The 282,086-nt window shown below is 42.5% G+C and overlaps 2 long non-coding RNA genes across 20 annotated transcripts; one reads left to right on the forward strand and one right to left on the reverse strand.

Moving 5' to 3' along the window:
* The first annotated feature begins 5,890 nt into the window (after positions 1 to 5,890).
* LOC310852507 lies at positions 5,891 to 233,126 on the forward strand. Of its 19 annotated transcripts, none has more exons than XR_014568161.1 (5): positions 5,891 to 5,993; positions 7,104 to 7,370; positions 39,458 to 39,535; positions 59,066 to 59,131; positions 231,820 to 233,126. It is a non-coding gene; the product is annotated as an uncharacterized lncRNA (long non-coding RNA). The 19 variants fall into 19 exon arrangements; XR_014568162.1 differs by lacking the exon at positions 39,458 to 39,535 and adding an exon at positions 55,108 to 55,557; XR_014568163.1 differs by lacking the exon at positions 39,458 to 39,535.
* A 41,285-nt stretch (positions 233,127 to 274,411) lies between these two features.
* Positions 274,412 to 276,668, reverse strand: LOC310852607. Its single transcript, XR_014568314.1, has 2 exons — positions 275,632 to 276,668; positions 274,412 to 274,549 (listed from the first exon to the last, which is right to left on the reverse strand). It is a non-coding gene; the product is annotated as an uncharacterized lncRNA (long non-coding RNA).
* Between the last annotated feature and the right edge of the window lie 5,418 nt (positions 276,669 to 282,086).

Raw genomic sequence — 282,086 nt, forward strand, 5'->3', positions numbered from 1 at the left:
ACAATCTTTGGTGTGAGAAGGCACCTACGCCCACAGAGGTCCATCATTATATACGGTAGCTTTCATCATATGCTGAAGGCATGTCGCTCTACCCTGTTTTCTTAACACCTGTGAGAGATATTTCGGGACCCACCCTATTCTTCTGATTGCAAATTGTTGATTTTTTAAAAAAATTGTTTATACTCTTCAGATTTATACATTTCACTGATTTTACAATCATTTTGACATTTCAAAACTTGACTCCCTTCCCCCTCTTTCTGCGGTTCCTTAAATTTATTTTTAATATCTTCTGCATATCCAAATTAACTTAATTTGCTTATTTATTCATCTTCTTTAAATATATACTCTTATGAAACTGCATGTTTTTACAATAATCCTGCCATTGTTTTTATCTGTTTACTATTTATCTGTAAATATTCAACAAACCATTTCCATTCTTTTATAAAAAGTTTGTTATCATGATTTCTTATTCTTCCGGTAAGTTTTGCCATTTCTGCACATTCCACAAGTTTTTGTATTTATTCTTTCTTTGCTGGGACTTCTTCTTGTGAGAATGTTCAAGGTGGCAGGAGAGGATATATTTGTCACAAACATTAAATTTGCACCCTTGTGTCATCTCTGGTGCTTTCTGAAGATATCTCCAATTCAAATGGGCGAAGTGTCGGTGCCAAATATGTGAACAACCATGGTGAGGTGCTACATTCACATATTGGCCCTTCGCTTCTTCGGTGTCATCCTCTCCTACCTAACTTGCGCTAGCAACTTCCTTTACTTAGCAGAGTGCATTCCCCTTTACACAGCAGAAAACTAGTTGCAAACTCGTGTGAGTTTCTTAAGACAATACGCAATTCAATCTGGCTTGTCCAGATTGAAATGTGTTCTAATATTTTCCTGGTAAGACCCCTTGAATCCCTCCTAAAAGAATAAAGACACCACAGTCAGCTACCTGTTCCAAACTGAGGGGTTGATTCTGGCATTAACATTACAGTGTGGGACTATTGTATGTCATTATAGCCGATGGCACACTGTACCCAGGAGTTGTGCAGGATTCAGAAACATACTTCTCACACCACATGCAAACGTAAGAGTCCAATTTATTAATTGAAGAATGATACTGTCTTATTCAGATCCACTGCAATGGAGTGGATCCCCCATTTTCTTCCAATGAAGAAAATAATAACTGTATGTATCATTACCCAGTATATCAGTACTTTATAACAATCATCTATTATATCCCTACAAGAGAAGTGCAGCATGACTTTTTTGTAGAGCAGAGTGATGGAGTGCATCTTCCCACCAAAAGATTTTAGTTACTCAAAGAAGTCATCCCTCCTTGCAGCTGTTCTTCACTTCTATCACACCCAATAAATTTCTGAGTGTCTTTAAATCACTCTTTCCATCCTCTGGAAAGAATCACTCACTTGGTAGAGTAGTAAATTGTTCAGATGGATCTCTCCGCGTAAGGTAATTTCTTCGCTCCATAGTTCACAGGCCAAAACCACCACCAATCCATTACTGAAAGCACTGTCAGTCCATCAGAATGACACCTTCAGTGCCAATATTCTTGCTGGTATGATCCCCAGGGGGATTTTGAGTCTGAAGAATGCTTCCAAACACCCACGGGGCATCTCATTGGCCTTGTACCATAGAACAAAGACCGGGGTGGAATCTACATACATCTAAAAAAAGGCTGTGAATTTTTTTTTAAAAAAAGTTTTGAAAAATACATTGGATTTGACATAGCTCACTGTTGCAATCTAGTGTTGCATTTGTATATTGTACTTTACAACACATTTAAAACATTTTAATTGCAGCTACATAGCTGAGTCCCAGGTTTCTCCAAGAACTCAGTACATAGTTTCTCCAGTTAACAAGCATCTTTTGAGGATATGATTACTGTATGAATTCTGAATTGATTAAGGTGCATTTTGGGGATCTGTGATCTTGCACAATGGCATGACCTTATGTGGTTTGGGCCACCATGCTTAAGAGCACAGCACTCACAAATGGGATGTCCCGATTTAATCAGGGCAGTTGAGGGCTATGAGAAGGTCATTTGATGTTCATAGAAGAATAAACTACTACCTTGAATCTTTTACAGGGATATGAGTGAGTCAATGGATGTATATACCTCTCTCTTTCTTTCTCTCTCTCAGTCTCTCTCTCACAAATGTGTTGTGAAGTCACCAGATGGAAATAATGTGTGGTTGCCAGAGTAACTTCTTAAGGACACACACTGAAGGTACCACACTATCATCATTATCAGCAAAGGGAAGACAGTTTGGGAGGCTACTTTCTGCCCAGGTAGCCTTTGTTTGTCAGGGTGCGCCTCCTTGTTCGTTGGAACTGGCTCCAGCGGATTTTCCTTTTCTTGTCTGTTGTTTTTTTTTCTGTCTCTGAGACAAATTAGGAATGTAGGGAAGGCTTCACTCACAACAAAACAATGATTATAGCAGGTAATAGGACCTCACATTTATCAGGGCTTTGAAAGAAAAGGCCTCAACTGATGCTTTTGTTTTGCCTTCTGGTAGGTCAAGGTATTTCTGCCCCCTCCCACCGCAGACCTTTTCAGTGTCAAGCCATTTCTTCTGTCTGCAGTACAGACAAACTATCGATGTTTCTTTTCCCATAGGGCCCTTATGCGACTATATATGTATATATTAAACCTAGCAAAAGGCACTGTAGAAATTCGAACGTATAATGACATTCTTTTATATTTCTTTACAATGAACAATAGCTCCCTCAAGACCTGCAGTGGCGATCCACAGACATATGCAACAATGCAAGCATAGGGATGAAGAAGGGGGAATAGTCTATTATTGCAAGACAGGCCATTTAATGTTCTGTGCCGGGGGTTGGCGGCAGAGAGAATCCTGTTTTCTTCAGCCAAATCTTTTTCTCCCTCTTGTTGAAAATGTTCAAAAGCTTTTGCGAAGGAAAGTGGAGATGGGGGAAAGATAAGGGGAGAGGATTAACATTTTTCTTCTCCCTGGGACAAAACATTCACTCTTTGGTGACAAGGGAATTTTGAGATCCTGCGAGCGAGAGAACATTTCTCCTGATATTGCCTCGGCCTTGACCTTTGAGCCGAGTCACAGCAGAAGTCAAACACCAAAATTTAAGCTAAATAAAGTGGGAAGTGAAATGTTTTCACAATGAGCAGGCGGTTCCCCCTACTGACTAAAATGTGGACCGGCACATTAAATAAAATTCTATGCAAGGTATCAAAAAAAACCTGGAAATGTGTGCTTAACATAAGTGACTATCTTTCCCATAATGGGCAGGAAGTTTTTCTTTTCTTTTCCTTTTACAATATTTTCAGAACATGAGGTTGTCCAGGGACAGAGATAAGGAAAGGACTAACATATATTACTCTGGCTTGCTTTCCTAAAAAAGGTTCTGCACCCATTAGATTACATATAAATGAATTCATTGGGTAAGTGAAAACGTTCTTCATACTGCATCATCTACACAATATTCTCAAAGACAATTCTGTAACTGGGAACTAGCCAGTGATCCAGTCTTGGCTCATAATATTGCCTTATCATGTTGAATTGCTATTTGTTGGTTTGCCCTATTATGTTTTGAAATGATTTGATTGTTACTGTTATACTGCATGGATTTACATTTTTTGTTGTTGTTGTGTTGCGAGCTGCTTTGAGCAAATTTACATGGAGACATGGCATACAAACAATAGATTATATAGAATAAGTGGCTCCAAATGTCGGATGTACTCTTTCCAAGCCATCAGCCTTTAAATCTCCCAACTAGAGGGCGAAATGAAACAATAAACAAATAGTACGTAATACCATCATTGCTAAATCAATCCAAAGCTTACACCAAAGACTTTATATTCTGACTCCCCACCCCGATAAAAGATCACCCATTGGAAAAATAGTATATGCCAGAATAGCCAAATGACTCCAAAACCCACATCTAGAAACTACATAACCTGATTTTTTCCTACATAAATAGACTCCACTCAAAAAGCTTGCCTACATAAGAGATTTTAAACAGAGTGGTGGTTATTAAAACTGCCTATATAGGCAAGCTCTTTGAGCATATGCTAGAGATCCAACTCTAGGTATTCTTTGATGAAACTGATTACAGTAGTTAGATCCAATCCAGTCTGGCTTCCAAACATTTTTTGGAAGCAAACCTGCCTTGGCCAGCCTGTGATACTGTTGATCCTTGAGATTTCTCAGTGGCTTTTGATACCATTGATCCTGGTATTCTTCTGGATCACCTGCCTGGAATAGGAATAGCAGGGGGAAATGATATTTTGTAGTGGTTTGGTCTTTCCTGATATGTTGATCTTAGAATGTGGCGTGGGGAGGCTGCTGTTCCACCCCGGAACTTTTGGATTATGGAGTTCCACAAGGATCCATTTTGCCTCTTGACATCCACATGAGTGCACTGGGAAAGCCATATAATTGGGCTAGTGTCTAACTATTTCTAACTTCAAGTGCCAGGGAGGCATTGGAAGTCCATGACCAGAATTCTGATGAGGGTGAACTCACCAAAGGTTAATTCAGACAAGACAGAACTACTGTTGGTTGGGGATTCTGGTAAGCTAGGTTTCAGTATTCCGCCTATTTCGCATATGAAGCTCAACGTTTGAGAGTACTTGTAGGCCCAACCCTCATCCTGGACAGTCAGCTAGCAGCAGTGGCTGGAACTGTCTTTCACCAGTTTGGGCCAGTGCACCAGCAGTGTTCTTTACTTGAGAAGCTAGATCAGGCCACAGGTCTCGGTCATTTCTAGATTGGATTACAGTAACCTTCCTCAACGTCATGCCCTCCACATGTTTTATATTACAGTGGTACCTCTGGTTACAGACACTTCAGGTTACAGATACTTCATGTTACAGACTCCTCTAACCAAGAAATATTACCTCGGGTTAAGAACTTTGCTTCAGGATGAGAACAGAAATCTCACAGCATCGGCGCGGCAGCAGTGGGAGGCCCCATTAGCTAAAGAGGTACCTCAGGTTAAGAACAGTTTCAGGTTAAGAACGGACCTCCAGAACGAATTAAGTTCTTAACCCGAGGTACCACTGTACTATAGTACTGTATAATCTTATGTGGGGCTGCCTTTGAAGATAATAAACTTCTAGAATGCGTTCTCATGTTCACTGTTCAGAGCAGATACTGTATCATCTGCAGTGGCTTCAGATACATTTCTGGGTTCAAGTAAAGTACTATTATTAGTCTTTAAAACCCTATCTGTCCTTGGGGAATATTTAGAATACAGTAACTTCCATACTCATGGCTCTGCTTGGACTTTAGATCTTCCACTGAGACCCTCTCTGTGTGCTCCTGCCATCTGAAGTACAGAAAGTGTTCATGAAGGGCAGGGCCTTTTCAGAGGTGGCACCACTTGATCACCCTGCCTAAAGAAGATTGTTTGGTTATTACTAATAATAATTGTTTGGTTATTACTAATCATATTTTTTATTTTATTTTAAGGCTATTTAAAGATACTGCTTCATGACTTTGATCTCTCTGAGTGCTGCAGGTTCTGCACTGATCTCAGCTACAATTTAAATATTTTGTTTGTTTTGTTTGTCCATCTCATTGAACTTAATGGGGCTTACTGCTGAGTAGACACGCATAGGATTTTACTGTAAGCTGTGGAGATTCCTTGTTCTATAAATAGCTAGACAGCTAAAGTCTATATCTATATATCTTGGCTATGTTATCAGCATAAACCAGTCAATTCAACTCTTTCTCTTGCTGAGTCCTGGAAATGGTTTTTCTGCCCAGCTAGAGTCCTTACAGATCTCACTTATGACATAATGATGCTTACCTACCTCACTGCATTGTTGTTACAAACCTTTTTAACCAATCAGGAGAGCCTGCTTGGCCAGAGTTCACTAGCTGACTGGTCAGTTAACAGCTCTCTAGATCTGGTTGTTGATCTACATTATCTGGATTAAGGATTGTTTTTATTATGAACGTCTCATGACCATTTATTGAAATCATGTTATATAGGTAAGTTTTAATTTATTTATTTAAAATTATTTTATTTCTTACACATTTTGGCTGAGATATTGAGATCAGTGAGTGGTAGAGCTATACTTAGCATCAGGGGAAAACTTAAATTGTGTGGTCTGTCTTTTCTGCATTGTCAAACAAGTATAAATATACAAGATCTGGTTTGGCTTGCTTATGAAAGGGTACCATTTCTTCTCTCTTTTGACTGACTGATTTAATCCATTAGTGTTTGGAATAAAAAGCCTTATTCTACTCATTCTTCTTTATGTCCAAAAAGTTAAGGAATACAGTAGTTAATATCTGTTTGGGGAATTCCGTTGTTCATGAAGGAGGGATTTTAGTCAGTGATTTCTCCATTTCTTGTGTGTCCTTAACCATTTTAACTGGTCCATTTTAACTGATCATTTTACTCAGTCTCCTTTAATAGAGCTTACAGTTTAACAGGAACTCTTCACCTGTATTTTATCTTCTTTTAATTTAGCTGTGAAGAACTTGAACATCTTTCTTCTGGATTATGAGTCTGGTTGTAAATGTATCGCCAGTAAGGGAATTTCAAATTACGCTCTATTCTCCATTTCAATATCATTTTAAAATAGCATTTTTAACCAGTATGCAGATCAATTTCAGTAATATATAATCATCTGTTGAGTTTATTCTCTGTGGTGTCACAACTTCCACAATGCGTTATCTAAGCGTATGTGAGACACAAATTATCTTCCAAAATATCAATAAGTTGCCCTTTTGATTTGCTTTCTGGGATTCTGGTTTATTTTATTTTATTCAAAGCAGGAGGAAGCTAAGAACAACATCAACGCAATGATTTATAGACAAAAAGTTATAAGAAGAAATCTGTATCACATTCTATGATTCATTATAAAAATCTTAAAATAAGCAGTTTAAATTAAGGGTGCCTAGGAATCGCATCTATTTATACAAAAACATACCAAAACTGCAATATACATAAAGCTTATAATTAAGATCTTCTCTTTCAATTTCTGTTTATTGATCCAAAAGTATAGTGCTTGGCAGTGATAAATTACGTCTACAGAATCCAGTAATGATATTGAATTATCAATAAATAGTACCATTTTTGACAATTTTCTCTAGATCTTTTATAACTTGTAACAGTGGAGGGTCCCATGCCTCATCAAACCCAGATGCTGCTATCAGCATGGAAAGTAAAAAAGTGAAGCTGAGCTGAGGTGCTGCGTCTGCTCGACTGCCCATGTTGAGGGATTTTGACTTTTGCATCTGGAGCTCTACAGACTGTGCTTTGGATTTGACTCTGACTGTTGGACTTCAGACTTGACTACTTGGATTAACCCTGGACTACATTTCCTGACCTTTGGACTTGACATGTTGGCTTGCTGCCAGGTAGGCCAGGGGTTCAGGACACTAATGTTTTGTTTTTTAAATTAAAAAAGTGGGGATTGTGGTGAGAGAGTTCAGAGCAGCAACTTGGCTCCCTCAGCTGCCACTACCCATGAGAAAGCACTGGTGGGAAGAGACAAAGGCAGAAGGGAGGAGGACCAATTTAAGGCGTTGATGTTACTGGGGAGCCAGCTTGGTGTATGGTTAAGAGCGGTGGACTCGTAATCTGATGAACCGGGTTTGCTTCCCCGCTCCTCCACATGCAGCTGCTGGGTGACCTTGGGCTAGTCACACTTCTCTGAAGTCTCTCAGCCTCACTCACTTCACAGAGTGTTTCTTGTGGGGGAGGAAGGGAAAGGAGATTGTTAGCCGCTTTGAGAGTCCTTAAGGGGAGTGAAAGGCGGGATATCAAGTCCAAACTCCTCTTCCTCCTCCTCCTCTTCTTCTCCCCCCATAAAGCCATAAATTACACAGCACCCCAATCCTTGAAGGAGCACCTCACCCTATACCAACCTGTCCAAGCCCTAACACCTTCTTGGGATGTCCTTGTTGAAGGGGGATGTTGTTTGATGAAACCACATGAAATTGTAATGCTCTCTGTGCTACAGAAGTATAGTTGTTGTAGCTGATGCTTTACCTATTTGCTTGTAGTAACTGGCTTAACTATTACTTTATTGTTGTTTATATGGTTGTTTTAATATGAATACGCACAGGTCCCGCTATCTACTTGCTTGCTAAGCAAAAATTCACTTATCCGAACACAAATAATTATACCAAAATCTTGCCACACACATGGCTGATTCAGATATCAAAAAAGCGGGTGTTTCTCCACTTCCTTACTTGTTTGTACTTTATTGGTCTACAACAGCCATTTTTGAGGAGAAACCATGGAGTGAGGGAGGGGGAAGAGAGACTGGACAAACCAGTTTTTCCTTTGTCTTTCTTTCACTGGTTGGCTGCAGCCATTTTAGGAAGGCACCATGGTGGGAGGAGGGAGAGAGATTACAGATTAGAAATGTTCCCAAAAGACATAATGGAAACCATTGTGCAAATGCTTGCCTAATGAGAGATTTCCTGTGAACACACTGTGTTAGGAAAGTATGTGTATTGTAAGTATGTGTGTATTGTAAACTGCTTTGTGATCCAAATGGAGGAATGGAAAGCTGGACATATATCAACTAACTAAATAGTCATCCCCCTGTTAATATAATGTAGAGGTGAGCTTCTATACTGCCAAGGAGGTCTGTTAGATAGTTTTTAAAAAATTAAATCAAGATGCGGTGAGTCAGTTTAGTTCATGGTTAGGTTCTATTTTGGTAATCAAAATAAACTTTCTTAGCTAAGTCAACAAACGGCTCAACCAGCTACAGAATAAATGATTCCAAAAGGAAGTAATTCAAAATTCCAATAAGTCATGCCTTAGAAAGTGGTATCTTTTGTCATCTAGGAACAAAGAAAACATCCACTGCTGCATTAGTCAGTTAATGAGGTGGATCCAAGCAATCCTTTCCCCCAGAGATGGTTGTTATAAAATTGGGTTATGTATAATATCCAGTCCTGGCCCTGCTCTTACTGAAAATGACTTGCTGAAAGAAAAGCTGTTGGTACCCCACTGGTAACATGCTGCTCCTGGTAATTGCTTATTGATCTTGAAGTGGGTTACCTAGGGCCTCAACAGAGGGAAGATCCCTCTTTAGAAACGGCCCCAGTAAAAACAGCAACCTTCTCTCCAGAACACCAAGAGATACTGTTATGGTGGATGAAGATGGAATTAGAGGGAAATCGGGATCAAAGACTCTTCAGACAATCCTGGCTAGACTTTTTTGCGATCAGAAGTTATTTTTTGAAGATTCCTTATTACCAGCAACATGCAGGGATACTTCAACATTCCTGAAATAATAATAATAATAATAATAATAATAATAATAATAATAATAATAATAATTTATTTTTACCCAGCCCATCTGGCTGAGTTTCCCCAGCCAATTAAGTATTAAAAACAATACAGCATTAAATATTAAAAACTTCCCTAAACAGGGCTGCCTTCAGATGTCTTTTAAAGATAGGATAGCTACTTATTTCCTTCACATCTGAAGGGAGAGTGTTCCACAGGGTGGGCGCCACTACCGAGAAGGCCCTCTGTCTGGTTCCCTGCAATCTTACTTCTCACAATGAGGGAACTGCCAGAAGGCCCTCGGCGCTGGGCCTCAGTGTCCGGGCTGAATGATGGGGGTGGAGACGCTTCTTCAGGTATACAGGACTGAGGCCGTTTATTATTTAATAATAATAATAATAATAATAATAATAATAATAATAATAATTATTATTATTATTATTATTATACTTTTCAGCCTGAGGACCACATGTCCTCATGGGGAATTTTTAAAAATATGTATGAATCTCCAAGAAGAAACATCCCCCCTCAGCATTCTCCTTTCTTGACAGAAGGAAAGTAGGTTGGAACTCAAAGCAAAACAGAATCAAGGAATACTATTGGAAACAATAAAACTGTAATTACAGAAACAATGAAACAATAGCTTCAACCCCTTTAAGGGTGGGGGGAACTGCTTTAAGCATTGCTTACCCCCTCCCTTCTAGCAGCAGCAGAGCAAAAAACAAGAACCAAATAACAAAGGAAGGTGGTCCCTGACTCACATCTCTCTCACATGGAATGGCTATCAGGCTTGGATGAAGGTGGTAGTGGGGCTCATACAGAATAGATGTGATTTATAAGCCCCCAAATTCTTCTCTGGCTTTGATAAAAACATGAGATAGAGAAGAACCCACTGATTTTCTCGCACTCTCCCTGCCAGCCTACGCCATTTCCTCCTTCTAGCTCCTCAGAAAGTAAGCTTGGGAAAATAACCAGAGTAACTTTTGATTTAACGTTTTCTAGAAAAGTTACACAACATAAATTGCATCTGCCTCTCTTTCACACATCATTTGCTACACTAAGGGTGCAGTTCTATGGGATTCTATGATAGATTGGATATACACTGACATCAGAGGCAGAGCTCTGATGTCAGAGAAGGAGATCCAATGTCAGCCTCTCTCGGTCTCTGATGCCAATGGCTCCTAGGAAAAGCCCTGACTCAAACAAAACCCCAATAATAATATTCTCTTCCAACCTCTTGCACATTACAGCTAACCACACCAGAAACGCTTCCTCTCTATCAAAATCTGATATAACCATCTAATATTTAATGACAAGATCTCAACTTTTCAAAACCTGGTTATACTTTTGCTGGTTTTTATAAAAAATGCTGTCACCTTAACCATTTCCGCTTATACCAAGTGTCTTCAGCTGCTAAGTCTTGCTTGGTTTTCAGTTGCTTTTATAGGTTTCTGGGTAGTCAATTCTAGAGAGTGCGTGAATGTATAAAATGAGTACCTATCTCTCTACAGGTTTTATTTTTTTAAAAAATAAAAAACCCCTCCTGTTTTTATTTGTGTTTTTTTTTAGTGTAAATGGTAAATTTGCCTGCACGGAAGCAATACCCATCAAAAACAAAAACTAAAAACAATAAACCGCACAGATATGCCATGGTTACAAAATACAAATTTGACATCCTCCTGCCTTCCTACCGAATCAATGATTATAGAGCTACACAAAACAATGAGCAGTGCAGGTACTGAAATTTTGATAATTCTTTTTAATAAAACAGACAATTTGGATCCATTGCAAAATCAAAATATCTTTAATGATCTGCACTATCATTTTCTAGTTCTTTACCACCTTTCCAAACTCTTGCTGCATATGGAATATAACTCCTTCAGTTGTATCCAGTGCTCTGTGCATGCAGTTCCACTGGTGCAGGGGGACTTCCTTTTCCTGTCCTCCTCCCTGTGTGCCCCCTAAATCTGCTCCAGGGGTTCCCCCAGCCTTTTGGAGCTGATTTTGAGGATACATGGAGGGGGTGGGGCGCTGAAGAGGACAGGACAGGAAGAGAAAGCTCTGTTGCGTGTGCAGAAATCTCTCATGCCAGTGGAGCATTGCATATGGCTCCCTCGGTTTGCATGTCTAGAACTTTCCATCTCCTTCCCCATAAACCTTTAACTTTTCCCAACCAGTTACTTGCCTTGAGTGACCATCTTAAAAACAATTCCCCTTAAAGTTCATTGCTACCGAAAACCAGAAAGTTCCATAGATCTTATTTGTTCCATTTAAAATAAAAATAAAAATGTACACCATTTCTTCATGCCTTTGAGCATTCTGGAATCTCATGTATAATTTTGAGTAATAATTTCATTCCACCAGATAACACCAACTTCTCAAAACCCACTTCTGTATTTGATTTTATCTGGCTCTACTGAAAATAAGATTGGCTCACTTACATTTTTTCGCACAGTTGTTAGAGAACTGTTCCTGAGCCAATATTGGTATTTATCTATTTCCCTTCTGTTGCCGCACTTTAACATTACATAAATGTCCATCTAATTTTGGTCTCCCCTAGATGATCCATTTATTGAGCATTCATCCTGATTTGCTTGCACAAAGCTTAAATGGAGGTTAGATTATATCAGTTCATTATTGAGCATTCGTTCTGATGAATTGTATGCCAATGAGTTTATACGTTTATACGTCTTCCCTTTAATAACCACCCCATACTTTCCCATGCATTTCTTTGTCGTTTTCCTATCTGCAGACAGCCAATGTTTCCTTTCAAAAATGGATTTGTTGCATTAGGGCAACAAAACATTTTTAATCCACTCTAACTGCACAAACCTAAATCTCCCAGCATGCCTATGAATTCCTTCAACAAAATTCTGACAACACACAGAGACCCCTAGATTTTATGTGTTTATATCTAACAGATGCTATCCAACCTCAGCAGATTTGTGCAAAATCTACTTTCTCCATTAGGGGGAAGCCTTGCTCTGCATTTGGTGAGCGGTTTTCATTTCTCCCCAAAGCACTTTCAAGCTGTATTTTTTTTCCTCATGAAACTCTGCACTCCTATAAATCCTGCTCCTAAAACCCCTGTTTCAAAGGGGGCTAGATCATGCCTGCTTTTGACTTGAATGCGAGCTGTTGACAGAAAGAAGACAGGCATCTGTTGATCAACAAGAACTGCTTAGTCCCTTTTCTTCTGGCTCCTTTGAGTACTTACGTGTGCATTAATAATAATAATAATAATAATAAAAAGCGCGGAACGCTGCACTCTCCCCACAAAAATGTCAGCCTGCTCCGAAGGCTTAGCCAGCTGTCTCCTTTCAGCTCCGCTCACATTGTGACACAGTTAATTCAGTGAAGTGCTCTGTGTAGGTCTCCACTCCCTTCACAGGTCTCCTCTTTATACTAGTTGTCTTGAAAAGGAATACGGAGGGAAGCAACAATTTGGGGTTAGATACTTACAGTGCATTGTTTATGTCACTGATCAGTGCCGTGACTCTACCCTTCCTCTCTTTTTAGAGCTGTTAGGCTCGTGAAAATTGCAGCAGGAATGTCTCCATGGAGAGCTGATTCGCACAACACGCCTATCTACACACAAACTCTATACTCGGGGACATTGGAAGCTGTTTTAGAATCACAGAAGCTGCAAAGTTGGAAGGGACCACAAGGGTCATCAAATGCAACAATCTTTTGCCCAACATGGGGTTTGAACCCATAACCCTGTGCTGGGCCCGGGGGTAACCCAAGTAGTACAGTCCAGGTCCGGTCCCGAATCCAGGGATTCCGCGAGGAGTCAGTGTGGCAGGGCCAAGGCAGGACACAAGGCAGAAAACCAGGCAAGGTCAGGCACAGGATCACAGGCAGGTTCTGGCAAACAGCAATGTTGCTCCCGCAACCTGGGGCAGGGTCCGACAGCCTTTTATCTTTGTTGGGGTAATGGCCAGTGCTGATCCCCTGATGACTCACCTCCCTGTCTCGCCTGAAGGTGAGCACTCCTCCTGTGAGTACTCAGGTCTCTCCTCCTCTCAGACCTTAGTCTCTGCAACTCGGGAGACGTCGGTGAGTTACTAGACCCAGAGGCCGCCTCAGCCTCACTTGACCCAACCTGTAGTGGAGCAGCTGTAAGTGATGGCCCAGCTGAAGGCAACGAGGTAATCCCTGCATCTGGAGCCAGGGCAGGCTCAGCCCCCTGACTCAGCCCAGCTGGTGTTTGTTGCAGGGGAACCTATGCAGATTGGGGCTCTTCAGAATCAGGCCCCAGACTTGGTTCAGATGCCACCTGAGGCAAAGGATCCAGTGCAGACTGAGACTCCTTTGGTTCTGAGTTCCAGGCCATCTCAGACCCTGAGATTCAGTGCCTCATGCACTACCGACTGAGCTATCTTGATTTGTATTGAGTCAGATCGTTGCTTCATGTAGCTTAGTGGCTCTCCAGAGTTTCAGGCAAGGGACATTTCCAGATGTCAGGGATCATCATCATTATTAATTTATGTTTATTATGGAACCCCAGACCTTCTGCATGCAAGGCAGGTGTCCCACATTGAGCTGTAGTTTTCCTCCAGAGCTGATTGGCCCAGACATTACTGAGGCCGAGTAAAAATGTCAGTACCTGAATCAACATCTCTATCCAGACATAGATAATTTGGAAAGTAGATTTATTATGGGAAATAGGCAAAATTCTGTTGTTATAGCTGTGGGGAATGGCGATAAGGCCAAGAACAACCACTGGGGCTAAGTTTGAAGCAGGAAGTCAAGGACGCCTCCAGAACTAATCGCTGAACAATGGTTTCCATGGCAGTCACACAATGACCTCATAGAAGGAGAAGGTGTTCAAGTAACTCAGGCTGGGATGCTGATAGCAGCTGGCAGGTGCTATCGTGCCTTACAGCTTAAAAAAACCCAGCGAAGAACTCATGGATAATTTGTGGGACCAGTGAATAATTTAAGGGACATTGCAGAACAGGTTGGATCTGGTTTTGTTCCAGCCAGAAGATGATGGTCAACTTCAAGCAGACCAGCAAAATAAGGTTAGAAGAGTTGAAGTAAGCCATCTCATTGCCCCTGGCTGAAGACCATAGTAGGAAAAAGTACAGGGCATACTTGAATGGGGTCATTTCAGTTTGTGGCTCAAGTGAGACTATACATAGCATGTGCGCATAGAACAATGGGCATGACTCAGCCTATCATTTTTTTTTTAAAAAAAAAGTCCCATTGATTTCCGTTGCAGAGTTAAGGATGTGCTTAAATTCTACTAAGGGATGTGGGTGGCGCTGTGGCCTAAACCACCAAGCCTCTTGGGCTTGCCAATCAAAAGGTCAGTGGTTCGTATCCGCACGATGAGGTGAGCTCCCGTTGCTCTGTCCCAGCTTCTGCCAACCTAGCAGTTTGAAATCATACCAGTGCAAGTAGATAAATAGGTACCGCTGTGACAGGAAGGTAAACGGCGTTTCCGTGCGCTCTGGCACTTGTCATGGTGTTCTGTTGCGCCAGAAGCGGTTTAATCATGCTGGCCACATGACCCGGAAAGCTGTCTGTGGACAAGCGCTGGCTCCCTCAGTCTGAAAAGTGAGATGAGCGCCACAACCCTATAGTTGCCTTTGACTGGACTTAAGCGTCCGGGGTCCTTTACCTTTTACTTTTAAATTCTGCTTTAAATCAGTGGCACATAAAATGATTAGTAAGGGCCAATTTAATACTGAGTAACAGTGTGATGAGAGCATGGGTTCAGGCACTCCTGCGGAATCTGCCACACAGCGAAAACTGTACACTGAAATTGCAATTCAATTCAGAACTTGTCACAGTGGTGTGCAACCAGTTTTGGGAGGTTGGGAGAAGGGATGCAGAAATCTGTTCTTTTTGGTTTCTCTTGATTTTTCATTCCCTATATCTTCAATTAGCTACATTTCTACATCAGTTTGCAATAATAAAAATTAAAAAGTCATTGGGGAAAATTGCCAGGATTTTAGTGAGCATTTATTCTAATGTACACATATTTAATGCGATTTTGCCAATATACATATTTTTGAAGTCCTTAATGTAATGCACCTTTGTATGTTATTTTCATTAAAATGTGAATTCATATATGCAATATATGTGGGCAGTCATATGTTGTGGGACACTCTTTCCAGGTGTCTCTTGAAGAGCTTTTCTTATGCCAAGGGACCTATGCAGTTACATACAATCTTCTTGAATAGCTAATCCTTCTAATGATTGAACTATACTGCTTTGAATGGTTTTCAATTATTTTTATTGCTGTATACTGCTCTGATATTTTAAGAGAGGGTGGTATGTAAATACTTTATTTACCTATGAAATGCACGCTTCCCCCTAATATACACAATTTTGTACACATTATTTCTTGGGAGAAATGCATAGGGAAATTTGGAGAAGTCCAGATTTTGAAGGAAAGCTGCATTTCCTGGGATTAGTTAGGTTCACACTGAAATGCCTACTTTACCTAATTCTCTCCCTCCCCTCCCTGTTAGGGAGTGGTAAATATCAGCTACGTTTTGCACTGGGTTCTAATGGAAGAAATCACTCCACGTCTTGCTATGTTCTCCTTAAATTTATACTCTTTATATATGTGTGTGAGCAGGGAAACCCTACATGATCATTATTAATTTCTTGTAATGGTAAATTGCGTTCCCTTTCCATTTGATTAGTTGCTTTCCTGCCAACCATTCTGTTAAGTAGGTTAGGCTGAGAGAGACTGAGTTGCCCAGGGCTGCTTGTTGGGCTTTAAAGATCCCAAAGGAATCAAAACAGGATTTCCCCAAACCTAAGCACAATATTTGAGCCACCATACCACATCCACCATGAATTATGGTGCTGGAGGAGACTCTTGAGAGTCCCATGGACTGCAAGAAGATCAAACCTCTCCATACTGAAGGAAATCAACCCTGAGTGCTCACTGGAAGGACAGATTGTGAAGCTGAGGCTCCAGTACTTTGGCCACCTCAAGAGAAGAGAAGACTCCCTGGAGAAGACCCTGATGTTGGGAAAGATGGAGGGCACAAGGAGAAGGGGACGGCAGAGGACGAGATGGTTGGATAGTGTTTTCGAGGTTACCAGCATGAGTTTGACCAAACTGCGGGAGGCAGTGGAGGACAGAGGTGCCTGGCGTTCTCTGGTCCATGGGGTCACGAAGAGTCAGACACGACTAAACAACAACAACAAACCACATCCAGAGTTAAGTTCTCAGTCTTTCCTTGAAATTATTGGCATTTGAACGCCAAACTTCTTTTGGATCATGGCCTCAGCCTAGTAGGGCTGGATCTGGCATTTCTATAAAAATAATGATAAAAAGTAGGTACTACTTTACAGCATCCCCTTGGAGTTTAACCTGAGCTGTGCAATTTTCACGTCGGGAGTATCTGCATGTGATAAGCAGTATTCATCACAAACTCATTCAAGGGCAAAATGTTGTCATTTATAGCAATTCACTTTAGCTGAAGCTCAGAGAGCTGCAGGGAATTGCAGAAGAATTCTGTTCCAGGAATTTGACAGAGTACCATGGGATAACCACAGAGATCAACAGCGATTTGAGGATGAGTCAGACGAGAGTGCCGAAAGGCTTCACAAATGTTTATTATTATTATTATTGTTGTTGCGAAATAATCTCTTAGGTCAGCACAAATTCTAAGCCAGAAATAATTCCAACTTTGCAAGAGAGTTCATGGCAGATGGATGGAAGCAGGTCGGGAGGAGGATGTAGAATGTGTTGGCTGCTTCCTCTAATTTAAATGTCATAAAATAGGATATTTAGCCTATCCAGGGCTGACCTAAGACACCTTCTTCCTGAGGCAAAGGACAAGATGGTGCTGTGCTCCTTTTCCACATTCAAAAGCTGACCGGGTAGGCAGGTTTTACTTCAACTCTGGTGACAAGATAGCATCTGAAGGCAGCAGGTAGTTTATAGGTTCCAGGACAGACTACATGGCATATGAAACTCTGTCCTCCAAGAGGCAATGGCTGGAATCTGCTGCCTCTGGCCACTGTCAGTTGCTGCCTGGGGCAATTTCCTCACTTTACTTTAATGGTAGGACTGGACCCTGGCCTTTACACAAAGTAGATGTGAAAAGAAAACTTACCGCAGTAGCTGCAGCCCCATAAACAATTCCGTTTTTCTAGTGATAGCCATGACAGTTCAGGTGAAGCCCTAAGCATGGGACGTGACCTCCATGGAAAGGAGCAATGTAAAGAAAAGTACAATCAGAGTGGAGGATATGGTGACATTGCTTGGATCACATCCAGTACAATAAACTGCCTGAAAGCCTGTGTGCACCTGACACAAGTTATGAAATATACTCTGTGACAGGTGCCTAGAGCAATCTTTGCTGAAGCTCGGGTGAGTTAATACTCACGTGCCATATCTTTGAGGGTGTCTGAGGAGATCTATGGTTCTAGTCCAGCTGCTGCTGATTTTTTTTTTTTTTAGTTGTTTAGTAGTGTTACTGAACTGATTTTACTAGCTATGGGCTTCCAATTGCACCTTTCTTCATTCTATCAGCCTACCTCTCGGCTCCCCTCCCAGCTAGCAGGAACTTGAATTCTAAGGAACTCTGAATTTTATGTGTCAGATAGCAGTGGTGGTTGCTCGTGAGTAACCAGTCAGGGCTCCGACCTGTCTTTTACAGGTTTTTATTTTGGTGCAAAACTATTTACAGTGCAGTACCACAAGTTCATGTCTGCTAGCAGAATCCGGGAGTGGTCGTTTCTGGGTCCTTCCCCAACATAATAGCTTAGTCACCCCCAGCCTTTTCCTTCCTTCTTTGCGTTTTACACCTCTGTGCAGGGTGGGCAATGGAAGAGGCGTGCTTCCCTCGCGGCCGGCTTGACCAGGAGCGGTGCTGAGGCTCCCAGCAGCATCCTCTGATCCCTTCTCTTCTTCCCCACTGGAGGTGTGGCTTTCCCCACCACAGGAAGAGGAACTGCTTCACAAGATTTTCAGAGGTTCCCTGTAACCCAACTGAACCTCAGCCAGCATGGTGTAGTGGTTAAGGGCGGTGGACTCGTAATCTGGTGAACCGGGTTCGATTCCCTGCTCCTCCACATGCAGCTGCTAGGTGACCTTGGGCTAGTCACACTTCTCTGAAGTCTCTCAGCCCCACTCACCTCACAGAGTGTTTGTTGTGGGGGAGGAAGGGAAAGGAGATTGTGAGCTGCTTTGAGACTCCTTAGGGTAGTGATAAAGCGGGATATCAAATCCAAACTCTTCTTCCCTGTTCCGATGGCAGTCCCCTGGCACTATGCAATGCTTGCAGTTGTAAGACACATCTTAGCTTAGTAAGACCATGCAAATGTGAGAGCTCCAAGAGAGGAGCTCACAGCTGCTTTGCTGCTCTCAAATGAATTTTCACTGCCACCCTGTGCTAAGCCAAGGCAAGGTTTCTCTTAGCTTAGGCCTGATATTGTCCATTGGTATTATTTTGGCCATCCCTACACAGTGTGGTTTCTTAAGCTAGATAAAAGGATGGTTTTGCTCGAAAATGGGAGTTATGGAGAAGATTGATTTTGCAATGTAGGAAACAGGTGAAATGAAAATAATTAGACTAAATAAATATAAAGACAAAAAAAATTGCCTGAATAAATGTCCTACTAGCCTTGAACACTCCTGACGTACAAAATTTTGTGGTAGGTATGATAGTTATAAGGATGCGGGTGGTGCTGCGGGTTAAACCACAGAGCCTAGGACTTGCCGATCAGAAGGTTGGCAGTTCGAATCCCCGTGATGGGGTGAGCTCCCGTTGCTTGGTCCCTGCTCCTGCCAACCTAGCAGTTCCAAAGCACGTCAAAGTGCAAGTAGATCAATAGGTACCGCTCCAGCGGGAAGGTAAACGGCGTTTCCATGCGCTGCTCTGGTTCACCAGAAGCAGCTTAGTCATGCTGGCCACATGACCTGGAAGCTGTATGCTGGCTCCCTTGGCCAATAAAGCGAGATGAGCGCCGCAACCCCAGAGTCGGTCACGACTGGACCAAATGATCAGGGGCCCCTTTACCTTTACCTTTACCTTTAGCTCTTTGATGGGATGTGGGTGAGCGCCGCAACCCCAGAGTCGGCCATGACTGGACCTAATGGTCAGGGGTCCCTTTACCTTTAAGCAGCTCTTTAATTCTAAGGTATTACTTGTTTTACTATGACTGTATTTTGATGGGAGATTTTGAAAGATATGGACTGTAAATCAGGGATGGGGAACATTTGGCCCTCTAGATGTTGTGGCAGAGCAGCATGCCCAATGTAGGGCTGCCATATGTCTGGAATTTCCTGGACATAGCCGATATTTGGCAGTTGTAAACACAGAAGTGTAGGAAGGGGGGGTGCGAGGGGTGCGGACCGCCTCAGGTGTCATCACTGAGGGGGGTGACATGCGGCATGCCACCTGCCCATGACCCCCAAGCCTACCCTGAGCCGTTGGGGGAAGGGGGGAGCTGCAATGCTTTGCCTTCATTTTGACAGCTTGGGGGAGGCTTGGGAGTCACGGGTGGGTGGCGTGTCCTGGGGGTGACATTCAGCGTGCCACCCACCCATGACTCCCAAGCCTACCCCGAGTCATCAATGTGGGGGGCGGGTGACAAAAAAAATTTCTGCACTGGGTACCATCTGACCTTGCTAGGCAGAAATCACTGAAATGTCCTGGCAGATCTTGATCTATGGCAACAGCTCAAAACCTTCAATTCTGTTTTTGAGATTTTGCAAAAAACAACCTTTGTGTCTGAACTTTCACAACATCTAGAGGGCCACACATTCTACATTCCTGCTGTAAATGGTAGACATCTCTTTATATACATTAAGTGTTACTTATTATCATGATCAAACCATGTACTGATGTGTAGCATTGTGACAAAGTCTTCCCTGTCCTTTTAGAAGTCTAAAATATCACAAAATAACACAAAAAGGTGCAACTTGCGCAACTCGCATTGCAGCCAAATGGTATCGATTGCACTTAAAGTACTCGGTGTCAGAGCTCCTGTTGGACAAACTGTACCTATAATTCAGATGACAAATAATATAATAACACTGTAGGCAAAACAAATTATAATGGGAAGAATATATAAAAAGTTAATTTAAAGTCACTCATAATTCCAGTAATGATTTCACCCACAGTGTTAACTTGCAGAATGAATGGCCAATTGAAGTTAATGGCCTCCAGCTCTCTTGCATTTGCTCATTAATCTTTTGCAAGTCATTGGGCTTTGGGTGACTCAATATATGGGCACAGTTTGGTTCAATACTCACTGTTCCTTTGGGCTAGCAGGGTGACAGAAGCTGGGCAAGACTATGGCATGCCTTATCAGCGCTCCATAAATAATGCATGTTGGTGCAAGGGAGCCATGAAAGGTAAATAAAGTTAAAGTTTGTCTGCTTTGGATAATTAAAGATCTCGGATACTTTGCAAATGGAGTGGGATTATTGGACTGTGCCCCCAGGAGCATGCTAATGTACTCTAGATGCCATTGCATTTGTCAGGCATCTTTAGCTGAACCTATTAAGTGATTCTTCTGCTAGTGTTTCCCAGAGTTTCGTAGGTGTTCCTCCACCTGATTCTCATTCTTGTAGCACTGACCTTTGAGCCAGAAGCTTTTGGAATGTTCTGTGCTTGCAGGTGACTGACTGAAGAACATGGGGGTAGATGAGGACGGTGTGTGTGTGTGTGTACAGTGGTACCTCAGGTTACATACGCTTCAGGTTACATATGCTTCAGGTTACAGACTCCCCTAACCCAGAAATAGTGCTTCAGGTTAAGAACTTTGCTTCAGGATGAGAACAGAAATTGTGCTCTGGCGGTGCTGTGGCAGTGGGAGGCCCCATTAGCTAAAGTGGTGCTTCAGGTTAAGAACAGTTTCAGGTTAAGTAGGGACCTCCGGAATGAATTAAGTACTTAACCTGAGGTACCACTATATATATATATACACACACATATACACACACACACACACACACACTTTTTAAAATTCATTTTTCTTTTTCATTCATTACATACACCTCAAATTCTTAACATTTACTATATATTCCTCCCTCTCTCCCCTCCAAGGCTTTCCCCAACTTCCGCTTCTGGTTTGCTTCTGTTTTCACCCACTTTGCTCTCTCAACAGAAACAGTTATTAATAACATAACTTCAAGCCTAAAGACATAAAAATAACTGTAAACACACCATCATATTTCACTATCTTCTAAACATTTTCTAATTCTAATAATGCGAATGTTTATTTAAATCCTGCCATCAAATCTATTGACTTTCTTTGTTTCTGCAAATATAATATGAATGGTTCCCAAATTTTTTAACGGTCTCGTCTTTTTCTCTTAGTCTATCTGTCATTTTTGCCAGTCCTGCATAGTTCATCAACTTCTCTTGCCATTGTTCTTTAGTTGGTATTTCTCCAGTATATAAATGGTATTTCTCCAGTATATAAATTTCTCCAGTATAAATGGCTGGAGGTTACTTGGCAGCTCCTCCCAGGACTGATTCAAAGTTTTCTTTTTTCCTTTTCTGCTACCCTGGACTAGTGACTTTCAGACTTTTCACCCTCAAGGAATACTTTCCACCTAAGCTTGTCCACCATGGAAATATTGTGTGTCTGCCATTGTCAGAGAATTTTGGGGTTCTCTGGCTCTCTCTGTTTATATGGGTTGCTGGCCTCACTGGTGCCTGTGCAAATTTCAAAGGTTGTCTAGAACAAGTCCAACAACACTCCTTTTCAACAACACACTTCGCTGGAAATGGATGGCAATGGCAGACAAGTCATTCTTGGAAAATGTATAGTTGTTGTTGATAGAACTGATCAGGGAAGTTACAAAACACCAACACCACCACAAAAAACTAATGCACACATTTCCAGCTTTTCTAAACTCTGGAGCTGATTGCCCAGCTTCAAATAGGCTGCCTCATCCCAGGTACATAAAGATTCACTGGTGATTTCCCTTCTCTTTGGTGCCTGTCTTTTGAAGAGATCGCTTCAAGCAAAGAGCCCTCATTAACTCTGCAGTATGTACAGAAAGTTCTGCTGAAAGGGCTAACATTCCTTACAGATCTAAAGTAATTTTTACCACTACAGAAGCTCTAAAGGAGAGGAGGAAAATAATAATGATAAAGCTCTTTCATTTTTAGATCTACTCATGAGCAACGAGTGCCTCCAGAAAGTTGGTGTGTGTGTGTGTGTGTGTGTGTGTGTGTGTTTTAACGATTAACACCCACTGTGTCAAGCCAGTCCTATCACATTTTTCTTCTGGCTCCAGGATGGGGGAACCTATTTCAGTTAGAGGGCTGTCTGGGATAAGCTTTTTTGAGGTGGTGGGTTCACATGCTGGTAGCAGGTGGTGCCAGAGGCAAAACTGATGTAGATGTTGCCTTTGTACACTAGGGGGGTAATCCTATGGCAAGATCTGCAGGGGTGAGCTGCTTAGGATGCAGTGGATCTCTGCTCCATCCCCAGCTTGGCTCAACTAAAGATTCCCTGGTGTAACTTGCTCATTCCAGCCTGTGCAAATCCTGCCCCCCCCAAGTGAGTGCTCTTGTTGGAGCGTTGTGGGTATCAAGGAGTTAACACTGTGCTAAGTGGAAATGCTGACTCAGTGATGAGTCAGCATCACGAGACATAGGGAGTTGCCTGATTGGTCTATAGCCAGTTAGTATAAAGAGGTATGGTTCACTTCCCCTACACTGGCTTCTCCTCTGTATGCAAATCCCAGTTGTGGATGCTGATTCCTCGATGTAAGAAGACTGCTTTATGATGATGCAAGGCTGCAACTGGAATAAAGTCCTGCTTAAAATACAGTCGACTCCTCAGTGCTTCATGTGGGGCTTCCACGCATTGCAACAGTTCTGAGGGCAGGACCAGAGAGCGGGACACAGGCTGGATCCTAAGCCCATTCAAGTTGGTCGCATGATCCAGCAACCTGGCCAGAAGAAGGAGAAAAACAAGCATTTCAAAGACGTCTTTGGACCTGATGTAACTTCATGCCAGCTTAATTTTCCAATGGCTTACTTTACGTCAGCCTCATATGTATAGGGTTGCTCTCTAGGCTAGTTTCTACGAGTAAGAGTTATTATCAGAGTTCAAGGACATGGTCCGGCTGGACAAAAACACTCAGTTCTTGCTCTTATATTATTTTAAGACCTCCTATACCATTCATGTCTGATTTCAATCAGCTTGAAATGCAACCCTTAGTATCGCTACCATAGCGTTTCACCAAACCTTCAAATTCTGAAAGTGGACATGTTGCTGCTTATCAAATATCAAAGTCCACGTTAGCGATGGCACTTGTAGTAACCATTAACGTTTATCCTCCAGTATGCGAACATTACCTACATAAAAACAATATATATAATACATCCCCTTAGCCCTCTGCCCTCTTAGGAAGCCAAGACTGGTATAAGAGGGCTTTGAATGATGCATTGGAAGTGACCTTACAGTGACAGAAGTGGTGAATGAGGATTCTGTGATACGATAGTTGCAAGCATGAAAAGCATAGCCATGTGATTCTACCGTCATCAGCACCAGATGAGAAACTAAACATTAGTTAGAAGTTAGAAGTTGGGCTGCAAGTAGGGGGTGGTGATGGTGACGATCATTTCCTTGGGGTCCTACAAAGAGTGAAAAGCTTTTATATGAGCCTAAGAACAAGCTTTCCTCCCTAAGTTTTAATGAGATGGTTTTCTTTTAAGAGCAGACTCTGCTGCTTGCATTTAAATGTGAGACCTGCTACTGCATTAGCCTGGAAAATTGATTGGTAGCATTGAGATGAAAAACTCCCTAAAAATCTAATACCATGCAAGAGGGCTTGATTAGTTTGTGCACGACCATCTACAACAAACACAGAAGATACGATCATAAATTATGAATGCACCAAATCCAGCCAACCGCTCTACAATTACACATAATAATCTCATTTTTGTGCAAGCCACTATGTTTTAAAAATGAATCTCTTATTCCCTTCACTCCCCACCACTAAATTTTGCAGGAGCAGTGTGTGGATTCAGTTTGTTTGCCCAACGGAAATTCCATTTAGGGCTGAGGCTTGATGGAAGTGGAAGGATCAATAGACAAGCAGTACCACGTAAATCAGCAAAAGCAACAGAGAGTCTTGTGGCACCTTAAAAAGTGACAAATTTATTACAGCCTAAGCTTTTGTGGACTCAGGCCCACTTCATCCAATGCTCAAAGTGACGGCATCGTTGGCAGGTGTATAAAGGATACAGTTGTAAGGTTGGAGTGATAAAAAATCCTTTGTCTTGATTCAGCCCACCAGTGATAATCTTGATCGATTATTATACATCTGTTTCATGTCATAATTGTTCTTTGTAGTTCCTTTCTTCCAGTATGGGCACCTTAAAGTCAGTTTCAGAGTATCTTATTATATAACTACATTGTATTAGGGGAAGTTGCTTGTGAAAATACGTATAGACAAAATTTCATAGAAAAAAATGTGTGCATAAGGTTAAATGAAACCTGAAGATTTGTACAAATTTTCATTCAGAGGTATTTTTTAAAAACAAAAAGAACTTGATGTGGAAATGGAGAGAACTGTACTCAGGAGTGGAAAAATGAGAAACTGGGAGAAGCCGAAAGAGTTTCATTTGTCCATCCCTACTTGATGAATCTTTGGTGTGATCCATTGAGAGAGTTCTGTGGCATTACACAGCTTAGGTTTGGCTTGTTATATGCATCTGACCTGCAATGTAGTTTGTGAGCAACTTGTTTCTTTATGGATTAAAGATACTATTTATTCAAGACAGAGAAGGTGATCAGGCTTTAAAAACCCTTTAACATTAGCAGAATGGTAGATTAAGGTGATGCTGATGAGTATTATTTATGGCCATTCAGAGGGTTCATAAATCTTGATGTAGCTGACACTTGATATAAAAATTGGCATACATGTAAACAGACACGGCTTATTTGCCTGCCACAAAGTCCTGAGCGAAGATGTCAGAAACTCCACAGATGCTGGTGCATTGCTATTTATATATAGCTGCCTTTTCTATCTGAAAGCACCCAACACAGAATACAATATAAAACAGTGCCAGTAGATGACAGTACAAATAAAGAAATAAATCCCCAAATAAAAGTGTATAAGGTAAAGGGACCCCTGACCATTAGGTCCAGTCGTGACCGACTCTGGGGTTGTGGCGCTCATCTCGCTTTATTGGCTGAGGGAGCCAGCGTACAGCTTCTGGGTCATGTGGCCAGCATGACTAAGCTGCTTCTGGCGAACCAGAGCAGCACACGAAAATGCCGTTTACCTTCCCACCGGAGTGGTACCTATTTATCTACTTGCACTTTGACGTGCTTTCAAACTGCTAGGTTGGCAGGAGCAGGGACTGAGCAACGGGAGCTCACCCCATCGCGGGGATTCGTACCACCGACATTCTGATCAGCAAGTCCTAGGCTCTGTGGTTTAACCCACAGCGCCACCCGTGTCCCTTAAAAGTGTATAACTCTGAATAAATATTATTGAAGGACCTCAAATCACAGCATCATCTCTCCCAAACTGAAAATCAGTGTCTATAAGCACAAAATATGTGACTTTGAAAATATTCCTCCTTTGGATCAAGTGTAGTGGCTTCTGTACATGAAGGATCATAACACAGAAACAATGTGAATAGTGTGGTCTTTTCTCTGACCGCTAGACTCTCCCAGACCAGCTCTGGTCTTTAAAAGCTTTTCTGTGCAACAATGAATGATAGACACTCACTCCTGTCAGACTCTCAGGTTTTTCTAGGGAGTGTCAGGAAACCAGTGGGTGCCCCAGATATAATATTCTTTGGATTATCGTTCAGAGGTGAGAACTGAGCATGGCGCTTGATTCTATTTCTCATATCTACAAAGAGGATGACATTTCCATGTCTAACACGGGCAAGAGCATGACAGATATGTTGATACCAATCAAGCATTTGTTTGTATGCAGCTATTATGCCGGATTGTATGGTTATAGGACATCTGTTAGTGTGCACTGTCATAAAAGAGGCTGAATGATCAATATACAATTTTCACAGAGGGCCTCTTTATAATTCTATGTAATTAGGGGGCAGATGCATCTTCTTTAAATGCTGACAGCAGTTTGCCATTTTTATATTATTCTGTGAAACATAAATAAATGGCAGACTTTTATTCAAGGATTGGGGAATCTAGTAATAATTAATAATTATAATACTAATAATTTGGGGGCAGGGCAGGAGGGGTATATGTAGGGAAGCCTCATAGACAAGTCATAATCCTAATGGATATAATTGGCGTATTCCTTTGCATAGCATCATTGGTAAACAAATAGGAGTCTATGGCAGAGAATGGTGATGCATTGTGCAGGAGGTAAGACTGAATACTAAAGCAGAGCTCTGATATAGCTTCAACAGTGAACCTTAGACTGAGCCCTATATTTGAGCAGCAGTTCAGTTGTCACCTTATTCTCCTGTGCGAATAAACTGAGCTTTCTCAGTTTCTGTCCCACCTCCTTCCATGCTAAGTGAGACATTTTGTACTGTCTCAGTTTGATGCTCAAATAAATGGAAAGAGAGGACTGGGGGCAGTTGTTTTGCAACATTCATGGGGGGACCCAATTTTCCTTTGGTGGCAGCTGAAGGATGGGACTGCTGGGCCAAACACCACATATCCATAGCCACTGAACTCTCAGAAAGGGTCAGAGGCTCGGCTAATGTTTAAAATGGATTTGTGGAATGTCAGCTAGGCTGGTAATTCCCTGGAAGAAGAATTGCAACTAGTCGGTACTGTCTCAGCATGCAATACTAGCATGGTTCTTTAATTCAAAAACAATAGTATTTTGGAATATTGCTGGCCTTTGTAATAACTAGATTGACCTTAGCTGTAGAAAAATCTACTTCGAGTTTGACTTAAGTTATCTGGTAAAGAATGTGATCGGGCAAAGAAGAGATGGAGGTACTTTTTTTACTGTAGGCTCTAATTCCTTTTGGAAGGGAAAAACAATAACGAATGGTCTCTCTCTCTCTCTCTCTCTCTCTCTCTCTCTCTCTCTCTCTTAGCTCTAAGGCTTAATTCATAGAAATAGTTGATGAAGTGTGTATTCCTTAACTGTGCCTCTTGAGAATGCAAGCGGAAGGCTGCATGGCTGAACACTCCTTTGTAAAACAGGAAAACCCACAATCTGTGCATATAGACAACTAGATGTAACAGGGAAGAAATATATCCTAGCTTTCTTCCTGTTGTGCTGATTTGCATATGAATGGATTTCCCCCACTGAGAAGCAACCAATGATATGGCACCCACCTCAATATCTGGTGCCTTAGTCCATTAAGAGTATTATCTGCTGTTTGTGTGAATTAGCTTTTCAATTTCGGTTTCTCTCAGTTTCTCATTTCCCCTGACTTAGGTTCAGCTCTCCACATTTCCACATTGTTCCTTTTTTAAGTCCTTGTGAATATCCACCAGGATTTTAGTGCGAATTTCTCCGAATTGTGTGCAGTTTTGCTCATGCATGTGGAATTGGTGTAATAGGATTCCAGACAGAAACAAGACAAAGCTCTGGCAGCATTTTGGATTAGCTGCAACCACTGGGACACCAAGGGTAGCCCTACAAAGAGTTCATTGCCGTATTCTAATCTTGAAATTACAATGGCATGGATCACTTTGGCAAGGGTATCTCAGTCTAGGAACAAAATCTCAAGTGGAAGGCTGAGAGAGAGAGACTTGCCTGAGATGTTGGGGGGCTGCTGTTAAACTTTACATTACTGATAGGATGGACTAATCCCCAAATCAATAATAGAAAAGGGAAAGGAATAGGAATAGTACCACTCCATTCTGCCTTGGTCAGACCACACCTGGAATACTGTGTCCAATTCTCAGCACCGCAATTTAAGAAGGATGTTGTCAAGCTGGAATGTGAGCAGAGGAAGGCAACCAAGATGACCAAGGGTCTGGAAACAAAGCCTTACGAGGAGTGCTTGAAGGAGCTGGGTGTGATTAGCCTGGAAAAGAGGAAACTGAGCGGAGATATGATAGCCATCTTCAAATATCTTAAGGACTGTCTACATGGAAGAGGTAGGATGCTAGTTTTCTCCTGCCCTGGAGGGTAGGACTCGAATCAATGGCTTCAAGTTACAAGAAAGGAGATTCTGACTAAACATTCGGAAAAACTTTCTGACAGTGAGAGCTGTTTGACAGTGGAATAGACTCCCTCAGGAGGTTGTGGACTTTCCTTCCTTGGAGGTTTTTAAGCAGAGGTTGGATAGCCATCTGTCATGGACGCTTTAGCTGGGATTCCTGCATTACAGGGGGTTGGACTAGATGACCCTTGGGTCCGTTCTGACTCTATGATTACATCACCATATTTTTCTACACATCTTTGGCTATTCTTCTTGACCAAGCCGGCCAGCTGGCCAGCTGAGCTTTTTCTCACACCTTCTCTAGACTGCTGCATTTGGTAAGAGGGGTTTGGATGTGCCAAGAAGCATATGTCATGAGCTGCGCATCTAGCTCTCTCTTGTGAACCATAACAGAGAACACACCAGAATCTATAATGGTAGCGCTGAGGTTGTGGGAGAGGTGTTTATCTTGGTTGGTGCATCTACTGAAAAACTCTCTGAGCAAGCAAGTTAGCCTGTAGACTTGTGTATCTGCTGCTGCTGCTGCTGGTGGTGGTGGGGAAATCACACATTTTCCCCTCACTGCTCTGCTTATGTGTTAACTCACGTCTCATAATCTCCTTTAAAAGTTACAATGCCTCCAGTATTTCTACAACAAAATAATCTAGTGATACATTGACTGCATGTACCATTCCAACGAAGAATGCTTTATCTGCCTCTCTATTGGAGCCAGGCTGATTCTTGTTATAGATAGTGCATTATTTTACACATTTTATGTATTTTCCTGGCTGAAAAGTTACCTTGGTTGCTGCATTTCCCACATGCTAATAAGCACTGTGAAAATCAAACATTCCTTCCAACATTTCATGCCTTATCCAGCTTCCTATGTTTTCTTCTTCTAACACTTTTTGCCTTCTGGTGTGTTTCATTTTGGGACGTCCCCCCCCCCCAATATTTTCTCTCTGGTATTCCTGAAATTCTGTCCATGGCCACTGGTTTATTTCGTTTTCTTTTTGGCAGTTTGTTACTCCAGAAGCTTCTGAAAATTTCCCCCCTCTCCAAGGTGAGCTCAGGACATTTCAACCATATTTTCTTAAGCACAGCATCCCTGATACCAACCAACTACAATTTGGCCTCTAATTATATACTCTTGTCAGTTCTCTATAATTGTAAGTCTGACTCAGCTCCTTGAGGTAAGTCACAAACTCCAACTCTGCTTTCAACTTTCTCCTATGAAAGTTATACCTTTCAGAAGTCTTATTTCTTTCTGGAATGCAGGATTATAAACTTTTTTGCTTTCGTTTTTCAGTGGAATCACTGCGCTGCAGCCCCCTCCCCCCAGTTCCTGAAAGCTGCAGATTGTTAGATACAGTGAAGGCCTCCCGTTCTGCAATATTAGAAAACTGGATACCCATGGCTGGTCCACCCATGAGGCAAAGTGAGGCAACCACATCAGGTGGCAGGATCAACAGAGACAGCAGGTGTGGCCTCTGAGGAATGAACCACCCACTGCTGCTGTAGTGTGCTCCTTAGGGGTTAGATCTGCCTCCTATTTGGTGGTATGGGATGCTGGTGGCACTGTGGTCTAAACCACCGAGCCTCTTGGGCTTGCCAATCATAAGGTTTGCGGTTCAAATCCCCGTGATGGGGTGAGCTCCTGTTGCTCTGTCCCAGCTCCTGCCAACCTAGCAGCTCGAAAGCAAACCAGTGCAAGTAGATAAATAGGTACCACTGTGGTGGGTAGGTAAACAGTGTTTTCGTGCATTCTGGTTTCTGTCACAGTGTTCCATTGTGCCGAAGTGGTGTAGTCATGCTGGCCACATGACCCGGAAAGCTGTCTGTGGACAAACGCCGGCTCCCTTGGCCTGAAAGCAAGATGAGCGCCGCTACTGCATAGTTGCCTTTGACTGGACTTAAGTGTCCAGGGGTCCTTTACCTTTACCTTTTTACCTTTACCCTCATCGGTGGTCCCCCGTGGCCACTTCAACTGTGGCATCTTGGTGAACAGGAGGCGCTGCCAGTCTCCTCCCACCCTTGTTCCCAACATAGATCTTTATGCCTCACTCCTTTACTGGTGTGCATGTGTGGCATTTTGTGGTTCGCCTCGGGTGCCAAAATGTATTGGGCCGGCCGTGTGGATATCTTTTGTGAGACTTATGTCCCTGCACTTCTTCCAGTCAGCATCTGGAGTATGAAGAGTTGTATAAATTGCTTGCACAGCTGTACTACTACGGGATTAACTGCAGAGCATTCCGCATGAACTCTAAGGGGCTCCATTTCTTCAAATCAGCTCTCTTGTCAGCTGAGTACTGGTTATCATGCTTTGAAATATAGTGTGCAAAAGATCCCCAAAGGGGAGGGGGAATGTATTCAGTTAAAAGGGTTTGTGTGTGCGTGTTAGAGCGACTAACGTGCATCTGAAAACAAGCTGACACCAACCGCCCCTCCATATTAACAAATTCCCAGTTCCCCCGGGGAATTCCAAGTAGATTCATCATTGTCAGGCCAGATGTAAGATGTTTTGGCACCTGAGGCAGAAAATCCAAGGGGTACCTCTTTACGAAGGAGAATAAATAACTGTGACAATTTTCTGCCTCTTTTGAGCTATCAAACAAAGGAATATATATAGATCTCAACTGTGTGTGTTTGTGTAGGGCCAGAAATCAAGGGCCAAGGGCCCACATTGCCCACTGAGAGAGCCCCCTTAATAAGTTGGAGTGAAGAAATAGGCCCACAGAGGGAGGAAAGGCATAAGGTGTAAAAAAAGAAAGAAAAGTGAATTCCGTGTTAGGAGTTACTGGGAAAGGGACTGAAAACAAAACTGCCAGTATGTTTCATGTGTGGGGCTCCTTTGGAGTAAGAGGAGGCTCCTTTGAGATGAATGGCTCAATATAAATTTAGCACAAAAAAGGGATAAATTTCTGGTTGTCCCAACTCAAAAGGGATATTCAGTTGGGAAAGGTTCAAGGGGTAGGAGCAACTCTTCTCTGGGGAGAAGTTACATTTGGGGCTTTAGAAGAAAGATGACTGAGGAGAAACATTCAAGGAGCTGCTGCAAAATATTTTAAGTGATCGAGCCTTTTTTAGAATCAAGAGTGAGAGAAGGCGTCAAACAAAGCTCTTTACATCTGAACAAAATGGTGACGAGCTGCTGCTTCACTGAGAATTGTCATTATAATTTATTTATTTATTTGGAGTAATAATTATTAGAAAGATATACCAAAACTGGATCAGCACATTGCACAAAAAGGAGAAACAAAACAAAACACCTTCCGCAGATGAAAAGGGGCTCTCATTTTCATCACACTGAGCAGCCGTGCTGTGAAGAATCTTTAAACAATAATAAAATGGAACTGGAATTGTTTGAGGCTGCTAAAAATGGAGCCACAGTGAGAGAAAGTCTGAAAAAGATATTGAACGCAGAGAATATAGAACGTGTCAAATCCCTCACTTAGGAGGCATAAAGACATTTAATATTAAAATACATGTATCACAGTATTGATCTATTATAGACATTTGTGCCTTTAAATAAAGATTAAAAGGCTTTGTTGGCATAGTTTAAAAGTTCTCTTTTTACGACATCCCCTCCTCTCTGTGCCAGTGGAAATTCCTTTTTTTTAAAAAAAAGGTCCCGTGCCAAAAATTGGCTGCTTGAGGTGGCCAGCACACTCTGCCTCATGGTACTGCTTTGATTCACTTGAAACACTCTTAAAGCGTTATTTGAATTGAAAAAATTTCACTGAAAACAGGGTGGTTTTAGACCCACTGGTCCTCTTCCATCCTTCTCCTGGAATACATTGTTTTGGGGGCTTACTGGTGGAAATACCACCAGTGGTAGCATGTTCCCTTTTGCTGTGCTTTTGGTAGGCACAGAGAGGATCTCTGTGTGATGGACACTGGTTGGAAGGGTATGATGGAGTGATATCTCCACTTGTATCCTAACACTGGTTGGAAGGGCATGATGGAGGGATATCTCCACTTGTATCCTAACATCTGCCAGCAGCACAGATTGGGAGTTCGTGATTGCTTAGCTCCTCTTCTTCTTCCTTCAGTGTTTCTGAACACTGCCAAGACATGAAACTCATAAGGCGAAATCACTCTCATCCCTTAACCTACCTCTTAGAATTGCCATGAACTCTTTTGGAAAAAGGTAGTATGCAAATGGATTACATAGATAGGTATTAACTCACCTCCCTTCTTTTATAATTACTTCTTTTATAGTACTATTATGGTATAATATCAAGTCACCTTACAAGCTTAGTCTAAACATATCAGGGCATTATCTTTACAGCAATATTTGTTCATATATTCTTCAAACCATAACCATCGTGTCCTTAGTTTCTGGTGTGTTTGATATCTTATTACCGCAGTTAATTTTGCCAATTCTATAAACTCTGTTAATTTAATTAACCAATCCTCTTTTGTAGGCATGTGATTTCCTTTCCAGTTCTTTGCAAGGCATATTCTGGCTGCTGCGATTGCATATAGGAATAGTTTTCTCTTGTGGTACCTCCTTTCCAACTATGCTCAGCAAGAATGTCTCAGGTTTTCCCCCTATAGATATTCTGAGCATCTTTTTTAATTCTTCATGTATGCAGCTCCATTTTTTTTTTTTTACTTTTCTACATCCCCACCATAAGGGCATCACAGTACCCTCAACTTCCCTGCACTTCCAGCAAAGGTTGGATTTGGTCTTATAGATTTTTGGCAATCTTCTGTAGTGTCATGTGCCATCTATAAAACATTTTCATCATGTTCTCTTAACAGGCAGTGAATCTTACGTCAATTTTCAATAGTCTTTCCCACTGGTCTAGTTCTATTGCATGTCTGATATCTTGGGCCCATTTGATCTGTGTTTCTTTTATTTTTTCATCCTTTAGATCCCATTCTAATAATAGATCACATACTATTTTTTTCAAAACAAAATAAAAAAATTCCTTCCAGTAGCACCTTAAAGACCAACTAAGTGGTGCTACTGGAAGGAATTTTTTTATTTAAGGTGCTACTGGAAGGAATTTTTTTTATTTTGTTTAGACTATGGCAGACCAACATGGCTACCTATCTGTAACTGATACTATTTTTTTGTTACTTCCTAATAATACTTTTTGTAATTTTGATTTTTCTTTTTCAAAGCCTGATTTTTTATCCAAGGTAAAAATGTTATTTAGTTGATGATATTGGAGCCAGCCCGTGAGATGGTACCTAATTTCTTCAAATGTTTTCAATTTTAGCTGGCCCTGCTCTTGTCTTACTAGTTGGTTATATATTGCCCAGTTCCCTGACATATTTATTTTTTTAACTGAAAATGCTTCTAATGGTGACAGCCACCATGCTGTATATGGTTCCAACAAAGGTTGGTTGGTGGTCAACACCTTATATAAAGCGCTTCTAATGTTGTGATTTGTGAAGCCTTTGTGGACCTTTGTCTTGTTGTAACCTAGGTAGGCATGCCACCCAAATCTGTTGCCGAAACTCTCTAAGTCCAGAATGTCAAAACTTTCCAGCAGAATCCAGTCTTTTAACCATATTAAGCACTCGGCTTCGTAATAGATTTTAAAATTTGGAAGTGCAAAACCTCCTCTTCCTCTCCTATTCGTTAGAAGTTTATGCCTGATACGAGGTTTCTTTCCTTGCCACAAAAAATTATTCAAAGCCTTCCTCCATGCCTTGAAACAGTCTTTTCTTGTTATTATTGGAATCATCTGGAAGAGGAAGAGTAGCTTAGGAAGTATATTCATTTTTACTGCTGAAATTCTTCCCCAGAAAGATAATTTCAGTCTTGACCAGATATCCAAGTCTTTTTTAATTTCTTTCCAGATTCTTTGATAATTATCTTCAAACAAATTTAAATTTTTCATTGTAATCTCTAGCCCCCAAATACTTAGCTTTTTTCACTACTTCCAATCCTGTTCTATCCCCCAATTCCTTTTTTTCCTGATTCCGTAGATTTTTTTACCATGAGTTTTCTTTTTAGTCTGTTGAGTTTAAACCCAGAGACCTTGCCATACTCTGTTATGGTTTCTTGGTCATCTCAGAGCTATCTCTGTGGAGTTTGGGTAGAATCTACCAATCCTGAATATGTACAGTCTGCCTTGCCTTTTCTAGGAACATCTGTGGTTTCTGTATCTTTTGAACATCTCATTCTTATGATGGTTTCATGAAAATGCATTTTTGTGCAAATGTACACTTAAGAAGAGTTAAGGAAGCCACAGATAGCACAAACAATAGCCTAAAGCAAAATCTATTCGAAAGTAATACATGTGAAGCTAGTGTGAAGCTGTCTTATTGTTGGTTTGCTTTTTACCGATGTGTGTGTGTGTATTTGGATTGTTTTGTTGGTTTTTCCTAGCTGCTTCAAGCATCTGGAGTGCTGCCATCAGCACCTAGTATAATAAAGAAATAAATAATACATAGAATTACAGCAAGGTAGTGAGCTTAGACCACTTTAAGTTCCTGTGACAAATACCTGTTTCCATATCTGCAACTGTTCTAAACACCAGAACTTCCTCCCAGAACTTTTGTTTGATTTCTAGTTAATCCCAGATATTCCCTCTGGCTCATCAGCCAAATAGCTTTTGAAGGCTTTTCCTTCTTCACTTCAGTGAAGAAATAATGTGGAATCGAATTGAACTGAAAACAGTTTGAATTAATTTCCATTCATCTGTGGGTCTAGTAGTCAGGACCTTGATAGCGCTACACCTATTACGATGACAAACAACTCCTTCTAATAGTATGTAATATAAAGCCACAACCTTTTCTCACCCTCCCCCAAAGTTTCTGTTCCAAGGAAGGACTCAACTCTACCCTGAACTTTTGCTATCTGAAGTCCAGCCAGCATGTAATGAGGCAAGAGTCTTGTGAATAATAAGTGATTTACCAGTAAACGTTGATTAATACCCCTTCTATAATTATTGGGTTGTGTTTTTTTTAACCTATTGCAGCATACAATATCATAGCTGATAAAGTTTTATAGGTTCAAGTCATGAAACTGAAATTAGCTCCTTTATGCTCAAAGGGCCAGATAAAAAGAGATTAGTTTATTCAGATCAATGCTCTTTCACAATTCCCAGGTGCGTCTGGTTTCGATAGGATACAACTGGGTGACGTGGGTGAAAAGCTTCACAAAATAACCCACCACAATTTGTACGTTGTCACTGTTCAAAAATGCTTAGCAAACATTAATCAACAGATTCATTAATAATGTTTATCTTTATATTTAAGACAATAGCCGACAGTCACAATGTGCGGAATGGATTTGCTTCCTTCGCGTAACCTTGAGGGAAGCAATTGTAAATATGGCTTAGATAAGTTTGATTTGTATGGCCCTCTTGGCATACTTACTTGTCTTAATTTGAAATTCTAATGGATACCTTAGTCCTGCCTTAGCTCCAGTAGTGTAAACAGAGATATACTGCGGTGGAAACACAAACGATTAGAATAGTGATGAGGAACGTAAGTGGTGAGAGTGCTGTTGTACTCATGCTCCCCATGTGAGCCTCCAATAGGCATCTGGTTGGCCACTGTAAGAACCGGAGGTGGGACCAATTTGCATGCGGTCCCTGGTATCACCAGCAAAACCAGCTATTTGTATACTGGCAAAAAAGAAAGAAAAAGCTCCCATTCATTCTACAGCAACCTTCAAGCTTAGCTGGGGGCCTGATTTACCATGAATTATCAACAGAGCCTAGGGCTTGCCGATTAAACCACTGAGCCTAGGGCTTGCCGATCAGAAGGTCGGCGGTTCGAATCCCCGTGACGGGGTGAGCTCCTGTTGCTCAGTCCCCGCTCCTGCCCACCTAGCAGTTCGAAAGCACGTCAAAGTAAAGTGAGATGAGCGCCGCAACCCCAGAGTCGGTCACAACTGGACCTAATGGTCAGGGGTCCCTTTACCTTTTTATCATCATCAGGAAGGGGGGTATTTCTGCTACGATTCAGTTTTGAGTATGGATAAATGTAGATATGTAAATGGGCATGGTCACACAAGGTTCCTGGTTCCCTTGGATTTGTAATATGAATTTGTACGGCCTTTGGGACTGAGCTTTATGTTATATTCATTTGAAATTTCAACTGGTGCAATAGCCAAGGAAGAGAAAACAAGAGTTACTTTATCCTTGAATAAGGTTGCCTGCTTTTGCTTTTGATGCAAGAGACTAATATCACTACCCTTCTGGAAAGAACTAGTATGCAACCCTAATTATTGGTGCCTGAGTTTGCTCCTTTTCTTCTGTACTCAACTTTAGCTGAGAACTCATGAAGAACCCTCCTCTTTTTTGATGACAGTTAGTGTAGGGGAGTCTTGAACTCATCAGCTCCTCATCTCTGCTACAACATTGATATGTCGTAATGTTTAGCTAGTAATATATTGCAATGTTGAAAACCAGATATCGCCCAGGCCTAAACAACAGTGCTATAAATTTGTAATAAATAAATAAATACATATATAAATATCTATTCACACAGCTGCTGTCTCTCTAATAGCAGGCTCATGGGCAGAAATTCAAGTAGCAAAGCTTTACCTCACATGGCGATGCAGCAACAGGAGGGGGAAAAGAACACCTTACCACACAAAATATATTTTTTTTAAGCAGACTACATGGTAGTAATGTATAAATCAGACCGAGTATAGACATATCTTTCTCACAGAAAATAAACAGCAAGTAAGACCAACATAGATCTCAGTGTGAAGAAAGGCAACAGAACTGGGCAGTGGAACCGACACATAATCTCACATACCTAAGTTAGCATTCACAGTACGAATCACAGACATGAAATGGCCCACACTGATTACTGTGTAGATTGTAGCTGATACTCTCTCACACCCTTTGAGCGGAATAAAAGTTTATTTAGGAGACATTTTGAGCTCAATTGGATGCACTAGGCCTTCCATGATAAACAAAGTTGAAATTCCCAGAAGCGCACGGTGTAGCATTTCCAGGTATTAAACACAAAGCAGTTTTCAATTTTGTTCACGTCTTGCTTCTGTTTGACAATCTCATCTACTCCGTTTGTTGCCAAAGGCTAATGCTCGGCTCCTCACTGACAGTCTCCATCACTCTTGGAGACAGTCGGAGAGAAGGAAAGAAAAACATTTTGTTCTCTACTGGGGTGGTTTTGCTGCTGGTGAAAATAAAAGGGGAGGGGCATGGGAGCACCATCAGTTTTACAGTGTACTGGACTAAGAGTTTGGTGGGGGCAGTAGGCCACATAAGTACTAGGATGCTACTTCTCTGTTGAACAAGGACCTTGGTCCTTGGGGAAGATCCTTAGTTTTGAGACAATGCACTTATAGTTGGTTGGAAAACACCCACACTCCAAAAACACTTGATAAATAAACAGTGCTTTTCCTAGTTAAATCCTAGTTAAATCTGAATTTGGTTGAGGTTCGATGGAAAGTGACGAATGGCATTTCAAAAATTAGGCTTGCTCTAATGATAATACAGTGGTATCTCGGGTTACATATGCTTCAGGTTACAAATGCTTTAGGTTACAGACTCCGCTAACCCAGAAGTAGTACCCCGGGTTAAGAACTTTGCTTCAGGATGAGAACAGAAATCGTGCTCTGGCGGCACGGCAGCAGCGGGAGGCCCCATTAGCTAAAGTGGTGCTTCAGGTTAAGAACAGTTTCAGGTTAAGAACGGACCTCCAGAACAAATTAAGTACTTAACCCGAGGTACCACTGTAAGGACCTCCTAATTAGGCCATGTTAATAACATGATTATATATAGGTGAATTCACTTGGATTCACTTTGGATTTTTTTTTTATTGGGAGGGAGAAATAGATTTGACTGCTTTGGACTTAGATATTGTATTAATGGATTCATAGAGCTGACACAAAATGGATTCCTCCAATTCACAACTCCACTCACAGGGCACAAACTATCGACACAGGAGGCTGCTTTCAACTGAGTCAGACCATTGATCCATCCAGCTCATTACTGGCAGTGGCTCTCCAGGGTTCCAGGGAGGACTCTTTCCCAGCCCTGGAGATGCCAAAGATTGAACCTGGGACCTTCTGTATGGAAGCAGATGCCCTACCACTGAGCTACAACCCTTTCTCCTATTTGTGGGAGAGCAATTCCTTAATTTTCATGACCCTGTAGAAAATGATAGAGCTGTTGGGATACTGCCAGGGAGACATAGGCCATCACTGCCTCCACGTCGTCTCCAGACGTCCATCGATCTCCCGTAGATGCAGTATCAGCAATTAGCGACATGAGCCCCAGAAATAGATTGCCATATTCCTGGGCTGATGCACACTCTATCAGCAGAATTCACACATCGAAAGTTGCACAGCAGGAGAGCATATTTACAAGTTTATTCAGCGTTGGTCAGAACAAAGAAAAGCATGACCGCCTGCTAGCGTGTTCAGGCACCGAGAGAGAAAACGAAAGCAATAGAAAAACATAAAGATCCTGTGAACAGGAAATGCGCAGACTCTGACTCACATAGCCTGCTCCCTCTTAAGGTGGAACGGAAATATCCTAACAAGAGCTGCTCTGGCAGAGCATCCCGAGAGGAAGAAAGCTGGCTGCCCAACAGCCCCATAGCTAGCAGCATGCACTGGGTTCAAATTATATGGAGAGTCTACACTTGTTCAACAGGCTTCCCTTTTGTAAACAAGTCCCAATACATGGACAGTATGTGGACAGGACTGGTAGGGGATGCAGCAGCTAGGGTAGGGGGAGCTCTTTCTCCACATCATCTTAGTCACATGGAGGTAAAGGGACCCCTGACCATTAGGTCCAGACGTGGCCGACTCTGGGGTTGCGGCGCTCATCTCGCTTTATTGGCCGAGGGACCCAGCGTACAGCTTCCAGGTCATGTGGCCAGCAGGACTAAGCCGCTTCTGGTGAACCAGAGCAGCACACGGAAACAATGTTTACCTTCCCGCTGGAGCGGTACCTATTTATCTACTTGCACTTTGACGTGCTTTCGAACTGCTAGGTTGGCAGGAGCAGGGACCGAGCAACGGGAGCTCACCCCGTCTCAGGGATTCGAACTGCCAACCTTCTGATCGCAGTCCCAGGCTCTGTGGTTTAACCCACTCGCCACCCGCATCCCACTCACATGGAGGTAATAATGCCCAAATAGGGCTTCTAAAATAACCAGATGCGTTTCTCTGACTATATAGGTATATGTCCCAGTTTTTAGCTGGAAGCATTGGATCAAATAGACACAATGAAAAATTGAGATCGTTGAGCTGGGATGATCAGAAAGGCAAGGTGAGCTGGATTTCTGTATGCTCTGCTTGTTTCTTCATGCTCAGTGTACAGTTTATTAAACCTTAAGTGTGTTTACACAAATGCAATATTGTAAATATTTAATTGTCTTTGTAATGGCTCAGTCAGTCAGATTCTTAAAGGTTATGTTGAGAGCTTCTGGAGTCCCAGGGCAGTGTTTATTTTTAGTTTACAATGAGCAGCTTGAAGACTCACCATCTGCTCAAATGAAAAAAAACACCACTTGACAGAGTGGACAATTGAAAGGATGCCTGCGATTCTTAATGAATAACTTGTGGCCCATTGTCACAAATCGGTTATCCTGTCACCATAACTCACTGACTCGGAGTGACTTTGAATGTGATGTTGACAGGCACTTCCTGTTGCTCTGGGCCTCATTTTGGCCAAAATAGACCTTTCAAATCTCCTTCCCCTCTCCAGCACTTAGACATTCCGCATCCCAAAGTGCAGAAAGTGAATTTAAGCTTGGACATGGGGAATTCTTTTCCAGAAAAGACAGGGATGTAGTGGAAAATAAGGCATTGCACATTCTATTATACAATGGAAGATAAGACATATGTAGAAATTTGCAGACACTGCCTAGTACAAAAAAAGAAATTTGGAAGTTACATTGGTGCAGATTGCCTATGGTACAACTTGGAAGCAGAGTGGTCTAACACCCACAAATGCTTGTCATGTGGTGCCTCACTACACTACAAATACTTCAAGTATTTGGCCCCCTAAATGAAGGAGAATCAATCAATCAATCAATCAATCAATCAATCAATCAGTGGAGGCACCATATCCATGATATGATAAGGTGCCTCGATTGACAGCTACCTCAAAACCCCAATATAAGAAGAACATAAAGTATAGCAGTTGGTTCTCTTGGTGTTTTCTATGTGGCTATGCCTATCGGTCAAAGCAGGGTAATGTCTATAAAGACATCTCTAATGGCATGTGGCTTGGGGTAATGGCTCAGGTCTCGTAGTATTTTTACTCAAAGAAGAAAGCAATGATTAGAAATGAAGTCCATAGAGTTAAGAGTGTATGGAACCCCTTGAGGAAGGTTGCTCACCGTATCAAAACTTCCCCTGAACTTCCTCAGATCTACTTTGATGGAAATTCTACGTTGAACGTAGTTCCAAATCTTCTCAAGTTTGCCAATGCATGGAGAATTTCTTACTCAGCTCCAAATTCCCAAAAGAATATCCAGTGCTCACAAGAGCCACAAGATATTCAAGGCACTTGTTTAAAAAGAGTTGGGGGGTTCCATATAGGGATATGCAGAATCCCACAATAATTTTTGCTAGTCTTATTGAAGCTCTGCTTATTTCCTTGGAAAATCCTTAGCTATTTTGCCCCAAGTAGTGATCCTGACTCAAATTCACTTTGAAAATTCATTTTAGGTGAAATTTGGGCCCATTTTCCACTAGGGCAATTCTAAATTAAAACATGTTCTAGTGATATTGTTCATTAGAGTACTGTCTGCTTGCCTAGTCAGTTGTGTTTCAGTTACACAACTGCAGCCAGTCATATTATTTTTTCAAATGTTTATCTTTGAAATGCCATGGCCACAGCTATGTGGAGTTTTGCGTTGACAGTATTTCTCCTCCATATGCCTTTGGCTTTTTCATATTGTCATGACAACATGATGAGAACGAGACCTTATGCATTAGTTTGTAGTACGGCAATTCAGATTTTTGTTCTGATGTAAAGAGAGAGAGATGAGAGAAAATTCACTGGTATATAAATCATATGGAATAAAACATGTTTACATTGTTGAATTCAAGCTCCAACTACTTTCTTGCTGTAATGTTCTGGGCATAATTTGCACAAAGCATGTGTGTAGCTAAAGGATTTGCTTTAAGCTTGAGGGAGCAGTGATGTCTTCACATTTAGGCTACAGCGGCAAAAGCAATAAAGCATTTCCTTACAAGCTCCAGATCTGCTTGCTTCCAGGAGATGAATGGCTTAGAGGGCTACACAAACAACTGAATTTCCTGGCACCCCTGTTACACCTGAGAAAGCACGAAAGCACCTGAGCTTTTCTATTTCACATTGGAAAAACAGATCCAAACATTTGTTATAAAACAAAGAGTAAAAATACGGGAGGCCACCATCCTTTCGGAGGTAGGACCATAAAGATGCCATTTTTCATTTTTATTAGTGAAGTCGCTGAAGTTTGTAATTATCTGGTTTAGAATGCAGATTGTAAAGCTCAGCAGTACTATGAAAATGAGATCCTGTGCATGTGCAGCCAGTTAGTTCCCAAAGTTAGCTGCTTTGTACAGTGGTACCTCGGGTTACAGATGCTTCAGGTTACAGACGCTTCAGGTTACAGACTCCACTAACCCAGAAATAGTACCTCGGGTTAAGAACTTTGCTTCAGGATGAGAACAGAAATTGCGCGGTGGTGGCGCGGCAGCAGCGGGAGGCCCCATTAGCTAAAGTTTCAGCTTAAGACCGGACCTCCAGAACGAATTAAGTTCTTAACAGGAGGTACCACTGTGGATGGACATACAAACATTATTTAATAATAAACTCCTTGATCTCACAGAATCTCTGGATTGCTGTGAACCTGCAGGAACTACGGATGCCACCTGCCCATGCACAGAAGAGCTTTACTACTAAATCCTTACTCATGCTGAAATGTTTGTTGATTGCTGCTAACTTCATGAGGAGACCACTTGACCTTTTTCAGGAATGTTTCCTCTATGGGTAAATTATCTTGAGGTCATGTGACTTTTGTCCCCCCCCATCCATACCTAACATTCTCTTGTTCCCAGATGTATTTGATTTAGGAATGATTTCTCCATTTAGACCCTATACTTTGCAGTTTCTGGATCCCCCGTATTGACCCTTTTGTCCCTGTGCTCCATCTCCTCTGGTCCAGATCCTTTGAGGACTTGAATTTCTATACACATAGTCACCTAAAGCCAAGCACAGCCACACTGCCCTGCTTGATGCCTGCAAGTTAGACGTCAACTGTGCCAGGTTGTGATCTTACCTGTGAATGCCTTTAGTTTCTAGTTTCACAATACAACTGCTGGGAAATTGTATAAGGGTTTAAATATTGTCAGTTCCATAAGATTACACCGATACTGATAAATAAAAGGACCACATACTGTATGATATCATTTGATGGATCAGAAAGCATCCACATATGTATCATTTGGTGTATCAGAAACAGTGGACATAAATCATATGTGAATATTGTCTATCTGTACTGCATTACCTTCAACTAGATGGGCAGTGGAATGTGCAACATCAGCCAAATTTTGGTGCAACCAGTGATGCATAAGCATGCTCAACTAGAGTTGATTGTAAACATTCATGTTTAATTCCACATTATGATTTTCATTCTCGTAAGCAGCCACAACTATACATAGCAACATTTACTGAACTAATATCTAATTTGCCTTTCATCTGTTGAGTCCTACCATAGCCCATTAAGTAGTCTGGCTATTAATACACTATAATTATTAGGATTCTGCTTCCCAGCTGGGAGATAAATTTGGATAATTACTGGGAGCAGATGCAACGCCACCTGCCTCCCGCTACTGAACTGTGACCCATGTTGTCCAGATGGCATCCCTAATTTAAGATGTCCTCCTGGAGCCTACAACCAGCAGATTGAAGAGGAGGAAAGAATCTGGTCGTGGGATCTTACCTCTTAACATTTGCTGCTTCATGTATTCAGCAGGATTTTTAGACTTCCAAGGAGATGAGGAAAAGCACCTTGCTATCTTGGTGTCCTCTTGGCGGCATAGATGGTCCTCAGGAAGGGATGTGGAGCAGATGGAAATGATGTGATGAATTGGAGGGGTTCTAGCTACTTAATAGTTGGTTGCTATGTTTTTGTTGGTTTGTTTTTACTGAATTCAATGGGATTTTCTCCCAAGTTAAGTATGCATATATTTCCATCAATTTGTCTGAAGTATCTTTTCCCATTGTGTTTTCTTTCACCTGTTTTGGACCACAGTCACCATGAGCCTCAACCTGCATGGCCATGTTGCATGGGGCCGATGGAAGTTGTAGTCTAAAAGAGCAGGAAGCCAGCAGGATGGAAAAGGCTGCTCTACTTGGAGATGAAATGCTAGTGACCAACAGTGCTTAGTTTGTTATTACTGCCAACTTACATAGACTATTTATTAAAGTTAGTTACGATATTCTACACTGATAAGGCAAAATGACTGCTGGGCATTTACCGTTTCCTTTAAGAAATGCTTTTGCTTTAAGTGAAAATGACTCATCTTAAACCAATTAAGCTCGCAGTCTTTTTGAATTGCCTTAGAATTCAATTTAATAGATCCAATTTAGGCAAAATCCAATTTGAAAGGTTGGTCGGCGAGTGAAACACTGGCCAAAACCTTTGGATTGGCCGAGGAAAGAGACTTTCTAATTTTCATATTGATTCATAGTAATTGACAATCTAATTTTTAAAACAGCAATGTTTGTTCCTTACCTCACAAAGTATATTTAGCAGTAGTGACTGTAAATATGCTTTAAGAAAGCAGAATAATATGTTAAACAGTTTCACTAATTGGATAACAATGATTAATATTCCAATTCAATAAAGTGCGAAACAAACACTTCTCTGTATTAGTTTTCCTCTGCTTACCAAGTGTTGGGTCTTATCATTCAGAAAGCATAAATATAAATGGAAATTATATATTAGGGTGGCACATATTAAATGAACATTTTTCCATATAGTACAAGAAACATAGCTGAACATCAGTTGTACTTCCATATGAGTCCCATCTGAAGTTCATGAGGAGGTGGGACCAGCAGAACCTGTTCTATGGTGGCACCAATATATTGGAGCCTTTGCGAAAGGAAACGCAACACAACAGGCAATGGGTGGCTTCAGATTCTCTCTCTTGTCCTCTTGCCCTTCACCCTATTCAAGTCCACTATTGGTAGAAAAGTGGATGGGCAGGACCTCTCATAGTCAGTGGAGAGAGGGAAATTGACTCTCACCAAAGTACAGACACAGGAAATGACGTCATGGCTGGGGAAGGGACCATGGTGAGGAGACAGTGTTGGGCCCCTGGCTGGTGTTCGGCTGTGTTGTCTTCTGCTGCTGTGCCTGTCTCTGAGGACTGGGACTGCAGCAGATGGTGAGGGGGTTTAATCCTTTCCTCCAATTCTATAGTCCCATTGGCGCCATCTTTTTTGATGGGTAGGTCAGACTATGAGGCGGAAATGTTGTTGTGATATGCTAGAAGGGCCAAGCACTTTTCAAAGGAAGCTCCCAGGCTTGCTTTTTTGAGTTGGGATTTAGTCACAAATCCAGATCTCCAGGTACCAGTGTTGTGTAGTGGTTAGAGTGTCGGACTAGGACCTGGGAGACCAGGGTTTGAATCCCGATTCAGTCACGAAGCTTGCTAGGTGACCTCAGGCCTGGCACTAAGTTACTTGAGCGTGTGGTGGGATGTCAGTTCCAGGGGTTTCTGGAGGAGATGGTTGATCTAGATCCATTTCAATCTGGTTTTAGGCCTGGTCTCTGCATTTGCACAGGTAAAACTCTTGTGCCAACTGCACCTGTTCCCTGATACGTCTGATTTGGTCACAGTGACACAACCCAGCAAGGATATAATACTTTTTTTTGTTCTTAACTGGGAACACCTTGTGAGGAGCGGGAAATGGCCAATTTATATTTTATAAAGCGGTGGCAACGCACCAGCAATGCAAGTGTTAACATGCCTGACTTAACAAGGCTCTATTTCCTGACAGCGCAACATGATTTTTAAAAACACTCCTGAATGAAGATGGTAACATGCCAGTCATTATACAAGGGATAATGGTGACAGAGCGATGGCTGAATGAGATATTTCATTTTTTTTTAATGGGACAAAACTTTTCTTCACAGCCGTCTTTCTGCCTCTTTCTCTTTCCTTTTCTTTAGCTGCCTCTCTTCTCCTTTATCCTTTCATTCTTGTTTCAAGAATAGCGAAAGAACAGTGATAAGAAAAAGGTGACAGAGAGATAAATCACACAAAAGACTTTTAAAAAGCCTGACATATACGAACATGGGAAATGCATTACTTGATAGAGCAATGATGCCTTTAACATGTCTACCCAACCCCATGAGCCCAACACACTTTTGTGAAAGATTTTGCGCTCATTTTGTTTTCCCCAGTGTTTGGGGGCATTTTGGAGAATGGGTAGAAAATGCTGCCGAAATATGGATTACTAATCTCTGTGTGCATATGCGTCTCAGAACTGTCAGACAGAGGGTGGATGTGTCTTAAAAGAAGAGGAAGTGGTGGATGTTTTTCCCAGGGGGGGAAATGTTTTGTTGCTGTTTCAGGTCTTGGTTTCATGGTGGCATCCCATTCTACTTTGGGACAGAACACACCATGGGAACAAAATTGTCCCATGGTGTCACACAGGGGTGAGGAACCTCAGGTGGTGGGGAGAGGGGTGTGTGTGAATGCGGCCCTCCAGGTCTTTTATTCTGGCCCTTGGAACCCTTCATGCCACACCTCCTCTCTCCAGGTCACACTGTTTACTGGCCCTGTTTTGCGTCTTCCTTGAGTGGGTTTGCCTGGGTGAAATGCATCATTGAACTCCAGCATAGCCTTTTGCTTGTATGGACAGAGGAGAGGGGTACATAGGGCTGTGTGTAGAAACTAGTCTACGGAGAAAGGTAAAATGTACATTTGTTGCTCTGTCCACTTTTGATTCTGACCTCTTCCACTATTGGTATCCAGCCCACAAAAGGTTGCCCAGAAGCAGGGTCAGCTCAATATAGTTTGGCACTTGAGGCAGATCCCAAAGTGGTGTCTCCCTCCTTGTCAGGTAAGAAGGGGTGAGGGGAAATCTATACTGTATCAGGAACAAGAGGAAACAAAGATGTACATTGGGATCGGCTGCCCCTGAAGATTCTGTCACCTGAGGCAGTTATCTCACCTTGCCTCATGGATGGGTCGGCCCTGCATGGATGTGAATGTGGCCCTTGGACTTAGGAAATGTTCTGCAGCTCTGATGTAGCATAATTCCCAGGTACTTCCTTAGGGTAAAATATGGCTGCCTCCACAGGGCACAATTCATTAAGTTTCAGGAATGTTTAAATCCCATTCATTTTAATTTGAGAGTTAGGTCTATTCACCCCCTTATCAGAGAAGCCCCTCAAGATCTCTACCGCACAGCTGATTCTGCAGCGTTAATTTCTGTTGTGAGGGATGACCCTCTTTTAGCATCGACTCGCAACTTCTTAATTTTATCTGTTTGTTAGTTCCCCCTTTTTTTGTTTCTAATGTATTGTTGGGGCTTAGATAACCCCTTTCTCACTGTATAAATTGGGGGGGGGGGCGCTCCTTGAATTTGTGTCAATATCTTACTGGAGAGTCCAGAGCTAGCTCATGGGGTCTGGAGGCGAAGGCACCAGAGGGCGGTGTAGCTCCTTTGCGTAGAGGTTCTCCCCTAAATTTCTTCTTTTTTAAAGCGTCCTAAAGTCCAGTTCTAGTGTGGGGAAACCCCTTTTTTGTGCTGCTGAGCCTCTCTCCTGGGAAATCCACCTGAGTAGGGGCAATTTACGTCTCCTGTTGCTCCTGCTTCGCCTCTCCAGGTGCCAAGTCTGTCTCAGAACTCAAACTCCGACCCGACGCTGAGCACGCTGTTCCGGAAGTGGGCACAATTCATTAAGTTTCAGGAATGTTTAAATCCCATTCATTTTAATTTGAGAGTTAAGTCTATTCACCCCCTTATCAGGCAGGTGGCTTTGTGGGTGGGCCCCGGGCCACCCTGGTAAACCAACCTATTGCAGGCTGGATTGTTTTCGTGCCACCAAATGGGCCAATGGCGGCAGGAGTTAGGGGGTATTCCCCTGGGTGCAAACCCAACCGACCAATTGCAGCCCTTGCAGCCCAGGGGAACTTTAAGTGCCTGGCCTGTGGGACCTTTCGGCTTCTCTCTCACTGTGCCAGTTACCACAATGCCTATGGCCAAACCTCACATATGTAGCCAATAAAGTTGTGGCCTTATTTGATCCCACAACCAATATGCCATGTGTTGCCTAGTTATTTGCACCCTAGGGAACAGGGTACTCACGGGTCCTCGATACCCAATTGAATTATTGAATCTCTGCTACTGAAATTAGCTAGATTTTAAAGAAATGTTTCAGTCTGTTTAAATAATGGTTTAGTATAGAAACCCTTTAATCACCCTTAATAAAGAATTCCCTCTCCCTCCCCAAATTTAGTTTTGCTTCCCTTTCCCCTTTCAATGGAATTTGCAGACAGGTTTACCAGGATACCTTTTTTCTTAGAGACAGTAGAGGTGTCACATGTGAAATCTATTTGCCTACAGAGAATATTAAAGGTAAAGGGACCCCTGACCATTAGGTCCAGTCATGACCGACTCTGGGGTTGCGGCGCTCATCTTGCTTTATTGGCTGAGGGAGCTGGCGTACAGCTTCCGGGTCATGTGGCCTGCACGAATAAGCCGCTTCTTGTGAACCAGAGCAGCACACGGAAACAGGGTTTACCTCCCCCCCGGAGCAGTACCTATTTATCTACTTGCACTTTGACGTGCTTTCGAACTGCTAGGTTGGCAGGAGCAGGGACCGAGCAACGGGAGCTCACCCTATCGCGGGGATTCGAACCGCCGACCTTCTGATCGGCAAGTCCTAGGCTCTGTGGTTTAACCCACAGTGCCACCAGCGTCCCTGCGGAGAATATTAGGAAGCAGTAATAAGCAGAGACTGCGGTATTTTACAAGGACAAATCAATGCTGGATCAAAATCCAATAAGCTAGGAGTTGGCTGTGGCAGACAGTTCCACAAAACAAGAAAAAATAGTTCCAATCCTGATATTGCTAGACTATGATTCTCATAGGCCCTAGCAAACATGGCCAATTATCAGGGATAATGGGAGTTGTATTTCAGCAATATCTGGAGGCCCAACACAACAGATCTATAGTATTTTTTGCCCCATAGGACGCAATTTTTCCCCTCCAAAAATGAAGGGGAAATGTGTGGGCATCCTATGGGGCGAATGCAGTCTTTCGCCGAAGCCTGGAGAGCGAGAGGTGTCGGTGCGCACTGACCCCTCTCCCTCTCCAGGCTTCAGGAAGCTATCTGCAAGCCTTGGGAGCCCGGCGGGAGTTCCCACCGGGCTCGCGGGGAGCAGCCTGCAGCCCGAAGCACGGGGCGCACTCCGGAGCACGCCCCGTGCTTCGCGCAGATGTCTGCAAGCCTTGCGAGCAACAGCCTGTTCTGGGGGCTGGAGTTGGGGGAAGCTCGGGCTTCCCCCGCCCCCAGCCCCGCAAGCAAGCTCTGGGAACGATGGCGAGGTTGAGCGTAACCTCGCCTTCGCTCCTGGACCCCCAGCCCCAGGCTAAAAACGAAGCCAGGACAGCAAGCGGGATCCATCCCGCTCGCTGTCCTGGCTTCTTTGCTCTTTGGGGCTCGGGGGGGAAAAATAATTCCCCCCCTTTATTCCCCCCCAAATAAGGGTGCCCTATGGGCCGGTGTGACCTATAGGGCGAAAAATAGGGTAAGTGGTTTTTAAAATGTCAGTGGTGTTGGAGAGAGAGGCTGGGAAGAGAGATTTCTTGCTTTCTTGTAGCAGAGTTAGGCACAGTGGCGATTGCTCCGGGCACATTTAAACTTGGTTGGATTTTGCATCTATCCTCATTTACCTTTAAATAAATGTTCCCAATGAAAATACTTAGGCTAAAATAAATCACAGACACTTAGCTTTGCAAATAAGTGAATGTTTTACTCACAGATTTTCCAGAAATCTGTTACAGCAAACAAGTACCCATCTGTTGGCAGTAAAACAAAGATGAACAAAGGCTTCAAACAACTTCAAAACAAATGTACTTGATTTCCTTACAAAAAGGATCATGCAATCTTTGGTTTAGCAAAGAGGCAGGCTGTAAAATCTCACTTTTGGAGAGATTCACTTCACTTGCAGGGAGCCTCATGGTTCCTTCTTTCAGGAAGCATGAAGAGAAAGGAGAGTGAGAGGAGGGATGGGAACAGGTCCTGCTGAGAGGCAACCTGAGCTGTGGGCTCAGGTTAACTCTTTCACACATGGAAGTGTAAGCCAGTAACTGTATATTACAGTAAGTGGCTCTTATGTGCTCTGGTAGATTCCAGACTGGATTCTTGTAATGCATTCTACATGGAACTGCCCTTGAAGATGACTCAGAAACTTCAACTGATCTAAAATACAGTAGCCAGGTTACTGGCTGGGGTTTAATTCATAACTCACATAAACACTGTTTTAAAACAGCTGCACTGCATGCCAGTTCATTTCTGGGCCTAATTCAAGGTGTTAAAATTAGTGTTTAAAACCTTATATGACTCTTGCCACAAATATTTGAAAGACTGTCTCTTTCCCTATAAACCTTTGATTGCTAAAATCAGCAGAGGGGACCCTCTTGGTAGTTTCACAACCTCAGATGTTTAGGGGGTGGCAGTCCAGGAGAAGGCATTATCTATGGCAGCTTCTAAATTATAATATTTTCGCCTCAGAGTGCTGGCAGAGGAATGGGGGGGGGGGGGACCGACCATCGCAGCCACCCCCCAGACATGTGCTGCGCACCCCCCACTACACCAGGCACTACGCCCTTGGGATGTGTGTGATGCCCCCGGGCAACGTGCCACGCCCCCCGGGATGTGTGCCAGTCATGCCCCTGCCTGCTATCTGCCCCCCGTTCCGGGCCATGCAGCTTTGCCACTGCCTCAGAGAGGTGCATTTAACACTATCATTGTTTAGTTTCTGTCATATGCTGAAGATGCTCTGCTGCACTCTAGTCTTTGACACCTAAGTTGTGTATATGTATATATTTGGGACCAAGCCTATGGCTGTGATGGTAACTTGATTTACACTGAATTAATATTGTATTTTTAATTGTTTGAACCCATCCTGTGACCTTATGGGGAAGGGCGGTTAAGAAACTGAAATTGTAAAGTGCTACCTTGGGTTACATATGCTTCAGGTTACATACGCTTCAGGTTACAGACTCTGCTAACCCAGGTTAAGAACTTTGCTTCAGGATGAGAACAGAAATCGTGCTCCGGTGGGAGGCCCCATTAGCTAAAGTGGTGGGAGGCCCCATTAGCTTCAGGTTAAGAACAGTTTCAGGTTAAGAACGGACCTCTGGAACGAATTAAGTACTTAACCCGAGGTACCAATGTAATAATAGCTGAGTGAAGATGGGCTCCAAAAATTCTTCACCCTGTTTGCACATCATGAGATTGGGAGTACAGTGTCACTAAATACTCTTGGGAAGGAGATATTTTCCTTTAGTAAGGTTCTTACCCCCCCCCCCACATCACAAGGTTTTCTTTGCCAATGCAGCAACTGAGTTGCCATTTTATATCCCCCACAATGCCCCAAGCCTAGCATTGCTCTTTGGGATTGAGGGGAAGGGATACAGTATTGACTACTACAAAAATGCTAGAGAATATTCGCCAAATGGAGGTGGTGCAAAACAGAAATCCCAGAAATTTCCCCCACGAAAATTCCCACGAAATTGTCCCAAGAGAGAGAGAGATACAGAGACTATAATTCTGGTCTGTAAATGGGAAGATGGCACAAAAGTTAACAGTTTAAAAAAAGACAACACACAATAATCTCTTTATCATACTATTTTTTTTCTTTTGAAATCAGAACTGGAGGCAACACCCTCTTGTGGCTTTAAGCGTAAGAGAAACTGGTATTCACTGTAGTTTTTGCATAAATCACATGAGTACATTTATTAGCTCATGTTTAACAAACGCTGTGTTTAAGTGACACCTAATCACTACTCTTGTTCAGTGCAAGTACCTCAGAGCAAATTCATGTCAGCTGTCTATATTTCTTTAAGAGCTCACTAGTTGTTCTTTAGGGCATTGATACAGAATAATTTCTTATATCTTTTTTTTAAAAAAAGAGACTTTAATATTTCAATTCAGACCCCGGAAACAATTATAGGCTGTTGTGCTCTTGGTCATTTTAGACAATACTTATGAAAAATGGATGGCACTGGGGAGAACGGCGTATTTCAATAAGGTCTTAGATACAGTGCATACTTCAAACTTCCTTTTGCTCTTCTGAGAGCTCAGAAAGAAGGAAGAAAAACACTAAGGAAGATTTGGTCTAGTTTTTTTAGACACTGCATCAATGAATGTAACAGCACTTAGCTTTCAGATAGTCGCATAATCATGGTTCAAAGCATCTTACATTCATTATCTCAGTAACAATTGCAACACGTACATTTATCTTGTAAGGTAGGACAGAATTTTGTGTGTATTATAGATGATGCTGAGACAGAATGGTTGTCTAATGCAGCCTAGTGAATTCATGGCTCAAAATCTTTTGAATCAGATTTCCCTGTTCCCAGCTCACACTCTTATGCTGCAATTCTATGGTCACTTGAAAAGGACCATATCCCACCAAACTTCGTGGGGACTTACTTCTGAGTAGATACACATAGAATTGATAGGCTATAGTCCTGCGCACATTCATCTGTGAGTAAGCACCACAAATTAACTTGTTTCTGAGTAGACAGGCATAGGATTGCAGTTGGGTACTCTGTACTACACCATTTTTCAAAATATGAAACACAACAATATAAAAAATGCAATTAGTAAGAACAGTGAAATCAGAAATTCCACTGCAATATTTTTGAGTTGCTATGGGATTAAGCAATTTGGTTGAGGTAATTACATCTAGATATACAGGACGCACACTGCCTCTGTAAAGAATTCTGTTTCCAAGTTACGTAGTCCTCTTAAGAGGAGTCAGTCTTTTCTTCATATAGTTCACATATAATAGATGGCCAAAGCACAGCATAGCTTCATTTAAATGTTAATTCCATGTAGAGTTCTTTTTGCATGCTGCTAAGAAAACATTACCCATGGTAAAGGCCTTGAATGTGAATAACTACAGTGCACTCTCTACTGTAAGGGATTATCAAGTGCTGATTCCCGCTTTGTGAGTTTGATGTACTCCAGATAAGTGAAAGACTATGATTGCAATACAATGCAGAGTAAAGCACACACAGACTGCAATACCAAACACACGAATGATAGAATGATGGAATCATAGAGCTGGAAGGGACCCCCATAAATAAGGGTTTCCCAAACCAGGGTCTCCAGCCACTAGGGTGTAAGTTCCATTAAAGACAGTAAGGCCTACTGTGTTGTTAAATAGATTGGTTTCAGTTGGGCTAAGTGTGCAGATATAGGAAGCTTTCTTATAATGAATTCAACCATTGTCCCATCTAGCTCAGTACGGCTAACATTGACTGACAGTAGCTGTTCTGTGTTCCAGGCAGGGATCTCACCCAGCCTGGGATTGAACTTGTGACCTTCTGTATACAAAGCAGTTGCTCTACCATTGAACTACAGCCTTTCCTCGCGGCTCCTGTCATTCCCACTTTCAGCCAAGAGAATATATTGTGCCATGTTGTGGCATGAATGGGCATTGAATCCAGTCAGCTGTTAAGTCTTCGTAGTCTCCATTCCTCAGGTCTAGAGAGTTCTACGTCAGGTAATGTTTTGTTGTAGTACAAATGGATGAAGTGGCTGCTGGGAGAGGCAGGGGATGGTTATTCCAACACAAATAACCAGTGAACTTTCCACATGATATAGCTAGCCACCAGTGAGGCCAAATACTGTGTTAAATGTTCTTTTGGTTTGATCCAGCCAGGTGATCATTATGAAGAAACTTCTACAGTGGTACCTCAGGTTAAGAACTTAATTTGTTCTGGAGGTCCGTTCTTAACCTGAAACTGTTCTTAACCTGAGGTACCACTTTAGCTAATGGGGCCTTCTGCTGCTGCCGCACCGCCACTACGTGATTTCTGTTCTCATCCTGAAGCAAAGTTCTTAACCCGAGGTACTATTTCCGGGTTAGCGGAATCTGTAACCTGAAGCGTCTGTAACCTGAAGCATCTGTAACCAGAGGTACCACTGTATTTGTGTAAGGGAAAATCAATTAAGGGGGCTTTGAGTTTGTGTTTCTCAAACAGCACCCTCCTCCATTACACACTGCAAACTCCTCTTGAAATGGAGAGAACTTTCAAATGCAGGATTATGGTGTAGCATGAGAGTCTGTGGTTCAAAAGGGGGAAGGAGTCCAATCTCCCCCTGAGGATATCTAATCACTTGGACATGTCTAATGCGGCTATTTCGCTCTGGGCCAAAGAGTGTGAATAATGAGCCCAATTTCTAATTTAACAATCCCAAAGAGATGCTTCTGCAAGCTATGAAGCCAGCTTCAAAATGGACTAAAAAACTACGTCTCAGGAATCCTAGGTGGGAATCAATCCTGTCCAAATGACAGCCTCTATGCTGCACCTCTGTGAGATGCTGCATTTTTCCATACGCTTTCAGTCTGAATGACTTATTTTTAGTTGAAAGGCAGCAAGCAACGGCGGAGAAAGGAAAGTCTCCAAGAGAGCACAACAGGGGGAAGCAATTCTACTAAGTGAATTATATAGGAAATAAATATGATCATGATGGTTATATAGTTACACGGGCCACATCAATGACCAAGAAACTGACAGCAGTGTCTGGTTAGGAGAGCTAATCACACATAACATTGCTTCAGAAAGCTTAGTGCTTAACAAAAACATACTTTCGCCCCATTACAAGTTCCAACCAGTTTGTGGAATTGATCGATTCAGAACCCAAGCCAGATTGCCCGCCATCATCCGAAACGCTCAATTTGAGGGCCTCTGAATTATTTGCTTTCCCTTCCTGTATTCTGACTTTGCCAAATTGAGTGATGGTAATGTTTCTACCTGGAGTGTAATACTACTTCATTAAAATCACGTGTGTTTTGCTGTGGATTTCAATGAGAGGTGGGCTGACTGCAACCTGAGATTGAACACTAAAAACTGTACTTCATCTATCTTTCTCCAGGAAGAGAATTTCATTTGCACATAGAGAAGGTGTAACAGTCCAGAAAAAGTGTGTGGCAAATAGTGTGTTTTTTTTATTTTTTAAAAAAGAGCCTTAATATCACTTCACAATGCATCATTGTTTTAAACTTCTCCTGGCGTTGCTGTAGGACTGAGATAATTCAGCATGAGGAGGGGAGGAGAAGAGGAGGAGGAACTGGAGAAAGCTTCAGCCTCATTTGCTGCTTAAGCACAGGGGGCTTGGAAGAGACAAGACCGGGATAGAAAATGGAGAGAAAGTATAACAGTTCGATGCTAAAGGAGTACTTTTGGTCTCCGTGAAGCCTTTGCATTAATCAAAATTGCAGGTCCTGTCTTGGGCAGCTCTCAAGTGAGATTTTGAACTTCCCTGAGCTCTTCTTTATTTCTGACCATTCTCACGCTGCATAATTGCTAAAGCCACGCGAGCCCTTCGTTTTTAACATGCCTACTTGACATTCTCTGTTTGTTTACTTGTTTCCCTTTAACATCAAGCTATCTGGATGAAATTCGGATGCAGGTTCAGGAGGTAGATCTACTTTTCAAAGCTGAGATACCAGACCCCCCCCCCCCGGCAATCACCCATTTTGAAAGTCTGTGGGCAGAGAGGAAAGAGCAGAAATATGTGTGATGTGTGATCTGTTTTTGCAATTGAGATACTGGAATGAAAATTGGTTTTTCTCATACAGGGCATAATTATCCAGTTCAAGTGCAAATATCAGATAAGCACAGCACCAGCCCAGTACATTTTGCTGCCTGGGCCAAGGGAAAAGGTGGTGCTCTGTTCCTTCCAAGTACTGAAGCCAACCACACTGTCAGCTGAACCTAACTTCCAACACAGGCAATGGGACAGAATCCTCAGCTACAATAAACTAGTTCCTCCCAAGGCTTTGCCAAACAACAGAACCAGCCCTGGATAACCATCCCAACGTGGAACTATTTTTAAAGGGGAGGAGAAAGATACAACACCTGAAAGACCTCTCAAATACGATTTACTTGGAAAAGGGTTTTCTCAGTATGAGGACAAGCATGCGTCCTAGAAGGGACATGCGGATGCAGCAAAGAACTGCAAGGAGGAAAAAAAGAACTCATTGGAACCTTGTAATGTGTTTGATGGGGGAAGTCTTCTTTCTGGTCAGGTAAAAGTTGGTTTAACTGTCACTGGGAAGAGGTTAGACATAGAACTCTCAGTATGCAAATGAAGGACAGAAGATGTGCACATCCTGATTGGTGAGTGCTGGTTTAGAATTTTCAGTAAGTGAGTGTGATTGGCTTGGGCTGGAGGGGTCAGAATAAGTCGGTGCTAGTCAGTCAGGGTCAGTCTGTGTTGGCTGATGTTTGTGGTGGACAGCCAGAATAAGAAGGCAGCAGAGGAAGATGGTCAAGGAAGATGAAAGAAGACCCCCCAGAGAAAGGCAGAGTGGGTTGATGGCCGCTTGAGGGCATGATGCTGGACTGGATGGGCTACTGGCTTGATTCAGCAGGCTCTCATGTTCTTATGGTGGCTTAGAGTGCAGAGTTGAGGGGAGAAGCTGACCCCAGTGCTAAGAAGTGAGAGGCAGTTTGGAACGCTGGTCTCTAGTGTCTGGTAGGGGAGTCAGAGGAAGATTTCACAACAGTGCAGCCAAAACAGACCTTCAGTAGGTTAGTAGGGGTTGGAATGGGGTTTCAACATGAATCCTCAGTTCATAGCTACCAACTTTCCCTCTTTTTAAAGGGAAATTCCCTTATTCCGAATAGGATTCCTCGCAAGAAAAGGGAAAAGTTGACAGCTTTGCCTCAGTTATAGTGTTGGTGAGGCTTAACTGGGGCAGAGAAAATATAAGGGCAATAAGGTAGAAAAGTTTGAATAGGGTAACTGGTTCCTCAAAGCTGTCTGGGTTTAGTAATACTGTAGTACAGTGGTACCTCAGGTTACAGATGCTTCAGGTTACAGATGCTTCAGGTTACAGACTCCGCTAACCCAGAAATAGTACCTCGGGTTAAGAACTTTGCTTCAGGATGAGAACAGAAATTGTGCGGGGGCAGCACGGCGGCAGCAGGAGGCCCCATTAGCTAAAGTGGTACCTCAGGTTAAGAACAGTTTCAGGTTAAGAACGGACCTCCAGAATGAGTTAAGTTCTTAACCTGAGGTACCACTGTAGTTTTAAAACAAGCTGTTGATATTTAAAATGAAAGTAGCAAGTTAACAAAGTGTGCACTCATTAAAAGACAGACAGTACTATATTAAAGGAACCATAAGCTTCTGCAGTACATAATCTTGCAATAAGTAAACTCCAATATCTTTGTTAAATATAGTAACTGAGTGTGACTAGCTTTATCCCACAGCTACCAGGGTTATTGGTAAATTAAGGGTACAAAAGTTTTAAGTGATATTGAATGGTGGCAGCAGTATAGGTTTAGGAAAATCATTGGAGTGGAAGTCGGGGTTTGCTTTTATAGAATGAGTAAGGAAATATCCCCACTTCCCCCATGCCATGCCCTGATAAATTGCTTGAATTCTTTCCTCAAACATCAGGCTTAGTTGCTGTGTCCAAAACAGAACACAGAACTAAGTGGTCTCATCTCATCTTGCAATGCAGTTCTTATGCAAGGTAGTCTTTGAGCAGCAAACCATGAACAGCAGCTTGGCTATTTCCTCCAGCTGCCACTCAAACCACCCCATTGAAGTTTTACAATATGCTTCCTTGAGCTTTCTACTTATGTCAACATGTGTCACTTATTCTCTTAGGGGGCTATAGACAGATTCAATACAGAGAGGAAGCTCTTTTGTCTATTTTTAATTTTTATAGAAACAACTCTCTGTAGCACATCATCAATCAATTGAACACTGATATTTAACCCTTGTCCTTCCCTGATCTCTTGGCTGCCCTGTTACTACTCCTTTCTCCTCCTCCTCTATCTGGGAAGCAAAGTTCCCAGAGCTTCGAGCCTGAGATGGCACAACCTCCTTCTATGAGGCACTTGCCATCAAAGAGCTTTGTTTCTCAGTGAGATAAGGGGGTGGCAAAAACAGTAACCAGCAAGCAGGTAGAGAGTGAGCAAGGAGGGATAAGAATAAAACATTAACATTAAGCAATGTTGGTATAGAAGAGACAGATGTTGAACAACTATAGCTCAATGTTCAAGCACATGCTTTTCATGCAGAAGGTCCTTGGCTCACTCCATTTTTTGTGGTGGCAACCATCTCTCCCCCAATGTTCTGTGTGAGAGCCAGTGTGGTGTTGTGGTTAAGAGTGGCAGTCTCGTAATGTGGGGAAGCGGGTTCGCGTCTCCGCTCCTCCACATGCAGCTGCTGGGTGACCTTGGGCCAGTCACACTTCTTTGAAGTCTCTCAGCCCCACTCACCTCACAGAGTGTTTGTTGTGGGGGAGGAAGGGAAAGGAGAATGTTAGCCGCTTTGAGACTCCTTAAAGGGAGTGAAAGGCGGGATATCAAATCCAAATTCTTCTTCTTCATAGAATCATAGAGTTGGAAGAGACCACAAGGGCCATCAAGTCCAACCCCCTGCCGAGCAGGAAACACCATCAGAGCACTCCTGACATATGGTTGTCAAGCCTCTGCTTAAAGACCTCCAAAGAAGGAGACTCCACCACACTCCTTGGCCGCAAATTCCAAATTCCACAATTCCTTTTCTTCTTCTTCTTCTTCTTCTTCTTCTTCTTCTTCTTCTTCTTCTTCTTCTGCTGCTGCTGCTGCTGCTGCTGCTGCTGCTGCTGTAACAACACTTAAATTCTGAAGTATTGCAGAGATACAAAATGGTGGCCAAACTGCCAGCAAAACAACCTGCAGTGATGGGGAGAAAAACTTAGGGGAGCAGAAAGAAGACGTGTTATTCCAACTGTAAATGGTAATCCCCACTTCCCAAGACATTGTTGGAGAATTTCTCATTCCTTGGAGAAAATTGAGGAAATGGGTCCCCAAATTTCTCTGCCCACAGACAGGGTATACAATTTTGAGGGGGCATTGGCACTCAGCTTCAGTTCCCATTCACTTACCTATGGATAGGTAGACAGTGAACAAACAAACCTGATAGGTGAGATGATCATGCCCTGGACCAGTCTTGAGTTTCCATCTTGGATGAGTGTGAGTCACCCCCTTATTTGCCCTTTTACTGACAGTGATGGTCAGTAGTGGCTCATTAACTCTGGTCAGCAACTAATCTAGGAGAAGGAACTTCTGATCACAACTTCTGTGCCCATGTCCTGCCTGCAGCATCTTTTTGCACTAGTATAACATCAACAGCTGCTCTGGCAAGAAAGTGGGAAAGATTCCATGTAAGCTTTTTTTTACTTAAGTTCCATTCTTACTGCATGATATATGACCAAAACCATTCAGCAGTCAACTGATATTCCTCATGTGGGAAGCCATAAAAATTAAGTAAAGCCTTAAATCGATAAATGGTTGGATATGAATCCATCGTAGTAACAGAGAAAGAAAGAGTAAGATCCATGGATATTTATTCCTCAGCATAATATGTTATACCTCCAGGAAGGGGATTTGTTACTTTGTTCATTCAAGCCTACATATTTCTAAAAGGGAGAATTCAGAATGTCTTTTTATTATTACCCTTTCATTGCATTTCCAGACTGAATAAAAGCGCAAATGATTCTCATTGACACTCTGACCCATTATTTCCTCCTAAAGGCAATGAAGACCGCAGAAAAAGTCCAGCACCTGTATCCAAGAACCCATATCTAAGTCCCTCTAAATGTGAGTACCATATTTTATATACCCCTTATGGTAAGAATATGACTATCAATATGAAACTCCTTCTCTAGCTGCCATCCATTTCACCACAATTCCATTAAGATGCATTATGTTTGCCATAGCTTGTCCTCTAAAACATGTTTGGCACCCTTACAAACATATCTCTTTACGAGGGGGGTGATTCCTGCCTGTTTGAAGGAGGCAGTGATAAGACCGCTCCTTAAGAAACCACCCCTAGATTCTGAAAACCGAAGGAACTACTGGCCAGTTGCTATCTTCCCTTTTGGGGGGCACTGAGTGGCTGGTCAATGTCCAGATCTTGGCACTATTGGAGGAGACTACTTTTCTAGATCCATTTCAATTAGGGTTTTAGCCTGGCTTTGGCACAGAAACTGCCCTGGTCGCCTTATATGATTATCTCTGTCGGGAGAGAGACAGGGGCAATGTGTTCCTGTTAATCCTCCTTGACCTCTCAGTGGCTTTCAATGCAATCAGCCACTGTATCCTCCTAGAGAGGCTATCTGAGTTGAGTTTTTGCGGCATTGCTTTGCAGTGGTTCCAGTCCTCCTTGGATGGTTGTCTTCAGCGGTTGATGTTTGGGGAATGTTTTTTGGCAAAATGTGGTCTTCAATGTGGGGTCCCTCAAGGTTCAATTTCATCCCCCGTGTTGTTTAATATCTACATGAAGCTGCTGAGTGGAATCAGCTGGAGTTTGGGAGTGTGTTGTCAGCAATATGCTGCTGACACACAGCTCTATTTCTCATTTTTATCTGCAGGCAAGGCAGTGGACTGGTGTCTTGCCTTGGTAAGGGACTGGATGAGAGCCAATAAACTGAAGCTCAATCCAGATAAGGCACTGTTACTGGGTGGGTCCCTAGACCAGATGGATTGGAGACTGCCTGTTCTTGAGGGGGTTATATTAAGGAGAAGGTACATAGCTTGGGGGTGCTCCTGGAGCCATTACTGTTGCTTGGTGGCCTTCGAGTGCCTTCTAGCAGCTTGGGCTGGTGGCCAAGCTATGCCCCTATCTGGACTGGGATACCCTAACTTCTGTGGCCTATGCTCTGCTAACCTCTAGGTTGGATTACCGCAATGGGGGGGGGCTCTTTTTCCATGGGGGGGGGGCAGGAGGCCTGTCCTCTTCTCCTTGCTGCTCACTCCCTGGGCAAATGCAAAAGTGCAGGAGAACCAGCCAGATGGTGTAGGTTAAGTGGTAAACTCTAGTTGCATGCCACCCCAATCTCCAGGTGGTGCAAGATATATCATCACGGACAGAATCATTGCCACACACGGTAAGAACAGGGATATATTTTGAATGCTTCACTTGCAGCTTTATAAATCATTTAATGTGTCAATATGTATGGAAGCCGTTAATATTGCAGTTGTATAAGGGATTGTTATTTTGACTGGAGTGTAATTGGAATTAATAAGATTTTGGAACACAGAAATAAAGTAAATCATCAAACCATCAATTCTATCATGTGGGGGGCACCTAAATTATATAATTTGGCATCTGAATGATTGGTATTAGTAACTGTATTATAATTTGGCATTGTTATAATGAGGCTATTATTGGATTATTGTAATTGAAAACTAATAAAAATTATTATCCCCCCCAAGCCCTACACAGCTCAGAGCCTCAATGCGCCCCCTGCCACAATTCATGGTCTAGCTTTCACCATATTGGTCCCTTCCTGCTCTTCACAGTGGTAGAGAAGAAAGGAAGATGGATGCACACACATACCATGGCACCTTGGGGATTTGAATATTTTGCATGTGGGAAAGTGAGAGGAAGCTGCAGAATAAAAACTGCCCATTGCCTCAGGGGTCACCAGTGTGCACATGCAGGTGCACATATGTCCACATAGATTTTCCTTGGTGGTCACAGGGTCCCTTCCTCACCCACACTGAAATTAAGCTTGAAAGAAGCATTTTATTGTAGCCAAAAGACTGTGCGTGCTTGGTTTCAGGGTGTTTGTAGTGCCCATGAGATTTTCTCTGGTTTACGGATGTGCCCATGGATCCGAAAATGTTGGTGACCACTGCACTACAGAACTGTGTTTTAACATCTGATGTGCTGAGTACCCACTATATTGCTCTGGGGCAAATAGCAGCCGTGCTTTTTGTAATGTTTAGTTTGGACAAAGTATAATATACTACTCGGCTTGTGCAATGGAAGCTTGAAGGAGAGGGTGTGGTATTTGCTCCCATATATTCTCAAATATTTACAGTAGAGATGTCAAAAACACAATATTGCCATTCAAAAGGTTTGTGGGCAAGCCAACCATCTACACAAAATGGCTGATGTCAGCTTGGTGGTAAATCTGTCCGCCGACATCATTGCCACTCACCTCATGTAATTTGCCAATTAACTTTGGACAACAATATAAAGGCTAAACGTCACCACACAACTTTTTAAATGATAGAATTTTAAAGTCTTTTTTTGTGGTAGTGGAGCCCGAAGGCTGCCTTGCGATGCACCTGGGTGAATTTGAGTATCTTGCTGCATTCCACATGATCTCCTCTTATTTGTACTGTTGGGTTTGTCTTATGCTCAAAGCAAAGCATGGTGCGTTGAAAATGCAGCAATGTTCTTACAACAAATAGAGCAACAGAAAAGGACACCCTTTGCCTAAAGTATCTTTACAGCTGCAGAGGTAGAGCGGGATGATGAATTGAATAATGCCTTTCAAATGGCAGATATACAGTATCTGAATATGAAAAAAGCAGGCGTGCATGGGAGCATGTCACAGCAATGTGTAATGCTGCTGGTTTGCTCAAGGTGATGAAACAGTTTGCTGCCGTCCTTGCCACCAGTAGACTATGTCGATTCTGAGCTGGATTCATGTTTGAACTTACATTCATTAGGAGCTGAACTTCGCATGATATGATGGTTGAAGGTAAAATGCAAGGATGTGGCACTAAATTGATAGATTAGTTAGATTAACCAATGGACATCTTTTTAATTGACTACGGCTGCAATCCTAACCCCACCTACCTGGGAGTAATCCCAATTCAATTCAATGAGACTTATAAGATTGTCATTATGATTGTGCTGTAAAAAAGGAATCCTTGCTGAATTAGGCAACACATTTTAGGCTGCGGAAGAAAAAGTTTATAAATGATAAAGGGTAAGATTTCCTCCCAGTTAAAGGAGAAGACCAACCCATGTTACAAAGTTATCATTATGAGTTTGCTACTTACAGTAGCTGTTATGGAGTCTGTGTTTGGAGAGGACAGGGTTAATGGAACCAGAAGGGTGGCTTAAATATCTTACTGGTCAAACTTGCCAGCCACATCCTTTCGTTAGAGAGATTGTGGCTAGTTGCCTACAGTAACTAGGAGATACCTGTTTTTTACTGAATATGTTCTGAATGGAAGTCAGGGACATATTTCCCCCTACAGCTGATGAAATCAAGGTCTCTCTGTTCAGGTGGGGAACCTTTTTCCTATAAAGGACCATACAGGAACAAAGGGGTAGAGATGGAATTACTGGAAATCACAAGTAGGGAGAGTGCTGCAGCATCTGACTTCACTTAGGCATCTGGTTGGCCACTGTAAGAACAAGATTAGGTTCTAGATGGGCCTTTGGCCTGATTCCATAGGGCTCTTCTTGAGTACCTATGATTGTGGCTTCTTCTTCTTCTTCTTCTTCTTGTTTAGTCGTTCAGTCGTGTCCGACTCTTCGTGACCCCATGGACCAGAGCACACCAGGCACTCCTGTCTTCCTCTGCCTCCCGCAGTTTGGTCAAACTCATGCTGGTAGCTTTGAGAACACTGTCCAACCATCTCGTTCTCTGTCGTCCCCTTCTCCTTGTGCCCTCCATCTTTCCCAACATCAGGGTCTTTTCCAGGGAGTCTTCTCTTCTCACGAGGTGGCCAAAGTATTGGAGTCTCAGCTTCACAATCTGTCCTTCTAGTGAGCACTCAGGGCTGATTTCCTTAAGAATTGATAGGTTTGATCTTCATGCAGTCCATGGGACTCTCAAGAGTCTCCTCCTTCTAGTCTGGGGCTAAATTTGCAAATGGGTTGTTGAGATTCCACAAACAAGTCATTGCCGACGGTTTTTATTGTATTTTCACTTCTTAGAAATGATAAACCCAGATTGAATTGGAGGTGGGATGCAGGCTGATGCCAAGGACATCATGTGGATGCTGCGGAGAGTGGGGGTGGGGAAGCAAGCATGAGGATCCTACAATAAACACCTGTTTGGAAGCAACCTCAGACGGAGAAGGGAGAGCAATCTTTGAGTTCCGAAAGGGGTCTTTGGGGGCTGCCTTTTGTAGGGATCTGATGTAGGGCAGTGGAACTCTATCTGTAGGAGTGTTTTAAAAATCCACCCACAAAGGTGGTGAAATGGAGCTGGTTTCTTTTTTTTGGGGGGGGGGGATGAAACAGGCAGTTGGTAAAAAGAGAGTGAGCTTTCCAACTTTTCAAGCATCCTAACTGATGTGGGTGCAACCTCTGTGGCTCCTTTTTGTGAACAGGGTCTGTGTAAAACAAAGTTGGGAAACCTGTGGTCCTTCAGATGTTGTTGGACAGCCAATGTGGTCAAGGATGGTGGAGGTTGTTTTTGTTGTTGTTCACATCTTTCTGTCTTGGGAGACAATGGAGGAGCACATTTTGGGGGGTGAAGTCAAGCTGTTGGAAGGTAACTGTAGACCCTGGCATGGGAGAGACATGTTTTATTGCAGCTGGGTCAGATGAAGGTGTCCAGCTGTGCTGCTACAGATGCACTATGGCGTTTCTTCTCTCTGTGTTCCTTACAGAGGTCATTCTTCCTCTGGTCACTGCTATGGATGCATGACCTGACTGTCTGTCTCTAGGCATTGTGGTCATCTGCAAGGGATTACCATACAGTGGGATTGATGTTGTCAGCCTTGATGTCATGTTTGCATACATCTTTGTAACACAGAGTTGGTCTGCCATTGCGCCTGGTGCCTGAAGCCAGCTCCCCATAGAGCACATCCTTAGAGATACTACCATCTTCCATTCTATGGAGACGACCAAGCCAGTGTAGATGTTGCTGAGACATGAATGCGAACTTGGGAGTTGTAGTCCAGTAACATTTGGACCGCCACAGGTCTCTCACCCCTGGTGTAACCAACCATGTGGAATTTCTAACAATGTATTTTGCATATCACACAAGCAACTGGTGACCATGACTGATGTAGGAGCAACTACAGAAGAGACAGCAACCAATGGGCTATGTGTAAAAAATATTTTAGGTCTGCTGAAGTCACCAGGAAAAAGAAATAGCTCTTGAATCCAAGTACTTCGTACTTAGATGGTGGCATGAGTTCTAATAATAAGGAAATATACATAAATGTTTCTGGCTCTGTAGAAATTTCTGCAATGGCAAAGAACTAGTTAATCCCTTTGATCAAAGAAATTGTTTCATGCTGTTCCCATCAAAAATACTTAATATGGTTTAAGAGGTGTTCCAGTTAATTATTAACCTCCAGGAGATAGTTGAAAAAGGTCACAATTCTAAATTTGGGATCTGTCAAGATGTCCCGAACACTGGTAGCATATGAAATAAGTGACATAATCATTTGAAAAACTAATTAATTTGCAGAGATCCAATATATGCAGCACAGGTTGTTCTTAAGATGTTCTGCACCATGGTATAAATATTCTGGACATGATACAAGCAGTCATTTGGAGTGCACTGTTAGTCAATGTGGTGCCCTCTAAGTGTTGCTGGACTTATAATTCCCATCAACCCTGGCCAGCATGACCAGTGTGGTCCAACACCATACTGGAGAGCACCATACAATAATAACACATATATCTACATCAGCACCAAGGGGCAGAAGCAGTAGACAAAATTAAAAAAAATCATTTATACTCATTTACCTTGAAAGTAACACTCCATCAGCTAAAGTCTGTGATACAGGAGTCTAAAATCAGTATCTGTCAGGGGCTAGACTGCGGAGGAATGGTGGGGACCGCCTCCCCCCCTTTTCCTGACCCTTCCCGAGAACAGGAGGACAGTATAGATTTAGAACAGTGGTTTGTGGAAGGGTGCAGAGGGCAGAAGCTGGGAAATATTGGAAGAAGAACAGCAGGAAGAAGCAGCAGCACTGGGGGAGAGACATCTGACAGACTCAGTGTCCTTGGAAAGCATTCTTAACCCCCTTCTCCCAGGACCAGGTGGGCATTGAGGGTATTAGAAGAGAGAGCTCAGAGGCAGGCAGCTCAGATTAACTGATGCAGGAGTGACGTTGAATAGGGGAGACATAGGGGGTGGGACTTTACTTGGAGCAATGCCTTTATTAGGGAAAGCTGCATTCCTTCGTCACTCTCTGTGAATTATTGAATAAATTGCTTGGTAAGAATGTTTATTGTTTCTCTGATTCTGGACTGCCACTGTGGGAAGGGTCTGATTCCCCAAGACCTGGCAGTAATCATTCACCGTGCACTGCAGTCTGCTGCTGACTATGTTCCCTGGTCAGCTCTCTGGTGGTGCTTGCGATGGTATTGGCGGGGCGGGTGCAGGAACTGTCGGTGAGTACCAGTACCTTCCCCCCACCCCATTTTCATTCTTAAAACTAGATGAATATTTAAGAAAGAATGATAAGGTACATTACGATCCAGTTGAGTAGACTATCCAGGGGCCGAGAGCCCATTTGTCAGTTAAGCCTTGTCATGCCATAAAAATGAACATGGTTTAATCTCAGGTGCGTTGTTTCCCCCCGGCCCAAATAAAGCTTTGACCCGTTTTATGAAGGCACTATCAAAATATTTGTCGATAAACATTGCCTAATGTAATTTTGTAATGGGATCGTGTTTCCTTCCGAGGATAATCAAAATAAGCTGAAGGATTCTCACTGTGGCACACAAGGACTGATGTTGTAAAACTGCTCACATATGCATAACAAAAATATTTGTATTAATCAACGACGGCAAACTTTGGCTTACGGTTTTATTCATGGTGGTGTGATCTTGGCTCCTACTGTAATTTTCTATACACAAATATAAGTTGTGAGTAAATAAGAATAATTTGCACTTGTATAGTGACTTTTTTCCTGCCCTGTATTTATAAAGTACACAGGCAGTGTTAATCATTTTTTCACCTAATACTCAGCATTTGAGCTGACATTTCTGCAGCCATTACTGGCATAAACATCATGTTTTGTGACAATGTGCTGGAATAGTGGTTGGCTGGTTCATCCTGCCCTATATTTGAACCCCAGACTGGCATTTCCTATTCTAAACTCTTATTTGCTGCAGCAAATTGGGCTAGATGTGCCAAACACTGGGAACTTACCTGCCCTTACCTTTCCTCTGCACTTTCCTGGCACCATCCATGATTTGAGAGTCTGTGTCTGATCACCCTTTTTTTTGCTCCAGAGTTTTCTCCATGAAAACCCGGAGGTGAAGGACATTTAGGAGGTAGCACCTATCCACTCAGCTACAGTTCATTTTTGCCTTATTTCTGTATGGATTCCTACCATTTGACAAGCATGTCGCTAAAGAGCATTTATTGATTAAGGAAGATTTATTGGCTGACTTTTTGCACAGAAGCTTGCTGTCCTTCCTTCCTTCCTTCTTGATTTTGAGACTCTTAAAGATGTGAGGGCCTGGGCAGGTTCCTAGCTTGCCAATTGATTAACCCATCCCTGAAACAATATGTTCCTTCCTCCCAATCCTTTCTAGGGAGGGCAATTTCTGTCATATAGGTAAACCCTGATTAGCTAAAGGTCCTGCAGACCCTAACTCAGCAAATAACATGACAACTATTCTAAGCCTTTTAATGTGATTTTAATGCTGACATTTTATCTGTGGACTTCTGGATTGTTTGTAGAAGTGACCCTGCAGCGTTGAGCTTGCAGCACCCGTCCCTAATGATGAGTGACTCCTTCCATACCCACTGTTCACACAGACATTTGACATGAGGAAGTCTACCTGCATAAAGCTATGAGGGCAGGCTTCCTCAAGACCCAAAACTCATGGGTAGTGGAGATGGGTCCAGGAGAAACTACATGTCATTGGGGATGGGAATATATATATATAGGTGGAGGCCTACAGACCCTCCCTACATTCTCCATCCATTTATGCAAGTGTTTGAGATACCATGAGCTGGTATTACACTTGACTGCGTGCTTGATGTCTGATGGTTTGCTTAAAGCAGTCGCAGCAATCAAGTGAAACTCATTTATCCATTACTCTATACCCATCATCAATGTAAGAGAGCAGAGAAGTGTCAGTATGGAGTTCTGCCCTGTCTGGTGCTCCTCCTACTAGATCATATGCTCCTTTTCCAGCCAGTTTCATATATGTGTTTTTTAAAAAAAGAAAAGTATGTGTGTGGGGGGGGGGGATAAAGGGAATTCAAAGAGAAAGGGCAAGCAATGAAAGGGTTAACTACACTCTCCCACCTGCCACTTGTATAATGGCTGTTTGGTGGAGTTCCAGGTTCCTTGGTTTGATCTGTTGTTAAATGTAGTTTTGGCCTCTGTCTCCACCATCATTCTCCCATTTTCCTTTTTTTTAAGGATGAGCTTAAAATGACAATGACAACCATCACCATCACATTTCGTCCTTTGTCCATAAAATATAACAAATGTGAAAGTTTTTCAGAACGCTCTGTCAGCAGGGGACTGTTATATTTACCTGGCTGAAAAAGAAATACTTGTGGATTAATTATAGTCACACCTGTGTTTATATTTTCTGTAACTGAAGCTGCAGTTACTTGAACATTTGCTGCCTGACTGTGTTTTCCACTGTGTTGAAAATTTGCTAATAAAACTCTTTTGGCCCTAGGGCTGAAAGGTGTACTCTGAATCTTGAAGTGTTAGTATAGTATCACAAAAGTCTCCTTTGTATAGCACTTCTGTAGAAAGATGTGTCATGCTGTCTGTGTATTCACCTGGCTACAAGCTTGCAAATTGACAAAGAATATGCTTTATTTGACTCCAACTATTATAACTCCATGGAACTTCCAAAACATTATCTTTACCTAGCAAGAGTCAATAACGATCTCCACTCATGGGAAAAAGTGCAAGCAATTTGGCTACAGTAGGGTATCTTGGATAGTTCTTTGTCCTGATATTTGTGTTATTTCCAAAACTTAGGCCATCCCAATTTTCCTTCATTAAAGCCCTTGTCCACTGCGGTACATTTATTCTTCCGCTGTGAGAGTTAAGTGCAGATGCCACCATCTAGCTTAAAGCAGCAGACATGAATCTTAGCAAATAATAAATGGCTCTGTTACGGACTTGACTTTCTCAGGCTGATTGTTTTAGATCTGTGCTTTCCCCAAGAGAATTAATTGAATCCTTTGGCAAAAAACAACAAAGAGCCCTGTTTATTATGGCATGCGCTTTTGTGGACGAGAGTCTATTTCATCAGATATGTCATACTCAAGACCATGAAAGTGGATGCCATAATATATTTGATTAGGTTGGATCCAGATTTCAATTCATGGAAGGAACTGAGAACCAGCAGAGGCTCTGGGAAATGTGTGTATGTAAGTAATTTCTGCCAGTTTTTCCTGCAGTCTCCAGTGCCATCTCTGACACTGTTCCAAATAGTCCCCACAAGCCATTGGAGCAGCTTGAGGGTGTACAGAGCACTAAAGGGGAAAGGGAAAACAAATAAAAGTCACCTCTTCCCTTCATCTAGTGGAGTATCCTATGGGTGAACTTCCACCCATGAGTAGTCTGCTTCCAATCCACTGTCATTAAGGTGCCATAAGAGTCTTTGTTCATTTTTCTGCATAGGAACAGAGGAAGCTGCCTTGTGGTGAGTCAGGCCAATGGCCTACCTAGATCAGTGTTGTCTACACTGACTGGGAGCGACTCTCTAGGGTTCTTTCTCAGCCCAACCTGGATATGCTGGGAACTGAACTCAGGACCATCTGAATCCAATCCAGATGCCCTACTGACCCTTCCAGCGTAAACAAGTTAAGAGCCCATCATTCGGAGAAGAATGCTTATGATTAAAAGTTTTGGCAAAAAGTGTTGGGAGTCTATCTGTTGGAGGGCAAAAGCTACGTTTTAGTTGCAAGATAAGAAAATCAGGAGAAAACGAAAAAAATCCAATGTCATTTAGTCTCAGTATGTGTGTTACAAGCATTGTTGTCATGAAGGGATGCTAAATGAAAAACGTCTGTAAAATCTTTGTATTCCTTAGAGGATATCATAAGAACTGGAAAGTTATAACTGAGAGGGTGTTCATACATGAATCTGTAAGAGGATCTGGAGATGACTAGCAACAGTATTAGACTCAAAAATCAACCAGAGATGAAGTCTCTTGGGCATTATGCTAGAGCAGGGGGAGACAATGCGGTGTCTTCAGCTGTTCTTGGTCTAAAATGCAATAAATTAATTACACAAATTTGGTCCATCAAAGTTGGCACATGTGAGAATTTCAAAATGCAGTGATGCAGATTCTAGCTGATAAGCAATGAGCAGATCACACAACTGCTTTTTATTATATCTGTAATACGCATGCACTTGCCAACATTCTAGTTCAGGGGTTATCAAGCTGTTCTAGATGGTTCCATGTATTGGAAGGAGTGGGCTGTAGCCTACAAAAGCTTATTCCATACAAACCATGTTCTAATATTTCAAGATGTACAAGTCTATAAAACAATCCTGAGATGCAGGTGGTGCTGTGGTCTAAACCACTGAGCCTCTTGGGCTTGCCAATCAGAAGGTTGGCAGTTCGAATCCACACCGGGTTGTTCTGTCCCAGCTCCTGCCTACCTAGCAGTTCGAAAGCACGCCATTGCAAGTAGATAAATAGGTACTGCTGTGGTGGGAAGGTAAACGGTGTTTCTGTGCGCTCTGGTTTCTGTCACAGTGCTCCGTCGCACCAGAAGTGGTTTAGTCCTGCTGGCCACATGACCCGGAAAGCTGTCTGTGAACAAACGCCAGCTCCATTGGCCTGAAAGTGAGATGAGTGCTGCAACCCCATAGTCGCCTTTGACTGGACTTAACCATCCAGAGTTCCTTTACCTTTACTCTTTACCTTTACTTACCACTGAATTCTTTGGGATTTATTCCCATGTTCTTTAAATTCTGCACCATGGGAAGCACTTTTCTGTGGGTTCTGTGCATCAGTCCCATGGTGCAAGATTTAAAAGGCCCAGCCCACATGTGTGAGCCTGATGGTATGGGTCTTTCTATTAGAATCAGCACTCTGGTGAAAGAAGCATGCAGCTTCTATGGAAAAGACCCTTCTGATCAACCTTGCCAATGTGGTCGTAGGGCTAGAACAGTGACACTAAAGCTGAGAGATGAATCCATCTAAAAGGACCTTCCATGGCATGAATGTAGCATTTAATGCAGGGGCAACCAACATGGTGCTTCCAGGTGTTGCGACTGCAACTCATAGCATCCCTTACCATTGCCCATGCTGGCTGGGACTGATGGAAACTGTAATCTGTAACACCTGGAGGGACCATGCTGGCTACCGCTGATTTAAAGATTTCTTAATAGTGCAAGCCGATGCATGTCTACACAGAAGTAAGCCTCACTAAATTCGGTAGAGGACTGCATTCAAGCACAGCTTCCTGTGAGAAATGCAGTTTGCAAAACTGGACTGCTCTCGCCTGGCAGGGAGAACTTGGCAAATGCTGGACTGTCTGCTGTCAGACAATTACTAGCATAATCCGAAAGAGAATTGCACTATGCTCTTTACGGCCTGCCTAGATATTGTCTTGTGTTCAGTAGTTTTCAGCTCTCTGGTTTTACTGCTTATAGTCTCCTTCAGCTTCAACATTCCATTTTGACAATAGGCAACCAATGGATGGCTTACTGATAAAAAGTTGTTTCCATATTCCACATTTTATTATGGCAATGCAGAGTTTTTACAGTAAAACTCCTCAGTCTTGACTGATAAGAATGCAGCCTTGCATTTTTAATAGCCTTATTACACAGATAAGAAAAACTAATCCAGCAGAGGGAGTCAGAATGCTATTCCATTTTGTCCTTCTATATGGAGAAACAATAGGTTGCTCGGCTGAACCAAAGGCAAGGATTTTCATGAACATTTTAATCAGCATTTCAATTTGTTTTCAAGTATAACTGCAAAGGGAGGACAAAAGTGTTGCCTTATGCAGAATATGTTTCAGAGGCCCTTGATTAGATAGGATCACTCATGTGACCAGTCTAGGAAGCACTTCCTCACTCGAAATGGGCATTGTTCCATTGAATGATTGTAAGCACATAGCCAAAGCTGATTGGTTACACAGTGTGATGATATTCATTGTCATTCATTACATGATCCCTGATTGTTTGGGATAAGTCTAGGAGGGAGAAAGTATCCCTACCCTGGGGGGAAAATGACATAGCAGCAGCATATAATGACACTGAATACGTGTTTTGTTTTGTTTTGAAAGTGAACATTTGTACTTTTGAGAAATTTGGGAAGAGAAGTCCATTTCCTCCAGAAAACTTGGATACATGAATCAAAGTTGTCAGACACTTGGCACAGACCGAATGGCTATTCTTAATTGCACTCCCATTTTGTATATTATTAGATCCCCCCCCCCATTCAACCATCAACTTAAGTCTGTGCAATCCATCTTAAAAACCAGCAATGGGTTTACTTAGCACAAGCTAAACTACAGGAAGGCCTCACTTTATGAGTGGTCTCTAAATACAATTTTTAATACTTAATTTTAAGTTTGACATTATTGTGTTGTTGCATTATAATGCATTTTCATAGAAACGTATTTGACATGCAGATTTTGCATGTAAATTCTGTAGGCTTATTACAAGATATATATTTTACTTAGTTTTTAGTTGCACACTTGTCTCAGTATCACTATATGCAAATACAAGAGTTTACTGTTTCTATTTTCTTTCTCCTTTCTGTTAGAATACAGTGGTACTTCGGGTTAAGAACTTAATTCATTCTGGAGGTCCGTTCTTAACCTGAAACTGTTCTTAACCTGAGGGACCACTTTAGCTAATGGGGCCTCCCGCTGCCACTGCACAATTTCTGTTCTCATCCTGAAGCAAAGTTCTTAACCCAAGGTACTATTTCTGGGTTAACGGAGTCTGTAACCTGAAGTGTCTGTAACCTGAAGCGTCTGTAACCCGAGGTACCAGTGTAATACCTAGGCTTGGTAATGCTGCTGGGTTGTTAGAGTAGGCATAGTTTAGGGCCTCAGCATATTTTAATCCGGCCCTGTTTAAGATTGTAGACATCATGTTGTGCTTTCTCTCTACCCTCTTTGCCCACCATGTTTTATTTAACATTCCACCTGAAGACCTTCTGCAGAACTGGAAAGCTTCCGCTTGACTTTACGACCTTCTGATATATCCTTTTAAAAATATTACCCTGCTATGCTGCATGCTTTCATCTCTCTAGCCAAATCTCTCCATAAACAGCGGGATTTGGGTGAGTAGCAGACGTTCCATGCCTGCCATTGTTTTGAACATGCTCAATAGCTTTGTGGCATATGCTGGAACTAAAGGATGCTTCACACATGTATGTGTTAATGAACCATCACAGATCAAATGCCAATTCATGTATCACTTCACATCTCCTCAAATGCTATGTTGTTCATCATATTTGTCTGTGAGCTATCAAGTGTTCGTTAATAAATTAAGTCATGAATATGCATGTTTGAAGTGACCCAGAGACAGAAGCTTTCATATTTAGCGGGCTCAGGTTTTGGAGACCATGCATTTCCCCCCACCTTTCTTTGTGCTCAAATGACTCTGATTTGTTATAGGCCGTAATGCCAGGGGGATCTTAGATTTTAATTATATATTATATGTGCATTCAAGAGTGATGCTTTCTAGTGAAAAGAAGATTTGGGAGATGATTTGGAGCAGAGAAATGCCCTCCAGAGGTCTTCCACTCCACCTCCCTCCAAAGCGATTGCGTGGTGAGTTTCCGCCTCCCCAATGGAAATAAAGACACAGGACACTAGTATTTTAGGTTAATGGGCAAAATTGGACCACAACTTTATTGATTACAGGAATTGAGTGGTATTGGCTTAGGCATTGGTCCTATCGATTAACCGGCTTCAGCCTGATTGCTAGAAGACCGGCAAGGGTTAACCACCAGTAGTGGGGGTCCTGCTGATGTAAATCAACTAGGAGCTCCCCCGGGGTCACCGTTTGGGGGCGTGCCTTAGGCCCACACCTCCATAGGCTTCGGACAGGACAATGCCCCCCGGAATCCTTTACCGGACTACCCTTCGATATGGGAGAAGGTGATGTGCTTCCTCCCCCCCCACTCATCTGCATAACAATACCCTTACCAATGCCTAACCGCCAATGCCGAGGAAGTTGTGACGATTTGCTACGAGGTAGGTGAAAAAGCAAATGGCTGGTGCCAAGTGCAAAAAATTCCCACCAGGCCCCTTGACGGCGACCAACCGAAGTCCATAGCAATGTCAAGGAGCCAAAGCTAAAGGGTGGGAAGGTGGGAAACCGGAGCAGCTGAGGCGCTGGAGCAGAGAAAGAGGGAAATCATCAGGCACGCCGGCCCTAAATAGCACGGGCCATGCCTCCAGGGCTAGCCGATTGGCTGGCAAGGGAGATGACATGCCCGAGGATTCCCTGCTCTCGCGGGGGCTGCAAGCCAGCCCCTGCACACGTGGGGGAAGAGCATGAAGCCCGCAACCCCACCTCCTCTCCAGCTCGGAAGTGGCTTTTTCTCCAGGAAATGCAGCTGTTAGTGTTTTGTCTGTCTGTCTGTCTGTCTGTCTGTCTGTCTGTCTGTCTGTCATGTAACTTTTAGTTCTACCATTGGGTAAAGGGCAGGATCTAAAAGTGTGAAATGCAACATTGAAATTCACCTATAATCCTAGGTCCAAATCAAGTATTCTAATAGTTGAAATATATATAAATAAGTGGTGATATTTCAGTACCGCTAGCTTTGATTACATTTCTTGGCAATTTTGAAAACCAGCTTTCATCAAAACAGAATGCTGAACCTTCTGTGAGGTTGTCAGAACTGTGTGTCATTATCAGCAGGAACTATATGAATTCTATGTAGAAAATTACAATTATGTGTCAGAAATATACTGTAACACCCCCCCCCCTTACAAAATAAGCCAGTATAGACGGTTTCAAGCTTGCAAAAGTTTTGCACTCGCAGACAAACTCTACATCTGTCCAGGGTCTACAGATATTGATATTTATGTGGATTTTGACCATTGTTTTCACCGAGCATAAACTGATTTACCTAAGGGGAAGCAAAACAACAGTAAAAAACATTGAATAGTTATAAAGGGTTTTTTTAATAAAAGGAATAAGACAGTGGTACCTCGGGTTAAGAACTTAATTCGTTCTGGAGTTGCATTCTTAACCTGAAACTGTTCTTAACCTGAGGTACCACTTTAGCTAATGGGGCCTCCCGCTGCTGCTGTGCTGCTGCCATGCGATTTCTGTTCTCATCCTGAAGCAAAGTTCTTAACCCGAGGTACTATTTCTGGGTTAGCGGAGTCTGTAACCTGAAGCGTATGTAACCTAAAGTGTCTGCAACCCGAGGTACCACTGTAAAGAGAATAATTGAGTATCAGCTTCATTGTGAAGCTTTTTGCATAACATTGCTCTCCACTTTCTGCAAAGAACTCTAAGATAGCTCTGTAGCCTTGCAGAATATAAGCGGGGAGCGGGGGCGAGATCTCAAAGTCTGTCCCCTGGCAGATTGTGAACTCAGGCCTTTTAACTAGGAAAGGAAAGAGAAAGTCAAGCTTTGCAGATAAGCTCTGTGTGTGGGCAGGGAAAGAGATGATGCAAGACAGAACAATGAATTTTGAATGCAGCAAAGCAGCAGCTATTGAAATCTAGTAAATAAGATGAAGGTAGAAATTGCATTCTATCCCCTCTTTCTTGCCTGCACCACAAAGATAGACTGGAACCCTTGTTGGGGTGGAATCTGGAACTTGTCTTCCTATGTCTTCCAGGGATTTTCCTCCAATATTTCTACCACCAAGGGTTGAGGGGAAACACACAAAATAGTTTTAGGCATTGGCCGGGGTATTGTTATGCAAATGAGGTTGGGGGGGAGGATCGCCATCACCTCCCCCAATGCTTGGAGGGTAGTTCGTTAAAGGACTCCGGGGGGCATCGCCTCGTCCAAAACCTACCGAGGCTAGGGCCTAAAGCGTGCTCCCGAGCGGTAACCCCTTGGGGAGCGCCTAGGGATGTGCATCTCGGGGGCTCCCCCTGTTGGTGCTTAACCCTCCCCGGTTAGACTGGATAGACTGTTAGGGCCAATGCCTAAGGCCAATACCGCTCTTACCTGTAATCAATAAAGTTGTGGCCATTTTTCGCCCATCAACCTAAATTCTGGTGTCCGGTGTCTTTATTTATTCCATCTGTGGGAGGGGGCGGGTATCGCCACGCAATGAATTTTGAATGCAGCAAAGCAGCAGCTATTGAAATCTAGTAAATAAGATGAAGGTAGAAATTGCATTCTATCCCCTCTTTCTTGCCTGCACCACAAAGATAGAATGGAACCCTTGTTGGGGTGGAATCTGGAACTTGTCTTCCTATGTCTTCCAGGGTTTTTCCTCCAATATTTCTACTACCAAGGGTTGAGGGAAAACACACAAAATAGTTGCCCACTTCCAGCATGGCTGAACATAGGATGAGGGGTAAGGATAGGCAAATCTGATAGTTTATCTCAGTTTGTCATTTTCCCCATCTTAAATTCAGTTCTCCACATTTACACATTGGTTTGCCTTTTATTTTTATTTTTTAAGACCTTTTGAAAATTCATCACCATTTAGTGTGAATTTTTCCCAATACATACATGTTTTTGTATGACATTGTACCTAACATGCACATTTTTGCCAAGCAATTTTCCTTAATGAATTTTTAAATGTTATTTTCACCAATTATACCCTAACATAGGCATTGCTTTACACATTACTTGGTTGGAGAATTACATTGCAAAATTCAGAGAAGTGTGACTTGCAAAGGATGGCTCTGTTTCGGTTTCCATATGTTTTTAACACCGGTCCTGAAAGACCTACATAGGCTCCCAGTATATTTCTGAGCACAATTCAAAGTGTTGGTGCTGACCCTTAAAGCTCTAAAATTCCTCGCCCCAGTATATCTGAAGGAGAGTCTTCACCCCATCGTTCAGCCCAGACACTGAGGTCCAGCTCCGAGGCCTTTCTGGCAGTTCCCTCACTGCGAGAAGTAAGGTTACAGGAAACCAGGCAGAGGGCCTTCTCAGTGGTGGCGCCCGCCCTGTGGAACTCCCTCCCATCAGATGTCAAGGAAATAATCAACTATCTGACTTTTAGAAGACATCTGAAGGCAGCCCTGTTTAGGGAACTTTTAAAATGTTTATTCCTATTTTTAATATTCTGTTGGTAGCTGTCCAGAGTGGCTGTGGAAACCCAGCCAGATGGGCAGGGTATAAATAAATAAATAAATAAATAAATAAATAAATAAATAAATAATAAAGCAAAGTATGAAAAAGATAGATTCACCTTTAAATGCAAATGCAATCAAATGTCTCCCCTATCTCTAATTAGGAGTGGTTTTTTAAAATATTTTTTTGCTTTTCAGATTAGGAAGCAAAGACCAACTTGTGAGTTAGTTTTCCAGTCTTCTAAATCTGGAAAATGGGAGGGTTTTTTGTTTTAAAAATCAATACTAACGTCAAACAATTTATAGCACCCCTTTTTGCAATTATGGCACTCAAAGTGTGTTCACAGTACACATGGATCCAACACAATTCAAATCAGTACGTTACAAAAATGAGGAAATCATCAAAACCAGCAAGTCATGGAACACTTTCAATAATCAATACCGTATTCAGTGCCTAACAATTCATTACACCAGAACAAGCAGCAACACTTTAATGACAGCATTAAATAGAAAGTCACAATTCATTTTCTTATTTAGTCATGGCCAACGTTGTATAATAATGGTACTATATATTAGATCAATTATTTGCTTTCTTGAATTTTTTTTCCTCTTTAAAAAATATTGCTGTGGCTTGACAGGAGAGAGGAATTGCATATATGCTCAAGGAGCAAGGGATTTTGGAGAGGTTAGTGTTAGCTGCCTTATTTTTCATTGTTTCCTTATTTACAGGAGGAACTGGGAAACAGCCTGGCAGAGAAGGTGTGGTGTGGTACACTCTTGCTAACTCCTTGCTGATTAGAGGAGCAATTGTGCCCCCAAAGAGGGCTTTAAATCAGGTGTTTAAGCAAACAGGGATGCAATTCTATATTCACTCACTTGGCATTAAGCCCCATTCCCCTAAATGGGACTTACCTCTGAATAGGTATGTATAGAACAGGGGTGACCAGCTCTCAAGAGACTGTGATCTACTTTCAGAATGAAAATCTGGCAGTGATCTACCCCTACTTTTGGGTGGTTCAGCTCAAAGTTGTTGAGCTTTTTTAGGGAGGAGAGAAGCCCCATTTTTTTGGGGGGGGGGTTAAGAGAAAATCTTGGGGTGTTCTGCTTTTGAGGGGGTTAAAGGCAAGGGTCAAAGGGATAAGGTCACTCACAAAAAAATCGCTATGGGTCAAAACTCTGTCTTCCCTTCCTGAGATCATACATCAATGGAGGGTGGGGCAAGGGGCCGGGGCAGGAGTTAGTAAGGTAAGGGAGCTGGAGATCGACCGCAATCTACCAAACCTCACAGGGATCTACCAGTAGATCATGATCGACCTGTTGGACGTCCCTGGTATAGAACAACGACAACAGGCGGCTTCCAACAAATTGAAACACAGTACAGCATCATACATTAAAAACTTCCCTGAACAGGGCTGCCTTCGGATAGTGGTGAAAGTGACTTGTATCTTACTTGTATTGTAAGAGAATGAGGGAGGCGTTTGTGGCGATGTTGCTGGATATCACAAGTGGCAATTGCACATACGTTCTCCTTGCAGGCTTCCCATAGGTATCTTGTTGGTCACAGTGAGAACAGAATGTGGACTACATGATCCAGCAGAGCTTTACTTACGTTCTTAATACAGTGGTACCTCAGGTTACAGACGCTTCAGGTTACAGACTCCGCTAACCCAGAAATAGTACCTCGGGTTAAGAACTTTGCTTCAGGATGAGAACAGAAATCGTGCTCTGGTGGTGTGGCAGAAGCAGGAGGCCCCATTAGCTAAAGTGGCACCTCAGGTTAAGAACAGTTTCAGGTTAAGAACGGACCTCTGGAATGAATTAAGTTCTTAACTTGAGGTACCACTGTATATGTTACACTACGATGTCTGTACCCATGGAGTTCATATTAAGAAGCTACAGTGGTACCTTGATTTAAGAACTTAATCCGTTCTGGAAGTCCATTCTTAAACCAAAACCGTTCTTAAACCGAGGTGCGCTTTCCCTAATGAGGCCTCCCGCTGCTGGTGCCCTTCCACCATTTGGATTCCGTTCTTAGACCAAGGTAAAGTTCTCAAACCAAGACACTATTTCCTGTTTTGCAGAGTTTGTAAACCAAATCGTTCTTAAACCGGACTGTTCTTAAACCGAGGTACCACTGTATTGGCAAATGCCATAAAAGGAAGTGAGGATGCCTAGGATCCAAAATAGTACAAAGCAATATTTATTAAAGGACCTCAAACACATTTTGAACCTCAGCTCCTTCTCAGGGGACTGACTTAAAAAGTTTATTGATGTGCTCTGGTTTATCCACATTAAACAGAGCACTCATTATCTCAGTCTCTATCTGTGCTGGATCTGAAATAATTTTTACATATTAAGTAATTTTTAACTTTGTATATATATGGAGTTGTTTTTAATTGCTTTCATATATGGAATTGTTTTTCATGAAATCGCTTTGAGCTACTTTATGGGAAGTGGTTCACAACTGGAATTGGATAAATAAATAAACGTAAGGACAAAAACACAGTTTGATCATGGCCTTGTAAAATCTCAAAAGAGTATTCTTTAGGCAGAACGCATACGATTTTCTATGTCCATCTTATCTGTTCCCAGAGAAAAAAAGAGATGGTTAATGTGTAAGTTAAGCTACTTTGCACACACTTCTATTGATTTCACTGGGAATAAGATCAGCCCTTATAATTATTCTCCATTATTTCTCTGGGCTTGTGTAGTATCCTACGCTTACAAGCCTTCAGGGCATGCTGAAAGGCTTACATTTTATTTCTAGCTTATGTGTATATAGGCATTGTTAGAGCTGACACTGGGACCCTAGGAGATTCATTTGTCATTTATCTCTTTGTATTGAGATTTGCTTGCAGTTATTGAAGGTTCTCCTTGGTTAGGTTTTTCTCAGTGTATTTATTAATATGAGTCCTGACAGTTGCCTTTTTTTTTTTTTTGTAAATGTAGTGAAATTGTAAACAGACAATATTTAATGAAGTGTATCTCTGTGGATATTTGTAACTAGTTCAGTTACTACATGTAAGCCCTGGTGAACTCAAATGAAGTAGTCTAACAGCATGATCTTATGTACATTTACTTAGAAATAACTCACATTGGATTCAGCAGAGCTTATTTCTGAGTAAATATACATATTTCTGAGTAAATATACATAGATAGTTGCTGTAAGAAGTTTGACTAAAAAAGGCCTGGGTAGGACAAGTCACAGTTTAGGCCTGGGAGGAAAATGATGGTATTTTCCTTCAGCTTGTGTAATATCAGAAGTGTTGTTCCGTTTAAACTTGCATTATTGTATAACATAAACATTGACAGCAGGACTCCATGACGGCATTTTAGACTTAATTTATTTATTTGTTAAATTTATATACCACCCTATACCCACAGGTCTCAGGGTGGTTCACAAGTTAGAATTTCTGCTCCGCCATCTCTTTGCCAAACCCATTCTCATAAATATAGCTACAATAAATTAATCTTGGGTATTCTTAGGATGGATCCTCATTGACAGATATGGAAACGGAAGGTCAGGATCTATCACTTCTATAGCTCTCTACTGACATCTGTAATTAAGGACAGAAATATATATACAGCGGACTGTGGGACGCAGGTGGCGCTGGGGGTTAAACCACAGAGCCTAGGACTTGCCGATCAGAAGGTCGGCGGTTCGAATCCCCACAACAGGGTGAGCTTCCATTGCTTGGTCCCTGCTCCTGCCAACCTAGCAGTTTGAAAGCACGTCAAAGTTCAAGTAGATAAATAGGTACCGCTCCTGGTGGGAAGGTAAACGGCGTTTCCGTGTGTTGCTCTGGTTTGCCGGAAGCGGCTTGGTTATGCTAGCCACATGACCTGGTAGCTGTACGCCGGCTCCCTCAGCCAATAAAGTGAGATGAGCGCCACAATCCCAGAGTTGGCCACAACTGGACCTAATGGTCAGGGGTCCCTTTACCTTTACCTTATACAGAGGACTAGAGCAGGCAGAGACTGCAAGCCTTAAGCTAGATTTCCTTGAGAGATCGAGACTCTTGCCACCAAAGTCCTCATGCTCTCCACTGTCTGGTTACAAATGGACAGTGAATTCCCACCTGATGGGAATGAGCAAGAAGATGGTGAAATGCTTTGCTCTGTCCCAGGCCAGTGGGCTGCCCCTTTAGAGGTCTTGTCTCTCAGATAGGGGCTGGAGCCTGGGGCAGGTAGTCAGGCCAAGAGACGATATAAAGCAGGATGGCGAAACCTGGGCCTTGAGACCAAATAAGGCCCTCTAAGCCTCTTTATCTGCTCTCAGAACTCTCCCTGGGCCACACCAACCAGTGGCCCTGCTTCACACCCCAACTATTTTTGCTGGGCTGGAATGTGCCCTTGATATTTGATAATGCCTCTTGGTTGTTTGGATGGAAAATGTGTGTGTGTGTGTGTGTGTGTGTGTGTGTGTGTGTGTGTGGAAACTAACCTACTGAACATGGCTTAAATTTACATTTGCCCACGTTTGGTTTGGGCCCTGGCCACCATTGGCATGTGGCCTTGGAAGGCTTCCCAGCAGGGAAATGACCTTTGGAATATGCTTCCTCACCCTTGAGATGAGGATTTGGTGAAGCTCCAGAATGTCAGCATGGAGCTGTCCAAGGTTCTGTTGCCTCATTTTGTCCCTCTCTACCCGGCCAGTCAGCCAATTGGCTGGTTGTTGATTGATGGATTAATTCACAGCTGCCATTCTTTGTCACACTCTCTGGCTGGGTCTGGGCTCCCTCAAAACCACCACTGTGCGCTTCCACTAGGAATTAAGACAGAATTAACAGTGGACTCAATGGATCAAGGTTTGACTTGGTGGAAAGCAGGTTAACAAAAGGCAAAAATAAAACGGACATTTTTACAGATGTAATTGACAGTGAACAGGAATTCAGGGGTATAGGCATGAGGGTGGGGGGGAATCAGTTTCTGGATACACCCTCCAAAAAAAGGGAGCAAGCTAACTTCAGCTTGTTTATCAGGGGGGTGTGATGAGGGCAAAAATCAGTGGTATGAGGTACAGTAGCTGAAACTTGAATTCATATGGTAGTGCTTCACAGCAGCTCTTTAAAATATATATATATATTAAAAATAGTGAGTGAAAGCATTCATTCATTCATTCATTCATTCATTCATTCATTCATGTCACTGCTCTAAACCAAGTATTTGAAGGAACATAAAACACCCAACATTAAAAAAAAAACAATGACTATAGTTACTAAACAGTAGTATGAAAAACTGTTGCACCAAATGGCAGTATTTTCTCTGTGGTTATGTAATCTTGAAGAAACTTGTGAACATTTGCTGTAAAACAGACTCTGCCTGAAAGGGTTTCATTTCACACCTCTTGCAATTAAATGCAGATGGTGCTAACCTTTGCAGAAGGCTAACAAAAAGGCATGTTCTGATACAATAAAAATCAGCCAAACATTTTTCCAGCTAATGTAAATGAAGTGATTGTCTAAGCTGCAAATTACTTTTGCAATACTGTAACACTCTTGATTTGGAATCTTTCGTATGGGGGAAAAAAATCTGAAAAAAACTATCCAAATAAAAAGACTAAAGTCTTCTTGGTTCCACATAGTTCTTTCATATTTCAGTCAGCATAATAGATGTGCCTGAAGGGGAAGCCAAAACTCTTGAGAATAAACTGAACTGAACATATGTTTTGGTGCAAGGCCAAAAAACAAGCTGGTAACCATGGTACCAGGGCTGGACGACCATCTTTGATGTATTTCTGCTGCACTGAATCCAGAGTTATCCCCAGCCCCAATCCTAGTTTAGGGATTGTTTTGGAGCAATATTGAGAGCAATAGACTCTATATCCACTTATATTCAGATTATCTTTAAATACTACACTCTTTCTGTGAAATATTCCAATCAATCCCATTTTACAATCAGTCTAAGATAAACAGACATGCAGATGTTGTTTTTAAATGAAGGGAATGGCATTTGTACCTTTTTTTTACATCAGGAAGCTTAGCAAGACATATAACTGAGTTAAAGGAGGTATTTAAAATGATGGCCACAGTTGTTACTGTCCTTTGGGTACACTGTTGCATGCAGAGTTGGTGAAAATCCAATTCATTTCCAAATACTGAGCTTAGTATTTCCTTCTAATGTCTTTATGTTTAAGGTAATCAAACAAGTATGAGTGCAGTGCATTTTTCTGAGCTATCCATGCTTCATTTGAAATCTTAATAAATAAACACCTGTCTAGCGTTGGAATGCTCCTACACTTAACATCAAATCCTGAAATTTCACTTGCATTTGTAATCGTTTTCTGTGGTAGACCATCCACCCTGAATTAAAATAGTTCCAAACCCCTTCTTTTGATTTCTGCTTTCATTGCAGTCAGGTTTCTTCCACAGGAAAAAAAAGCTTCAAAGAAAACTTAAGGATGAATTAAAGATCGAAGGGTTCCCCCACACTTCTCCAAACTGGTACCATCTGAGCGGCTGGCAAACCAATATAATATGTTGATAATTTTAAAAATACACTGCACAGAGTCTCCCCCACTCATCAAGTCCATACAGTCCTTTGAGCAGACACTCAGTTTGTGTGCTGAAGAAATAATGAGAGCCCCCCTTCTCCCCCCAGCTTCTACCATGAACAATACATTTCGTCTGAAATGGGCACTCCACGCAAACTTTTGATTTGACTGGCTTCAATCTAGGCTCTCTAATCACATCAGTAGACGTGAGAGGAAAAGCAAGCAAAAGGTCCTTTTGGTCTATGTGAGCAACTTGTCTGGCCCAACAAAGTATCTGGAGGCACCTACCCCCCTGCCCCCCACTTTACTTGACCTTTCTGAGCCTGCTAACATGAACCAACCTAAGCTCTATTTTCATCTTCCTGCTATGTCGGCATTACAAATGTGTACATTATTTCTCATTCTGGCGAGAGTGACCCCTTCTCCTCTCTAAGGAGCATGAATTTATCATTATTCTGCTCCGAAAGAAAGATTGTCTCGCACTCCCATGATCTCCATTCCAGGGCTGCTGCAAAGGTCCGCTCAACCTGGTTAGCATTTCCCCCGCTTTGCTTTGGTTGCGGTGAATGCAAATATCAATCAAATGCTGAACCCTAAATCTCATCCTGCTGCTCTTTTTATCCTAGGCTTAAACAGCAACATTCCTTGTTTTGTCAGAGGCCAACTGTGTTACCCTCTATGACAGGAGATGCTTCTGAAATCTTCTCTGTTCCTTGAACTCTCTGACTTCTGCATGCTACGGTGCTTCGGCTAAGGCTGTTCTGTTGCAGGCAGATTTCTTTTGTGGCTTTCTTCCCACCTCGACATTTACATGACCTGCGTAAGATAGATAAATCCACATGGCAGAGCAAAGACTTCCATAGTTAACTTCCACGCGCTTTGTGGAAGTTGTTTTGTTCAGCTTGTTTAGTATGGCATAACAAATGAAATCCCCCCTAATGGGATGTGTGGGTGAATGGGAGGGATTGTAACTTGCAAAGAGCTCAAGGGGTGCATTGAGTTTCTCTGGCCATCCAGTGTCACCTGTATCATGGCTGGAGGGTGGTGGCTTATGTATCCTGTTGTGGGCTGAGCACCTCTTCATCCTTACTAGCACCTGTTGGGCCTGCCAACAGCCTGTTTGAGCTTCTGTGGAGGGAAAGGGGAGTATTTACTTACCACTCACTCTATAATAAGAAAACCCAACTCCCACTCAAATGGTTCTCCCAAACTTGTGTTGCTGCCACCATTCAGTCTGACTTATTCCCCCTCAACCCCTAATTTACCAATAACCTGGTAACTGTGGGGTGCCGGAATGGTAGAAGCAGTCGGAATGGTACAAAGTTAGAGAAAGATATTATATTCAACCAAGAATTTACATTTCTAGACTGGTGATTGGAAGCAGCCACCGATACCACGTAACACCGGTCTTGAAAGACCTACATTCGCTTCCAGTATGTTTCCGAGCACAATTAAAAGTGTTGATACTGACTTTTAAAGCCATAAATGGCCTCGGTCCGGTATACTTGAAGGAGCGTCTCCACTCCCATTGTTCAGCCCAGACACTGAGGTCCAGCGCTGAGGCCCTTCTGGCAGTTCCCTCACTGCGAGAAGCAAAGCTACAGGGAACCAGGCAGAGGGTCTTCTGGGTGGTGGCACCCGTACTATGGAACGCCCTCTCATCAGATGTCAAAGAAATAAACACCTATCTGATGTTTAGAAGACATCTGAAGGCAGCCCTGTTTAGGGAAGTTTTTAATGCCTGACATTTTAATGTACCTTTGATCAGTGGCGTTGCAAGGTGGGCGCGGGTGGGTGGGAGGGTGTCTGGGAGGGTGACAAGAAGGTACCTCGTGGGGTGCTTGCCCTGCTGCCCCGGCCCGGGCACAATGGCGTGAGAAGCATGTGGAGGATCCTCAGTTTGCAGCTGCAGCCACAAGCAGAGGATCCTGCCACTGTCCGTATGGTGTTCGAGTGGCGCTGGCAGCAAACCACTATGTACAGCGGATGCGCGGTGTTGCACGCATGCGCTGCACGTAGCGATGCCACACATGCGCTGTACATGGCGGTTTGCTGCCGGCATCGCCAGAGCGCCATACAAACGGCGGTGGGATGCCTCCGTCGCCACTAGCCACTACAGCCGCAAGTGGAGGATCCTGCCACCATCCGTACGGCTCTCTGGTGGTGCCAGTGGCAAACCGCTACATACAATGCATGTGCGGTGTTGCACGCATGTGCTGTGCATAGCGACAGCAGTGGGGTCCCCCCTCCCAGCCTCCCTCCCTCCCCGGCTTGCTGTAAGTGGCTCCCACTTTGCCGCTTTACAGCAAGCTGGGGAGGGAGGGAGGGGGACAGATGGGAGCTGTGGCTCCCGAGAGGACACAGCTTTGCCATCACCCTGGCAAAGCGGCATAGCTCCCCACCTTCCCCTGACGGCTCAGGGTACTTGGGAGTTGCAGAAGTGGGGGCGCAGAGGCGTAGGAAGGGGGGGTCGGACATTTGGCACGCACCCGCGGCTCCTAGGCCTACCCTGAGCTGTCGATGTCTGTGTGTGTGTGGGCGGGGGGTGTGACAAAAAAAATTCTGCACCAGGTACCACCTGGGCTTGCTACACCTCTGCCTTTAATCTTTTGTTGGAAGCCGCCCAGAGTGACTGAGGAAACCCAGCCAGATGGGCAGGGTATAAATAAATTATTATTATTATTATTATTATTATTATTAGAAGGTCATTAGGTGCAGAAGCTAATCTGGTTTATTTAAATCAGTACTGTATACAGTGGTACCTCGGGTTAAGTACCTAATTCGTTCCGGAGGTCCGTTCTTAACCTGAAACTGTTCTTAACCTGAAGCACCACTTTAGCTAATGGGGCCTCCTGCTGCCGCCGTGCAGCTGCCGCCCAATTTCTCTTCTTATCCTGAAGCAAAGTTCTTAACCCGAGGTACTATTTCTGGGTTAGCGGAGTCTGTAACCTGAAGCGTATGTAACCTGAAGTGTATGTAACCTGAGGTACCATTGCATAAAGTTTAACTGTTAGTGTCACTTTACATGCTGAACAGCTTATATTCAAGCTCCAAATATGCTATTGCTAACCTGACGATGGGTACTACTTTCCATGTTGTTGGTGTTGGAATGCCGTTGTGGACCTCCTAATACAGCACTGGGAACAACTCTCTTCTAGGGAAACATTTCCTTCTAAGAAACTTTCCTCATCAAGGGAGTGATTCACAGTCACTTATCCAGACCAAATTACCCATAAATGAATATGGAGCGGTCAGAGTCTACGATGTGGCCACCATTTATGGTGTCATCCATCAGATATTCACATCTACTAAGGCGATGCTTTGTTTCACTTTAGTCTGCCTTTTATGGGTAATTGGTTAAGGAGACATTGTCATGATTTGTTAGGCTTAGGGCTTATCAGCCTGTGATGAACATGCCATTAGCTTGATTCCTAACCACATGCACACACATACTCAGTATGAGGAAGCAAATATTCCATACTGTGATGGGCTAATTATAAAGTGTGCAAGGTGTCATCTCTTTGGGGTGCATTTTACAATATAGAACTGAGTTGAAGGCCTTGGAAACCATCTCCAGATGGGTCCATTTCAATCCCTGGCAGCTCCAGGTAGGGATGCAAAAAGACCCATTTCTGAAATCCTGGAAACCTGATACCAGACACTGTAGGCAGTATTGAGTTAGATGGACTTCTGGTCTGTTCAATATGAGGCAGCTTTCTGTGTAGTAGCTGTACCATTTAGTGAGCCATGCTGATGAGTCCCCACCATCTTTGCCTCTATGCCACTGCCAACATTCCTGGTGATTGATTGCAAAACACACTGAGCTAGTCCGCATGAAAAGAGGACACATATAATGGTGCACCATATGGAACACTTGCCATACTTTCTCATGGCCTCCACAAGGCAGCCACATTGTGAGAAGCAGGCCTATGGGATGGAGTTGCGGCAGCAGAATTGAGTGGATGAGACCAGGAATGAATGAATCAGTTTATTCCCAGTCCACGCCACTTTTGCATGTGTTCACTTACAATACTTTCACTCATTCTATTCCATTTCTTTAGTAAATTGTAATTTTATTTTTTTAAAAAAACAAGCAAAAATCCACATATAAGCACATGCCTAAATACATATCATAAAACACATTTTCTCTCAAAATGCACTTTTAAAAACACTTTCAATATGTTTTTGAGCTCAGAACTGTGTCGTAACATCGGGGATCCCTAGGTTTTGAGCTATATGTGTGTTCATTTGCATTGCATTGCTTTAGAATCTATTTTTAGTTGTTATTATTGTACGATTGTAAATTGCCTTGAGAATTGTGGAAAAGGTGATTCATACATTAACAGGGACTGTGACCACTCTTTCTCTGCCTGCTCATGGTGTCTCTTTGGTCCTCTTCAGCCGACTGCTTCTTGGTATTCATCTGTTCATCTGCTCTTGCCCACTCAGATGTCTCCCTGACTAACAACTTTTCGATTGCTTCGCCACTTTCTGAAGGTCCCTTGCCCAACAACGTCAGAGCTGAGACTTTTCCAGGCAACATTGCAGCATACACTGTGCTGTGCTGCAGCCTTAGCTGAAATTCAAACCTGCAGAGTGGAGAAGAGGAGAGCTCTTACTCTGCCCCACTCCGTTGCAATGTCCCCTTACCTCTGGCCAGAGCCAGGGATGGTCTCCTCTCAGATGTCCAGTGCACCATTGTCTCCTCCCCAGCTGCCATGCTTGTGGTACAATGTAGCTGATGGCAAGAAGACTTTCCTTGAGACTTATGTGAAAGCCAAATCATAAATTGATAGACTACATACACAAATACATAAAATACCTAAGGTCAGTGTTCCTATTCTATACCAAACACATCTCCACTCCAATAGTTCCCTTCCAAGCTTTTTTTGTCATGCATATAGGAAAGACCTACCACATTCTCCCATGACAGCCTTTTTACTTGCAGAAGTGCAGTCAAACATTTTACTTGCATCTACCCTCCTACTGTTGCTTGGCAATGTAGTCTAAACCTCTGAGGCTCTTGGGCTTGCCGACCAGAAGGTCGGCGGTTCGAATCCCTGTGATGGAGTGAGCTCCTGTTGCTCTGTCCCAGCTTCTGCCAACCTAACAGTTCGAAAGCACGCTTGTGCAAGTAGATAAATAGGTACCGCTGTGACGGGAAGGTAAACGGCATTTCCGTGCGCTCTGGTTTCCATCACAGTGTCCCATTGTGCCAGAAGCAGTTTAGTCATGCTGGCCACATGACCTGGAAAGCTGTCTGTGGACAAATGCTGGCTCCCTCAGGCTAAAAGCAAGATGAGTGCCACAACCCCATAATCGCCTTTGACTGGACTTAAATGCCCAGGGGTCCTTTACCTTTTTACCTTTACCTTACTCTCAGAACAACCCTGGTCCTTACGGCACTTGAAGCCCTCTAGATGCACTTGTGCCTTGCACTTCAGTTTTTGCGCTGCCTCCCACCTACTCTTTCCTGGTTCCCCTCTGGATATGAGAGTACAACAACTGGAAGAACAAAGCACTTCTACATCTGACTGATTGTAGATGCTCTGATGTCAGAAATTGCTTTCATTAATGATGGAGTGCATTGTCTTCCTGCTCTTGTCTTCTTCTCTTACTGGCATCCTGTAAAATATTAAAACTCTCAGCATACCTATCCTTCACTTTCTTTCCCCTAAATTCCTTCATATCCCTACACATCCAAAGCAGATTTAAAATAATAAAAGACCAACACAACAAAATCTGCAAGGAAATATTCCCCACAGCCTATAGTTTGGGAAAGCCCCCCTTTTTTAAATCCAGCTGCAGACTTCTTCCATAATGTGACTAACCTTGACAAATATCTGACAGAATGATATGGGGGAAATTTTCCTAAATCTCCCCAGCCCCTCAATTCTGGGCTCAGCAATAGCACTTCCTTCTCAGAGCACATATATGCATATATATAAAATAAAGCCTTTTCTGCAGCAAACACAATAATATGCTTTTATTGTGGCTTCATTGCTGTGAATGGCCTGGGGGACATCACAACATTCCAATAAGCTCAAGTTCAGGCAAAGCAGAGCTCTATTCACATAGGTTTGCATTTTTACAGTGTTACATTGGGAGCACACAGTGAATGCAGATAATCAGATGATTTGGAAAATGGGGTTGGAATCAAACGTTCAAATAATGAGGGTAAGTGATGTTTCCAAACAGATGGTGATAAATAAAATATCCAGACTGAGAATGTATGTGATGAGCCACAGCTAAATACATTGCATAAGAGCTAAATAAAAAGCAAGGAGTTTGCTTAGATGCTGATAGCACCTAATGCAATGTCTCTTTGTGCTTCTGAGTGGGATATTGGTCCCCATAATTATGGTGTTTCCAATCTGCAACCCCATCTTCTGTAGCTTGTGGCTTCCATGGCTTCCTCTCCACTGATATATAGTTCTTGTAAATGTTAGAAATATCACCACTCTTAAGATCCAGCAAATTATGGGAAATTCAACAGCTACAGTATCGAGTGACATTTGCAGCCATACTTGCGTGACACTACCTCTCAACTTTACAACATAGTCCATTTCACAGTCCATCTCACAGGTAAACAACAATGCTCAAGGAATAAATGAATACCGATGGGACAAGAGAATGGCAAGTTATGTGATCCGATTGGTGGAATGAGCTGGGCTGTCATGTTATTACTTCAGAACTTAAGCCACTTGCAGCTCAATCTACCTTTACAAAACTTTCTGTTCAGCACACTTTTGTTTCAATGGGACGTTTGTTGGCAATCCGAATCTCCATCCCCCTGAACTAGCCGTCAGAAACAACAACCCGAAACTTAAGGGCAGAGTTTTGTGGCGAACATCACGTGTACTTTGACCCTTACTTTTAAGTCAGCTCATAATCAGGTTTTGGAAAGATGCCCAGCTACATATGATATCAGAAGTAGTAGTACCCATATGATGGTTGGCGAAGAGTAAATGGGATCTTTATTGTACCTTTTACCTTCACATTTTTTTTTGCTTTAAAGAACTGGAGATAGCAAAGGCACTAGAATGTTGTGATTAAGAGGAAAGCCTCAACGGATTTGGAGAAAAGCAGACTGGAGTTAGATCTTCTGTTTTATAGCTAAGCCTGAGGTTTATCAAATATTAATACAGAAGAGCCGTAGAAATGTGGTTTTTGTTTTTAAAAGAAAGCTAAGCACCGCACACAATATGCTTGGGATTAATTGCAGACTCATTAGACACGAGGCTCTAAATATCATTAACAACTGAGATAACAACAACATTTCTGCAGATTAAGAAACGAGTACTAGACAAAAAAAGAAATAGAGGATTTGGAAGAGAATTGTGTTTGGGGTTTTTTGTTTTGCTCTTTCTTACCCAGACCATACCTGAAGTTTCCAAGAGCATCAACATCCTAAACAAGTCACATATTATCATCTCGAACCATAGGCTTACCTGGTTGTTTTTTCCCTACACATTTTAACTCCCCAGGAGTCTGCAAACAACTAGAATGAAAAACAAACACACACAGAATGGGACGTCAAATACAAATGGCAGATAAGTGACCACACAGTCTTGACAATAACTTTCCAAACCTCCTTGCCTTTTGGGCTTTATTGATTCTGAGAATAAGTTCCATTTGCCCGCCAAAGGTTCAAGAGGGGGGGCAATAGCTTTACTAGGCCCAGCATGTGGAAATGAGCTCCTAATATAAACAAATGGAATCTAGGTTCATTATTTGTTTTACGAAAATGGCAGTGGTGTTATATCCGGAATTGATTTTATTTAAAACACTGCCTGAAGCAATTGCTCAATGAGCTGTTTTCTCCCCGAAGGTCTCTCTGTACCATTTCTCTCCACCAACAACTATTCTAGTAAAGAATATAAATCCTCTCCTTCCCTGTTGGTCTCCCAAGGACTAACATCCCTATAAATCTGTATAGTGTAAAAATACCAATAGTACGTCATTTAGAGTTTGAACTTTTCTTTGTGTAAAAACAACAACAAAAAGAAACCCCACAATCCTGTGGTGGAGGGGGAAAAAAGATTATCATTGTACTTGTTGTTTGCCAGAGACATTAAAGAAAATTGCAAGAGCAGAATAAACGGAGCACTCGACGGGATAAGCTTTTTTCTTGAAAACAAATTTCCACATTATCCCTGCATGCTGGAAGACCTTGCTTGATGGAGGCTAGGAGGGCTGCTCAGAGTAATCTCTGAAAACAAGCAAGCCATTTATTTTAGCAGTTCCCACAGTGGATCTGGGCAGGTAGACCAGGCCCCTCTTTTTCTCTACACAAAACTCTTGCAGATGCTTCAAGATGGGACTTTAAAGCCGGAGAGGGCTGGGAAACAAAGATTCGTTAGAGAACCTCTCTTACAGAAATGGGCACCGCAAAGCTATTACATACAAATTGCCACAAAGCACTCACTGGCTCTCTGCAAGAAGGCAGCAGATCTGTCACACTGGATCTGAGAACATTTGTCTCACGTTCTTTAGTGCAATTAAGCAAGTCACGAAGCCTGAAAGATACTGCAAGGGGTGGGGAGCTCTCCTTTCAGTGCCATAAGTTTACTTCTAGAGAGGCAGTGGTGGTTGATGAGACCCTCTTGGCTGGTTGTAAGTAAGGATGTACATACCCTCCAATGTGTCCAGGTCAAAAACTGGGACAAACCTCTTTGGGCTACGTTCCCAGGTGAGTCATGTGACCCACATGACTTTTTTTCGGGGTGAGCTCATGGCACCCAAAATGGCCACCTCGCTGTTGTTCAAAAAATGAGGAGGTTTTCTTGGGATAGTTGAGGGGTATGAAATAATGAGGTGGGGGCTGGCTGAAGGCAGACCAAAGTTGGTGTGACAGCACCTCGCTTGCTCTAATGGATCAACTTCCATTGATACAGCACAAGGTTCTCCCAAGGTCTGGTGTTGTTTCTCCACCTGCTGTTGGGGATCTTGCTGAAGCAGGGAGTTGGTGGTTTTGGAAACAGCACCCACCCACTAGCAAAAGAGCTTGCTAGTGATGCCAGTGTTGTCGTTTTTGCTGCTGTGGCCTTTGCTGTTCCTTGCTCTTCTGATGCCAGTCAAACTCTCTCCTTGACACAGGCCTCTTTTATACAGCCAGAGATTATGATGACAGGAGCCACTGCCTCCCTCAGCTATTATCTTGCAACTCCTTTGTTATGTACTGAGTTGAATAGGATCGAAACTGCAGCAGTCTGATTGGTCCTAGAACAATAGGATCCAAAACGCAGCAGTCTGATTGGTCCTAGAACAATAGGATTCAGAATGCAGCAGTCTGATTGGTCCTAGAACAATAGGATCCAAAACGCAGCAGTCTGATTGGTCCTAGAACAATAGGATTCAGAATGCAGCAGTCTGATTGGTCCTAGAACAATGCAGCAGTATGATTGGTTGGCAGGAACCACCCAATCATTCTCCAGATAGAAGCGAATCCACAACCTGATTGGCTTACAGTAGAATTCCGGAATTAGCCAATCATGTGCAGCCCCTTGTGTAAATAATGTATATAAAGCAGATACTTTGAGGGGACTTTCATTCATTCCTCCTCACCACTATGAGCTGAATAAAGAGCATGAAATCACTTTGTGACTCTGAGTATATTTCATCCTTCCAATCACATACCGTATTGGCTTGAATATAAGCCTCACTTTCCCCCCAAATTCTGACCATGAAAAGTTAAAGTGTGGCTTATATGCACGACCTTACGGTATGCAGCCAGGAGCGCGGGGCAAACAGTGCCAGGATTGTAGGAAAGTAGTGCCTGCCCCCACACGTAGTCCCCACCCTCTCCGCCAAGGCTGGGAAGGGAGAGAGCTAGGAAGGGGGAAGGCCGCCAGCAACGCAGTGTGGCTCCTGCTCCCCAGTATGCAGCCAGGAGCAGCAAGGAATGGAGCAGCTTATATTAGGGTATTCCCCCCCCCATTTTAAAGGTGCAGCTTATATTCGGGTGCAGCTTATATTCGGGCCGATACGGTATGTCCCAAACCCCTACTACTGGTTGTGCTGTGAGACAGGAAAGGGGATGGTTTTGGATGGGTTTCCCTGGCATTTACAAGAGGGCTCCAAGAGAGAGACTGTGGGTCAGACCCTAATTTCCTGCTCCTGGCTGTACTAGGAGAGCCAATGCACTATAAATTCAAGCCAAAATGCAGACTCCATAGACAAGGATCTCCAAAATCATGAAGCCATGCAATCCAGAAGAGCCAACCCTATTCCCTGGCCTGTACATTGTCCCCAAATTGTTGATGTTGTTGTACTTCCTGATTGGGACTTTTGTCTTCTGTCTGGCTCCCTGCTCCTCTTGCTGACACTTGCTGACACCTCCATCTGTTTCCTGTAAAATCCATGCCACTTATTGCATCAGCTTTCTCCAGCCCTGGTACCACTGAGATGTTTCACACTATACCTCCCATCTTCCTGAACATTTGCCCTGCTGGCTGGGGCTAATGGGAGTTGTAATCCAATGCACCTTGAAGGTACCATGTTTGGGGACATCTGCCTTATATAGAGGTGTGTCTTGAGCTAGACAAGTTTTCCCCATAAATTCATTTGGGGTCATTTAGTTTGCATATTCATATAATGTGAATGGGGTTTTTGGACTGGACTTTTGCTTGAGATGAGAAATGTGTTACATGATGAAAAAGTGGTCTGTCATTCAATTACGCATTTTAGAGAAGTCAGTAGACTGTCATAATGTTTCTGGATTCCTGAAGGGCTCAACTTCTTCGTTTGGCTAGTCACCGATTAGTGCTTATATGTAATGTTTTGAAAATGTTTTCCTAATACATTTGCTGAATACATTAATTCAGAGGGTTTGTTTTCAAGGACTTTTTCATTATGTTTGCATAAGCTGTACTCGGGGTTGTACCTCTGATGGGGACACTCAACTTCTAGCACCAAACTTTGCCTCCTTTATTATCTGTAAAATTCACGCAACCTTAAACCTGTCAATATGTAGCCAAACACATTTTTTTTTCAACTTAGTGGAACAGGATACCTTGCAGCCTGTTTTTCTATTGAGTGTCCTGACAATATAAATTACCCTTGGCTTTACTAATGTCGGTGCATTGGCTCATGCTATCAAATAACTCTAAAGACAACAAATAACTTTATTAGAATTAATTACACCTCTACCTTGTTGATTTCTTCTCCTACTAATCCAGATGATTGCAAACAGGGATTCAACATTCCCCCCCCTTGCATACATTACTAAAAATCTTTGATAATTCTGCCAATCCAAGCTGTAGTTATCCTACATTAGATAAATATATATTTTTAAACCAAGTTAGTGGAAATGAAATAGCTTAATTAATCAAGATACGAAACAGTCAACATATATTTAAGGAGTTCTGGATATCTTGTAAATGTACAAAAGCACTGCAATGGGATCCATAATTATATTTAAACTTAACATTTCTACATTGATGAGGCTCAACACAAGCAGATGAATGTATTAATTTTTCACCCTTTTAATATGTAGCAATGTGTAAAAATCAATTTCTGTGGAGCTGAGTATTCTGCAGTCCTAATCTATGAAACATAGTAGGGAAGTATGGAATTGGACATAAAAATCTGATGGCAAGGCTTGCAATGTAGAACTTTTAATGTTTTCAAATTTGAAATGTTTATGAAATTTCATTTCTGCCCTTTTTAAAAGCTGCTAATGTTTAGTGACAGGCTGTGGTCTAAATCACTGAGCCTCTTGGTTTTGCTGATCAGAAGGTCGCGGTTTGAATCCCCGCAACAGGGTGAACTCCTATTGCTTGGTCCCAGCTCCTGCCAACCTAGCAGTTCGAAAGCACACCCCAAAAAGGTGCAAGTAAATAAATAGGTACCGCTCTGGTGGGATGGTAAGTGGCGTTTCCATGCACTGCTCTGGTTTCGGTGTTCTGTGCGCCAGAAGCGGCTTAATCATTCTGGCCACATGACCCAGAAAAACTGTCTGTGGACAAACGCCGGCTCCCTGGGCCTGTAAAGCGAGATGAGCGCCACAACCCCAGAGTCGTCTGTGACTGGACTTAACTGTCAGGGGTCCTTTACCTTTTTTTAATGTTTAGTGAGATGCAACACTTTAACAATATCATATAATGCTTGTTTGAATAATAATATATATCTTCTGTGTTCATTTAGTACCTGTGGTTTCAAACAGTGAAACAAATTATAAGTGAGGGTAGTTTTAAAAAAGCTGGGGATGAACACTCCCCCCCCTTTTATATCCCACTCTTCCTCTAAGGAGCCCAAACTTTGAGACCTAGGGGTGAATCAAGGTGATCTCATGGGTGTGGGCCCAGTGATGCTAAACATGGCATATTAAACAATAACCACAGTCGCTGAAATCATATCATTCAAATGAAACAACAGGAAGTCTAACAAATATGTCACTAGTTGGAAATTCAGATAAAAACTTTAGTTAAAGGAGGTGTCCTCATGTCCAGTTGAAGCTCTGTGTTCCAGGCACTGGATGTGATGGGTGTGGTAGTCTACCAAAGTAAAAATTGCAAGGATCCTCACTTGTCCCCCTTCCATTGCACTATTCTTTTAGATATCCAATGTGATTTCTAATGCCTATTCCTTGGGTTCCCAAGTGGATTAATTCATGTGGGAGTTGGGGGGTGGGGGATTGCCATGGAGGCAGAAGGGGGGGAAAGGCTGGAATGGGACTGAGAGTTTTCCAGTCCAGGCTTTTCTTTTCTTCTGCCTCTGAGGCAGCCGCCCACCCCTGCTTCCCCCTGAAATAATGGACTTGGTGGTCTTCACTCAATGCCAAATGAAAATAAAGACCCAATCTGGTCCAGACTCTCCAGTGTCCACTCCTGTCTCTCCTCATTCCACATGCTTCTGCAATACCGCACCTCGCTACACGGGTGGCACTGTGGTCCAAACCACTGAACCTCTTCGGCTTGCTGATCAGAAGCTTGGTGGTTCGAATCCCTGCAACAGGGTGAGCTCCCGTTGCTCGGTCCCAACCTAGCAGTTCGAAAGCACATCAGTACAAGTAGATAAATAATTAGCGCTGTGGTGAGAAGGTAAACGGCATTTCCATGCTCTCTGACTTCTGTCACGGTGTTCTGTTGCACCAGAAGTGGTTAAGTCATGCTGGCCACATGATCCAGAAAGATGTCTGCTGACAAATGCCATCTCCCTCAGCCTGAAAGTGAGATGAGTGCTGCAACTCCATAGTCGCCTTTTGTTAACCATCCAGGGTTAACCATCAAGGGGTCCTTTACCTTTACCTTACCTCATGCCAGGCATGCATACATAACCATAAGATCCTCTTTTTCTTAAGCCCAGTCCCATTCTTTTTCTTCCTTTGTGCTTCCTCCTACCACATAGCCCTGGAGGAGAGGAGGGAGGGAGGGAGAGAGAGAGAGAAAGAAAGAAAGGAGGACAAACCCTCTGGAGAGTCTGTGCAATAATTTGCAGAGCCTGAGGTTAATTCACAGAGTGGAGGAGGGCAGACACCCCTGCAAAGTCTATGCAATAATTTGCAGCTGGCTCGTGACCCGACAAACCTGGAAACTCCAAGTCAAACCTGGAGATCTGGCAATCTAAGCATTGGGTGTTGCTGTCAGGTTTTTTAAAACCCCAAATATCTGGCTTAAGGAAACAAATGTTTGACTAAATTTTGTCATTTGGTCAATTAAAAGAAAGTTTTGCAAGCTTTCCCTGTTAATTGCTGCTTTATACAAACAGCAAGGTCTTCTGACACAAACTGCTCCACGATGGTTGATCTATCAAGTGCTTTCTTTTCCATTATTTCCCTGGCAAGATAAATATGTGTTTGTATGCAAAACCTGAAGTTGTATTTAATTATCTCCATAGATGCAATACATCAATAAGATTTTAATTAAGAGCTTCGTTGGATTATCTCTGAAGCAATCACTTTTGGAATGGGTGTGCCTTGCAAAGGCTAAGTAGCAGAGGCCCCGGCTTGCTGTACTTCTCAATTGTAATTAAAAACAAAACAAAACATTTTCTCCTTAACATTCCTCTGGACCTTGATGTTCCAAAGAGTTGTTGGGAATTTCTTTGGTGCCCCTTTGAGTCCTCACAGATGTTTTATCTGGGCAAGGCCCATCTACAAATGACTGGCAGTGGGGCAGAGGAGGACAACATAAGCTCTGTGCTATTCCTTTCCTTTCATACCACCTTGAGCAGTTAATTGGGTATCTTCAACAAACTTGGCCATCTGACTGCTCATGACTAATTGCAGGTTATTTATGAATAAGTCAACAAGTCCCAATACTTGTCCGCTGGCTGTTCAAGTGCTGTAGATGGGCATCTTCAAGGCCCCTGCTCTCCCTTCTTATGGTTCTTCATGGTTCTTCTTATGATTCTTTATCCCCCTTGTAGTTCTTCATCCTTCTTGCGGTTCTTCGTCATTAAACTTGAACCAGGCAGCTCTTCAAATAGAGAACACCTTTAAATAGAGGCCTGCTCTCTGAAAACCATTCAAATAGCCCCCATGTTTGTCTTTGTTAACTTCTGAGAGTTGTAAGCAAAGCAGAAAGCACTTGCAGTTGAAATTACGATGTGCAAGGGAATGTGTTCAGAATGGACTCGTAACGGTGTCCTATATGCCAGGAACTTAGATTCCTGCTGATTTTTTATCCACGGTCGTTCCCAGGGAACGACACAGTGCCTATGTACAGAAACTGTGGTTATACTAACATACTGCCCAGTGATACATAGAAAGGGGGAGGATGTTGGATTTCTCTTCCTCTCACTGTGCAGATATTGTGTAGCATTGGTTCATCACATGTCTATGTTATGCATTCCAGCACCGATTGTTGGAATCACGGGAGCGGATGTTTACTGTACTCTGTTTCCGTTTGTTTTTGCTTTCACTTCTGACTTCTCTCCGAGAAAGGCAAGAGAGAGGAGACATGTTTTCTTTTGTTCTGCCTTATGCTTAATAAAGTAGCTTTAGTGTTCATAACCCCAGCCTAGCTCTGACTGCGTTTATCTCTGCTGGACTCTGAATATGTGCTCAGTGTCTCCAAGACATGAGTCATTATAAACGTTGGGGAAGGTGGTTCGGAACTCCTTAGAGCTGCACGCTGCATGCTGATGGGAGAGACAGGCTGGAATCATTCTTGTCGTATGCCTGGGGATCGTCCTAGCCCCCGGCTGACCCGACACAAATATCTGTAAAGCAGGCCACCTAGTGTTGGGATACTGCCAGGGAGATATCAGCCATCATGGCCCCCACGTTGCCTCCGGACAGTCCATCGATCTCCCGTAGATACAGTATCAGCAATTAGCGACACGAGCTCCAGAAAATAGCTTGCCACATTCCAGAGCTGATGCACGCTCTATCAGCAGAATTCACACGGCAAAAGATGCACGCAGGAGAGCATTATTTAGAAGTTTATTCAGCGTTGGTCAGAACAAAGGAAAAAACATGACTGCCTGCTTGCGTGTTCAGGCACAGAGAGAGAAATGAAAGCAATAACACAACAGAAACATCCTGTGAACAGGAAATACGCAGGCTGTGACACAAACATCCTGCTCCCTTTTAAGGTGGAATGGAAATATCCTAACACCTAGAACATTACAACATCTCAGTATGCAAGTCTATATATAAGGTTTCCTTTCTTGCCAGGGTAAGTAATGATGGAAGCTTAAAGCTGAGCACACATAATACTTCTATGAGATGTACTTCCAGTGGCCTAGTCCACTGATCTGTATTTTACTCTGTTGCTTTCCTAGGAATACATTTCCCAGTTCATTCACTTCAATATCAATAATCTTATGGAGTGGGCCATTAGAAGCTCTAATTAAAATTTCTCATGATTAGAAAAAAACATGGTACAAAAGGGTGATGTTTATATAGGGAATATATGCTAATCACCAGGACCGAAACATCTCCTAGGCAGCTACACGTTTGAACTCTGCATGGCATTAATTTAAAATTTGAGTTCCAAGGAACAAACACTTGAATACGGAGCAGTCTCTTAGTGAGAGGAAAATCTCTGAAATAACAGGAGTACAGTCATGGTGCCATGATTACTTAATGCACAAAGGGAGGAACAGTGTCTTTGTAATGAGGAAATTCCTACAGTTACCATTAATGAAGTGAGAAATAGGTTGGGCTTTTTTCCAGCCGGAACTCACAGGAACTCAGTTCCAGCACCTCATAGGTGGGTGCCATTGCCATTATAAGAGAACAAGGGAGGTGTTCATGGTGAGTTCCAGCACCTCTTTTCCTAGAAAAATAGCACTGGAATTAGCCGTTTGATTTTTCAAGGGAGTTTGTTAGAAAAATAAAGCCCCCCCCTTTTCCTTCTTCATTTTTGTAACCACCCAGTACTTTTAAAATATGAACCTGAAAGGCAAAAACCTGAAGAAGAGCCTCCTCAGATGGTGAGGTGGATTGGCACGGAGAAAGGTCAGGTGAAGGCTAGAGGAAAGTACCCAGGTAGATGGTCTATGCTATTTGCATGGATTAACTGAGGCCATGAGCAAATGCAACATTTATGCTCCAGTGATGGATAGGCCCGGGGTGCTGTTTTTCCTCTTAGAATAAAATGTTACTCAGAGCCTGTTTACACGTTTGGAAAAATCATGTGATGATTAATGATGCAATAGTAATGTAAGCTGCCACAGGATGCTGTGAGTGAAAGGGAAGGCAGAACAGATAAATTTAAAGAAATAAATAGCCCTCCTCTGATGGTATGCTTTAGGAAGTGATAAAGATGGGCACAGGACTGAGAGCCAGGGTAGGTGAGGTGTGGAGGACAGAGGAAAGCACACTGTGAGCATAAAATGGAGACATCCTATGTGTGGACAGCTCTGAGATCTTTAGAGGAAGGATAGAAGATATGTAAGAAGAGATTATTGTTCCCCCCCATGGGCAGGGGACAGAAGTTATCCCTGGTTGTAGAAAATTAGAATCTTTCAGTGAAAGGTTTGGGCCAAGCCATCCTACCTGGTATGTTTGTTTTCTAAGTGAATGGTGTTCGTTTTTAATGTGGGGAGGGGACCTTTCAGAATGTGATGCCCCAACTTCAGAAGGCCATCCCACAAAATTGTTTTTGGAGGATGTAGACAAGCTCTCACAAACAACATAATTTCTGTCATTTGCTTTGACCGTCATTGTTTCTTCCTCTTTGTGTGTCTGTGCTGCAAAGCTGCAACTCGGGACTCAGGAACGATGACAAATGATAGGCAATTTATATACTTCACATGATTCTATATTTTATTTTATTTTTCTAAGACTAGATTTACAGCAAATGAACAACTGTTGAGAAATAATTGTGGAAAGCGTACATACAGCTGCCATCTATGTTAAAGAAAATTCCATAAGATTACAAAGCATCAACTTTTTCATTATATATATAATGATGCCAAAAGAGCTATTAACGTCTGTATGGCTAATGGTGTGTACACAAATGGTTTCATTATCAAGCCTTCTTTAGCTCAATGGGCTATATCTTTTCTGAAGAAGCCGCTGAACTCAATTGTACGAGAGAGGAGAATACGTGGGCCAACTGGTGTAAAATAGGAACAGATGCAAATCTTTGTTCATCTCTACAAATAAATATGGCATTTGTTTCAAGTCGTATGGAAACAACTATGTAGGGCAGTGTCACTATTTTAAGGGTAATTTTAGCTATGTTGTTGTTGTTTAGTCATTTAGGCGTTTAGGCGTGTCCGACTCTTCGTGACCCCATGGACCAGAGCACGCCAGGCACTGCCTCCCGCAGTTTGGTCAAACTCATGCTGGTAGCTTCAAGAACACTGTCCAACCATCTCATCCTCTGTCGTCCCCTTCTCCTTGTGCCCTCCATCTTTCCCAACATCAGTGTCTTTTCCAGGGAGTCTTCTCATGAGGTGGCCAAAGTATTGGAGCCGCAGCTTCAGGATCTGTCCTTCCAGTGAGCATTCAGGGCTGATTTCCTTAAGAATGGATAGGTTTGATCTTCTTGCAGTCCATGGCAGTCCTCCAGCACCATAATTCAAAAGCATCAATTCTTCGGTGATCAGCCTTCTTTATGGTCCAGCTCTCACTTCCATACATCACTACTGGGAAAACCGTAGCTTTAACTACACGGACCTTTGTTGGCAAGGTGATGTCTCTGCTTTTTAAGATGCTGTCTAGGTTTGCCATCGCCTTTCTCCCAAGGAGCAGGCGTCTTTTAATTTCGTGACGGCTGTCACCATCTGCAGTGATCATGGAGCCCAAGAAAGTAAAACCTCTCACTGCCTCCATTTCTTCCCCTTCTATTTGCCAGAAGGTGATGGGCCCATAGATTGGCCCAATGTGGGGCAAGCTAAAAACGAGATTGGTGGTGTAATGTGGTTTGCTTCATTGCAGAAAATGCACAATCCTGGTTATCTGCCTGTTCATGGTAACTAGCTTATCAGCTCTTTAAACTCATGGGAACACTGTTGTCCTTTACCACAAATCTGCCGGTCAAATTCTTTGGTCAAAAAAATTGTGCATAAACCTTCTCCACCTGGATTCATCCTGTGTAGAGCAGACCCTGGACATCGGACAATAGATGGAAAGCACGACCTCTGGGGTTTCACATTTGCTTCATCTACTTATTTTTTTTTTTGCACTGGCATTCCCACAGTGCCCTGATACAGCTTAAATTTATGCAATATTTTATGGGTGGGAATACATCTGTGTTCAAACCATAATTAACAATATTTCAAAACCTAAAGCAAACAATAATTTTACCATCAGTAAAAATATACCATGGCAGGGAAATCTGAATGTAACAAGATTCTACCAGCCAGCACTAAACATGATCCCACCTAAAAGCCTGGGCAAAGTGTTGTAGCTGGAATGATGATGGTGTTGGCTCATGATGTATTTCAGAGGGGAAGTTTATAAGGACGAGGTCACCACAGATGTCACTTTTCCATGCACACCATGTACCGCATAGCTCATTCGACGACAGGTGAACGTGCAAAGCCTCCTCTGTTGAGCATAATGCGCAAGCAGGTTGGTATGGAAGGATGTGTTTATTTAGATATTTGGGGCCCAAGTCATCCAGTGCAGGCATAGGCAAACTCCGACCCTCCAGATGTTTGGGACTACAATTCCCATCACCCCTAGCTAACAGGACCAGTGGTCAGGGATGATGGGAATTGTTGTCCCAAACATCTGGAAGGCCGGAGTTTGCCTATGCCTGATCCAGAGCTTTGTATGTTACCAAAAGCGCCACTAATCCAGCTCAGAAGAGAATTGGCCACCTGCGCTATTCTTTCAAAATGGAAGTTACATTTTGAAATTCTCATCTTGGCTACTGCATTTTGCATCAGTTGCAACCTCCAGACCATTTTCAAGGGTAGCCCCATGTAAAGCATATCCGAATAGTCCATTAATCCAATGGAGCCCAATAAAGTTGAATTGTGGGAGATCCAGGACAGACAAAAGAGAAGTATGTCTTCACATAGCATGTTGTTAAGTTATGACGCTTGCTGCCATAAGATAGTGATAGCTGCTAACTTTCAGCATCTCTAAAGGACGATTAGACAAATATATGGAGGATTAGGCTATCAATGACTAGTAGACATGATGGCTATATATTATCTCTGAATATCAGTTGCTGCAGAGCCTAAGCAGGAAAATGCTATGGGCTTATTTCCTAAATGTTGGCTTCCCATAGACCAGCCTTTCTCAACCTGTGGGTCCCCAGATGTTGTTGAACTACAACTCCCATCACCCCTAGCTAGCAAGGCCAGAGCTCAGGGATGATGGGAGTTGTAGTCCAACAACATCTGGGGATCCACAGGTTGAGAACTGCTGCCATAGACAGATATTTGGCCACTGGGGGAACATGGCACTAGACTAGATCAACTTTTGGTCTCATCCATCAGGACACTTCTTACATTTTTTAAATAAATATTTTTTTAAAAAAGGAAATATGTATTCTGCAGAATTGTTTGTCTACAAAAAGAGAGCTAGGCATTGATCTCTCACTGTTGTGGCATAGTAATTCTTCTGATTTGCTAGTGGGAATCAGCTACATTATATAAATTGGCATCTGTACCGAGTAAGAAAAGCAGCAGGTGGGAATAAGCTACCCATCCATCATTTTGGTACCATGCCTAATAGCATTGTCTAGCCATTAAAGCTGTTTGACAAGCAAACAATATGATAGCGGCACTTTCAAAGCAGAATTTCAAAGTGCATGAGCAATATCTGGTAGTGGAAAAATCAGATTCAGAAATATATAGCAGAATCAAGAAAAGTCTTAGGAAAGACCTGGGAAAACTGCCTATGCAACTAGTATTTTAAAATGACCTTGCAATAATTTAAGAATATTTATATAAAGCCGTTAATAAATGTGAACTGAGACGAAAGTGTCGGGGAACTCTATTCATAATGGAGATGCATTTTTATTTCCTTTCTGTATAGCACAGAATGAAATGCAGTTTATTTTCAGGTCTCTCCTTTTTTTAAGCACCAGGAACATTCAGTAAATGCTGGTAGTTATGAAGAGCACACATTGCCAGACTATTATCAGAGGACTCAGTGAACTACTGTTACAAAGGCTAGTGCATTGATGGGTTCAAATTGGCTGCTCCTATTGATTCGAAGAAGGAGACGAGGCTTACAAATGATATGTATTAGTGTCAATTGTATTGATAACACGAATAGCAGAACAACTAGGTCACTGATCTTCTGCATTTCAGTAGTTCCTAATGTGAAGTTTTTTAGCATCTTCAGCTGAGGATTCCTTGAGAAGAATTTTAACCCTCCATTGTATGACATTTCTGTGGCTATCAAACCAGCAGTGAAAATAACCAGATTCACTACCTTTTGAATCTGGAAACTGCTGATTTTTAATGGATTTATTCTTGCTAAAGGCAGTATGATTATGTTGTCAGTTTTGGAGGGAATGGCCTTGCAGGCCAATTTGGATCCTCGGGGGGGGGGGGCAAGATTATCCCATGGGCTGGGGGTTCTTTACACCTGTTCTAAATCAAAGAAAGTAGCCTGGTTGTGGATCACATAGTCCTAATGTAAAGGTCTTTGGTTGAACTAACTGAAGTACAACTGCAAAACTGGTATGCTTCCTCTACCACGGAGAGCCCTAAGCTGAAGGGATGAAGGGTTAGGACCAGTTCATATATTTTCTCATTCAACAGTAAGATGTGCTCACTATTGGAACAGACTGCCTGGGGTGGAGGTGGGTGAGACTGGGCGATATCTGGTTTTCAGCATGGTGATGTAACACCAGCTAAGCATCACAATATACTGATATATCACAATGCCTGAAATAAGGATGGAGCTATGTAGAGGCATTGACTGGCTTCACAGGTTTTCCCAAATTGTGATTTTTGCATAGCGCGCGCGCACACACACACACACACACACACACACACACCATGATTCAAAATATATTGCCAGGTCAAAAATTATGAAACACAATATGGACTTCAGCCCGGTTTATATGTTGTAGTTGCATATTCCTGCATTGAAGAGGATGAGGACAAATCTAGAATTAGTTGGATCTGCTTATCATTGTCTCCAGTTACTGTTGGTCCACCCCAACTTCTGCCCTACTAGTCCCACTGAGAACCAGTCACCATTTGTCCTGCTGATGTGTCTCCATGGGTGCTATGAAGGGCAGTGATAATTGGAAGAGATGACATTCCCATATGAATATTTTAAACAAAATTTTTACATATTTACATTATCACAATGATAATGATATATCACAATAGTTTGCAACAACGCAATAACATAAAACCCACAAATAGGCCCACAAAAAAGTTAAAAATAAGTTAAAAACAAACTTCAAAAGACCATTGTGGAGGATGTATTTATAATTGCCAGCCTAGGCCTGGCAGAGTGGAAAGGTTTTCAGCAGGCATTTAAAAGTTGGCACAGAAGGTGTCTTCGCCAGTGTGAGGGGGCAAGGTGTCTCTGGCTGAAAAGAACCACAGACTGCAGTTGTAGTTGAAGACTGAGAAAGACATAAGAAGCTGAGTCCGGGCCCTGAGAGTGTCTGAAAGTGCTTGGAGATCTGATGTGTGAATGGCAGACTTGGACTGCCAGCTGGAGTGTTTAGGCTGTGTCTCCATTTTTGCTCAACCTGTATATTTGTAAATATTACAAAAGCCATTACATTCTGAGTCACCTCTTTCTATTGGGAACCAAGCTCAGGGAAGCACTGCACCCCAGAACTTCTCATTGCTAGGAGAAGTGGGGGTGAGCCTAACAATATTTGTGCACATAGTCTTCATTCGGAAATAAAATATTTTATTGGAACAAATAGGGAACTTGCCCCACAGTTTTAAAGGTAGGCAGAAAAAAATATATCCAGAAGGCTATAATGAAACACAAATGTCTCTGCTTTAAAATTCAGCAATATAGCTTCCTCAAGATGTAATCTCCTTCTGGTAGGCAATCCCTGCACATTTATGGCTCTTAGCTTGGCTACTTTTTATTCACTGTGTGTTGCCAGAATGAAGAATCATTTGGAGATGGTCTGCTGATTGTAGAAGTCAAGGTAATAGCGGGGAAACACATCAAGTCGATGCATCTGCAACTACTGATCTCTTTCTATATTAGGAGCTGCATTGTTTACAGCATTTCTTAGCACCTGAAGTGTTCTTCTCATTTTATCTGTCACTGGAGGAGAAGATACATCCTTGTCTCTTCCACTGGATTTTCATCCTTATGATGCAAATGAAGCAGGCAGCACATCAGCCAGTATAACCTAATCCCAAGAAAAAAGTGAATTACTTGGAGGTGAAGACCACCAAGTAACATAGGGTTGTTGCTGTTGTTGTTCTTGTTGGTTTTCTTGCTTTGTCAAGGCTTACATTTAGTCCCTTGACTTAATGCCCTGTCGTAGGTTGTAAAATATTATTTCAAAATATTTAGAAGAGGCTGGAAGTGATGTCATGTTATACCTTTATAAGTGATGAGGTTTGGTGGAGATGATGTAGACATGACTTCTCCCAGCCTGTTAGTCTTCTAGTCTCCTAGCACATCCTCTTCTCATTGCTGCAGCATTCAGAATGCAGCATACTCATTATTTTTAAAGGCAGGAGGAATAGCATCTCACTTGGGCCTCAGGCCATCCTACCAACATATGGCAATGTTGTTGTTTAGTCGTTTAGTCCTGTCCGACTCTTTGTGACCCCATGGACCAGAGCACGCCAGGCACTCCTGTCTTCCACTGCCTCCCGCAGTTTGGTCAAACTCATGCTGGTAGCTTCGAGAACACTATCCAACCATCTCGTCCTCTGTCGTCCCCTTCTCCTTGTGCCCTCCATCTTTCCCAACATCAGGTTCTTTTCCAGGGAGTCTTCTCTTCTCATGAGGTGGCCAAAGTATTGGAGTCTCAGCTTCAGGATCTGTCCTTCCAGTGAGCACTCAGGGCTGATTTCTTTAAGCTGGAAATTATTTTTGCAGGAGGGTGGTTAAGCTAGAACTCCATTTTACTGTATAACTCAGGGACAGGGAAACTGTGGTTTCCAGCAACCAGCCCAGAACTTGTTAAGTTCCGACTCCTATCACCCTCAACCAGTCTCCTTGCAGGCACTTTTACAGTCATGGCTTCCCCTGAAGAATCCTAGGAATGGTAGTTTCTTAAGGGTGCTGAGAGTTCGGATACCCCCACAGATGTAAACTTTTCCAGTACGCAGTTACAGCAGCAAGAATTTTAATGGCCCAAAAATGGAAACAAGAGGAAATACCGACAATCCAAGAATGGAGAATGAAACTAACGGACTACTCGGAACTTGATAAACTGACCGGGAAAATAAGATATACTCTAAACCAAAAGTTCATCGAAGATTAGGGGAAATTTGTAGAATATCTGAAAAATATATGTGAGGTGCAAACAACGCTAGTGGGGTTTCAAGAAGCACTGTAAAACTCTAAGAGGTATTGTTTAAAGGAAATAGAAAAAATGAGGGAAGATAAATGGCAATATAATGAAAGAAATGTGTATTGAACGGTAAAAATGGATGATTACCAGAGAAGCTGAAGGAAGACCAAAATTTGAATTTTGTTAAAATCAGATAAAATGTGTATGAGTGTGATGTATTGAAAATTAATAAAAATTATTTTTTAAAAAAGGATACCCCCACAGAGCTGCACTTCCCAGCATCCGAAACAAACTACAGTTCCCAGGATGCTTTGGGGCAACCCATGGCTGTGAAAGTGGTAGAAGAGTGCTTTAAATATATGGTGTGGAAACTAGAACTGGCAAAGGCCCTTTCAGGGCAGTAGTGGTGGAAGAGCTGTCAAAGCTGCTGCTTGTCGCAGTGGTAGAGGCTGGTGTGTAGGTGCTGCCTGGTTTCATGAGATCCTAGACATCTTAATTACAACCAATCAGAGGGTGGCTCTGCCTGTCATTGGCTCTGGCTCCACCCACTTTTGGTCTCTATGTCTTCCATCTTTCCAGTCCCAATGCATACCAGCCAACACTGTTGTAAAGGCAAAGTAATACCCACGTGTATGTCAAAATGCCTGTTAACGTGAACCAGTCTTTATTGTGATCTTCCATATTATACTGAAACAAATGGGATTTGGTTCCAAGAAAAAATGGTTTAGGATCAGGTTGGCTGTGTTTTAATATGCATCCTCTTTCAGTGTATTAAAGAGTCTGAAGTGCTTAAAGAGTAATAGTCATCATGTGTTCTTGCCTTTTAAACAAAGATGTTACAGTGACTAGGCTCTTTGTCTCCATTCCGTAGAGGATTATGGTACTGAAAAGGCATTATATAAAGACAAGCTTTCCTCTGAATTCTTGAGAAACAACGTTTATATGTTAGAAGTGTTATAGTTATTATTGCAAGAGATAATAAACATTTGGCATTTAATGCATAAAATTATGATGAAAACAAACAGCAGTCCTATATCTATTTATTTCCCGGTGATGAAGTGTGATCTAAATTAGGATCACCATTAAAAATACATAATAAGTTGCAACCATTAGAAAGGGGAACAACAGATGGCTTATTACTTAAAATCCTATTTCACAAATGAAACTGTTTGTATTAAAAGGCACTAATTGCAACCCCTTAACATTATTTTGCTGTAAAAAAAATAAATGTGTTAAAGTTGCAATCTTGTTAACTATATCTGCAGAGATGAATAAGATTAAAAAGTGAAAGGTATGCAGAAAGCTTCAAAATGTTGTCTTTTCTTGCTGCAAAATGAAAGATAATGAAAAATTCTAAAGTAATGAGTTGTAATTCTACATAAAACCAACCCACTGATTTACTGAATAGGACATTTGTCTTGGGTGCTAGCTGGATGCTTGGCATCTGCTGGGTGTCCAAGCTATTCTTGCCTAAATTGGTAAAGGTAGCTGCATCAAAGTAAGTAGGGGACAGGAAGGGCAGGGTTGTTATGCAAGAGGGTGATTTGGGGCCAAGAGGAAGTGTGTGTGTTGTGGGATGGATAGAACTCAACACTTTTGACTCTCTCTAGGGTTCTTTGATAGCTAATGCTGATCCTATGTCTAATTATTAATTCAGCGTACTGCAGGACTTGCCGATCAGAAGGTCATTGGTTCGAATCCTCGCGACGGGGTAAGCTCCCATTGCTCGGTCCCTGCTCCTGCCAACCTTGCATGTCAAAGTGCAAGTAGATAAATAGGTACCGCTCCAGCGGGAAGGTAAACAGTGTTTCAGTGCACTGCTTTGGTTCGCCAGAAGCGGCTTAGTCATGCTGGCCACATGACCCGGAAGCTGTACACCGGCTCCCTTGGCCAATAAAGCGAGATGAGCGCTGCAACCCCAGAGTCGGTCATGACTGGACCTAATGGTCAGGGGTCCCTTTACCTTTAATAGAAGTAATGACTGCAAATAAATCAATATTTGAGTGCATAAATTTGCCTCTATTTCATTTGTTGAAAAAACAAACAATAGCATGACATAGCACCTCCCCTCCAAGATATTTGCACGAGAACTTCAAATATATTTGTATGAACAAAACATTTTGAAATGACCGTGCCCCAACCATAGTTCATTAGCTGGCTGGCAAAAACCAGGAAGCATATCTCAGTTAGTCCCATGAAGCACCATTGGTGATGCATAATTGGCCAATTGGGCCAACTATGGCAGTGGGAGGCTGTTCAACTGGTTGAAATCTAGAAGCAGCTGGAAAGACAAACTTGCATTCAGAAAAAAACCCCTGGTGTTAAAACACACACACATAAGAAGAGCCAGTGGCTCATTGTCAAGAGTTCAGCCTACACTCGAGTAGGATCCTGGCAGAGACACATGCCCGACTGGCATGTTCTCTCCCTCCTGGTCGATCGTTTGGGAGCTTCAAAAGCTTTCTTCTGCCCGAACATCACAGCAACCGATGCCAACCGACACCGGCACACTTAGGGATCTGCAGAGTATGCGCAACTTGTGTGACAGAACTCAGCATTTTGGCTAATCTACTTTATTTACATATAAACACACACGGAGCACTGCAACATGGCTCCCTCTCTCTCTAGCATCAGACAGCAAAGAGAAAAAGGACAAAGGACAATAGTCCCACTTCACGGAATACAGTAACACAAACATCCTGTCTCCATCACTTCCCACTCTTTGGAGTCAAAACATACACCGTCATGTGATAGACAAAAATCCCATGACTGCAATCACGGAGCAGGAATTCTAGTCCAGCATCCTGTGCTCACAGTGGCCACCAGATGCCCATGGAAACCCTCAAGCAAGACCTAATCACAAGAGCACACTCTCCTCCTGAGGTTTCCAGCAACTAGTATCCAGAAGCCTTCATTCTTAATTGCAAGACTGCTGATAAATTCTGTGGGGTCCAGTTGCAGCACATGTATTTGTAGGATCCGCCTACTGTTTCTAAAGACGTATTTCAGAACTTGACTGAAATCCCAGAAGACCAAACAGGGCCAAAGTACCAGGAGGCCTTCCTGAAGTCCTTCCTTAAGTCTTTTAACATAAAATAAAATGGATATCTATATCTAAGAGAGTTTCTCTCAGAAAACAGGACATTCATGCTGCATTTTAATGCAATGCTAACCCTTTTACTTGTCTGAAAAAAGTGGGGAGATTGCATTTGTGTGAATGCTTTGCTAGAAGTAAACCTAAGGAGAAACACCGTAATGTGGTGCAGGCTTCTGGAGTAAGATAGTAACTTGCCGTTTTCACATTCTATACACTTTACAATTGTTGTGGGGGAGGAAGGGAAAGGAGAATGTTAGCCGCTTTGAGACTCCTTAGGGTAGTGATAAAGCAGGGTATCAAATCCAAACTCTTCTTCTTCTTCTAGGATGTGCCTAGTGTTTCTAAAGACGTATTTCAAAACTTGACTGAAATCCCAGAAGACCAAACAGGGCCAAAGTACCAGTAGGCCTTCCTGAAGCTTCCTGCCCCTAAGCTGATACTGCCAGGCATGCAATGGGACCGAGAGGTCTCTGCATCTCAGTTGACTGTGTTACTCCCAGGTGATTTAAGATTTCTGTCTCCTAAAACAATACTGAGGCTGATCCATCTATCCCTATTAAGTACAGCATTTGCTTACATTCATCCCTTGTTACTCTTTACCTCTGTCATCCTTTGCCTTTCCTCTCTCTGTCAGACTTGGGTTTGTGACTGGGATCTGTCTAAATTTTGATGATTTCCTAAAGCTCCTTGTACACAGATAGCACTAAACAAGTATTGGCTTATATCCAACAGTGAGCCAGCAGGAAACACTTCTGTTTATACAAGGTGGAACTTTTTGGGTTTTGCTAGCTTCCTTATCTACCGCAGCACTTGGCATCATTTTCTATACTGTTCCAGAGTACCCTCAGAAGCAGATTTTGGGGGATACGGTAGACTATACTGCACAGGAAAATTCGTCATGAGCAAACAGAACTGCTTTCCACTAGCGCAAAGCCACTATTGAATGCAATCCATAATTATTATTATTATATTATTGTATCATAAAAAATAGACAAGATGCATTTATTTATATCTAGCCATCCAACCACCACAAGAAAAAAGCTTCACATTATGGAAGTATTACAAGGTAACATCAGTAGATGTTAACTCAGACCTAATAAAATTACAACATAAACCAAGTGCTAAATTGCTCCGGCAGGTGACAACACCCCCCTTTAAACAAGAAAAACCCCACACCTTTTAACATAAAATAAAATAGATATCTATATCTAAGAGATTTTCTCTCAAAAACAGGACATTCATGCTGCCTTTTAATGCAGTGATAACACTTTTACTTGTCTGAAAAAAGTGGGTAGATTGCATTTGTGTGAATGCTTTGCTAGAAGTAAACCTAAGGAGAAACACCGTAATGTGGTGCAGGCCTCTGGAGTAAAATAGAAACTTGCCGTTTTCACATTCTATACATTTACCAATTGCTGTTATTATATGTACACCTTAATGTGGAAGTAATGTTGTTTTATTAGGAGTGTCTTCCAACAACTGAATGCATATTTCAATAGGCTGAGATCTTTTGTTGATGAAGCCAAGTGTTTGATATGTAAAATCTTGTTCCTGGGATGTTCTATTGGCATATGGATCTTGGTATGATTTACCCTGAGCCACTCTTGTATCGTTTTAATAAAAACAGTACTCATTTTCTCTGGTAATTTCCATATGCTACTCAGATACTATATGGGCTCCATCTGGTAAGTAATTGAACACCTGAAAGTTCTTGTTACTTAGTAATTAAAGATTTTTTGGGTACTTGAATCAATGAGGTGTCTGGCACTGAAGGACTGTGGATTCAACTCCTATTGAGCTGAAGTTTCAAGTAAATGTCCTGTTATTGATATAGCGTTCAGTTGTTCTGATATGGATGGCTGATTTCTTGCCACTTAATTATTTTTCTACGTGTTCTAAAAGATTATTTGTTAGCTGACAGTTAAAACTGGCAAACAATGACTGCTTATGACATGAAGTGAGGTGTTGTTTAGTGAGCCAATTGAGTTTCCAAAATGCTTATGGAATCTCAATTATACAAACAAGAAGATGATTTCATTTTTGCATGAATTTGAGCTACAGTAAATAAAATGCAAGGATGGAGATAGCCTTGGTGAGCTTGTTAACACACTAATAGTGAAATAATTGCAACCAGAGAATAACACCATCCACATCTATGCAGGGTCTTGATCTCATGCCTCCTTGACTAATCATATTAAGAGCTTGATGCCAATAACAGTCAAAACTTTATTTATATAGTTACTTGTTTTTATTGGCATTGTGAGAGATTGGAGGGTCCAGGGTTTGGTTGGTTGTGCTTGGTTGGTTGCGGTATTTTTTTGGGGGGTGGGTGGGTTGTTGTGTCAGTTTAGCCATAATGATTCATATGTTGTTGGGGGGATAGGTCATTGTTCTGTTGTGCTGTATATGTGATAAGAGAAAACACACTGGGGTGAAGATGTCCTCCTTTGCTTGTCCCCATGCTAATTTAAGTTTGTTGGTTAATTTTTCTAGAAATGGCACAACATGATTGTTCCAAAGGGTATTCTTGTGTTTTTCCCCAAAGAAAACATGGCTGCCCCACTGGCCAGCAACTCTCCAACAGAGTCCCTTGCTCCTCATGATGCCTTTTGTTAGAATTACATTAACACTTCTTGGTGTTGTTGCATCTAAGAATGTAATACCTATAGCTCCCAAAGAAAGAAAACATTGTGATTAAATTCCATTGTGCTTCTGCGATGGAAGAGTCTCACTTTCTCACTTTTCGTGTTTTACACGGGAAGGTCCTATCTGATCGGCTGAGCATCTGCTTTGCATGCAGAAGATACCATATTCAATCCCCTGAATCTCCAGATTGGGCTGGAAGAGAGCCCCGTCTGAAAGCTAGAGAGCCACTGCCAGTCAGTGTAGACCATACTGGGGTAGATGGACCAATGGTCTGACTGTAGTTGTAGAAAGAAGCCCAGAGTGAGACACCATAATCTCCAAGTGACCTTATTTTTGAAGGACAGCCTTGATGTGGGGTGACGGCGAAGTGGGTACCTGGCTCTGGTAAATCATTGACATGAACTTGCTTTGTTTCTATGAGCTACTAGAGTTCACACTCCTCCCCAGTGCATCTCTAATCCAAATTACTGGTTGAGGAGTGTCTGAGGAGTGCAGGCATCTTGTCTCCAGTGCACATGCCTGGAGATGCATCCATGAGAACCTCAAGGCACTATGATGAGACTCATTTTGAACTGTTGTGCAAATTGCAGAGATTTCACACATCCACATAATGTGTAGACTGAGCACTCAGTAACACATACAAAAGCAGTTCGTATTTTTCCAGGGTAGCAGAACTTTAATGGAAATAGCAGCTCCCTTCTCTGTGTTTCAGACAGTGCCGTGTATTTATTCATGAAAATATGTAAAGAAGACAGGCAAGCTTATGAATGGTGCTATGTACAAGAGCATAGAGTCAGAAGAATATCCCTTTTTTCTTCTGTTGGGAGTTAAGGGGCACTGTTATTTTACTGTGGGCCCAAGGGACCTAAGAACATGTTGCCATGCAACAGAAATCACTTGGTGAGAAGGAGGACAGGCTGACACGGCTCTCAGCATGCCAGAGGGCACATACATTTTATGTTTAAATGCCCAAATATAATTAGTAGCATTTATATAATATGTCCTACATATCCCAGGGGAGTACTATATATAGCAGCAGTAATGTTGTGAGTTTGGGGGTGTTAATCTGGGTGCCAGACCCCTCTAATCTCTGGATCCAATAAGTGTTAAAATCTAATTGAGGCTTTTAAATTTTGGAACAACCAGGCTACCCTCCTGATGAGATGTAAGGAGCACAAAGGAAGGGCTCTGTCGGAGACTGCAAATGGCTGGGGCTCCTCCCTCAACTCACATATGGCAAGACAGACAAAAATCAGAGTTCAGGCTTGGAGAAGAAGCAGTGATGTGACTTGGAAGCAAAGCAGCAAGCTGGAGAGAGAGTCAAGGGAACACCTGAGAGCAACATTTGATTTCTGTTTGAATCAAAGGCTGTGGCTATGGGAGAAACAACACACTTTTGGGGTGTTGATCCTGTGAACCCCTCCATCGTGGGCTCAGGTTGTATATATGTGTAAACAAACCATATATCATAATGATACCTCAGTCTCTTATTCCCAAAAGGAAACTTGAATCCTGAGGTAAACTTCTGAAATCTCCCTGGAATTTCGCATCACTCTGAGATTGGGGTGGTGTGCCACGGTAATAATAATGTTTTAGTTTTAGATTTTTCTTGGTTGGTTTTAATGTATGTTGCTTATTTATTGCTGTTTAGTTGCTTTGAGTTGCTTTTGTGAAAAAAGGAACAATTAAGTTTAATTAATTAATTAATTAATTGATCATATTTTCCGAATCACCTTTTAAATGAATCAATTTACAAACATACCTCAAAGTAACTAAAATTAGTTTTTTAAAACAGTACAAAAAAGAACAACAGTGCAAAAATAAACTTCTATAGTAGAGACCTTTTCATCATGCTGGAAGAGCCTGTCAAAACAGGAATGTATTCAATTGTTTCCAGAAAGTGCAAATAATGAGCACCTGTCATATCTCAACAGGGATGCTGTTCCATAAAACAAGAGGCAGCCATGTTGAACATCCTTCTTCAAGTTTCTGCTATTTTAGAGGTATTGGGGGGGGGGGAGAGACACGAGTTGCTTTGGAGTACCGATTTCCTGGTTGAGGTGAGATTTGAATATCGAACTTCCTTTCTTTTAAAAAAGATTTTTATTTAAACAAGAGAAATGAAAAAGAAATGAAAAAGATTGTATTGGTATTACACAGTGCAATACAGAATATTAGACAAAACCTCTTAGAACAGAGGGGCTAGAAAGCAATAAATAAACATCCAAATGCAAAAAAAGATCAGCCCAGAGATGTAGAAACAATATGAACATACTTACAGGAAAAAGGTGGGGGCATATAATAATCAAATATATTTATTTTAATCTCACCATGTAAACTATAAAATATATGACAACCCCTCACATATTCAAGGGAGAGAGACATAGAAAATAGGAGTTGTTATATCAACCAAAACCTTTGGAAAGCCCTCAGTGGCAATTGACCTCATGGTTGACAAACATAATCAAATTGTACCAAATGGAAAAAGATCTCTCTTTTAATTTGACCCATTGAGACCCTTAGCTTATACACTGGCTTTTTCTAGAAGTGCCATTTCCCAAAATATAGAACACTAGTATGTAAAAATAAGCACTAGCAAGGTATCTGCAAAACCGGGCTATCGTAGTTTAACTACTGTAAGTAAATGGACGGTCGATTCTTTATTATTAAGTTTTTCTTCTGTGCCTTCAAATAACCTCGTAGTGCAAGCTGTGGGGTCAGTGTTGTATGAAGACTGACCTGTAATGGTATCAATTTCCCAAAATATAATGGACAAGACCTGCTTAACCTTATCACACTTCCACCAAAGGTGGAAGTAAGTTCCAACAACCTTCCATGTTGGCAGCAGGAAGCATTTGCTTACTAGCCACTGTTCGTTCCATCTGAACCTGACCATACTGCAGTAAGTTTAAGCTATGGTTTATTGAAAGAAACCACCAAGATCCTGGTTTGTGTCAATAAACCACAGCTTAAACTAACTGCAGTTGCTAGTTCAGAAATTATAACAAATGATAGCTAATTTAAACCAGGAAGCTAATGTTTCCATTCTCCTCATGGCCGTGTAAGAGGAGGAGAGAGGAACAAGCTCATTCCCAATAACATAAACATGGACTATGTACACACACATTTACTCTGTATTCAGTGCACTCTCACCACTGGTTTGGGAAGCAGTATAGATATGACATTGGGACGCGGGTGGCGCTGTGGTCTAAACCACAGAGCCTAGGACTTGTCGATCAGAAGGTCGGTGGTTAGAATCCCTGCGACGAGGTGAGCTCCTGTTGCTCGGTCCCTGCTCCTGCCAACCTAGCAGTTCAAAAACACATCAAAGTGCAAGTAGATAAACAGGTACTGCTCCGGCAGGAAGGTAAATGGCGTTTCCGTGCGCTGCTCTGGTTCACCAGAAGTGGCTTAGTCATGCTGGCCACATGACCCGGAAGTTGTACGCCTGCTCCCTCGGCCAGTAAGTGAGATGAGTGCCACAACCCCAGAGTCAGCCACGACTGGACCTAATGGTCAGGGGACCCTTCACCTTTATAGATATGACATTAGCTATCTTGTATCTATCCTGTTATTTCTTATAAAATGCTGCATTTTGATGGGTTTGCCCCCAAATCCACTTTGATCCACCTCATGGAAAAGAATGACCTGTAACACCAGCCATGGTGTTAACATCTGAACTTAGCCCATGCTGGTTTGCAAAGTCCTCCTTCATCACTGGACTGTTCAGAATCAGCTTTTAGGCTAAGATATATATCGTGGCAGCAGATCCGATATCATGGATAGATTTGTTTGCAACAGAGAAACACATATATATTCCTAAACAATAGCAGGGGTTGTGGATCTGGCTTTATAATATGTGTTCTCTCAGCAACTTCCATTGCTATCAGTCACCGAAAGTTACTGACTCCAATTAAACTCGGTGCGCATATCACTTCAAAGAGAGAATGAAAGCCAGAAATCTTTTCTCTGTAGTTTTCTTTCATGCTGATGCTACAGAATCAAGATTGGCGATTCTTTGCAAGAATCCCCATACCAAAATAGTAGCAACTTGAAAAGTGTTTCTGTTTATGAAATCCGATTTGCTATGGCATCTTAAAATGGCATCTGCATGGCAAGTTCTTATCCCCTTCTGCAGTAATGTTTAGGCACCGTCCTTGTGTGGTCCAGACAGCTCTTTAATAGTGGATTGCTTCAACTAGACCACTAACAGTCCTTTGAACACAGGCTGTTCTCCATTAAGGAGGACACATGGTCGCCCTACTTCTTAGGCCACTACTTCTTAGGATCTTCATCTGCGCAGCCCATCTCTAGAATTACTCTAGAGTTATATCTCTAGAATTACGGAAGCAACAAATGGCAGCCTGAGCCCACCTCCTCTGTGATTGTTAAGCAGCACAAGCCTATCGCTGCCAGAGGCTTCCTGCTCGCTACCGCCAAACCCCTTAGCGTGCTGCGATAAAGATATTAAAATAGCAGATGCAAAACAGTTTTAAAGGCACCAAAGCAATTAAAAATAGATCGGCATCCAAAGTTAAAATTGCACAGCCATCCAGCACTGATGTCCCAGGAGAGCTGACAGCTGGCTCACACCCTCCCTCATGGGGAATGTATTGGAAAGGTTTTCGCATCTTCTGTAGCACCATTCTAGCTAGATCATTGTAACTCTGAGTGGCAAAAGAGAGAAAATGAATAGGCACAGAGCAAATGAAAGCCGGAAAACAGAGCGTCTATATTAACATGGAAATGCATGATTACTTCTTGATTACTACTATTCTGCCTACTTTTAAATTACCCAATCAATTAGGATGCTGGGGGGGGGGGGAACGAACTATGAAGAATGTGCTTTCGCTATTGCTGTTAAAAGTAAATGGGAATTTTTTTAACAGTATCAGATATAGTTATCTTTTAATTACTTACAAAAATAGATAAGTAGCCATTTTATATCTGCATTCTTGATTTAATCTTACAATGGTTCCATTATTATCATTTTTTACAATACTCATAGGAAAATGTTCCTAGTTACATGAGACGTAATACACAGAAGGTAAGCAAACATTGTCTACACTTTAATTACAGAGCTAAAATAATTGGAATCTTTAAGGACATCAGAAGGATACTAATTCTTAATTCTTCTGGGAAAGGCACTAATATTCTGAGACCAGTGTCCTGCTCTTGAAGAATCAGTGTGGCATAATGGTTAGAGTGTTGGACTAGTATTTGTGAGACCAGGGTTTGCAGCTCCACTCTGCCATGAAGCTCACTAGGTCACCTTAGGTTGGTTATCTTTGTCTAGCTTGCCTCACAGGGTTGCTGTGAGGATAGAGTGGGGAGAGAACCATGTACTCCAAGTATCTAAAGTAGGATGTTGTTGTTGGCATCCATCAGTCTTGAGAGACTATGGAGTGCACCCAGGGGTGAAGTCAAACTGCTGCATTAGTGCACTGATTTGATCTCCCCAGGGTGCAAGCCTGGGTAGTGTGCATATCAGCCTTGCTGATATGGTTCAAAAGAAAGCAGAGCAATACGCATAGCTGTCAACTTTCAGATTTGAAAATAAGGGATCAGCAGCCTCAAAAATAAGGGACCAGCAGCCTCACCTGTCCCGGGGACAGTCTACGGGATATCTAACAATCCGGGATAGCAGTGGGAAGCAGTGGGAAGCGGCACTGGAATAAGGGAATTCCCCGAAATAAAGGGAAGGTTGACAGCTATGGAAATACATTTGGCACCAACTTGGCTGCAGGAGCTGCCAGAAAGAGGCATACAAGATGCAATCCCACCATCTTAGGGACTCGGCTCTGGGTTTGTGTAGGGTTTATTCCTTAGCCTTTTTTTCTCCTGAAGATATCTTGCAAAGCTGCAGAGGTTTAGGATCAGAGTTTTCCTTCTCCTGGATGGTAGGATACAGCTGTACAAAAATGTCCTACCACACCTTTCATCACCCAAATAACACTTCCCAGCTTCACAAATAATGAGCTAGATCAGGATTTCCCAAACCCTGGGTCCCCAGCTGTTTATGGACTACATTTCCCATCATCCTTGGTTACTGGTCCTGCTAGCTAGGATATGGAAATTGTAATCCAAAAACAGCTGGAGACCCAAGTTTGGGAAACCTGAGCTAGATGAATCAATGGCAGCATCCTGTGTTCCAATGGGATGTTAAAGGGATCAGGCCTCAATCTATGAAGCATGACGATGCAGAAGGGCTGTAACTCAGTGGCTGAACAACTACTTTTCAGGCAAAAAGTCCCAGGTTCAATCTTCACCATCTCCAGGTAGTGCTGTAAATATCCCCTGCCCGAAACCATGGAAAGTCACTGTTAGTGCGCATAGATGATACTGAGCTTGGTGTGTAGTATTCCTTGGGCTTAGGGAAGGTACTCACTGTGTGAAGAAACCTTGCAGTGGGTCTACCTTAATAGAGGTAGGCCACCTTAATAGAGAGCCAGTGTGGTGTAGTGGTTAAGAGCGGTAGTCTCGTAATCCTGGGGAACCGGGTTCGCGTCTCCGCTCCTCCACATGCAGCTGATGGGTGACCTTGGGCCAGTCACACTTCCTTGAAGTCTCTCAGCCTCACTCACCTCACAGAGTGTTTGTTGTGGGGGAGGAAGGGAAAAGAGAATGTTAGCCGCTTTGAGACTCCTTCGGGTAGTAATAAACCAGGATATCAAATCCAAACACTTCTTCTTCTTCTCTTCTAATACCAGGAAGCAGCAGGAGTCAGGAAAACATCGACAGCTGTATTTATTTGTGAGCAGGAGATCAGCAGCTCAGCAAAGCAAACAGGACTTGCTACATGGGTTCTAGCCTGTTCCCACTGTACTATGGAGGGAGCCACAGCCAGGAAGAAGAGGGGAGTATTTGTTAGAGATCAGGCGTGTCTCTTAAGACTCACTACAAGGTGAACACTCACTGCAATGAGCTAACTTAATTTAAGACAGCTTCCTATATTTTCATTCATGTTCCTGGCACTCCCAAATTAAGGGAAGGTTTATAAATATCTTGCCTCCATGCATTGTTGTCCCGATCTGACTCAGGGATGTGCTTTGTGCATTTTTTAAAAAAAACCAGAGCCATTGCTTCAAGCAACACATCAAAAGTTATGTGTAGTCGTTAGGCTCTAAATAATTTCCATCTTTTAAAATATGCTGGTGCTGCAATCACTGTGCTCAGTCTACAAAAGTCAGCGACTACCAACCTTCATGTATAAAAAAAAATCTCCCTGCTGCTCTATCAAAACACACCCATGCACACACCAAACAGGATAGAAACCGGAGTTTTCTTCAGTCTGATATGGGCTAGAGTAGTTGATGCAATCACCCAGGTATTGTGTTGCAGGGCATGAAAGGTTTCCCTTCAATAAAACTCCAGAAATCCTGGGGAAAAGGATGTAAATTAAAGCAAGAACTCAAATGTCATGTAGTGTGTGGCTCGGAGAAGCATAATGATGTTTGAGTTATCAGAAAATTCCTCACGTTAAATATTCAACACAGTGTCTACATGCAAGACTTTGAGCAGTGGGGAGAGGAAAAATAGTGTGAGGAAGGTAAATATCTTGCTAGATTTGAGAAACTGACACAGCCGTGACTCCTCTGCCGAATGTAATTCAAAGAATATTAATCCTCTCCAGCTCTTCCATCTTTTATGAAGCTTACAACAGCAGGCAGGAAAAAAGGGACGGGAATAAAGTTTAAAAATTGATAAGCATTAAAAATGTAGACCGCAAATGAACACAGATAATAGTAGCAGCAGATGCTCAGTTCCTGGTCAACAGCCAGTCTATCCTGATCTCTCTCCGTCTCTCTTTCAGAGTGTCTCCATCTATAGCTTGCAATTTGCTTTCCTATTTGGTCTAATGTGAGTAGTGCAGGAAAGATAATTTCACTCTCATTTTCCTCTCCCAAATATTGAACTAGATATAGTTTAGGGATGCAGTCTGGATTTTGTTTATACACGGTTAGTTATTACGAAAACTCCTTCCATTCGCATGGATGTCAAGGAGGCGAAGCAGAGATGTCTCCGCTTATAGTGCAACAACTGATTCTTGTGGACCCTGGACTAATGCTATTGTCAATATTTCCTGACCCAGTGCAGAATGAGTTATATAAAGAGATAATCATTTTCTTACTTGCAGCTGCACATGCGGGAGTTGCTCAGCACTGGAGATACCACATGCGTTGTGCACAGGCATAGGCAAACTCTGGCCCTCCAGATGTTTGGGGCTACAATTCCCATCATCTCTAGCTAACAGGACCAGTGGTCAGGGATGATGGGAATTGTAGTCCCAAACATCTGGAGGGCCAGAGTTTGCTTATGCCTGCTCTTAAGGGTTGGGGGAGCAGAATCTGGGGATTAGTTGTGGTGGAGACACCGACAGTGTGCAATAGACAGGCGGGAGGAGTCAAAATGTGGAAATCTTTCCCCATTGCCTGGTACCCCTTCATTGTTTATATTAATAAAAAGGGGTAATTACATCCTCTGATTTTGCAAAGACCTTTGCAGGCAGGTACAATTCCTAATATTTGTGGTCACTGGTTTGATAGCAGTTAAACCTCTTTTACTTTACATTAAGCATTCTGTCTCGATTGTGAGAGTTTGCAATAACTTAATGACATTTTTGCACCTCACTTTCAACAATATACACATTTCTGTGCACATTGATGCATTTCGGGGTTGGGGGAGTTGACCTGCATTGCAAAATTCAGACAAGTACGAATTTTGAAAGGAGGCTGTGTTTTGGATTGGTTCCTGAAGTGCAATTCACGAGTGTTTGCATAAAAATGTGAATGGAAAGAAATCCCTGGTCATTTCCCACCTTCCGAGTTGCACTCTCTGCTCTGCATGCTACAGGGAATATAGAAAATTGTGCCAAGAATGCGTAGCACACCACTAAGCTAGTAAGAAGCATGGGTCATGCTGCAAATTGGGGTTTGATGTTATATCTGCAACTGCTTTAACTAGCTCCTCTCTCAGCCCTTCTGGGATTCAGCTTCCTATGGCCCAGTGCTGATAAGTTTCAAGGCTTTCTGCAATCAAGCTGTATATAAATTTTATGAAATAAAATGCATAAAAACAATACATTAGTAGACACATGGACAATGAATTTGCCTTATTTGCTCCTGTGTGAAATTCTAAGGAGCCACTGTCGGCCAGAGAAAACAATACTGAGCTAGTTGGGCCAATGGTCTGACTCTGTATAAGATGGTCCTGTTTCATTTCCCTCTCCTTGCTTACTGGCACCTCTGAGCAGGGAGAAAGAAGGCTAGGCAAGAAAGAGGGGGTATAATTTAGCATGCTTAGCAACTCTGTTTGTATTAATTTCCATTTCTAATAAACCAGCAGCCTCATACCCAGCATTGCTCCGGAATTCTTAAAAAACTGAAAAACCAGTGCTGTTTTGAAAGGTTACGTTCGCCATCTTGATTCAAAATGGCATCCAATTGTGTTCAATCTTAAACAAACAACTGCTTCTTGATCACAGGAACCAACTTGCAAAGTTACAATATCTTAAGAAGTGTTCAGGTGCATAGCAAACAGACAACATTCAACATTATATAGTAGATTGCCACAGAACAAATTATATAGTAGATTGCCACAGAACAAATTAAGTCTGAGGAGTCAAACGCGGGCAGAGTCAGAAACAAAAGTTGGTGGTGCAAGAGAAAAAATTGGGTGGAGTATGCAGCATAGCAGGATTACATAACCCCATACTTCTTTCTTTGTTCTTCTTCCTCCCCTCCATATCTCCATCTGTTTTAGCTCCCACCCCCATTTCCCTCTCATTAACACAGATCTGAATTGATCATTTGCAGAGGGGCTTATAAAATTAGCCTAATGTCCGCTTGCGGCCCCTGGAAGGAGGTTCCTCACCCCAAATTTAAAGAAAGCTGTTACAATATGACATGTGCTGAATATGAATTCTCCCAGCACATAGCTCTGTGTATTGTGTAGCCCGAGTTGGTCACATTTTCCCCTTTTTCACATTTGTAGCCAAATCTCTGACTGCGGTTTCGGAAAGTTATGATAACTCGATAGCTCCAGATTATATGATATTCGGTTGCTAAACAGTTTAACTCCCACAAACTCAGTCTTACTTTTGTTGGGAAGGGTACAGGGGGTATAAATGTAAGGAGTTTTTCCTTAGGAAGTGTAGACCCTGGAGATGTCACAACTGAATTGCACTACTGGAGTGAACAGAAGTCTTAGTTATAGATTATATATGTGTGTCTTTTTTGCTTGGTAGGCAGTTTAACTTGAGTGAACAAATACTTTTCTGCACCGGGGAAATAAAGGCTTTCCCTTCCTATCCCACTTCAATATGGGCTTCATCTACATCCACTTCCAAAGCCTTAATTTCCCTGTCTTCACACGTAGTTTTGGGCTACCTGTCCTCTTTGTTATCATCATCTGAAACATCAGTCTAATATTAGATACATTCCTCTGTGGGCTACTGCAAAAGGATGAACTCAACCAGTCTAATAAGCCTTTTCCATCTCTAACTAATATACTTTTGTTTGGATTGCTATTGGGAAATAGAAGATGCACTCAGCCTTTGGAGTGCTAAACAGTCCCTGGTGTGGAGAGGCTGTCAAAAGACTGGTGGCTCGCAAGTGAAATACTCATTCCCTGGTGAGGTTTACTGGAGTACCTTTCTTAATCGAGTTCAGCTTGCTTTTGTTTTCCTTTATTCAATTTCAGACTAAGCAAACTGTCCCAAGGTGAGCGTTGAAGAAAATCAGGAGGGTTATTTAAGAGGTATTTAAAAACTGGAATAAATCAAACAGGAAATATGGGAATGGCCTGCTTCTGTCCCAGCCAGGGCACAGCATCCCCTTGTTCTAGTTGCAGACGAAGCCAGTTTGGTTTTTAAGACGTCTTTTATTGTGGAAAGACAAACTTGTGAAAGGTTAACAAGGCCTTAAATTCTTAAATACGGCATTCATCAAATAAATGAGGGTGGAAAACTACCGTAGGCTCAGAACAGCAGGTGGCCATGGTGGCACAGAGCTGAGACTTGCAAAACTGATATAATTGTTCAGTTTGGTTTAAATTGCAGGGTATAAAATGCATTGTATGTGAAATGTGTTTTTTGTTTTTTTTTAATGATCCATCCTGTCCTGCAAGTTTCTGTGCCTGTCAAGCAGCCGAGACAGAACTAGGTGCAAGAATCCCAAGTCAACAAAAGGTTATACTGGAATTAAAAGGATTCTTTTAAATTAAGCATCAACATTTTTTAAATATATATAAAATGGGCCTGCCAGTCATGGAGAATCTCCTTCCACCCTCCTCAGAAATGCCAGCATTGCTGTTTCCTCAGCTTGAACCGACAGCAGGAATAGGAAAGTTATGGCGAATCTCTGTGATGCCTCTGCTGTGTGAAGAAGCAGGTGTGTGGATGGGTAGCAGTGCTGGGAAGAGGCATGACTGGCTGTCACTTTCTTTCTTTTTTTTCTTTTTTAGATTACAAACATGCAAACATACATTTCATACAGTCCTTAAAAATGTTCATACATACCCACACTCAATCCCACAGATACTGTATTTTTTGCTCTATAGGACGCACCCGACCATAGGATGCACCTTGTTTTAGAGGGGGAGAACAAGAAAAAAAAAATTTCTTCCCCTCTCTGCTCAGCACCCCTTCAGCGAAGCGGCAGGAGGAACGGAGCCCCTTCCATTTCTCCTGCTGCTTCGCTGAAGGAGCGCTGTGCAGCTCTCCCTCTCTGCTGAAAAGAGGAGAGTCTTGCTCTCCCGGCTTCAGCAAAAGGAAACCAAAGCCTCCAGAGCGAGAGGGGTCAGTGTGTACCGACCCCTCTCGCTCTCCTGGCTTCAGTGAAAGCAATGTGAAGCCTCCAGAGCGCAGAGGGAGCGCTCCCTCTGCGCTTCGGAGGCTTTGCGTTGCTATCGCTGAAGCCAAGGAGCCTGTATTCGCTCCATAGGACGCACACACATTTCCCCTTATTTTTTGTTTTTTTTATATAGAATATTTGTTGAGATTTTACAAAGACATAGATTTACAAAATACAAAAAAAGAAAAGAAAAAGATAAAAAAGAAAACATACAAAATACATAAAAAATAAAAATACAAAATACAAAAAACGAATAGATAAGAAATAATTAAAAACAAATCCATTTTTTATAACTTTAAACTCATTAGCTTGTTTCCTTGACCTCCTCACACCTCCCCTTTTTGTATTCCCATTTACATAATCAAATCAGCAAATCCTTACCCTCTTTTATTTATCTTAACTCTATATCTTAACATATTATAACTATATTTTCATCTATTATCAATTCATTTTTGCATATTCTTATTAACTTTGTTGCTAATGCCACTTATTTTCAATCCAACATCATTTTAACATTCTTTAATTTTACAGTGTTTCTGCAGATAGTCTTTAAATTTCTTCCAATCTTCTTCCACCAACTCTTCTCCCAGGTCTCGGATTCTGCCAGTCATTTCCCCCAATTCCATATAGTCCATCACCTTCATCTGCCACTCTTCCAGGGTGGGTAAATCTTGTGTCTTCCAATACTTTGCAATAAGTATTCTTGCTGCTGTTGTTGCATACATGAAGAAAGTTCTATCCTTCTTTGGCACCAGTTGGTCGACTATGCCCAGGAGAAAGGCCTCTGGTTTCTTCAGAAAGGTATATTTAAATCCCTTTTTCATTTCATTATAGATCATCACCCAGAAAGCCTTAATCTTTGATTTCCCCTTAATTTTTGGAGGGGAAAAAGTGCGTCCTATAGAGCGAAAAATATGGTACTTCCTTTTCCCACTGTCACTTTCATGGCAGCTAATAATGATCAAATCCAATATGTCATAATAATGACTAGGGCAAAGGCTCAAGGAAAGACCTGCAAGCTATTTAGAAGTTAGAGGACAGTAGCACCCATTACAGCTATCCATAGCCGTCTCCCCAACTTTTATCAGCTGTGTTTGCTGCCCCCAGGCCAGAGGTGGAGACCCTCTAGCCCATGGGCCCAAATAGGCCCAGCAAGAGTCTTAATTTGGCCCATGAGGCCATTTCCCCCAAGCCACACCCACTTACCCTGCCAAAACACTTTTCAAAGGTGCTGTTGTCCCCTGACATCATCATGATGCCAGGTGATGGACAGGTGAGTGTCTGGAAAAGATGCATGTCTCAAACTCTGGAAAGCCACTTCCAGATACTGTAGAGAAGACTGTAGAGAGCTAGGTGGACCAACGGTCTGACTTGTATAAGACAGCTTCTTCCACAACAGCTACCTGAGTGATAGGCCATGTGATTTAAGATCAACCCACTTTTTATTGCACTCTGCTATTGGCAGGTAGCACAGATCAGTTTTATATACAAGGAAGATGCAGAATTGTATTTTGTACATTGTGAGCAGCCATAACATTTTCAGAAAATACCAGTACAGGGGTGCCTCAAGAGAAGAGGCTTCAGTGTGAATCACACCCTGGTTTGATTCAGTGTGTCTGGATATGCCACACAGTCACTCACAGAGGCTTCATTTCCCAGAAGAAAAAGACCATCATCAGTTATAATTCAAGGCAAACCATGTTAGGATCAAATGGAAAGTTTAATTCAGCTGCATTGTTCAGTGTGAAAAGACCATTTGTTGCAAGCTGTGTTGATGAGGTATTGAATGCAAAAAGTTAAATTTAGATTTCAAACAAAGGCATGATGAATGGCTAGGGGAGGGGGAAGCAGGTAAAGCTAAGATAAGGGAAACAAAGAGAACAGGTCGGGTGGACAAAGTAATTCATCCTCCCCCTTTTGTGCAAGATTAGATTTATTAATGACTTTTTCATGAAATAGGGCTGGGTTTAAAATGCAAAAAAAATGTGAGAGGAAATAAAGATCTGTAACTGTAAGCAGTTTTATGTAAAAGACATGTTTGTAATGAGAAAGTTAAGTAATACATTGATATTTGTTGCCATCAGCCAATATTTCATACTGTTTGCAATGTTGTTTCTATTGTATTTTGGAGGCGGGCAGGAGTTAGATAGCAGGACAGAATACATTTGTCCCTGGGAGGGAGAACATTTGAGGCAGGGTGAGATTATGAAGGCCTTTTTTTAGATCAGGGCTAAACTGGATGTAACACTGGGAGTTATATGATCATATCTCCCATGTATGCCTTAGAGTTAAAAGCAGGCAAGAGAGGTGAAATTCTCCAACATTTTTTTTTTAATTACAAAACTCTTTTCTGAGAAATTATGGCCAACTCAATGTTGAATGAACCTCTGTTGTTAGTATTGCAGTAGCTGCAGGTTGATTTGCACGCTGAATATAACTTTCAACTTGTACCCAATTACTTTCCATCTGGGACTAATGAATCTGACCATACAGCATTCTTTCTGCAGAACTCCGAAGGCTTGGGCAAATAATATCAACTCACTGGTGTTAAGAGCAAAGAAAAAAGGCAAAATAGTTGTTTTTTATGTGCATTTTTTATTTTTTTTTACCTCTGCACAATTCTATTAATAATTCAGTATATCACAGTAAGAGCTACAGTACTCACAACACAAGGGAATAGACCTCGGACAAAATACAATGCAACAATCTGCTTTTTAATTCATCAAATGCAACAAAGGTCTATTGAGGTTCAAAATCACCCAAGAGACACAATAAACTTTGTGTCATTCTCTGCCTAGCATCTCTAAGATGTAGGCTGCTCAGCGGTCAGAAATATGGACAAAATGCATTCCTCAGACTTGTTTTCCTGTTCTAACTAATTTAAAGTTTACATCAGGGGCAGCCAATATCATGCCCTCCAGATGTTCTAGACGTCCAACTCTCATCAGCCCCAACCAGTTTGACCAATAGTCAGGGATGAGGGGTGTTGTAATCCAACAACATCTGGAGGGCACTAACTTGGCTATCCTGCCTGACGCATTATTAATTAAAAAAGCCACTTCTGTTGCCAACACAGTAAGCCCCTAAACTGAACTTTTAAAGAGTTTTCCATTTTGTTCCCCAGAAATGTGCCCCCCATGTGTTTTTGCTCCCTCACTTTCCCCCCGCCACCTCGCCTTTTGTTTGCCTGGAGGGAAAACCCCCCCCAATCTGGCAATGTTGCGCTCAGCTCTACTATTGTTGTTGTTTATAATAATAATAATAATAATAATAATAATAATAATAATAATAATTTATTTATACCCCGCCCTCCCCAGCCAAGGCCGGGCTCAGAGCGGCTTACAAGCAATAATAAAAACAAGATGAATGGTTACAACTTAAAAACAAAAATAAAATACATTAAAATAATGGAACATTAAAATATTAAAATGTAGCCTCATCGCAGGAGGAGAAGGAAAAGAAAGGGGGGGGGGGGAAAGAGAGAGAGAGGGAGGGAATCAAATTGGCTCCAAGCCAAAGGCCAGGCGGAACAACTCTGTCTTACAGGCCCTGCGGAAAGAAATCAGATCCTGCAGGGCCCTGGTCTCATGAGGCAGAGCGTTCCACCAGGCCGGAGCCAGAGTTGAAAAGGCCCTGGCTCTGGTTGAAGCCAATCTAACTTCGTTAGGGCCTGGGACCACTAGGGTGTTGTTATTTATGGACCTTGAGGCTCTCCGTGGGGCATACCAGGAGAGGCGGTCCCGTAGGTACGAGGGTCCTAGGCCGTGAAGGGCTTTAAAGGTCAAAAGCAGCACCTTAAATCTGACCCTGTACTCCACCGGGAGCCAGTGCAGCTTGAAAAGCACTGGGTGAATATGCTCCCATGGCAGAGACCCCGTGAGGAGGCTCGCTGCAGCATTCTGTACCCGCTGGAGTTTCTGGGACAGCTTCAAGGGCAGCCCCGCATAGAGTGAATTACAGTAGTCAAGCCTGGAGATGACCGTCGCATGGATCACTGTGGCCAGGTCGGGGCGGGAAAGGTAAGGGACCAATTGCTTGATGCGGCGAAGGTGGAAAAATGTCGCCTTGGCTGTTGCTGTAACTTGCGCCTCCATGGAAAGGGAGGCATCAAGGATTACACCCAAACTCTTAACAGAAGGCAATGGCACTAATTGGGCCCCCACAAGAGAAGGGAGTTGGTCCCTCATCCCCATGCCATCCCGACCTAGCCATAGGACCTCTGTCTTCGAAGGATTTAGTTTCAATCGGCTCCCACGAAACCATCCAGCCACAGCTTCCAAGCATCTGGTCAGTGTGTTCGGGGCCGAGTCAGTGTGGCCATCCATCAGCAGATAGAGCTGAGTGTCATCAGCATATTGGTGATAGCCCAGCCCAAAACTCCAGATAATCTGGGCAAGGGGGCGCATAAAGATGTTAAAAAGCATTGGGGAGAGAATTGCACCCTGCGGCACTCCACACACCAAGGAGTGGCGCGACGACATTTCCCTCCCTAGTGCCACCCTCTGTCCCCGACCAGAGATAAAAGAGCACAACCAGTTACGGGCTATGCCCTGTATCCCCACGTCTGCAAGGCGGTGGTCCAGAAGATCATGATTGACCATGTCAAAGGCTGCTGACAAATCTAAAAGGATCAGCAGTCCTGACCCGCCTCGATCCAGTTGTCTACGGAGATCATCTGTTAGGGCAACCAGAGCCGTCTCCGTCCCAAAACCAGGACGGAAACCAGACTGAAATGGATCTAATGCCGATGTTTCCTCCAGAAACCTACCAAGCTGTTCAGCAACTGCTCTCTCAATTACCTTACCCAGGTATGGAAGATTTGAAACTGGGCGGTAATTGGATAGGTCTAAGGGATCTAATGAAGTTTTTTTTAAGAGTGGACATACCACTGCTTCCTTCAATTCCCCTGGGAATGTCCCCGTGTCAAGGGACAAATTGATAATTTCAACCAGGGGGGTCCGCACAACATCTGGACACTCCCTAATCAGCCAAGACGGGCACGGATCAAGGAGGCAGGTGGTGGGCCTAACAACTTGGAGGAATCTATCCACGTCAGTAGGGAGTATCCGATCGAAATGGTCCAACACTGGACCTGAAGTCAGTCGAGGGGCCTCCAGTTCAGCCACTGTATCTAAATTGGCAGGGAGGTCACGGCGGAGCAACAGGACTTTCTCCGCAAAAAAACTTGCGAATGCCTCACAGCTGTGGGTCGAATTTGTGCTTAAATTTGGTTGTCCTCCTCAGGCCGTTATTGACCGAATTATTTTAAAAAGTTGTGCTGGGTGAGAGCTAGCGGATGCAATGGAAGCTGCAAAGTAAGATTTCTTAGCAGCTTTCATAGCCATCTCATAGGCTTTCATAAGCGTCCTATAAGATGTTCTTGAGGCTCCGTCACGAGTCCGTCGCCATACTCCCTCTAGCTGTCTGAGATCCCGCTTCATTTTCCGGAGCTGCTCAGTAAACCAAGGGGCCCGGTTTCGATGGGGTCGCAGAGGGCGCTTAGGCGCGATCTCATCAATGGTTGCCAAGAGCCGGTTATACCAGTCCTCAACAAGGTCATCTAATGAGTCGCCAGGAGGAGCAGGGTTCCGCAAGGCTTGTCGGAATCTATCAGGATCCATCAGTTTTCGCGGACGAGCCCAAATAGGTTCGCCACCCGAGCCGGGGAGGAGCGGGAAGTCTATCTTGGCTTTCAGAGCGTAGTGATCAGACCATGGCACTTCCACAGCAGGGAGCATGATCACATCTATGCCAGCCCCAAAGATCAGATCCAGTGTGTGGCCTGCTTAATGAGTGGGGCCCAAAACAACCTGAGAGAGCCCTAGTGTTGCCATGGAAGTCACTAGGTCCAGAGCCTGTGAGGAGGGAGCGGCATCGGCATGGACGTTGAAGTCTCCCAAAACCAGTAGGTTTGGGAACTCCAAGGCCCAGCCCGCCACCACCTCCAGCAGGTCTGACAGGGTGGCTGCAGGTGTGCTGGGTGGTCGGTACACCAGCCAGACAGCCAAGTTCTCCTTGGTGCCCCACACGAGACCAACACATTCAATGCTGGAGATTGCCGGTGATGGCAGAGCTCTAAAAGAGCAATCCTCCCGGAATAACAACGCTACTCCTCCCCCCCGACCCACAGTCCGCGATTGATGGAGGACAGAGAAACCTGGGGGTGTTATCTCATGTAGGGAGACTACTTCGCCTTCCCGTACCCAGGTCTCCATCACGCAAGCCAGGTCAATCCCCTGCGAGACAAAAAAGTCACGCATGGTGGCGGTTTTGTTGCCTATGGACCTGGCATTGCACAGCACCAATGACGGAGGTGTGTAATCCTTGCTCTCCCTACCCTCATCCCTTGGGATGGGGCGTAGATTGGAAGGGGTTCGAGGATCACTGCATTGTTTAGTCGTTTAGTTGTGTCCGACTCTTCGTGACCCCATGGACCAGAGCACGCCAGGCACTCCTGTCTTCCACTGCCTCCTGCAGTTTGATCAAACTCATGTTCGTAGCTTCGAGAACACTGTCCAACCATCTCGTCCTCTGTTGTCCCCTTCTCCTTGTGCCCTCCATCTTTCCTAACATCAGGGTCTTTTCCAGGGAGTCTTCTCATGAGGTGGGCAAAATATTAGAGCCTCAGCTTCAGGATCTGTCCTTCCAGTGAGCACTCAGGGCTGATTTCCTTCAGAATGGATAGGTTTGATCTCCTTGCAGTCCATGGGACTCTCAAGAGTCTCCTCCAACACCATAATTCAAAAGGATCAATTCTTCGGCGATCAGCCTTCTTTATGGTCTACTATATGTATATCAAATATAATAGGGGCTGATCTGCAAAATCCCAGTCCCCATGCTATGCAGGTGCTGCTCTCCATTCCTGCACCTGCATAAAGAGGACAGCAGATTCATCACAAAACTGAGAGTCAGATGGTCAACTACCACCAGCACTTATTGGTTTCTGACTGTGAGATTTCACACATTCTCTAGCCAGTATTTCCAGTCTGGGAACTGGAAAATGGACATAGTCATTCCACAACTGTGATTCTGGCTCTCACATTTGTATCAAGTTTGCAAAGGCTCAGCTGGGCCCTCCCTCCCGTGTGTGTGTGTGTGTGTGTGTGTGTGGTTGGACACTGTACCAGTGCAAAACATTAAATCCATTGTTGTGGTTAGGGGGGGAATTGTGGCTACACTTCCTGCTCCTCTGAGCAGATCCAGTACTGCATCAGGTGGCTCTGCCTTTGCAAATAGTGCTTCTACTTATGCAAGTTAGGATGCTTGCTTTTCATCAATTCCCCTACCGCCCCCCCTCCCCAAGTTATTCCTGGGGTTCCTCTGGAACACAATTTGATATAATGCAGAAGCAGGGAGGAGAATCCGCCAAAATTGGGTGCCTTGATTTGTGCTAACGGAAGCCCTTTGCACTAAGGCGCACAGTTACCATTGGATATGACCCACCGTTCCGCCAGCATGCAGATTATTCCACCAGGAACCGGCATTAAACAGGAACAGTGTTTGAAAAAGATACTCGATCTGCTAAGCTGCATCAGCACCTGAAGACAGGATGCAAAATCCTTACCTCAGCATTCAGCTGAATTGACAACAAATCATGCTGATTGCATGTCTCTGTTTGTAGCTAATCTGAGACAGAAGGACAATTAGATTGTTGTTGTTGGTAGTGTGGATAAAAATAAGAAATAAAACACAGCATATGAAACACAGTGAACCAACTTCCAGGAGGCTGGCAATCTGTTCAATTAATTTACGGCCAAACCAATCAATAAATCTCACTTGATTATTATTTTTGGTTGTTGCTTCTCAGCCGTTGGATGTGTGAACTGGCTCTTTTGAAAACATAGATCCATGGTGGTTCATTCATTCATGCACTTGATATTGCAGTCATGAAGTATGTGTCCAATACACATCAGTCTTATGGTAACAACCCCGCACTGCTAAAAACCAAATGGGAGATTTGAGGCTGACTTCAACAGGAAGACGGTTGCATACATATGAAGCCATTGGGTCATCTTTGTTTAAAAATCAGTTGTACGAGTAGGAAGGATGCCACAACATTATTCGCTGGTGTCTAGCCACACGTAATATTTGACTGTGATGAGATTTCAGCTATAAGCAGCAGATCAGCCTTTCTTATCTTTATCATATTGTTACATGTTAACTAATGACAGGGCAGGGGACCACATTATTAAAATAAACAGATAACTCTGCATTGACAAGGTATTTTGACTCAATGTGCAGGTTCACTCCTTTCCTCTTTTGCTGCCCCCTCTAACCTCAGCAGCCCTGCCTCCAAACCTTCTAGAAGCAACCAACTCTTCCTATCTGTTGGCCTGTGTGCTGTTTCCTCTCAGCCAAGCCAAATTCTGTATTCCCTGCGAAGCCACAATATTGCATTACTGACATTCCCTCCTCAGCCCTTCTTATTGTCTGGAAACAGTTTGTGATGTCACAGCAGGGAAGCCAATGCCGGGTGAAGTTGGGATTGTGATACAAGCAATGGGTGACCAATAGCTCTCTTTCCATAGTAAACATCTATGAGCATGCTTGCACACTGCACAGAGACTAGAATGCAAATTCCAGAGGGCCTGATGCAAACCAGGCTGGAGTGTGTGCGCGCATGTGTGTGTGTGCACGCACGCATGCATATATACACATTCACACACTTACACACAGTTGATTGGAGGATTGGCTTCCAATATGGCGCCGAGGTAAGACGCGCTTTCCGGTGCTCCTCAGACTTCTTTTGATCTTCTTTTAATCTTTTGTATTTTGTCTTGGCTGACCCAGTCGGTTTTTGAAGTATTTTATAGTTGCTGCAGCCTCATGCTATGGAGACTCTCTGGGAGACTTGGCCCTGCTCCAGGCTGCTGCAGGCTGCCCGTTGTTTCTCTCTTATCAGCGGGCCAGCCTCGGCTGCTAAGAGAGATGAGAACGCCATTATCTTAACTGTGTGTCAAGTATTTGTTATTTTAAGAATCATATAATTCCTGGCCAGAGGAAAGTATGGGTCAGAAAAAACGCTTGAGAGACTTTGACGAGCCCCTATCATCCCCCAAACCAAAACTATCAAGGTTGCTGCCACATCGGAATAGAGGAGGGAGTGACCACGCCGAGCATTGCCTTGCAGTGGAAACCCAAAATCGCTTCCTACCTCTAATTGATTTAGAAGCTACTCCAATTCCGATGACTCAAAATTTTCTAAAAGTAAAGCCTGTAAAGGAGAATACGAAAGAAAAACTCTCATCACAGGAAGATGGTTTAACATCTGATATGGGGGAGTTCCCCAGTTGTAAGCAGTTACACCTAGTAATTAAGACCCTTCACTGCATTTTTAAAAGGCTGGATGAGGTATCTTCACAATTATCCAATATCCTGCTGAAAATTGAAAAACTTGAATCAACAACACAATCTTCAGTTTGTGAGGTCAAAAACTTTTTGCCTCACTCCAATTCAGATAAAATAAAGGAGACCAAAGTTAAATATATCTTGAATTCCCAATTGAATAATCAGACATTAACTCTGCAACCCAAGAAAAGTTGCCCGTCTGTCAGGTCAGAAATAGGAAGATGGACAATGCTAGAAGGGGCTAAAGACTGTTTAAGCAAACTTTTAAAAATTAAGAAACGTCAGATCGACCTATATGCTGTGATGCCCCTTCTCCGGCAGAACAACTTCTTGAAGGTGATACTTGCATTCCACTCTGAAAAGATACCATCTATTATTGCTAGGAGGAAAACGCTTTTGTCCATGGCCGACATCGTTGCAACGAGGGTTTTTGCAGATAGCAAGATCAAACCCCTTCTAAATAGGTGCCCTGGCGGTGAGGATATTAGGACAAGAGACTCTGCCTTACTTCAAAATACTGTCAGGCCCCACTGCGATGACTCTGCAGCGTGTCATCCTCGACCAAACTCGATATCCTCTCAAACAGCCATATATGAGGACGAAAACCTGCAGACTGCCCTTGACGAAAGGGAACTTATTGATTCGTTCAGAGCCCTCCCTCCGAAAGAACAGTCGGTGATGATGCAAAGATTTGACACGCTTAAATCGCAGCTTTTGCAAGCCCAACATAGAGGGGAAGATACTAACGATGTTTCAAATAACTCCACTTGGGCTCACCGGACTGAAGTGGTTGATCTTCTTCAGCTAAGCCCCACTCTGAAAACAAAAACCATCCGGCAAGACTCAAATCTTCAAGTTATTTCTGCCCCGTGCGCTATATCCCGAGGCGACCAGGCTCGGCCATCCTCACTGAACCTTCATCTACATTCACCGACCAACATATCCAAGGACGAAAATTCCCTGCTTGACTCAAATCCCTCTTTAATTCACTCATCTATGCCAGAGCTAGAATCTCCTCCAGTCTCTACCAGATATAGAAGTAGTCCACAAGTGATGCCCCTGAGAAAGCCTTCCACAATTCCCGACCCCGTGATGCCCCCTCAATTACCTTCTTCAAAGGAAACTGTGAATGTTACACCTCGGGACCCGCCGTCGGAAACGATTGAAGACCCGATGGGACGCATCAATAAAATCATCCTAATGTCGGATGATAAATCTGCGAGAGGGTTTCCTCCGACGGACTTAATTTCTCCCTCCCTGGTTATTTCTCTGTCAAGTTGTACCAAGAATTTCGAAATGAAGAGACTTCCTGTTCAGGGATCTACTTTCAGTGGATCATCCACGGTGTGCCAGCAGTCGAACCAAATTGTTAAAAATTTTAATTTGGAGGGCTCCTCACAGTCACCATCTTCCCAAAGTAAAATAACTGATTTTTTTGTTACATCTTCTGTCTCTAACAGAGAGTCTGCCCCTCCTCTGTTGACGAAGGACCAACTGGGACTACATAATCAAAACATATCTGAGTATGTCCCAGATCAGGCCTCATGCCTCTATCGTCACAAACTGGATTTATGGGCCGAGAAACCCTCCGTTACCCCAGACCAAGTGGCTGCTGCGGAGATGAATCCACCCTCGCAGATCCTGGAACTGAAACGCCCCTCCTATAACCCAGCTCGCATGCAATCCATCCCAGAGGCAAACCTGGTAACTACATTAGCATGGGATAAAATGAGAGAATTAAATGAGACTGAATTGGGCTCCCCAAATAAAGTGCCCAGCATAGGTGCGACAGGTTGCAACCCTAGTATTCCACCCTCCTCAAATGTGAGCATTCTGAATACATCTTTAAAAATCATTGAATTAGCATCTGAACAATATGATCCCGTTGAAAGGGATAATAGTAAGAACCAGAGGAACCTGATGTGACATCCGGAATCCACCACGCATACCTCACTAGCACCCTTAAATCAAAGTTCTCTCCAAACTCTTTCTATTATGTCCTGGAATGTAGCTGGACTTTCATGTAAATTAGCTGATCCTGATTTTATGAACTTTCTTGAATCTTATGATATAATATTCTTGCAGGAAACCTGGTCTCTTAAACCTTTAAGTATTCCTAATTTTATTACCTATAATCTACCCGCTACTAAAGTGTCAACAAAAGGTCGCCCTAAAGCCGGTTTGATCTGTGGTATTAAACAGTCTTCTAACCTTAAAATTAATTATATCAGAAATATTGGACAGTTTGCACAACTGTTATCACTTACCATTGTATACAGGGAAATTCTTCTTTTAAATATATATTTTCCTCCCATAGAGCTGGAAAGTAGACCAGATTATGGTTGGAATATAGTCTCTGAAGAGTTGTATTTAATACGTAGTAAATCTCCAGATATTCCCCTGATTGTAATGGGAGACACCAATGCTCGGATTGGATCAGACAATACAGCTCTCTATAAACGCTATGGCTCAAATCTAGCTGAAGATGCCCCACTTCCATTGAGAATAGGGAGGAACTCTAAGGACATCATTATTAATAAAGCGGGAGGAAAACTTCTACAACTGGCCTTAGAATTGAACCTCTCATTTTTGAATGGCTCAATGTGGCCGGATATTCCAGGAAATTTTACTTTTAGCTCCAAAAGGGGCAGGAGCGTAATCGACTATTCTCTAGTTTCCGTTGAAATGTTAAATGAAATTGCCTCTTTTACAGTTGTGCCTCGCTCAGAGAGTGACCATTTCCCAATAGTTTTAGAGATGTACAGGAATCCTAGAAATAATGATATCAGACCTCCTATTAGTATTGGTAAGACTATTTATGCCAAAAGAATTTATATAAGTGATAAAAATAGGGAGGATCTATTAGCAGTATTTGAAAATAACCCAGCTCTTCTGGAACCTGCGGCTAACCAAAATTTGATGCCCTTGGAGGATAATGATTGTTACTATAACACTATCCTGGAACTATTTTCTTCTTTTTTAGACCCTCAGTCCAGCAATAAACCTTTAAATAAGTATAATTGGTTTGATAAAGATTGTATTAACTATAAGAAAGAACTGAGAACTTGTCTAAAAGAAGCCTATATGACCAACTTTCAAGGTCTCTGGAAGACTTATTTTGAAATGAAAAATGTTTTTAAGAACATGCTCCTGGAAAAAAAATCTGAGTTTGCACTAGCTAAATGGTCTAAAATTGTCACTGCATTAGAAATTAAAGATACTAAAACTTTTTGGTCACTTCTCTCAATAAAAGATACCACTGAGTTCCCTAATATAAGTGATAAGGCCTGGATTTCACATTTTACTGCTGTTTTTCATGATCACAAAGTTTGTAAAAAGGAAAATTTTAAAGTTTCTTTGGCAAAAACCACACAATTTCAAATTAATGCTGAGGAGATGAAAAGGATAATCCTTTCGTTTAAGCAAGGAAAATCAGCTGGTATGGATGGCATCCCAATAGATCTGTTGAGATTAGATATAGAATGGTGGGCCATTAAACTTGTACCCATTTTTAATTCTATCTATCACTCAGCCTGTGTACCTAAGTCGTGGAACAACTCGATAGTGGTTCCGATCTTCAAAAAAGGTGATAGAAATTGCCAAGAGAATTACAGGCCTATAAGTTTGCTACCATGCATAAGCAAAATCTATGCTAAATCTCTGCTTATTAAATTGGAAGAATGGATGCTGACAAAAGGCCTACCTGGTAAAGAGCAGGCTGGTTTTAAGGCAGGCTCGTCAACTCTTGACCAGTGTCTAGTGTTAAGTCATCTTGTGGATAAATATGTCATGAGAAATAAACGGAAACTCTTTGTGGCATTTGTGGATTTAAAAAGTGCCTTTGATTTGGTCGACCGCAACAAACTATGGTCTAAACTAGAACATCTTGGTATTGACCCATATTTACTTACACTGATTCAAAGTTTACACTTTAATAACCAAATATATATTAAAGTATCAAAAGATGGTAGACTTGCAGGTCCTATTCTGAACAATCGAGGAGTTAGGCAAGGCTGTATCTTGGCCCCCACCCTATTTAATCTTTTTTTATCTGACCTACCATTATTCCTTCAAAACGCAACCACTCATACTCCTTATTTAAACAATTGCCCACTCTCTTTACTACTTTATGCAGATGATGCTGTAATTATTTCACTATCTGCTTTGGGTTTAAAAAAATTATTCAAGAGTTTTTCAAACTACTGCTCTCTTAATAATCTCAAAATTAATTATGATAAGACAAAGATTATGCAATTCAGAAAGAGAGGGAACCCAAAAGGCTGTATAATTAATGGACATCTAATACAGGAAGTTAAGCATTTCAATTATCTGGGAATTACATTTAAAAATAATATGAATTGGAATACACATATATGTGCAGCTATAGCTAAGGCCAAAGTGATTGCCCACCATATAAAATCCTATTTTTTTTCTCCAGTGGGAAACAGATACATCCCTGCTGTATTGCAAGTGATTGATATGAAACTTTGTGCCCAACTTCTATACGGCACACCAGTGTGGATTTCAGGCGACCTCAAGAGGTTGGATAAATTTCACGCTTCCCTTTTGAGGTCATTATTAGGACTTGCAAACTCAGTAAAATATGAAACAATATGTTGTGAGCTGGGAATATTGCCTTTATCAGTAAGAGCATGGCTGAGGACCTTGAAATATTGGATCTTCCTCCATTATAGAGCCCTATCCCCTAATTCTCTACTTTACGATCTTTTAAGTGATAATGCAATCTACAATCTATCATTGATATGTAAGAGAAAACTGGATTCTATAGGGCTCAATCTAACTGATTTTGAAATCGCTGACCCCAAAGATACATGGGAAATTATTAGGAAGACCTTCACAGAAAAAAGTGTTCTCGCCATGCTTGAGGTTGCAAAGCATAGCACCTGCTCTCCTATCCACTTAAATCTCCCTTTGTGTAGAGATTTCCAAAAGGGTTACATGACAAATCTGAAGAAACATGAATCATGTAGGCTGTTTATGTTAGCCAGATTTAACATGTTTCCCTCGGCGGTAGTGAGAGGAAGATATTTAGCTATCCCAGAATCAGAGCGTCTCTGCAAATGCAGTAAAAAGGAACTAGATACTTTAGAACATATATTCTTCTCCTGTGATTTTGGCAGCTATGCCAGAATACAATTGTATGAGGCCCTAAAATTCAATAAACAGACTTTTACTCAACCAACTGTTCAGGACATGCTGGCGGACAGCGATGATCAAATTACTTTAATAGCGGCCGAATTTCTAAGAGCTGTCCATGAAGAAAGAATGGGCCATGATAAGGGGACTTAGTGGTTGTTAATGGTAGGTGATGATGTTGCGTTGTATTATTATCTTATATTGTATTATGTTATTTATGTGTGGTGTGTTATGCCTAATAAAGGATTTTGATTTGATTTGATTTGACACAGTTGATTGGTGTCAACCCTTCTTCAATGTGCATTCAAGTCTGCAGAGTCTGTTCATAAATAATAATATTGAAAAACAATCATAGCCAGACATGTAAGGTAGTTTTTCATTCTCCAAGTAGTTTCTTAAGGTAATACATTATTTTCACTTAGGAACACTTCACAGGCTGATCATAAGATTTGCTGTGCCAGCACATAAGTAAAAATGAAGTACTGGTAGATGCATCAGGACAAAGTCACTTGACTAGGGCTCATGTCTTTTTCTGAAGTCACTATTATTTTGCTTATAGGTCGGAACAAATTGTGTGGGAAATAATTGACCCAGGGTTCACTAGAGAAAAAGAAAAGGTCCATTTTGGTTACAACTCAGTTGAAACAATTATCTACCCTTATTCTTAATAATATAGGACAAGAAAGAAATCTTTATGTAGTGCAGGAACTCAGGAGAAAAGATGGAGCTTTTCTCAGCACTGCTGAAATACTAAGCTTAACAACCAGAAGGTAAGGCCCATTGAAGTCCCTTGGGTTTATGGCTGAGTAGTAAGATGATGTAGGCGGCGCTGTGGTGTAAACCACTGACCCTCTTGGGCTTGCCAATTGGAAGGTGGGCAGTTCAAGTCCTTGAGATGGGGTAAGCTCCCATTGCTCTGTCCCTGCTCCTGCCAACCTAGCAGTTCAAAAGCATGCCAGTGCAAGTAGATAAATAGGTACCACTGAGGTGGGAAGGTAAACGGCGTTTCTGTGTGCTCTGGCACTTGTCACGGTCCTCTGTGTGCCAGAAGTGGTTTAGTCATGTTGGCCACATGACCCGGAAAACTGTCTGTGGACAAACACTGGCTCCCTCAGCCTGAAGCAAGATGAGCGCTGCAACCCCATAGTCACCTTTGATTGGACTTAACTGTCCAGGGGTTCTGTATCTTTTACCTTTTAAGATGAGGGTTAGTTTACAAGATCTTTCAGTGTTTGGTGACTATGTACAAGTCCCAAAATCAGCGGGCTGGTTTCAAGATTATGATTAGCCAGTTTGGGTCCATTTATGTCGTTTCAAGATGTGTACAGTATTTTATGAGAGATAGTCTTCAGTTCAGCGGCAACTCTCTATTCTTTTGCCTCTGAGAGGTACATGCTGTAGGCAGTACACATGCAGTGGTGAGTCTGGCCAAATCTGGGATTCCTGTTTCCCCATTTCTCACACAATCTACAAACATAGACAAATTCACCTGAGATGCTGATTGGTGCACTCCTTGGCTGTTCGTAGTAAAGTTGGGCAGAGAAGAAAGGAATTAACTGGGAAGTAAGGAGGGTGCCTGTGGACCCACAGAGCCTGTGGATCAATGGGTTGTTCATATATGTTTTTTTAACTCCCTTTTCCCTTCAGCATGATTTTTAGAATTATGTGGGTTTTTAGAATTCTAAAGGTGGTAATGACTTGACTAAGATTGAGGTGCATCAATGAGTAAGGATTGCAGATTAAATTAAGTTCCATTTTCCTAGTCTTCCCTGCATAATCTGAGCATTGCTTTCTTGGTTACATTTGTGTATGATGAAGAGACAGAATCTACAAACTGGGATTTATCTCACTGTAAAGAAAACCCCCCAAAACTCTCAGGGATTAGACTTTCGGTCCTCCGGTCTGCTGAGTTTATAATTCTTGTTTCTGGCTTGAACCCATATCCCCCAACTTTATTGAAAATGGGTCAGGCAATACGCATTGTGGTTAGTCACATTGAGCTTAGCTGTGCTTTGGCTGTGGTGCACCACAACTAAAATGGGCCAGTCACATTAAACCCAGAACAAAGACTGGCTCAGTCTCAATTTGCCCATGTTGTCTTATCTCATTTTTCCTGTCACTCAGTGTAGTGGTGCTATAGGAAAGCAGTAGAGCTGATAAGATATGCACAAATCAAAGATCATTATCTTCCCCAGACCACATCAACAACACATGCGTTATGAAAATGCAATTTACCTTGATCTCTTCCCGCCACCCATTGATTTTGGTGGGGGTTTCTGTTTCGGCCCGCGAGCCTCCAAATTGCAGCAGATTACTATCATTACGGTGCCTCTCTCTGAAACCACCATGTTACCGTGTGCCTGGAAATTTCCATTTTAATATCTTTCAAGTCCTGCCATATTGTTTGCAAAGTTAATTGAAGCTGACGGATGACGCTGTTGAACTTTGGAGGAGGAGGAAGGCGGGCAAAGCCACCGTTATTCAAATGGGATTTTCAAGAGGAGCAATAAACAAGTTCTTTTCATTCACAGATCTATTTAAACCAGGTGCTAAACAGTCATAGCGTCCAGGTGAGGGGAGGAAAAACAACAACATCACACACCACGGAGATGAGTGGATGATTCTGAACCTGCCGGCCACTTGCGGTGTATGAAATGACACAATATTATAACCAATCCTTTTACAATGTCACCGAGGCAATCTTTCAGAAGCTTTGAAGTTATTTATTGATATATTTACCAAGTGATGATTTACTCAGTGAGGCAAAGTGACTATTTGATACTGATTTCCCCTCACTGACAGCTTATCTGTGTTTTTTATCTTACTCTGTCATTTCCCCTCTGCTTCTTTCCATCATAGATGAAAACTAGAGGGGGGGCGGGGGGTGAGCAATGGTGGGGAGTCAATGAAGTCAAATGATTTTTAGTGTCTCTTTCCTATGGTTGTTGTATTGCCCCAGTCAGTTATCATCCATCAGAATGCATTTTCGATACCGTTATAGTTTGTGGGTGGGAGGAAGACTCCCCTAAATTCCTGGAACCAGAAAGGGGTTAGAATTTAATCAAGACCTCCGGATCCCCGGATCCAGCAGGTAGTCAGTTCCCAGAATAGCCTGACAATGGCTGCTAAGGCAAGGTGATGAGCTGTTAAGGAAGCAGGGACTCTGTGCCAGAGGCAAATACACGGAGTCCCACCCTGAGCTCTGAGAGAGAAAGCAGAGTAGAGTTTAGGATTGCAATGGTGGTGGTGATGATGTGAAGAGGCTTCAGTCTGCAAGTGGCAAACTGAAGGGAGTCAGAGCCATGACTGGGGTCAGTTTGAATCCCAGGTTGCAGCTATAAGGAGCAGCAAGACTCCCTTGGAGTAGAAGGCTGGAATACTTTCCCAATGCTATAGCAAACGTTTTACTTTGGTGAGCTGCTGCATGCAAATAGTTTTTGACATGGCAACAGGAGCTATTTAAAGAAGCTGAATCTGGCCTCAAGATTAAATACCCACAATTCTTTGAGGGTGAGGCTAGGCTACAGACTTGGCTTGGGTTAGGTAAAGGTAAAGGTACCCCTGCCCGTACGGGCCAGTCTTGCCAGACTCTGGGGTTGTGCGCCCATCTCACTTAAGAGGCCAGGGGCCAGCGCTGTCCGAAGACACTTCCGGGTCACGTGGCCAGCGTGACATCGCTGCTCTGGCGAGCCAGAGCTGCACACGGAAACGCCGTTTACCTTCCCGCCAGTAAGCGGTCCCTATTTATCTACTTGCACCCGGGGGTGCTTTCGAACTGCTAGGTTGGCAGGCGCTGGGACCGAGCAACGGGAGCGCACCCCGCAGCGGGGATTTGAACCACCGACCTTTCGATCGGCAAGTCCTAGGTGCTGAAGCTTTAACCCACAGCGCCACCCGCGTCCCTTGGCTTGGGTTAATGCCAGTTAATTGTAATGACTTAACTTAAATACCGTTTGATAAGGATGCTGAGAATTCTCTCTCAAAGAACATTAGCCCTTCCTTCCTGCAAAACTGTAGTTTCTGGGATTCCCTGAGGGGGAAAAAGGAGGAGGGTGAAGGGGTAACTAACCTTTTTTTAAACAAAGGATCACACTGAAGGTTGGCCTGCATAATGAGACCCTCATACTAGCAGACACGTGCCACGCATGCACCCCATACGTTTATAATGTGGGAGATGTAAGCAACCTACACACATGTGCAGACACATGCTCAGCAAAGGCAGGTAGGTACAGACTCAGCAGACACTGGCCCTATTTGCATTATATAATTTGAAACAGTACCATGGCTTCACCCAGCCTCCAAATCCTGAAAAGTGTAGCTTGTTAAGAGCGTTGGGAACTCTAAAAAAGGTAAAAGGTAAAGGACCCCTGGACGGTTAAGTCCAGTCAAAGGCAACTATGGAGTTGCAGTGCTCATCTTGCTTTCAAGCTGAGGGAGTCAGCCTTTGTCTGTAGACAGCTTTCTGGGCAGGGCTGTCTTCACCCAGCGGTGCAAGGGGTGTGGGGCACCTGGGCGCCAAATTCTAGGGGGCATCAGGCGCCTGCTGCTTAAGCCACCTAAGCTGTTAATTATCTACCTGTTATGAAATAATAAATAATTTTGATCAAGCTAGGAAAACAAAATACATATATACTTAGGTATTACCAAAATGTATACTTACTGTTTCACTAAAGGACTTTCGACTTTGTGCGCTCATTTACCAAAGACGCACCGTGCCAGCAGTGGCTGCGCTTGTCATTCACAATGGCGCCGTGTACGTGAAATGAACTCTTACATCAAAATATTATGTTACGTATTGTATTGAGCTGCTATGTGGCAGCGGGTTCAGCGGCACCTTTGACATGACTGATGTTTCTCCTACTTAGGTGCCTAAACAATACTTATAAGTTTAAGTGTGGTAGTGTTGTATACTTAAGTATAAGAGTATTGTAAATAAATGAGCAAATAAAAAAGTTTGTTTCTTTTTCCTCCTTTCGTAAACAAGAGATAAGGTGTGAGCGTGGTGTATGACATAAGCATAATAAAAGTTAATTTGGGGGTTAAACTAAATTTGGGGTGCTGGGCAGATTTTGCACCCCAGCGGCGCATATGCTAAAGACTAAACCGCTTCCGGTGCAACGGAACACTGTGAAGGAAACCAGAGTGCACGGAACTGCCGCTTACCTTCCCGCCACAGCGGTACCTATTTATCTACTTGCACTGGTGTGCTTTCAAACTGCTAGGCTGGCAGGAGCTGGGAAAGAGCAACGGGAGCTCACCCTGTCATGGGGATTTGAACCGCCAACCTTCCAAACAGGAAGCCCAATAGCTTACCCCTTACAGAGCTTCAATTCAAAGCACCCTGAAAAACTACATTTCCCAGGATTCCTTGGGGGAATTCATGCATTGTAAACGTGCATTCATTGTGCTTTAAATATATGCTGTGGATGTGACCTCAGCTACTCCATGCTCTGCCTACCCCTCCTCTCATTCATAAACTACCTTTTGGTTAACATACTACCTTGCACAGCCTTCCTTAAAGAGAATCCATTTTCAAAGTATTCCTAAAAATAACTGTAACTGTATGATGTTTCCCACCAGCTGGTACAGCACTTTATCATGAAAATGATGGCGCTTTGATGATATATTTAATGTAGCGCATTATCAAAGGGCTGCCTCCCGAGTGACATATTGCTGTAATGTATCATCAAGCCACCGTAACTTTGATGATATAGTATACTACTGATGTGTTTATTATTTTTTTGTGATCAAGAGAACAATGAGCATCGATTAAAGCTGAACTAATTTTGCAGTTTATGAACTACTGCTAAATGCAGATGGCACCCATTTGGTTTTTATTTGGAAAATAAACTAAACACATGGTGCCCCCTATAGCTTTTAAAACTCAGTTAAATATTCAGGAGGTATGGTACATGGCGAACACTTTTTACCACTCCCCAAAGGAGCATGTTAATTCATCCCTGCCATGGAGCAAGCTTCAATGAATTGAATTTTACGCTGTCAGACAGCTTTTTCAAATACTTTAGTCTCTGTTTTCCACACTGCTGGGAAATCTCATATACATACTTCCAGAGTTCATATATTTTGCCCTTTATTCTTTCTTTTTCGTGTGCCTGTAGGAGTTACAACTGGGTTATTACTTCTCTTTAGGCATATTGGGGTAGGAGATGTAATCACATCAAAGCTGATGAGCGGTTCTGTGGTTATGTTTCATTTATTGTCTCCACCGAGGCATAGCTTTAAAATCACTTTAAAAAAAATCACTGGCTGGGTGGCCACTATTGTGCCATAGTCGAGAGCAGAAATTGTGGGGAGCGTGCATAAGACAATAGTGCATGTGTTCTGTAGACAACTAAAAGAATGGAAACATTATTTTATTTTATTAAAGATAGAAATGTTTATGTGCTGCCCTCTTGCAAAACATCAGGGTGGTGTACAACAACATAAAAACATTTAAAACTCATATGAAGTCATCATTAAAATGACTGGCTATTCAAGGGACATTTTAAATGAATGCATAGGCCTGTTGGCATCATGATCATGATCATGATCATCATCATCATCACTACTCTTCAAAAGATGCCTGAAAATCAGAATATCTTCTTTTGTTCCCTGCAAGACTTTGAATGGGAAATACTGGCTTGGATCTTGAGAAGTTCAAAAATGGAAAGAAACTTGCAGAAGGGAACTTTTCCATCTTCTTTTCTGCCCGACAACTTCCTTCCCCCATGCCTTTAAAAGTCACTCCACTAAAGTGTCTGTGCCAGATCAAGGAATGTTCTCAAACTAGGAACCGATATCTTCGAAGGCACTTTAATCCAAATCAAGACAGGCTACGTATCTGAATCTGAGCTACTCAATGCCCCCCTCCCAGCCAAAAGTACCCCCCCTTTGTGGGCTTAGTTGTATCTTCTACTACTGCTATGAGTCACACACAACTATCAGACTTTTCAGAGTTTCTACTGCCTCTCTAAGATCAGATGAAAACAAGAAATAGACCCCGGTGTGGTCAATATTACGGATGAATGGAATGAAGTTGCTGCGCTTCTTAATTGTGTCAGGATTCTGACACCCAGACGACATCTACAGTACACACTGAAGGCAATTTAACAGACATGACTTACCTCAAAACATCCTGGAACTGTGGTTTGTTAAGGTTGCTGATATTTTTTAGAAGACACCTATTCCCCTCACAGAACTACATTCCCCAGTGTTCCATGGGAAGAGAGATTGTTTAACCACTCTTGGAATTGTAGTTTTGAGAGGGGAATGGGAGCTTCCTCATAACTCTCAGCACCCATTAAACAACTGCTGTTCCCAGGTTTCTTTCAGGGAAGCCATGGCTGTTAAAGTGGTACAACAGTGCTAGACATATATAGTGCAGATGTGGCCCCAGTTAGTTCTCTTTCAGCTGCCAGAAATTCTGGTTCTAGAGTAAAGATGCACAGCTGCCATTTATCTAAACTCAGACAATAAATAAAACCTCCAACAGAAAGAATCCTAGAGGAATGGTTTCTTTTAGAGCCAGTGTGGTGTAGTGGTTAAGAGCAGTAGACTCGTAATCTGGTGAACCGGGTTCGTGTCTCCGCTCCTCCACATGGGCTAGTCTCTCAGCCCCACACACCTCACAGAGTGTTTGTTGTGGGGGAAGAAGTGTGCATGCACACGAAAGCTCATACCAAGAACTGACTTAGTTGGTCTTTAAGGTGCTACTGGAAGGAATTTTTTTTGTTTTGACTATGGCAGACCAACACGGCTACCTATCTGTAACTGTTGTGGGGGAGGAAGGGAAAGGAGAATGTTAGCCGCTTTGAGACTCCTTCAGGTAGTGATAAAGCGGGATATCAAATCCAAACTCTTCTTCTTCTTATCCTTGTTTTTTTTTAGACAATATATTAATTGGAAAACTGTGCAATACTGCAGTGTTGGAATTCCTTCATTGCACAGTTCTGCAAATTAAGTAGATAGGAAAAATAATTGGGAGGAAATTGAACTGCTGAATTAGAGAGGAGGGACCTGTTCATTAAAATGCGACTAGTTCAGTTTTCTCCTGGGATATTTTTTTAAAAAACCAGCCCTCAAATTTATCTTGATTCCACTCTGCCAAGTTCCCTTCTGGAAAACATTCCAGAAGCATGAAACAGCAAAATCTCAGGTGGAATCCAGTTGGAGCAGATTCTGTTACCATCCCCAAAAGCTTGCTGTTGCAACTTCTCTTTCTGTTGTACCATCCCTAACACCTTGGTGTTGTTCCTCAAAGCTCCAGATGAGTTGACACAGTTTCATGCATATGTTTAAACAACATGGAGGACAAAATGAGACCTTGTTGCACTCTGAAAGCCAGAGCTGGAAGCTTCATGGCCCTCCAGATAGAACCACAAACATCTGGGTGTTGAAACCAAGATCAACTGCTACCAGCATGGTCAATTTTAAAGGAATGATTAGGGTTTTAGTCTAGTAATGTCTGGAATGTCACTGGTTTCTCACTCCTGCTATAACCCAGTGGCCATGGAACTGAACACTCATTCCCCACTTCCATTTTTCTGGGATCTATCTCCCAGGAAATACCAGACTTGTGATTCAGTTAGGTGTAATCTTGGCATTGGTATCTTCTTGGCACGTCTTTGCTGCAATTCTTTCCTGACAAGATTTTTTTCTTTCTCAGCACCAAATCTTTTCCCAGAGCTTGTTATTATGGCCTATATCTTTCTAATTCCTGTCCTCTTCACAGGAATATTTGTTGAATCTTTATTTTTGGAGCTATTATCCTTCCTGACAGGACAACAATTTAGGCCGCAGCTCCTTTGCTCAGGAGGATCGTCTATCTTCTATGATCGTGGGAAGCAGGAAGTTTTTATTGCTATGAAATTATTGCTACTCTTTCACCCCTCTTAGAAAATGGAGTTCCATTCCTTGTATTTCAGTTTTAATTTTACGTGTTTAATACTGAAGACAAGAACTAATTTAATTTTTCTCCTGTGTCTTGTTCCGTCGTTTCAATTCCCATCACCATCTCTTCATGGTCTACTTGCTTCACTCATTGATCTCTTCCATTTGTGTATTTAAATAATCTTTTATTGCTTCTGTTCACTTCCAGAACAATCCTCTGTTCCTTGTCAGTTTAAACTTCCTTAATGAGGTTTTAGGCTACTTCTCATTGGCTTCATCTTTTTTGTTTCTTCATATTTTTGTGCTCTTTCCTGGCAGACATGTTTTGTTTGGTTGGCATCTCTCTGCGTCAAGAGACAATGGAGTATGCCTCCAGAGGTGAAGTCAAACAGAATGGTAACAGAATGAATGTTGTGGGATTTTCTTGGTATTTTAGGGATCATGAAGAACACACTCTAGCTACCTGAACACTTTAAAGGCCTATTGGTTTTAGGAAAGTTATGCGCAGATAACGACTCCTATTGAACTGGAATTGTTTTGGCTGGATCACACTAGGGATGTAAGAAGGCACCATTTTCAAATCCACAGGTGTTGCATTTGGCACTGTTTCCATTCCACCACATGTTCTGCTTTTGTTGGAATCCTCTGACATTCCTAGATCACATCCTTATACAGTGGTACCTTGGTTCTCAAATGGCTTAGTTGTTGAACAGATCGGCTCCTGAATGCCAAAAAACCAGAAGTAAGTGTTCTGGTTTTTGAATGTTTTCTGGAAGCTGAACATCTACTGCTTGAGTGCAGGAAGCTCCTACAGCCAATCGGAAGCCATGCCTTGGTTTTTGAATGGTTCGGGGGGTCAAACGGACTTCCGGAATGGATTAAGTTCGAGAACCAAGGTACCACTGTACTTGGCCACATTGTTTAAATACAGTGGTACCTTGGGATGCGAACGGGATCCGTTCCGTACCCCATTCGCATCCTGAATAGAATGTAAGATGCATCTGCGCATGTGCGGGTCACGTTTTGCCGCTTCCGAGCATGTGCGTGACGTCATTTTGAGCATCTGCGCATGTACAAGTGGTGAAACCAAAAAGTAACGCGCTCCGTTACTTCTGGGTTGCCGCGGAGCGTAACTTGAAAACGCTCAACCTGAAGCACATTCAACCTGAGGTATGACTGTATTAACTTTCAGAGCAATTCAAATTGACTGGGAGAGGGGTAATCAAAGCTGCCACATCCAAAACCCTGCCAGGCTCACACCATTAAAGAGGAAGCTTTGGGAAGATGGCCAGTGGCAACTGGTGCCTGTATTTCTCTTGAGCTAGATGCTTAATTTTTAAAAAACTAACAAACAATGAGGCTGGTAGGGTAGAAGGCAGGGAGACCAACAAGAGCTGGAGCCAGAACCAATGACAGGCAGAGTCCCACCATTTCCATTTCTGCTAATGAACTCGCCTCCAATGGAGGCGGCATGTCTCCATTTTAGTCCTTCTTTTTACAGATGCTAATTTCTTCCAAGATGTTCCTTTCCATTTGGGCAGGGGCTGTGTCATGGTCATGGGAAGGCTTTTTGAATACAGCAGTTCCAAAGCCAGTCCAAATCCACTCAGGAAGACCCCCATTCGTAGCACCAAAGAACAGCAGCTCTGTTGTTCAGTGTTCATTTTTACTAAAGATATTGTTTCCCTTGAGACTGCAATACAAATATTTTGGGATACAATGCAATAGAATAAAGACTGCCTTTCCTACTGCTAATGCAGGAAAATCTGTAAGCACGAGTTGAAGTGGCTGATCAAAATCTCGTTGCTTATACCAGTCACCATCCCTTAGTTGATTCTTCCTTTTTAACAGCAGTCAAAACTAGCGTGACAATGAAAAAATAAAAATAAAAATAAAACATTACATTTCTATAGATGAGAACTCTCCAACAATCACTTCCTAATAATTTCATCATAAAATTTATGGCAGGAGCTTCAGGTCATAGATGGCATTAATGAAATAAGATAACCTTAATTACCCAAGTGATAATTAGTAATTTGGAGAAGATAATGAGGATGCCAGTGGGGATAGGAATAACAGAGGCTTTATGTGTATGTGCCGGAGAGAGAGAATTGTTGTACCTCAATGTATGTTTTTGTGTGGCAGAGAAATGTGATGGTTTGGATGATAACTTGACCATGGGTCATGTAGGCTGGTCTGATGGGACTTGGAGGGCACCAGGTTGGGAAAGACAGGACTAATCCATGGGGGAGGAGGAGACAAAACCCATGGCTCAGAAGCAAAATCGTCTAGTGGAAATAATGAGGAGGATTTTTAAAAAGAAGGAAAATGAAAATGAAATGAAAAGAAAAGAAAATTCACACAATGTGAGTAAGTTTTGAGGAGGAATTCTGTGCCACTCAGATTCCCAGTTTCTACCCAACATCACGGTCATCAATAATATTTGACTCCACTGTGTTTTCTCCTAGGACTTGGAATAATGAATTGTGCAGATCAACATAAAAGCATATTTAAAGAGATATAGAAAGCATTTCTCGATCATTTCTATACCGGGATTTTGTTATCCTCCAATCAGTCACTTGCTAGAAATGGGTGCTCATTTAACAGTACAGGAAAACCAATTCCCCTTGTTTTTCTGAAGCCAGAAGCAAATATTTGTGCTCAGACACAAATCAAGATACGCATGGAGGGTCTCTTGATTTGCTCCTTAACGTCTGAAGAGCCACTTGATTGAAGCTCTGTGCTTTGCAATGCTATTGGGGACATTTTACTGTTGGGCTCGAGATACCCAAACTGTTAGTTGTTAAAGTTTTTAACCAGCTGTCTTTTTGAAGATAGGTCAAGACTTTTATTTTCCAAGGAGCATTTGAAATAAGTTAATTTTGCTCCTGTTTGTTTTCTGTACTGACTATTTTCATTGTTTCAATTGGCCATAGGTATTTTTTTTAATATTTATTAATGTCCAGAGCTTTATAAAGTTTTATGAAAAGTGGTATAGTATACTAAATTTTTAAAATGAACATGTTAGCTAAAAATATAACTGAAAAACAGCACAACCCTATAGGTGTCTACTAAAAATAAGCCCCATTGAGTTCAATAGGGTTTATTCTCAGGAAATTGCATGTAGGATTTTATTCCAGATAGCTCAGTTGGTTAGAGCGTGGTGCTGATAATGCAAAGGTTGCAGGTTCGATTCCCTTGTGGGATAGCTGCATATTCCTGCATTGCAGGTTGGACTAGATGATCCTCAGGGTCCTTTCCAACTCCTCAGTTCTATGATTCTGTGATCCTTAGGCCCCCTTATTGGGGAGCAAGCCCTATGGACCTCAACGAGAGTGCTGTTTGAGCATAAATGTATAGTAGAGATGGGGAACTTGTGGTCCTCCATATGATATTGGGCTACAATTTCTATTAGCTCAATTATTCCCAGCCAACACAGCCAATGATCATGGATGTAATAGTCCAGCTATGTTGCCTATCCCTGATGTGAAGGATTGGCCTGCAGTTCTATCCTATTTTTCCCCTACAACCATTGAATGCTAGAGACTATTCGATGAAGGAAATAAACTATCATACTACATGCTAATTTGTTTTTTCTTGATTGGGGTGGAATCTACACACATATAAAAAAAGTTGTGAAAATGCTTTAAAAATGTTTTGAAAAACACATTGAATTTGGCATCTAGCGTCCCATTTGTACATTGCACTTTACAACACACTTAAAACGTTTTATTGGCAGCTGTGTAGTGGAGTCCCAGGAGTTATAGGTGCTTTAATGCTCCCACAGGAGGCAGTGATGGCCACCAACTTTGATGGTTTTGAAAGAGGATTGGATAAATTCATGGGGGATAAGGCTATCAACGGCTACCAGCCGTGGTGGCTGTGTTCTACCTCCTCTGTCAGAGGCAAACCAGTTGCTTGGAAATGCAAGTGGGCAGAATGCTGTTGCATTTGTGTCCACCTTTCAGGCTTCCCATAGACATCTGGTCAGCCACTGTGAGAACAGGATGCTGGACTCGATGGGCCACTAACCTGATCCAGCAGGCTTGTCTTACGTTCTTCATGGGTATCATGTCTTTGATAATTGTTCAACAACTAAGCCATTTCAGAACCAAGGTATTATAAGTAAGGTAGCAATTTTCTCTTCCTCCTCCCTCAGCCGCCACTGCTAAGTGTCACTACATCAGTTGTGATGCACCCTAAAGCAGTGTTTCCCAACCTTTTTTGGGCAAAGGCACACTTGTTTCATGAAAAAAATCTCGAGGCACACCACCATTAGAAAATGTTTAAAAAATTAACTCTGTGCCTATATTGACTATATATAAAGTAACTCTCTTTAATAGGAATCAAATAAACACAAAGAAAGTATTTTATAATTACTTTATTATGAAATAGTAAGTAAACAGAAATATGAAAAATTATAAAATACTTTATTCAGTGCGCCTTTTGTCCCTCTCCTCGAAATGCTCCAACTCAATGTTCCTCCGCGGGCTGGCCATTGGAGAGACGTGTCGCCCACACCGCAGCCCAATACAATATGAACCCTCCCCTCGCAAGCGGCAACCCCTCCACACTCCCCACCTTAAGCCTCCACACGCGCCCTGCCCAAAGAGATGCCCGCCCGCGCGCGAGGGGATCCTTTACCTCAGCATCCCGCCAAAAAAAAAAAAAAAAAAAAAGAGGGCGGGAGACTGCGGTCCCTCAGAGGCTGGGCGTTAGGAAGAAGCAGCCGCCTTCATCCAAGCAGGAGCAGCAGCAGCTGTAGCTGTAGTAGCGCCAAGCTGTGCCGGGGACTCCGTGCCCATGAGGGGAGGGAGGGGAGAGAGAGGAGAGGCAGCAGGTCGCCCTCTTAAGTCACGCGCGCGCAGGCACCACCACGCATCCCTCGCGCCCTCTCGCAGAGCCCCTGCTCAGCACCTCCCACCTCGGGGACACCCGTCATGAGCCGCTGAGAGGCCGCCAAGCCTCCAGGCTGCTCCCATTCAGCCTTAGGCGCGCGCCCACCTCGGGAAAAGCGGTGCTGGGAGGCGGAGAGAGAGAGAGAGAGGACGCCGCTGGCCGCGTCCCACCCTCAGTCAGTCGGCTCGGAGCTACTGAGGAGAGGGAGGTGGGGACGACGGCGCGTCTGTTCCGCTCGGGGCCAGCGCGCCCCCGCCCCCCTCTCCAGAATCCCCAACTAAATACGATGCGCTAAGGGAGGGGGGAGAACCCACCCACAAAGAGGACGCCTTTCTGCAGGGCGCCTAAGGCCTCTCGCCGCCCGACTCGCCCGCCTCCCTCCCACGGCACACCAGGCAACGTCTCGCGGCACACTAGTGTGCCGCGGAACACCGGTTGGGAAACACTGCCCTAAAGCATGGGTGGAGAAGACTTGGGCCCAAATGTAGTCCTTCAAAAGCCAGCATGGTGTAGTGGTTAAGAGCGGTGAACTCGTAATCTGGTGAACCGGGTTCGCTTCCCCGCTCCTCCACATGCAGCTGCTGGGTGACCTTGGGCTAGTCACACTTCTTGAAGTCTCTCAGCCTCATTCACCTGACAGTGTGTTTGTTGTGGGGGAGGAAGGGAAAGGAGATTGTTAGCTGCTTTGAGACTCCATAAGGGGAGCGAAAGCCGGGATATAAACTCCTCCTCCTCCTCCTCCTCAGAATTCTCTCTTGGCAGCCACAGAACCTGTTTTGTGCCCTCCTTGAGGGTTTTTGCATGGCTGGAGTGCGTCTGCTTCATCATCATCATCATTGCCCTATTTGTATGTCGCCTTTCCATAGTTGAAACTATGCTCAAGGCGGCTTACAACATGACAAGATTTACATAATTACAAACATAGCACAAGTCATAAACAATAAATAAAAAAACCAAAAATGTACACAACCAAATGGAAATAATTTCCACTTAAATCATAAGATCTAAGACTAAAGCTACAACAATAATAACATAATCAGTAACAGCAACAAGCTCTCTCAACCCCCCATAAACAATACTCCAGCCCAAGAATCTGTTCAACGGCCTCAGTTTTTGTAACTGCCTGAATAGAGGAAGGAGGGGTATAGGAATGTGTGTTCTGCTTTGGCCCCATCCAGCACTGGCATGTGGCCCCAGAAGCTTGCTCCCATTACTGTCCTATAGCCACTCTGGGGGCCCCCAGCATTTGCCCATGTATACTGCATGCTGGTACCACATACCTCCCTCAATTAGATACAGATTTTTTTTGGCCATTTTATAGTGCCCATTTCCCTACTTGTTAGCTTTCGGGTAAAGAAAAGACTGAAAGCATTTGTTACCAACTGCACATGTTTATAGCAACGGGACAACAAATGATATTATTTTTATGTAAAAGAACATCCTAATAATCTTTTTAAAAGTTCATTTTCCTTTTGTGTTCTCGGATGTTTGTTAATCAGTGAACACTGATGCTCCAGGGTTTGTTCGTCACCTCTGTATTGTTCCCCACTTAATATATGTTTGATCTTTTCTCTATAGTTTTGTTCCCTGTTTTTCCCCAGTCTTCTTGAGAGATTGGAGGCTTTTAATATCTTGAATTATTAATTTTTTTAGTTCAAAAACAACATCTATCGTCATAGTCCATTGTGGTAAGTAATTACGCTTTCTCATATTACCAATTTAATTTGGGGAACATTTCTTTTCTTTTCTTTATCTTTAGTACATTTCCGTTGTGTCATCTGTTGTTGTCTTTGCCCTCAATACTCCCTTGTAAGCGTGTGTCATTTTTTTTAATGTCTCCCAATCCTTATGCAAATTTTACTTACAATCATGCTTTTCTTAAATTAAGCATTCCCATTTCAAACCACATACATTTATTTTTCTATTTTCCACATTTCTTAAAAAACAACAACTTTTATACAGATTTCATTAGGGTCACGCAAAACCTGTGTGAACCTCTTAGAGAGAAAGAAACCTCACACTAAGCTTGAGATTTCTCTCCCACTCTCTTTTTTTAAAAAGTGGCTGCCATTAGTTTATAAATTAATAGAGGAAATAGGAGCACAATCCTCCCCAGTTTTGATGGTTGGGAGGGAATTGGGTGCTTTGCACTTGCTTTGCATGCAGATCTTCCCAAGTTCAGTTGCCAGCATCTGCAGGTAAGGTTGGGAAATAATCCTGTCTACAACTCTGGGAGGCTGTTGCCAGTCAGTGTAGACATCACTGAACTAGATGATGAAGAAGAAGAGTTTGGATTTGATATCCCGCTTTATCACTACCCTAAGGAGTCTCAAAGTGGCTCACATTCTCCTTTCCCTTCCTCCCCCACAACAAACACTCTGTGAGGTGAGTGGGGCTGAGAGACTTCAAGGAAGTGTGACTGGCCCAAGGTCACCCAGCAGCTGCATGTGGAGGAGCAGGGAAGCGAACCCGGTTCACCAGATTACGAGTCCACCACTCTTAACCACTACACCACACTGGCTCTGGGCCAATGGTCCGATTCAGTGTGAGCAGCTTCCAGTGGCCTTCATTCCAAACCAACCTAAGGAATATGCTGACACCCATGAAACTGTTCACCGCTTAGAGATTGGCGTGCACATCACACTGTGTTCTAGGGAAACTCGAGGTTCCGTGATTACTTCAGAGAAAGATCAGCATGCCAGCATTTCAGAATTGGCTTTTTATGTCTTAAAATTATAGGCTTCCCTATATCAACTTGATTTCAGGGAGACTTACGACCGCATAAAGACACCATGAAAACAAATGCATTCACTAAGACTGCAATAAAACAGCAGGCTGTGGGGTTCAGTTAAAAGCAACCAACATCTCTCAAATGCCTGGGTTAAAAAATAAATAAAGACCCCTTTACCTAGCACCTATGTGATAACAAAGAAGGCAAAGGACATGGCTGCTTCAGGGAGGGAATTGCACAAGTGGGGGGCGTGGCGTAGATGAAAATACCACCAACACTTGCCTCAAGAAGGGCACGGGGATATATTTGTGTATTTTTTAAACCCACCTTTCCACAGCTGATCACCACCTACCCACCACTATTTACAAATTGCTGAAAACTCATCTCTGCCCCACTGTACTCAGTCTGGTGCTGTCAGGGAGGATATTGGGGTAGAATTCAAGGTCCAGAAGAATGACCAGGAGAGCCTGCAAGCACAGCAAGTTTGGCTTATCACATTTTCGTCTCTCTCTCTCTCTCTTTTTTGAAATCATTTTTATTTGATTTTACAAACATAAATTTATAACAATCCAAATGTTTACTCTGAATCTCGAGACTTCCCCCCATGGGTCCTATTGTCAACATTTACAACTGCATATTAGTCCATAATCTATATTTTGTATCCATCCATATTTTCCACAGTATCTGTTACATTGCAAGTGAGATTTAAATCCTGTTAATGTTTTCATCTGCTTGCAGTGGTCTGTTAAATAAATTATAATTTTTTCCCATTTATATTAAAGTTTTTGTCTTCATGGTTCCTGAGCTCCAGTCAGCTTTACCATTTTGGCATAGTCCATCATCTTAGTTTGCCATTCCTCTCTGTTAGGGACTTTGCCTTCTTTCCATCTCTGGGCTAGTAGCATCCGAGCAGCTGTTGTCACATACATAAAAAGTCTTTTCTGCTCCTTTGGAATGTCGCTACCTATGATTCCTAATAGAAAAGTGTCTGGACTTTTAACAAAAGTTATTTAAAGCATTTTTTTTTCATTTCATCATATATCATGTCCCAGAAAGCTTTTATTACCTAAAACAACCACCACATATGATAAAAAGGTACCTTCCTTTTCTTTACATTTCCAGCAGGTATTTGTACTTGTTCTATACAGTTTTTGCTAACCTACTAGGAGTCAAATACCACCAGTGGCTTATCACATTTTCCCATCTGAAGTAGGGGTGGGGATTTTTTTTTTTTCAGTCTAAAGGCCCTATTCCATTGTGGTTAACCTTCTAGGTTTAGTAGCTGATGGGACCAGAGGCAAAAGTGGGTGGGACCACACAAAAGTCTGAGGTTTTAAAAAGAAAAAGATGGAGGTGGTACCCTACTCAATTGCTCCCTAGACAATAAATCTGCTCCCACATTCTAGGTTTCTGGTCAGCTGAGTATAAAATCACTGAAGTAGCTGACATGAACTAGGACCTTGTTTTAAAATTGTATGTAATTAAATTGCATTAATGCTTAATATAATAAGATACATTTCTAATAAGCTTCCTGTGTTTAAGTTCTGGATATTTCCCATGGATTCCCCTCTCTTGATGTTTGCTTAGGTCTCTACAATAAAATATTTCTGGCCACACGTTTGAGCCCAAGTGAAATTAATCAATACCAGATGCTTGTGTGTTAGTAAAGGCTGCACTACAGTTCTTTGGTCCATGTGCACTGCCTGGGAAGTAACTTAAAAGTGATATTTACAAATCTTCTCCCTTATCACATTCAAAAAGAGCAAAATCGCTTTGCCAAATCATACATTGTGTTTTTTTAACCATCTAATGCACATGGCCAGCAGGGTGAGGTTTCAAGTGGAGAGAAAAGAACCAAACATGAATACAAAACACACAATAAAAGGCTTTTATATGGTATCCAAGAGCAAAAGGTGTAGGCAGGGAAGGGAAATGACATACATACCAGAGGTAGGGAAATCAATGATTAAAATGCTAATTAGTGACACTAGATGACACGAGCAACACATGAATATTCAAAGCGATACAAAACAGTATCCAAAGGCACCAGCCACGAATCCAAAATAGTGATTAACAGCCACTCTTCAAAAAGTCAGTGCTGAATTGTTTTTCCCTTTTTTTTGCCCTAAAGTGGCAATTAACAACCATTAATAAATCAGGAATGAAAGTCCTGAATTGTGTTTTGCAGCATTTTCCCTCTTGTCAAAGAGCAAAAGTTCCTTTGAAATTGAGGTTGTTTCAGTTTCTGTATAGAATGGATTGACTAAAACTGTTACAGGTGGCTGGTTTTTATTTTATCTTAAATAACTTGATTATCATTTAAATACAGAAGCAGGGCCGTCTTACCCATAGGTGCTAGGGGTGTGGGGCACCCAGGCGCCAGGCTCTCAGAGGCACCAGGCCTGTGATGGCCTGGCATTTGGACTCGGATGCTGAACTTGAGGGATCCCAGCATGCACAGGATTCCCCACCTCCAGAACCAGCTGAGCTGGGGCTGGAGCATGAGCCTGAAGGGTCCTCACCCGTGCTGGATCTTCAGGTGCAGGCATCAGCTGAGTCTGCTCTGGCTCCTGAGGTGATGAGGAACCCATTGCCTGCAGGTGCTCCACTCTCAGCCCCCCATCAGAGGAAGCTGAGGTTGCCTCTGGGTCCGGTAACCCCCCAGTCTTTCCTGAGCTGCAGAGGCTCAGGGCAGAGAGGCAGAGGGAACTAAGTTCCTGCAGGAGGAGTGCTCGCTTCCAGGCCAGGATAGGCGAGTCACCAGAGGATCATGGCCACCCTATGCCTCAGGGCAGATAAAAGTCGGCTAGCCCCAGTCCCAAGTTGCAGGAGCAACATTGTTGGTTGCTAGTTCCTGCCCCACCCTGGTTCCCTGCTTGCAAGCCTGTTCCTGATTTCACCCGGCTCCCTGCCCTGCACCCAGCTTCAGCTACTATGGACTGCCTCCTCGTTGCACCTTTGACTATGGACCGGACTTGGACCTCATCTATCGGGTAACCCACAGGACCAGCACACCGGGTCCGTCGATCAGAGTGGCTCTTCGCTGTGAGTTCGGGGGTGACTGAGCCAGTGAGATGCTGAGGGGGCCGGCTGGCTCCGCTCTCCTGCGTGACTGGGACTGGGCAACCTGGGGGAGGGGCGGTGCTGGGTGGATCTTTGCATATGTATATGCTTAAGACAGCCCTGTACAGATAGTCCTGTACAGAAGGTGACATCCAGTGGTATCTCTCCGCCAGCAGAACAGACTCACCATGCCACCACAAAACCTTTTCTAGAGGGCTGAGGGATCTTTCAGAGCAGATTGGGTAGGCATGGAACCTGCAGGAAAGGAAGAGAGGATGTTGTACAGATTCAGGCAAAGTGAATCACCTTGAAGTCCTTGAATCTTAATCGCTGTGAGCTGTTCATATCCTAAACCAGGCTTCCTCAACCTTGGCCCTCCAGGTGTTTTGAGAATACAATTCCCATCATCCCTGACCACTGGTCCTGCTAGCTAGGGATCATGGGATTTGTAGACCAAAAACATCTGGAGGGCCGAGGTTGAGGAAGCCTGTCCTAAACTCTCCCACTGAAATAAACGGCACTTCGAGTGTTTATTTTCACTAAGTTCACAGCTATTGTGAAGACCACAGTTATACAGGGAAGAAACTCCCCTCATTGCTATGGTGATACATGAATCAGCTGTCCTATAGAGGAAAGGAAGTTGTAGTGCTATAAGGTTATGATAAAGGAGCATGAGATGATCTTGCAATAACTTTACACCAAATCTTTGGTTTTCTGTCTCTTGTTTGTCAGTTAACTCTCATACGTTACCTGGATGACCATGAGGCACTACAAATCACATAGTTAAATGGTATATCCAGACCTCACTGGAGAATTTACTCCAATCTGGACATGGTTTAATAAAGCGTTTACTATTAAAGCAATAATGAGTTTCTTGGGATCATCAAGTCAATGTTTTTATGGCCATCAAAAAGCTAAATAGACGATTAGGAACAGTGATGATATGAACATATATTCAGAAGTAGCATTACAATGTGCATATAAGAGTGTAAATGAGAACGTTGGGAACAACTGTAAGCTCCTTATTATATTCCCAATCTTTAACTGTTTTAATCAAGTGTTTCATTTACATGTGGTTTTATATTCATTATGTGGTTTGGAAAATCATGGCAAGTTTTCCATTTTTTGAAAGCGGACTTTTAAGACAAAAACATCAGTATATAAATAAATTCAAAAGTAAATAAATATTTTTTTTTACAGGAAGGGATAATAATGTAAGAGTTAAAATGAAATAGACATCTATTATCGCTGGTTAAACTATAAGAATCCAAAGGTATGTGTGGTGATATTCAGGTCTTAATTCAAAAGAACTGCTGTTTTATTTCACGTAAAATGCTTATATAGTATCAAAAGGTCTCCATGATATCAGCAATAGATTTTGCATTGAAAAACATTCCAACATTTCAATATTCCTGCTTTGGGACATAAACTAAATATTGGCTATATAAACTTTTCTGTGTAATAAGGAAATCACGCAGTATGAAAGATCCATTAAAAAGAAATGACTTTCTTAAAGAATCCATCCCTCATTCTTGGCCGTGGAAGGAAAACAGGCAGAATATTTAGCTGGAACCTCCTTAGGTCAATTTCTTGCTTTAATATTAACCTGCAGCTGCGAACGTGTGTTATTACAGAAATGAAGTAATGGAAAATCATCCTGATGTGAAAGCATATTAGAAACCACAAATGAATAGGCTTCGGGCACTTGCATAGCATTGTTGTGTGCAACTAGGGGAAGAAAAATACTGGCAACAGTTCGGTTTCTGAGTGGTTCATAGGATTGCTTGGATTTTTTTGGGATCCATTTGACCATATTTATCTGGAAGCGCTTCACTCATTGTTGCCACCAAACCACGACCCACAAACATTTCTATCACCATATGGAATATATTCCCCAGGATAAGATAAATACAGCAGAGCAATTCAACTGAGGAAGATCTTAAGTCTAGCTTACCTCTCTTCTAATCTAACTATCGCTGAGTACTCAATACTGTGAAGCAACCTTGCCCAACCTGGTCCCGTTCAGATGTTTTGGATTACAACTCCCATGAGTGCTAGCCAGCAAGGCTGGAGGTGCGAAGGAAAAGGCAAGTTGAGGGAATCAAGTCAGGGAATGCTGCAGTAAAGAATGTACCATGCAAACTGGTTGCAAGTTCTAGTGATTTTCTGCAGCTAAAGTGGCCCTAAAATGGTATAACCAAAATCATGGACTTTGGTGCAGAAAATGGACCTATGCTGGATGGGGAAGACCTGGAAGGACCTGGTGAAGACCTGATTAAAATGTACTTTTTCTGACATAGTGCCATCATCAGCTAGGGTTATTGCCATCTCTAAACCACAAGGTGGATCACTTGTTTTATAATTATTGCCCCAAGTTTGATATTCCAATGCAAGACAAAAATTTAAACAGCTCTTTTCCCCCATCCCCTGAACATCCATAAATATGTGTTGATTTTCAGGGTCTCGTGTCAAATGGCCTGGAAATTCTAAGGTCCAAAGAAACCAAAGAGTACCACAGTTATATCACTCCATACTGTAGAAAGAAGAAGAAGAAGAAGAAGAAGAAGAAGAAGAAGAAGAAGAAGAAGAGGAGGAGGAGTTTGGATTTGATATCCTGCTTTATCACTACCCGAAGGAGTCTCAAAGCGGCTAACATTTTCCCTTCCTCCCCCACAACAAACACTCTGTGCGGTGAGTGGGGCTGAGAGACTTCAAAGAAGTGTGACTGGCCAAAGGTCACCCAGCAGCTGCATGTGGAGGAGAGGGGAAGCGAACCCGGTTCACCAGATTACGAGTCCACCGCTCTTAACCACTACACCACACTGGCTCTGACTCATCTGTAGGCAGGGGATTACATGCACAAATGCTTCCCACCATACAAATAGAACCCATAGATCTGAGATTGGGAACCAGTGGCCCTTGAGATGCTGTTGGACTCCAGCTCCCATCATTCTCAGCCCACCTGTCCAATGGCCAGGGATGGAAAAAGTTGTAGCTCAACATCACCTAGGAAGCCATTGGTTCCCCATCCTTGTCATAAATAAAACAGCCTACCAAGGTGAAATATACTCGGAGTTGAGAGTGGATTTCATGCTCTTTATTCAGCTCATAGTGGCGAGGAGGAATGGAAGTTCCCCCACAATATGTGCTTTATATACATTATTTACACAATGGGCTGCATGTGATTAGCTAATTCCAGGATCCTCCTGTAGGCCAATCAGGTTGTGGATTCACTTCCACCTGGAGCTGGATTGGGTGGCTCCTGCAGACCAATCATACTGCTGCATTTTGGATCCTATTCAACTCAGTACATAACACAGGGAAAGATTAATTTAGCCTCCTTGTCCCCTAACCTTGAGTTTTCTATGTGAATGGATTTTTTTTTTTTAATGAAGGAGAATTAATCACAAGATCTTCCATCTGCAATCTGAAGTGATGCAGTCAAGGGACAGTTTTATTATGTAATCAGCTGTTTGTGTTAGACCAGGCCTAAAGCTCAAGTTCCAATCCAATCTGCAGCGAGTTTGGGAAACAGCTGTGACACAATACTCAGCGATCTTAACTCTAATCCCCACTAATATAGTTTAAGATTTTACACAGCCGTTTCTGCCCACCCCCATCCGCATGGGCAGCTGGAACACATGGACATTTCACAGCACATGAGCTCTTGCATCGCAGACGTATCGTGAGAGGGTGATCTTCATGGGATTGCTGGAGGCATGTTGTAAAAAATAACCAACTGACAAGCAAAAGGCAAGCCTTTGAAACCTGAAAATGTTGAGTAAGCTGGTTACTGACTGGTGTAGAACAGCTTATGCACTGCCGATGAACCAGTGGCAATTTACTCCAGACGGCACTTCAACTCATAGAATTTTACTGATCTCTGGTTTGTCTAATGCAATTAGGTTAACAATCCATCATGGGACTATAAATAAGAGCTATGAATTTTCTACTTGCTTTAAATGGTACCTTTCAGGCAAATGCAACATGTTTTTTTTAAAAAGAAAAAAAAATCCCTTATATTCTCTGACAGAAAGTCAGCGTGAGAATTAAGTATCAGCCTACATGCTTTAATGTTACCAAGAGTGATAGGGTAAGCCAAAAGACAGACTGTATTTAGCTAACAATGACTGGTGGGACTGATATAATTGAAAAGCGGGGGAAAGTAAAGTTTATAGGACTCACAAGTACTTCATAAGCAATTTATGGATATGTGTTTTGCCCTTTAAAAGTTCTCTTTATTAATTAAAGAAGGTTACTCATATCCAGATGGGATGCAGGTGGCGCTGTGGGTTAAACCACAGAGCCTAGGGCTTGCCGATCGGAAGGTCTGTGGTTCAAATCCCTGCGACGGGGTGAGCTCCCATTGCTCGGCCCCTGCTCCTGCTCCTGCCCACCTAGCAGTTCCAAAGCACAAAGTGCAAGTAGATAAATAGGTACCGCTCTGGCGGGAAGGTAAACGGCGTTTCTGTGCACTGCTCCGGTTCACCAGAAGCGGCTTAGTCATGCTGGCCACATGACCTGGAAGCTGTACACCGGCTCCCTCGGCCAGTAAAGCAAGATGAGCGCTGCAACCCCAGAGTCGGTCACGACTGGACCTAATGGTCAGGGGTCCCTTTACCTTTTTACTCATATCCAGACTGTGGATTCAATTCACACCCCGCTCAACTCAAAATTCCCTTTCAGTTGTGTACACCAGCACTATACCTTGCACTTTGTGCTTGCGAAGGGTTTAATTTTGAGTGTGGGATTGGTACAGCCAGGTATTACTTAATGCCTGGCCAGGTATTAAATTCATCCCCTCTGAAGCAAGTAGGGATGTGTCAATTTAGGGGAGGTGAAGCTGCTTCCAGATGGGCTTCCTGCAGTCTGTATAGAATCAGAGTGAAGAGCTGATCAAAGAGGAGAGACGTAGCAAAAAGCTGTGATGGGAGTAGACTTAAGCTACCTCTGCTCCATTTCACTGAAGAAGACAATCCCACTTACTGGTGTGGACCAGCACAGACAGGAAGAGAGCCATGAATCAAGTGTTTTGTACCGTATGGCAAAAAGCTCCTATTTAAAGCATACCCTTCAACATTCTTCAGCTGAAAATGGGGACGTGGGTCTTTCGGTGCCTCACTGCCATGTGAATCAGCTGACCGCATCCCCTGCCGCAGCCCCTGTTGTTTAGTCGTTTAGTCGTGTCCGACTCTTTGTGACCCCATGGACCAGAGCACGCCAGGCACTCCTGTCTTCCACTGCCTCCCGCAGTTTGGTCAAACTCATGCTGGTAGCTTTGAGAACACTGTCCAACCATCTCATCCTCTGTTGTCCCCTTCTCCTTGTGCCCTCCATCTTTCCCAACATCAGGGTCTTTTCCAGGAAGTCTTCTCTTCTCATGAGGTGGCCAAAGTATTGGAGCCTCAGTTTCACAATCTGTCCTTCCAGTGAGCACTCAGGGCTGATTTCCTTAAGAATGGATCGGTTTGATCTTCTTGCAGTCCATGGGACTCTCAAAAGTCTCCTCCAACACCATAATTCAAAAGCATCAATTCTTCAGCGATCAGGAACCGACAAGCTACTCCAGTATCCCTGCCCAGAAAACTCCATGGACAAAGAGAACAGGCCGCAGCCCCTACCTGGCAGCTACTTGCTCTCTTCCCTTCTCATTTTCTTCTTCTGCCTGTGCCTCACCTCACACCACCATGACAACGGCAGTGGCTTTGGTGGTGGCAGAGAGGGCCTGCAAGAACACTGCACACCTCCATCTCCACTTCTCCTCCATGCACAGTGGGAGCAGGGGGAGAGGTAGTAGGCTGCATGGGGAAAGCCTTCTAACCCCTGGATCCAGAAAGTGCTAAAATATAAGCCAGAATAGCTTCCTGGTGAGGTGATCGCCTGGGTGATGGGCCATTAAGGGAAGCAAAGGAAAGGGAAGGGAAGCTCTGTGTTAGATGGCAAATTGGTGGGGCAAATCCTTCAACTCTGAGATAGTTAGAAAGATGAAGCCACAGCTTAGCATTTGCAAAGACCAAAGGAAAAAGCAACAAACGGAAGAGAGTCAAAGAGCAACATTTCATGTCTGTTTGAATGCAAGGCTGCAGCTAAGGGAGAAAGAAGACCCTTTTGGGGTGGCAATTCTGGGAACTCTTCCATTGCAGGCTCAGATTGTATATATGTGTAAATAAAAACACCACAGTTTCTGCTGTGCCTCATTTCCAAAAGGCAGAGTCATAAGGCATGGAGCTGGGGACTGGCTTAGGGGAGACTAAGGCTTGGTGGGGCAGTGCCCCAGTTGCCATAATGGACCAGCACCCACTGATTACACTGTCTATAAAAAAGACATGAAAGTATGAAAATTCCCCATAGGGATTTGAGGCTGTTATTTTGGACATCAATAGAAAAAGAAATAATACAGAGTCCCGCAAAACTGTAATAAATGTAACTAGGGGTGGGCGAGCAAGAGTGTCTTTCTTTCTTTCTTTCTTTCTTTCTTTCTTTCTTTCTTTCTTTCTTTCTTTCATTTCAGAGCGATGTGAACATGTATAACATTTCTAATTTTCTAAAAGGAAAAAAAAGTCTAATCAGCAAAGCATTTTAATCCAGTGCCTCTGACACCTTCATTCTTGTTCACAGCAAGACAGTCTCCAATTAGACAGTCTAATTAAACAGACTAATTAGCCTGAGCATTGAGAACAGATTTTACCGTTTTACCGCGTCCTTTTTTTTTTTGCTGAATCACAAATTTCTTTTCATCCCTCTCACATCGTAAGATAAATGTATTACAGTGACAAGCAGAAACGCCAGATCTCAGTGAGAAATTTGATCAGAAAGAGGCCTCAGCTTATTTCGAGTTTTCCCTAAAAGATGGCAATCTAATGTAAAATCTCACATCCTATAATCTTCTATTCTGGCTTTATTCACAAAGAATAGTGAAATAGTAGCACCCCCAACTGCAGAATCCAGTTTCATAGCTTGGACTACAACAATGGATACATTTTCACACATGTGATCCTTAGCTAGTTTCTTCAGAAAGTATTGAAAGGCAGCCCTGTTCAGGGAAGTTTTTAACATGATATTTTACTGTATTTTTGGTTTCTATGGAAGCCACCCAGAGTGGCTGGGGAGGCCCAGCCAGATGGGCGGGGTATAAATAATAAATTATTATTATTATTATTATTATTATTATTATTATTATTATTATTATTATTATTATTATTATTATTGCCGCTATGCACTACTTGGGTTCATAGATTGCTCACAGATGGTTTTCATTATTTTTAATTAATGGTAGCTCAAGCCCAGAATACTAGTCAAACCAGAGTTTTGTTGGCAGAACCATTCCCCACCCCTCACTGTTCTGTTTTCCAAACTAAGTTGTCTCGCTAAGTTAGTCTTCCACTCTAACTCACTTCAGTTAGAGTGGAAGACTAACTTGATGATGAGACAACTAATGTCTGGATCAGATGAAACTTCTTCAATGTGACTCACATATGTGGCGGGGACCATGAGTGTGCCTGCTGCCCTCACCTAGCCAGAACACCAGTCTCATCTCTGACATCACAGGACATGCATGTGGGACAGTCATGCTTCATTATGACCCAAGTAGGCCCAGCATACATAGGTGATTAGCAGATTTCATCCAGGACACCAAATCACAAGAAATCAACCAATGCGTGTTAGATTTCAAATGTGCATTTGAAGGCTACAGCTCAACATGGATGAAAGAGATGTGGCCCATTTGCCAAGTAGCTAGAGAGGGCAGCTGGTACTATTGCTCCTCAGACTGAGTGAGATATTGTCTGATCTACCTGGTGTGTGTGTATGTGTGTGTTTACAAATACAGTGGTACCTCGGGTTACATATGCTTCAGGTTACATACGCTTCAGGTTACATACTCTGCTAACCCAGAACTTTGCTTCAGGATGAGAACAGAAATTGTGCTCCAGTGGCGCAGAGGCAGCAGGAGGCCCCATTAGCTAAAGTGGTGCTTCAGGTTAAGAACAGTTTCAGGTTAAGAACAGACCTCCAGAACGAATTAAGTTCTTAACCCGAGGTACCACTGTAGTCATTTCCTGTAGCCTCCCCTGGCTTTATTGTGTGCTTCAACTCTCAGTGTCCAGATCTAGGCTGTAAGCTATTGAGGGCTGAGATCTGTCTGTTGCTTACACTCCTCTGTAAAGGTCCGTTTACACTGCTAAGAATGCAAAAAGAAGAAAAGAAGCCCTGCTAGATGAAGCTACCATCCAAATTTTCATAGTCCCCACCTGGATGCCTCCAAGAGCCCACAAGCAGAACTTGAAGGCAGTAACCGTTTGATTCGCATTGCTGCTCTTCAGCAATTTGCATTCATACTCCCTCTGAATGTACTCTTCTGTATAAACCATGTCTAGACTCTTCCTCCGCAAAATGGTTTGAAGCCCCTTTAAATCCATTTGAGCCAGTGTCCATCACTACATCTTGTGGCGGGGAAGCCAGATGTGAATTATATGTAGTGTGAAGAAGTGCTTTCTCTCTTTTCTTTTCTTTTCTTTTCTTTTCTTTTTGCTGCCAATTATTTCCACAACATGCTTCCAGCCCATCTGATTGCATGATCCTGAATTCTGACATTATGAGAGAGGGAGAAAAACTCTCTCCCCAACCCCCCGTTCCATTTTCTCTACACCCTGCATAATTTTTAAGGATACGAGGAATCCATTGGACACCAATCTTGATATGGATTTGTGGATTCCAACGCACTCAAGCTTTGCTGTATCAGATCACTTCTTGCATCGATTTCCTGCTTCTGTTTGAGCTGCTCATTTAGCATCTTTTTTACATTCCCCCCCCCTAGAAAGTCCAGGAATTGTACACTAAAAAGTAGTAAATAATGCATATCTGCAGACATGTTTTGTAATTTATGCGTAAAATTCCTTTGTGGATAACACATGGAAGATTCCACTGCTTTTTTTTTAAAGAATAACTTTTATTCAAAACTTAAACAAAACATATTATCCAGAAACATATCATCCTTATTTCCCCATTTTTCCTCCCTCCTCTCCCTCCCCCCACACAACCCACCCACCCCCACCCCTCGACTTCCCTCAGTTCCAGTCTTGGATTTCTCTAAAAATGATGTTTTCTGCATGTTACACAGTTGTATAAATCCTCAAACTATTTAGCTGATTATTATCAATAAAAAGTTTGTGAATGTTTATTCAAAACCAGCCAAGGAGTCCAGTTCGCTTTGTTGTATCTTCAAATACTTTGTAAAGGGTTCCCATTCTTCTTTAAAGTCACAGTTATCCTGGTCCCGTAGCTAAAGATTCCACTGCTTAAGTGATCGCCTCAGTTTGGTCTTCCACTGTGATTAGTTTACCCTCTTGTCTCCGAGCAACGTAACCTATTGGCCAATAACAATAAAATATCTACTGTTTTAAAGGGGCAGCAGGTGGTGCCTTTTGCCAGTAGGGTCTTCTTGTTGCTGTTCCAAGCTGAAAATGTTATTATCCCCCACATATTCCATCAATATATATGAGTTTGGAATTAAGGCTCACCCACTCTGCTCTGCTCTGTGACTGAGCCTGAACTTCTGAATATAGTGCATAGCATCCAAAATACAATGAGTGAGGCAGGGAGGGAGGAGAGTGGAACAGGAGTAGATGACATTTCTGGAATGAACAGGATGAAACAGGGAAGGAGTTGAACAGCTCTTGTGGTATTGTGGGGGAGGGTCCCGGGTTGTATTCATGGCCTTATGTGCATAATATATGCCCAAGACAGCATACCTGGTCCTCTCCTACATTTTTATCCTCAGAACAACCCTGTGAGGAAGGTTAGGCTGAGAGTTGGTGACTTGCCCAAGGGCATTGTAAATAATGCATATGTGCAGGCATGTTTTGTAATTTATGCATAAAATTCCTTTGGGGATAACACACGGAAGATTCCACTGCTTAAGTGATCACTTCAGTTTGGTCATCCACTGTGACTTGCCCATTTGGTGGGCAACTTCCACTTGGTGACTTCCCCATGCGTTTCATGGCTGAGTGGGTGTTTTAATCCAGATCGCCACAGTCTTAGTAACCCCAGCACCACACTCTTCCTTGAGACGCACTGAATTAAGCAGTCCCTCAAAATAAGTACCGGGAAGCAAGGCTGCAACCCTAAGGACTTAAGTGTTGTATGGCCACTGAAAGAACAGGAACCAGCGCTCTTCTTATGTTCTTATGCTATTGAACTCAGTGAGACGTACTTTTGAGTTTATTGTTGGATTTTGATTAGCACTAAATCTATTAATAACTCTGCCATTCTCTAAAAGTCTCTTCAGAAATGAATCCCACTGAATTTAATGGAGCTTATGCCCAGTTAAGTAGGTACAGAACCACTTCTATTCTATACATTTTTCTTCAGAAGTGCATCTCTTAGAAAATAAAATAAAATAATGTCTAGCTGTGTTCAGGGGCACTTGCTCCAAAGGAAGTGTTGCATAGGGTTGTAGCTTTACAAACAATGGAATAACTGGCTTTTGGATTGAACTGCATCTCAAGGTTATTTTACATTCAGAGTAGCAAAAGCTTACCAATCTTCCATTACCTTTCATATCGTAAACTGAAGGACAGCACAAAATGCTCAGGCTGGCATTCTATGGCATATTGCAATTAGAAGCCTAGAGTAATTAACAGCTAGTATTAATCTCATTGAGGCTTGTCTTGGAACTGAGGATTTTGGTTATATTAGATCCTGATACTGCTTTAGTCTGGAATATGCAGAACAAAGTCCTTATTGTTTAAGCATAAATAGTACAGGATGTACAAATGTTTACCTTAGAGCCTTGCAGCATTTTAATTTAATCATCAACTCATGCCTTTGAAACCTCTGGTTGCATTCCCCCCACCCTACCCCCGAGTCTCACAAAATGAAATCTCAGAATTAGGAAATTCCTTGAACTGCAAATTTGTTTTGCTCTAGTGCTAATCTTAATAAACAGACCACAGGTTAGTTCCATTTAGACTTTTGGTCTGATCTTTTTTTTTAAAAAAAAAAAGAGAAAGAAAAAGAAACAAACTCATTCTCTGATAAATGTTGGTCATGTTTCAGCACCTAGCTTAATTCTGATTAGCATTACAATCCAGTACAATAAAAGCAGTTTAATCAGAAATTGCAAATGAGTCTCAACCAAATCTAGTATAATCAGCTATTTTGCTGACAGAGCTCCGGCAGACGGATTGTCAAGCACAGAATGAATTAGTGGTTATGTATGAATGGCTTTAGGACATGTTTGATACTGATTTAGAGGAGAATTTCCATCAACAGCAGTTAAAACTTAATTAAAAGTAAAAACCCTGTAGTATGCTCTTAAGGGTGAGCAGTCTTTGCTAAATTTAATGATGAAAAAGTTTCTCCTCCTCATCTAATCCTTCTCCCTTTTCCCCTGTCTGTCATAAGCCAACAGTCACTAACATTTGTTCTGCGCCGACCTCTGTAAACATAACAATAAATTTACAATAAGTAGATTCTCCCCGCTAGCATCGCATTAAACATTTTTGTTAAAAGGCACACATGGTACCTTTTCCCGCTAATTAAAAATTACTGAGTGTTGATGACCCAATAAAATGATTAGAGTTGTTTGTTTGTTTGTTTGTTCGGTAATGCTCCAGATTGTTGCTAAGTAGCAGGAGATAACCACAATTTACTTATTATTACTTTTTTGGGTAGCAGAAATAAATAAAAAATAAATTGCTGCCATTGTTGTGGTGGATGTATTGTGTACAGTTGGTAGCAATTCTTACAAAAATCTATATTAGAATTGCCCTCAAGGGTAGGCTCTTATTCCCAATTGACACATGAAGCACCAGTGCTAAAAGAAAAATGTTTTCCCCAAAGCTATGCAATGAGGTTAGATCTGAGTTTATATTTAAACCGGAGCCTTTGTTTAGTTCTTTTTTCCACCGGCCCAATGGTATTATGAGGTCTAAAGCAGATGAGATGTTAATGAAATCAGTATGTGTTTTTGTTACGTAAACAGCAATTGTATTTCAGCCTGAGCAGCTTTAGGACTATGGGTTTGAGGGAGAAAAGGTTACATATTTATGGCTCTGCCACGGTTCTCAAAAAAATCTCCTCTCTGAAGCTGCTGTGTTCATTTCAAAGGTACTTCCCTTGGAATGCAAATAGCAACTTCAGGAAATCTGTTTGTCCAAAGTGTGACAGGAGAGAAAGACACTACGCACCCCGTCTCCCAGAGATTCCAAAGCCCCAAACCAAAAGTGAACACTGATTTCATGTCTAGTTTGCTTCTGAAATACTGGTAGGAAAAAAAATCAAATTCTGTTTTGGAGGTGCCAGTTTATCCTACATTGTATCCTCTGCTTCCTCCAAAAAGGTCTTCTAGCCCTGCAGTTGCCCTAAGAGTGAGATTAATCTGTGGAAATGAAGCAATGATTCTTCAACATCAACTTCATTGGACTGGTCATGTTGTTCGGATGTCTGATGATTGTCTTCCAAAGCAACTACACTATTCCAAACTTAAAAATGAAAAGTGTAATAATGGTGGTCAACAAAAGAGGTTTAAAGACTCTCTCAAGGCAAATCTAAAAAAATGTAGTATAAACACTGACAACTGGGAAACACTGGCCTGTGAGCGCTCCAGTTGGAGAACAGCCTTTACCAAATGTGTCATGGGCTTTGAAGACACTCAAACTCAGGATGCAGGGGAGAAACGTGCTAGGAGTAAGGCACGCTTGGCAAATCCACAGAGTGATCAACTCCCGCCCGGAAACCAATGTCCACACCGTGGATCCAGAATTGGCCTCCACAATTGGACTCATTGTTAAAACTATGTTTATGGAAGACAATTTTACTTGGCTACGAGGGATCGCCAAAGACTGAAGAAGATTCTCCTGTTCTTTGAATAAGAACCTGACCTGCACAGATTTAGGAGGGGGAAAATTTTCCATCGAGCTCTAAAAAATTTATGACGACTGCTGCTGTGCCAAAGTTTCCCCCAACTTTTAGCCACCAATTAATGAGAAAGGAAAATGCATTTGGAAATTATCAAAGGGGAGAGGAGACTTTGGTAAAACTTCCATGGATGGGTTATGGGACCTTGTTGTTATTCCACTCACCTCTCTTTGAAAGCGACTGAGGGGTTGTGTGAGTGTCCTTTCTTTCATTCTGCAAATCACCTCTCTCATTATATTACCCCACCCCTCATGGACTAGGATTGACCGGTGGGTGGAGCTGACCACCTGTCCATCACCTGACATCACATCATGGTCTTGCAGAGTGCTTTGTTGGGTCCTGAGAAGCCCTTTACAAAGGGCTATTTTGCAAAGTGCTTTGCATGGAGTTTTGCAGCTCAGCTAATCCCTGGTGTCCTTTTGGCTTAGCTGGGTTTCTACCTGCCCCACCCTGATGTTAAATATGATGTCAGGTGTAGAGCAGGTGGGTGTGGCTTGACCAAAATGGTATCGTAGACCAAATGGGGAAACCTGGTCAATGGCCCAGAGGTTCCCCACCATCTACGTCTACAGCACACTGAATCCTTAATGCCTCAATTCCAGAATTTGGCCGATTCATCTTCATGATTCTATGATTCAAATTTCTCCAGCTCTGGAGGGCAACATCAATACTGACAACAGTTAAATAGGCCAATGAATGCATGTTAAACTGAAGACCATGTTTTCCCCAAAATGATATGTTTGAGAAATGACAATTTTAATGGAAATGGCAAAATGCATCGATATCTATGACTTTTAAAAGCCAGTTGGTTTTATTTTTTAGAAAATTGATAGTCTCAAGTGATTCTCACTTCCCGGAGCAGGGCTAGAACTTGATGGTCTAGTTTCCTTTGGATGAGAGAGAAATGCAGAGTTACAGCGTCCTTGCGATATATTTATTTAAAAATATGCAGGCAGAGCATATTGGGAGTAATCAGACTCCCAAGAATCAGGATACGTAGCTGTTAATTCTGCATCAGGTTCCTGAGCTATTTTCAGTGCGGTTATCTGTGTATATCCCTCTGCAAATAATGAAGAAAAACACATCCCAATCACATAAACATTTTATGGAAATGATTTCCTTTGCTTTGACTACTGCTTTCAAGAAAGTAGGGGGCAGTTCTAACGGAATGGGAGTAGAAGCAGAAAGTAATAGTGTGGATAAAAGAGGTATTTATTATTCCAGCATGTCTCAGATCCTACCGGCCTTTCTTGAGGGAAATGCAAAGAAAAGGGGACATAAGAAGAGCCTCCTGGACATAGCTATCAATGTTTTCCCCTTTTTAAGGGGAATTCCGTTATTCCGAATAGGATTCCTCGCAAGAAAAGGGAAAAGTTGACAGCTATGCTCCTGGATCAGGCCAATGGCCCATCTAGTCCAGGATCCTGTTGTTTACAGCAGCCAGATGCCTGTGGGAAACGCACTATAAAGATTCAGCATTTAGGTTACATTACCGCAATGCATTATATGTAGGGCTGCCTCTGAAGATGGTTCGGAAACGTCAGCTGGTGCAGAATTCAGCAGCCAGGTTGCTAACCGGAGTAAGACAGTTTGAGCATATTACAAAGATCCTGGTCTGACTGCACTGGCTACCAGTTAGTTTCCAGGCCCAATTGAAAATGCTGGTATTGACCTCTAAAGCCTTAAATGACTCAGGACTGCAATACCTCAAGGACCGCCTCTTTCCACATGAACCTACCCGGACCCTGAGATCATCTTCTGAGGCCCTTGTTTGTGTGCCTCCTCGAGAGGTCTAGAGGCTGGCAACATGAGAACGGGCCTTCTCTGCAGTGGCTCCCTGCCTCTGCAATGCTCTCCCCAGAGAAGTTCGCCTGGTGCCTTCATTATACACCTTTAGGCGCCAGGCAAAAATGTTCCTTTTTAACCAGGCCTTTGGTTGATCTGATTTACAACCTATGCCCTTTTAAAATGGTTTTGGGGGGGGGGGCTATTGTGTTGTTGTTTTTATTATTATGTATTTTGTGGTTTTATGTCTTGATTTTATTTTGTGAACTGCCCTGAGACCCCCTATAGGGTAGTATATAAATTCAATAAACAACAACAACGAGTTCCGGGGACATCTGTTCTTCTAAGGAGAGTTGTTTTTTCATTCCTTATACAGTGGTACCTCGGGTTAAGAACTTAATTCGTTCTGGAGGTCCGTTCTTAACCTGAAACTGTTCTTAACCTGAAGCACCACTTTAGCTAATGGGGCCTCCTGCTGCCGCCGCGCCACCAGAGCACAATTTCTGTTCTCATCCTGAAACAAAGTTCTTAACCCGAGGTACTATTTCTGGGTTAGTGGAGTCTGTAACCTGAAGTGTCTGTAACCTGAAGCACATGTAACCCGAGGTACCACTGTACTCATAACCTTCCATTTAGCCTGACAGCAGTGCATGATAATTCATCAAAATACGGTACATCATAACCTCTTCTTTTATTCCAGCATATGGCACCATGTGTTCATTTGCCCTGTTGTGATTCTTGCGTTGCAAGATGACCCTTGCTATCCCTCCCAACTCTACGATTCCATGATTTGATGAAATGCAGAACAAATATCCAAAGAGAATTGCAAACTGGGGTTGAGTCATTTTTTAAAAATATTGGAGTTCCTGTACCTATGTGTGGAAGAGACAATTTCGGAAATCTGTAAATGAGTGCAACGTGACAGTTTGCACCACTGAATTATTCCTTCTAACTTTTAAAGGAAAAGGACTCCAAACATTAAAAAGTTATCCAGCATTGTCTGGCCCACACTATGCATGCACACACAATTCTTCCGATCATTGTAATCAGTAGTTCAAAAAAACTTCTGGCAAGTTTCAAAGCTCTCTGCCTACACATTCATCTTTAATTTCTAAATTTCTTTTGATGGAAATAAAATTAGTAAGAAAAAATGGGCAAGCAGTCTATGTTATTCCATCAAATACATAATGACTTTTCCCCAGAGAACATAAAAAGGGCAGTTGCACTCATGGAAATGGATTTCAGAGAATTCTGCTATTTACAAAATTACTTCAGACTTAATTAGAGTTTGACAGGTATAGTTGTTCTTATGCTTAATACTCCTAATAGGGTGAACACGTAAAAGCAGAAAAATGGTTCCCTATTTAATTAATGATTATCAAAGAAGGTACTCAGAAATGTGAGAGTCTTTCAGATGTCATAAAATTAACAACTTTGGAAACTGGTACAGAAGACAAATTGTGGGTAGCCTACAAAATCTTCTGTCTCCACATCACTGACAAGTGTAGAGAAAAATAGTCATTTATTTATTTAAAGCATTTTTACTCTGTTCTTTATCCCCTCAAAGAGTCCCAAAGTATCTTTAAAATAAGACAGTCCCTGTTTCAGGTATACATCCTAAAAGACATGTCACAAAAGGAAAAGGCATTGGAAGAGATAAGGATAAAACAAACTTACTTAGTTACTAAGTTACTAACAAACTTACTAAGTTCTGGTAGCAAACACATGGAATGGAAAGAATTCAAGGAGAGGAGGAGCCAAAAGATGTTGGCCTTTCAGCTGTGCCAGTGGGGCTTGCCATATGTCAGGAAAATTCCTGATATATCCTGGTTTTAGGGTGCAAAATTGGCATCAGGGTGAATTTTGCCTAATCCGCAAAATGTCAGGGAAGATCCGGAAGGATAGAAAGCTGATGATAGGCAGGACCTCAGCTTTGTCCAGTCCCATATCCCTTTCACGGAAAACTTCAAAGATGACTGGAGATCAAGGTCAGTTCACACATGAAGTTCTTGCTGCAGTTTTTATGCAATGCATTAATTTTATTGAGCTATGGGATAGAGCATCATGAGAAGAAAAGATTAGTTGAGCTGATGAGTCAAACTCCTCCCCAAAACGGTATGGATTAAATGATGCCTAAGTAACAGTCATTAGGAGATTTTGAGGACTTGCTTTTAAACTCTTCTGCTTTGTTAGGTTTTTAACCTGTGTGTTAATAGGATTGGTTAAGCAAAATCCAATTATGGGAAGACAATGTGAATACTAACATCTCGGTAAGGACAACTGAAACTGGTTTTGTTCATTCTTGATTTATTCTGTGTGACATTTTGTGCAAGGAAGAAATATTTTCCGTGGATGCCAAACACTAACAGCCCAGTCCTGAGGGTTATTTCAATTCCCCTACAAGGGACATGCATTGACGTATGGGGGAAAACCAAACAAACATTTGTGCCAGCATTTACTCTGCAATGAATTCACACATTTGGAAGACACAATTGGTGCTTGCTGAAGAAGAAGAAGAAGAGTTTGGATTTGATATCCCGCTTTATCACTACCCTAAGGAGTCTCAAAGCAGCTAACATTCTCCTTTCCCTTCCTTCCCCACAACAAACACTCTGTGAGGTGAGTGGGGCTGAGAGATTTCAAAGAAGTGTGACTAGCCCAAGGTCTCCCAGCAGCTGCATGTGGAGGAGCGGAGATGCGAACCCAGTTCACCAGATTACAAGTCTACCAATCTTAACCACTACACCACAGTGGCTCCAGATATGCGGCAAATCAGACATATCGGCAGTGTTGACAAAAAGCTACGCATTAATGTAAAGTTTAGGAACACAGGGAGAGGTCTTCTACTGAGTCAGACACAGAGATGGAGGGATTTGATTTGGTTTACATTTAAAGATGAACTTACAGAATTTGCACTTTCCCAAACAATATGGGAACTGAAACACAGCCATCATTATTTGAATTTTGCAACGTCAATCTCCAGCCAAGTAATGTGTACAAAAATGCTCATTATAAATGTGCATATTACTCAAAATAATGTACAAATTTTATTATATTACAGGAAATCTCTTTGCAAAAATTAGGCACCATTGCATGCAAAAACGTGTTTATATAAGGAGAAATAAACTCCAAAATGCCAATGAATTTTCATGAGGGCTTAAATATATATATATATATCACAAACTGATGTGAAAAGGTGGAGAACCGAGCTGAAGATTGGAAAAATGAGAAATTGAGAGAAACTGAAATAGACATATTTGAACACCTATCATCAAACTATTGGTCAATTTAGCACAGTGTTGTCTGCACTGACTGGTAATGGCTCTCCAGGGTTGCAGATGTGGGGACCTCCCAGAGTTACCAGGAATTGAACCTGTGACCTTCTGCATGAAAAGCCGGTGCTCTACCATGGAGCTACAGTCCTGCTTTCCCAGGAAAAAGTCTCTGTAGAAGAAACATCATGGATTAAAGGACTCTTGGGATTACTGTAGCAGCAGATAAAGCCATACAATACTCCGTGTGGTGCACCAGTAAATCATATGAAGGATGCCACTGGAAATGAGTGATGAATGAGCTCTCTTTCACTGCCATCCACATCCTGGGGTTCTTTTGTATTTAATTATTTTTTAAAAGGTAAAGGACCCCTGGATGGTTAGGTCCAGTCAAAGGGGTTGCGGCGCTCATCTAGCTTTCAGGCCGGGGGGGGGGGCGGTATTTGTCCATAGACAGTTTTCTGGGTCATGTGGCTAGCATGACTAAACCACTACTGGCACACGGAGGACTGTGATGAGTGCCAGAGTGCACGGAAACGCTGTTTACCTTCCCACTGCAGTGGTACCTATTTATCTACTTGCACTGGCGTTCTTTCGAACTGCTAGGTTGGCAGGAGCTGGGACAGAGCAATGGGAGCTCACTCTGTTGCAGGGGTTCGAACTGCCGACCTTCTGATCGGCAAGCCCAAGAGGCTCAGTGGTTTAGATGCCACCCAGCTCTCTCTTTTTTTTTACTTTATTTTCTAAGAAAAGCATGAAAAATACACCCAGATGAACTCGGCATCCCCAGACCTCCCTGACACTCTTCTGCCTTTTATCATGCAAATTTACCTGTAGAGAGGGGAAATGGCAAAGGCAATATAGGCCTTTGAGGCCTAATCCTTAAGGTCTTGATGCTTCTAAGCATGCTCAGCACCATATTTTATGATTGCGCTACATGGATCTGCACCATCCTGTGTTTCCTAGCCCAATATATTAAATCGTTCTGAAGTCCCTCAGTTCTAAAATTTGCCACTGTCACTACTAGACATAGGTTCTTGCAACCATATAGATTTCTATTATCATGGTCACAGTCTCTATTCCCTGCCTGCAATATTTAGAAATAAGATCAGTATTGGGGGATATTAAAACAAGATGTTATTAGAACAGCAACTGAAGTTTTGCATGTTTCTTTTCAACCCACTTTGAGAAGATTTTCACGGGTAACCAAGAAAAATGTTACAGGTGAACTATTTGTCATGGACAGTGAGCAAGTATGAGCAAAAGTCAGAGTATAGGGTGTTTTGCTTGGGAATCTCCAAATTTTCTTGAAATTTTCTAGTTGGTGGTAATAGGATCCCTCCCTCCAAAAAATACAAAGCAGGTGAAAATAAGAGGCACCTTTGATATTTCTAAGAAATAAGTTGTTTTTATTAAACCATCCTCTCTGAATACAAGCAATTTGCTGGATAGATTAATTCTTTTGCTTGTTGCAAAGCAAATGGTTAACAAATGTTATTTTAAGGATTTTAAAAACTGTTAAGTAAAGCCTTTGATGTTGAAAATTTAATATGCTTTTGAAACCAGCTGGCATAAGCAAAATTTAGTTTTCAAATGCAACAGAATTCTTTGTTTCAAGCAGGCTGAAAAAGCAATTAGAATAAGATGTCTCCTCTTCGTGAGGGAAAATTATGATAGCAGAGCAGACAAATCATCTTTGTAAAGAATTATTTTTTGCCTTTAGACTTGAACTTGTATGAATTTTCATTTGCTCGCTTTATCTTTTTTTGGAGTTAATGAATATGATTTAGTGAATTTCATTTAAACATAGTCTCTGACTAATATTATTCACTGTCTTTATTAACACTGGACCAAAGTTGCTATTTTGATGCTGGCATTGATGTGCGTAACATTAATCTTCTTTGCGACAGTTCTTTTAACTTATGCATGAGAACTTAGTAAATTTGAAGAAGAAAGAAAAAGACTAAACCAGTACATTTTGTCTGGCTTTTTAAAAAATCTAGTTCATTCTCTCATTCGTGGTCGGCACATTTCTCACATTTGCATGAAGTATGGATGTTGGTTTTTTAAAATAAAAAACCTCACATTTCCTGAATTCAGGACTCTATATACACACCATAACCCTATAGATCAGCTGAGGTGCCACAATTAAGACTTATGCTTAGTTATGGCTACAGCTCAGGGCTGTTCATATAGGAAGCAGAGCAGAGCAGCCACTTCTTGCCCTACTTTCCAGAGTCTCCATTTGGTGGCATCCTTCAGGTTTTCATTTCTTTTCTTCTCCCTTGAAGAAGCCTTCCATTTTGTCTCCCTCTTCCCATGAGCAGTTTAGAATTTCATTATCATTCCAGTGAGTGAGAGGTTGAGCTTACCTTACTGTTGCAAGCTGGTTGCGGATGGTGAGTGTTCCCTCCACCTTCAAATTAAACATGTCTCCAACACTCTGCAGCCTCCCCAGCTGCCTGAACTTCTGAAAAAGCTCCACTGGAAGTTTTTGTTATCTCATGGCATCTTCCTTTGAGCTTTAACCACAGCCACGGAAGCCAAGGAGGCTGACTTCTGAGCACCTGAGATCAGTGTGGTCACGAATTTTATTTTTAAAGAAACTCATTTTACTTACAAAAAACACCCACCCACCCAAAAACAATTCTATAGAGATATTTTAAAGTGGAAAAACAATAAGAACAGCAGCCAGGTGTGTAGGAGGCAGCTGAGGACATCATGCCGTTTTCAGTAAAGCAGTCCTGTGTGTGGCTGAACACGGTGCCTGTATAGAACATTTTTGTTTAGACATGTAGAATGTTGACATGTGTTTTAATCTCCTTAGCCATCTTTCAAATGTTTTTCAGTACCTGTTTTTAAATGTTTTTATTGATCACTTTAAGGTGTGTGCTTTTTGTAAACCCGTTGGAGGCTTTTATTACAATATAGCAGTATATGCAGTTTGTTAAATAAGAAATAATCTGTAGATGAGGAAAATTGGAATAAATAGAGTGGTACCTCGGTTTAAGAACAGTCTGGTTTAATATAATAATAATAATAATAATAATAATAATAATAATAATAATAATAATAATAATTTGTTTATACCCCGCTGTGATGGGATAATGAGCTGCTTGTGCGTAAAAGCTGAATCCCTCAGAGCTTTGCATAGGTCTCAAAGCTCTGCCTTTACGGGAGCCCTCAAAGCATGACTCCCTCAATCGCTGGCAGAATCCGTCAGTGGACGCTTCCGGAATTTACGCCAACATAAGAGTTCCTTAACGGAAACTCAACGTCTGGATTCTCTGCGTGACAGTTTCCTGCGCGGAGTGGGCATCCCCAGCGGAGGTCCTGAGCCCTCCCCGCTGTTCTCACTGGAAGCATCTTGGAGCCATCCCTCCGCCTGAGTTTCTGCAGGAACTCTCCCTCTCCCCCTGCTGGTTCCTTCCTCAGCATCTGAGGGTCTCTTCGCCTCCTTGAGCCCTTCCACCACCTGACTCTCCGATGGCAGTTCCCTGACATCCACCTCCCCTCCAGGACCCCCCTCACCCCCCGTTTCCCCCTCCTCTCTGGGTGGTGAGTTTGGGAACCCCCGGAAAGAATCCTCCTCATCTTCGGATGACTCGAAAACCGCTTTCCATCTACTACTGTCCCTTCTGCCCGAATACTCTTCCACATCTGATTCTTCTTCCTCTTCCTGTCCTGATTCTGGGAACCCCTCGAACTCCTCTTCCTCGTTAGTGGTTCTGAAGTGTTTCTCCCAGAACCTAGCCAAAGGCTGAGGCTTCCTTGGGAACCGGCGATGAAACGTTTCTACTAATAACTCATCGTTGACCGTTTCTGCAGGTACCCAGGTATTTTCAGACTCCGGTTCCCCTTCCCATTCTACTAAGTACTCCACCTGTTTACACTTCCACCGAGAGTCGAGTATTTCTGCTACATGACTGCTGCATTCCCTCTCTTTCACTTGCGGTACCGCGGGAACCTCCCCCTCACGTCCCACAAACTCCCGACCCTCTCGGTATGGTGACAGTAATGATCTATGGAATACTGGGTGCAGTTTCATGTTGTTTGGCAACTTGAGTTTGAAGGCCACCGGATTTACCTGTTGTATGACCTCAAAGGGTCCCAGTCGTTTGGGTCTCAATTTCTTACACCCGCCCTTTAATGGCAACCCTTGTGTCGACAACCACACCCGGTCCCCCACCCTTATGGTCTCTCCTTCCCTTCTGCTCCTGTCTGCCTGTTTCTTGTATTCTTCCTTGGCCCTATCCAAATTCATTTGGAGCTGACGATGTATTGCTTCCATTTCTTCTACAAAGTGTTCCACTGCCAGTACGCTCCATCTTTCCCCTCCTTCCCCTGGAATCTTTCCCCTCCTTCCCCTCCTTCCCCTAGGATGGCACCCATAATTAGCCAAAAAGGGACTCATTCCCGTGGACACATTGTCCGCATTATTGTAGGCAAACTCGGCCAGAGCCAATTTCTCTACCCAATCATTCTCTCTGTCATTCACATAACACCTCAGGTATTGTTGTAGAATACTGTTTGCTCTTTCCGCCTGCCCATTAGTTTCTGGATGTCTGGCGGTCGAGAAATTTACCTCTACGTGCAGTAAGCTCATGAGCTTCCTCCAGAACCTGGAAGTAAATTGTTCCCTCGGTCTGAGACCACCCTCAAGGGGGCGCCATGCAACCTAAAAATGTGTTTTACAAACAACCTGGCGGTTTCTTCTGCCGTGACCGCATGCGAGCAGGCTATAAAGTGGCACATCTTGGTTAATAGGTCTACCACTACCATGACTGCTGTTTTCCCTTTGGATTTTGTCTGTTCCATCATAAAATCTATGGATACCGCCTCCCATGGCCGTTCTGGTGTGGGTAATGGTTCCAGTAACCCCGCCGGTGCCAGCCTCTCCCCTTTTGCCCGCTGGCATCGGTCGCACCCCCTTACATACTCACGTACATCTTCCCTCACCTTTGGCCACCAGAACTGCCTGGTAACCAATCACATGGTTTTGTGTTGCCCAAAGTGCCCTGCGGTGGGGCTGTCGTGCAATTGTTTGAGCACTCTACCCCTCAGTTCCCCTTCTGGTATGTACAGTGCCCCCTTGTAATACCCACCCTTTCCTTTCCTCAAAACCCCCTGTGTTCTCTCCAGCTCCCCTGAGCCCTCTGAGCTTATCTTGGGCGTATTCATCGTTCTCGGTTCCCTTTACCAGTTCTCTTTGCCCCACCAATGCTGCCCCACACACCCAGTGGTCCTCGGGGATGATATGCCTTTACTCGGGCGCTCCCTCCCCCTCTAAATACTCTGGTTTTCGAGAGAGAGCGTCCGCCCTGACGTTCTCCGGGCCCGGTACGTAACAAATTTCAAAATGGAATTTGGAGAACTTCTGTGCCCATCTCACTTGTCTCTGGTTCAGTACTCGGGCCGTTCTCCAATATTCAAGATTTTTGTGGTCTGTGCACACTTGGACCTTGTGTTGTGCTCCAATCAGCAGGTGTCGCCACCGCCGAAAAGCTTCATGAATGGCGAGCAGTTCCCGGTCGTACACGGTGTAGTTCCTCTCGGATTTGTTCAATTTCCGCGAGAAGAAGGCACACGGTCTCCAGTCCGACGCATCTTTTCCCGGCTGGAGAAGCACCGCCCCTACCGCTCGATCAGATGCGTCCGTTTCTACCCTCATCGGCTTCTGAAGATCCACGTGCAAAAGCTGTTCTTCCGACGCGAACGCTTTCTTTAGCCTTTCAAACGCTTGCTGCGCCTCTTCCGTCCAGGCGAATTTCTTCTTACTACTGAGACAATCAGTGATGGGAGCCGTTAAGTGGGCAAAGTTCTTGATGAACTTCCGATAGAAGTTTCCAAACCCCAGGAACCTCTGCACGTCTTTCCTGGTTCTGTGTGCCTTCCATTCCAGTACCGCTTGGACCTTGCTGGGATCCATGGCCAATCCCTTGTCTGACAAACGATACCCCAGGAATTCCACCTCTCTGGTATGAAACTGACACTTCTCCAGTTTTACCCACAGTTGGTTTGCTTGCAGCCTGCTCAGTACCTCCCTGACATCTCGCTCATGCTGCTCCTCATTCTCTGAGTACACCAATACGTCATCTAAGAATGACACACAGTTCTTGTAAAGCAAAGGTCCCAGGACGTGATTCATGAAGGATTGGAAGCAGGCTGAGCCCCCCTGTAGACCGAAAGGCATAACGAGATACTCAAAGGCCCCCCAAGGGGGTGAACATGGTAGTTTTCCATTCATCTCCTTTTCTCATCCGTATCAGGTTATACGCCCCCCTCAGGTCCAGCTTGGTAAAAATCTTTCCCTTCCTCACCCGGGTCAAAATGTCATCAATTCTGGGCATGGGGAAAGCCACTGGTTCTGACACTGCATTTACGGCCCTGAAATCCACTACAAGCCTGGGTTTATCCGTGTTTTTTTTGTCCACAAAGAAAACTGGGCTACCCCCCACCGCTCGTGACTCCCTGATGAAACCCCTCGTTTCAGGTTTTTGTCAATGAACTCCCTTAACTCCTGCATCTCCCTGTCAGACATGGTGTACAGTTTGCCCACTGACAGCTGGGCTCCTGGGAGTAGGTTAATTTGACAGTCAAAGGGTCTGTGCGGGGGCAGTCTATCTGCTTCTCTCTCGCTGAAGACGTTGCCCAGGTCGGCGTATTGTTGTGGTATTTCTCCCTTTTTTTCCACCTCCATCCCTGCCAGAGTGGCCATGGCTTTCCCCTGAGTTTCCCTTCCCTTGCAGTGTTCTAGGCAATGAGCTGACCCAAAAGAGACTATCCGCTGGTGCCATCCCACTAGCGGGTCATGCAGCGCCAGCCAGCTCATTCCCAATATGATGGGCGCTCCTCCCAGTGTGGCCACATGAAATGCAATCACTTCCGTGTGCCTGGCCACCTTCATTATCATGGGAACAGTCTGTTGGTTCACTTCTCCTCCCAGCAGTTCCCTCCCATCAATCGTTGTCACCTGCAAAGGGTTACTTAAAGGGAGCGTCTGTATCTGGTGTTCAGCTGCAAACTCCTTACTCATGAAATTACAGGAGCTGCCTGAGTCTAATAGAGCTTTTATCTTTAGCGGATGTCCATTGGGTAGCTCTAGCAACACCTCTATGACTAGAGCTGCTCTTGGGGGTTCAGGCTTGGGCACGTTCACTGATCCTGGGCCTGGCTGCTGTGCCCTGATGCTGGCAGCCAGGCATTGGCTTTTACCTGCTCCTTACCCCCCTCCTCCTCACTCCCAACAGCTCCCGCCATCCCTTGCCATCCCTTCCTTTGAGGGCAGACTCTGGCAAAATGTCCAGGCTGTTGGCAGAGGAAACATTTTTTGGTGCCTTTCCCCTCCTTCTTCCGCCCTTCGTTAACATTTGAAGTTCCGTGCGCGCTTGCTCCTCCAATCTCCATCGGTTCCACTGGCGGGGAAGGTTGCGCCGGCATCTCAGGAATGCGGAAATCATTCCAACGCTCTCCTCTCCCTTCCCGCTTCTCCAGCGCCCTTGCTTCTTGGCGCGCTCCAATCGCGAGCGCGGATTTGGTCAGCTGATCCATGGACTCCGGACGGGGCGCGCGGGAAAGTTCGTCTTTTACCGCTGGGGATAGCCCTTCTTCAAACAGCATTTGTATCAGGTCCGCAGACAGGTCCCACCCCAATTTATGTATCAGCATGGTAAACTGTGTCCAATACTCTCGAACGGACTGATTCCCCTGTTTACACGCCATCAACTGTCTGCGCACCACCCCCTGTTCAATCTCGCTGGAAAACATCAAGTCCATCGCGAGGAAAAACTTTCTCAAGTCCTTTAAAGCGTCATTATTCGCTGCCATCAGGGGCCTCACCCAGTCTCTAGCCCCCCCTTCGAGATGCCCAATCACAAAAGCCACTCTCGATTCCTCATCGGCAAAGTCATCAAACTGTAGATTGAGGGCATACTGCATCTCTGTCTTAAAGGCTTGGTAATTTCTTGGGTCACCCCCAAACTTTTGCACCAACCCTGGTACCTTCCTTCCGATGGGGGTGGTTTTCCCCTTTGCATCCTGAGCCCGCCTCTCCTCAAGCTGTGCCGTTTGCAGTGCTAGCTGGTGTTCCAACGCTCTGTATCTTTCCTCCAGACTTGGACCCGCTCCAGCTCCACCTGCCCCTCCGGCTTCGGTTGGGTTACTCATGATGCCTCTCCTTTGCACAAGCGGCTTTCAGGGACTGACGGATTGCTGTGATGGGATAATGAGCTGCTTGTGCGTAAAAGCTGAATCCCTCAGAGCTTTGCATAGGTCTCAAAGCTCTGCCTTTACGGGAGCCCTCAAAGCATGACTCCCTCAATCGCTGGCAGAATCCGTCAGTGGACGCTTCCGGAATTTACGCCAACATAAGAGTTCCTTAACGGAAACTCTACGTCTGGATTCTCTGCGTGACAGTTTCCTGCGCGGAGTGGGCGTCCCCAGCGGAGGTCCTGAGCCCTCCCCGCTGTTCTCACTGGAAGCATCTTGGAGCCATCCCTCCACCTGAGTTTCTGCAGGAACTCTCCCTCTCCCCCTGCTGGTTCCTTCCTCAGCATCTGAGGGTCTCTTAGCCTCCTTGAGCCCTTCCACCACCTGACTCTCCGATGGCAGTTCCCTGACACCCGCCCATCTGGCTAGGCTTCCCCAGCCACTGTGGGCAGCTTCCAACAAAATATTAAAATACAGTAATGCATCAAACATTAAAAGCTTCCCTAAACAGGGCTGCCTTCAGATGTCGTTAGAATTTGAAGAACGATTTGGTTTACAAACTCCACAAACCTGGAAATAGTGTCTTGGTTTGAGAACTATACCTGGGTCTAAGAACAGAATCCGAACGGTGGAAGGACACCAGCGGTGGGAGGCCTCATTAGGGAAAGTGCACCTCGGTTTAAGAACGGTTTCGGTTTAAGAACAGACTTCAGGAACGGATTAAGTTCATAAACTAAGGTACCACTGTATGGGAAAAGTGCAAGCCGCCACTTGGATGAGGACATCATCATGTGGACAATGCAACACACACACACACACACACACACACACACAATGCCTTGAATCCACTTCAAACTGATGAGTATACACAGCCTATGACCACTGTAATAAAAGATAAAAGTTTTGATTTCCCCATATCTCCTTTTTAATAGCCCACCAAGTTCCCTTCTTCCTGCAACATTCTGAACTGCTTAGAAATCCATATTTCAGATACAAACGAAAACAATATAATTTTTTATATCTAAATATTAATGTTCCTGCTTGTGTGTACTTAGCACGGCAATTTGTTTGCCTGTGTGGCTGCTGCAGTGCAGAGTTCTGCTGGCTTAAATGATTTTCTGTAACAACTCCCAAAGCATTTTTCTGATCCATACACCGGATGATTGCTCTGTTTAACAAATACTCTGTGGCTCCGTTCCTTGTTCCAATACTAATTATATTATAGAGTTCACCACGAGGAAATCTCTTGCCTTCTGCTACCGCATACATACTTAGGATATTCTCGCTACAAAAAAAGCACCGATAGGACAAGGCAGAGGCAGGAGTGGGCATCTCAGTCAAGCACTTTTTAAAGCAGTGCTATGCCCTATCACCATGGGATTTCATTCTTGGCATTTGAGTTAGTGCATTGTGGATGGATTGCAAAACTTCTGCCAAGTGGTGAGCCTCCCTGACAAACAATATCCTTCCTCTGTGCCAGACTCCGTCCTCTTCAGTCAACAAGTGCTTTGCCAAGAGAGGAGGAAGTATCACATTGGGGATCATGCTGCAGATGGCTTCTGTTGAAGCTGCAACTACCTCTTGAAAGGCAGCCATCTGTGTGGAGTGATCTGCCACTACGGCAAGGGGGGGGCATCCTGTGGCCCTCAAGATGTTGTTCCCACCAATCTCAGGCAGCATGGCTAAGGGACAATGGTGATGGGAGTATAAGATAGGGGACACCTGGCTTTCCAGCAGTACAGTGGTACCTCTGGTTAAGAACTTAATTCATTCCAGAGGTCTGTTCTTAACCTGAAACTGTTCTGAGCCTGAGGTACCACTTTAGCTAATGGGGCCTCCCACTGCCGCCACCGTGCGATTTCTGTTCTCATCCTGAAGCAAAGTTCTTAACCCGAGGTACTATTTCTGGGTTAGCAGAGTCTGTAACCTGAAGGGTCTGTAACCCGAGGTACTATTGTACATGTGAAAAGGATCTAGGGGCCTGAGAAGACCACAAGCTTAACATGAGTCAACAGTGTGATGCAGCAGCAGCAGAAAAAAGAAAAGAAAAGCTAAAACTAAATCTAGGCTGTACAGTCTATATCAGCTATTGTTCCTATGTGGATGTTGTAGAAACTGCCACCCTTTTAGACAGGTATATGTATGGACAATGTTGTTGTTGTTTTTAAAAATGTTGACAGGAGAATGTTGTCAGAAGAGTGGGCAATGGCTAAGGACCACAAACCTGAGGGAAGGGTTGGTGAAGCAGAAAGATGCCCAAAGACATGGCTAGAGGCACGAAGGAGTTGGCAGGGTTTGCCAAAGAAACTTCATGTTGTTGTTGTTTAGTCGTTTAGTCGTGTCCAACTCTGTGACCCCATGGACCAGAGCACGCCAGGCACTTCTGTCTTCCACTGCCTCCCGCAGTTTGGTCAAACTCATGCTGGTAGCTTTGAGAACACTGTCCAACCATCTCATCCTCTGCCGCCCCCTTCTCCTTGTGCCCTCCATCTTTCCCAACATCAGGGTCTTTTCCAGGGAGTCTTCTCTTCTCATGAGGTGGCCAAAGTATTGGAGCCTCAGCTTCAGGATCTGTCCTTCCAGTGAGCACTCAGGGCTGATTTCCTTAAGAATGGATCAGCCTTCTTTATGGTCCAGCTCTCACTTAGTGCTGGGTAAGCCAGGGTTGGGGAACCTGTCTTGTCCTGCAGATGTTGCTGGACAGGGATACCTGGAAGCAGCAGTGGAGCAAGCCAATCGAGCGCCTGGGGGAGCGTGCGTGCCCTGCGCCCAGGGGTGGGGCCAACCATCCACGGGGTGGGGCCAGCTGGAGCAGGACGCTCTGTGGGGCCTCCGAGGAGTCTGCCTGCCTCCTCCCACTCAGCTGCCCTACAGCTGAGGGGGAGGTGGCAGGCAGATAGTTTGGGGCAGCACAGAGCCTGCGGGTGCCCAAGCTACTGCATCAGTCCCAGGAGAGATGCATGGCTCAGGCGCGCTGCAGGCCCCGCGGTGAGTGATACCTGGGGTGGCCCGTCCCCACCACACTCCCCTTCCTCCACCCCTGCCTGGAAAGTTGGCTATTTCATTTTAGCAATGCTTGCATGGGAGAACTTTCCAGTTCACTGTATCCCAGTGGGTAATATAAACACTACAAGAGGAACATAGGAAGCCTTAAAGTGATGTCACTTCTCAGGCATTTGCAATGGCTGGGGCTCTTTCCTTCATAACCTTAGAGGGTTAATTTTTATTTTAGCAAAATCAATACCAGGCAGTATTGTTGGCAACAAAACACTAAAATCCAAATCCCACATGAGCGATATCAGATGGGGAAAATGTTATGTACAGCGAGACAAACGTCTAAGCAATATATAAAAGTGTATAACACACAAGGTCACCGTATTTCTAGTAAATGCTGAATTAAATTCATGCACCGATATATTTCAGACAAAGATAATCATACTTTTGTCTTTGGAAGCCAGACAAGGACAGAGAAGAGATTGTTTTATAACAATTTGAAGTATAGTATATGATTTCTGAAAGTGAAAAAGCACAAACTTGATTTACCAAAAATTGTTGTGAACTTAAAGTCCTATGTCATTTATTCTGCTACTGCTTCTCGTTCCATAAAAAGGAACAGATTTGCTGGAGTGTGCCTGTGCGGAATTTCTGAGTGTATTCAAAGACAAAATAGCAACCTTTTATGCTTGCTGGTCCAAAGAAGTCACTTTAACTACTCAAACACTGTGGAAGTGAGATGTGCTGAAATTGCATTTAGGTATTGCTGTGGAATCATGATAAACTACAGCAGCCCCTAGAGATGAGCTTGGGTAGAAAAGCCACCTGAACACAGAATGGGGGGTGGGATTGCTCCCAGGAGCTGTCAGGATATATGACCTGTCAGCTTGCAGCAGTGTTTCAGTCTGAATGGTCAGCTCCCAAAGTTACTTGAACAAATATCTGCTCATTCCTCTTCAGTCACTGTAAATAAACACACATCATCTGGAATAATTTTTGATCTTCCCTTTAGGCTTATGTAAAAAAAATCCTCCTTAAAAATAAAATAAAAACAATCTGGCGTGTTTTTTTAAAAATGGCATTACTGTACAACTTCCCTTTGATTTATCATTCCTTTGGCTCTGTTGCCAACATGCAAAGCAATGGGCTGGCTCACACAATGTTCATCACTGGATAGCTGCAATATCACGTGAAAACTTGCATGTGTGAACGGGCTGTCGCAAGTGTAACATCACTTGAGGCTGGATAAAATGCTTCCCATTTCATGGCTACATTCAACACAAAAATAGGAAGGAGAGGGGTTTGGAGGGCAGAGAAAACTTACTGACCCTCTTCAAAGCTCTATCAACTGTTGTTTTAGATTTCTCATAAAGCCAGACTGCAGTGGAGCATTTGTGAGGGAGATTGTCACCATTACAAAGCACCTCTCTCTGGTGGTCACCATTTTTGCTCTTAAAATATCCCTCAGAAAATTCTTGCAACATGTCCACCTTTTGTAGCATTCACTGTCCCACTGCTCAGATTGCCAAATGTTGTGGTGAAAATGTTCAGGAAAAATCACCATCTTTTCCAGCTCAGTCCTATTTAAAGGACCGCTCTTATTATCAACACTGTCAATGCATTTATTACCAACTCTTCTCCCTAAGGTCCTATATAGTACTATAGCAATGCACATATATCTAATCACTCTGATGAGTTCAAGTAGCTTGGAGATTGTTAGGGAGTTAATGCAATAGTTGCCTCATTATAGCATGACCTTATTCAGAAGCAAGGCCCATTGAGTTCACTGGTCTTGATTACTCCAAGGTAAGTCTGCATACAATTTCAGATGTAAAGTTTCTTTCCCCCAGCCCTGACATTGCTAAACAAGTATTTTAACAGGCAATATAGCAGGCTTGTTTGGTTAGTGTTCTTGTTATATTCATTGCTGCCTATTCTGTACATAATGAGGAAACTCATTATAAATTGCTGTGGAAAATGATGAAGAGGAGAGGTCTAGTAATTTATTTTGCCAATTATATTAGGTTGTGGGTTGTAGGCTGCCCTATGAAGCTGTTTGAAGTGTGTTTTCTGTCCTTGTTGCTTGGGAAAAAAAGTCTATCTATTTACACTGGAAAAAGATGAGGCCTGAAACTACCTGGGGCTGATTCACACATGTATATGCATTTCTCAGTAATATAGTACATCACTCAGTGACTTATCACATGATTAGCCACAAATGAAATGTGTGAACTGCCTCTTCTGGGAAGCATTGTGATTGATGTCCTATGAGGCGGTTGTGAAACTTCACTCAGTGGTACTTGATTTGTAGCAGCTGTTTTACACATGCAAATAATCACTTGATGTTGCAGTCAGGGACTGAAAAACATGTATGCAGATTCCCTGGCCCTTAGACGAATTCTGCTTATCTCATTATAGAAAATATTATTAATGATAATAGTTCCCCACATTTCTACTAGTTTCTCCCTAGCTGTCTACATTATCTTATGCAGTCTTTTGTCTGTATGAGAGTCCTCCCCAAAATGCCATTTTCCTTTCAGAACTGCAGAGGGGGTGGTGGCGTAGTTATCCTCTTCCCCCTGTGCTTTTGTGACATCACCAACCATCAAACCAATTCCCACTCTTGTCTTAGACCTATTTGCGTGCCTCACAACCAGTTGTACTCACCTTGAAGAATCTGGTGCAGGGTTTGGGACGGCTACTGGTCTCAGCTTTACATCTGGCTGACCCAGTGGAAACGCTGGCCATGAGTGCTTTAACTTAGCTTAAACCAGCTGACCTTTTCTTGAGGATGTTAGACTGACCAGGGTACCACATGCTTTAGTTACATCTAGATTTGATTACTGTGAGTGACTCCACATTGGCAAGAGTCTTTCATTGCTGAAGTTCATTCAAAATGAAGCAGAAGGGATGTTAGTTAATGGGCATGCACCCATGAGCCCATGTTACACCAGTTCTGCAACATCTGCAGTAGGTGCCAGTTTGCTTCTGAACATACCTTATAGTGTTAGTGATTACCTTTAAAGTCATACATGGCTTTGGTGCAGGATAAATAAACCATAACATGACATAATGTACCTGTGGGACCAATTCCTCCCGTACCATTGTGCCTGCTCCCTTACATCAGAAGGAAGGGCCTTTCTCTATGTCAAACTTAGTGTGGATGCAACAAGATACAGGGCCTTCTCAGTGGCTGCCCCAACAGTGTTTGTTAAGTATCATTGTTTAATTGAGATTGAAATGGAAAATAACTCTGTATGTGTTTGTGTGTGTATTGCCGAAGAGTTAACATGGAAAATTCAATTGAAGCTAAGAAGAGCTCTTTGGGTACCTGATGGGTTGATAATTAACCTATGATATTCTCTGCTCTCTCATGTGGTGTTTAACTTTAAGTCATGTGAGAGAGCTGGCTATTCAGTTGCAAATCACTATCTTTGATAGTGAGTTGTCTTTGCATCTTTCTCTGAAAGCCACAGAGAATAAAGGATGTGATAATGAGGTCTCTCCTGAAGAGAAAACAGCTCCAGGCTAATGGAGGCTATGTTGGGAGAGAGAGAGAGAGAGAAAGACCTCTGATTTTAGTTTTTAGTTTTTTTGAGTTATTTCAGATTAATAAGACAGTGAATCTGTGTTGAACACGCACATGATGCCGTACAACTATTTGGATGTATCATTTGTTTTTGTATCTGTTTTTAGGAACAAGTTCTGTGAGCAAAGAGTTTGAATCATAATTATGGGTCTGGACAATTTTTATTCCAAGAGGAGTCGGTTTTTATTCATCTTGCTGTTTCAGGCTGTGCAATATTAATATCTGGACTAGTGTGGAACACCTTGCCCCCCCCCCCTTTGGCTGTCTTTTGGTTGTCTTTTTGCCTGCCATGTGCCTGCTGTAAAGGTCACATTTGTTTGTGGACTCTGGCTTTTGTTGTAGCTGAATACATTTTATTGCTTTATTTTATTACAGTGTGGTATATGGTATTGTGATTTTAACTTGTTGCAAGAGCGTGGTGTGGTACAAAGGCACTTTGAAGGGCAGGGCAGACATTTTTGTGTGAATCTCTAAAATACCTCACACTGAGGAAACAGGCTTGGAAGCAAAGGCTCAGTAATGGCTGTGCAGGCAGGCAAAGGTGAGGAACTTCTAGTGCAATGAGTCCATGTGCAATGCCAGCAACGTAATAGCTGTTTTGTTGGATAATAAGGACTAAATGGCAAATAATCATCCAGCCTTCAGAATTCTATCAGGTAGCAGCTAATTGCTCTAGCTACAAAGCTAGAATTCATTCTCATTTCAAAATTGCTTCCAATGGACTTCAGAGCTACTTCAAAGTAACTGTAGAAAAGCTTCCATTATTTGATGCCCAACTATTTTTATCTAGAAGATCTTATGTTTACCTGAGAGAGTTATGATGTGTTGCTGATATATCCCTGTTTGGGTGTTGCCTTTTGGAGCTAGGACTCCTGTAACTGCAGACATTTTTAGAAAATGCCCCCAATCCAAGCAAATCAAAGAGATAACAACAACAACAACAACAACAACAACAACAACAACAACAACAACTTATTACAACAACAACAACAACAACAACAACAACAACAACAACAACAACTTATTATTTATACCCAGCCCATCTGGCTAGGCCTCCCCAGCCACTCTGGGCGGCTTCCATAGAAACCAAAAATACAGTAAAATATCACTCGTTAAAAACTTCCCTGAACAGGGCTGCCTTAAGATGTCTTCTGAATGTCAGGTAGTTGTTTATCGCTTTGACATCTACTGGAAGGGCGTTCCACAGGGGGGGGCGCCACTACCGAGAAGGCCCTCTGCCTGGTTCCCTGTAGCTTTGCTTCTCGCAATGAGGGAACCGCCAGAAGGCCCTCGGCGCTGGACCTCAGCGTCCGGGCAGAATGATGGGGGGGGGGAGACGCTCCTTCAGGTATACTGGACCGAGGCCGTTTAGGGCTTTAAAGGTCAGCACCAACACTTTGAATTGTGCTCGGAAACGTACTGGGAGCCAATGTAGGTCTTTCAAGACCGGTGTTATATAGTCCCTTTGCATTCCAAAGGTAGTGGTTGTTGAATTATAGAGAATCCTCCCCTGTTCCAAATATACCCTATAAAACCCATTCACATTTTGCTGCAGCTCCTTTGTATCCAAACATTAGGGCCAAACATAGAACTTGCTAAGAAAGTCAAGGTGGGCACAGCATATCATGAAGCAGATAGTAATGTGGGCTGCCACCTTTAAAGCAGTTGGGGCAAGATCATTGCCTGTTGCTGCCTTCCATTTCTCCCTTGATCAACTGAGATTTATTTTTGTCACCGTTGCCCCAACTTGGTTTGACTGATGCCCCTGGAGCAGACCCTCTGCCAAGAAACCTCTGGCCACTGCTGCTCATCATTGTAGACCCTATTTTGTGCCCCTATTTTCCAGGGACAGCCCCAGTTTCTGATTTGATCCTGGAATGTCCCACTTTTCCTTAGGATGACCCTATTTTCATCAGAGAAATGTTGGAGGGTATGGCAGGACGTCCCTATTTTCATCAGAAAATATGGCGTTATGCGATCCCTGAGCCAAGGAGATAAGTAATTTTCCAACCTTTAGAAGACATCTGAAAGTTTTTTTTAATATTTAAAATATTTAATGTTTAATTGTGCATTTATATATGTTGGAGCCACCCAGAGTGGCTGGGGCAACCCAGTCAGATGGAAGGGCTAAAACATTACTACTGCTGCTGCTACTACTACTACTACTATTGCGGAATAAGGTGTCCCTATTTTAATTGGAAAAATGTTGGAGGGTATGTCATTGCCTACCTTTTCCCTCTATTGGGACGCGGGTTGCGCAGTGGTCTAAACCACTGAGCCTCTTGGACTTGCTGATCAGAAGATTGGCAGTTCGAATCCCCGTGACGGTGTGAGCTCCCATTGCTCTGTCCCAGCTCCTGCCAACCTAGCAGTTTGAAAGCATGTCAGTGCAAGTAGATAAATAGGTACCACTGCAGTGGGAAGGTAAATGGTGTTTCCATGTGCTCTGGCTTGTGTCACAGTGTCCCACTGTGCCAGAAGCAGTTTAGTCATGCTGGCCACATGACCTGGCCTGAAGCGAGATGAGTGCTGCACCACATAGTCTCCTTTGACTGGACTTAATCGTCCAGCGGTCCTTTACCTTTACCTTACCTTTTCCTTCTGGGTTAGAGGAGACAAGTCAGTGGACAAATTCAATGAAAAAGAAGATGAGCAACTGCTACCACCTATTCACTCCCTCATCTAGCAGATATATTGCTTCAGCAGCAGGAGCAGATCAGCAGGCCCCAGCTGTTCCCCTTGAGACTCTCTGGCTCTCCTATCTTCTTCAACAGGTTGAGTGGTGAGTCAATAGCAGTGGGATGCTAGTGGGTAACCACCTTGTCCTTTGCCTTAGGCAGCAAAACCTATTTGCCCTGGCCCAGAGCCTGCTATTTTTGCCATTTTAACCTCTGCACATGATGCACAACTCTTTTAAATCAGTGGAAACGCTAGCAGCAAACAATGAAAAACAAGGCCTGTGGGGAGAATAATGGCTGGTGCATGAGGGCTTGTGCGCCTGGCCACATTCCTTGGGCTGTTTTGGAAGTGTTTGGAAATTTAGTCACTGCAAGACTAAAATTTGCCCATTTGGGACATGTCGATGGCTCATGTTTGTACCTTAGAACTTGAAAATCTTCCTTTTATAAAAGACCTACATTGTTTTTTTAAAAAACCAACAACATCAACAACCCTCTAAATGGATGTTCCTTCTTCCCATCAGTTCATGCTTCCAGCTATGAAGGATTTATCCACCGTGACCTCTCTGATTTAGTGTTTTGTGCCATTGGTAATCATGTGTCTTGGGCTCCCATAAACATTCTCATGGCACGGGGACAAGGCACCTTAATAAGGTCAGTGCCATCAGAGCACTTGTAGTGCTTGGTGGAACAGAACTGTATTCAATGAGCCTTGTTTTCATTTGTGGGCAACTCAAACGGATTGGACAAGGAATGTGTGAAAATTGCTTTCTGACAGAGAGCAAGACACAATGAATATCATGAGGGTACTTTTTTTCCCCTTTGCTGTCATGAATCATAGGCCTCTATGGTGATGGAGAAAAGTGAGACTGTGGAGCTTTTTAATGCGCTACCAGCCAAGCAACTGAATTTTTCATAACCCCTTATGGTTTTACACAGTTGAACAAAAGAACAGTTCATAATATTGTACCAGAGGTGTTTGCTTAGTGTTAGTGGTACACAAAGGAAGGTTCCAAAGGGTTGTGGCTTTGTTTGGTAGCCTATTCATTTCTGACAAACAGAATGTCCTTGTTTCATTTTATGAGCTGACTGATGAACTTCAGGTTAATGCAACTAACATCAACATCACAGGAGGGGAGCAACATTACGGGAGGAGAAAACTTTGGAAACCTTATGAGAAGCTGGTGAAAGTGAAGGACTTCAAGGAACATCATGCAAGGGGTGTTTATAGGACCAAGGTGAAACTGTAAATCTCCCTTGCTATTTTTGTTATTGGGTGCTGGATGTTGCTTATGTAATCATGTATTTATAGTTCTGAAATGTTGTTTTTGGATAATATTGTATTTGCTATTGTATTGTATTTCTTTGTTATGTTAATAGGACATTCTTTTTGTACTGCTTGGTTTTGAAATGTATTTTGTTGCAAGCTGCTTTGAGTCTGATGTGTGTGTGTGTAAACGTGACACACAAATGAATGAATGAATATTCTTGTTCGACATGACAAATCCTTAAGGCTGGATTCCATCTGTTTTCACATTTTGAGTACCAGATTACTGGAGGGCAGGAACCCAGAGTAAACATTTTAACTTGCACTAAATATAGATCAGCCACACCCATTATCATGAAATGTCATTTCTTTAAGACATACTGTATGTGATGATAAAATGGTTGTGATCCATGAATAATGTGTAAAGGGTGTTTGTACTTTACAAATCATCACAGTAGCATGAACATCAGAAAAGCTCTGCTGGATCAGATCAAAGGTTGATCTTAGTCAAAAAAACACAGTTTCCCCCCTTTTGTTATAACAATTTAATTTATAACTTGTTTATAGCATTTTTTTCTTCCTGTGTGTAGATCCATCCCTGGTCACAGTGGCCAACCTGTTGCTTCTGGGAACCTCAAAAGGAGGACCTGAAGGCAGCAGCCCTCTCAGCTGTTGCTCCTTAGAGGTTACTATTTCTCTGAACCTGAAGGTAGTATATAGCCATCCTAATTAATAAGCAATGGTAATCTAATCATTTGTGAATTAATCTAATTCCATTTTGCAGGTATCTAAGCAAATGCCCCCTGCCATATATGGTGGTTTCATAAATTCATTATGTGCAAGAATCACAGGATGACCCTGAGTCTTAGTGTTATGAGAGAAAACTCATCTGTGCCCACTTTCTCTACACTGTGTGTAGTTTTATAAAACTCTGCCATGTCGCCCATTAACACACACACACACAAACACACACACACACACACACACACACACACACACACACACCCCCCTAAACTAAAAGGTCCCCCATTCAGGGCTTTTTTTCAGCTGGAACTTGCCAGAACTCAGTTCCGGCACCTCTCAGGTGGGCACCACTGCCATTCTAAGAGAACAAGGCAGTGTTCTGGCACTGGTGAGTTCTGGCACCTATTTTTCTAGAAAAATGGCACTGCCCTCAATGCTTCATCTCAGGGGTGGGAACTACAGCCCTAGGAGCCAAATGTAGCCCCCTAGACCTCCCTACGTGGCCCCAAGGACCACACCCCTCCCTCGCCATAGCCGATCTCCACAAGACGCAATTGCCACTGCACCTGCTTTCTGCCCACCTCAAGATTATGTGATAATTCATTTTGCTTGTCTGGATAGAGCTTGGGGAGATATGTGTGCATGTAGAAACCTCTGGCTTGTATGTGGTTGGAATAAAGTAATGCAACAGTCAGAGTTGCATCCAGTGTCCTTTCGCCTTTTGCATCACTGTTAAGTGACTCTTGGAAGGGTCTCCATGAGGAAATGTGTCTTTTGGGTTTGTTTCCCTGTGTAACCCTGAAGATATATGCTGATATCCTAACACACCAAATGAGTGGCTTTTGCAGTTAATTTTCTCTAGTTCCTCATTTTTTTCCAAGAGCTCTACAGTTTATTTGTGTGAGGTGGACGCATAGAATTAGGTTCGGTTGTTTTGCAGAAATACAGTACAGGCCCTTTAAATAAAAGAGTAATTTTCCTCTACACTTTCCCCTCATAAGTAGGCCACCCAAGAGTTCCTGTTTCATATCTGTAACACGTCGATAATGCAGCAGTTTTAATTAGGTATTATGCAGAGGGGGCTAGGTCATGCATTTTAATACCAAAGTTGAAAGAAGTCTGTGGAACACTAGAGGTCAGTTTTGCATGATAATAAAATTATTTTTTCCTTGCAGGGCAGAGGTCAGTATCCTAACTAAGGATTTTTTTTTTAGCATTTCACGGTGAATTTCATGAATATTTATTTGTTAGGGCATATATTAGAAAGCTGGGAGAGTCTGAGCATTTACACGAAGTGTGGGTGACTAATTACAAGCAAATCACAAGGCCCAGCCAAAAAGAGATGGAAAGAACAATACTGAGCAAGAATATAGAAGCAACCTGGAGATGACGTCTCCTTAGAAGCACAGCAGATCTTGTTGGATTATCTGGTGGCTAGCAAGTTTGTGTTTTCAAAACCTGCTTATGAAATAGCACGTAATATGATATGATATTGAATGCCCTCATCAAAGCAAGCCCACCATGAGTGAGGTTGCATGAGCATTTGTAGGGTTACGATGCCCTAGATGAAGGCCTGCCAGCCCATAAGGCAAGGTAAGGCAACCATCTCAGGTGGCGGGGTCCAGAGGGGCAAAAGATCCTGATGTAGATCTTTTTTCTCCCCCATGTCCCTGAAGTAGATCTTTACTCACCCCTTTTGCCCTGGTGGGGTGGAGAAAACAATTTTGTGGTTCACCTCAGATGCCAAAATGTCTTCGGCTGACACTTTCCTAGGCCATATTATTTTCATTTTTTTAAAAGCCCTTTTCTTAAAAATTGATAATAAATCCTGCTACGTTAGCTTCACTTTACATAAGTAATCTCCTTTCCACATACACGTATATTCTATGTCTGTAGCAAAATGGCATAAACCAAAATGCGGTTATGTGGCCAGAATTCATGTTACAAAGAACATATTGAAATTTTCAAAAATACTCACTCCACACAGGTGAAGTGTGCAGGGTTGAAAGAGCAAAATAATTCTGAATGGGAAACAGCTGCAAAGCAAGACGGTCTTAATATTACATGAAAAATGAACGAAGTAAGACAACATCACAAAATCTGTCACTACTGATGGCGATATCATTGCATATTATATATTTGTGACATGATTTGCTTGTTCCCTGTTTCAAGGGAAAGCTTTAGATGAGTAGTGGCTAGAGATGGTTGGATCAGTACATTTGCTGCTTTGCATTTTAAGTCTCTTCAACTCCATTTTCTTTTCTTTCTTTTCCATTTTTTTTTAAAAAATTCATTCTTTACACCACACATAAAACAACATAACTCACAACACACCAAACACTTAAAAATATCAAATCATATTCTTACAGTTTCTCCCAAAAATTATTTCAGTGTATTGCCATAATAAATAATAATAATAATAAATTTTATTTATATCCCGCCCTCCCCAGCCGAAGCCGGGCTCAGGGCGGCTAACAACACTAAAACAGTACAACATGAGATCTCAGAGGGTTATGAGCACAATCTTCTTGATGTATAAAATCCATTGAACCACATTTGCCATTTTGTTGCCTATTCACTTAGTTTGAAGAGACCCTTTCGGAAAAAGAAGCTTCAGGTGACAGAATCTTCCTCAAGCTACTACTCATCATAACGGCGAACACAACTGGTTGGCCAAAGCGATGTTTGTCATTGAATTGATGGTGTTTCTGGGTTTTATCACTTTCCACAAATTCTAGACCACTCTATTACTTATCAAATATGTTCATTCTCAAAGTGTTGCTGGCTCCCCCCTCCACCCGCTTATCAGACAAATCTCCTAGACTCCTGCTTATGCATGAGCATGGAGGAAAGCTATTAAACCATTGGAAAAGGGGCAAAATTAAATTACAGCCAATTAAAATGCAACAGGCAATGCAATTGCTTTACCTTTGAGAAGGCCTCACGCCTATTGCTATTCAGTTCAGCCTGGATGTACATGTTGCTGCTCCCGCTTGCTAAATGGAAATAATTGCTTGGAATTTGCAGTGTCATTAACATTGCACAGAAATGACTCTAATCTTCATGGAATTCCTGCATGATTATTTGCATTACATGCTAGCACCTTTTGCATCTCTCATCATCATCCTTCTGTGCTCTTTTTGAGCTTTAGGGTCTGTAATATTCAAGACTGCTTAATTCAGAGAGTAACGTTTTAAAAAGACAACTAAAAGACTTGTGAACATTTGAAAATTGAAGGGCCCTGTTCTAGCTAAAGTTCCAGTATGGTCCTATACATGTCTACTCAAAAGTAAGCCCCACTGAAGACATTGGGGCTTACTCCCAGTGACGTCTGCCTAGGATTCTCACGATTAAGTCCTACTGAAACCTATGGAGCTAGTCAGCTATGGTTCACCTAAGTTCAAAAGTGAGGAGGGGGAAGAAAATGGCCGCCAGTCTTTGTTCCTGCCATCCACCTCAAGTATCAAAATCTCTTGCACTGATCCTGTTCTTACTAACCTCAAAGTCACCAGCTCAGGGAAAGTCAGGCTGCATTTTTGTGTAATCAGCCTGAAACCGGTGGCAAGCTTTATTTATGAAGACAAAATGATGTAAACAAAACCAAAAGAAGAAAATATAATAAAATAACAAAACAACATGAATGCAAAATGAATTAGCAGTGCAATGATTTAAACCACTGTGCCTCAAAGCCACATTTTTATAGGAGCGAAAGCAAACCTGAGTGCTCATTCCCAAACTTCACATTTTCAAATTGAATAAGCAGTGCTTGATTCAGCCCTGGCTGAAATTCTAGAGGTGCAAACTTAATTATAATCTATGAGTGTTGAAAAGATGTAAATAGATGGGAAAGCAGCCTGTATGGGCCGAGCTCATGTCACGGCAAAAGTAAGCAACAAAAGTAAGCAACAACCCAAAAAAGAATTAGGAAGGCAAACTGATAGATGTATAGTTTGGTTGATCCATCTTGGCACATCATAATTTGCATTTTCCAAGTACTGGATCACAAAGCTCAGTGTACGCTGACATTGTATGTTACCTCCTTTTACAATGAGTAAATAGACTATTTGGGGAACAGGATTATAACAGCATCATTCTGATGTCTCCCAAGATAATTTTGTAGGGGAGAAATATGTAGTCATTATCCTTTGTCAGCATATTACACTAATATGAAGATCCATTTAGATGTGATATTAAGGGCGGTCAGCTGTCCTGCTTACAGAGGGCAGCCCTCTATTTGAAAAAGTCCTCCATTAGAGTCCAGGGCTGGTTTACAGATATGGAACCACATGAAAGCAGAGTAGGGGCCTTGAAATAGTAAGAAACTATATGGAAAACAGACTAGGCATATTAGGGCACCTTGACACAAAACATGCCACCATGGTGAGATGTATGGTGTGTGTGTTATTTGTGCTTAAATTATAATAATTCTTTTGTAATTTGCACTTATATGCACACGTTAGCATTTGAAAATTTTATGCAGCTTGATGTCCTTTTTGTGTGATATGCATTTCCTTTTTTCTTCCTCTTGTGATGTGACAGGGAAGCCCTCAAGGGCACAGCAGCAGGCCAAGATGCAAAGATTCTTCAGACTAAAGATTCACTTTGGGAGGAATGGAAGGGGGGCATGCAGGGAGGGCTCGGTTAAATGGTGTTTAACAATATGGGAGAAGGGAGTGGGTAAAATTGATGGTGTTGTGAAGAGGAGTGAACTTGCTAACAGGGAACTAACTTAAGACTGATAACACCTGGCATCAAGGCCTGCTTGGCTGACTCTTTAATTTTCACAGGCATTCAAAGTCATCAAACAGAAAAGGGAGGAATTTACACTCTCCTGTCACTTCAAAATTGCTTCTCAACAGAGAATGAAGAGGCTGTTTTAGGGGGAGAATGTGTGCCTTCCAAACCTGGCCTTTATACTTTTGTACACCATCCCAATCTCTGAGCAACGCAAAATTCCAGGGGTTCAGGGTTGGTGTTTCCTTTGGGAATGAGGCACGATGGAGACCGTGGTGTCTTTATGATATATGGTTTATTTACACATACAGTGGTATCTCGGGTTGCATATGCTTCAGGTTACATACGCTTCAGGTTACAGACTCCGCTAACCCAGAAATAGTGCTTCAGGTTAAGAACTTTGCTTCAGGATGAGAATGGAAATCGTGCTCCGGTGGCACGGCAGCAGTGGGAGGCCCCATAACGAAAGTGGTGCTTCAGGTTAAGAACAGTTTCAGGTTAAGAACGGACCTCTGGAATGATTTAAGTACTTAACCTGAGGTATCACTGTATATACAACCTGAGCCTGCGATGAAGGGGGGGGGTCACAGCATTAGCACCTCAAAGAGTCTTGTTTCTCCTGTAGCCACAACCTTGGATTCAAGCAAAGATTAGGTGTTGCTCTCAAACATTTCTCTGACTCTCTCTCCAACTTGCTGCTTCACTTCTTATCATTCTTACTTCATAATACTGCAATTCATTCTATCTAATTGAGTGAGGGGACACACCACCTTGCTGTCTCACACAGTGCCCCTTCCTTTTGTTCCCCTTAATGGCCCATCACCCAGGCTATCACCTCGAGTTTATAAACACTCTGTTAACAAGGTCATCACTTTAGGAGTCAATGCAGTTCATGTTTTGGAAAAGTGCCCATACATGTCTTATGTGTGACAATATTTGACATGCAAACTTTCATTGCATACAGTGGGAAAGGTTTGGTTATTTTCAGGGAAACCTCGCAGAGCCTTTTTATTGATGTTCTGCTGTTGCCACTGGCTCTTATAGATTTTCTACTGAATATAATGGAACTTGTGTCAAACACTTTGGAAGCCCAGCTAATCGTTTACAAGTAATTTGCTTGTTAACCGTTGATCTTAAGGATCTGTGTTAGTCGTTAAAACTTTGGCTGGCCTTGCAGCACCATGTGACCCTGAAAAACACATTTCCTTTCATCACCTTTCATTATTTTTACGTGGGGTATGTATTTGGAGTGGCACTGGGAACTTGCCACATTCAGCTTTATCTGGAGTCTTCAGCTTCTACCAAACGAGACAGGACTGTTAGCACCTACCTTGAAAGATCCCGTTTCTAAGAATTTCTGACGTATTCCACATTCATGCATATTGCAGCTTCTGGCATAATTCCACCCCCCAACTCTTTCATCTAACTTCATTTGTAGAATTGTTCCTCACAATCGTGCACGGATATCAACAAACACTGCTGAGGCTTCATTGACTCTGTTTTTAAAGGACAAGCCTCCAGCCATGCAGATAGCATTCTCGTTGTTTCGAGCATTCCTCAGTGCCTTTCTTCTGCCTTTTATGCCCCAAACTTATTCTTCCACGGGGAGAAGAAAATCCTAGCCTGAAGTCAACTGAGCCTGAAGCTTCAGCTTTGAAGGGCTGCTATGCAGGAGAGCTAAAATACTGGTCTGGGGTACACTTGAACAGTCATTGCCAGAAGGAACTGACAGCTCCTTGTGGGGAACGGAAAAAGGTGGAGTTAATTGAGCATGGCAAGGGAGATTGAAAGCAAACAAGACATATTTCTGCTTTTCTTTCTTTCTAAAAGTAGGATTCAAGGTGAATATCAGCTAAGGCATCAGAAAGGGCTATTTTGAAGCAATAAAACTGATTAGACATTTTCTTTGGAGCTTCCCAAATGAGTCCCTACCCTTTTTGCACACTAATGAATTAACTGTCCCCTCCCCCATGGAAATCCACTTCATATGTCAGGAAACTAATCGGAGGCATTTCTCTATTACAGTGAACTGGCTCTCTCAGTATAGGTCAGGGTCTGCTACCTTTTTTTCTGCTGAGGGACACATTCCATTTGGGTAATCTGTCAGGGGCCACAGGCCAGTAGAAGGTGGAAGGCAGATCCAAAAGTGTGTCGTCCACTTGCTTTTCTCTGCCTTTCTGTCGCTCCTTCACACACCCCTCCCTCATTTCTCCTATTATGTATTAAGATTAAGTTGCAGTTCTCACTCAGGGGCACCAGTATGTAAATGAAGGATTGAAAACTGCCACTCCTGATTGGTCCTGATTGGTTAGCTAGTTGTGAGTTGTTACTGTTTCAAGTTACTTAGCATTATATAAAGCAGCATTATATAAAGTCAGTCTGATTCCAGGAGCAGTTCTAACTGCTGCAATAAAGAGTTGTGAATCCAACAGAGCTGTGTCCTTCGTCCATCTCTTCCACTATTCAACATCTCCCATCTTTGATACTCGTGTCCCTGGGCTTCTCTCCAGGTCTTCTACTCAGCATGCGATATGATCAGGCCAAAGCACTCATTAAACAATGTGTAGCAGACACAGAGCACCAATTAGATCTAGCCAGGACCCCAACTTTTATTGCCAATGAATCCATCAGGTACTCTGCCTCCCCCATGGCATATCTAACTAAACTTGAAGTCCCTAAGCATTGGAGGGCCTTTACCCTGGCACGATGTCTTGCCCTCCCCTCGGCTGTCAATGAAGGTCAATATAGGAAGATTGCTTACTCAGAGAGACAATTCCCCTGTGATTCTGGACAAATAGAAACAATAGAGCATGTGCTTCTCCAGTGCCTATACAGTGGTACCTCAGGTTACAGACGCTTTAGGTTACAGACACTTCAGGTTACAGACTCCGCTAACCCAGAAATAGTACCTCAGGTTAAGAACTTTGCTTCAGGATGAGAACAGAAATTGCGTGGCAGCGGCATGGCGGCAGTGGCAGGCAGGCCCCATTAGCTAAAGTGGTACCTCAGGTTAAGAACAGTTTCAGGTTAAGAACGGACCTCCAGAACGAATTAAGTTCTTAACCCAAGGTACCACTGTAATGGGAAATCATGTTGCCGAAAGATGGAACACCACAGCACCATCTGGTGTCACAGCATTATAACGCATTTAAAACTTTTTATTTTTTATTTTTACTAATGTAGCTGAGTCCCTGGTATAGATTGCTATGTCCCTCTCTGCTCTTGTTTACACATGCAACCTGAACCCGAAAAAGAGATACAGTGGTACCTCGGGTTAAGTACTTAATTTGTTCCGGAGGTCTGTACTTAACCTGAAACTGTTCTTAACCTGAAGCACCACTTTCGCTAATGGGGCCTCCTGCTGCTGCCTCGCCGCCGGAGCATGATTTCTGTTCTCATTCTGAAGCAAAGTTCTTAACTTGAAGCACTATTTCTGGGTTAGCAGAATCTGTAACCTGAAGCGTATGTAACCCAAGGTACCACTGTACATACATGTCACGGGTATACATATGTGTCTGGGTAGACTCACAGCACAATGCTGTTCTAGTCCCCATTGAATCTAATAGGTGTAGCTGATCAGCTAGAGATAAGCTTCATGCTCAGTGGTCACTAGTCACATGCAACCCCAAAGTGAATCGAGTTCAGCTGGGGATGTGGTGTGTATATGCTGGGAAGCGGTGGCCAATAGTGACTTTCCTGGGTGCATAGTCACATAGCAGTCGACACACATGCAACTACTTTCAAGTACTCTGTGTATTTTCAAATGGAGATGTTTTCTGTTTAGGAATGCTTTATCATTTGGAGTGGAAGGGAACGGGAAATACAATGCCTTGCACATGTTCCAGAGATGTTCTCATGCATCATATGTGGCCCACCAATAGTACACCACCAGGATTGATTTACTAAGCCTACCAGCCACATTGCAGGACCACCTGAACCCCTTATGATCTTCCTTTTGTTCTGAAGTGCAGCACAGATAGCGTTCTGTTCAAGAACATTAAGTGCTTGAGTCACTTCATATTCTAATGTTCCATAAAATCTTGCTGCTGTGATTTCACATTTATTTTAATTTATAATTCGCCCTAAAGAACCCGAAAATATCCCAATGAGAACTAAATGCACTTAGTGGACTCAAAATGCTAACTAACTATAGGGGTTAGAGTGGAAAGAGAAGATGAGGAGGAATGGAATGGAATATCATGGAAAGGGCCTTGGCTGACTAGCTGGAACCCTGAACAGGACCAATCTGCGCTGCTACATTTTGTTGTAGATGAAATTTCAATTGGCCAAACAATAGGAAGAAGAAGAAATCAATTCACTGAATGTGTTCCAGCCTAGTTGTCTTCCATAGAAGTTTGAATATAATTTTTTTGGTAATTTTTTTAAAAATAATTTTTATTTATTTTTCCATGTATACTTCTTCTAACAATATATCTTTAACAATTTTTCATATTTCGACCCTCCTCCCCTGGACTTCCCTCATACTCCTGTTTTGTTTTATTTCCATATTGTTCACCCTGCATATTGTTTCCCCAAAATTTTCTCAATACATATAGTCTTTTTTTGTATACAGTTGTGATTGTTTACTCAAACCCTGGCAATGTCCATTTCTTTATGTTGCCTTTTCATATATGTTGTAAATGGTTCCCATTCTCTTTTAAAGTCTTTGTTGTCCTTTTCATGTAATTTTTCTGTTAGTTTTTGCCAGTTCTGCATATTCCATAAGTTTCCCTTGCCATTGTTCTTTTGTTGGTACTTCTTCTGTCTTCTTTTTTTTTTTTGTAATTGTGTCACCCCCAGATTCAAACAACACAAGACCAAAGATTTCTTTATAATGAATAGTATCCACTTCAAATAATTTAGATATCAAGATCATTACCTGCTGTATAGCAACAAGTGTTCTCTTTAAGAAGCTTTCCTTCATCCCGAATGCAATGCAGGCTTCGTTGCAAAAAATCCAATTAGAGCCTGGCAGTCTTCAACTGCAAAATCCGCACTGTACATCTCAGGGTCCACCGGCCCACATTTTCTGATTGGCTGTAGCTGGTGAACCCCAGGGCCAGACAGTGGTTGAAGTGGGAAGATTTTGAAGGAAATAGAGCACTTTCAAAGCGGGAGGAAGAAAGGAAGTGGGATGGTTAGTCCAGACTCCATTTTGACCTCCTGAAAAGAAATGGGTTGCTCATTATTTCACCTGTAAAGATGCTGAATAATATCTCACCAGAAGTTGGTTCCCCATCTCAGCAGGTGGGGAATAATAGTTATGCTGGCTTCCCAGGCGGTGAGTTACTGCTGCTTATATGGAGGGAGAGGGTGGGAAGGCCGGTGAGGTACAAATGCTCCAGCAGGAGTGGCTGGAGACAGCACTTCGCAGGTGTATACTGCATACAAACACTCATGTGCATCTGCATCTGCACGAATCAACTCACATGCAACCTTTACACACACATTCATTTTCTCTCTCGCTCACATACTCATATACCGTCTTACAAAGTTACTGCCATCCAAATTGTAGCTACTATACCCTTGCCATATTTAGGCTTCAGAAAACCATCCTGTTGAACCCTAAATGTGGCCCAAAGGGCCATTTCAATGGGGTAGTCACAGATAGATCGGTTAACCCTATATCCTCCAGCTCTACCCCTACCCAGTGCCTCCCACGCACCACTTTTACGCTTCCAAATGCACTCCTGTTGGCTCCAGTAGGAGGGTCTTTTGAAGCCTAAATATGGCACTGTGGGTAAAGTAAGGGGTAAAGAGCAGCAGTTGCAGGCCAGGAGGAGATGTGTCATGGGTTGTACCCAGCCTGCAAGATGAGGAACCACTGTTTCAGAAGGCCTACGGTGAATAATTAGAGGTGCTTCCTCTCTCGACACACACATGAGATGTTTTCGTTTGCAGAACAGCATGGGATCCAATTGTATTAGCCCAGGTGACTTCAACAGACAAGGTAAATTTAGCTATTTCTAAATTAAAATTGACTTGAGGGGAAAACAAGGCTTGACCGTGTTCTCCGATGACAGACCACCAAATTGGATGTGTAGGGAAAGGCTTTGAGCAAATGCCACCCACTGGTAGGAATTATCATCTGGTTTCTATTCTTTATTAGATATTTCACTCTAAAGATATCCCTTTCAAATGCAAGTGCTTGCTGTCTTAATGATAATAATGGAAGGTGCAAAAATGAAACGGGTAGAGCTTTAAAAATGCTAAATGCCCATTCTTTGAAAAATGATGGAGCACATTCCGCTAGTGCTGTTATGTACTGTGATGTTGTATGAACCACTCCCAAGAAGAGCACAGTTCCTGACACTCCTGTTTGAAGGATATGGGCAACACACTCATTTATTCTCAGGTGCCAAAATGAATTAATATTTTCTTTCTTTTTTATGAATATTTTATTAAGATTTTTGAATAAAAATGCAAAGATAAAGAAACAGAATAACATATATCATAACATACTTTCTTAACATCTTTGGACTCCCTCACACCTCCCGCTCCCATTTGCATCGTTGTCAATTCTTGCCCGCAATTTATCATCTTGTTTACACTCTTGTGTCAGGTTCATTTAAATATAATCTGTTAGTTCTCGAATAGGTTTATAATTTTTCCTCAAACTTACTTATCATCTTAATTCCATCTAATTTAGTGGTGCACAATTATTTATGAATAAATAAATAATTGAATTAATATTTTCAACCAAGAAAATGCGCTATGCACTGCAGTGGCAAGCATTACACAGCCATCCTAGACACCCACTCACCCTCAGCATTGTGGTCCATAGCAAAGCTCAAAAACCCGTTCACTATTCCGTGGCTTTGAATTTAGTCACCCCAACATTGTCATATAAACACTATGGTCATTTTTAAAAAACAATTTATAAAAATGCTTTTTAAACAAATACAATAACCATTAACTACACAACCAGCAGTACATCTAATGGTTTATGTTTTATCCATTGTCTCTAGACACAGGGCTTTTTTCTAAAAAAATTTTTAGGGGTAATCTCATTTTGACTCACAAAACCCGTCACTTTATAGTTCAAATTGGGGAAAATAAATACAATAAATGGACCAAAGAACATGCAAACTTTCATCAGTAAAACACCACACATCTACATTCCACACTGCTTCACACATTAAACGTCCGCTTCCACCTGAGACTCAGGAAAACCGTGACAGGAAATGAGACTGCCATTGGGGGTAGCAACAGAACTGACAATTCACCAATATAGAAAAGAAACTAAAAATTATTTTTTAAATTTTCTTCTCCCATTAGATTCACAAAATGTTTAGGGGTATGTGTACCCCTGCGCCCCCCCCCCCCGAAAAAGCACTGCGCTTACACATTCAACATTCAAACATATTACAGTCATAACTCCACTTACATATTCCTCCGGTTATGTAAACTTCGGGATACGTAAGTGGCAAACCTGGAAGTATATTTCCAGGTTTTTGCCACGTGCGCATGCGCAGAAGTGCTCTACCATCGTGCGTGCACAGAAGCGGTCCCTTTGGTTGCAAAAACCTCGGGATCTGGCCGGACCTCCGGAACGGATCCCATTCGCAACCGGTGGTACCACTGTACTTGGTGTAACCCCTCAACTGAGAAGGTTGACCGGTTGGTATAAGAAGGTCTTGATTTTGGTCATTAACATAGTTAAAGAAAGGGGTCCACATTTCTTGGAAGGTGCCTCTATTTGTTATGTCTTTAGTTGCCCTCATGTGTCTGGTGAGATGCTCAGACATTGCTATATCCCAGATATTATTTTCTCATAAGTTCAAGGGTATTTCAGTTTGGCTCTACCATTGCTGAGATATGGTAGAGATCAGGTTTTTTTTAATAAAAAAAATAGTAAATAAACTTTAATAGGTATTTTTTGAGGGCAGGGGTAAGCTATTTGTTCACGAGGAACCTTAAAGAGATATTTTTAACAAATAACCAGAGGCTGCTTTGTGTCAGTGACAAGTAGTTCAATTGCTGCATTTGTCTGTCTTCCCCCTCTTCATTTTAGAGACTTGGAATTTAATGCTTAATTTATTAAGATGTACATATTACTCCCATTTTCCCTCACTGCCCTTTATAAAACAGGAATCTACACCACAGATCAACTTGATGAATAGGATATTTTAATATACAAGTTTTCTGGAAGACTGAAATGGCTCCTGTGGAGGCATGCTTTTTGGGGTTGGGGATACATTCCATTTCAATATTTCAGCAAGAGAGCCTTTTTTATTAGGTATTAGGTATTTACTTGGTTATGCTGTCTTTTGATCCCACCAAGCTAGGTGAAAGGAAGTTGTTTGTGGAGCCTGGGGGCAATAATACATCTAAGACTCTCTAGGATTTTATGAAAGCTCCATCTTCCCCTTTTCATTAAAGGCCAGAACAACATGTTCCACTTTCACCTCATATCCTGAAACCAAGCTGCCTCTTCTCTTCCTCTGCAAAGTAGCGGCTCCAGAGATCGAAATTGTCAGGGAAGAAGGGATTAGCAGGATCTGGGCTTCACCTCCCTGCCCCCAGCTCCATTTCCTGTGCAATTCCATAAGCTGTAGCTTAATGGTAGAGCATTGACTTTGTCTGCAAAACATTGTAGGTTCATTCCTCAGCATCTCCAGGTATGCCTGTGAGAAAAAAACTGTATGATATTCAAGAGAAATGCCACTCAGTATATACAATGCTAATCTAGACGGACCAATGTTTTGACGTGGTGTAAAATAGCTTCCACGGTTCCTGAGCCCTTCCCTGCAGCGGGGATTCCAGGTGATTATAGCTCTGCGAAGGGTTAACTGCAGTTCCCAGTATTCTTTGGGGGTTACTTTAAATGTATGGTGTTCACACAGCTCAAAAGAACAAGTCCCCCTCCCAAATTATTATTACATTAGTATTAGCATGAATCTGGTGACAGCAAGCACAACCTTAAAAGAGATATGCCTTGTTTTCTCTTGCATAGCAGGGCAAAATTATTCTAAATTGCCCCCTCCTTTGACACATGCAAGCATCAAATAAAAGCAAATAATGCTTCTCACTTAGAAATTATGGGTTTTTTCCCATATGCAAATTTTAACCAATCACTTAATTCACCAAAAGTAATACAACTAATCGGCTTAGATTTTTGTAATCTGGCAACAGTGTTAGTTCTGTAATTATTAGTGTGAACCACTTTAAGAACCGTTATGGCTGGTAAGCAGTACGCAAGTGATATAAATAAGTAAATATATCCTAGTTATTAGCATTGTCTTTAAAACTAAATGGCATAATGAATGAATGAAAAACAGATAGAGGTATTCCACCCTAGACACAGAGAGATCAGTCTATTCCCAGCCTACGCCAGTTTTCAAAACCTTCATTTGAAGTCTGTCTCGTTCCATTTCCACATCATTCTGCAATTTAACTCCCCCAACACACACAAAATGTGCATTCTTTTTTGCATGTATTGTTCACAAACTGAGCATTTTGGTATGCATTTACTCTCAAACATTTGAATGCATTTTAAAATAAAATTCATTTGTTTGTATATATGTTGTGTATTTGGGTACATATCTTTGAGCTGAGAACTGCATCTCAAAATCAGAAGCGCAAAAACTGAAGGATAACTGCGTTTTGATCCATGTATTAGTTCAGGAAGGCAAAATTAGACTGGCTAACTTAAAAAAGAGAACCAAACAAAAACCTTAAACATCCCTCTTCCCCACTAGCTATTTTTTCCGATACCACTCATTCATTTCTTCCAGAAAATCCTCAGGACGTTCACCCCAAGCTCTTGCATTTTTGTGCTTTTCTGGTTGTCTTCCTGTTCCTTTCCCTTCTTCAAGTGATGGCATATCACAATAGTTTGCAATGGTAATATTGCAGTGCAGTGCAGGTGTGAATTGACTGTAGCACTATCATCTCACCTGGTGAGCAGGTCACAGTGTCTGGCTGTAATCTCATCTCTGCAGCCCTTCCTTGCCCCAGTGGCACTTGCCTGTTCCCTACTGTCACCCTTAGAAAAACACACACTTTCCCCCCACCTTAAAAAGCCATTCCAGAGAAGTCTAGCAAAACTGACAACGCTGCTTTGCAGCTGCTTTTTAAATGGTGTCAGCCTGGACACAGGCAGGTGTTGGAGTATCAGAGGTGGGTTTGCCTTCCTCTTTGCACAGGGAATAGATAGTGCCAGTTGTCTAGGGATTAGAAACTATTCACCCTGTTCAGTAATGATTGCACATTATCTGATCAGATCTACTACTTCTTTAAAAAGTGCCATTGTTGTTGTCTTTGTCACCTAGGAAACACCCTGATGACGGCTGTGATCAGGGCCATCTTAAGCATAGCCGGCGCTGTGGTGCAAAGATCCCTCCATCACGCCCCCCCCCCCCCAGTTGTTGATCTTTTTAAGGAAAGGTTCCCTAGAATTGTTGACCTTTTTTTAGGGAGCTGACACCCGCTTACGCATTATCTCTGCTTGGGAAAAGAAAACAGGAAGTTTTTTTAGTTGCTCATTTATTAACAATGCACCTATCATCATCATCAATCTTTATTACGATCCAGAGACCCAACAAATCATTACAAAGCAATACACAATTCATACAGCCTACCTCCAGGTTAAACAAGCATTTTGTTCAGAATATAGGGATCATTTGTTCTTGCAACCACCGATAAAAACTTTGCCACTGCTAATGTTCTAGCATTTGTCCGGTCTTCCAATAGGAACCTGACATAGTGAGCCTGTGATTTTCCCAGGAAAGGTACCAGCATTTATTAACAATGCACCTATATATATACACACACTTATATAGTCTCAGATGCATGTGGGCCAGCCAAAATCTGACAAGTCACTCCTGGTCTTAAATTGTCCAGGCAAAATGGCATACCTTAACCTGGCACCAAAATGAGAAAAGAAATGCTGAACTTAGATATGCCTCAGTCAGTAAAACACGACTCTCTTAATCTCAGGGTTGTGGTTTCAAGCCCCATGTTGGGCAAAAGATTCCTGCATTGCAAGGGGTTGGACTAGATGACCCTGGTGGTTCCCTTCCAACTCTGTGCATGGTTCTGTTATTCTGTTGTATTTGAAGGGCTGTTCACAGGGAAGAGGGAGCAAACTTGTTTTGTGAGAGATGCTTGTGCTGTGATTCCTGCACTGGAGGGGGTTGGTCTAGAGCAGTGTTTCCCAACCTTGGGCCTCCAGCTGTTTTTGAACTACAACTCCCATCATCCCTGACTAGCAAGACCAGTGGCAAGGGATGATGGGAATTGTAGTCCAAAAACAGCTGGAGGCCCAAGGTTGGGAAACACTGGTCTAGAGGACCCTCGGAGGTCCCTTCCAACCATCCAGTTCTGTGATACGATGATTAAAATGCTCCAAGAAATAAATAAACGGGCTTCTCTGTGGCAGTCACTGGAAAGGGCTCCAGGGGCGGTCATCCCACAGAAAGTTTGGTATGTGCTCTGTGGCTCAAGCCCCATTCACTGGGGCGAGACCCGGTGAGCTGAAGGAGAGCTCCGCGGTGGCAGCAGGGCTGCCCAGGAGAGCTTGATTACGTGACCGCTGTTGGAAAAACGCCCGCCGGGAAGGGTGCCAACTTCCCAAGACACCGAGGCCCCTCCGGTGGTCACTCTCTGACCAGAAATTGCCCTCAGTGCAGCAACCCCTCCATCCTGAGAGGAGCACCCTCGTCTTCTGGTATCCCATCACAGAAGAAAGAGACAGTCAGTAGTCTACACACTACTTTATTTATGGACTGTACACAGAGCTCTCATCTGACATGTCTGCTCTCCTGAGCAGCTACCACAGAAATCCAACTCGACACTCACTTCACTCAGAAGCAAAAGTAACTCTCTCCAGTTACTGAGAACAAGCAGAGACTGCCTGTCTCACGGTACCAGACATCACATGATGTCAACAACCATTGTGCTGCTTCTCGCAGCTGGTGAGATATAAAATTCCCAACAACCGCATGCCTGAGGGATTTAGGCAGGTTGAGGCACGTGTGGTCCGGCCACCTCAACGCCTCCCTTGCTCAGCCTCAGATTCTGGGCAGGAGCCCAAGGCAGCGGAGGCAAGGCCGGGCTGTGCGCTTAGTGGGAAGCGCGCAGCCTCTAGGCTTGTTGAGGCGCGCGCAGGCCGGCCGCGCCTCAACGCCTCCCGCTCAGCTGTTGAGCAGCAGGAGCCCGACACCCGAGGTGGCGGGGCGGCAGAGGCTGCCTGGTCATTCTAGCTAGGAATGATGGGAGTTGTAGTCCAACAACATCTGGGGACCCACAGGTTGAGAAACACTGTGAGTTAGACTCCGCTCAACTCCGGACTCCCCGCGGCGCCTTCGGCAGTGGGGAGCGCCCTGATTCAGCACGCCAGCTGCACCACTGGTTAGAGACGAGCCTGGCTGTGATCTGGACAATAACAAGCATACAGATGATGTGAGGCACACAGAAATAGCTTTTGTATGTTCACGGCTGCAGCCATAAACTTGCTCACTAGCAGGTCAATTCCATCATAGGCCGTGGAGTTTATTTGCAAGCAAGCATTCCTGAAGCATTGTGCTGGCCAAGAATGATCAAAGCAGCTGCAACCATCCTTGTAGTTGGTGCTGCTGCAACATCCCAAGGCAATCTGGGAACTGCATAAGTGAAGGCTGCATAGAAAGGGCTCAAATGATCTTCTGCGTGCGTGGTGTATGTGTGTGAGATTAATTTGCAGCTGACAAACAGAGATGAAAAACAGAATGGGTGCTATGCTCCCTGTTATGTTTTGATACTGTTCTCTGTTTGCCCCTCCCAACATGTGAAAAACAACTATCAAATAGAGTATTATTCAACTGCATGCAGACTCCTGGGCTGATGTTTGGGGTTGTTTGTTGGTAAGCAGTTTTGTCACTGGGCTTTTTGTGTGTGAATCTTTATTTTACATCTTGTGATTTATGTGGAAATTGTTCAGTATGCTTGTGCATATTCTGATGTTTGATAATGTTGTTTTTAACTATTTTTGTTATGCTGCAGTTAAGTGCCGCACCCATTGTAAGATGCCTTAAGCATGGTTTCATCTGTGGAAAGGTGGCATACAAATAACATTATGTATAACAACAACAACAACAACAACAACAATTTATTGTTTATACCCTGCCCATCTTGCTGGTTTTCCCCAGTCACTCAGGGCGGCTCCCAACAATATTAAAAACACTATCAAACATTAAAAACTTCCCTAAACATTGCCTTCAGATGTCTTCTAAAAGTCATGAAGGAATGGGTTTCCAAAACCCAAAAACTGACTGTGCAGGCAGTTTTTAAACTGCACCAAAATCCCCATTTCTCCTTAGCTAAAATGCATAAACTTCAGCCGTTGAGCAAATGCAAAACAAGAACACAGCTATCTCCCATATCAGTTTGACGGCAAGACTGGCCTTGACTCTACCAGTAGAACAGACACAGACATATCTTATGTTCTGAACACAAATGATGCAGAGACCCAAGTCTGGGACTAACGCCAGAGCATGTTCTTGGAAGTATTGACCTCTTGCACCAAGATAGGAGTAGGAACAGGAATATCCTTTTATGGTCAGGAGTGCAGGAAGGAAGATCCCTTTATGGTTGAGAGTACCAGAGCAGGAACATATGTGATGTCAACCTGTGTACGTACGCCGACGTGGTTGGGCTCCTAGGGGAGGAGTGAGAGGGTGCCTGGAGGATATATAAACTGCATGAAACCTGTCATTTCTTTGTACTTGCTGTGGACTCACCACGCAGGTGCCTTCTGCTATCCGGAGAGCAGAATAAACTCTTTCTTTGAACCAACCTCGGTGTCGTTTTGACTTCCTTCCTCCTGTCCCGGAGCAACGCAGACCCAATCGGTGAACTCCAATAAGGCTACAGTCAGATTGTTGTTTATTTCCTTGACATCTGATGGGAGATCATTCCACAGGGTGGGTGCTGCTACCGAGAAGGCCCTCTGCCTGGTTCCCTGTAACCTCACTTCTCGCAGTGAGGGAACCGCCAGAAGGCCCTCAGCCCTGGACCTCAGTGTCCGGGCAGAATGATGGGGGTGGAGATGCTCCTCCAGGTATACTGGGCCGAGGCTGTTTAGGGCTTTAAAGGTCGGCACCAACACTTTGAATTGTGCTCGGAAACATATGTATGTATACATTCACTGTTCCTACAAATCCATCCAACTCTCTCCAGTAACGATGCTGCCCTCTGAGCAAGTGCACACCTTACCTAGTTCCAGAGGCACCAACTCTCCAGCTCATTGACCTGATAATCTACACATTTTGGACTAATGTGCAGATCAGTCACATTTGCTGAGCTACCACCCCTCTCCCCACCCGCCAGGAAGAGATATAATGCTCAAAATACTTCCTTGAAGTATTCTGCTCTTTCATTCCTTTTTAGCTTTCTGGTTGACTTGATTCTTTTCTGAGTGTTGGGGAACTCTTAATCCCCCCCCCGCCGTTTTTTAAAATAAAATTTCACCCATGTGGCAGTATAGGTTGAAGTCTGGGTTTTATAGGTGCATAGATTTAGGAAACAGCTTCTAAATTTCACAATCATGCCCCATTTGAATTGTTGCAAACAGCTAAGAAAAAGAAATTATCTTTACATTTATTGAAAGATTCTAGCTCTGAAGATATGCAAGATCAAAGACCGGGTTAACAATTTGCTGGAGTGTGTACACTTGTGTTCATACACCTACAATAAGGAGAATCAGCTCATTATACACTGATGTTCAGAGTCAATTGGTTGGAAATAAACTGATTTTAAATGGGTTTAATATACACATCTAAGTTAGGTGCTGCAAATACCCAGCTCAATAAAAAAAAAAGAATATTATTTCACAGAGAAGTGCTATAAAGGTTTGGTTAACCACCTGGATAAAACATCAATGCTGAATAGATTAGGAATTTTTGTATTTCTTTCCTTTTTTGCAATTATATGTATATGTCATACTTACTCCTTGGAAGAGCTTACAATGGTTCCTGATAGTCATGAGCAAACTTGCCTTGTCTCAATTTGGAATCAGTTTGGCATTTATGTGCTTCCTTGGAAAACTTTTTTTCTGAGAGTTCTTTCCTGGATTATCATCGATTATTTCATGGAATCATGGAGTTATAGAATTGGAAGGGACCACAAGGCTAATCCAGTCCAAAATCCTGCAATGCAGGAATCTTTTGCCCAATGTGGGGTTTGAACCCACAACCCTAAGATTACGAGTCTCATGCTCTACCAAATGAGCAAAACATGGGCAAAACATTTGACATTACTGCTGAGAAGTGTAGTTGCCAGCACCACCCATAGGAGAGAGTTCATTGGAAATGCATTCACGCCATCCAGATAAAAAGTGAAAAGGCAGAGTTTGAGGTAATAATAATAATAATAATAATATTAATAATAATATTAATAAAAATAATAATAAATTTATTTATACCCTGCCCATCTGGCTGGGTTTCCCTAGCCATTCTGGGTGGCTCCCAACAGAATATTAAAAATGCAACAAAACATTAAACATGAAAAACTTCCATAAACAGGGCTGCCTTCAGATGTCTTCTAAAAGTCAGATAATTGTTTATTTCCTTAACATCTGATGGGAGGGCATTCCACAAGGCAGGCGCCACTACCGAGAAGGCCCTCTGCCTAGTTTCCTGTAACCTCACTTCTCGCAGTGAGGGAACTGCCAGAAGGCCCTTGTAGCTGGACCTCAGTGTCCAGGCTGAACGATGGGGATGGAGACTCTCCTTCAGGTATACTGGGCCAAGGCCATTTAGGGCTTTAAAGGTCAGCACCAACCATTGTGCTTGAAACAGCATCTACATCATGCATACCTGTATTCGTTCATTAAATTTCTATCCTGCCCTTCCTCCCAAGGGGACCGGTTAAAGGATTCAGAGAAATGATAAGATACCAAACCAAAAATGTTATCTGGTTGGGCAGTGTAGCATCTAGAGCAGTTAACAATAACTTCATTACCAGTAGGGTGTTAACAATAGCCTGTTTCTGCCTGTAAAACTGCTGGCGCTGCAGTTCTCAACAAGAACTTCTCAACAAGACCAACAAGAATTTCATGGAGAACAAGGGGCGAATACTGAAGTGCATTTGGGGCATGGGCTTCCAAAGCAGCCCGGTCAGTCTGTCCACTGACTTAACATGAGCAGAATCCCATTGAGCATTGGATGACAACTGATGCGTCAGGTGGGGAATGCAAGAAACTGTGCCCATTTCACAGATGTTGAGTTAAAGTGTGCTGAAGTGCAGCAGCACAAGCAGTCATGACAGATATTGCAGAATTTGGTGGTTGTTGCTAAACCACCCCTAGATATTCACTGTTGTAGATTGAAGGCATCTCTCCATCCACGATGGATGCTTAGGAAAGTAGATAGCTACTAGGATCTCAATGTCTTAAAAGTTTATTCATACCAATAATGTTGGTGTTTTAACGAAGTCAATGAAACACTTTCCCCTCTCTTTGGAGTTATTCACTTTGTCTTAGGTGGGGGGGGGGAAACAGAGTTTTAAAAATGATTGCATTGCTTTTAAGCCTGTGAAGCCATCTACTGTGTGTAATTTTACACCCTAAAATCAAGATTAATCACATATATACACCCCCACCCTCCCCACTCATCACGCAATGCACACAGAGCCATAACTTCAGAGATATGACTGCTGTTCCACACATACTAATCAATCTGCCCAGGGCATTCCAGCAACAAACGTCCAGTTTTCATAGCATGCAATAAAACGGGTATGACTATTCCTATATTGAAAGGTGTTCAGAACCTATCCAAACCTAAGTGAATACTATAATCTAAAATACCTCACAAAAACTGCAAATATTTAAATCTTTCCAAATATATGGAGAATGCTTGGAATAGAAATCTCAAAGCTTTGGGTCATATCCAGTGCTGTACAGGGGCAGTTTCACTCATGCAATGGGACTTCCATTTGCTCTCCTCACCCCCTCACCCCCCAAAATCTGCTCTGGAGGGTTCCCCAACCCCTTTTATAGTAAGCTTGCTTCTACACAGGCACCCCCACCTCTGTCATTTATTCAGAGAAGCAAGAGGCATCATCACAGTTGAAGACACATGTCCAGTCAGGTCAAAACACTGAGAAGAAGAAGAAGAGCTTGGATTTGATATCCCACTTTATCACTACCCGAAGGAGTCTCAAAGTGGCTAACATTCTCCTTTCTCTTCCTCCCCCACAACAAACACTCTGTGAGGTGAGTGGGGCTGAGAGATTTCAAGAAGTGTGACTAGCCCAAGGTCACCCAGCAGCTGTATGTGGAGAAGCAGGGAATCGAACCTGGTTCACCAGATTACGAGTCTACTGCTCTTAACCACTACACCACACTGGCTCTTCTTCACTGGGTGCAATGCAGATCCAGTGAGGGGTGTGGCCTGAGGAGACTTCTGAGGGCCTGATAAAATGGACTGGAGAGCCACATTCAGATGGTAGATGTCTGGCAGTATGACCCATAGTGGGTCATAAACCAACGAGAGCAAGAACTGTCCATGGGAAGGAATGGGTCATGCCACTAATGTTTGAGAGGCCACAACTCTTCCCTCTTTCCCATTTTCTAACTTTTTTCAGTGTTGCTGCTTTTTTTAATATTGTGGGAGGCTGACTCACCACAGAATTACACATATTTTTTCATACCTGAAATGATTTTTGAGACAGATTGAAAAAAGGGATGAAACCCCAGCAGCTTGCAACCATTCCATGAATGCTGTGGTAAATTTTGACCTTGTCAGGCAAAGACATTTGATTTGGTTTCTCTGAAAAAGATACATCCACAATATTAAATTAATTTCCTGTAAACTTCACTATTCTACATTACCAAGCCTTGTAAATGTCATCTTTATCCATCATCGTGTAATATTTTGATGTCTCGTATATGGAAATTCTCATTTCATTTTCTGCTTTTCTAAAAAGACAGGTTATTTCCCTATTAAATTACCCCTTCACAGTTTTGTATTTTATTACATTTTCTGTCTAAGGATGCACAATGGTCCTTGAAAAGTTAATAAATCTACTTAGTTACTTTCTAAATTAGTTGGTGCTACTCCTTCACCCACCAACCCCCACCCACCCACCCACCCCCAATACAGCATGGCTTGGTTTTTTAATTATTATTATTTTTGTAAATAATCATAGGGAAATGCTGTGGGATTCTGCTAGGCTCTCTTGAAGAAGAAATATCAAAGATTCATGGAAAAAACATATTAACTGCTTGAATTGCAAAACAGCAGAAAACAGATAGGCTCAGTCTGTGGTTGAATTATTAACCAAAACATTGCAAGCAGTTAATATGAAGGATGCAATCTATGCATGTCATTTGTATTAAAGGACATCCAGAAAAACCACAGTTAGTCTTCATCAAGCAGTGTGTGCTGGATTCTCACAAAGACCCAGATCTGCTTAGGACTTCCTTGATTCTTGAACCATCTTTGGCAGAAACTTGGGGGCAGATCAGACAATCTATCTTCTCCAGTGTCTGGAGAGGAGTGCGTCCTTGCAGTTCATAGCTGCCCGCCCAGTATGCCATTCCAGCCACCCCCATCTGTGTAAGCAAGGTATGGCATGACCACCTACTACGTACAGATATACAGTTCAGTGGGTATCAGGGACTGGACAGAGGAGGAATGGTCCTTGCAGAGAAGAAGAAGGCAATTCAGAATTGCAACAGGGGTTTGAGGGAGATCATAGCTCAGAGGCAGATGATGAGGAAAGCTGGGCGGAACTGGCAAAATTGACATACAAACCGCGAGACAAGGACAACTTTGGCTTTAAAGAAGAATGGGAACTTTTTACAAATTACTTTAAAAAACAAGAAAATGAACTGGACTCCTTGGCAGGTTTTGAATAAACATACACAAATTTATTATTGTTAACATAATAGATACATAATTTAAGGATCTTTACAATTTTATAATATGCAGAGAATAACATGTGTTGAAAAATCAGAGAGAGGAGCTGAGGGAAGTCTTGGGGGGGAGGGGAGAAGGGAAAAAATCGGGTGTGTGAAGATGATTTGTTTTTGATAATTTGTTATGTTGAAATTCTTAATAAAAACTATTTTTTAAAAAAGAGAGAGGAAAAGCTGGGAAATAATGGGAGAGGAGGAGGAGGAAGAAGAAGCACCACCAGGGGAGCGACAGCTGACAGACTCAGTGTCTTTAGAAAGTATTCCAGACCTCCCTCTCCCAGAACCCCACAAGCCTTGAAAGTAGGAGAGCTCAAAGACAGAAGGGCTCTTTTCAGCACCCGTAGCGATGACTCATTAGGAAGTGGGAGAGATGGAGGAGTGGAGATTCACTTGGGGCAACGCCATTATTCCAAGAGGCTGCATTCCCAAGCCTCTCTCTGTGAATAGTGAATAAACACAGATGGCCAGCGTGGTGTAGTGGTTAAGAGCGGTAGACTCGTAATCTGGTGAACTGGGTTCGCGTCCCTGCTCCTCCACATGCAGCTGCTGGGTGACCTTGGGCTAGTCACACTTCTCTGAAGTCTCTCAGCCCCACTCACCTCACAGAGTGCTAGTTGTGGAGGAGGCAGGGAAAGGAGAATGTTAGCCGCTTTGAGACTCCTTTGGGTAGTGATAAAGCGGGATATCAAATCCAAACTCCTCCTCCTCTTCTTCTTCTTCTTCTTCTTCTTCTTCTTCTTCTTCTTCTTCTTCTTCCTCCTCCTCTTCTTCTTCTTCTTCTTCTTCTTTTCCATTCTTGGCAGCCTGCCATGGAGGTTGGTTTCTCTGCTGCCTGACAGTGGGCAAAGGTGATTTACTATTATAACTGAGTAAATCAAACACACTAATTTCGCCTAAAGTAGGTGGCATCCATAGCTGGCACACCAACATAGTCACCAACTCCAAGGGGCCAAGGGGTCTTTGCCCCCTCCCCCAAGTTGATGGGCATTGCAATTCAAATGGTGTTCGTCCACTGAGTCATGTGGTCAGTTATGCAGAGCAGGGCTTACTTGGGCCCCTCCCAATATTTTATTCACACTGAGTAGGCATGGGTGAACTGCATACTCACATTCCCTTCCATGCATGACATCAGGTTGAATTTTATTTGCTTCAGCCCTCCTTCATAGTCAGAAGTGAAATCTAATATTGATCAGCACTCTCTCTGGGCACAAAAGAATAGGGATACCTTCTGCCTACTGAACCTCCAGCATCCCCTACCAACAATGGCCAGGAGGATCTGGATTTGTGTAGGGCTTAGACATTTCCATGGAGCAGCTATTGATTGCGAAAAATTGGAAAAGTGGTATTATACCGACAAAAACAGAGTTGCTTGCCAAATTATTGGAGTATTACAATATATCCAAAACAATGGGAGAAATTGGAAGGATTGGAAGGTGTTTAAAGGATACTTGCAAAATCATATTGAAAAATCAGAACTCCTATTAGAATAAACAAGTTCCGTTATAAATACTGAAATACTAAATAAGATGGATAACAATGTGTAACAGAAAAATAAGTAGAAAATTGGTTTAAAAGTGTGTGAAAGAAAGTAATAGAAGTGGAAAGAAATTGCAATTGAGTAGATTGGAAGTCTAACACAAGGTTGGAGTGAGGGGTGAGGGATGGTGGTGGGAAAAGGAAGTATCTGTGGGATTGAGTGTGGGTATGTATGAATATTTTTAAGGACTGTATGAAATGTATGTTTGTATATTCGTAATATGTATGTATTAATGTTGAATTATTTTAATAAAATATTTGATTAAAAAAAGAAAGACATTTCCATGGAGCAAGTGGGGGACAATAACATTGTTTTCGTGTAGATATGGCATAGGAAGAGGGACTCAGGAAGCTGTAGTAGAGAGTCTTGCTAGCTCATGAGGCTTTTGAAAAGGGGAGAATAGAGCTCCCCATGCACAAAAAGCTCTCAGCTGCCTATCCTGTAAAGCAACAGATGTTATTGCACTCCAGATGTTGTTCCACTATAACTCCCATCATCCTGACTATAGGTCATGATGGCTGGGGTTGATGGAGGCTGGAGTCCAACAAAGTCTTGGTGCCCCCAGGTTCTCCATCTCTACTGCAAAGGAAGGTAAGTCCAACTCTTCCACACATTTTTGGAAAGGTTCCCGCCTCCCATGGAACCCCTACCCATTTTGACAACAAGGATTAGTGGTTCCATGAAGACACCATTAGTTGGGCTGCCTCTATGCCTGCCCTCATCCTGACACTCAGAATGTGTAGAACTTTACCCTTCAGTAGTAGCAACCCAATTCCTTGCTGTTGCCTTGTAATAGATTCAAAACTGGAATCCCAACAGTGCTTAACTCCATAAATAATAATTAGCACCCCCGCATCTTTTGCATTAATCTGTAAACAATGCTAATCCAACAGTGAATCAAGAGAAGCATAAAATGTCACCAGGTGCTATCAAATACAGTGCTGTCAAATATAATAATAAATTCAAAATCGGGGGGAAAGATCAATAGCATATTAAGTCTTTAGCTAAGATAAGCAAGCCTCACCTCTGAATGGTTGACTGCCCTCTTTACCTAACTGTAAATGAATTTTAAAAATTCTATTATGACATATGAAGTAGCAAAGGGGAAATCCATTTCCATCTCTTTCTAGTTATGTTCAGTCCTTTTTTAAAAAAATCCATATAACAGCCTGTGTCTGAAATGATTAAAAAATCAATAACACACTCCTTTTTTTGAGAATGGTGTTTTGATAACCTTTCAACAAGTGGTGTTCTGGACATCCTTCACCACTTGCCTGGATGCATTATCTGTAATTGTCTTTTAATAGACTGAGACTAAATTATTAGAAAAGAATTGCATCACCAGGGAGTAAGGGTTGTCAGATACCACTGAGATGTAATACATCAAAAGCTGTTGTGTTCAGCCTTATCTCATGGGCTGTTTGTTTTTAAGAGACATATTCAGAAATAAAAGGAGCTTTTGACCCTTATAACCTACTTTGGTTTCGAATTGGTAAAAATAACAAGTGCAAATCCGCATATAGTTCTAGAGAATTAATTAATCAACGGCAACAACACCATATTGGATAAAGAGTTCATAACCTGAAAAGGAGATAATGCAAACTTTCTTTCAAGCCAAGCATGCATTTGGTTGTCCAGAAACTAATTAAAAAGTTTGCTAGGAAATAATAGAATAGATGGAAAAAGGCAAAACAAGTTGTTTACTGAGTTGTATCAAAGCGCTATTTTGTTTCTTTTTGCTTTGTCCAAAATGACTTACTGGTTTCACTAAGAGTATGACCAGATGTTAAGGTCAAGATGAGTTTGGCTCCAAACATGACAGCCTTGTATTAATTTCTCTTTTCTTACCAATGTCAAGTTGCCCTCAACAATGAATGTTTCTGCAGCCCATCCATGGTATCCAATGGGAGCAGGGCAGAAAATGCACTGTGTGACGCTCTTGCAAGTATGTATACCTAAATGTTATGGGAGAGAGGAAGAGGAACTTGACATAGGCCTGCCATTTCAGTGGCAAATTTCACGTGCACAACATCAGAGTCAAGATAGTTCAGCATGTGGTCTGATAGTCCTTGTTCCCCAGACCAATCTCCATCATACAGAATCAGAATCAGTAGAATCCTTATTTGCATCAGCCACTAGCCATAGCAATAAAATAAAATACAATGTACTGAAGAGAAAAGTAAAAACTTAACTACACAAAATACATTCTGGAGGTTTACATCAATAATCAAATACAGTGGTACCTCTGGTTATGAACTTAATTCGTTCTGGAGGTCCATTCTTAACCTGAAACCGTTCTTAACCTGAGGTACCACTTTAGCTAATGGGGCCTCCCGCTGCCGCCACACCACTGGTGCACAATTTCTGTTCTCATCCGGGGGCAAAGTTCTTAACCCGAGGTACTACTTCTGGATTAGCGGAGTCTGCAACCTGAAGTGTTTGTAACCTGAGGTACCACTGTAATAGATCTTATTGTAACTGCCCCTACTAGATATTTTTTGCAGTTTTTGCTGGCTCCGTCATATAACTACATAACATTGTCATACCTGGATAAAGCATAAGGCAAAATAAGCAGTGGAGCAGGCCTGCTAAAACCTAACAAAGTGATGCAGGGAGCTAGAATGAACCAGGAATATCAATGGCATGTGGAAAGGGTCATGGTGGAAGCAGTGCCCTTTCAGCATGAGCACTGCCACTCAGCAGGGCAGGGGTGAAACAGGGCAAGGCAGCGGCAAGGTCAGGGGAGCTACCAGTTGGTGGCAGTGGCCCCACAGCTGCAGCATACCTCTAAGATGTTGCTACCACCAACCCAGGGCTCCCCGACTTCACCTCCTCCTCAGCCCATTGCATCCTCATCCCAATAAACTACATCCCATAGTAATAAACAGAAATAACACAAACACACACCTGCCATTTAAAAGGCCATAGGTTTTTTTAATTAGCCAAAGGCCTGGGAGAAGAGGTATGTTTTTGCCTGGTGTGTAAGAATATGTAACAAAGGATATGCCAGTTGAGTCTCCCTGGAGAGAGTTTTCCACAAGGTGCTGCTGGCTGAATCTTGGCCTAACTATGAACTCATTGAATGAAGTAAACAATTTTCTCAACATCATTTATTCACTTATAGTTTGGAACTGATACTGGCCTCCTTTACATGGCTGTTATGAGGAATTTTGAGGGAATGAATGTGATTACTGAGAGAATGTGTGTGATGATAAGTGCTATATTAAGTGATGAATACAGATGGTTGAGCATGCCCATCATCTACTTAGATTACATGATTTTGGGATTTCTGTTTATATTTTTAAAAAATTCCATCAATTTACTGCCTTCCTCCAAGGGACGCGGGTGGCGCTGTGGGTTAAACCACAGAGCCTAGGACTTGTTGATCAGAAGGTCAGCGGTTCAAATCCCCATGACAGGGTGAGCTCCCGTTGCTCGGTCCCTGCTCCTGCCAACCTAGCAGTTCGAAAGCACGTCAAAGTGCAAGTAGATAAATAGGTACCGCTCAAGTGGCAAGGTAAACGGTGTTTCCGTGCACTGCTCTGGTTCACCGGAAGCGGCTTAGTCATGCTGGCCACATGACCCGGAAGCTGTACACCAGCTCCCTCGGCCAATAAAGTGAGATGAGTGCCACCACAATCCCAGAGTCGGCCACGATGGGACTTAATGGTCAGGGGTCCCTTTACCTTTATCTTTACTGCCTTCCTCCAGGAGGTTGAGGCCAGATTTTATCCTTACAACAGCCCAGGGAGGTGGTGACTGACCCAAGTTTACACAGTGGACTTCATGACCACACAGAGACCTGAACCCAGGTGTTCCTAGGCTAAGTGGAACACTCTTCCCACTAATTGACTTTACTTGTAACTGGATATACAATCCCAATCAATGGAATCATCTGCTCCCTGATATAAACTGAGCAGACCACAGGAACTAAAATGACATCTTATACATGAGCAGGATTCACCTTGCTCTCTAGGCAAAACTGGTCAATATGGTTAAAAGTAAGGGGTCATCACTGGGGATATCTTATTTCACAACCCCCTCCTAATATAAACTAAACTATACTATCCAGGGATCAGACAAGGCAAGGCAGAATACACAACAGAAGGCTGGACACAGCCAGGACCAAGGAGAACAGGAATCTAGGTTTCCTTATTGCTGGAGCCAGAAAACAAACCAAACTAGCTTTCACAGAGAGAGACAGGTTCTCATGCAGACAAGGTTTCAGAAAGACTGGAATAGAGCCATCAGCTGTACTCAGAAAGTGGTGTTGAGTGATGGATGAAAATGGAAAAATGAGGCTCAAGGTGATGGAAGACCAAGCATATTGGGCTAGAAGAGAAATCCTATAATGTGTCTGTGAACTACTTGTTTTGCATCCATCATTGAAATAATTCCTGTTCAGATGAAGAAAGTTTCCCTGCCTGCTGCAATTAAGCCTGCAAGGTAGGTTACGGAGGAACAGAAATGAGTTCCTTCAGTTCCTTCAGTTCATTTGTCTCTTTCTCTGTGCAGAATTTTTTGGGTTAAATTGCCTGTGACTGCATCATGATGTTTTACACACACACCAGTATATGTGCATGTTTCTGTATTGCTTTCTTTGCTGTGTTTTATGCACATATAAACATAGTAACTGTGCATCCACAGAGACATTTGTACATATTTTTACTAATATTTCTTCTTCTCATTTTTATGTTAGAAAAGCTAATATTTTGATGCTCTATTTTGTTTTCTAATGGGTCTGTGACCAATAGCCAGTTTGTCTTAATGGTTAGAGTGTTGGCTATGATCTGAGGGAGAAGGGTTCAAATCCCCACTCAGCCATGAAGATAAAGATCAAAACAATACAGGACAAGGACCAATTTCTGGAAAGAAACTTTGAGGACTTACAAAAAGGGACTGTGACCCTAAGAGAACCAACAGACATTTCAAATCTATCATTTGGACTTACTTCACCACCACCAACCGAAGAAGAACAATTATCTGGTGCGGTCGGAGGAACAGATACCCATCAATAAACAAAGATGTCTCTGCAACTATTAACCTGGAATTGTAATGGTTTGAACCTTCCCCGAAAAAGAAAACAAGTTTTTTACATTCTAAAAAAAGAACAATTGGACATAATATGCCTCCAAGAAACACATATAGCCAGGACCCACAGGAAGCTTCTGATAAATAAGAGACTAGGATTGGAATTTATATCATCAGATAAAGTCAAAAAAAGAGGCGTAGTGATGTACATTAAAGAAAAATTGGCTCCAAAAATGATATTTAAGGACGAACAAGGAAGATATTTGGCAGTTGAAATTCAATCACAAGGAGAAAAACTTTTAATAGTAGGGGTGTATGCACCTAATGAGGGGAAGGCGGAATTTTTCAAGAAACTGCATGAGACTCTATCAGACTTTATGGACTATAAAATTGTAATGATGGGCGATATGAACGGAGTAGTCTCCACAAACATGGACAAAGCCCAAAGACTTGTGATATCCAAGGACGGGAGACTACCAAAGGCTTTTTTTGAAATGACCGACAACATGGACTTAATAGACATTTGGAGAACAAGGAACCCTCTAGAAAGAGAGGGAACCTTTTTCTCCGAAGCAAAGATGACATGGACTAGAATTGACCAAATTTGGATCTCCAGCAATCTGGCATCAAAAGTTAAGAAGATAGAAATCTGCCCAAAAACCTGCTCCGACCATAATGCTGTAAAAATGGAAATGAAACAAACAACGGCGGGAACATTTCGATGGAGAATGAATGACACCCTCTTAAAAGATGAAGAAATCTACAAGAAGGCTCAAAAAACTTTAAGAGAATACTTTGAGATAAATTTAAGAACAAATGTGGAGAAAAGAACAATCTGGGATGCAAGTAAAGCCGTGATGCGTGGTTTTCTTATTCAGCAGAATTCCCTAAAGAGAAGAAAGCAAAAGGAGAGGGAAGAGAAAATCCTGGAAAAAATAAAGGAAGAAGAGAAGAAGTTAAGATCTAAACCAAAGTCACAAGAAATATTAAGAGAAATAAAATTCTATCAGATGCAATATATGGAACTGATGAATCAAGAAATAGAATGGAAGATAAAGCAGATGAGACAAAAGACATTTGAATCGGCGGATAAATGTGGGAAACTGCTATCATGGCAATTGAAAAAAAGACAAAAACTGAATACTGTAACATCTTTGGAAGAAGATGGAAGAATAATCACTAGACCAAATGAGATAAGCAATTGTTTTCAAAGCTTCTTCAAAAAACTGTACGCGCAAGGCCCAACAAACGAGCAAGAAATAGAGGAATTCATCAGAAAATATGGACTTTCAAAAATCTCAGAACAGAATAAGATGACCTTAAATGGGAGAATAACAGAACAAGAAATAGAGGGTGCCATTCAGAATATGAAATTGGGGAAATCTCCAGGACCGGACGGTTTAACTGCAGGATATTACAAAATGTTAAAAGAATGGTTGACTCAACCATTGAAAGAAGTTTGCAATCAAATTTTGGAGGGGAAAAAGGCTCCCGAATCGTGGAAAGAGGCATTCATCTCACTTATACCAAAGACAGAGACTGGCAAAAGCCAAGTAAAAAACTATAGGCCTATATCACTGTTGAATGTGGATTATAAAATTTTTGCAGACATTCTGGCAAAAAGATTTAAAAGAGTGCTAGTAGGGGAGATTCATAAGGACCAAACAGGCTTTCTCCCAGGGAGATATATGTCAAGTAATGTGAGAAATATTTTAGACATTTTGGAACTGTTGGAAATGGACATTAACAAAAAGGCAGTTTTGATCTTTGTGGATGCGGAGAAAGCCTTTGACAATATTAATTGGAATTTTATGATGAAGAATCTCCAGGGAATGGGGGTAGGCCAAAGATTTCAAAATGGTATAGGTGCGATATATGCAGAACAAAAAGCAAAATTAATCGTGAATGGTATGGTGATGGATGATATATCAATAGAAAAGGGTACACGACAGGGATGCCCTATGTCTCCCCTCCTGTTTATATCTGTCCTGGAGGTTTTGTTAAACATGATTAGAATGGACCCGCTGGTTAAAGGTATTCAGGTCGGAGTGAAACATTATAAATTAAGGGCATTTGCAGACGACTTAGTTCTAACATTACAACAGCCAGAGGAGAGTACGAAAAGAGTGTTGGACCTAATTGAGATATTTGGTCAAGTGGCAGGATTCAAACTGAACAGACAAAAAACAAAAGTGTTGGGGAAAAATTTGACACCGGAAGAAAAAGATAGATTTCAAAATGTAACGGGTTTGGAAATTGTTAAAAAAGTTAAATATCTGGGGGTAAACTTAACATCAAAAAATGCTAATTTATTTAAGGACAATTATGAGAAATGTTGGACAGAAGTGAAAAGGGATCTAGATATATGGTCTAGACTGAAACTTTCCTTGTTAGGCCGTATAGCTGTTATCAAAATGAATGTATTGCCGAGAGTGTTATTCTTGTTTCAGACTTTACAAATTCTGGACAAGATGGAGTGTTTCAAGAGGTGGCAAAAAGATATATCTAAATTTGTCTGGCAGGGCAAAAAGCCCAGAATTAAGTTTAAGATCTTAACAGACGTAAAAGATAGAGGGGGGTTTGCCCTGCCGGACTTGAGGCTCTACTATGAGGCAGCAGCTTTCTGCTGGTTAAAACAATGGCTACTCCTTGAGGACACAGACATCTTAGATCTAGAAGGTTATGATAATAACCTCGGCTGGCATGCGTATCTGTGGTATGACAAGGTGAAAGTGCATAAGAGTTTTAAAAACCATATGGTACGGAAGGCATTGTATAATGTCTGGATCAGGTACAAAGATTTAATGGAAAATAAAACCCCCAGATGGTTATCACCAATGGAAGCAAAAGCAGTTAAAAAACTTAACATGGACTCAAATTGGTTAAAATATGATGAAATGTTAGAAAAGGATGGAGAAAAGTTTAAATTAAAGAGCTATGAAAAATTAAAACATAGAGTTAGAGATTGGCTACATTACCACCAAATAAATGAAGTGTTTAAGCTGGACAGGAAAGTAGGATTCCAGAGTGAAAAGTCAAAGCTAGAAACGGAACTGTTAGAACCCAATACAAAAAACTTATCTAGAATGTATAACCTGCTGCTGAAATGGAATGTACAGGATGAAACGGTAAAATCAGCTATGATTAAATGGGCACAAGATGTTGGTCATGACATTATGTTTGCTGACTGGGAACAGTTATGGACCACCGGTTTGAAATTCACGGCATGTACTGCTTTGAAAGAAAATATTATGAAAATGATTTACAGGTGGTACATGACTCCAGTCAAGCTTGCTAAGATCTATCATTTGCCCAATAACAAATGTTGGAAATGTAAGGAAGCTGAAGGAACCTTCTATCACCTTTGGTGGACCTGCCCAAAAATTAAGGCCTACTGGGAAATGATCTATAATGAAATTAAGAAAGTCCTTAAATGGACGTTTTCAAAGAAACCAGAGGCTTTTCTTCTGGGCATGGTGGGCCAATTGGTACCGAAGAAGGATAAGACTTTCTTTATGTATGCAACCACGGCAGCAAGAATTCTTTTAGCAAAGTATTGGAAGATGCAAGAACTACCCACTCTGGAGGAATGGCAGACGAAGGTGATCGAATATATGGGACTGGCAGAGATGACCGGCAGAATCCGTGACCAGAGGAAGGAGGCGGTGGAGGAAGATTGGAGAAAATTTAAAGTATACCTTAAGAACTATTGTAAAATATTGGACGGTTAAGATGTCGAGAGGCTAGAAACAAAGAATTACAGCTGTAAATCGTAAATTAAAGGGGGAAACTTAATGAGAATATATAGAGAAATTGACTGAAGGGTTGCTGACACATTATAAAATAATGATGCAGAGAAGGGGAGGTATGGGGAAGTCATGTTTTATGTATTTGTTTGTGATTTGTTTGTTTTTCCTATACCCTTGTTCCCTGTTTTTTTTTTGTTTTGTAAAAACAATAAAAAATTATTATATATAAAAAAAAAACAAATCCCCACTCAGCCATGAAGCTCACTGGGTGATCTTGGGCAAGTCATAGAGTTTCTATACATCTGGAATTTCCCAGACATATCCAAAATGCTGCAGTCGGCAGCAGTGTCCACGTGGAAATCAGGAAAATGTCTGGGAAAATCTGGACATATAGCAGCCCATGTTGGCAGTGTCATTTTTTCCAATCTTTGGCCCCCAAACAAACAAAGACCTCAACAGCTTTTCTGACGGGATTTTCACTGTCTGAAATATGGCAAACCTAGCCATTCACTTAAAGGTAAAGGGTAAAGAGAGCCCTGACCATTAGGTCCAGTCATGGATGACTCTGGGGTTGCGGTGCTCATCTTGCTTTATTGGCCGAGGGAGCCGGCGTACAGCTTCTGGGTCATGTGGTCAGCATGACTAAGCCGCTTCTGGTGAACCAGAGCAGCGCATGGAAACACCGTTTACCTTCCTGCTGGACGGTACCTATTTATCTACTTGCACTTGATGTGCTTTCGAACTGCTAGGTTGACAGGAGCAGGGACCAAGCAACGGGAGCTCACCCCGTCGCAAGGATTCAAACCGTCGACCTTCTGATCGGCAAGCCCTAGGCTCTGTGGTTTAGACCACAGCGCCACCCACGTCCCAATAGCCATTCACTTACTCTCAGCCTAACCTACCTCACAGGGTTGTTGTGAGGATGAAATGGGAAGAGGGGAACCAGATAATTTAGAAATCCCACACTGGAGGGTAATTTTGGAAAAGGCAACTCTAACCTCATCTAGCTGCTAATGCTTGCTTCCCCAGATGTTAGAATGGAATCTACTCCCTTCACATTAGCCTTAATAACTAGAATGGTCTGCCTTTAAAGTTGGGGCCTCCTCACTCTGAGCAATTGGTGTCTGCTTTTCCTTTTCTTCTCCCTGCCGGTTCAGTTACAATGACACAAATTAGGGAAGCTTATGCCAGCACAAGAGGAAATGCTGATTGCAACTTTTCACATTTAATTAAGTAGGAAAAAATCATAGTAAAATGATGTTGGCACTGTAATATAGAAGACTAAGTTGTCAACGGCAACTGCAGCTTTGATCTTGCTAATTATAGCTATGTGAATGGATTTGCTAATTGTGGGCTGTTTTAATAGGATGTTATAACCTACTAAGTTGTGTGCGTACTTTTTGGAAGGCAGTGATTTAATGGTAATGTGAGGCGCAAAGAGGTTGGCACCTCTGATCTGCAACAAAGAGGGAAATTGCTCCCTTCCAGTCATGCTAGTTGTACTGAGCAGGTGGGAGCCATGTGCTGTAAGCCAAAGGAAAGTGGGCAACAGGGATCCCATAAAACTGGAAGAAAAATTAAGAAAGGCAAAAGCCAATCAAACGAGAACATGATTTACTGATAGCAGTTATATGGGGGGGGGGGGACCAGAATCCCCAATGATTTTCTTCAGGGGAAATTGAAACCTACACACCATGATTGCAGTATGGTAGAACTTTGCATTTTACTCTCCAGGTGTGGAAAGGGTTGGGTCATATCCATGTTGTTCTTTGAATCATTTACTCTGCAGAGCTCCCAGTGATATCTGGGGAAGTATTCCAGAATAATTCAGTGTTTTGAGATTTCGAGTCTGAATGATTGTCTCCAGCATCCTTATTCTTGGACATCAATCACAACCTCCCTCCCGTCTCCATCTCCGACTCAGTTCAGAAAGACAGTTCGGAAAATGTAAACTTTTGTTTGCCTTGTTGTCTTTTTCAGAAGTGAGACTGAAAAGAACAAGGCCAGAGGCTGGAGAATCTAAAAGCTATAGAAGGAAACAAATTAGTTCGCTTGCTGGAAGGAGAAGCTCACATCCTGAGCAGAACTGATGAGCTGCCAGCGACTGTCATAATGAAACATATCAATGCCTTCTGGAGGATTATGCCACCGACATCTTTTTCAAAGAGGCTTTTGAAAGACTTTTGAATAGCCAGAGAGGAGACAGATTGTTATTGCCCTCTTGTTCCCCTTTGCCTTGCTAATGTTAATGACCTCAGATTTTGCATTTCTCCTCCCCTCTGCAACTCCCCTCTGCTGAATAATTGAGAATGCATATACCAAGAAATCATGAAGATGTAAGATAGCCAGCACATTAATGATGCAGCACAATCCTATCACTGGGCTGAATCCGTATGTTCAGAACAGAAAAGGGAAACTTGATAGGCTTCTCCACTCCCAGACTGCCTCCAATCAGCACTGGATTTAGGGCAGTGTAGATGGTTCTCCTGCACAGAGTGCTGAGCTGAGGGGCCTCCCAAATTGAGAAGACCCATAGTTGAGAAGATCCATTTTGGGGTAGCACAGGGCGCCATGTTGCAAAAGATTACCAAAGTCCAGGCCTGCTCCAGTTTTTAAGGTTTTCCCAGCGTGATTGGGCCTTATAATCTAAAACAGGGTTAGTCAATGAAGTGCCCTCCAGATAGGATTGGACTACAAGTCCCATCTGCCTCAGCCAGCAGTGCTGATGGGAATTGTAGTCCAGCAACATCTGGAGGGCACCAATGGGCTACTGTTGCTAAAGAACACTTATTTCTGAAGTGAGTTCTGGGATTCACTGAACTTTTCTAGAAACTAATAGTGGACTCACCTCAATAATGGAGGAAAAGCTTCACTGAAGGGCAGGTTGTCTACCTCTATGGACCTTCTCTGTCAGTTACTAGTAACTGTAAAGTACACAAGCAGTTTGCAGAAAGCAATGATGAGGGCCGCTAAGTCTGGCTAGTGCTGTGAACAAATTGAGAGGGAGCCCTAGAACACTCATTAGCTTCCTTTACAACTTTGTAGGGGGACTGTTGACAGACCAATAAATATAGAAATGGTTTAAGTGATTGTGGCTGACCTTTAATTCCATTTAATATACTGTGATCCACATTTGAATGGGTATTCCTGTTGATTTCATGAGACGTCCAATGGCCTTTTAAAATGCGTTGGGGAGGAGGGGGTGATTGTTGTGGTTGTTTTTATTATGTATTTTGTGTTTTTTATATTGTGAGTTTATGTTGTAAGTGCCCTGAGACCTACGGGTATATGACAGTATACAAATTTAATAAAATAAATAAATAAAAAACAAATCATCAGCAGCAACAACAATAGAGCAACCTTTTCATTGCTTCACCCATCCCGCCAGGAAGCTTTAACCTGAGTTGTGTGCATAATAAGAGTCTACTAGATCAGGCCAATGGCCCAACTAGTTCAGCATCCTGTTCTCACAGTGGCCAATCAGATGCCTATGGAAAACCGGCAAGGAGGATCCAAGTACACAAGCTCTCTTCCCTCCTGTGGCTTCCAGCAAATGGTTCTCAAAAGCATCACTTCCTTCATCTGTGAAGGCTGGGCATAGCCAGCATGCCTTGTAGCCACTAATAGCTTCATCCTCCATCAATTTGTCCAGTCCTCTTTTAAAACCATTCAAGTTGGTGACCATCGTTGCCTCTTATGGAAACAAGTTCTGTAGTTTAACCATGCACTGCATGACGAAGTACTTTTTTTCACCTGCCCTGAATCTTCCAGCATTCAGCATGTTGACCAACATCCAAGTTGCAGTTAAGGAAAGGGTCTCTTGTACAGCTTTGGAAAGTTTTGATACAAAGTTGACCTAAGTTGTCAGTAACTGGCAATAATGTCCCTGTTCCCATTACTTCGACAGAAGGTAAATTTGGATTTATATCATGTTCTCCAGCTTATTAGGAAGAGCAGAGTCTAAAGCCCATTTTGATGGATTATACAAATGGATGGTAATGGTAAATCATTCTTTTAGTATCCTTTTAGCATCTGCTGAATAGTGGGATAAAAGTGAACGTAGGTCTCCCTTTTTTTTTTTTACTGTCTCGGGCAGAAGTGGAATAGCAATAAAATAAAGAGGGAAAATGGCACATGGGGCCAGTAAAATGGTAATAAAGATGCTTCTGATCTTGTTAGTCATACTGCAATGCTGGCAGGTTGCTCAAACCAGGCAAAGTGTGCATTCAAACTTAAAACAGTAGCAAAAAGAGGAAAAAATGCAGTACATCTACAATTCAATGTGTCTCGTGCATTTGCTTCTCCAATTTCCTTAGTCCCTATGACATAAGTGAAAATAGAATATTTCTCTGTGAACTCCCTGGACCATACATAGAACAACCTTTGGACAGAGATACGAAATCAGGACCAGGAGGACTCCACTCCTGCAATAGTCATGATGTTACAAACGCTTTGCAACTGATCTTTTTCATGTGTACCCTACAAAATCTATATTCAATCTTGATATAATTTGATCACAAGATACTATAATCACAGTACCAAATTTAGTATAACCATAGTTTTCAGGACCCATGCTATTCTGGTATCTTGGGACCTGTAGATCAATAACTTCGGTAGGGCACAACATTGCCTACACTTGATGTAGTACATAATATGGTACATAATATATACATATTATTATTAAAAGGTAAAGGGACCCCTGACTATTAGGTCCAGTTGTGACCGTCTCTGGGGTTGCGGCGCTCGTCTCTCTTTATTGGCCAAGGGAGCCGACATACAGCTTCCGGGTCATATGGCCAGCATGACTAAGCCTCTTCAGGCAAACCAGAGCAGCACACGGAAACGCCATTTACCTTCCCGTCGGAGCGGTACCTATTTATCTACTTGCACTTTGACGTGCTTTCAAACTGCTAGGTTGGCAGGAGCAGGGACCGAGCAACGGGAGCTCACCCCGTCACGGGGATTCGAACCGCCAACCTTCCGATCAGCAAGTCCAAGGCTCTGTGGTTTAACCTACAGCGCCACCTGCGTCCCACATATTATTTACATTTAATTCCCATCTTTGCTCCAAGGAGCTCAAAGTGCCATACATGGTTCCCCCCATCTCCAACTTTACCCTCACAACATTCCTGTGAGGTAGGGCTACAATGAGAGGCAGCGATTGGCTCAAGGTCCTCTGGTGGGTTTCATGGCTGAGTGGCGTTCCTAATCTTCCTGGTCACAGTCCAACATACTGACCACTAGTCCAACACACTAATCTCTATAGCACAATAAGATGTCATCATGAGCTCAGTCGTCTTCTTTTTTACCCAGCCAACTTAAATACCAAATGGGAGCATCAAAAATGTTTTCAGTAGACCTGATTCCCACCAGTGTATCTAAGTGAGCAACCGTTGCACTCTGTTATATCGCACTCTGAACAAGTCACATAGAGCACACAGGACAATGCTTTCCTGGGAGGGAGTTTTCTCACTCATCAAATTTTAGTTGTTTTAATTAGATTTTACTTTTTAGTTTTCTATTTAATGTTAACCATCCATGGCCCTTGGATGAAATTATGTATCTCTATGTGTTTTGGCAAAAGGATAAAAAAATCTGACTAGCCTAAAATGAGAGACGCTTGATGTGTCATAAGAAATTATAGAAATACCAGGTGTGAAAAATCTGTCCCCACTCCTGCTGCTATTTCCACCTTTCAACACTGGCATTACTTCATCAGGACACTTATCTACAAAGCATATACACATTTGTTCCACTGGAGCTCCAAATCACTCTTGAACATACCTTGCGTATTATTAATTAACTGCACATCAGGTTCTATATTCAGAAGCAGAAAGAGCAGTTATGTAATGCAGACCTGAATCATTGTTTGTGCATTACACACAAAATTAATTTTGTTATGTCACAGTGAGCTCATCCTACGCACCACTATTTTTATAGATCAGATGATGGTCTCCACAAGCCTGTGGTCAGTTTGGGATGCTAAAGGGCAAAGTACACATGATGCCACAGTGTGGCATCAGCAATAACAAATATGGGTTGTTGTTTTTTTGAAAAGGTAAGTAGCAGGTGCATGGGGCCCAATCCAGACTGGGATCCTGATGTATATGTGTGTGTAATTAGCTCCTTGTGGACAGACACCTTTCCCTTTGGATTACCAAAATGTGTTAAATTGTTCATACCCACATTGCAGTGGGGCAGAGTGCTGTCGTTCATTTGGCTTCCCAACACTCAGGTCGCTACTGGTAACCAAGATGGGAAAGGAGCAAGATGGCAGAGAGGTCATTGCGGTGCAGGTGCAGAATTAGGCGTGTCAGATTGGCTCTGCTACTGTGTCCACACCATGTGAACCTCCTTGCTTCTCCTCCTCTCTCTCTTGGTTACTTGCAGCCACCTCCATGTTGAGAAGCCAGTTGAGCAACACAACCTTGCTCTGCCCCACTGACCATTACTGCCATTTTGAGTCACCCCTGATATTATCTTAAGCCTTATTTTTGGCCAGTTCTTCTTCTTACATTCCCAAGCTATTAGAACACCAAAATACGTTCTCCGCGTTGCAACTGTTAACAGTCTCAAGGAAGTCATGCAACAAAAAATTACATTGCGTAAGTCATGATCCACAGCAGTTTCTTTAGTAAAACTATGGCAGCAGGTATAAATCAATGACCGACGTCCCTTACATTTTGTGATCACTTCTTAGAAAAGGGGAATATGGTGTCTAGATTTCATTAAGGCCATCTCTCTTTCCCTCCATAAACACTGAGGCTCCTTAGAAGCTTTTCAGGGTTCCTTGATGAGGAAACCAGCAATGGTAGACAAACATCCCATAAAATCAGCTCACCCTGTGAGATGGCCAGCCAGTCTACCCCAGCAATGAAAAGGAAGGGTGCTGACTCAAGAAAATGGGAACAATTGTGTGGGGGGGAACAGAAACACTCATAGAGAATAGTTGATAGGTGCTCAGGAAGAATGGTGAGGAGCTACAGCTACTACCTCAACTGCTACATTAGGGGGGCACCTCTCTCAACCCAGTGGTTGACCTGCCCATCTAGTGGGTGAGTAGGTGGCACACCTCTCATTTGAGTTATCTGAAGATATGCATGCAAGTATGTTGTCAATGAATGTGTGTTGTGTGTACATTGTGAAGGTCTGTGCTGTTTGTGATCCAGTCTGAATACTACCCACTTTCCATGTTTTGCACTAGCCAGAGATGCAATAAAACACTCTTATTGTGACTTGGAAAGTAATTTGGGGCATTGTCAAGCACTTGTCAGGAGATAATATTTGGTTGGTCAGATGACTTGTTGGACCATGAGTTGTGCAGGTCTGGTATAGTTAAGGATGGCCACAGGATTTCCTGGGTCTGGTACCCTGTATGTGGACTGCCCCATTTATCCTCCCTCCCAAAGCAATCTATTGGCAAGAACTGCTGCTTATGTGCATATATTAGCTTAGCTGAGCCTATCTTACAAGGCTGTTGCAAGACTGAAAACAGGGAGAGGAGGATAATGTACACACCTTTCAGCTTCTGCAGGGAAAAGCAATATCAAATATGTGGCGTCATCCACAGATGAAAAATAGACATGTGCAAAGCCAGAAAAAAACAAAACCCTGCCCTGGCTTGATAGTCCTGATATTTACAACAAAACACCCACACCAGCCCTGATAAATAACAAGCAAAACATACTCTTCATTGTGCACAGTTTCACAACTTTAGTGTCCAAAGTTAGTACGACTTTAGGGTCACCAACAACTGGATATATAGAGACATGTCACCTTTTTTAGGTTTATCAGCTGTTTTTGATACACAAAGGATAAACAATGAGGATAACATTAGAGTCATCAAGTGGTAAATGAATCAGGAACACTTTGTGATGGATGGGTAGCCTGACTTGTTTTGCTTACATTTTTCTTCCTAACATTCCTGCATGAGAGTCCATCCCCTCCTGTAAGAGATTGCACTCCTGCATAAAAAAAAGTACAAGAAGAAAAGCCCCTAGGGCAATCTGACAGAGGCTGTTAACTTGGGAAAAAGCAAAGCTGTCCTCCCTGCTTCTCATTTTGTTTCAGCCCATGTCACTTTATCTGTTCCTACCGTTATCTAGGCTTTTTAATGCAATTGCTTTCCTATCTTGTTGAATTATGAAAATTCACTTACCGGCAGGATCTCATATTGGAGCCTTTTATCAAAGTTGTATTAGCCACGTTTAATGTATTGACATCAGATTACAACAGAGTAAATTATTTGTTGATTAAAGACTAACAATGGGACTCCTCCAGAATGATAAAACATTTCGGCGTCTTTGATCAAAGAACTGTCCCGGTTTTGGATGCAGAGATCTTGAAGTGTTTTTGTGTGTGACAATGGCATATACAAGGAGTGCTCCTGCCACTGCTGTGAAAAGTTTGTTGGAGGGGGTGAGAGGCAGTCTTAAGATGTATGGAATTCCTCAGAGAAATGTCCACTTATCAAAATTCACTCTTCTCAGAATTTCTCGTATGTTCCTCCCAAAGCTTTCAACTCACCTTGAAATGTTGCTTCAGGCAAAATTTGGCTGTACGTCTTCCTCTTGGTATGGCAAATATTGAACACCGTGGGGAGACTTTCTTTACCAGCTCCAGGCTCCCAGTTGGACACGCAATGCTGACATGAAAGAAGAGATAGCAAGAAAAGGACAACAATTGCAGATTGGTCTATTGGAAAAAGAAAAATCCAAAACCAGCTGCAACATAATACTTTTATTAGGGCCAAATTTAAAAAATAAAATAAATGAATGGATCACAAAGCCATGAGCCGGTTCATCTCTTGCTTGTGGGCATCCCATAGGCATTGGTTTGGCTATTGTGAGAACATGTTCCTGGACTAGAGAGTCCTTTGGTCTGATCTACAGCAGGGCTCTTCTTGTGTTCATTTTCAAATTCACCAACTTTCCTTAAGACTGGAGGTTAAGATCTCAGGTTCCATCAAAGCCTATGGAGGCAAAGAAGCAGTAGGTACCCAGCTGTTGAAAATATAAAAGCGAGAAGTGTTTCAGATCTGTAGATCTCCTTTTCTGTATTACAGGTAGGGATGGATGTGCAGAATCTTCCTGAGAAATGGTACCTATCTAACCAAAATTCTTTCCCGCCTCCTCATACGTCAGAAACTCTGCAGCTGCTACCAAAATCTGGCCACTGTAGGAAGCACCTCATGGATGGGGTAAGAGCAGAGTATTTGAGGGGGCCAAGAGAAGACTCAAATTAATGCATTGTATAACTCCTCTAAAATGAATTGTGCAAACTGGCCAAAGATATCATTTTCTTATTCAAGTTGTTTCTGTTTACCTTCTGTGTGGCTGTCTTGTTGCTTGATGCCTGATTCTACCTTGGGCTTATTTTCTTTTTGGATCTGTACAAGGTACAGTGTAACCTGCTTCTCAGTCTTGGTCCTACAAACACCACCTAAATTAGGCCAACCCTAAACATTACTTAATCTAGGAGTTAGTAGCCAATATGGCACGCTTCGGGTGTTGTTGAACTACTACACCCGTAGTCTAGGGAAGCTCTGCAGGTATAAATCGATGGCCAGTGCCTCCTCACGTCCCAGCTGCAGTTTCCAGACCAACATCAAGGACAGCCCCAAGTAGAATGCATTACGGTAGTCCAACCTCGAGGTTACTAATGCATCAGCTGCAGTGGCCATAGTATTTATCTCTGTCCAGGAATAGCTGCAGCCAAGGCACCAGCAAAAGATGGTAAAAGCCACTCCTAGTCACTGCTGGCCCCTGAGTTTCCAGTGATACAGGTGAAGCCAGAAGTATCGCCAAGTTGTCTACCTGCTCCTTTGGGAGGCGTGCAATCCCATCCAGATCAGGCATATTGCTCATTTCCTGGACCTTAGAACCACATTCCCACAGTGCTTCTGTCTTCTCAAGGTTCAGCTTCAGTTTATTAGCCCTTTAGTTTATTAGCCCAGGCAGTCATTCTAAAGATGCACAAGCACACCTGACTAAGATATAACAGCATATCGGTGGCACAACACTCCAGTTCCCCTAAAAACCAATCCCAGTAGCTTCATATAATAGAAACAGACAACCTAATAATAATAGAAATCTATGGGAGCAATAGCAATAGAACAAAGCCAGGTAATATACTTTTATGTTTTTAAAAACCCAAAGGCTGTGACCAGTGATGCTGGCTAATTCACAAGTGGATTGGGACTACATTGGTGGGTGTTTGTTTCGTTAATTGTTTCATCGTGAAAGTTAATGGAAGATGATTGCATTTCTAGATTTTATCAAGGTTTCCTACCTTGACAAGCAGGGAAAGATGCACGCAGCACTGAATAACAATTAGCTTTGTATTTAAACTCTGTGCTGTGGCTCTGCTAGTTTTAGGATTTCCATGACAGCTGCGAAACATAAAAATGCAGCTGCACAAAGTGAGGAATTAGTCAAATGTACATGGATGAATATGTTTGATATAAGGGCTTGTAGAAAGGGTGCTTAGTTTAGTTTTACTGGAAAGTGTTTCAGTACATGTTAGCAGGCTTTAATAGCAGGGGTGTTTTGACACACAGGCACACACCCTCTCTCCACTTGTGCTGCGATAGCAGGTTCTATGTTTCAAAAATAGGATAAGAACTAATGATTTGTTGCACATATTTGTAAGTGGCAATAAATGTATAAAATTATATGAATTATTATACTTGGAAATTGATTCCACTCTCCACTCTTTATTACCTTCCTATTTTTACATACCAAAGATGAATGGAAAGAGTGCCTTTTCATCTGAAAAGCAAGAATGAACAAGAAATTGGGTGGAAAAAAGAATCTGAGTTAAATATTCAGGCTGCATATACACTAACCCAGGGGTCAGCAAACTATTTCAGCAGGGGGCTGATCCATTGTGCCTCAGGCATTGTGGGGGGCAGGACTATTTTGGAACGGGAAAAAATGAATGAATTCCTATGCCCCACAAATAACCCAAAGGTACATTTTAAATAAAAGGACACATTCTACTCATATAAAACCCAAAAACGATGATTCCCGAACCGTCCGGAGGCTGGATTTAGAAGTCGATCGGGCCAGATCCAGCCCCCGGGCCTTAGTTTGCCTACCCATGCACTAACCTATTTGTTCCACAAAAATACAGTTTTTATCAGTCCAGAATTGTTCATGCTCACCTTCAGTTAATGCCCTATTAATTGTTGGACACACTGTTGGGATACTGAAATCTGCCATATTTGTGGCATATCTGTGCACTTTTACTCTTTATCACAAACATTCAGTTATATTTATTTATTTTTTTGCTATTGCTGCATTGTTGTGGAGTTATTTAAACTTACATTACTCTGATATTTTGTGATAAACAAGAAGATATGTATGCCTAAAAACAGCGCTAGCACTAGCTGAAAGCAATACCTGCAAGTTCCAGTGCACCGCTACCTAGAGTAAAATATAGATGTGCAAGATAAAATTCTGATTCATTCATAGTTCCCCAAGCAATTTGAGAGCCACTTCCTCATAGTGAATCCTACACCACTTCAGCAATGGATGCAAATCGGAACCATTTGGGTTCCTTCCTTTGGTAAAGTTTGACACACCAAGGAGGTATGACAAAAGTGTTTGACAAAACCATCAAGCCCTGTGGTATCTCTTCACAGATACTTATCAGTAGTAGGGGACGATCAGGTGGTGCTCACCTGACCTCCCAGCAGTTCAGTTGCTCCTGCTACCTGAGAAGGAAGGGAGGCAGAGCAAAGTGATGGGAAGGTCAGCACAATGCAAATGAGCCAGTCCGAGGTTGCTGCTGGTACATTTGCACTGTACTGATCTTGCACTGCCTCACTTTCTCCTTCCTGGTAAGCATCACTGACTCAGCCGTTGAGAGGTCAGGCAATTCCCACTGTTGCACACCACGACATCCACTACAGAGTAGCATGGGATCAGATGTCACGAAAGCAGTTGCCATGTGATTCTGGTGCTGTCGCCATCAGGGCTGTGTTCCTGCCACCAAAGACTACAAACCCCATGATGTGCTGTATCCACAAATAAACACACATGTACTTAAGTGTCAAGAGTCTACTCTTTTCTTACTAAGCAGTGCATTGGGGGAATGTCAAGGCAAACACACTGAGCCGAATTTCAAATAAACATTGAGATTTCCTGTAGCAATCTACTACTTGGGGCTCAAAAGATTTAGATGGAAATTGAATTCTACCTGCTGGTTTTGTACATCTGAAACACAGGTGCAGAATGAGAAGCCGCGTTCATGAACGTAACTTTCACGCCACTGCAAGAAGCAGGTAATGATGGTTGCATTTTTAAATTTCAATTTAAGATCATTTGCATGCTGCTTAATTGTAAAAACCTCTAAGTGGTTGTATAAAATATACATTTTATAGAACATTATTTGCTTTCAATTGACCTCATATAATGCAAAATGTTTTCTTCTTTGAATACAAGCTTTTTCTATCATGATTTTCCAGATTTCTAACATTGATTTCAACTATCTTATGTGCCAAAACTTGTGATACTTCCTATATAGATTACAGTCAGATAATTTAATTAAATGCAGTACCACACATCTCTTTCCATTACACAAACAGAAGAAATATCCTTTTTTAAACAAAAACAAAAACAAAAGCAAAAGGAAGTAATATAAAGAGGCAAACTCCTGTGTTTTTCTTTTATTACTGGAAGTAATACTACAATATAAGGCATGGGCTACATGTCAAGGCTGGCTCGCTGTTGTGAAGCAACATATTTATTTTCTAATGCTTATGTTTCTCATTAAAAAGACTGATGTACCAAAATTGAGACCCTGCAGCACACTGTCATTTGTATAAACCTGAAATGCAATTACACAAAATAATCCCTTCCCCCCAAACCCCCATTTTCTTTGGATAAGTCTAAGAAGAAAGCATTAACAGGAAAATCAATCATAAAGAAAATTAGCAATAAGAAATGTTAAAATAGACTTTTCCAGTGTTCTTCCAAAGAAGAGGGAGAGCAATTTCAATAAGCACCAGGGAGAGTAATACCTATTCACTGCAAATGACCACCTTGGTTCAAAGATACAAATCCAAGAGATTTTAGAAGACAAACCAAGAAGATAGATGCAGTGAAGGAAACATATGCAAGTTAGGAGGAAAGCATCTTTGAACACCTCTTGGTGTGTGTACGGTACATTTCAATCACCCAGTGCTTTATGTACATTACAGAACTGATGCTGTGATGCTTGTGTGATCAGTCCCTGTATGCAGTGTATTTTGCAATCATTTAATCAGGATAGCTCAGCTGGAAGAGCATCTGTTGTGGGTTTGAGCCCCATGTTGGGTGAAAGATTCCTGCATTGAGGACCAAGACTAGATGGTCACTTCCAGCCCTACAGTTCTAGGATTCTTTGATTCTAAGTTCTAACTGAATTGCCAGACTATACTTGCACATTCCATTAACATTAAATGCCATTCTTTCCACTTTTCCTCTTATATCTTTGTGTGTGTGTGCTCACACACATGTGTTTATGGCACAACTGACAACTGACCTTGTGCTATAATAACATGTGCTGGTCTTTAAGATTCCAGAGGACTCTTTTATTATATAACAGATTATATTATACAACTTATAATATATAACATAAGCAAAATTTAAGGGGGCACCTTATTGCACCTGCATTGCAATAAGTAAATATTAAGGTAAGATTGACATTTTCCAGGAATAGTCTCCCTGCCTTGTGGTAGCCTCTATTGCAGGGGTATGGAATTTGTGGCCCATCATCTCTGACCAGTGACCATTCTGGCTGGAGCTCATGTAATTCAGGAACTTCTGAATGCTCTCCTACATGGGGTGAAGAGGCTGTCCAGCTAGATCCTTTCATTACTATGGAAAGATACAGAATACAGAAACAAAAGTACAGAATACTTTTGAATTTTCTCCATCTAATCAAAGCACCATTAAAAAACAAAACAAAACAAACAGACCCCCACATAGTAACAGATTCAAGGGCACATTCTGGCCCTTGTTTTTCACTAGAAAAGGCTTTATGTTTCTCCATAACACACAATGGCTTTAATTTACTTTGAGCACATTGTATGCAGCGTTAAAATCTTAATTCGTTTTCCAAGTAAATGAAGTTGAAAATGCAGGTGTACAATCCTGTTCAGTTTAATTAATTGTTATCCTAAACCAAGGCAAATTGAGGTCAGAGGAAATCTTTCTGGTCGTATCTGTACAAACCCAGTTAAATGTTTCTTCTGGAAAATAGGTTTTCTGAGACGCACGAGGAGTAGAAAACGTGTGTGTCTTAGGATTGGGTTGGGTTGGGGGGAGAAAATGAAGGCAACATGTATCCCAAGTTGGTCATCTTAATTCTTCTATCTGCTTTGTCCTTGCTTGCACCCCCACACAGGCCGTGTTCCGACGATGCACTGAGCCAAGTCATATGAATTAGCAATATGAATTAGTAAAGTGATATTTCTGCAAGGGATTCTGAAAAACTCTAGAAAAGGGAGGCATTTGTTATTTGTGAATTATTTTTTTTAGCAAAAATGTAATTGTTTTGCACATCTGTTTATAATATCATGAGAGAAAATAAGTTCACACGATACACATAGATGAATACAGGTCCTTGTATGTGTGCGTTTATGTGAAAATGAGAGTGGGCTGCTGGCATGGTACCTAACATAAGTGAATTTCTCCATTTTTATCCTGTTGAAACCAGTGGAACGAAAATGTCCAACATCTCAGCAATAATTCATCCTGGTTCATCTGTGGATTGGAGCCCAATCCTACATCAGTGTTGCTATTAGGCTGCTTGGATGGATAGCATATGGTTCATCTAAGGACCCCAAGCCTCCTTTGAACTGGCCATTGATCATACCCTTCTTCTCAACCTTGATGAGGACCAAGAGCTTGTGTGGACAATCCATTAGCTACAGGGATCTCTATTTAAGATCAGAGCATCCCATGATAAATGGGCTCTCCCAGAGAAAAATGACCTGTCGCCAGTGGTCTGCATATCAGATGTTCTCTTTATAAGGAGAAACAACAAAAGAAATAGCAAAGGGTGCAGACTTTTTCTGTTGGAAAATGTTGCCTTGCGCAATAAAAACAAAAACATTTCCATCAAAAGGTTATATATATACACACACACACACACACACACACACACACACACACATATATATACATATATAAAGTTTCCTTCGGAAATTTATAGTACTTCAAAACAGCACAGCCGACTGCAGGAAAATGCATGTTTATTTCCCAGAGGCTGCATTTAGCCCCTCAATTCCAACTAAAGAGAAATTTGAATGGAATTTGGAAATCCTCCTCAGGGGGAATGTCTAAGAAATCTTGAGGAAGCCAACAGTTTGTTAATGGTATTGAAAACGCATGTGTTTGTGTGTACCACACATTCCTAGGTCACTCTTGGACTTTGCCCAAAGCGGAATTCAAAGCAAATGTTGATATGTCTTCTCAAGCAAAACATTCAAAGAACATCAAGGGGCAGTTAAAGAGTTTTGATACGACAACCAAGATTTCTCTGGGCTCATTTATACTCTGCAACATAGAGCCAAAATCTAGATATAGTGCTGGATAGGCAATGTTTGGGCTGCTGGTTCAACATTCATTGTAATCATATGTGCAAGAGTTTCAAAGGCATTGAAATATGAAAACACACTAAACTTATCTGTGGGCTATTTCAAGTTGGAAGATATTGTGGCCTCTCTGTTTCTCTAGTAATGTTTAAGCACTTTTACTTGCTCCATGACATCATCACACAATGTCATTGATTACCACATTCAATGCCATCTTTCCATTTTATTTCCCCCCCATTTATATCCCATTTTTTTTCAGTCATGGGAGCCTACGTGGCATAGATGTGGTTCCCATATGGTCACCATCCAGTCACTTGGCTTCAGCAACAGAATAAGGCTTTAGACCTTATTCTGGGGCCTCTTTCTTTCCTATCTCTTTAACTGTTGAATCACCAAGATTTATGTGGTAATGGCAATGGTGATTTTCGGTGGTGTGTAAGTCATAATGTGTATAAAGCATTACTCAAATAAAGCGTAATATGTACTTCTGCCTTCAGGGTCAAATGTAGCATTCTAATGAATGATTAAGACTGCTGCAGGCACTTTTGGGCTATGTTTATACAAGCCTCAAGCTTCTTCACTCCCCGCTTCCTTCTCCTATTCCAGGACAGCCACCAGGAGAAGACGAGGGGTGTTAAGCTCAAACCCATATTGTAGTTATTTTTAACTTCAAACCACAGTTAACCATTGTGGCTGGTTTCATCAACCGTAGTTAGCACTAACCACAGTTCCCACTTTGGACATAAGGAGAAACCATGATTAATTGAAAATGAAAGTGAAAGCTCTCAATTCCCCCCTCACAGTCACACTGATGAAGGAAGGGAAGGGGGAATACAGTTGTACCTTGGTTTTCAAACAGCTTAGTTCTTGAACGTTTTGGCTCCTGAATGTCGCAAACCTGGAAGTGACTGTTCAAGGTTTGTAAACTATTTTTGGAAGCCAAATGTCCAACACGGCTTCTGCGGCCTTCGATTGGCTTCAGGAGCTTCTTTCAGCCAATCAGAAGCCGCGCTTTGGTTTTGGAAGTCGAATGGACTTCCCGAACAGATTCCGTTCGACTTCCAAGGTACGACTGTATATGATTTCAAAGCTTATGAATACCATGCTCTATCATAATTTAGCATAACATTTAATACAGCCTTGTATTTAAATCCCAATAGATTCAGTAATTATTTACATTTTCTCAGTGAACTACAAAACTCATTAGGAAGGTGTCAAATATTTTGCATCCGTTGCTGGGCTGGATTCTCCTACACAGGATCTTGATATTGCTTTCCGATTAATAATTATTGTTTCACAGTTCATGGTGTTGATAATTTCAATATAAATAATGTAATTGCATTTCTGTTCCTAGACAGGTGTAATTAACGGCCTCTGTATGCTGCCTCCATACTTCTGGTGATTTAGGATGTTTGTACAGTCATGCTACAACATGGAAAGGGTGGGGAGGAGTAAGGGACTAGCCATCTGTCATTTAATTTATTTCTCACCATTATGCATATGAGGCGAGCATTGATTTTGCATTAATGTTACCCAGATAAAATATTTCTTTGCATAATTTGTCTTTTCTCTCCTGGTTTCTTACTTCTCATCATTTTTACAGCCTTATGTTTAGAAGATAAAATGAATGCCTTCTGTGGCGTAATATTCAGACATGAAGGCTGGTTCTCTGGAATGATTTGAAACAAGCTAATGTAGCAACCATTCAGTGTTGCCCCCTGAAGATAAAGAGAGACCTGTTTATTTTGAAATGCAACAAAAAAAGTTGAGATTTACCTGCCTTGGATCAGTAATGCCATATGTGATGATGTCCATAAAATGCTATCTGGGTCCTTAAGTGCTCTTGGAAGGCTACATCATTATATTGATACCATATGCTTATGAAGACTTACAGGCAGGTAGAGCAAAGCTGGTTGGAGGAGGGGAGTGACCAATGATGGGTGAGTTTTTGGCTCCCTAAAAGAGGCAGCAGCAAGACTATTCCTGAAGAAATGTACTCTAGACCTTGAAGACTTAATAATTTTAGACAGGTAACAAATGTCCCCTTCCTTGGCAAGGTTCTCAAGTGGATGGTTTCTGATCAAATCCAGGCACACATGGGTGAAACATTTTCTGGAAAGATTTCCACCAGGTTTCAGGCCTGGCTTTGGCACAGAAATTGTCTTGGTCGCCCTATATGATGACCTGGGTCCGGGAAAGGATGGGGGGAGTGTAACCTTGCTGATTCGCCTTGAACTCTTAGCAGTCCCCCCCCCCCCGCCTTGGCAGATGTTGATGCATCAGCCATGATATGTTTCTTATACGACCATCTGAGCTGCAGGTGGAGAAAATCACTTTGCAGTGGTTTTCACTCCTTGTTGGAAGGCTGGATCCATAAGGTGGTGCTTAGGGGATACTTTTCACACTATTGAATTCTCCATTGTGGAGTTTTACAGGGGTCAGTCTTGCCCCCCATACTATTCAATACCTACATGAAACCACTGAGTTTTGGGGTGCTTTGTCATCAGTCTACTGATAACACCCAACTCTATTTCCATCTTCTGTAGGTAAGGCAGTGGATGGGCTGAATGAATGCCTGGTCACAGTATGGGATGAAGGCCAATAAACTGGCTGAGGACCAATAAACTGAAGCTCAATTCAAACAAAGCTGAGCTGTTGCTTGTTGGTAATCCCTGTGACCAAATGAATTATCGTCAGCCTGATCTAGATCAGGCCATACTCCCCTCTGAAGGAACAGGTCTGAAGCTTGGGTCTTCTCCTGGATCAATTACTGTCACTTGAGCCACAGATGGCTTCTGTGGTATGCAGTGTCTTCTACCAGCTTTGACTGCTGCCCAAGCGATGCCCCCTGTATAGGCAGGGATAATTTGTCTTCAGTGATTTATTCTCAGTAGTGCTGCCTTTGAAGATGATTCAAAAACTTCAGATGGTCCACTGCGTGATCCACTGGCCAGACAACTGATGGGATTTGGCAGTTTGATTGCAGAGCACCAGTCCTGGTACCAGCTGCCTATATGCTTCTGAGCCCATTCAAAGTGCTGGTTTTAACCTATAAATCTTTATACAGTATGGTCAAGACTCGAATACCTGACGTGAACTTACAAAAACCTTAAGGTCCTTATTTGAGACTCTTCTTCAGGTGCCTCCTCCTCATGACCATCTTCCTTTTCCTCAAGGCATTTGATGGACTAAGGTGAGCAGGGCGTTACATGCTTGGAGGTTTTACTATAATTTAGCATTATATGAATTTTGATAAATAAATTCACATGCTGTTGATGGTTTCAAGCTGCTGTTGATGCTTTTGAGTTATGTTTTGAAAATGGTGCTGTTTTTATGTTATGATGTTTTAATTATTGATGGTCGCTATGCTGCAATTATTATTATTAATAATAATGATAATGATAATAATAAAAATAAGTTGAGCTGCTCCTTAAGGACAATCTTATGTACTTCTGCACTTTCAGCACTGCAGAATTTCCTCATTACATGTTGTATGGTTTTAGTTTGCATTATACTAAGCACTTTTGCTTTTTATCTGCAGTTCTTTCTGTCCTATTTCTGATGCATCTCCTTGCTCCCTAACTTCTGCCAGATGGGAAGGGAATCTCACTTTGCATTTAACAATAATTCTATCATAGGATACGTGCATTTGCATGCAAAAAATCCCGACAGATTACTGTGTAAACTGCCTTAAACTGAGTCAAACTGTTGGTCCATCTAGCTAGGGCTGCTGTTCTACAACATCACCTATCGTGGAGGGGAGGGGAGTGCTGGCAGCATCAGCTGTGTCTCCTGAGTTCATCTTTCTCTGTTACCAGGATTCAGTGGCTGAATGTACTTTCCACTGATAGCATACCCTCCAACATTTCTCTGATGAAAATAGGGACGTCCCATTCCATAATGATATTACTATTTATACCCCACATATCTTACTGGGTTGCCCCAGCTGCTCTGGACAGCTTCCAACATATATAATAACATAATTAAACATTAAAACAAATTCCCTATACAGGATTGCTTTCAGATGGGTTGGATAACTCCATACCCTCCAACATTTCTCCAGTGAAAAGAGGGACATTCTAAGGAAAAGAGGGAAATTCTGGGATCAAATCAGGAACCAGGATGGCTTCTCTAAATCCGGGATGTCCCTGGAAAATAGGAAAACCTGGAGGGTCTGTGATAGGCTGCAGGTAGAGAAGTTAGAGAATTCAGATGAAAACAGAAATGGGAAAGGAAACTGCTAATGTTTGCTTTTCCCCCTATGTCCAGAATGGAAATCAGTCCAGGAAATATGACCGGCATTTGCTGTAGTTGCTTTCAGTCTGCAGACAATACACAACTGATTGTTCCTATTCGCCCCATTTATACTGTGTTCCCTTTGCATTGAAATGAACAAGGTGGAATAACTTAATGATGACATAATTCATACTTAATTTACATAATTAAGTGCATTACATAATTTCACCACAGCTGACAGTGAGATGAATGCTGAAAATTTCGGTGGAAGGTGAACTGCAGTGGAAGTGAAAGAGTGTTGCATGGGACAAAACCAGGGCAGACTGGAAAGTGATGCTGTCATTATACTTCCCAGGAAACTTATACAACTGATTTTTCATCTACCACTCTGAAAACATGCCCGGTCTTTCCAAACAAACAAAACGAGGCAACTTTATTTTCACAACTGGTTAATAAATTACATTCACTTTGTTATCCATTTTGCTAATTATGCATGCTAATTATACTGCTGCTCCAGGATATGCATGACTGTAGCATTTTGGTGCTTCAAAACCTTTATGCACTGGGAAAAATTATGGAAAGTTGATTTAAAATTCACCACATGTACAACTTTGAAAGAGAATTATATGAAAATGATGTACCGATGGTATTTAACTCCTGTCAAATTGGCAAAAAGGTATAGAACAAGTGCTAATAAGTGCTGGAAGCGTAAAGAGAAAGAAGGTACGTTTTACCACATGTGGTGGAATTGTAAAGTAATTAAAAGTTATTGGGAAATAATATATAATGAAGTGATGAAGATGTTTAAAATAACCTTTGTTAAAAAACCAGAAGCTTTTCTGTGGGGTATAATAGGACAGGAACTACCAAGAGAGCGGAAGAAGTTGTTTATGTATGCTACAACGGCAGCTCGGATTCTACTAACCCAAAAATGGAAGGACGACAAGATACCAACGAAAGCAGAACGGCCTCAAGCTTATGGAGTATGTAGAAATGGCGAAACTGACTGAAAGAATCAGAGACAATGATAATGAAGAATTTAAAAAAGACTGGGACCCTTTTATGCTGTGGTTGCAGAAATACTGTAAAGATATGGACTCATTAGCAGGGTTTGATTAAACACTTACAAGTAAGAAAATAAGATCAAAAGTTAAGTAAGGACAACATGAAATGAAATGGACTGTAAGCTGTAATCATGAAGGAAAATTTGGTATAAAACTGATAAGAAAATAAGAGTATTAAGGTGTAAGATTATAAAATTAAGATAATAATTAAGCAGAAGTAGTAAATATTTAAAGACCCAGAAGGGGAAGTTGAGGGAAGTCACAGGGCGGGTTTCTTTTTCTTTTTCTTTTATATGACAAATGTTATATTGTGTTGTTTGATTGAATATAAAACTGTAAAAATCCAATAAAATCTTTTTGTGAAACAACAACAAACCTTTATGCACTTATCTGGCAAACCAACCGTATGTTCCATGGTGTGCTGTGATAATGTTCTCCTTTTTAAAATAAAATGAAATGAAAAGAAGCTATAAGGTGTTGCTCAGCCCTAGATCACCAAATTTCAGTGCAGCTCAGGTAAATAAGTTTGCCCTTGGCTTCTCCTTAAAGCAAAGGCAATCCACTGAAGTACCTTGTTTTTATTCCTTGCACCTTCCAAAATGTCTCTTCTCAGTTGCTCTCAAAGAAGATAAGCTGCAAGCTGCAAGATACGATGGAGGCGCTGAGCGCATTGGCTCCCAGCCTTGGTTTCTTTTATCTAGCCACGTTTCTTATGATGATGCGGTTTGTATCATAGCTAAGGCTAAATGCCCCAGCGTGCTAGGAACTGAGAGGGAGATGGAAACACACAAGGGAGCCATGTGTGGTTAACATTACAATGGGAACAGAGATGAGGGAGAATAACAAGCTCTGGAATCTAAAGTGGTTAAGGAGCAGCTGTTTAGAACAGAGGCAGTAAGTCATTTTTGGTCCAGCTTCCAGGGTCTGTGTGCCAGCAATGGGTGGGACTAGGTGTGAAAGTCAGCTTTGTGTGGTAGGTTACGTTCTCTAAACCTGCAAAAGTCAAAGGTTTTTATATATCCACACCACACATCTCTGTTAGGATATTTCCTTTTTCTCCACCCCCTCTTCAGCCAAGCGCCAGGCATGATCATAGTCCCAGGACACATTCTAGCCAGGTAGAGGCCCTCAAGACTAGTAATATATAATAACAGTGAACTCGGGGTGAGTGACAATAGTATAGGACCCAAAATGGGGCTACAGGAAGCAAGAAAGAGCTATCAGTATAAACAGGGGAGCTAGTAGGCTTTAGAAGCCATTTACACCTTTGAATAAAACATCTTTAGTTCCTGTAACACAGTTTTGATTTTTTTAAAAACACACACAAATGAAATAGAACACCAGAACTTTTTTAAAAAATCCCTTGCAGTTCAGGATTAAAAATAGGGTTGGATGGAACAGCACATTGCAATTTTTCTATTTTTAACAAAGCTGCTTCAACCACTATGTTTTCTTTCAAGGACTATTTAACGCTGCACTTCTCAAATAAATGAGCTACTGGAAGAATGATCCACCCACTCTTTATAAAATATGTGTTTCTTTATAGATACTCAACGGCATTTCATTATAATGGTGCCTCCCCCCCCCCCCAGTGAGTGGCAAAGGAAGCACTGATCTTTTTCCTGGCAACACTCATTTTGCATTTCCCCAGAAAGGAACTCAGAGAAGAGTTTTCTGGGGAAAACAAAATGGCAGCTGCTCTGATTCTCTTCCCTCTAAAAGAATTCCATCCTCTAAAAAAAGCCCCAAAATAGGAGTAGCACCATCTGTCTCCTGACTTCTAGTTGGTTGTGTTGCTGTAGCTTACTGAGAAGGAGAGAGGAAGTGGCGTGATGGTGGTGAGGGCAGAGTGGTGTAGATGCGCTGGTAGAGTCAAGTCAGTATGCTTGTCAACATGTTTGCATTGCACTGACCTCTTTGTCTCCTTGCCCCCTTCTGCGTTCTCATAAGCAGCAGTGCTGTGAGTGACCGGACGTCCAGTGAGTGGTGATGCCCCACCACATTAACAACAACAACAACAACAACAACAACAACAACAATTTTATTATTTATACCCCACCCATCTGGCTAGGTTGCCCCAACCACTCTGGGCAGCTCACAACAAATATAAAAATTGTAAAACATCAGACATAAAAAAATTCTCAATACAGAGCTGCCTTCAGATGTCTTCTAAAAATCAGAGAGTCGTTTATTTCCTTGACATCTGATGGGAGGGCGTTCCACAGTGAACCCCTTCTACTACTAAGAAGACCCTCTGCCTGGTTCCCTGTAACCTCACTTCTCTCAGGGAGGAAACCATCAGAAGGCCCTCGGTGCTGGACCTCAGTGTCTTGGCTGAACGACACTGAACGACTGAACAACAGCTACCCCATTCAGGACCAGGGAGTCCTCCACACCCGCCTGCCCCCTGTCCCCGCAAAACAGTACTTCTGTCTGGTCAGGATTCAACCTCAATCCATTAGCCACCATCCATCCATTGTTCAATTCTGCCATTTGTTTCAGAAATATTTGAGGGAGGCAGTGAAATTCTTTGAAGGGGGAGGAAGACAGGCGAAGTCCCGGCAGACTGGAGGAGGGCAAATGTTGTCCCTATTTTCAAAAGGGGGAAAAGAGAGGACCCAAATAATTACCGCCCAGTCAGTCTGACATCAATACCAGGGAAGATTCTGGAGCAGATCATTAAGCAAACAGTCTGTGAGCAACCTAGAAAGGAATGCTGTGATCACCAATAGTCAGCATGGATTTCTGAAAAATAAGTCATGTCAGACTAACCTGATCTCGTTTTTTGACAGAATTACAAGCCTGGTAAAGAAGGGAACGCAGTGGATGTAGCCTACCTTGATTTCAGCAAGGCATTTGACAAGGTGCCCCATGATATTCTTGTAAAGAAGCTGGTAAAATGCGGTCTTGACTATGCTAACTGGCTGACTGACCGAACCCAAAGGGTGCTCATCAATGGTTCCTCTTCATCCTGGAGAAGAGTGACTAGTGGGGTGCCACAGGGTTCTGTCTTGAGCCCGGTCTTATTCAACATCTTTATCAACGACTTGGATGATGGACTCAAGGGCATCCTGATCAAACTTGCAGATGACACCAAACTGGGAGGGGTGGCTAACACCCCAGAGGACAGGATCACACTTCAAAATTTCCTTGACAGATTAGAGAACTGGACCAAAACAAACAAAATTAATTTTAACAGGGAGAAATGTAAAGTATTGCACTTGGGCAAAAAAAATGAGAGGCACAAATACAAGATGGGTGACACCTGGCTTGAGAGCAGTACATGTGAAAAGGATCTAGGAGTCTTGGTTGACCACAAACTTGACATGAGCCAACAGTGTGACGCGGCAGCTAAAAAAGCTAATGCAATTCTGGGCTGCATCAATAGGAGTATAGCATCTAGATCAAGGGAAGTAATAGCGCCACTGTATTCTGCTCTGGTCAGACCTCACCTGGAGTACTGTGTCCAGTTCTGGGCACCACTGTTCAAGAAGGACACTGACAAACTGGAACGTTTCCAGAGGAGGGCAACCAAAATGGTCAAAGGCCTGGAAACGATGCCTTATGAGGAACGGCTAAGGGAGCTGGGCATGTTTAGCCTGGAGAAGAGGAGGTTAAGGGGTGATATGATAGCCATGTTCAAATATATAAAAGGATGTCACATAGAGGAGGGAGAAAGGTTGTTTTCTGCTGCTCCAGAGAAGCGGACACGGAGCAATGGATCCAAACTACAAGAAAGAAGATTCCACCTAAACATTAGGAAGAACCTCCTGACAGTAAGAGCTGTTTGACAGTGGAATTTGCTGCCAAGGAGTGTGGTGGAGTCTCCTTCTTTGGAGGTCTTTAAGCAGAGGCTTGACAACCATATGTCAGGAGTGCTCTGATGTTGTTTCCTGCTTGGCAGGGGGTTGGACTCGATGGCCCTTGTGGTCTCTTCCAACTCTATGATTCTATGATTCTAGGATCAGAGTGGCTGCCATTTTATTTTTCTAGAAAGCCCTGTTCTGAGATCTGATACTGCAAAAGGGCCAATTTCAGCACTGCTGATGATTTTGAGATCCTCTGAAAGTATCCCTCAGATTACATGGGGAACTGCGACTTAATTACTGCACGGATTCACTTACAGCTAATAGAAAATATGATGCAAGGGCCAAGGGATAGTTAACTATCCAGTGAAATAACCACAGAAGAGGAAACTTCCCCCCACTTCTAATAAATCCTGCAAGTCTCCATTAGTTATATTGAAACATATTCATCCTGAACAGCATGTAACTTTGTGTCAGAAGCAATATTTTAAGAAGATGAAATGGAAGCATTTGGGGTAAGAAGCCAGCATTTGAATTGCACTGCGTATTACAAAGCTGTCCTGCAGAAGAGCTATGAATGGGTTATGCTATGTAAATTGCCACTTTTTTAGCCTCTGAAGGAAATTTCTGTGGTTCCTAGGATGAAGTTGGACTCTGAAGTATGAACATTTCACATGCAATTTTTGAGAGCTTGGTGCTAGCTTTTTCGTTTTGTTTTGTTTTAATGTATGGAAGTAGGAACCTTCTACCCCAATCCAGGCTTTAGGCCTACAAATTGGGGCTTCCATGGCAAATCACATCCCATGCCCAGCTTCTGCTTTTAAGAGACACACTGCTTCTGAACATGGAAATACCATTTAGCTATCATAATTAAACTCTTATCAATAGGGTTCCCTGTATTTAAGGGATGCGATACTTAGCCACAGAGGCCTACTATTTGTGCTGACTTAGCCTTTTAGGGCTAATCAAAAGCATCTGATTTCCCAGAATCAGTCTCTGGCACCTCCAGGTATGGTTGGCTAAGACTCCCAGTCTGAAACCCTGGAGAGCTGCTCTTAGTCAGTGCAGACACTACTGACTGAGATGGATCCATGGTCTAACTTTATAGAAGACAGCTTCCTCTGTTCCTAAGCAATTTTCATAGCCAAGTCATAAGCATTTAATAAGATAACAGTACAATATTCTCTCTAGCCCAGTACCTCCGAAAGGCACATATGTGAGCTTGCAAAAGGAGAGGCTGTCCTCCCCATTCTTTTCCTTATCACAGTAGCTCTGTGTACGTACAATGTTCAAACTGAGCAAATGCATCTCGAAATGAGCATTTTCAGAAGAAAATGGAAACATATTTCTGATGATTGAGTTACTTTCGCACAAGTCAAGGTGTGGTCCCTGCAGCTTTTTCATCTCATTTACCGCCAAAGTCCAATTCATAAACCGATTGTGATTACAATAAGCTTAACGTTGCTGAGAGTGGGTTTTTTTATAGATTGTGCAGGCTCAGCAGACATCGGATTTCATGAAATCCCCCACCTAGTATGCTGCCGTGGAAATTGTGATAGTCATCTGAGTTGAAAGCATCCCCTTTTCAAAAAGTTGATCTGTCTCGTAGCCATTTGTACTATTCAATTACATCATTTAAGGATTACACTTTGAATTCAATTGAATAACTGCTGGAGCTAAGAAGGTAAATTTCAGATGCCGCTCCTTTTTAATACACCTAGGCTTGTTTCAGTCCAAGCAGTGACCATCTTCATAATAGTCCACTGCAGTTTCGAGATTCCTCAATAAAGGTCCAACAGAAACCAAGATATTCAATGAACAGCGTGGTTTTTTTCAGTCTTGAAATAATTGCTTATAGCTGCTCAGAAAACGTCCTTCATAGACAGTATGTCCACTACAGTCGGGAACTGGGCAGTGGAGGAATGGTGGAGACTGCCTCCCCAGCTTGACCCTTCCAGGGAGGAGGAAGAGGAAGACAATTTAGATTTACCACAGGGGTTTGAGGAAGGTCACAGCTCAGAGACAGATGAGGGGAAAAGTTGGGAAATAATGGGACAGGAGGAGAAGGAAGCACCAGGGAGGGTGACAGCTGATGAACACAGTGTCTTTAGAAAGCATTCTAGACCCCTCCTCTCCCAGAACCCAGCGAGCCTTGAAAGTAGGAGAGCAAAGAACTCAAAGACAGAGGGCACGTAGCAGCACCCATAGGAGAGACACTGAGAATGACGAATGAGGAAGTGGGAGAGACAAGGTGTGTGGAGATTCACTTGGGACAACGCCATTATCCAAGCAGTTGGGTTCTATAGCCTCTCTCTGTAAATACTGAATTAAAAAATGATGGTAAGAAACATTCCCTTGTCTTTGTATGTTCCTGGGCAACCAGCCGGGAGTTGCTGCCAGCAGCCTGACAACTACCTTATTTGATGTATGGCTGAAAAGAAGTTGCTTCATCAGAACCAGCACACTATTAGGCAATGTCTGGCAACAAGATCTAATAGGACATAAAAAGAGCCCTGCTGGGTAAGATGAAGGGCCTGTCTATGCCAGCCTCCTGTGTCCCACAATGGCCAACTAGATACCTCTGAGAAGCCCACAAAAAGAACATGAGGGCAATAGTCATCCCCTGGCTTGTTACCTCTGATCCTAGAGGTGGTAGCCATTGATAACCTTATCCTCTGTGGCTTTGTCTAATCCCCTTTGGAGCTGTCCAAGATTGTGGTTATCACCACATCCTGTAGTGAACTGTCATAGGCCCATTACCAAGTTCAGATTGTGCACAACCCACTGCTTCTTGCTAGGGGTACTTCTGAAATTCTGCTCAGCTGAATTTCTTCCTAGATGAATTGTCTGTTTTGTTTCCAAAATGGAACTGATGTCTTAGCAATTCTCCATCACTCTGTTTGGTCCCCCCCCCCATTCCTGAATTTGTGTGTGTGTGTATCTCCCCACCTCCTGATGCACATGCACTCTGATAACACACACACACATAACTTGATGGGACTGGCTGTACAACTGCATCGAGATTTTTGTCCACAAAGTTTTATCAATGAGCACATCCATATTGAGAGGAAATAAATATGCAAATGAACTGAAAGTTACAGCAAACTGTGTGGGCTCCAGTTCCAGAATTGTGTTGAGAAAGCCTCCCAATTAAATTTGAATTCAGATGGTGTGGGACGTAAAACATCTCCCTGGATCAATAAAGCAGTGTTGGGGAACTTGAGGCCCAGAGGCCACATGCAGCCCATGGCTTAATTTTATGTGGTCCTCAGGCAATGGCACAAAGAAAGAAGAGTCAAGTGAACTATACAATTCTGTAAACTATGCCAATTTTGGGTTCTGGCCTTGCCCACGACTGGCATGCAGTCCCTGACAGATTACCCTTGAGGGCATTTGGCCGTCTACAGACAAAAGTTTCCCCATTCCTGCAACTATGAAACAGAAAAGGGTAGCAGAGCACTGCTCTAGAATGACCTAAGGTGGAATTTAGGGGAGCGAAGTAGGCAATGGGCTCTTGTGTGTGGCTAGCCACTGTCAGAACTGTCAGAACAGGATGCTGGACTACTGGGCTTTTGGCCTGATTCAGCAATAACCTTCTTAGGTTCTGATGTATTCCTCCTAAACCAGAGATTTAGGGTTATCTATGAAAAGGAAGTGCCACACTGGCAGAGATTTTTCTTCGTAACGGTCATCTTTGTAGAATGTGTCATGACACCTTGAGGAAAAATGGAACATCAAACTGTGGTCAAAGTGAGTGTGGGAACTGGGTTTAAGTTGTTTACTGGTCACAACTGAAAAAAAGAAAGAAATGAAAGCTAAGTAGCTGAAGACACAAAGAACCCCCAAACAGCTGGCGAGGATGCTGCGGCAAGCAATTTGGAACACAGGCAGATGGGAGTGGAATTATTTTACATAAAGGATTAATGCAGTGTTACGACTTTTCTCATCAACCACATTCTGTTTAGCGTTTTGTAAAGATCAAAGGATTAGAATATTCCACTGCAGAAATACAATATGGTTGCATCACATATCACTATTTACATATTTATCTATTTCAAAGGACAAGCCAAGCCTACGACCTTTTGCTACTACAATTTGAGAAATTAAATTACTTCCTTGACCACATAGACAGTTCACTAGTATGAATATGAATTGGTTGACATTACATTAGTATGCTGATGACCTTGATCCTGTAAAAATGCCAGGCCACAATATCCTTTTCACAGTTGGTCAAGGCACCGTGTGAGAGCTGATGTTCTTTTCAGCATATAGCAAAATTAAAGACCTCGTCCTGGAGAGATAATCGTGCACTTGGCAACTTTCTTCACAGGGGAGATAGGTGAAATGTTTATTCAAGGAGTACGCATGGTATTTGGACAAACCCCAAATCTGAAGATGAAATGAGGTTGCCGGTGGTAGTGGGGCCCTTGCCAAAGGTGAAGAAGGATCTCAAAGCAGAGACTCCTGAAGTACTTCATGATGCCTAAGTGTTGATGAAATTGAAACTTAGATCTGTAGCATAAGGACAACACCAGGATCATTAGGAGGGATGACTGACAGGTCCAGCTAGTAAGCAGAGAATATGATTTTACATGTGCTTCTGAATGCCAGTGCTTTGAGGGAGAGAGCAGCGACAGCAAATCATTTCCTCCTGTTTCCCCAGAATTCAACACATTGCTGCCCCTTGCCCAGGAGGCTTTTGAGGGGTGGGTTACTGAGTTGTGGGCCTCTTCTCTCTCCTAAGTCATCTTGAAAGGTACGTAGCACAAAAGCCATGCAATTTAGCAGGTTTCCAACCCAGGGGTGCTCCTCCCATGTCTGCACCCATGTCAGTTGCCCACAAAACACATGGGGAGATTAAGTTATTCCTGTTTCACTCACTCAAAAACTGCAACAACAACTACCCTGCAAGAAAACTAATGCAGATATCCTTCTGAAATCTGGCAGGAATCAGAGGCATTGCTGCTTACAAATTTCATCCATTCTGCTTTCACTAAAGTTATGTATGTTTCCTTAAAAATATCATTCAGATGGAATCCACTGGCTCCAGAGGATAGAACCCAAACCGTTGGGTTCAAATTACAGGAAAGGAGATTCTGACTAAACAGTAGAAAGAACTTTCTGATGCTGGTGGAACAGGCTAATTTGGAAGATGGTGGACTCTCCTTCATTTGAGGTTTTTAAACAGAAGTTGGTTGGGCATCTGTCAGGGATTCTTCAGCTGTAATTCCTGCATGGCGAGAGGTTAGATTAGATGACCCTTGGAGTTCCTGTTGACCATCTGTGCCAACCGAGTTTGCGCAGTGACTGGGGCAATGGAATAAAAGGTTGCCCGCAATATCGTTGCTTATCTTTATTTTTAAATAGTAATCAAATAGCTGCAAAACACCCCTTCTCACCACCATTCCTCACCAATACTCAACAGCATTGCTTAATAGTATTCCTATAATAGTACACACTACACCACTTGATCAACTTAAATACAATTTTCAAAATAATCAATTACCCTATCACATTGCTGCATTCGGTGCAGCAGGTAAACTCCCCCTGCTAATTAGTTAAATTGTTAAGATACCACATGTGTGCTGACTTGTCAAGAGCTCACAGATGTGCTGCCATGCAAGTTAGTACCATTGGCCACATTAATATCAAGAAAACCCAACAGTTCCATCCAATTCTACAATTCTATGATTCCATGAACTAGAACATACCGTTCTAGTTTTGAATTCTGGTAGGAGCTCCAATTTTTTAGGCTTGGGAACAATGGTGTTCCTTATATGATGCATGTGAGGGGAAAGCTGCGCATGTAAGTTGCATCCATTTTCCCTATGTGCTTAGATATTAAGTAACGTATAATGGTATAAATTTTAATTAAATGTCAAAGATGTTGGGGACTCTGCAATGCTATTTTCCTGCTTTTCAAAATGTCCTCTTTTATGATCCCCATTTTATTTTTACTACGTAGTTTTTATCAGCGTAATAAAAATAACTGCCGTCTCAAACATTCAGAGCAGAACTGTGCATGAACTCGAAGGAAGAAGACCCACCAATCCAATAACCCTTCTGGGAGTTTATCTGAAACAAATACTAAGTCAGGGTTGAGCACACGACAGGCTTCTCTTAGATCTGAGTTCCTTGGTTTTTTATGAGGACCCTAAGCTCTACCAGCCAGAGCCAGGAATGCAAGACATACAGTTAAAATTGAAGAACAGTGTGCTTTTGAGCACCATATGAGCTTAGGAACTTGTTTTCAGTCTTGGAACTGAGCTAAACTCACAGTCCTTTCACCCAGAAGTCCACTCCAGGTTACTCTTCTTCATTTCAGCAGCTTATTTCAGATGGGGAAATTAGTTCCAAATTTCGAGAGCAATCTTCTAATACCTACTTGGGATAATAGAGCCATGCCTTTAAGAACAAGACAAGGAATATGCAGCCTTCAGAAACAGCCCCCTTCAGATACCTTCTCTTACTCAGCTCTACCCAACTACCTGAGCCTTTATCACTTGAGACAAGAAATTAGCTTGCTTGAAAATAAAAATATAAACCAGCATTTTAGTATACTTTTCTCCAAATGTACCCATTTCTATACTCAATTCTGATATCAACATTTGTGCAAGGATTTTTTTTGTGTGTGTATTGCCTATTTGTTTGTTTGTAAGTCACTTTGGTTTGCCCTGGGCAAGATAAAGCACCTGGCATAATTCATAAATAAAATAATAATATAATAATAATGTCTTTTTCATAGATGCATTTATATTTACTTTCTTCAGCTGAAGATTTGCACCACAAGCTTCAGGGAAGTGAGAATGTTGAAGAACAGCTAAGGTTCCCCCCCCTCAGTTTCTCATGTTTCCAATTTTCAGTTCACTCCATTTCGGCAAACATTTTTAAAAGTCTGCATGAAAAGTCTGCATGAAAAGTTGTATGCATTTCCTGCACATTTCTTCAAATGTACACATTTTTTTTACATATTTCTGCCTAGTACACTTTTGCAAATAATTTCCCCCAATAGAGTACATTGTCACTAATATGCACAATTTATATTCACTTTTTACTAAAATAAGCATTTTTGTACACATTATATGGTTGGAGAGTTGTGCCACAAAATGTGAATTTTGAAACTGCTTCTAACTTTTTCCCCCCAATAAAAGTTTATGGTATGTAGTGTTAGCTCTTGGGCAGCTGATATAGGAGATCAGTCTCATTTGTCCAGATCTGATAGATGACTTGCCACAGAATTTAGTGAATTCACTTTATCCATCTAACCAATCTAGAGAGTTGAATCCAGAGGTCCAATTTTAATACAAAAAGCTTAATGTTTAATTTTGAAGTCAAAACTGACACCAAAACCTGGAACTTGAAAGTTTCACGAGTCTCAAAATAATGAAAACTTGTGCTTCAGCTCTGGAGTTGACCCAGGTGATAATTAAAGTATCGCATGCTAGATCCAAACCTACCTTTTAAAAAATTCATTCCATTGTTCCACCTTGTGAATGAAAGCTACACTTTCACTGTTGCAAAAAAACAGAACAAAAAAGGATTTTGAAAGCAATCTAAGGACAAAAGTCTCTGCGTCACTAACAAACAGTGCCAAATGGGTTAGACTTAATGCTGACATTGATTGATCCGACAATGTCTCATTTCATATAAGCTTCAATAGCTAACTATTAATGCTTTCAGATCTTCTTTTTTCCAAAAGTTAAAAAAAAATCTTCACACATTAGCACCCATTTGATCAACAATACAAAAGCCTACAGTGTCTGCCGAGTCTGATTAATAGGTATGTGTCATCCTTCTAGCTGCATCTTCAATTACTTTGTAGAGCTGGTATACAAAGAAATAGATGCTGGAAATCAGGTGAATGCTTTTACCATTTTATTGAGTCGTGAAAAGAATGAAAAAGCGAGCAATTGGAAATTCATAGGTGTTTTTGTTATGTTAAATAATGGCTCACAGAAGGTATATACACTGTCTCCTCCTCATCATAATCATATTCCCTAGTAAATAGGGCAGCAGAACAACCCAGAACTCTACTGCAGCTAACAGCTGTCAATATTGCACAAACTGTCACAACAGTTACTAATTGGCTCCCTTGTTAGCAATGTCGGCCCACAAGTAAACGGGCACCAAGGCTACACAGTTCTCTCTCTGCTAGAGGTCGTCCCTCAGGAATGTGACTGAACCTACAAAGAGGAACAACTCTCCTCCCTATACCAAAGTTGCAAGCTGTCCCCTGAATAAACAAAAAAATGGGTATTTTCGTAGCTATCCAACTCCTTTTAGAAGTAATTTCATTCACTAAGAAGACTAAGTGTCAGTGTATAATTTTTTTCCCAAGATACTTTTTATTAGTTATTTCCATATAAGAAAATAAAGATTAACACACACATATAAAAAGAGAAATACATAAAAAGAAAAAAGATAAGTACACAGAAAAAGAAAGAAAGAATACACTAAATTATTGCTTTCCCATCAACCGTATCACCTAGCCATCCCTATCAAGACTTCCTTCAACTTGTCCGTAAATCATTCGGAGCGATAAATAAGATTACACGTTTCTTTACTTGTATTATCATTATGCCTACTCCTATCTCCTGTTTGCTTTAGACAATAACTCTAGTTCTTTCACAGTGCGTCTCTGAATCCCTTTAGCGTTGTTTGTCCTTCACTAATACATTCCAGATAATCTACATACTTTCCCCAATCCTTGATGAACACTTGGTCTCTTAAATATCTAACTTTTCCTGTTAATTTATCCAACTCTGCGTAGTCCAGCAGCTTAAACCTCCACTCCTCCACCGTTGGCGTTTCCTGCTGTTTCCACTTCTGGGCTAGTACTACCCTTGCTGCTGTAACCGCATAGTATACTAGTCTATGATCGTCCTTTCTTATCTCTTGTCCTAATATCCCTAGTAGGAAGATTTCTGGTTTCTTTATAAACGTGTACTTTAATATCTTCTTTAATTCAGTGTATATTTTCTCCCAGAACTGCTTCACCCTTCCACACTCCCACCACATATGGTAGAAGGAGCCCTCATTATCTTTACATTTCCAGCACTTTTTATGCACCTTAAACATTTTCGATAATTTCATAGGCGTCAAATACCACCTATAAAACATCTTCATGACATTTTCCTTTATCGTTATACACGCCGTGAAGTTTAGCCCATCCTTCCAGAGTTTTTCCCAGTCCTCGAATTGTATACTATGGCCTATATTCTTTGCCCAGCGGATCATCACTGATTTGACTTCCTCATCACCTAGGTTCCAGTCTAACAACATTCTGTACATTTTCGATATGATTTTCACTTCATTGTTTATTATCTCCGTCTGGTATTTAGAATCTTTATCTGCATAGCCTCTTTCTTTAATATCTTTACTAAACATCTGGTTCACCTGATAGTGATGTAGCCAGTCATAGACATGCTCCTTCACTTGTTCGTACTTTTTAAGCTTCCATTTCCCATCATCCTTGGTTAATAGCTGATTATATGTTGCCCAATTACTTCTCATATTGGTAGTCTTTATACTCATTATTTCGAGAGGTGATAGCCAGTGCAGAGTTTTCGGCTCTTGCAAATTTTTATATCTTTCCCACACTTCAATTAGCGGCCCTCTGAAAATATGGTTTTCAAACCCCCTATGTACTTTCCTTTTGTTCTTCCATAAATAGGCGTGCCAACCGAAACTGTTGTCGAAGCCCTCCAGATCGAGTAACTCCGTATTCGCCAACTTTACCCACTCTTTTATCCAACATAGCATGAAGCCTCATAGTACAGTTTCAGGTCTGGCAGGGCAAAGCCCCCCCTTTCCTTAACATCTGTCAGTAATTTAAACTGGATTCTGGGCTTTTTGCCCTGCCATATGAATCTCGAGACTATCCTTTGCCATTCTTTAAAGATTCGATTCCCCTTAATTATAGGGATAGTCTGGAATAGAAACATTAACCTTGATAGAACATTCATCTTGATTATATTGATCCTTCCCCAAAATGACAATTTCAACCCTCCCCACTTCTCCAAATCTTTCTTTATTTCCCTCCACATCGGCTCATAGTTATTTTTGAATAAATCTATATTTTTGGATGTCAGCCAAATGCTGAGATATTTGACTTTTTTAACCATCTCTATCTGCGATTGTTGTTGAATTATTTCTATTGTCTTTGGGTCGACATTTTTGCCTATCATTTTCGTTTTTGTCTTATTTAGTTTGAAACCTGCTACTTCTCCGAATTGTTCTATTTCCTTTAATATTTCCTCTATTGCAGTTGTTGGTTCTTCTGTCATTATTACTAAATCGTCGGCGAATGCTTTGGTCTTGTACACATTCCGTCCTAGTGACACTCCTTTTATATTCCCGTTTTGTCTTATTGAATTCAAAAGGACTTCTAGTACTATTATAAATAGTAACGGGGAGAGTGGACAACCCTGTCTTGTTCCCTTCTGTATCTTTATCTCTTCCGTCACCGTACTGTTTATGATCAGTTTGGCCCTCTGTTCTGTGTATATTGCTTTTACCCCGTTGAAAAAATCGTTACCCACATCCATGTGTTCTAAGTTTTTCAGCATGAAGTTCCATATCACATTGTCAAATGCCTTCTCGGCATCTACAAACATCATTATAGCTTGTTTATCAATTCTAACCGATAGGTATTTATGATGGGATAATGAGCTGCTTGTGCGTAAAAGCTTGATCCCGCTGGGGTTTGGCCGGTCATCCAAACCCAGGCACTAACGGAGCCCCCAAAAGCATGACTCCGTCAGTCGCTGGTAGAATCTGACAGTGGGCGTCTACGGAATTTACGCCAACATAAAAGCTGTTTGACGGACATGCGCTTTCGTGACTCTCTGCGTGACAGTTTCCGGCGAAGGGAGGGAATTCCTAAAGGGGGTCTAGTTACCTCTTCACTATTCTCACTAGAAGCGTCTGAGAGCCTCCCCTCCGCTGTAACTCCTGCACTCCCCCTGCTGGTTCCTGCTTCTGCTGCAGAGTCTCTCCTACTCTGCTGGAGCCTGTCCAGCACCTCTAACTCCGATGGCAGTTCCCTGACATCCACCTCCCCCCCAGGCCCCCCTTCACCCCCTCCCGCCTCCTCTCCCACTGGCGGTGAGGGCGGAAAGCCCCTGAAAGAGCAATCCTCGTCATCAGAGGATTCAAACACTTCTAGCCACGGCGTCCCGTCTCTCTCCCCGTCTTCTTCTTCTTCGTCGGAGGCAGCTTCCTCACCCACCCCTGACTCTGGGAACCCTTCAAACTCTCCCTCCTCATCGGTGGTCCCAAAGTGTTCCCTTCTAAATCGTGCCACGGGTTGCGGTTTTCTTGGGAAACGCTGATGAAATGTTTCTATTAAGATCTCGTCATTCACTACCTCTGCTGGCACCCAAGTGTTTTCCGACTCTACTTCCCCCTCCCATTCTACCAGATATTCCACCTGATTCCCCTTCCACCTGGAATCAATGATTCCTGCCACGTTCATGTCGCGCTCTCTCTCTTCTATCACGAGCGTTTGGGTGGCCTCTCTCTCACGCTCCCCCCACTCACGTCCCTCTCGGTACGGCGACAGTAATGACCTGTGAAATACTGGGTGTAATTTCATGTGACTGGGCAGTCTGAGTTTGAATGCTACTGGGTTGACCTGCTGTATGACCTCAAAGGGTCCCAATTTCTTGGGTCTCAATTTCTTACTCCCACCCTTGAACGGTAGTCCTTGGGTGGACAACCACACTCGGTCTCCCACCCTTATGATTTCACCTTCCCTCCTATTTCTGTCTGCTTGCTTCTTATATTCTTCCTTGGCTCTCTCTAAGTTAAGTTGAAGCTGACGGTGGATCGCTTCCATCTCTTCAAAAAAATGTTCCGCTGCCGGCACGCTCCACCTCTCCCCCCCCTCTCCTGGGAATGCCCGGGGATGGCACCCATAGTTTGCCAGGAAAGGACTCATCCCTGTGGACACATTCTCCGCGTTGTTGTAGGCAAATTCGGCCAGCGGTAGCTTATCTACCCAATCATTTTCTCTGTCCTTTACATAACACCTCAGGTATTGTTGCAAAATGCCGTTTGCCCTTTCCGCTTGCCCATTAGTTTCTGGGTGTCGGGCAGTGGAGAAATTGAGTTCTACTTGCAGTAAGCTCATAAGTTTCCTCCAGAACCTGGAAGTAAATTGTTTGCCTCTGTCACTGACCACCCTCAAGGGGGCGCCATGCAACCTGAAAATATGCTCTACAAACAACTTGGCGGTCTCCTCCGCTGTAACCGCATGTGAACAGGCTATAAAATGACACATTTTGGTTAATAGATCTACCACCACCATGACAGCTGTTTTGCCTTTGGATTTTGGCAGGTCCGTCATAAAATCTATGGATACTGCCTCCCAAGGCCTTTCTGGCGTGGGTAAGGGTTGTAATAGCCCCGCTGGCGCCACCCTCTCTCCTTTTGCTCGCTGACACCTGTCGCAACCCCTAACATATTCCCGCACGTCCTCCCTCACCTTGGGCCACCAAAACTCCCTGGTAACCAACCACATGGTTTTGTGCTGTCCAAAATGTCCCGCTGTGGGGCTGTCATGCAACTGCTTGAGTACTCTGCCCCTCAGTTCCCCATCTGGTATGTACAATGCCCCTTTGTAATACAACGCCCCGTTCTTTTCTTCAAATCCCCCTGTGTTCTCTTCTGTCCTCCTGAGTTCTCTGAGTTTCTCTTGGGCGTATTCATCGTTCTCCGTACCTTCCATCAGTTCCCTTTGCCCCACCAATGCCGCCCCACACACCCAGCGGTCTTCGGAGATTACATGCCTTGCCTCAGGCGCTCCCTCCCCCTCTAAGTACTCAGGTTTCCTGGAAAGGGCATCCGCTCTCACGTTCTCTGAACCTGGCACGTAACGAATCTCAAAGTGGAATTTGGAGAACTCCTGGGCCCATCGCACTTGTCTCTGGTTCAGGACACGGGCTGTTCTCCAATATTCCAGATTTTTGTGGTCAGTTCGGACTTGAACCTTGTGTTGCGCCCCAATCAGCAAGTGCCGCCATTTCCGGAATGCTTCATGAATGGCGAGCAGTTCTCTGTCGTACACTGTGTAGTTCCTCTCGGATTTGTTCAATTTCCGCGAAAAGAATGCACACGGTCTCCATTCCGACGTATCCTTTCCCGGCTGGAGAAGCACGGCCCCCACTGCTCGGTCTGACGCGTCAGTCTCCACTCTCATTGGTTGTTGTAGATCCACGTGCAGAAGCTGTTCTTCCGACGCAAACGCCTGCTTTAGGCGTTCGAACGCCCGCTGCGCTTCTTCCGTCCAAACAAATTTCTTTTTGCTACTAAGACAATCTGTGATGGGCGCGGTCAAATGGGCAAAGTTTTTGATGAACTTCCTATAGAAGTTTCCGAACCCCAGGAACCTTTGCACGTCCTTCTTGGTCTTTGGTGTTTTCCATTCCAGTACCGCTTGAACCTTGCTGGGATCCATGGCCAATCCCTTGTCAGACAACCGGTACCCCAGGAATTCCACCTCCCTAGTATGAAACTGACACTTCTCCAGTTTCACCCACAGCCGGTTTTCTCGCAGTTTGCTCAGTACCTCTCTTACATCTCGCACATGCTGCTCCTCATTCTCTGAGTACACCAGGACGTCATCTAAGAACGCTACGCAGTTCTTGTAGAGCAATGGCCCCAGGACGTGATTCATGAATGATTGAAAACAGGCGGAGCCTCCTTGTAATCCGAAAGGCATAACGAGGTACTCAAACGCCCCCAAGGGGGTGAACATAGTGGTCTTCCACTCATCCCCCTTCCTCACACGTATCAAGTTATATGCCCCCCTAAGGTCCAGCTTGGTAAAAATCTTCCCTTTTCTCACCTGTGTCAGAATGTCATCAATTCTAGGCATAGGGAAAGTCACTGGTTCTGACACTGCATTCAGGGACCTGAAATCACACACAAGTCTGGGCTTGCCCGTGTTTTTTTTGTCCACAAAGAACACTGGACTGCCCCCCACCGCTCGTGACTCTCTGATGAAACCTCTCTTGAGATTCTTGTCAATGAACTCCCTTAACTCCTGCATCTCACTGTCTGACATTGCATACAGCTTCCCCACTGGCAATTGTGCTCCTGGGAGTAAGGTAATTTGACAGTCAAAGGGTCTGTGCGGGGGCAATTTATCCGCTTCCTTTTCGCTGAATACGTCAATCAAGTCAGCGTATTGTGGTGGCACCTTCCCCTTGTCCATCACTTCCACCCCTGCTAGAGTGGCCCTGCTGCCTGCCTGGGCCTCTCCCTCCTTGCAGTGTTCTAGGCAATGTGCTGATCCAAAGGAAACCACGCGCTGATGCCAGCCTACTAGCGGATCATGTAGTGCCAGCCAGCTCATTCCCAAGATAATAGGGGCTCCTCCCAGGGTGGCTACGTTAAACGCTATCAGTTCTGTGTGCCGTGCCACCCTCATTATCATTGGTACAGTCTGTTGGCTCACTTCTCCTCCCAACAGCTCCCTCCCATCAATCGTGGTAACCTGCAAAGGCTTACTTAATGGGATAGTCTGTATCTGGTGCTCAGCTGCAAACTCCTTACTCATGAAATTACATGAGCTACCTGAGTCCAATAGCGCTCTTATCTTTAGTGGGTGTCCGTTTGCCAGTTCCAGCAACACCTCTATCACAAGTGCTGGTCTTGGGGGTTCCGGCGTGGGCACGTTCACTACTCCCTGGCCTGGCTGCTGTGCCCCTATGTTGGCAACCAGGCGTTGGCTTTTACTTGCTCCTTCATTTCATCCTCCTCCTTCCCCCCAACAGTTCCTGCCATCCCTTGCCATTCCTTCCTTTGCGGACAGACTCTGGCAAAGTGACCTGGCTGTTGGCAGAGATAGCATCTCTTGCCGCTCTTTCCCTCCTTCTTCCGCCCTTCACTGGTGTTTGAAACTGTGCGCGCGCGCGCTGCTCCAAGTTCCATCGGCTCTGCTGGCGGGAAAGGCTGCTCCGGAATCTCTGGAATGCGGAAGTCCTTCCAACGTTCCCCCTTTCCTTCCCGCTTTTCCAAAGCTCTAGCCTCCTGGCGTGCTCCTATGGACAGCGCTGATTTAGTCAGCTGGTCCATAGACTCCGCCCTAGGCGCCCGGGAAAGTTCATCTTTCACTGCCGGAGAGAGACCTTCTTCAAATAGCATTTGAATAGGTTCACTAGCAAGGTTCCACCCCAGTCTATGAATCAGCATGGTGAACTCAGTCCAGTACTCACGTACAGATCGGCTCCCCTGTTTACAAGCCATCAACTCCCTGCGCACCATCCCCTGCTCAATCTCGCTGGAAAACATCAAGTCCATGGCGCGAAAAAACTTCATTGTGTCCTTTAAGATTTCATTATTGGCTGCCATCAGGGGGCGAACCCAGTCCCTCGCCCCTCCCTCTAGATGGCCAATCACGTACGCCACTCTAGAGTTCTCATCGGGGAAGTCATCAAACAGTAGATTGAGAGCATATTGCATCTCTGTTCTAAAGGCTTGATAGTTCCTGGGATTCCCCCCAAATTTCTGCACCAATCCAGGCACCCTTCTGGCAAGTGGGGTGGTTTTCCCCTTATCTGCATCTTGAGCCCTCCTCTCCTCCAGCCTCGCCGTTTGCAGTGCGAGCTGGACCTCCAACGCCCTGTACCTTTCTTCCAGGCTTGGATCTGCTCCATCTCCAGCTGCCCCGGTTCCTGCTGGTTCACTCATGATGCCCTCTGCTTGCACAAACAGCTTTCGGAGACTGTCAGATTGCTATGATGGGATAATGAGCTGCTTGTGCGTAAAAGCTTGATCCCGCTGGGGTTTGGCCGGTCATCCAAACCCAGGCACTAACGGAGCCCCCAAAAGCATGACTCCGTCAGTCGCTGGTAGAATCTGACAGTGGGCGTCTACGGAATTTACGCCAACATAAAAGCTGTTTGACGGACATGCGCTTTCGTGACTCTCTGCGTGACAGTTTCCGGCGAAGGGAGGGAATTCCTAAAGGGGGTCTAGTTACCTCTTCACTATTCTCACTAGAAGCGTCTGAGAGCCTCCCCTCCGCTGTAACTCCTGCACTCCCCCTGCTGGTTCCTGCTTCTGCTGCAGAGTCTCTCCTACTCTGCTGGAGCCTGTCCAGCACCTCTAACTCCGATGGCAGTTCCCTGACAGTATTCTAGCATATTAATTATATTTCTTGTATTGTTTCTCATTTGCCGACCTGGCAGAAATCCCGCCTGATCCTTGTGAATAATTTCTGATAACAAATTCTTTAACCTTCTTGCCAGAACTCCTGCGAATATCTTATAATCTGTATTTAGCAGTGAAATTGGTCTATAATTTTTAACTTGAGTTGGATCTGCATCCTGTTTGGGGATAAACGTAATATATGCCTCTTTCCAAGTCTCTGGGATTTCTCCTTTCTTTAAGATGTTATTCATAGTCTCTTTCAGAGGTCTTGCCAAAATAGATTTCATCTCTTTATAATAACCAGCAGTAAATCCATCGTGGCCTGGTGCTTTACCCCTCTTTAAATCTTTAATTACCTCCTCTATCTCCTCGATTCCAATTGGTATATTCAATCGTTGCTTTTCCTCTGTTGAATTTTTTTGCACCTTTTTCCCTTCAAAAATCTCTCTATCCTCCTTAGGCCTACTCTCTCCTGGTCCTTATACAGACTCCTGTAGTAATTAAGGAATTCACTCCTAATTTCTTTGGGGTCAGTTCTTTCTACCCCCCCCCCACTGTTATTTTATTAATTGTGCCCTGCTCCTTCCTTTTTTTAATTTGCCAGGCAAGCCATTTGCCTGATTTATTCGAAAATTCAAAATTTTTTTGTCTTAATTTTTTGATATTCCACTCCACCTCCCTATTTATTTTTGTGGCAAACTGGGATTGCAAGATTTTTATTCTTTCTTTTGTTTCTTGGCAGTTAGGTTTTTGAGATAGTTTTTGTTCATTTAACATTATCTGTTTTAGAATTTCCTCTTTATTTTTCTCTCTATTCCTATTTTTAATTGCATTCTGTTGAATAAAGTATCCTCTTATCACTGCCTTGCTAGCTTCCCATACTACACTATCCTTTATTCCTTTGCCACAATTGTCCGCAAAGTAGTCTGTCAGTTTTTTCCATGCATTTTCCACAACTTTCTGGTCGTCTAGAAGGTAATCTTTCAGTCTCCATCTAAAGGTTCTTGTCTCTAAACTCTCCAATTCGAGCTCTATTGGGCTATGATCCGAGATTACTTTCGGTCTTATTTCTATTAGTTTAGCTCTTGGGCATAGTTCGTTTGAGACCCATATCTGATCTATACGTGACATCGATTGGTTGGGTTCAGAATGAAAGGTGAATTGTTTATCAAGTGGGTGTCTCAGACGCCAAATGTCCACCAAATTACAGTTTTCTACCATGGAAAAGAAGGATTTTGGTAATTTTCCTTCTTTGTTTGCTCCTTCTCTAAGTCTATCCACTTGTAACGAAACAACCCCATTCATATCACCCATTAGAATTATTTTTTGATCTACGTATTCCATTAGCTTCTCTTCCAATTTTCTAAAGAATTCCGTTTTACTACCATTTGGGGCATATACCCCTACTACCATCAACTTCTCTCCTTGCCAATTAACACTGACCCCTATCATCCTTCCCTCTTCATCTTTAAATATTGTTTTGGCTTCCATTTTGTTTTTAATATACAAGTGTCAGTGTATAATTTGACAATGTATGTGAAGTACTTGAAATGTGGAAGCCAGGGTTCAGTGGGAGAGAGTCAACCAGATCCCACACTTTTGAGAGCCTCTAGTGCTACAGTGCTCTGGGCTATTCAAACATGTTCAGCACCCAAGGGTAAAAAAGCCAAATTCTGAAAGGGCACACAGTCTTTGGTGCCCAGTACTGAATGACAGGCACTAACAGGTTCAATTCACAAATTATTTCTACTCGCTATAGTTGTTGCTAAGTATTTCCATGACATTTTTCAGTGTACAAAACACCTGACATATTTAATAAAACTCTTCCAACTTCTTCAAAACACCACACAACTTCCTATCCTTGCCTCCTAACACGATCCCACTATTGTGGCATGTGAGGGATCATCCAACACTGTTATTACAGTAGGCTTGGAACTCCCTCAGCTGCTGTTTTGAGCCTACATTTGTCTGTGAGTATTTTCTGGCCGTGATCCAAGAACCTTTGTTGCCTTTTCAAAACTGGCACCTAGCCCCAAAGGCAGCAACAGAGGACCTCTTCTCTTGATATCAAATATCCCCCCTAGCACCAACTCCTCTTCCTAGTATGGGAGTAGTAAAGGTAAAGGGACCCCTGACCATTAGGTCCACTCATGGCCGACTCTTGGGCTGTGGCGCTCATCTTGCTTTATTGGCCGAGGAAGCTGGTGTACAGCTTCCGGGTCATGTGGCCAGCATGAGTAAGCCACTTCTGGCGAACCAGAGCAGTGCACGGAAACGCAGTTTACCTTCCCGCCAGAGTCGTAACTATTTATCTACTTGCATTTTGCTGTGCTTTCAAACTGCTAGGTTGGCAGGAGCAGGGACCGAGCAACAGGAGCTCACCCCGTCGCGGGGATTCGAACCACCAACCTTCTGATCGGCAAGTCCTAGGCTCTGTGGTTTAGCCCACAGTGCCACCCATGTAGTAGTAGTAGTAATAGTAGTAGTAGGCAAATAGCAATATTAAGAATTCAGTTTCCAAATTCTCGAGGCCAAATTTGCAATGAGTATAGATGGACATCTGAAGAATGACACCGCCAATCACATTGGTAAAGATTCAATGCTGTTTCAGAGGGAGGATCTCCAGGAAAGGAAGACAAGAAATTTCAAAACAACTGCCCCTTTCTCCGACACTATACTGCCAGCCATTTAGAATGTTTGAGAAATAAAACTAGCCTGTGCCATAAAAGGAGGTAATTATTATAATCAAAGTATAATGTCTAAATCCAGCCCATGGGAGGATCTTCCTCGCAATGATGCTTTTGCTTTGTCAGCTCACAAATCACTGAAAGGCTGATAGAAATTATGCAGAACTCTTTGAGGTTCCAAAATGTTGTTTTAATGAGCTGTGATACATATCTCAAAACGTATGCGGTAGATTGTCATGTGGGACCTTCTAGGGCTGTTACTTTGTGATAAAACAGATTTGCATCCTCCACATGTTGCCAAGCTACAGCTCCCATTGTCCCTTGCTGTTGGCCATGCTGGCTGGGACTAGTTCATGGGTTCCCCATACCTATGATAAGAGATTTCTAGCCGCTGCCAACCTGGTGCCCTCCAGATGTTTCAGGCTACAACTCCTGGCAGCTCCAGCCAGTATAACGATGAAGTCCCTGGACCCCACATTCTAGCCACAACAGTTCTCTATGCATTTCAATGGCCTTTGCTCTCCATCTTTTGCAGCCTTTGTGGTGGAAGGCAAGAGATGAAGTCCACAGAAGTCCCATCTTGAAGTAAGTTTCTTCAGATCAAATCAGACAAGTAAGACTGCAAAGCAGAGAAGGTAAAGCCTAGGCATGTAGCTCAGGAGTGCCAACCTGCGACCATGGGTGCCTGGGGCCATGGGTGCCATACAGCCTGCATGGCCCTGGCACCAAAATTTGTGGGTGCTCAGACATCCAGATTCCCAGGGAGTTGGCACTTATGATGTAGCTTGTGAGGCTTCTGGAATCTTCCTCAGCTCCACCCACCCTACAAGTTACAAACCTTTGTAGCTCATCATTCTAAGATTTCTCTAAGTTGGTGGTCTCCGCAATTTCTACCTGGTTGAGGCAGCACAAACTCCCCATTCCCGGCCTGACTTTTTATAACAATTCTGAATTTGCTAAATTGCAAATGGATGTGGCCTAGGGTAGCCATATTACAGAGGATAGTTATCTATATGAAGAGCTGTCAGAAGTCAATGCTCTGTTTGAAGGAAGTCTTTATTTGAAGGGTTGTCCAGTCCAAGTCAGGTTGAAGGATGAAGAACCATAAGAAGGGAGATCAGGAACCTTGAAGTTGCCCATTAACAGCTCCTGCCTGGATAGAATACTAAGAAGGCACTGGGAAAGGGGGAGGAATTCAGTTCAGTTCACATTTAAAGACAAACCTATCAAACTCAGACTTTTTGAATCAATATGTGAACTAAAACACAGTCATTGTTGGAAATCCACACTTCTATGAATTTTGCAATGTAATTATTCAGCCCAATAATGTGTACATAAATGCATATACTAGGGTAGTATGTGCATAAAAATGCATATATTTGTGAAAATAACATACAAAAATGCATTGCATTAGGAAAAAAATGCATTTAAGTAAAAATGCATTTATCAGGAGAATTTTGCAATGAAATGCTGCTGAAATTTCATTATTAGGAAAATGATTTACAAACTGTTGCAGATATGTGGGGAGCTGAATTTAAGATTGGAAAAATGAGATATTCGGAGAACTGAAATTGATAGATATGTCCATTCCCCTCAGAAACAGAAGTCACCTGGGCAAAGTCTTTCCCACAATGGTGAGATGTATTTGTACCTAAACTATGGTAAATATTTCTGCATGTCCATCTACTCATATATATTAGTGCATGATGCAAAAGTTATCAAAATCTGCATCCTCTGTTGTTCACTTTTTGGAGTGATGCATTTCTGCATTGCAGGGGGTTGGACTGCATAACCCTCAAAATTCTTCCCGCTCTACAATCACATGATTCTACTATTTCCTCTTTTCTGATTATGTGCAAGTCCCCAGTGTAATTTTGCCTGCTTGGACATATTTAACAGATCTTGTAAGGGATGAAGGACAAGGGTTTTTCTTCTTCTCCACATTGCAAAAAATATATATACAAAAATAAAAGACCCACTATGGTAGAGTAGGTTGGAATGTATGTAGGTGGAGAGACAAGTTGAGATTGTATGAAAGACGCAAGATCTATAAACAAAAGTTCTTACTCCAGCCTCCTGTTGTGCAAGGTTCCTTAGTGAATAGAAGAGCTTGAGTCTCATGACAGATTTTTCCCCTCCATACAGGAAATCATTCAGTGTGAAATTGTTATGGAGTTCTTATTACCAACGGTACAGGTATTTATTTTTTTTAAACAAAGATGATCAATCTGAGTAAACAAAGGACTGCTTAAAATTACCTTTGTGCTCAAGCAAGAATAAAGATATTGCAGGAACAATTGGGTGGGTAGGGAAAGGTTAGCTATTTGTTGTACTTGTTTGAAGAATGATGGAAGCATTTGCATTGTCTCTCACTCTCCTATTGAACTAGGGACACAAATGAAGGTTGCTGGTAGATAATCACTTTAAGTGCAGTACATTTGAGTACAGTACATGATATAAATTGCCTAACCACATTTTATACCCCTTCTGCTTTATGTCTTTCCATTATTCAAAGGAGCTCATAGAAGTGTAAAGTAGGTATCTCTGACAAAAGCATCCTTTGAATTTGAGTTGCCCACGAAATGTCGTTTGAAGGCTGATATGGAAAGCAGATTTTATTTGGGCAAAGTAATCAGGCAAAACATCTGTAGGATTTGAAAGGAAGCCAAAATAATTATATCAAGCACGGGAATTCTGCTCATCCCAAAGTTGTTGCCAGATTTCGCCAAAAGCAAAACGGAAAGTCTGGAGGCCTCTCCTCAGCTCAAACATCTGAGGAATTTGGAGGGAAAGTAAATGAGTTTTGATGAGACTAGCCAAAGGCAGTGGTCACCATCAGTCAGGACCAGTAGCTGGAGGCCACCATATTGTTTAACGCCATACACATGTGTTAATATGTAAAAGAGGTTTCAGACAACACAACTGCATCAATGGGAAGAGGAGAAGTAACAAAAGTCTCCACAGGACATAAAGCTTCCTTCTTCAGGGCCAATGAGACAGAAGCAGCAATACAGGGAGGAGAAGAAGAGCTGCCAAGAGGACATACCACACCACAGGGGCAGAGAGAGGCCCTGGCTCCTCTGACAATGAGGAGGGGAACAAAAAAGTTGTTGTTGTAGTATGCCTTTCCCTCATGGTCCGAACTGACTGTGGTGACTGAGGACCCACAAGGACCTGGAGCTGTCATTGAGACTAGCAAAATTTCTTAAGGGTGTGTGTCTCACATAATCCTACTTAAGCCTAAAAACAGTAAAATTGAATTGTATTTTTCTAAAGGCAGGAGTAGGTAGTGTTAGAATTCCTACTCCATGATTGCAGTCATGGGATTGTTGTCTTTCACATGGTGGTCTATGTTTTGACTCCACAAAGTGGGAAGTGACGGAGATAAGATGTTTGTGTTACTGTGTTCCGTGAAGTGGGACTATTGTCCTTTTTTCTTTCTCTTTGCTGTCTGATGCTAAAGAGAGAGGGAGCCATGTTGCAGTGCTCCATGTGTGTTTATATGTAAATAAAGTAGATTAGCCAAAATGCTGAGTTGCTGAGGTCTATTACGCAAGCTGCGCAAACTGCGGATCCCTAACTGTGCCGGTGTCTGTTGGCATTGGTCGCTGTGATATTTGGGCTGAAGAAAGCTTTTGAAGCTCCCAAACGATCAACCAGGAGGGAGGTAACATGCCAGTTAGGCATGTGTCTCTGCCAGGGTCCTACTCAAGTGTAGGACAAGCTCCTGACAGGTAGGTCACATATGGTTTGAGAAACCTCCTTGCAGTGGCAACATAACATGACCCAAGCTGGGCATGGCATCTACAAAGGTTTGCTGATTTTACTGTATAAAACCTACATCTTGGTGTAATTCTTGGGTCCTTCTAGGGTCCCTAGCAGACTGTATGCTTCTGATGTGGCCCTATGAATAATGCTCCCCCCAAATCACTGTGTCACTGCAGTGGGAGAAACTCCCCCTGTAGAGTTTTTCTGAAGCTCATAAGAGGCAGAGTTTTCTTGCCCCTTCGGGAATGTGGTTACTACTTAAGGGGGTCCAGCCACTGCATGTTCCAAAGCCAGGCTGCTTTTTTATTATTCTCACAGACATTCTCATTTCCCACATTCAAGGGACAGAAATTCTCCTGAAAAGTAACTGCACATTTAGAAGCATAGCTTTTGATTGGTTAGTAAATCTTTCAGTTTGCTCAAAGGTACTGGCAACCTTCCTCATAGCTTCTTCTCCTCCCGGATCTGTGTTCTGCGCTAACAAAGCTCTGGCAAAGCCCAAGGCTTTGCTAATTGCCAGTAACACATATTTGACAAGAGCTATTTAGACTCCATATAAGTGGGATATTGGTCTGGGACTGCAGCCAAAGTAATCTTAGTAATAAAATACTATATTTCCTAGCAAAAAAGAGAGAGTGTAAGAAAGGGGAACAGGTGTAGTTCAGTTTCACAGACATCCACAGGATAAAACTGCACCTATCCTGAGGTAAGATTTTTTTCAGAAGCAGACCAACAGACCAGTTTTTTAAATATATATATATATATATATATATATATATATATATATATATATGCAGGTTTTGGTGTCCTCGGGTGTCTTCCCGTGTAAAAGGGAAGACACCCGAGGACACCAAAACCTGCATTCCTGTACCCGTGAAAATCTACGAAAGCAAATATATATATATATATATATACACACACACACACAGACCTTAAGGCCTCCTCCTTTCTTTAGAATGGCTGGCAAACAAAACCATTAGCTGAATAAAACAAAACCTTAATATATTATTCTTCCTCTGACTATACCCCTTCGGAAATGATCTCTCAAGATTCTCTACCCTATTTTTTGGAGAAAGAAACTGAGGGGACCACTCCACTGAATTTATTCAGGGGCCAGAGAATCCAACAGTTTGGGTTTTTTTTTTGCAGGTGAGGCTCACCATTAGCAGTGATAGAACAGCTTATTTGCTTTATTTGTCCCTCCAGAATGCCACAGATGTATCATAATTCCAGGGCATTATGAGGTAACAAATGATGGAGAATATTAGGATTTTTTTAAAAAAATACTCTCCAGCATCAAACATTCCCTGCCTACCAAAACCTAGCACGTTAGGTAGAAGGCTGAATTAACCTCATCTCACAAATATGCTAACTTTTCATGGGCAAGGATTTTTTCAACATGCAGAAGCCTATAAACATTCAACCCCCCACTTCCATTCAGTCAGTGGAAGGATGTACCTATCATGACATATCCAAACATAAAATTGGGCTCTGAGATATCTAAAATAAGTCACTTGATGGTCAACTTAATTTCCACTGGCCTGATTCTTATTATACTTAGATTCCTTTAGGGAACTATGGGTGGAATTCAAAGTAACTCTAAGGAGATTCCTGCTTGCCTGATAGACTGACCGCCCCTCTTCTGCCATACATGGTTCTGGGGTTCTCCTGGCCCCCTAGAGCTGATTTTGGGGTGAGGTGGGAGGTGAGAAAGCCTCTTTGTGCTAGTGGGATTCATTATGCAGGCTCCCATTAGCACAGCTTCATTGAATCTGGCCACTGGTGATTATATTCAGTTATGTTCCTTTTTTTTTGCACTGTGTTAGAATAGCACTTGAGGGACATTGTTTATATAAAGAAATAAATATTCATAACCTTGGCATTTGCTATTCCTTCTATAAAGAGATCACTCTAGAGTTAACACAACAGTGTTGATTTTCTAAAATAGGATTGTTCTTAACAAATGGTTCATTTGTTCATATTCATGATTGGGAATAATTGAAATTCATGCTTTTACATGAATTTTTTTCACTGCTTTTAACAGCTGGAAAGCTTAGAGAAATTAATCAGGAAAGTTTTAAAATAAACTCTTTCCCCAATGTTTCATGAATCATCTATTCCTTTAAAAACTTACAAATTTAATTACATTCATTTTAACTCCAGTAGTTATCTGACATTATATGTGCTGAATAAGATAATCCTTGCCTTTAAAATAACTCAATATGATCCTTATTACAAACTAGCTTTCCCTCCACAATTATGGCTAAATCTATCAAAATGAATTGTATTGACAGGACTGCTAAAATGTGCTTAATTTGCTTTGTTCCCTCATCCAACATTAGTACAAAAATTATGTTCCGTTCTTGTCATTCCCTGTTTTGGACCATCTTTACTGGAAGCTTTCCTCACAATTCTGAAGTCATCAGGTTGCCAGATTTCATATTTTTATAGTGCAGCTTTTGGCCAAAAGTAAACTTTTTAGTGGCATAAAAATAGGTCCAGATTTTGTGATGGCATCATATCTCTATTTTGGGTTATGTTTGCTTAGATACTAAAATCATTTATATACCCCTATTTCAAGAAGACCAGAGTGGCATACAATGAAACGGCAACAATAAAATTTAACAGACAATATAAACCACAACACAACAGCCATATTATCTAGGATAGTGTTCCTCAAACATCTTTTCCCCATGGACCACTTGGAAATTGCTGAAGGGCCTGGTGGACCTGGACCAATTCACATTGTTTTCTGCCTATTGTAGCAACTATAATGTGCTGTACTAGATGTTAGATGATTTTTAATTGTAATTTTATTGCTTCTTTTATTTCTTAGTTCATATTTTATTGCCATTGCCATTTGAATTCCATGGAATTCAAATTGTAAGTGTTCTTCACAGTCATGCCACAGACCACCTAAATGGTTTGCATATCACAGTTTGGGAACCTCTGACCTAGGAGGACTCGAAAGCTAAAAAGAAAATGTTTAACTGCCCTTCTGAATATGGGCAGCGAAAGAGCCATACAAATCTCCAGGCAGGAGGGGTTCCAGAGCTTATGTGTAGCTGAAGTTACTACAAGGAGGGCCTTTGTGGAATATCTTGATTTTCAGACAGGGTTATCATGAAAGGAAGGTGTAATGGGAATTGGGGTTGCTCGTGCGTAAGTTGCCTCTACTATTGGCAAAGTTGCCTGGTTAAACCTTTCCCTGGCTGCACAGCCCTTACTCCGCAGCTGTGTCAGTCACTGGCAGAATCCGTCAGTGGGCGTTTCCTGAACTTCTTCCAGCATAAAAGTTCTTTGACGCCAAGTCTCCGCCTAGCCTCCCTGTGCGGAAGTCTTCTGCGCAGGGTGGGCGTGGGCAGCTGAGGACCTGTGCTCTCCCTGCTAGTTTCTGTGGAAGAGTCCTGGAGACATCTCTCCGAAGCCCTCCCCTGCTCCCCTTTCTTCCTGGTGTCATGCTGATTTCCTTCCTCAGTGGATGAGTTCCCTCTCTCCCTGCTGGGCCCTTCTCCGGCATCGCTGGAGAGCCTTCCCTCCACTCCTGGCTCCGATGGCAGTTCCCTGACAGAAGGAAATAGTTCTTCAGCTAATCTGGTCCCAAGTCATTTAGGGATTTTTTGGTCAAGCCCAGCACTTTAAATTTCACTTGGAAATGAATAGGCAGCCAATATACTTGACACAAAAGGGGAGGGGTAACATGAGTCCTAACTCACCATAAAAGATCAAAAGGTTCCAGAAAGGGAAACAATTGGTATGCCATCCTTAATTGTGCAAAGGTGCTTCTAACTTCAGCTGAGGCCTAAAGCTCCAGGTTTAAGGATGGGTCCAAGATAGACCCGAAGCTATGTTTTGAGAGGAAATGTACCCACTTCCAACACAGGTTGAACATCCAAACTGAAACCCTTCCTACTGACCAGAAGAACTAGCCTTGCTTCAGTTTGTTATCATTCATCTAGCCTATTACTGATATCAAGGCCTGGTTTAGAACATCTACAGCCTTCTGTGATTGTTAGAAAGAGAAAGATAGAGCTGAGTTTGGTACCCCAAGAATATTGACTTCTCCCAGCAGTTTATGTAGATGTAAAACAATCATAGGGGACAGAAGAGAATCTTGAGGAACCCCACAAACCAAAGGACAAAAGTCCTCCAGCTTAACCTTCTAGAAATGTCTCTAATGAAGGGTTTGAAAGAATGACCAGAGCAGTGGTCCAGAGTGATATCATGGCCAAACTTCTAGAACTTCTGTACTTCTGGAAACTCCAGAGTTCCCTAGCAAACTGATACACCCCTCTCATGTATGGAGGGTGGTGTTTTGGCAATAAAATAAACAGTACTTAGATTCCTTTAGCATATGCAAAGGGAACCCATAACAAACTGTTGCAGTGTGGAGTGCTACTGTTCAAGAAATGGAGGAAATATTGTTGGTAATTTAAGTCATAAGAACATAAGACCCCCTTTAATTAGACCAAATGTCTTTCTAGTCACCATCCTGTTTCCCCACTGCAACCAGCCAGTTTGTTACCAATGGGAAGCCCACAAGCCATAGCTTTCAACTTTTCCCTTTTCTTGCAAGGAATCCTATTTGGAATAAGGGAATTTCCCTTAAAAAGGGGAAAACGTTGACAGCTATGCCACAAGCGTTGAATCTGGACTTAGACATGCAGCAAGTCAATGTGGTCATTTATTTATTTTTAAAAAGGCGGTTCAGTTGGTCAGCTTTCAAATGAATAAAACAACAATATCACCTTAAAAAAAAACTTTACTGGAAATCTTGCTTGAAAGACAGAAATATTCTGTAGCCCTCTAGGAATTAATGCTCGTGATACATAAGTACACATAAAGTGAAATGGAATCGCTGAGATTTATTTATTTTTAATCAATATTATTCATATTACTTTTTGGGCAAAAAACTAAACTAAACTAAAACTGATTTATTATTATT

This window comes from Podarcis gaigeae (genome assembly GCF_964106915.1).
Source record: "Podarcis gaigeae genome assembly, chromosome: 9".
Lineage (NCBI taxonomy): Eukaryota > Metazoa > Chordata > Lepidosauria > Squamata > Lacertidae > Podarcis > Podarcis gaigeae.